This window comes from Ammospiza nelsoni, chromosome 10, assembly GCF_027579445.1.
Source record: "Ammospiza nelsoni isolate bAmmNel1 chromosome 10, bAmmNel1.pri, whole genome shotgun sequence".
Taxonomy (NCBI): Eukaryota; Metazoa; Chordata; class Aves; order Passeriformes; family Passerellidae; genus Ammospiza; species Ammospiza nelsoni.
Genome location: NC_080642.1, coordinates 20,982,110 through 21,227,524, shown reverse-complemented (window position 1 = coordinate 21,227,524; position 245,415 = coordinate 20,982,110). Strand labels below are relative to the sequence as shown.

The 245,415-nt window shown below is 49.2% G+C and overlaps 15 protein-coding genes across 18 annotated transcripts; 8 read left to right on the top strand and 7 right to left on the bottom strand.

The window, feature by feature from the left end:
- The first annotated feature begins 1,593 nt into the window (after positions 1-1,593).
- Positions 1,594-4,042, top strand: GAL3ST2 (galactose-3-O-sulfotransferase 2). Its single transcript, XM_059479412.1, has 3 exons — positions 1,594-1,739; positions 2,156-2,435; positions 2,911-4,042. The coding sequence occupies exons 1-3, from the start codon at positions 1,594-1,596 to the stop codon at positions 3,769-3,771; spliced, it is 1,287 nt and encodes a 428-aa protein (XP_059335395.1). The 3' UTR covers positions 3,772-4,042.
- Positions 4,043-7,178: 3,136 nt separating this feature from the next.
- On the top strand, positions 7,179-10,445 carry NEU4 (neuraminidase 4). Its single transcript, XM_059479535.1, has 4 exons — positions 7,179-7,379; positions 8,406-8,661; positions 9,430-9,916; positions 10,028-10,445. Exons 1-4 carry the CDS (start codon positions 7,179-7,181, stop codon positions 10,443-10,445), a joined length of 1,362 nt encoding a protein of 453 aa, XP_059335518.1.
- A 2,710-nt stretch (positions 10,446-13,155) lies between these two features.
- On the bottom strand, positions 13,156-15,924 carry TM4SF19 (transmembrane 4 L six family member 19). The gene is made up of 4 exons (XM_059479730.1): positions 15,748-15,924; positions 15,502-15,570; positions 13,999-14,183; positions 13,156-13,342 (listed from the first exon to the last, which is right to left on the bottom strand). The coding sequence occupies exons 1-4, from the start codon at positions 15,922-15,924 to the stop codon at positions 13,156-13,158; spliced, it is 618 nt and encodes a 205-aa protein (XP_059335713.1).
- Positions 15,925-20,542: 4,618 nt separating this feature from the next.
- On the bottom strand, positions 20,543-48,856 carry UBXN7 (UBX domain protein 7). Its single transcript, XM_059479505.1, has 11 exons — positions 48,771-48,856; positions 43,921-44,068; positions 41,760-41,827; positions 38,932-38,997; positions 36,741-36,853; positions 30,761-30,907; positions 30,292-30,382; positions 28,478-28,605; positions 27,146-27,539; positions 26,650-26,729; positions 20,543-25,064 (listed from the first exon to the last, which is right to left on the bottom strand). The coding sequence occupies exons 1-11, from the start codon at positions 48,841-48,843 to the stop codon at positions 24,903-24,905; spliced, it is 1,470 nt and encodes a 489-aa protein (XP_059335488.1). The 5' UTR covers positions 48,844-48,856; the 3' UTR covers positions 20,543-24,902.
- A 2,215-nt stretch (positions 48,857-51,071) lies between these two features.
- RNF168 (ring finger protein 168) lies at positions 51,072-65,190 on the bottom strand. 2 transcript variants are annotated; one of them, XM_059479561.1, is made up of 10 exons: positions 65,062-65,190; positions 60,823-60,966; positions 59,118-59,317; positions 58,735-58,805; positions 57,722-58,065; positions 56,587-56,663; positions 55,262-55,438; positions 54,494-54,618; positions 54,134-54,221; positions 51,072-53,640 (listed from the first exon to the last, which is right to left on the bottom strand). In XM_059479561.1, the coding sequence occupies exons 5-10, from the start codon at positions 58,020-58,022 to the stop codon at positions 52,582-52,584; spliced, it is 1,827 nt and encodes a 608-aa protein (XP_059335544.1). In that variant the 5' UTR covers positions 58,023-58,065; positions 58,735-58,805; positions 59,118-59,317; positions 60,823-60,966; positions 65,062-65,190; the 3' UTR covers positions 51,072-52,581. The 2 variants fall into 2 exon arrangements, with proteins under 2 accessions (XP_059335544.1, XP_059335545.1); XM_059479562.1 differs by having other exon boundaries at positions 60,823-60,961; positions 65,062-65,178.
- Positions 65,191-65,413: 223 nt separating this feature from the next.
- WDR53 (WD repeat domain 53) lies at positions 65,414-71,319 on the bottom strand. 3 transcript variants are annotated; one of them, XM_059479139.1, is made up of 4 exons: positions 71,020-71,093; positions 69,853-70,343; positions 66,927-67,415; positions 65,414-66,013 (listed from the first exon to the last, which is right to left on the bottom strand). In XM_059479139.1, exons 1-4 carry the CDS (start codon positions 71,045-71,047, stop codon positions 66,008-66,010), a joined length of 1,014 nt encoding a protein of 337 aa, XP_059335122.1. In that variant the 5' UTR covers positions 71,048-71,093; the 3' UTR covers positions 65,414-66,007. The 3 variants fall into 3 exon arrangements, with proteins under 3 accessions (XP_059335122.1, XP_059335121.1, XP_059335120.1); XM_059479138.1 differs by lacking the exons at positions 65,414-66,013; positions 71,020-71,093 and adding an exon at positions 71,250-71,319 and having other exon boundaries at positions 66,161-67,415; XM_059479137.1 differs by lacking the exon at positions 65,414-66,013 and having other exon boundaries at positions 66,161-67,415.
- A 151-nt stretch (positions 71,320-71,470) lies between these two features.
- Positions 71,471-76,391, top strand: FBXO45 (F-box protein 45). The gene is made up of 3 exons (XM_059479140.1): positions 71,471-71,746; positions 71,986-72,342; positions 73,886-76,391. The coding sequence occupies exons 1-3, from the start codon at positions 71,471-71,473 to the stop codon at positions 74,069-74,071; spliced, it is 819 nt and encodes a 272-aa protein (XP_059335123.1). The 3' UTR covers positions 74,072-76,391.
- A 12,838-nt stretch (positions 76,392-89,229) lies between these two features.
- NRROS (negative regulator of reactive oxygen species) lies at positions 89,230-93,125 on the top strand. Its single transcript, XM_059479497.1, has 2 exons — positions 89,230-89,343; positions 89,570-93,125. Exons 1-2 carry the CDS (start codon positions 89,236-89,238, stop codon positions 91,526-91,528), a joined length of 2,067 nt encoding a protein of 688 aa, XP_059335480.1. The 5' UTR covers positions 89,230-89,235; the 3' UTR covers positions 91,529-93,125.
- A 2,360-nt stretch (positions 93,126-95,485) lies between these two features.
- CEP19 (centrosomal protein 19) lies at positions 95,486-98,803 on the bottom strand. The gene is made up of 3 exons (XM_059479220.1): positions 98,667-98,803; positions 96,696-96,857; positions 95,486-96,015 (listed from the first exon to the last, which is right to left on the bottom strand). Exons 1-3 carry the CDS (start codon positions 98,791-98,793, stop codon positions 95,654-95,656), a joined length of 651 nt encoding a protein of 216 aa, XP_059335203.1. The 5' UTR covers positions 98,794-98,803; the 3' UTR covers positions 95,486-95,653.
- Positions 98,804-98,960: 157 nt separating this feature from the next.
- Positions 98,961-105,038, top strand: PIGX (phosphatidylinositol glycan anchor biosynthesis class X). Its single transcript, XM_059479499.1, has 6 exons — positions 98,961-99,036; positions 99,638-99,701; positions 100,093-100,225; positions 101,303-101,516; positions 103,012-103,112; positions 104,467-105,038. The coding sequence occupies exons 1-6, from the start codon at positions 98,970-98,972 to the stop codon at positions 104,608-104,610; spliced, it is 723 nt and encodes a 240-aa protein (XP_059335482.1). The 5' UTR covers positions 98,961-98,969; the 3' UTR covers positions 104,611-105,038.
- Positions 105,039-107,866: 2,828 nt separating this feature from the next.
- Positions 107,867-147,675, top strand: PAK2 (p21 (RAC1) activated kinase 2). Its single transcript, XM_059479143.1, has 15 exons — positions 107,867-108,017; positions 129,464-129,671; positions 134,735-134,835; positions 135,292-135,442; positions 136,008-136,039; positions 136,400-136,507; positions 137,777-137,909; positions 138,328-138,391; positions 138,844-138,892; positions 140,768-140,880; positions 141,036-141,153; positions 143,017-143,116; positions 145,600-145,796; positions 146,463-146,600; positions 147,515-147,675. Exons 2-15 carry the CDS (start codon positions 129,488-129,490, stop codon positions 147,599-147,601), a joined length of 1,575 nt encoding a protein of 524 aa, XP_059335126.1. The 5' UTR covers positions 107,867-108,017; positions 129,464-129,487; the 3' UTR covers positions 147,602-147,675.
- Positions 147,676-155,422: 7,747 nt separating this feature from the next.
- On the top strand, positions 155,423-158,330 carry LOC132077781 (aquaporin-12-like). The gene is given in 7 exon segments (XM_059479665.1): positions 155,423-155,476; positions 155,478-155,513; positions 155,515-155,589; positions 155,591-155,744; positions 155,747-156,361; positions 157,196-157,312; positions 158,149-158,330. Coding segments are annotated over 7 exon segments (1,233 nt in total).
- A 2,311-nt stretch (positions 158,331-160,641) lies between these two features.
- LOC132077325 (galactose-3-O-sulfotransferase 2-like) lies at positions 160,642-168,373 on the bottom strand. Its single transcript, XM_059478890.1, has 6 exons — positions 168,345-168,373; positions 164,099-164,209; positions 163,270-163,434; positions 162,984-163,095; positions 162,516-162,884; positions 160,642-161,544 (listed from the first exon to the last, which is right to left on the bottom strand). Exons 1-6 carry the CDS (start codon positions 168,371-168,373, stop codon positions 160,642-160,644), a joined length of 1,689 nt encoding a protein of 562 aa, XP_059334873.1.
- Positions 168,374-190,065: 21,692 nt separating this feature from the next.
- Positions 190,066-211,734, top strand: LOC132077324 (ovotransferrin-like). Its single transcript, XM_059478889.1, has 24 exons — positions 190,066-190,269; positions 192,299-192,462; positions 192,640-192,748; positions 193,370-193,561; positions 194,430-194,565; positions 194,838-194,893; positions 195,922-196,091; positions 196,212-196,398; positions 197,749-197,903; positions 198,003-198,096; positions 198,737-198,766; positions 199,428-199,586; positions 200,738-200,882; positions 201,336-201,400; positions 201,509-201,693; positions 202,359-202,545; positions 202,930-202,966; positions 205,392-205,579; positions 205,713-205,807; positions 206,592-206,669; positions 207,708-207,790; positions 208,329-208,465; positions 209,250-209,304; positions 209,942-211,734. Exons 1-24 carry the CDS (start codon positions 190,227-190,229, stop codon positions 210,156-210,158), a joined length of 2,967 nt encoding a protein of 988 aa, XP_059334872.1. The 5' UTR covers positions 190,066-190,226; the 3' UTR covers positions 210,159-211,734.
- A 2,213-nt stretch (positions 211,735-213,947) lies between these two features.
- Positions 213,948-236,944, bottom strand: SLCO2A1 (solute carrier organic anion transporter family member 2A1). The gene is made up of 14 exons (XM_059479222.1): positions 236,788-236,944; positions 226,911-227,048; positions 224,276-224,438; positions 222,599-222,814; positions 221,487-221,585; positions 219,806-219,933; positions 218,740-218,821; positions 217,753-217,917; positions 217,281-217,470; positions 216,125-216,284; positions 215,635-215,798; positions 214,800-214,864; positions 214,575-214,698; positions 213,948-214,489 (listed from the first exon to the last, which is right to left on the bottom strand). Exons 1-14 carry the CDS (start codon positions 236,875-236,877, stop codon positions 214,369-214,371), a joined length of 1,905 nt encoding a protein of 634 aa, XP_059335205.1. The 5' UTR covers positions 236,878-236,944; the 3' UTR covers positions 213,948-214,368.
- Between the last annotated feature and the right edge of the window lie 8,471 nt (positions 236,945-245,415).

Below are 245,415 nucleotides of genomic sequence, written 5' to 3'. Positions count from 1 at the left end.
ATTAGTATTTTGTGCCTGTGTTCCAGGTCTTTGAATTTAAAAAAACCTTGTTAGTTTGATGCAGATGTCTGTTATTTTCAGCTTGAGCCAAAGGAACAGGAAGGGGGACCTATGCTCTGGGTCTTCTAGAGCATATTGTGATCTGGATCTGTCCTCAGGGTGATTTCGGGTGTATGTGATTTGTTTGCCCCATAAATCATCGTTCAGAGTTGCCATTTGGGGGACATTACCTAAATTAATAAATGGGCTCTTACTGCACCATTAAACTGGACAGAAAAGGTGCAGCAGGAGGATGTCAGCTTAGGAAAGACCTCCAGGCATGCAGGCAGGGTGATGTGCTTTGGAAAACCACCAGATATGAAGCAGCCTCAGTTTAAATGAAAGACCAAGAAGGAAGATTGGTGTGGGGTTTGCATGAAGCCTGCTCACTGCCCATGGGCTCCTCTGCCTTTCTTCTCCCACCTCATCTCCAGGGTCAGGGGATTGTCCCACTGTCATCCCCCTCACAGGCCTGGGGCCAAAAGATAAGGAAATCCTGATGAAATCTTGCCTGCAGGTCTGTCTTGAAAGTCTTCGTGCAGAAGCTGTGCTGCAAATTCCTGTCAGGGGTTGGTAGAACTATGGCTGAGGGTCTTCCCTGGCTTTGGGAAGGGTTTTTGCAGGAAGGTTTGAAGGCTTGTTTGCTCCCTTTGGAGAGTGGGAAACCACAAGTGTGACCACACCATGCTGGAAATTTGGATTATATCCTCTCAAAGCAGTGTAAAGCCTGAGCCAGACCTGCTGCATTTTGGCCATGTCTGCAAATAAGGCATTCACACAGAGCTAAAAAACCTTCCAGGGTGAGAGAAGTCAGATCAAACTTGGTGGTGAAAAATTCCTTTTAGGTGGGCATCAAACCTTCAACAGATCCCCTCTGTGTCCCAGCTGGAGTACTATGGTGATGATCATCGAACCATAGGATTGTTTGAATTGGAAAAGGCATTAAAGACCTGCCCATTCCACCCCCCTGCAATGTGCAAGGAACCCTTGATCAATCCTTGTCTCTCAGGTTGCTTAATTATTGCTGGAAAAGACTCCTCCCTCATCATTATCCCCCACTTCAAACTGGGGTGTAATAAATCCATTACAGGTGCTGTTGGGTTATTTGACTTCCTGTCTTGAAAAATTGTATTTATATTGCAAGACAACCTCAGTTTGGTGGATTTTTTTTCCCCTCAGTTTAGTGGTTTTTTCCCAATCCCCATCTTCTGGAGTGATGTGATGACAGGAGCTGCTCAGGTTTCTCACCAGGGAAGTCTTTATACCCCTACAAAGGGCTCGTTTTCTGGTGAATAATCTAGGAGTTTGAATAGTGAATGAGCTCTAAAGCCCCAGAAAACCAAAAGAAAAGCAAAACAAAAGGCAGCCAAGCAGAGCAGGAGGCTGTGGGAAGAGCTCAGGCTCTGCCTGTGTCTTGCCAAAAAGCCAAATGAGCAGGGTAATAGTCAGAGTGCAGTTTCTCACTGCCTTGCCTCTAACACCTGCTCAGGGTCCAAAGGTGGCTGCCCTTTGAAATATCATACTGTGATCACATTCGTGAGGGCAAGACGCAAAATGTGGCTGTGTGGGAAAGAACTATTGGATAAAAATCCACTGAAACTCTGTATTTCCAGGCATGCCAGATGTCTCATCATTTTCAGCTTCTGCCTGGGGCTTTCCTGCCTCTCTGGATTCTTGCATATGAGGAGTAAGAGTTACAGGTAAGGGAGGCAGAAGCAAGGTTGCAGTTTCCTGTACCTGGAGCAGCCAGGACGTGGCCTCTGACACCTGATTTATTTCTCATGAGGCCTTGGGCTGATGTTGAAAGGGGGGGTGGCTCAAAACCAGGTCCTGGTTTGGGGAAGGAATGGAATTAGCCAAAGCTCAGCCTCTCTGGGACAAAATCAGCTGGGTCGGGGAGGGGATTGAGCTGAAGTCTTTGGTAAGTGACAATCTGGAGAGGGGGAAAACTGGAGGGGGAAAACATCTGCACTGGAGGGTTGTGGCTGATTTGGGTGCGGCCTCGGACCAGCGGCAGCTGTGGGGTCAGAGGAGCAGCTGGTTTGGCTTTGCCAGCTCTCAGACATGGGGTGCAGCTCCAGAGAGCCTCTTTGCCCCTCCTATCACCTTCCTGCAGGATCTCAAAGAGCCACGAGGAGCTGCTGGTCCCTCCCGCGCCGTGCCGTGCTAAGACAAACGTCATGTTCCTCAAAACCCACAAGACTGCCAGCAGCACCGTGCTCAACATCATGTTCAGGTTTGCAGAGAGGCACAACCTCACTGTGGCCCTCCCTGCTGACCAGCTCGTCCACCTGGGCTACCCAAGCACTTTCATGGCCCACTTTGTGGAGGGCTTTGAAACCATAGGCCAAAATTACAACATCATGTGCAATCACCTGAGGTTTAACCCCTTGGAGGTAAGAAAGAGCCACGACACCTGAGGAGAAACTTGGTTGGGACAGGACTAACTGTGATGGTGTTCACAGGGGTCCCAGGATGAGGGAAGAGATGAGAATCTTGACTCCATGATTCAGAAGGCTGATTTATTATTTTATGATATATATTATAAGAAAATTATATATTAAAACTGTATTGAAAGAATAGAAGAAGGGATTTCATCAGAAGGCTTGCAAAGAATAGAAAAGAATGGAATGAAAATAAAATCTTGTGACTGACCAGAGAGTCTGAGACAGCTGGACTGTGATTGGCCATTAATTAAAAACAACCACATGTGACCTATCAAAGATGCACCTGTTGCATTCCACACAGCAGCAGATTGTTTTTCTTTTCTTCTGAGGCCTCTCAGCTTCTCAGGAGAAAAAATCCTGGGTGAAAGGATTTTTCATAAAATGTGTCTGTGACAGACTAACCTCTTCTTCCTCCCACAAACAGGTGAGAAAGGTGATGGCAGACAACACCTTCTACTTCTCCATCCTGAGGAACCCCATCCCTCTGCTGGAGTCTTCCTACATCTACTACAAGGACTATGTGCCTGCCTTCAGGAGCTCCAAGGACGTGAACGCATTCCTGGAGTCACCCACGAGGTATTACCAGCCAGCAGATCACAGTAAGAACATCTATGCCAGGAACATCATGTGGTTTGACTTCGGCTACAACAACAACGCCGACGATGACACCAACTACACCCAGGCTGTCCTGGAGCAGATCGAGCACAACTTCCACCTCATCCTGATAGCAGACTACTTTGATGAGTCCATGATCCTCCTGAAGCACACTTTGTGCTGGGACCTGGATGATGTGATTTACTTCAAGCTCAATGCCAGGAGCCAGGACACCATCCAGACGCTGACTCCGGAAAGTGAGGAGCAGATAAAAGCCTGGTGCTCGCTGGACTGGAAGCTCTACCTGCACTTCAACCAGAGCTTCTGGAGGAGGATTAAGGAGACCATAGGGCTGGAGGTGCTGGAAAAGGAGGTGGATCACCTGCGGAGCAGACAGAGGGAGCTCATGGAGACTTGTCTGTCAGAGCAGGAGGCAGTGAGGAAGGACCACATCAAGAATAAAGCTCTCCTGCCTTTCCAGTCAGGGGCTGCAAACATCCTGGGCTACAACCTCAAACAAGACTTGGACAACACAACTCTGAGAACCTGCCAGAAAATGGTCATTCCAGAGCTCCAGTACACCTCCTACCTTTATGCTGTCCAACACCCTCACAAGAAGAGGAAAGATGTGGGGTTGCCATTGCTGTGGACCAGTGTCCAGGAGAAGAAGCAGCTTACAGGGTCCAACTAGGACGTGTGCCAACCCACTGTGGCTTCCCAGGGCTTTGCATCCCCCCTTGTCTGACATGGAACTGCCCCACAGGACCCTTGTGCATGAGGGGGAGGCACTGGGGGCTTTGTTGAGGGACACCAAGTTGGTGGTTGGTCTCATTTTGGGGACCTTGAGCCAAAGGCTTTGCATTGTCCAGTTGCTGGGTGATCCCACCTGGCTGCTCCTGCCTGGAGGGAGCCCGGCTGGCTGCAGCTGGCCTAGACATTCCAGCCTCTTAATCATTAATCAGGAGCATGATCATTTGCCTTCATTTGGTTTTATTTGATATCCACCGCTGCACCAGTCTGGTCACAGCTCGCTGGAGCAGGTCCTGACTTTGGAGGGTTTAGGGGAGGGAAGTGAGGGGGCTGTGACAAAGGGACACAGGGGAGGTGGTGGCTGTGACAAGGGGACACAGGGGAGGTGGGGGCTGTGACAAGGGGACACAGGGGAGATGGGGGCTGTCCCATCCAGCAGCATCCACGCTCACTAAGGACAAACCGCCACACTCTGCTGGAGCTGCCTTTGCTGTGGCAGTGCCAGGCATCTCCCCAAAGCCAGGCAGGCTGTCCCTTGCCCAGGCAGGTAAGCTGTGCCTCTCACAGGTGTCACCACATGTGCCTCTGTCCCCTGTGGGAGAGCTCAGTGCTTCCCTGAGAGGAGCTTTTGTGGTTTTGCCCCTCATTCTCAGGCAAGGGTGCCTGGGCATGGATGCTCCTTTGGGTGCAGCATCCCCAAAGCCCTTTTTGGGCAAAACAGACACTTTTTGGGGCTCCGAAAAATTGCTGTGTTGGCCAAACTCTGCAGCACAGATTAGGAGGGGGTGGAGTGAGGCACAGCTTTGGGCACACTGGTGCATCCAGCTCCCTGCTGCTGCCCTGAGCAGGAGGAGATGCTGGCCCAGCTTTAAGACACTGGGGTTTTATCAGTGTAATCTGGCACTGACAAATGTGTTGGGAGCAGGTGACAGTGACACCAAATCCATTGGGCTTGGTGCTGCCATCCTCAAAGACCTTCCTGGCAGCAGGGCAGGGTGGGGAGGGTGGGTCTGGGGTCCAGGTTTGCCTTGGGGGTGAAGCTGTGGGGCAGCAGCCCCAGCTGGGAAGGTGATGCTGTCAGGGGGACAGGGGTGAGAAGCAGAGCCAGGATTTTCCTCAGCTGTGTTCAGCAGCTGCTGAGGCAGGGGTGAACCAGCCCAGCAGGAACAACCCAGATTAACAGCACTTTGCCTCACTAAAATTAACCCGAGGCTTCTGTAGCAGCCAGGTGGAGCTGCAGGAGCCACACTTGGTCACCCTGGGCCATTCATGAGCAGTTCTGCAGCCTCCACCTCAGCTTTCCCCTTGGAGCTCCTGATCCGTGGTTTTGATATGAATTTTGTCAAACCCTTTTGGCTAAACTGATCACAGAGATGGAATATTGGAATATAGGTATAAAAATGGTTTCTGAGTAGCCGATCTGTGTTCAGGTCTGGGAAGTCTGGGGATCCTGGGAGGTTCGTGGATTCTGTGGTGCTGGGGGTCCTGAGAGGGCTGAGGATCCTGGAAAGGCTGGGAGGGCTGGGGGTCCACAGAAGGCTGGGGGTCCTGGGAGGGCTGGGGATCCTGGAAAGGCTGGGAGGGCTGGGGATCCTGGGAAGATTGGGGGTCCTGGGAGGGCTGAGGATCCATGGAAGGTTGGGGGTCCTGGGAGGGCTGGGGTTCCTGGAAAATTTGTGGATTCTGTGGTGCTGGGCATCCTGGAAAGGCTGGGAGGGTTGGGGATTCATGGAAGGCTGGGGGTCCTGGGAGGGCTGGGGATCCTGGAAAGGCTGGGAGAGCTGGGGATCCTGGGAGGATTGGGGGTCCTGGGAGGGCTGTGGCTCCACAGAAGGATGGGGATCCTGGGAGGGCTGAGGTTCCTGGGAAGTTTGTGGGTTCTGTGGTGCTGGGGATGATGGAAAAGTTGGGAGGGCTGGGGATCCACGGAAGATTGGGGGTCCTGGGAGGGCTGGGACCCTCTGTCCCACAGCTCCCGGGCTGGGGAGCTCACAGTGGGGTGCACTGTGGTGATCATGGGCTGGAGCCCCTGTCTGGCCTCTCCCAGCCTGCAGGAGAGGGAAACTGAGGCAGGAGATGCCATGGCTGCCCTCGCTTCCCCTCGGGGCTCCGGGCAGGGTGTCTGGGCAGCCTCGGGCCCCGCTCCGGCCATAAGGGCTCCTTTGTGCGCCGCTGCTGAGTCAGGGATTCGAGCGGGGACCCCGTGACCAGCGGAGGGGGGACCCTGCGGGACAGGGGGGCCGAGCAGGGAGGGCACAGCTCTGCCCAGAGCCAGCGTCACTCCATGGTGGGACACAGAGGGGACACGCAGCTGAGCGGGACACGGTGAGTGACATCGCTTTCTCGGGGGGATTGAATCAGCAAAAGCTCCTGATGAAGCCACAGGTGACAGCTCCAGCTGAGCCTGGGCTGGAGGCCATCTCCTTCTGCGGTGATAATCTCCAGGGAAATGTGGGGATATGTTAGCAGGGCACAGCTGACCTGTCACTGAAGGAAAGGCTTTGGGGACAGCTCTCACTCGGTGCCACAGGGACAGCCCAGCTGGGGACCCCCTGTCCGTGCTGTGCAGCTCAGGATCCCCCCACAGAGGAGCGGGAACAGGGGCTCAGCTGGGTCCGTGTCACTGGAGGCAGCAGGGACACAGGAACACCCCCTGACCCTGTCACCATGAGCCTGGGCTGCTCCGGGGTCTCCTCTGTGGGCTCTGCCCTCCCAGTGCATGGAGCTGCAGGGCTCACGCTGCTCTCTGCTCACTGGCCTTGATTTCCCAGACAGGCATCTTAAAGATCAAATTCATTTATTTCATTTATTTTGGGGTTCCCAGCTCAGCCTCCTCGCTGGTACCCCATGCCCTGGCACCTCTGAGCTGTGGTGACTCGCCAGCGCACACTCAGCCCCTCTCCACCCCATCCCTGCTCCGGGGGGCTGCCCCCACCCCAGCCCACCAAATAAACCCCAAACCCTTCCTAGGACAGCCCCACACCCCTGGCCATGCCCAGCAGTCGCTATGGGACACGAAAGAACACAAGCACACACTGCTGCTCTCAGGGTGAAGGAAAAGGGAAGTTTATATATTCTGACTCCAACATTTACAGCTTTCCAAGAGTGACAGTGGATAGGAGGGTGACAGTGCCGCCTCTCCAATGACACTGGACAAACCACCAGTCTATCAACTTTCTCCTCCTCCATAAAAGAATGCAAAACAACGAGTTACTTACAGAAAGTGTGTGAGAAAGTCCGCTACAAGAATGTTAATATTAGAAAGCTTAGAAAATTTTTAAAAATCATCAGCCTCTCCCCCCGCCTTCATCCATCATCCCCCCACATCCCTGTGCTGCAGCCGCTGCCATGGGCTCCCGGCACTTCCCGGCGCGCACCGTGCTGTTCGAGAGGGAGTCCAGCGGTGTCACGTACCGAGTGCCCGCCCTGCTCTACCTGCCCTGCGGTGCCAAGCTGCTGGCCTTCGCCGAGGAGCGCCTCAGCGCCGACGATGCCCACGCCAACCTGCTGGTGCTGCGCCGCGGCTCCATCTACGGCACCTTCGTGGAGGTGGGACACGGTGTGCCAGCCTGGGGACACAACGGGGATGTCCCCATGGCATGGTGTGCCACAGCGGGCTCTGGAGAGAGCCACACAGGGAGGGAGGATGGCTCTGGGGATGTCCCCATGGCATGGTGTGCCACAGCCGCACGGGGAGGAGAGCGTGGCTGGGTGGAATCACAGGGCCACGGGTTGGTTTTGGTTGGAAGGGATCTCAAAGGCCATCTCACTCCAGGCCCTGCCATGGGCAGGAACACCTTCATTATCCCAGGTTGCTGCAAGGCCCATCCAGTCTCAGAATCTCTGCTGGTCACAGTGACTCTGAGATATGTACAGGTCTCTTTTTCCCAGCCTGGCAATTGTAAGGAGTCAGGATTCTTCTGTTCTCGTTCTCAAGGTTGTTTGTTATTTCTTATCTATAGCGTTCTTCCTCTGACCCACTGAGGTATGTCTGGCAGGTCGGGTTGAGGCACAGTGCCCATCTCAGAGGCGGTGTTATCTTTTTATACTAAAAACTACATGTACATTATTTACCATAACTTCCCAATACCTATCACCTATGTTAGACAGTGAGTTTCTACCTTAAACCAATCTAAAAGTGCCAGCACCACCTGGAACATGGAGGCTAGGAAGAAGAAGGAAGAAGGACAGGGTATGCCCAAATTCCTCCATCTTGGCACTCCAAGCCCTCATTCTAAAAATCTCAAAAATCTATTTTTCATCCTGTGACAAACTAACTATTATGACAAACTAACTATTATTCGACTTAAGCTCTCTTGACTTGTAATTCTTCATATAAAGGTGGTCATTTGCTCCATGGGTCAAAATCAAAGTCACGGGTGTCTTGGGCTCTGTGCCAAGGTCTCTGAGCCCCCTGTCAGGGTCTCGAGTCCTCCAGGGCAGTCCAAGGAATTTCCTGGGTTCCGACAATCCAACCCAGCTGGGAACACTTCAGGGATGGGGCAGCCACAGGGATGGTCTGTGATGGTCCTTACCCCTGTGTGTGCTCTCCTCCTCCTCCTGCTCCGTGGGCAGTGGGAAGACATGCGTGTGCTGGAGACGGCCACGCTGCAGCACCACCGCTCCATGAACCCCTGCCCGCTCTACGACGAGTTCACGGGCACCCTCTTCCTCTTCTTCATCACGGTGCTGGGCAGGACGCCCGAAGCCTACCAGATTGTCACCGGCCAGAACGTCACCCGCCTGTGCTGTGTCACCAGCGCTGACCAGGGCCTGAGCTGGAGCACGGCCACAGACCTGACACAGCAGGTCATCGGGGCCACCATCAAAGGTACCCAGCTGGGGGAGAGGGGATGTGACGGTGTTCACAGGGGTCTGAGGATGAGGGAAGAGATGAGGGTCTGAACTCCATGTTTCAGAAGGCTTGATTTATTATTTTATGATATATATTATATTAAAACTATACTAAAAGAATAGAAGAAAGGATTTCATCACAAGGCTAGCTAAGAATAGAAAAAGAAGGAATGGTAACAAAGGCTTGTGGCTTGGACAGAGAGTCTGAGCCAGCTGACTGTGATTGGCCATTAATTAGCAACAACCACATGAGCCCAATCACAGATGCACCTGTTGCATTCCACAGCAGCAGATAACCATTGTTTACATTTTGTTCCTGAGGCCTCCCAGCTTCTCAGGAGGAAAAATCCTAAGGAGAGGATTTTTCATAAAAGATGTCTGTGACAAGGGGACAGCAGCCAGCACGGGGCTGGCCCTGGCTTTTGCTCTCCTGGAGCCACCAGTGACATTGCTGGGGGTGACTTTGACATGGGAATCCCACAAGCTTCCAAATAGGTGGAGGAGGAACTCAAGCAGAGGGGGTTGGAGAAGGGATGGAGGGAGTGTCCATATCTGTTACTGGGAGTGGGGAGAAGATGGAGAGGCAGGTGTGGGGACAGCTAGGCAGCACTGGGCTCTGTTGCCCTCCCACTCCACCACTTGAGAGGAAGCCCCGGGGACCCTCCCTCGCTGGGCATGGCGGGGCACCGCGGCGGTCGCTCTTTACCCCACCCCACCTTCGCCCCATGCCCCCTCCTCTCCCCAGACTGGGCGACGTTCGCGCTGGGCCCCGGGCACGGCATCCAGCTGCGCTCGGGCCGGCTGCTGGTGCCCGCCTACAGCTACCACATCGACTGCAAGCAGTGCTTCGGGCAGCTCTGCAAGACCACCCCGCACTCCTTCGCCTTCTACAGCGACGACCACGGCCGCGCCTGGCGCTTCGGCGAGTTCATCCCCAACCTGCAGTCGGGCGAGTGCCAGCTGGTGTCGGTGGATGAGGAGGACGGGTCCAACGTGCTCTACTGCAACGCCCGCAGCCCGCTGGGCTTCAGGGTGCAGGCGCTGAGCACGGATGACGGGGCCGTGTTCCACGGGGGGCAGCTGGTGCAGCGGCTCGTGGAGCCGCCCCACGGCTGTCACGGCAGCGTCATCGGCTTCCCCGCACCGCTCGTGTATGTCCCCGCTGCCTCCCGGGACACCGGGGTGCCCTCCCGGGGCTCGGGGTGCCGGCTGCGCCCCGGGGCGCTCCGTGGGTGCGGGCGCCCACCCACGCAACAGGCAGGAGATGCTGAGCTGCCCGCCGGCAGCCACCGTGAGCCCCATGAGCACTGTGCCACCCCAGGGCAGCACGGTGATGCCCACAGTGTCACCTCGGTGCGGGGGAACTCCGCAGCCAGCCCCAGCCCCACTCCCTTCTTCCAAGCGCCGACGTGGATCCTGTACTCGCACCCCACCAGCCCCATGTCGCGGGTGAACATGGGCGTCCACCTGAGCACCTTCCCCAGGGACGCCGAGAGCTGGACGGAGCCCTGGGTCATCTACGAGGGCCCGAGCGCCTACTCGGACCTGGCGTGCCTGCAGCTGCCGCAGCGGGACGCGCCCCCGGCCGGCGGCACCGCCACCGCCTTCGCCTGCCTCTACGAGAACGGCGTGAGGAGTCCCTACGAGCAGATCTCCTTCAGCATGTTCACGCTGCACGACGTGCTCCAGAACATCCCCCTGACAGCCGCTGCTCGCCCGCGGGGGAAGAGGAAGAGGAGGAGGAGCTGCTTCATCTCCTAGAGCCCGCCCAGGGCAGCTCCCACCATCACCACCCTGGAGCATCAACCCTTGGCTGGGTCCTGCCGCCGTCCAGCGCGGCCACAGCACACGGAGGTGTGTCACTGTCCCCTCAATGGGGTTTGTCTCACTTTTATTGCTGTTTTTTAAATTCTATTTTGGGTGGGGAGGCTTTTGCCCCCAGCTCTGGTGGCGTTCACAGGGGTCTCAGGACGAGGGAAGAGATGAGAATGTTGAGCGATGTTTCAGAAGGCTGATTTATTATTTCATTATATATATATATATATATATATATTGTATTAAAAGAAAATGACATATTAAAGCTATACTAAAAGAATAGAAGAAAGGATTTCATCAGAAGGCTTGCAAGGGATAGAAAGGAATGGAATGATAATAAAATCTTGTGACTGACCAGAGAGTCCGAGCCAGCTGACTGTGGTTGGCCATTAATTAAAAACAACCAACATGGACCAATCAAAGCTGCACTTGTTGCGTTTCACAGCAGCAGATAACCATTGTTTACATTTCAATTCTGAGGCCTCTCAGCTTCTCAGGAGAAAGAATCCTAAGGAAAGGATTTTTCATAAAATGTGTCTGTGACACCCAGCCCAGCCTCAGGCTCCTCTCCAAGCAAGAGGCACCTCTGGAAACAAAGACTGGGGGGCAGCAGCAGCAGTGCAGGGGGAGGCAGCCAGGGGTTTGGGTTGGGGTAAAGTTCTGTTCCTTCATTGTAGCTGGGATGGGGTTGGGTTTTATATTTGGGCTGATGATAAAGAAATATTTGTATTGCATTTCTGTCTGTCTGGGGTTTTAGTGATTTTTCTTTGTTATTTTCCTTTTCATTACAATTTATTATTATTATTTCAATTATTAAAGTGTTTTTATGGCAACCCGGGAGATGTCTCACATTTACCCCTCTCATTCTCTCCCCTCCCACGGCATGGAGGTGGGTGGCTGGGTGGTTCTCAGGTGCCAGCTGGGGTTCAGCCACCCCAGTGGCCCAGTTGCTGTTTTGTCTGCCCTGGGATTTGGGTTTTTAATGTGCCAGGGCCATCAGGGCTCTCCTCTGACCCTTGTCAGCCCATCAGGCCCACGCTGGGTGCTGTAAGGTTTGGGGAGGTGTTGAGCACAGGAGTGGGGTCCTGCCCTGGGGAACGAGCAGCAGCTGCTCCTGACGCTTGTGTGTGGTGAAATTTGGGGGTTACACCTCAATTCCTGCTCTGCCTCCCCCAGCACAGCTCCATCCGAGTGCCCAGCTCAGCTCCTCAGGCTCCTTCACCTGCCCTGTGCAGGGGACAAACACCAGCTCAGCTGCCCTAAACACGCACTGATTAACAAAACTGCCCTAAATATGCACTGATTAACAAAACTGATTAACAGGAGTGTCCAGTTCTTCAGTCTGTGACACCACCATGCCTCATTTTCCACCAGGGTGGGTGGAGGCTGGCAAGTGACAGACAACGTGTAGAATAGAAATTTTCAGTTCCCTGGAAGTTGCAAAATAGAACTTAAAGACTAACTGGAAGTGAGACAAAAGGGTGTAAAAGTCACACACACAGGATGCTAAACACATCTGGAACCACTGGAGAAACAGGTAATGAGACAGATGAGCTGTCAAGGTGATTGATTTACACCTGATGGTTGCTGACAATCCCTAAAACATTTCATGTAAACTTGTTTCTTCTCTATCAGGACAAATCCCTTGACCACTGTTGTTGCTGTGTTGTTTTGGGAGCTTAGTGCACATGGTGTGTGTTGAATGGAGATTTATTTTCAGGGTGTTGGTTTTCTTGGAAAACTCAAAGCTACAACAAATGGCCAAGTCTTCTGATGGAACTTTCAGATCTGACTGTCTTTTTGGGTGCTAATATGTAATGCTGGGTGTTCACTGATGTGACACTACAGATTTATTTGTCTTTTAGTGAGGATGTCAACCTCAAATAATTAAGCTATATTTATAGTTTTATAGCAGCATAAATAACTCCTCTGGATTCAAAAATTAACATTTTGGAACATGGTGACTTTTGTGGCAAAGTTATGTAACAAGAAACAGCAGTGCCCTGAGAGAGGTTCAAGGCAAGGTCACGGCATTGGGGCACTAAGAACCAGCAGACACCCCTGCAGACAAATCTCTAGGATCAAAAATCCCTTCCAGGAAGGGATGGAGGCATGGAAACTGGTTCTGGGCAAAGTGTTCTCTAGGAAGCCCCTTGTAATGAACCTGTCTGACCATGGTGGAACAAACCCTGCTGTGAGGCTCCACAGCACATATTTGGTCAGAGGAGATATCCTGCGTGTGTCCAGCCCTGGGATAAGGAGTGCCTGCTCTCTAATGCTCCAAATTATGTCAGGAAATGTCCTCTGCCTCCTTTCAGTATCTCGAGGTTCTCTGCCTTCAGTTCTTCTCCTTTCAGAATCACAAGGAGTGGCCGAGGCAGCTGCTGGCAGCCAGGTCCTCCCCTCCATCCCTTACCAGGCCAGTCCCAACCCCAAAGGCCACCAGCCCCAAGGGAGGGGACACAGCCTAGGCCAGGGGATGTGCACAGGAGCAGCCCTTGGCTCCTCATCCCCACCAGCTGCTCCAGCGCCGGGGTGTCCATCCATCCCCTGGGGGCTCTGTCTCTCTCACACCGGGCTGGTGTCACCGCTCCTGCTGCGCCCTCTGTGCCAGCAGCCAGGGACACCCGGGGTGGCACCTCCTCCTGGCAGGGCCCTACTTGCCGTCACAGGAGCCACAGAGGCAGCCCAGGAGCCCGTTGAGGATCTGGAGCAGCGCCAGCAGCATCTCGGCAGCGCTGAGGAGCAGCAGGAGCGAGAAGAGCGCCACGTGCCAGGCCACGATGCCCTCAGGCTCCAGGCAGGTGCTCCAGGAGCTCCGGTTGTACAGGTAATTCTCAGCCCTGGGTGGCAGCAAGGGGACAAGGTTCTCTAGGATCCACAAAACATCCCCCAGACATCCCACCCTTCATCCGGAGGATAAGCAGAATAAAAGCTTAGAAGCAAAAAAAGCAAGGAGCAGGTAAAAAAAAGAATAGTTAGAAGAATCACATGTACTCATGTGTGTGAATCTAAAAAGAGAACAGAATTATTTTGACAGGAGGGAAAGAAACCTATACAATGACTAATTCTGCCATCTCTCTGAGAATTGATCTGACCACTGGAAGAAAACTCATGGAAGCTAGTGTCAAGATATTCCAGTGCAAAATCATTGGAATAAAACATTACCCATGGGTTCAGATGTGATGAAATGTTGGTAAGAGTCTGAAGTAAAGAAACGGGAGCAGTGGGGTTCAAACAGTGAATGCAAAGGGATGATTCCACTTCATAATAAGCTAGCAAACAGTGCTGCAACTTCTTATTTAAGTTCTATTCTGTCACTTGATAGTACAATTACTTCAGCTGGGAGTTGGGAGGATGATGAAGATGGAAAGCAGCACGCAGAAACCCATGGAAGGTGAGGATTCCTCGAGCTACCAGGGTCCTGCATATCCCACGCCCTCCATCAACCCACTTAATTAGCAATGAATTAACGAGGCAGCGGCGGCTCAGCCCTCACCTGGCGCCAGCCCCCAGGTCGATGGGGTCCAGGAATGGGTATCCCCAGAGGGCGGCGTGCCCGGGCCCCAGCGCGGTGCTGTTGTGCAGGCAGAGCGGGCCCGTGCTCAGCCCCACCCCGCAGAGCACGAAGCAGGCGGCGGAGCCCAGCAGCGCCAGCTTGGAGAGCAGCACGGACAGCAGAGCCTGCGGGGACACACACGGTCAGGGGACACACACGGTCAGGGGACACACACGGTCAGGGGGGACACACACGGTCAGGGGACACACACGGTCAGGGGGGACACACACGGTCAGGAGGGACACACACGGTCAGGGGGGACACACACGGTCAGCGGGGACACACACGGTCAGCGGGGACACACGGTCAGGGGGGACACACACGGTCAGGGGGGACACACTGTCAGGGGGGACACACACGGTCAGGGGACACACACGGTCAGGGGGGACACACACGGTCAGGAGGGACACACACGGTCAGGGGGGACACACACGGTCAGGGGGGACACACACGGTCAGGGGACACACACGGTCAGGGGGGACACACACGGTCAGGGGGGACACACACGGTCAGGGGACACACACGGTCAGGGGACACACACGGTCAGGGGGGACACACACGGTCAGGGGACACACACGGTCAGGGGACACACACGGTCAGGGGGGACACACACGGTCAGGGGACACACACGGTCAGGGGGGACACACACGGTCAGGGGACACACACGGTCAGGGGGGACACACACGGTCAGGGGGGACACACACGGTCAGGGGACACACACGGTCAGGGGGGACACACACGGTCAGGGGACACACACGGTCAGGGGGGACACACGGTCAGGGGGCACAAACCAGCTCAGCTTGTCTGGGAGGGGGGAACGGCCCTGCCCAGCTGTGCCTGGGGATGGAGGCACCGCTTGGGTGGCAGCGACCTGCAGAGCCCATCCCGGTACTCCCTGGGGCCCTGTGCCCTGGGGAGGGGACACCCTGCCATGGCACCCTGCCATGGGGCCACTGGAGAGCAGCTCCCTGTCTCAGGGCCATGCGGGACAGGGGCGCTCCGCATCCCACCTGGCACCTGAGAAAGGGTCTGTGCCCAGCACAGGAGAGGGGGATCCGACACAACCCGCCGGGAGCCGGGGGAGAGGGGGATCCCTGCCCTGTCCCAGGTGGGGCCAGAGGAGGATCCCTGCTTGTCCCACGGCAGGATCACGGCGCAGGAGGATCCCTACCCTGTCCCACTGCGGTTCCATGGCACAGGAGGATCCCCGCCTTGTCCCGCCCTGGGGCCATGGCAGAGGAGGATCTCTGGCCCAGGTGGGGCCATGGAAGGGGAGGATCCCCGCCCTGTCTTGGTGGGGTCGGGGGAGAGGAGGATCCCTGCTCTGTCCCATGGCACAGGAGGGTCGCTGCCCTGTCCCACAGTGGAGGAGCTGCCTCCCGCCCCATCCCCGCTCGTTCCCGGCCCCATCCGCGCTGGTCCATCCCGGCTCCCTTGGCTTACGCTGTGGCGGCCGGAGCAGCCGGGGCGCTGCCAGCCCAGCGCCGTGACCTGGATCGCTGCCAGCAGCACCTGCGGGGACAGAACCGGAGCTGGGGGGCCAAGGGGACAGAACCGGAGCTGGGGGACCAAGGGGAGCCGCCTGCCCCGCTCCATGCCCCGGCCCCGCTCCATGCCCGTGCCCCGCTCCATTCCCCTGCCCCTCTCCATGCCGTCCCGTGGGAAGGGCGCCGTGCCCGCGGTACTCACGGCGATGCCGCCGCCCCAGAGCCCCGGCAGAGCGCGGGCGTGGCGGCCCAGGTGTCCCTGCAGCAGGTACCGGGATGCTCCGCCCGGGAACAGCAGCAGGATGCTGGCCAGCACGGACAGCGTGCCCAGCACCAGCAGGCACGGCCCCACGATCCGGCTGCACTTCCCCACGCACATGGCCGTCCTGTGAGGGCACGGGGAGGAAGAGGAGGAGGAGAGGAAGGGGCTGCGTTCGGCCCTGCAGCGCCCCGAGGGTTCCCCACCCCGAGCCCATCCCGCGGCTGTGGGTGCGTGGGAGCTGCTGGGTTGTGCTTTGGGTGTCAGCCCTCCCTGCTGGCACTGCCCCTACCTGAGGGAGGGCAATTCCAAATGGAAATTCTATTATTTCTTTGCCAAATGGCCACTAGTGTTCCTACACCAAACCCCAAGACCTGTGTGGCTCTTCCCAAATGTGTCCCAGCTCCTGGCAGGGAGAGATGTTTTGGTTTTTTTTCTTTAAGGTCCCTCCAACCAAACCCAGTCTGAGATTGTATGGAAATGTTACTGCACGGAGCCAAGCACCCAGCACAGCTCAGCTTGGCTTTCAGGGTTTACAATGAGCATGAGGGAGCCAGGAAAGAGACAAAATCCTTGTACAGGACTTGTGAAAGCCCATCAGTCTCCAATTTAATCCAACAGCAATTCCATCCCTGTCCCTGCCAGAGGTCTGAGTATGAAACTGATTAAATTTAATTAAGAAAACATTATTAATTATCCTCCAGTTCCACCGGCATGGAAGTTATGAGTTATTAAGTTATGAGTTTGTCTAGAAAGCACCTGCCCATCTCCAGGTGCTACCTTGTCCAAAATTGCCTCTCCTCTGCACTTACAAGCCCCTTTCTGTACAGGATGTCCTTTGGTCACTCTGGCACTGCTGAATACAGCATGGTTTGCTGCTGTCCTGGCTCCCAGCTCTTCTCTACCCTGAGTTCTCTTGGCTTGAAGTTGGGCTCATGCATTTTCCCCTTTCCTGCTCGATTACAGCCCATTTTGCACAGGTTCCCAGGTCAGGCTGTTTCTTGCTCTGGCTTTGCAAAGCAGCAGCATCTGTGGCACCGTGGTTGGCTCTGTGGAAGAGCTCCCAGCCCCTCCTGCAGGCCCCAGGGCCAGGGAGGAGCCCAGGGCAGCACATCCAGCTCTGGCACTGCCCCAGGGGCTGGGGGACACCAGTCCAGGGGATCTGCTCAGGACCAGCCCCAGCAGGGCACTGGGGAGGGCTGAGCATGAGGGACAGGGCTCTGAGACACCTGAGGGGAACCATCAGCTCCACGTGTCCTAAAATCCCACCTTTCTTGATTTCCATCCTCCTGCCTTGGTTGCAGGGAATTCAGGGCCTCTTTGCCCCCCTTCAATCCCTGCCTGCAGTCCAGGGGTTGTGTGTGGTTGTTTCCTGCCCTGTGCTGAGTCCCACCTCCCCTCCACCTTCTGGAGCAGCTCCAGCCCCTCTGAGCTCACAGCCTGGGCTCTCACCTTTCTGCTCATCTCTCTGCCACCTCTCCAAGCACTCTCCTTCCCCTCCAGCACTGCCCTCTCCCTGGGGATGGCAGGAATCTCTTTCCCCTGGGAATCTCCCAGGGAATGCTGTCCCTTCCAAACACCCCCTGAGCACGCAGCTCTCAGCCAGCACAGACAAACCCCAAGTGCAGGTGCTCCTGTGTCCATCTGGACAGCAGGTTGGTCCTGTGTCCTTCTGCCAGCCCAGCCCCATCACCAAAAGCACAGAGAGATTCCAGCAGAGCCTAGGGAGCTTCTCCCCCCTTCCCAGCTTACCTGGAGTGATGTCTCTCAGAGCAGCAGTGCCCAGCCCTGCTGAGCCCTGTCCCATCACCCTATTTATGTGGCTATTTATGACACCTCAGCCCCCAAGGGCCGCCCACCAGGGCATGACCCTCTGGCCATGTCCCCATCCCAGGGAAGGATGAGTGGCTGCATGAGCCAGCCTCTGCCTCGCTCTTCCCCATTTCAGAATTTACCCTGCAGGGCTCACCCAAACAGGCACACCCTCAGATTTTAAGGCTTCTACCACTGCCTCAACCACTGCCTGGTTGAATATTGAACATTGTTATTCCTGCAACACCCTGTTGGGATAATGCTTTCCTCTCTAATATTCAATAAAAACTACAGAATAAACATTCCCTTGTGTCTACTGGCTCCTACCTCCCACCCTTTGCTCCTCACAGGTGTCTCAGCTTTTCCTCAGGTGCTGAGTGCATCCCCACCACCATGTGTCTCATGCCTTGGTGATAAAATTGAGAGAGGAAGGTTATTTCTGGGTATCTTCATTATTATAAATCACCAGATATCAGCATTTCCTATCTGCCATGGCTGGCAGTTAACGTGCAACAGGGAAACTCCAATTCCCACAGAGTGGTGAGGAACAGGATCAGGAGAACATCAATGATCTCTGTGTCTGACAAAAGGAGTCAGGGAAACAACAGCACCAAAAAATGGCAAAAATTGGGCAGTTTTGTTGGCAGGAGGAGGAGCTGCAGGTTTTTTTTTTGGCAGCGGAGTTGCAGGTGGCACAAGCAAAGAGAAGAATTGCTCATGGACTGTGCAGGGAGAAGGAAGAACCTTCTCAAAGAAGAGTTTTGGGAGCCCTTGGGAAAAGATGAATGGATGAGGCTGAGTTACAGCAGGCAATTCCATTCCTCTTGCAAAAATAAACTGAGAAGCAGGTTATCAGACAGTCCCTGTGAAAGGAAAATCAGAGTTGGCACCAGGAGAGGAATTCCCATTTTAGTCACAGAATCTCAGAATAGTCTGAGGGGGAAGGGACCCAGCAGGACCATGGAGCCCAACACTGAATTGAGTGGCCCATGCAGGGATGGGGGAGAGGAGAATCCCTTGGCATTCCTTGGCACTGGGCTCAAGCACCTGAGTTAATCTTCGGCTATTTGATCCTTAAATAAGACAAATCAGTCTCTAAACTGAAGACAGACATTTATTCAGGCATGCAGAATAAGCAGAATCCAAGTTTTCCTTCCTCTCTTTTTCTCACTTTGAAAGAGGGGAACCCGTTTTTCACTCTGCTGGAAGAAAACGTTTTGCAACCTCATCCTGTGCCTTTCCTACGTCACAGCAGAGTGAGGCTCTCAGCACACACATGATCTGCTCCATCACCCACAGAAAACCCCACGCCAGGAAGTGTGAAGCATCCAGCTGACACTCTTCCCTGCACTGCTGATCTTTTCCTTATAAGAATAATCCTCATGGAAGGGTAATTTTAGCCCTGCACGTGAGGAGCTGGGTGCTTGCCTTCCTCACACCAGAGTGCAACTGGGGAAAGTGTCAGCACAGCAAGGAATTTGCTGCCAAGTCACCCAGTCCTGGTGCAGCCTGGTCCCACCTAACAATTCCAGCTTGGCCAGGGGCTCCTGATGGTTCCTTACAGCTGAAGAGGAGCTTCCACCTCCCTGCTTCCTTTGCCTTTTGCCTCCCCAGGCTCCTCTGGGGCTGGGGAATCTGCACAGCAGGCTGGGTCTCAAGAGTGGTTTGACTTCAAGGAGAACCAAAGAGACTGAAGTGAGCCTGACCTGGTGAGAGGGAAAAGTTCTGTGCCAAAGCTGCCTCCACCTTGCTCCTGGATGGAAGATGTTCAGCAGCCCTCTGGCTCTCCCATTCCCCTCCTTAGCACCTGCAAACCTGTTTGTGCCACTACACAGCCTTAGACAAAGCCCTGCAGGGTGTTTGTGGCTAAACTGACTGAGGAAACATCAACACAATGCTGTACAATATTCCTTTTAGGGCTTAGAAATGTCACCCAAATTTACAGTTCAGATTAACTGAAAAGTTGGAAGTTTACAGAAAGGAAAAATAAGTAAATGAAACCCAAGAGGTATTTTGAGTTTGATGTATCCCTGCAGTTCCTTGACCTGCAGACTGATGTAAAAAGATTCCCGACTCAATTGGAACTGGAAATATTTTCCTAGGCTGTGTGAAGAGTTCAGGGTTTTCCAGCTACAAGACCCTGGAAGGGCTGAGCTCCACAGTGGAGACCCACCTACAGTCAGGAACATGAGGATGACCCAAAACTGATTTCTTAATTTCTGTTTCTCCACTGTACCTGCCAAGTCCTGGTCCAGAAGGGCCCCTGCTCCTCAGCATTTCATGCCAGGCCACAACAGCAATGTCCCAGGGAGCCCAAACTCCATGAGAGGCTCTGCTTTGCCACCACCAGGAGGACACAGTTCAGAATAGAAACCCCCATTTCCTCTGCTCCTTCATTGGGAAGGATGGGAAATCCTAGCCCTGCCTCTTTATATTAGTTTTCATACAGTTATTTTTCCTGTCAAGGTCCTGTAAATTTGTCTCACTTCAAGATTTTCTATCCTCTACAACAGCCTGAAACTTTCCTGGGCAGTGCTGTCATCAAGTTTCTAATCCTTCTAGCCCAGTATCTTTAAGGAAAAACTCAGGAACTCCACAAATAACACAGGCACAGACTTCCATTAGAACTAAACCAACAAATAAACCCCAAACCCAAAAAATCAAGTGCTGAAGAAAGCTATTGAAAACAGTTTGTTTTATTTCCAGGATCAAATATTACAATAGGACATTTACATATATTTATAAAAAATGCAGCAGTTGTGTATATAGATCAGAGGTTTCCTTGAGTTTGGTCCCTCCCAGCACAGTGAGCTGAAAACTTCCAAATTAATCCTCTCCCTCCTCCCATGTGAAGTTGCCATCATTGAATAAACTGACCATTGTGAAAAGCTGTCCTTTAGAAACTGGATGTTCCCCAGTTCCAGGAAACAGCCTCATTTTTAAAAAACCATCTGTCCTAGAGTCTGGTGTCTCTGAGCTGAGTTTTACCCAGATGTAAAATAGCACCTCATCCCCTGCTCCCCAGTTTCAGTTCCACACCTTCACAAGAGTTACAAAGTGACTTTTCTCTGCACTGCAGACACTCCCAGTGATCTGTCAGTGACCAAATCCCCAATTTCTGCCCTCCCTCCCAGGGTGCCCATGGAACACAGGGGATAACCCCAGGCAGGTGGAGGCACTGCTGGCAGGTGCAGCAGTCTCTGGGTGTAAATAGATAAATATGGCTCTGTTTGTTGGGACTGCACAGACACCAAGCATCCCAAGGACAAGAGGAGACAGGAAAAAAAAGTCAGCACAGAAAGGGAATCCATTAACCTGACCAGCTCCAAACCCACACAGGCCTGTGGGTGCTTCCAACAACGCAGCCAGCACAGGGCTCAGCATCAGTTTGTGCTGCCTTCGAAACAGGAGCTGTTCCACTTATAGAAAATCACTTGTGAAAATAAATAAATAGAAAGGGTGAGGGAGAGCAGAGGCTGGATTTGAGCCTGTGGGAACAGCCAGACAGGGCACAGCCAGTCCTTAAGGACAGAGACTTTGTCCTTCACCCACCTGAAGCACATCTCTGCCACCCCTTCTCCTCTTGGAACACTTGTTTTATCAACTTCACTGAACAGGGATTAAACCAGAAGAAAATAGTGACATCTAGTACAAACTAAAAAGGAATAACAATGAAGTGATGAGGCCCTGAAATGATACAGATCTTCCCACTCACATGGACATTCCTACACAGGTCCCTATGTTCATATTTCATTTTTATGTGGTTTACCAAAAAGCCACCACATTTCAAGCACCTCTGCAGTGTTTGCTACCTGACAAACAGCCCAAAATGCTGCCCTGTCCCCAAAAGAAAACTGGTTTTAATTTAGCCCTTGCTGCTCGAGTCCCAGTTGCTCTGACAGGAACAGGAATTTGAGACTCTTCAGCAGAGAGGTTGAGTTACTAAAACCTGCACCAAACTCAGTTTTACTGCAGAGGTTCAACCACAGCAGCAGTGCCAGGGCAGGCTGAGCGTACAAATCAGCTCTGAAGGACGTGGACCCTGTGAAACACAAGCTGGACAAAGGAGAGGTGTCACTTCCCCTAGCAGTGAGGAGAAGGTCAGGGAGCTCTGGGAAGAGCTGATGGAAAATTCCTGTTTAGATCTACTTAGGAATAATGGTACATCTGGATGGTTTTTACAGACAACTGTATTTTACAAAGCCACCTGCAGATCCTGGACATTCCTCTAAGATCTGAAGAGATTTACCAGGAAAAGCAATGCACTGCAATCCATGAATGTCAGAAATCATAAAAGTCACAGAATTTTGTTCAAATCCTAAAGAAAATAACAAAAGTATGGCCATAAGTGTTTGGCCCAGCCTCTACCTGCCCTTTTCAGGTCAGTGGGGAATGCTGTGATGTTGAGGCTGGTCAATCAGCTTGACTTAAGAGCACACAGCATCAGAAAAATCCAAAACCTTCCTGTGGGCCTCTGAAGTGGGAAGTAAATGTGTCAGCTGCACCTGGCAGGGAAAGCCAGAGCTTGTTTCCCTTTCTGTTCCAGGATCCTGGTTGTGACCAAATGGGATTTGTTTTACATCCCAAAAGAAAGCTGTGTTAGATGAAGAGCACAGGCAAAGGAACATCAGCAGCAGCAGCAGGGAGCTCCAGCTTCAAACAAAACAGCCCTGACAGTTCTCACTCAGAAAAACCTGCACTGCCCACATGCACTGCTGCTGCTCTTGCAGCAAATCCTGACCCAGTGACACCCACAGGAAGCCACAAACCACAGCTTTTGAAGGATTGGCTTCCTCTGTCCTTCACAGCTCAACATTGTATTTCCCAACCAAATTTAACACATTTTTTCCAGCAAAGGCAATCTGAGCTTTAGATTTCACATCTAGAAATGACTCTTTAAATATTGCCCAACCCATCACCTTCACTGCCATGAGCTGTCCTGTCCCAGGCAGGACTTGATTCGTGTTTTCAACCACATTCCTCCCAAGGGATGAAGAGGTTGTGTCCTGGTTGGGGCAGTTTCTCTTCAGCTTTCAGCCCCCACAGCACAGCTGATGTGTGGTACTGGGTTTGTTTGGGGTGGGAAGGAGAGAGAGAGAGGAATGAACAAAGAGAAGAGCCACATGCAGGGATATGTATTCCTTAATTTTTTTTTCTCTGTTTCTTGCTCTCAAAGCAAAGCAAAAGAAAGGTGATAGAAAAAAACCACACTGAAACAGATAGAAAAACTCCAACCCAGTTTCCTGGAACAGAACAAACTCCTAGAAACCACGAGAAAATGCCATTTTCAGTGTAAATGTTCAACTTCCCAATCTTCTTTTCCCTCTTTGAGCAATTCCTGGTCTCATCACAGAGTTCAGCCCAGCCCCACACACAGGAGCAGGCCCAGGAGGGGCAGGGGAGGGAAAGTGCCAATAAATCACACCTGGTTCTTGTTATTCCAACCAGGCAGCTGGAGCTGCTTTGGAAGCTTTAGGATTACAGGGAAATGTGAGTTTGGGGTCTGGATATGCAGGAACTAAAGGATCCTTCAGTCCAGAGGTGCCACTGCTGCTTCACAGGCCAAACACAAAACTCCCCCTCACCTCCCCATGCTGGGAGCAGCCTCCACACCTGGGGGTCTTTACAAACCAAAGATGACATCTGGTGTCACACCAAACACTGATCAGGAAACTGAGATGAAAATCTGCTTTCCTGACACTACATCCTGCAGCAGAAAGGGAAATCAACTTCTACAATTGCATGATTACATGTCAAAGCTCAATTAGGAGCAGGAGACAGCTGTGAGTTGAAGTTTTCATGGGGAATGCCAGACATTTTCTGTGATTTCTTGCATTTAAAGGTTCCAAAGTACAGATGCTAGTATGAAATCAAAGGCAAAATATCTTGAAAAACTGGAAAATGTAAATTTATGGCTACTAAGGTCTTTAACAAAGACAATCATCTGAGAGAGGCAGAAAAAGTCAGCAGTTATGCCAGGTCCCATGTGCCTTCTCCTCAGCGATTGAGGATGATGTTAAACTGAGTTTTTAGCTGTAAATACACAAATCCACCACACTGTGCTGAGGGCTGTGCCAGTTAACTCCTGTCCCATCTGCTGAAACACCAACTGGCCAAGAGCTCCACCAGAAAAATCCAAAATCCTTCTGAAGGATGACATTCTGGTGGAGACACTGGAGGAGAACCAGGGCACTGACTTGTGTGCCAGCCTCCAGAGCTGAAAGGAAAGCCTGCACCAAGGAGCAGCTTTCCATGCAGCCCTCCAAATTTAGAGGTAAGTGACAGTAGATGAATATGGAAATAGAACAAAATTCATCCCAGGGAATTCAAGCCACCAGGCTGGGAAGTGTTTTATGAAGCATTAATTGATGCTCAGTGCTGTCAGTGCTGTAAAACCCCTGTAAAGCCACTCACTCCTAGAAAAAAAGGAAAAAAGCCAACTGACTGTCAGGTCTCTGTGGCAGGTGTTTTCAGGAATCCAAAACCTTTACAGTACCCTTGTTATTTGCAAAATCCTGAGAGCAATAAGGAGACACTTTGAGGATGCAGGGAAGGGAACATGGATAACCCACCCACCCCACAAAGGAGCTGGTTCTGCTCCAGCACTGCACTCACAGCTTTCCCTCTGGGCCAAGCAGTCAAGCCCATATGGAGCACAGTTGGATTTCTGGGGGGTTGGTTGTTTTTTTTACTACATCCACTGGCAATTTAAAGCAGGAGGAAAACATGCAGGCAATCTAGAAGTCTTTAGGTGGAGCAGAGCATTTTGTCATGGCTCAACCCAACTCCTTTCCAAAACCAGAGAAGGCTGGAAGGTTAATGGAGACCTTTTGTGTAGGGAATCCAAACAAAGGAAAGACTGTCCTGAAGGTTATGCCCTCTCCTTACAGAGAGATGCCTCCATGCCTCATCACACACTCTTTTCAAAAATAAATTAAACAAAACAGATTTAAGAATAGCAGCGAGAAGGGTTTGTGTATTATGGCCACTCCAAGCTCCAGCATGCTGGATACACAGATCACTGTTTTACTTTATTCCAGGAAAGCAGAGGAAAGATGTTCTTCCCAATGCTCTCTGCAGCTGAGGAAGAAAATAAAACTCTGAGCACTCTCATTTGGTCACTAGAGAGGGAGAAGGGAGGGAGAGAGAGGAGGAGGGAGAAGGAAGGGCCAGTCAGCTGCCTGATTCCAGCACTGCAATCCCACGACCCTTAACTGCATATTTAACCACTCTTGTCCCAGGCAAAGAGGAGAGGGAGGAAGGCTGGGAGAACTCAGGCCACAGTGCTAATTCCTTTCCTGCACAAAGACAGTCTCTTGAGGACACAGGCCTGCCTCCTGTAACGTGATCTCATAGTCCAGGTGGGAGAGTTTCCTCCTGGGGAAGTTGGTGAGCAGTTCAAAGCGCTCGTTGGGGTATCCTTTGGACTGGACGTGCTTCACAAGAGCCTGGGGAGAAAGGAAAGCAAACCATTGTCACAGAAGTCAGAATGGGAAAAAAATCCTGTTTATTTTTAAAAGTGTCACCATTTCTTTTTTTTTTTTTTGGCTTGAGGGGAAGAAAGGGCATCATGGTAATACTGGAAGCATAAGCACCTCATGGGAATAATGTATGTAAAGCAGCCAGTGCTTCATCAATATCAACACAATAATTAAAAATTAAACATTTTTTTATGTTTTATATCAACAGTTAAAACTGATCAGTATCATCAGTTAAAACTCCTGAAGTGCAACTGTCTCCTTAAGCAATTTCTTTTGCTAGTTCTGGCCAGCTTTAAAATGGAAGCAACTAAAGGCTGAAAAAAAAAATCAGCATGGAAATGATGTTCACAAAGAAACACCCGAGACTCAATCTGGATCTGACTGAAAGGCTCCAGAAGATCACATGAGATGAGCACAAATGCTGCTTGCTCAGCTCTGCAACCAAAAGATGTCTTTACCCACAAACCTTGACTCAGCTAAATTCCTCTGCTGACTCTAGAGCAGAAGGGAAATCATATGCTGAGATAAATTTCCTTTAACTTCCACAGTCAAAACCAAAAGTCAGGGTTTATTTCAATTTAACACTTCTCTACTGCCTAAATGAATTGCTCAAGTATTCACAAGTGCTACATGTCTAATAATATGTGCAAATTTACTTAACAAGCTGCATTCAAAAGGCAGTCAAGCTTTTTTTCCTTTTATTTTCAGGCAGGAGAGTCAAGGATGAGAACATGGGCTGAGGACACTGTATATTCCTAGAGCTATGCAATAGCCCCATTTTTTTAAGGGACAGGACACTTTTCTGCCAAAACTACAGAAAATCCTTCTGATGAGGTGTGCTTTTGCCTTCCCTATGACTCCAGCTGTTAGACTGACTACATTTAAATTTAAATGAGCTGAACTGGCCACTGTGTCCTGAAAACTCATGGCAAACAGGAGCACAGTAACCTCTTTACACTCTGCTCCCTGCAATATTTTGATGGAAATTCAAAATTTGAATTTGATGGCCATTCACATGGACTTCTCCAAGGTAAGGAGGCCAAAGCACAGCTGAGACACATCTGAGGCACAATAATTGACCAAAATTCTACCTCCCATGCAAAACCACCAACATTGTGTAATACATTTGTTTTGGGAGAACTTCCTCCAAAGTCTGCTCCAACATCCACGTCCAGAAGGGTGGGTGGAAGTATGATGGGAGAGATGGAGAATGAGGAGTTCCACTTTTAGAAACAAAGCCCCAGAAATGAGAAAGCTGAGAGCATTTTATGGTAATTAACAATTAATGCAAAAGCCATTTAGAGTCATTTTATAATGGAAATGAGCAGTGTGGGGATTCAGGAAGACACTGGAGTGCACACAAAACCCAAGCTGCAGTGGAGACACACAGAGCCAGTGGTTACCAGAGAGGAATGACATGGATCACAGGGCAGGCACTCCCTGGATACACCTCTCCTACTAAATCAGATTTCAACAGTGTCTCCCCAGGCACAGAAATTCTCCAGTTTCATCTTTCCTCTACTCATAAAGGATTCCCATTAAGGCCACTCACCAGTAGTTTAGCTTGTTCAGGCAGTGAAACTTGTTCCCTCTTTCCATCTGGATACCTCAGCATCAGCTGTGCCTTTGGTCCTGCACAAAGGAATTTATCACAAGTTAACACCAGGGCAGCTGAGCTGAGCTCCTGGGTAGATTTTAGGTGGGGCAGCACAGCAGGGTGAGGGACTGGAGACAAACACAAGGTTACAGGCTGTGGAGATAAATTTTTATCACAAGACTCTTCCAAAGCAGCAGTGACTGACCCCAGGCAGTGCCCAGAGCAGCTGTGTTACACCAGAGTGGACTTTACTCCTGGGCAGGACCTGAGTCAGGGAATCCAGAGGGGCTGTGCCCAAGTGGTGCTGCTCTTGGATCGCTCACATGTCTGCTGGCAAGGAGGGAGGAAATCAGAAGGGATTCTTAAAAGAAGGGATGAAACCAGGCTTGGCAGCCTATGAAGAGTTTCAGGCAAAAAAGGCCCAACAAAAGCAATAAAAAGGGGCACTTACCATTCACGTCCAGGCCCCGGAAGGTGCTTTCAGGCTTGTCAGGTGACTCCTCCAGAGCCCCTGCATCGATGCAGGGCAGGACTCTGTGGTTTGATGTTGTCCCAGGCTCAGTCCTTGCAGAGGGCTCAGGCTGAGGCCTCCGGCTCTCCTCTTTTTTACACCCCAAGTCCTTGTGTGGAGACTTCCTCAGCTTGGCTGGAATCTCTGTCTCCTCCTCCTCCTCAGAGCCACAAACAGAAATAAACTCTTCACTTCCAGAAAAAAGCTCTGACTCCGACTCCTCATCTGACCTGCTCTCCTGCTTGGCCTGGGAGGAATCAAAATGGGTCTCCTGCAGGGAGGCTCTGATGGCAGCTTCCAGCTGGCTGTCCTCACTGGCATCGATGAGACTCTCCTGTGGGATGCACACAACATGTCACCAGCATATTTTCTGAAAATATGACAGTGACATTTCTCTTTGCCCAGGATTCTTCTCCTGGGAAGCTGAGGAGCCTCAGAGAGAAATTAAAACGATAATTATCTGATTCCTTCTCCTGTGTTTGCTGCTTTGGAATGTGGTCTGGAGATTGTTTACCAGCTGGTCATTGTTTGATTTGTTCCATGTGAATTGTTTTAATTTAATGGCCAATCATGTCCAGCTGTGTCAGACTCTGGAGAAGAATCAAAAGTTTTCATTATCATTCTTGTTAAGCCTTGTGTCTGCATCCTTTCTCTATTCTTTAGTATAGTTTTAGTATAGCGTAATGTAATGTAATGTAATATAATATAATGTAATAGAATGTAATATAATGTAATGTAATATAAATCTATGAATAATGTAATGTAATATAATGTAATGTAATGTAATACAATACAATACAATATAATACAATACAATACAATACAATACAATACAATACAATATAATATAATATAATATAATAGCCTTCTAAGAACATGGAGTCAGATTCTCAATTCCTCCTTCATCCCGGGGACCCTGCAAATTCAACAACAACACACACTGCCTGCAAACATGCACTGAAAACCAAAAGGACATCAGTCTTCCAGAAGGGAAGGCACTTAGCCTGTCAGGATTACATGCTGTAATTACTTAGTGGCTTCTCCTTGGAGTTCTGCATGGAGTAATCAATATTCCTTTCACACTCTGACTGCTAAATTCGAACCAAGTGCCAAAAGCACAAGCAGTCACCCCGGGAGAAGGCATTCCCTGGCACGCTGAGTTTCTGCATGCCCCTGCACAAACTCCTTGAGTGTGTCTGGGAAATGAGGAGAGCTGGACAAGCCCAGGTCAGAGTGCTGCTCCAGGCTGTCTCCAGGGAGCCCCACACTTACAGAGCGGGAGCATTTCTGGGGAGGGCTGCTGGAGTGGCCGTCCAGCTGGCCGTGCTCGCTCAGGAACCCGGTCACTTGGTCCAGGAAAGAAGTCACATCCAACTGGTGCCACTCCACGAGCTTCTGGCCTGGGGAACAAAAGGTGCCATCAAACAAAATTTCAGCAAAACGCTGCAGTTTAGTGGTCAAATGTGAAGACTGTGTATTTTATGATTGGCTTTTTGCAAATATTAAAATGAATATTATATGTGTTATGATAGAAAGTTATGCTGTGTTAATTTTCTTAAGTAGTGTGTTAAATATAGTTTTAGGTTATAACAATGTTAAAATAGAAACTATGCTATGTAAGATATATTTTTTTAAAAGAGAGGAATGAGATACTCCCACTGAGATAGCAGTAACTGGACACCTAAATCTTTCAGAGAAAGAGAAATCATTGCTCCATTATCAGAAGAAACAAACTTCTTCCTGCCTTGCTCAGCCCTGAAGACACCGTCAGGATTCAGAGGAAGAAGCTGACCACACAGAATCCTGTGTTTGAATGGAATTTATGCATCATGTATGAGGTGTATGAATATGCAACAGGTTATTGTTTTTAAGGGTTAATCCTTTGTTAATGTGTGTCCTTTTCTGGGCTTATTTTGCCCAGAAAGAGGTACCTGGACTGTCTGTAACTCTTTGTTTCTGTTGTCTCATACTGTCCTAATCCAAATTGTCCAAAATATTATTACTGTAATTATATTACTATTTTTATAACCATTTTATTACTATTAAACTTTTAAAAATTTAAAAACAAGTGATTGGCATTTTTCACATCAAACACACCAACTCACTGCTGCAAGAGTCCTTATTTGAGGAACTGCAGCTTCCCACAAGCTACCACCTGCTAATTATGGAGCTTCCTCCTTCCACCCACTGAAAAAGGACAGACATGGATACAGACACAGCTTATTTCCATTCTTTTCTTTTAACCTCTGGGAATGTGAGCACAGAATGGTGAATTTGGCCTCAAAACCAAACCATTAAGTTTATGAAGAAGCATTTCTCCATTTTTGCCAAATTAATTCTAACTCTTGGCAAAGAGTATTTGTTCCCAGAAGGAAAGTGCTAAGAAGAGAATTCTAATTTCAGCTGCAGTATTAAAAAATGTATTTATTTTCAGGTGGTTTAAGTCAGCTACACAGAGATCTCATCTCTATCATTTCAGTCCTTAGAAACAGGAGACCAGACCAACATTACATAACCAGGCAGCTGCATTATATGATGATAAAAGAAGCTGCTGGATACAACAGAAAAAGCAACAACTTTGAAAGAGCTGGAGGGAGAGGGAGGAGTTTGATTGTTCAGGTAAAAAACATGCAAAATGAAACAAAAACTCAAAGCCAATATGGTATTTCAAAATTAAGAAGCAATTTAAAGTTATTGCTGAGCCTCACAAAGCTCTGTGGGAGGAGCAGAAAGCAGATTCATGCAGCAATTACAAATATTGTAGTTATTTATCACGTGACTTCAAGAAGCTTTTGAAAGGCTTCAAAAAAAAAGAATTCAGAGTTTTTCCACCAGATGGAACTATTTTCACTTTCTAAGCAAAATACTCGCCAAGCTTCAAATAGACAAAATTTCTGCAAGTTTTGGGTGTTTAATTCCCTTAGTTCCTCTGGGAACATGCTGAGTCAGTCCTTGAGATTCTTCAGCCAAGTGTAACACAAACTGCAGTGGAAGATATTCCAGCCTACAACTGTCAGTGGATAACTCCATATCCAGTGGATAACTCATGGAATAACTCCAGGCAAAGCAGCTGCCACTTGTCTTACCTGTCCTGGGATCCAGGATGGACACATAAGGGAAGTCTGCTAATTTATAAAACTGTATGTACCGCTGTCCTTCCTCACTGTCGTGGTACACCTACAAAATGGGGCACATTAGTGGCTGAAAAGGGAACAAAACAAACTCTACCTTGAAAATGCACAGAGTTTTTCTTTCTTCTGCAGCATAAACTGCAAATGGTACACACAGCTGTAACTCTGAAAAGCTGGAATTAAGCCTCTAGAAACTACATGGTAATATCTTGTTTGCAGAAGTGAAAGGCAGTTTATGTCTTCAAATGCATATCCATGAATTCTATCTCCAACCATAAAATACATACACTCCATGGAGCACACCTTTTCTGCAGGATCACCTGGAGAATTCCATCTTTTCCAGATAATTCAATTTTTTTCCCCAATGTCCCATCTACCAAGGCACCAAGTTAAGCCACACATCCATCCCCAGGCAATTTCTCACCTGCCAAAAAATGAAGTGGTCCCTGATGATGTTCTTCACAGCCTCGTTGCTCCACACATCACGGTTGAGGCACTGGCAGGCAAAATCTTGCACGTTCTGAATGTTTATCATGAGCCACTTGTTCTGCATCTGACCATACTCCTTGGCCTGAAAGCAGAAGGAAAAGTTTGGTTAGATCAGGCTGAAGGACCAGACAGCATCGATGCCAGCAATGATCAGAGATGGCTTCTACCACTGCCAGACCTTCCACCAAACCCCTTCACAGTGAGGAGGATGGACAGAGCTAGTGAAAAGGCACCCACAAAACAGAAGGCAGGGCTGAAGGATCTGCTTTAAATGAGCCTGGTTGAATTACAGAATCACATCGATGAACAGAGCTGCTGCATTTCAACAAGCCAAGCACAGGGAGGGAAAAGCAACTCAGAGGGGGGACACACATGGCACTGCTGAATAAAGTATTTATTCAGGGAAAAGTGTAGTCAGTCCCACTGATCTGACAACAAAGACCTGCTCAGTCTAAAGATAAACCCATGGACCATCTAGTTAAGTAGGCTGCATAATTGACAGAGGACTTGCATTGATTCAACAGCACCCCTTCTCTGCGTGTTTTCTTTTTCTCTCCAAGTTTTGAGTTACTCTGTGACTGTCCAACTGCCCAATTAGGCATCCTTTTTTGATGCTGCTTATCCAGACTGCAAGTGGGGAGGGAGACAGGAAGGCGCAGGAAGAAATCTTACTGGTTTGAGTCACAAAGCTGGCACTGTCTGATTGCTTGGTTGCAAGTTAATGGTAGGAGTTTGATCAAGAATGTAATTCTGATCGCTGAACTGTCATACCTGTTGAAAAAAAGAGGGCTAGATCAACAGCAGGAATGCTCTTACCACCTGGAAAGACTGGAGCTGGCATAGGAACTCTCTTGGCTTTAAAAAAAAATAAATTTAGAAGTTATGCTCACCATCCTGCTGGTAATCAAAGGAATTCAAAGGATAAAAGAATTTAAGGGAATCAGGATGTTATGGAAGATTTTGCTGTTTGGGCATTACTTTGTTCCCCAAACCAAAGTTTTACTTTTGAAATGAATTTTAGCCTGTGCAGTTAGGAACAGTCTGTCTGTCCATTGTGTCACAGACAGACACGTGAACCCCACACACTCAGCTTCACCAAGGCAAGAATCTCAGCCTACAATGTGGCCAAGTGCCCTGCAGAGGCAGCTTTTGTATTACTCATAGGAAAAAAATGAAGGTAGAAGCATGGAAAAATCCTATTCCCACAGGGGGCCTCACACTAATTACTTACCACTAAATTTACACTGCCAGCATCCAGGTCACCAGTGAGAAAAGTGGGGAAGGTGACACCTAAGTAACTGGCAAGGGTCTTAAATATAATTGTCATGCTTTTATTTAAGGGACTTGTTTTGAGCTAGCTGCTTTTTGAGAATTAGTTCTAAGAAACCAGTATGAGATGAGGCCTAGAGGCACTGCCCAAGTTTAAAGGGAACACAAATCCTTGTGTTAAATATTTAAGTCAATTGGACTGCCTTAGTCCTGAGTTCTCAGGTAATCTGTTAAAAGAACACTCCCAAAAATATGTAATTAGAAAGCTGGAAAGTGCATCTTATTCTTCTATCCTCACTCTCTATCTTTTAATATTAATGAAAACCTCTGGCTCTACCATTCCTCTGTCCAGCTGAGGGCATTGGAAGGATGCAAGCAAGAAATTCCAAAAAGAAAATCTACAAAACTGAGTTTTCACCTGCAGAACAGCCAGAGCTTTTTAAACTACTTTTAACTTCTTTCTAAAAGCAAGCTTTGGATTGAACATTTAAAAAGACACAGTTAAACTGCTGCTATCTCATACACAGAGTTCTTACAAGGCTCAAGGGGTTTTTCTGAGAGGGTGGAAGGACAGCAGTGTGAGGAGAAGAAACACTCTGGATTTGGAGATTATATTATATTATATTAGGGTCATTTTGGTAAGTGACAAGGCAGCAAGGGAAGGTTCAAGAGCTGGCTTGTGTATCCCAAAAGCTGGGATCTGATGGATTTAGATCCTCTGTTTCCAATATCAACTTTCCCTCCTCCTTTGAGGTATAAAGGCCAGTGGCAGAGCCCACAGACAGGGCAGTACAGGACAGCCACTCTTTGAGAGCAGAGCCACTGGAGCCCAGATGCAAAAACCAACCCAAACCAAACCAATCTGCCCTAAGTGTGCCTTTACCCTTTCTGCCCAGTCACATAATTCATCACTACACCAGCAACCTGGTGAGGCAAGTCTTGCTTTATGCTCAGTGCTGGATCTCTGTGCAACTTTGGCTCCAGCACTACTAAAAATAACTTTTCCTCCCATTTGACTTCTCTGAACGTGTATGGTTTAGAAATGTTGGGGTGGTTTCTGCTGGCTCAGTTTTGTTGAAATGCAATCCTTTCAAGGCAGCAGAGAGAAGGAGGAAGTGGAGCCAGCACCTTGTGATTCTCTGGACATTTGTGTGACTCAGTGGGGAAAATAACAGCTGACAGAGAGTCAGAGCAGGACATAATCAAACAAGAAATCTCCTATTTGGTCACACTTCTCCTTCCTACCTGGGGCAGGGCACAGATCCTTTCAGCACCCAGGCACTCCTGAGCCACAGCTGTACCTGCAGCTGTGCTGCCCCAAACCAGGCCAGAACCACCTTATGTACAGGTAATTGCTCAATTTGAATACAAGGTCAGCTTTCAAATGATTGCTGCTTTTTAAGTAGAAACAAAAAACCCCTCAGAGTCTCAGCTGTAAAGCAGGGAGCAGCTAAAAAAGGTTATTGTTAAATGGGAAAAAGAAATCATATAGACAGACTTGAAACTCTGCAATGTGACATTGTCACTACACTGACATCTCTCACATCTCTCAATCATCTCTCACATCACTGGTATATAGAGAGAACACCTGCAATTCTTGAAAGTATCTGAGAACAAAACCACAATGTTTTGTATCGGACATCTTTGGTGTGTAATTTATTTATTTCACTTGAGGGATTTATTTCTAACAGATTCCACATTCATGGGAGAACTCTAGTCAGTCACACACTGAACTTTACAAGCACAGTGATCATAAGCTGTTCTCCATGTGGAGCACAATGCTTTTTCATATACAGCAGGTAAAAAGCCCCCAAAAAAGTCACTAAACACTTAAATTTTTTTCTGCCATGGAGTTAACCCCACCTATTCCTAAAGCTAGTATTACTAAGTCAAAATGAAACAGCAACTTTTTGGGCCTTACTGGTAACAAGGTTTCATTGTAACTTGAGAAAAGTGAGGTTTCTTGGGGAAAATTAAAGATAATTACATGTACTTAGTATCAAAAACCAACCTTAAAGTACCCAAAGAGCAGCAACAGCTGATGAGTGACAAAGATACATAAGACCAGATGTCACCACTCCTGCCAACAAAGCTCTAAATCCTAAATGGTTCTCTGGTAAATGTGCATGGCACAACCCTGGCAGAGTGTTCCTGCACACCCCTCCAGAGACTGGAACTCACCACACACCAACCTTGGAAAGAAAACCCCACTTAGATCAAAGCTTAACTCCAAGAGCATCACAATGACAGGATTTAGTCTTTGATAGTCTGGAATGTGATGTAATCTCTGGTTTATCATTTAAATCCATTTATCTCAGCATACAGAGAAGGGAGAAGCCAAGAGCAGCTTGCTAGAGATGAATTTTGGGAGACTGTAGTCACTGAGGCCTTGCACTGTCCCAGGCTGAAGCAGTAGAGCAGTTTGCAGGCAGAAAAGGTAAAATGCAAAGGGAAATGGTCTACACACTGAGAAGGTGGGAAGAGTTATATTGCAAGGAAGTTGAGGAGCATCAGTGTGACATGAAGGGTATCCCATGGGATAAGGAACTGTACAGGAACACAGCAGGGTGAGTGCCAACATCAGAAAGTGTGCAGGTCTTTAGAGTGCAGGTACTGCACAGAACAGGGCAATGTGAGTGTACACAAACCCCTTCCCCAAGCCCAGCCCACCCCCTTTCTTAAATTACCTTTCAAGACTGAATAAGAATGCAGAGACTTTAGGACAAACAAATCCATCAATCATTTATTTCTCTCTCTGACACCACTTCTGACTGTGACAGATGCCACAATCAACACTGCTGAAGTCCTCATACATTTCCAGCAAGACCCAAGGAGAGACAAGCAGCCATCTCAAACTGCACAGCAGAGCTGAAAGGGTACCTGCTGACTGCTCCTGCAGCAGCACTGCCTGCTGCCATGTGAATTCCCCTCACTGGTGCCTTTAACCACACATTTGCTGGTGTCACCTGTCACTGTCATATTTTCTGAAAAATCTCTTTGCCCAGGGAAGGTGAGAAGTCTCAGAGAAAAATGAAAACAATATTGTCTCATTTGCTTCTGCTGTGTTTTGCTGCTCTGGAATATGGTTTGGACATTGTTTACCAACAGGTTCTTGTTTCAAGTGAATTGTTTTTACTTATTGGCCAATCAGGGGCCAAGCTGTGTCAGACTCTGAAGAGAGAGTCATGAGTTTTTGAGTAGTATCTTTTAGCCTTCTGTCTCTATCCTTTCTCTATTCTGCAGTATAGTTCAGAATAGCATTCTTTAATATAACATAATATCATAAAATAATAAATTAGCCTTCTAAGAACATGGAGTCATTCGCATAATTTCCTCCCTTCAATGGGGGTTTCTGAAAATGCCACAGTCACCAACAGCTCTGGACCCCAGGCCCAGCAAGCACCATCAGCTGGAAGACCTGAAACACATCTTTTAAGGCTGCTTCTCTGCTCCCACTGCACCAAATTCCTCCCCAAGCTGGACACTGCTGCTCTCTGCCAGCATCCTCTCACAGCTGGAATTCTGTTAAGGAGATTCTGGAGGGCACCCTCAGAACACAGGAATTAGTGACAAGGCAACTGATCCCCAGTGATATGGGAAGCATAAAAAGAGAGATGGGTAATGGGATAAGAGCTGGAAACTCCATAAAGGCACACAGTGTTTCACCAAAAGCTCTCCAGCAGTGATCTAGTACTTGTGCACAGCAGTCAAGGCACATGTGAAAACAAGGTAAATCATATTTTTGTTCAGTCAGTCAGTTGTGCAGACTTGTGCAGTTGGTTCTCCAACATCTGTATTGCACCATTTAATCATTACTTTGCATTCCCATGCAGTAAAAATAAAGATAATTTCCATCATCAAGCTCATCTATTCAAAGGTGACCAGGAGAAAGTTTAGTAGTAACTGGAATTTCTGAAAAATATCTGGAAATTATGCACTCAGAAATTAAAAATATATACCAATCTGCATGTTCTCTAATCATTACTTAAGTCATTGATCCACATCTTAACAATTTAGGGATAGATACACACATGCCTACACAGTCAGGGAAGGTGACACCTGAGATTGTTTAAAGCTGACAGTGTCCTGTATCTCTGGGATACTTCCCCTAGCACCACCAGAAGCAAAAGACAACCACTGTGATTTTATAGAACAGCTCCACAGAGGATGAAGTTGTGGCTTGATGACAAAGACACATTGAAATACTTCTACTCACTCAGGTATCAGAAGCCACTCAGCCATGTTAACTCCACCTGAGCTTCTCAGCAGGGCTGTGCTGCAAACCACACTGCCCTTTGCTGAGTCCTCCCTCACCTGTGCAAAGCAGTCTTAATCCAGCTTTTTCTATGTCCTCTATGGACACAGTTCAAGGAATGCAATCTTCCCATTCTGACCAGCCTCCCTTGCTCAATGAAGCCTTTCACCACATTGATATTGAAACATAAACCAACATGGTCTGCAAGGTGAGGACTTGGACTTGATGATCCTGATGGTCCATTCCAGGTGACACCATCACCAGTGAACTCCTTCAACACATCACCAACATTCCCAAGGGCAGTCCATCAAACATTTAGCACTGCCCAGTCTTTTGCAACCTCTGACTGTGCAGCCATGCATCATGGTGACCCCCAAGGGTGAGCCCTCACCGTTTCAAAGCTGCCTTTGTGCATCAGGTCAATGGGAGGCCTGAAGAGATCTGCCAGCGTTGTCAGCTTCTTGTCCACGGCCCCTCCGTTGCGGAGCTCCTGCTCCTGCCGGACTGCACGGCCCCAGGAGGAAAGGGACAGAGTTAGACACACACACACACTCACCAGGGGCATCCACCACTGCCTAAATGCCCAAACACACAGCTGCTGGGGTGAAACTCTCTCCAGCTCCTAGGAGGTTTGGGGAGAACAGGGCTAGGGCAGCTAAGCAGTGCAAATCCCAGGATATCTCTTCCCAGGGTCAGTCCTGCTGAACAAGATTGGCTGGTGTGTATGGGAGAACCTCCCTGTCTCAACTTTGTATCTTAATAAACCTGAGGGGTCACATACCAATATTTGAAAACAAAGGAGCCAAAAAAGCCATGACTTGTCCCAGTGATGCTTTTAAATGGGAAACTGAGCTAGATTGTAGCAATGTAACTTTTAAAAGGAATATTTCTATTGTAGTGTTTCCATTAGTTGGCTGTGGGGCAATCCCACAGCAAAGAAACAAAGAAACAGATTTAGTTTAGGTAGACAACTCTCTTTGGATGTTTCTTTTAAAGTAGTATCAATTTTCTTTTAAAGAGTATCAATTCCATCTGAAATAATACCAAACACATTTCCAACACAGACAGGACCATGGACAATAAAGGTAAATCACAGCAGACACACGATGTATTTTATAGAACGAGGCCAGCTGAAATGGGCAATAACAATCCCATGGCCACAACTTTTCCAGTGTGGAAGGAGCTGTCAATGGGCCAAAGCATAAAACCCATGCTTGAGGAGACACACAGGGAATGAAGCATCCCTGTGGAGCAGCCCTAGGAGCCAGGAGATAACGTGGAATTTCATGGCCAGGGCTGCTTTTCCAGAGACAGCCAGACAGTGATGTCCACCTGTCAAGTTCTGCCAAAAAACATGATAAGGTTTCACCATAAATCCTCACAGTGTATCTCTCACATGTTGGGCATCTCTAAATGTCTGAAGAGTGGAATCACAGGGTGGTTTGGTTTGGAAGACCCTAAAGATCAGCCATGGGCTGGAACACCCTCTGCTAGTCCAGGCTGGAAGATGGTGACAAAAAATTTAAGGGTATTGATTATGTACATGGTGCATTTTCACTTCTAAAGCTGCCAGTGATTTCAATACTTGTTGTGTTCATCATTACTGGAAAAGGGGAAAGAAAGTAACTATCAACACCTCTTTTCAGTTTGGCAGCCAACCCCTAACTGTGTGGGAACATGGTCCATGGACCCCAGTGACAGGATGAGGAAACAGCTTCAGGTCACACCAGGGGAGGCTGAGATTGGATATTAGTGACAATTTCTTCATGGAAAGGGTTGGCCAGCCCTGGCAGGGGTTTAACAGACATGTGGATGTGGCACCTGGGGACATGGGGCAGCAGTGGCCTTGGCAGTGCTGGGAGAACAGCTGAACTCAGTCTAAGACTTTTCCAACTTTCCTGATTCTGTGGTTATACCTCAGGAATGTTCCAGCAACATCAGCACGACAGCCATAACCCAGATGTGAAACACCTGGTGCTGTGCTGTCACAGAATCTCATTCTGTGACACTTCCTGGATGAAACAACAGCCCTGCTTTGGCATCTGGAGATTCTGTGCATGAACAGCCAAGGGCAAACAGCAACTAAAGCCACAAGAACTTCCTGCTCAAGGAGGAAGACTCAGGGCTACTCCAATGTAATTCAAGTGCCAGAATGTCCACTGCCTAGGCAAGGAAAATATCCAGTGGATTTATTTAATTTCTGCCTGAGTGCTAAGATTCTTCTCCCTTTTCAGTTCCCTCTAGAGAAGAAAAAGGGGTTTTTTTGAGAGTTAGCAACACCAAAGCAGACAGAATATACTGTGATAATCATAATTCTACGATTCTATACTTCTAATAATGTACCCTGCTACACAATTGGCAATTTAAAAATGTTTCAACAACTGAAAGCTGTCCTAGCCTACAACAGGAATGATTTCGTCATCTTATTTGCATTAAAAGAAATAAAATAAAATAAAATAAAATAAAATAAAATAAAATAAAATAAAATAAAATAAAATAAAATAAAATAAAATAAAATAAAATAAAATAAAATAAAATAAAATAAAATAAAATATCAGGCTTGCTGATCTGTAGACACTTACTGGTTTCTGTCTGAAAATCCCGAAAGCCATCAAATATTGAGCGAGCAGGTCTGCGTCTTTTAGGAGCTTTAAAAAAAGTAAAGAATTAATTGAAAAGTATATTATCAAAATAAATACATATTAGTACATTCCATCACATGTGTAGGAGAACAGAATAGGAACCCCAAGCAGGGACTCTGTGGGAGTAGAGGTCATTGGGAAGGGTTGGAGATGGATGGAAGTAGGCAGAATGTAATTTGTAAATTCCATTCCCTAGCACATCCTCCCTCCAGCAAACCTTAGCCCAGAAACAAAACATGAATCAAAATACAGAGAGGATTAAAGCCCCTTCTGATGGGCTTGCCAAGACCCTTCAGCATGGAGTGGCAGTGCTGTCACAGCATCATCTTGTCACAATTCCAGCCAAGATTTTACCCAAGGCCTTCAAGGGGATGAAAAATTTCCGAAGATTAAACTCCATGAGAATTTTTTTTTTTTAATGAAGAAGCCCATTGTTTTTTTTTCTACAATGCATTTCTACTTTTTTCTAAACACTTATCCTGATCCTGTCCCAACTTCTTGGCTGGACTGACCAGCCACACTCTTCCAGTAGATCCAGCATTGCTGTTTGCAAGGAAACCTTCAGAACTGATTATCTGCACAGAGAGCCCAGGATGGGATCAGAAACAGTGTCCTCAAGTCCCACTAAAATCCTAAGGTACAGCACAAGCACTGCACTTAGAAGGAAAACAGAACTGCCTGTCAAGATTATTGCAGCCACTTATCTCATTTCCCATCAACTGAAAGACAGAATTTCAAAGCCCAATTGCTACAAGACATAATAAATAAAAAACAAATTAAAGTAAGATAAATAGAACCTATACCCAGCGGAAATGTGATGAAACAGACAATTGTGGAAAAAGAAAGCAAGCCTGAACAAGGGATGTGCAGGAAATAACACCTCTCAACTCCAGGGAGTAAGGTCTCCCTCACTCTGAGTGCTCAGGCACAAGCCAACCTCAGAACAATTTAAACTCAGTTGGAACAGGAGCTGAAGGAGCACTGGAGCAAAAGCAGCATGTCCCTGCCAGCAGCACAGGTGAAGAGGCTCTCAGCAACCCAGGAGGATCCTTTGTACTCAATGATGGGATCCATGTACCCAGCAGGGCACAAACACACAGGGTCACCTCTTCAGCTGGAAAAAACCTGAGCTTATACAACCATTCAGTATGACCCTTAAAAACAGAAACTGCCACCTCCCCTGCTGTAAGGCTACAGCTGAGACCAATTATCTCTTCAGGTTCAGCTCCTCTGTCAGGCTGCTCTGTGCCAGGAACACAAGTGGCACTGCTGGATCACAGAGTGCTAGGAGGGAACCACTGACCCAGGTCAGTGACAGTGTCACTGAGATCAGTGTGGAACAGGTAGGTATGAGAACACCAAGTGTTAGGATCAGCAGATCTGAATCCTAATTACCCACAGGAGTGAACAGATCTTTGTCAAAAACACTGTTGGGACACAGGAAAAAGTGCAGAGAGCTCCTCTATCTTCAGAGGCATCAGCAGGGCATCCTCCTCTGGATGCACATTTCCTGCTGCAGGACTGACCACCTCTGCTACTAAACTCCCCACTTCCAAAATCCAGGTAGGATGGGAAGTGCAAGGATTAGATAAACACAGTGTGTCCTTGTTTTCATGTCACTGCATCTTATGGTTGAGACTTTCAAAGTCCAGCCTCACTGCTGCTGACAAGGTGGCATTTCAGCAGCAAGGGGAATGTCATGAAATTACAACAATGAAGCTCACAGAAGTGCAAAAACACTTCAAGGAAAGCAGATACTTTGTACATCATTCCCTTTTTGCCCAAGTGCAAATTAAGTTTTTCAAATTGTTGTCACTTTATGCATCTCACATCAGGAAGTAGAAGTTAAGTTAATCCATTTTAGTGATTCATACTCTGTCTAAGGAATAAACACTTACTGATGGGACTGGGGACTGAAGCATATTAAACGAGTCAAAATTGTCCAGCTCCCAAAACAGACAGGAAAAAAATTGCTAGAAGCACTAAAACTAGAAAAGCTAATACTGTTATTTGTATTTTGCAAATACAGCAAAAAGGGAAGTGGTGTGCACCTGTACTGCCTGGCATTGTGTGCTCCCTCTGAACCACCCTCAGCTTGTGCATCCTGGCTAAACACCTCTCTGAGGCTGAAAAACAGTCAAGAAAAATCAGTTCCAGGGTACACCTGAAACTTGGCCTCCTTCCCCTTTCTACTAAATGATACGAAGGAGCATTTCCCATGGTGTGAGACCACTGCAGTGACAAGCACTTGCACAGCCTTCCTTGGTGAAAAGGGCAAAGCCCTCAATCCATCTGACATGGCAAAGGCCAGCCCAGAAATGACCTGCTCCACATGAGAAGGACAAAGACAAGAAAAGCTGTGCACAGCACAGCTTAAAGAGCAAATTAAATTCCTGCTTGAGAAATGGAGAAGGGTATGGGCAATCACAGAGTTCAGCACTTCTTTCTGATCTGTCATCTCAACAATCTGTCCTCTTCATTTTCACTTGTCAGCCAAGGCTCCATCTTCCATCCCATTTCCACAGCAGTACCCCACAGTTCTGGGCCCCCAGATGTATACTTAATTAAGTTAATTGGCTGCCGCCTCACAAAGTCTCATGACGCAAGATTTAGCAAATTAGTACCTCTGGGAATAAAGCATCTCTTGTGTGTGAGATTTTTAATACCACTGGTGTTATTTCTTCTTATTAAACAAGTTTTGATTTTTTTAGGCACTTAGCTCACCTCAAGTTAAAGAAAACAGAAACAAAATAAGAACACAAGCCTACCTCCAAACAAGGGCTCAGGCTCTACTAAGATTTCCTGCTTTTGAGGAATTGGAGCTCGTACTTCATCCCTATCAAGGAAGAAGAAACAAAAGAAAAATCAGAGAGATGATAATATTCCAAGTACTGTACAAACCACATCTCATTATGCTCCAAGGCTCCTGCAACTCAAACCAGTTAAAGATGCTGCTGTACCACTGCAGAGAATGAAGAGGGTTGGGATTAAGTGGGTTTTCAAGGGAGAATCTGTTCCCACTCATGACCTGGTACCCTGTGCACTGAGAGCTGCCATGGATAACTTTTGATAAAACATCACACAAACCCCTGAGTGACTTGATCCCAGGCTTTGCCAATCTGTATTTAAACATTTTTTGTTCTTGAAAAACTTTGTTAGAACTTGGAAGTGTTTAAAACCTTACCAAAAGATGTTAAATAATCCACTTACCATCCTACTTTCCTTGCTAGCTACAGAGAAAAAATATTATCTTCTTGATTACCAGCTTTTGTCTGTCAGAAGACTTTTTGCTTCCACCTGAAAGTGACACCTCTCTCTTTCCCAGAAGGAGGAACACCAGGTCAAGATGGCCATTCCCCCCATTTCTGAAGCAGTTCTTGGCTTACATAACTGGGCTCCCTCACATGTCAACAGCTCAGTCAGTTATACTTGCAGACACTCACAGGTAATCCAAAACAACAATTAGGAGAGGAGAGGAAATCACCAAGAAATCACTGTGACAACAGTGTGGTCACCTGGCCCATGGATTTTTGTGCAGAAGGATTTATCCATTGCTACAACCTGTCAGTGAACTCCCTCTTCCCCCAGACTTCCAAGGTATGAAGAGTGCACTCTGCAGCTTTTGAACATGCAGCTTTCAAAAGGTAACTCAGGATGTCAGGACATCCTTGCTCTTACCCTCCACATCTTTGATGCTCTGTGCAGCTAGTTACTCTCCACTTGCACATTTACTGTTCTCTCCTCCTAGGAGGAACACTGAGCTGATCAGCACCTGGAGGGTGTTGAGTATAAAAAAGAAAGTATTCCAAGAAAAATTTGGAGTCACTGATGTGCCAGAAGTTGTCTAGAAATAAGAACACTAACCTATATACCTATTTTAACTTTGTTAAAGGCTCAAGTAGGAAGGCACCTCACATCAGCTATAAAGCACTAAAAGAATTATTTAAATTTAAATTTACACATGTGCTTCAGAAGTATGAGAGGCAAGGATTTTCCTTTATAAGACAGCTGTCTTTTTCCTGGAGTGGAAGATTTTCATAAGTACAAAAGCCTGGCTTGCATTTAATTTACCATATTTAATGAATGTGATTTATACCACTCAAGATATTCCCTTTATCTAAGGCAGTCACAATAATAGGCAGCACTGAGATTCTCTGATGTGCTTAAGTGGAAATTCTCTTCCTTTTGCAGGCACCTGATGTGTCAGAGACTGGTGAAGGTGCTGAAGGTGCTGATTCCTCTGCATACTGGTGTACAGGCACAGCTTTCCAGTGCCATGGTTAAACCACTACAATAAAACCCTCACAAGTCAGACTCTTCTCCCAGGTAAGGAGAGACAAGAGGAGACAAAACGGCCTCAAGTTGTGCCAGGGGAGGTTTATGTCAGATATTATGGCAAATTTCTTCACAGAAAAGGGTTGTAAAGCACTGCACAGGCTGCCCAGGGCAGTGATGGAGTCACAATAAACATATGGATGTGGCACCTGGGGACATGATTTAGTGGTGGTGGTGCTGGTTTGATGGCTGGACTTAATAATCTTTTCCAACCTTAAATTCTATGAATTTATGAAATGGGAGTAAGGTGGCTGCATTTATAAGAACCAAACCAAGAGAACTCTCTCACTGCCAAATTAGTGTAAAGCGAGATTGCTGAAGCATTTAAAAATGAGACTCTCTTATTACTGGATCCTTACTTTAACAACTTGGGCTCTGTTTGTAAATAACAGCAGGTGAGAGCTCCAGAAAACTTCTGAAGTGCAAGAGACTCACAAAGCAGAACACTGGAGCAATTAACTGACCAAGAGCAAAGCAGCGTGCAATGCTGTGCTGAGGAGTGGCAGCTGCCTGGTTGGCTGTGCTTTGCACAGTGCCATCTCAGTGCCATGGGAGGGCCAGGCTGGCTGGCACAGCCGTGCCCAGGGTACGTACTCAGGGTGCGGGCGGGCAGCAGACACGGCTGCAGAGCTGGTGCTGGGCTCCTCTGCTATGCCCCCTCCATCCAGGAACATGGTGACAGCCATCTCCAGGTTGTTGTTGCAGGCTTCCAGCATGTGCTTCCCCACGCTTTCACTGGCACCTGCAATGCCAAAGGGAAAGAAATCACAACGTGTGGTTATTAATTGGTGTGGTGTGGTGAGGGTTTCTAGGATGAGGTGAGAGGTGAGAACTGACTTCAAGCTCTTAGAAGGCTGATTTATTCTATTATATTCCATTCCATTGTATTACATTATATTATATTGTGTTATATTATACTGTATTGTGTTCCATTCCATTGTATTCCATTGTATTATATTATATTATATTATATTATATTATATTATATTATATTATATTATATTATATTATATTATATTATATTATATTATATTATATTATATTATATTATATTATATTATATTATATTATATTATATTATATTATATTATATTATATTCCATTGTATTCCATTATATTATATTGTTATATTCTACTATATTGTACTCCATTCTATTGTATTCCATTATATTATATTATATTACATTACATTATATTACATTACATTATATTATATAATATCCATTATTTTACACTGTATTACATTATATTACATTGTATTACACTGCATTACACTGTATTGTATTGCATTATATTGTATTACATTATATTAAAAGAAAATAATCTATTAAAACTATACCAAAGAAAGAGAAAGGAGACATCAGAAGGTTAGAAAAGAATGAATAATAAAAACACAGTGACTGACCAGAGTCCTGACACAGCTGGACTGGGATTGGTTATTAAGTAAAAACAATTTACATGGAACTAATTAAAGATGCACCTGTTGGTAAGCAACTTCTAAACCACATTGCAAGCAATCAGATAATTATTGTTTCTATTTCTTTTCTGAGGCTTTTCAGGAGAAAACTCCTAGCTGAGGGATTTTTCATAAAATATAACAGTAACAACAGCATTTTGACTGGAAGTGCCCAGAACAGCTTTCTCTCTCAAAGCATTAATAATTAGGAGGAACAGTTCATCAGCTGCCATTTATCCCTGAAGCACAACTGTGAAACGTGCACAGCTCAGGGGGAAGGGGATGCTTGCAGTCAGGACTGCCAGGCTTCTTCCTGTCAGCAACTGAAAACCTACAGGAAACCATCTGAGGGCTTTGAGCACGATGGGGATTTTCTTCTAGAGGTCAGACATTTTCAGACATGAGTCCAGAGGAGAGCAGGAAGGTGCTGTGAGGGCTGGAGCCAGGCTGGGAGAGCGGGGGGTGCTCACCTGGAGAAGAGAAGGCTCCAGGGAGACTTTACAACCTCTTGCAAGTGCCTAAAGGGGCTCCAGGAGAGCTGGAGAGGGACTGGGGACAAAGCATGGAGGGACAGGCCAGGACAATGGCTGCACACTGACAGAGGGCAGGGTTAGACGGCATACTGGGGAGAAATCCTTCCCTGTGAGAAAATAGAGGAACCCTCTAATTTTGTGGATCCCCACACTGGCACAGGGTGCCCAGAGAAGCTGTGGCTGCCCCTGAATCCCTGGAAGTGTCTTGGAGCACCCTGGGACAGTGGAGGTGTCCCTGACCATCACAGCAGGTAGAACAAGATGAGTTTTAAGGTCCCTTCCATGCCAAGCCATTCCAAGATTCTATGGATTTTCCAAGCAGGCAGACAGAAAGAAAAATGAAAACCCGACTTAACATTTTAACAGGAAGAATATTAAATCAGCTGCTAAAATTTTTTTATCCACTTGTAACAGACATTTAGAGAGGGAAGAAAAGACACTCTGATTTACTGATTCTGCTGAAAGGCAAAATCAAACCAGCAGAAGTTCAGTTTATATAAGAAGGGGGAAAAAAAGCAGCCAAGAGGGAGAAAGTAACACTTTTCTACAGAGTTCTTTGTATAATAACTAACATTTATTCAAATCACAGAATCATGGAATGGTTTGGGGTGGAAGAGAACTTAAAGCTCATCCTGTTCTACACCCTGCCATGGGCAGGAACACCTTCCACTACCCCAGGCTGCTTCAGGCCCTGTCCAGACTGGCTTTGAACACCTAAAGTGCAACTAATCCCAGTTTTAAAAAATGCTCAGGATGAAGCAACAGTTCCTAACATCACCTGTAAATCTTTCCTCAGAGGATGAGCCTCTGTGTCCCAACTTCTCCCCAAAAACCATCCCATCAGCAGAAGCTCCCTCAGGAGAAGCTCTCCCACATCCCAATTCTTTACAGCACCTTCTCCCTAGGTGGTGGACTGCCAAAGAGCTTCTTTTCCTTTGGAAAGGCTGGTGGAGAGGAAGAGTGCTAAAATGCAGCTGAACCAGTCTGGGAGCAGCTTTGGGATCTGCAGGAATTGTTCCTAAGTTCACAGCAAGTCACCAAAATGACAACACTTTGCCCAAAAACAGACTCACAGACAATGTCAGTCTGGGCAAAACACATTCAGATATTTCTCAGATTTTCAGGGAAAGACTCAAGAAGCTCTGGTTTGAGCACAGAATACACTCTGAAACTGTGGAGATCAATCAGTTCTAAATAACCTGCACATCAAACCACGGAGAAAGCCAAACTGACTGAGGGAACAGGTTTCCCAAAACACCCAACCTGCCACAACAAGCACACTGGGATGACAGGCAGCTGTGTTTTTAAGACCTTAACTGAGCTGAAGAAAGTGCAAAATAAAAACTAGTGATACCCCAAAAAACCAATGAGAAGTTCAGGTTCTTCACTCAAACGATTTTTTGGCATTTTCAGCACTTTTCAATGTTAACTGTAGCAATGAAACCACACCTGTGAGCCTGGAACACACAGACCCCACTCTGCACCTCCCTGCAGAGTCATGCAAAGATTCATTTGCAAGAACTGGGAGAAAAATGATAATTCAGCCCTCTGTTGTTATTAAAAGAGACACTGACACAGCAAGTGCCTTCACTGATTTCCCCTTATCATTCCTGAGGAAAGTGCCAGTATTTCAAGCTTTCAGTCATTTCAGAAACAGAAATTTCTAAATATTTGTTAAGTTTCAAAGCAAATTTCACAAATATCCCATAATTTCCTTGAGGAAGACTGATGCCTTGAGAGGCTACCTAGAACAGAGGCTGGGCAGAGTTAAAGGAATAAAGTAGGGATTTATTTAAAGGCCTTCAGAGGCTACACTGTGAGCAGTACAAGAGCCTGGCTGTGGGTACACCCAAGATGGATCCAGGGTCACAAGTTTTCACTTCCATAAGTTTTGGTCCATTTCCATATTGGGGTTAATTGTCATATTACAGCCTCAGGTTATGCAGTCCCATTCTCTCAGCCTGCTCTCCTCAATTCACTGCTGTTTGTACTTTTGGGCTTGAAGCTGCAATGGTGTCCTTGGTTCTAGGGCTGGAAAAGGATTGTTTTGTCTGACTAAACTGTGAGGAGAACTTTCTAACACTACACATGAAGTTCAGAGTTATACACTAATGCAGAACAGAATCTGGAAAATGTGAAAACTGAAACTTGAGGCAGCAAGACACAGAGGAGTTACATTCTGTTAGCAGTACTCTCCTGGATGAGAGCACCAAAGAAACACAATTCTGCCACCAGGATCAAAGAAAAGCATCAGGGACTATTTCTCCTCATCCCTGATGCTGGAGATGATTCCCTCAGCCTTTCCCACAGACAGGAGTGACTGGAAACACAACTCTGAGCTGAAAAATCTACTAACACAAAGCACTGAGGTGTGAGCACCTGTCACACCACAGGCAAGCTCCACACACTCCTAGATGCAACCTTAAATTCTGTTAAAGGTAAAAACAAAACTTCAAAACTCCACTTGACAGAGGATGGTTGAGGCCCAGCAGGGTATTTCTTTTTTGGTTTTGAAAGCATAGAGGGGTTCTCTTATGTTGAGCATGAAATATGTGTCTAAACATGAAAGGTGTCAGGAGGAGGAAAGCAGCACAGCTCTGCCTGTTCTGGGTCAGGTTTTAGCAAATATCTCACACACAGGCACATACTACCGAAAATATAATTGCTAGAGATTCTTTTTCTTCAAAGGGTTTACTCCATAAAGATTCTGTAGGAATAGCTGAGAGATCAATAATTTCCCTGCTAGCATCCTGTCGAGGATCTGAGTGTGTCCAAGTACACGGACACAATCTGAAACGGAGCTGGTATGGACAACGGAATTAGAGCAGTTTCATTTCCCTTTGGCTGTTTAGTTGACACATCTTATTAACCCCTCCCGCAGCATCTGACACGCACAGCCACCAGCCAGGGGTAACTACGGCGAAGCAGATTAAACACAAAGTGGGTCAAGAGCTCCGAGCACACAGCGTGAAGCAGAAGCTGTCACCTGACGCGAACTTCACGGAAAAGCCACCAGCTCTCCCCGTTCCCGACTCGAACCGCCCGCGTTGTGGGATATTTCTGCTTTTTCACAGGCGGGCTCGGGGCTCCGCTCCCGGGTCAGAGTCACCGGCGGGAGCGGGAAGCGGCGGCCGGGAGGGAGGGAGGGAGGGAGGGAAGGAAGGGGCAGGAGGGAGCAGGACACGCACCCGCGCCACCGGGACAACCGAGGAGCCTCCGAGCCGCCGCTCAAAAGGAGGCGAGATCTCCGCCGCGCAGAGAGCGGGGCCGGGCCCGGGGCGCGCCCCGGCACCGCCGGCGCCCCGCGGGAGGCGCTCTGAGGGCAGGGGCAGCGCGCCCGGAACCGCTCCGCCTCGGCCCGCGCCTCCCGCCCCCGGCCCGCCGGCGGAGAGGGCCGGGCGGGACCCTCCCGCGTGAGCCCCGCGGCCTCGGCGCGCCCCGCGCCCCGAACTCACCGGTGATGGCGGTGAACTGCTGGACCAGCGCCCTCAGCGCCGCGGCGCCCGCCGAGCCCCCGGGCGCCGCCATCTTGCCGCCGCCGCACCACAACACACGCGCCGCCGGCCGGCGCGCGCTGCGCATGCGCGGGGCCCGCCGCGCGCGCGCCCCTTCCCCCGCCCGCCGCCAACCGAGGGGCGGGAGGGAGGCTCGGTTGCCGTGGTAACAAGCCACGCCCCTCAGATCGCGCGGGAGGCGGGAGTTGCCGTGGCAACGCCCTCCTTTTCCCCCCCCCACACCCCCCCGCTGCCTCAGCGGCTTTCCTTGGGAATGCCCCCGGAATTCCCGACCCGCCGCTTCCGACGGGGCACACGGGCCTGAGAGGCGGAGCGGCACGCCCAGGACACGCACCCGGGTTCCCACGCGGATTTACCCCACCACAGAGGCCCATGGCGCAGCGAGGGGCTGGGCAGGCGGCGGGCCGGGTGCTGTGAGCAGGGAGACACCCAGGAACAGCCCGGATCACCGGCACAGGCCGGGGGTGACCCGCTGTACAGCAGCGCTGCGGGGAAGGACACGGGGTTCCAATAAGCAACCAGCTGTCCCTGTGGCGGCAGAGTGTCCTGGTGGCCTGGGGACACTGGGACGAGCACTGCCAGCCGGTCAGGGACTGATCCTGTCCCTCTGTGCAGCCCTGGCAGTGCCGTGTCCAGCTCTGGGCACCTCAGGAGATGAGACACATGGAGCTGCTGGAGCAGGTCTAGGGGAGGCTGTGGAGATGCTGAAGAGCCTGGAGCGTGTGGGTGCCCAGGCAAGGCTGAGGGAGCCGGGGCTGCCCAGCCTGGAGAGGAGCCCCAGCTGAGAGGGGCCCTCAGCCCTGGCTGGCCCTGGCTGCAGGGAGGGGCAGAGCAGGGCCGGGCTCTGCTCCAGGCCCAGCAATGGCACCGGAGCCACGGGCAGGGACTGAGCCCAGGCAGCTCCACCTGCACATGAGCAAGAACTTTCCTGGGCAGTGACCGAGCCCTGAACAGATCCCAGAGAGGGTGTGGAGTCTCCTCACTGGGGATATCCCAGACAATATGTGCCATGGGCTCTGGGATCGCCCTGCTGAAGCAGATGGACACACTGTCCCTTCCAGCCTGGCCCATCCTGGGATTCTGTGGGGCAGCACCTGAGGTGCTCAAGGAACAGCTCATCTGCACCCACAGGGCACCCCTGCCATCACTGTCACAAAGCCAGAAGAGGAAACCCTTGAATTTGTCCCCCACCCTACTGTACCAGGTGTTTCTGATCCCCAGGCCACCTGAAGGAATGTCAGGAAAGGAATGTTTTACTCCCTTCCAATTTCCAGACACAGCAGGAATGTGGCTGCCTTGCTGCTGAACACCTTGCCAGTAACACTTGTCAACTCTGAGTACCACAAAAAGCCGAGATTTCTGTAAAATTCTAAGAATTTATTACCTCACTGCCATGGAAACAGGTCCATCTGCTCCCTCTCTTATTGCCTCCCATCCCCACAGCAGCTCTGGTGCTCAGAGAAGCAACCAAGCCTGTGAGGTATTTGGGGTTTTGGCACTTGGTTTGTTTTTCCTGGCAGTTGGATGAGCTGAACTTGTTCACAAACAAGACAAATTAATCACCAGGGCTGAAGGCAGGTGAGCAGCAGTGAACTGTAACACCAGCCAGACACCTCAAATACAGACTCCTGCTTCACCAACACCAGTAAAACAAAGCTGATCTCACCTCCTTCAAAGCTTCCAGACCACAGGGTCAGAAACAAGCTGTCGGTACAACCAAAATCCACTCAGTCAAATTCCACCCTCTAACAATGAAGAGCTAAAAGAATAAGCCAAATTATGCCTGGTGAGCATTATTGTGCCATGGATATAGTGAGGAATGGGATCATTTGGGGGCTTGCAGCATCCCACCTCAGATAAGGCTGCTGCTATAGGTGACAGGTTTTGTACATTTTGCAGTTAAGATTTGTTTTATCTAACAATCAATCCTTAAATTTTGAGTCCTGTTTTGTTTTGCATTCAGCTTTGAAAATGGGGATTGTTTTTTTTACAGGCTTACCCTGACTGGACAGGCTGAGTCACCAGCATGGAAACAGTCAGTAGCTCTGCCTTAAAAAAAAATCCTTTAATTAATTTTTTTTGACATCATGGGTAAATCAGAAAATAATCCCAACTGTGTTAAGGATTAAGGAGAAACAGACCCATATTGAAGGAAAGCTTCCAGAACAATGGCTGAGGCAGCAGGAGAAAAAGCAAATTATTTGCCACTGGTCACCTGTTGTAATTTTCTCCAAAAACATCTCTGAACAGAACAAATATTTATTTATTTATTTATGAGGAGCCCACCAATGATAAGAGATGTGCAGGCTTTGAGGAAAAAAAAAATCCCAACAATCATATTTTTGGCTCAGTGTGCTGGTCATGCTTTTCATAAAATTTGGTGTTTTAAACTTAAACCATCAGAAGATGCTGTTGAAGAAACAAGTCTGTCATGAATGTCCTAGAACAGAATTAAAGTCATCAATGGGGTTCAAAAAAAGGACAGAACTCAAACATCTGCTGACTTTGATGATTAACACAAACCCTTCAGCACTGCAGCTGGCACTTGGCTCCATTTCAAACACAGACAGTGCAGAAGTAGCTCCAAAGAAGCAAAGAAAAGCCAAATTATGGTTTCATAAAACAGATGAAACAAGAAAACTTCCTCTGCATAGTAGGATCTGGTTGCCTCTTCCCCAGCCTCAACTTCCTACAGGCCTCAGCACCTCCATGTCTAAATTACAATTCTTTTTGAGTTGTTTTAGTTTTAAACCCAACAGGAACAGTATTTAGTAGTGCCTCTAAAAATGGAGGGGAACAATTACAGCCAGGCAGGGCAGTTATGTGAATTTCTAATTACATTATGTCATTGCTGACAACTCCAATCTTCTGTTGCTTCTTTCCCTTTTAACTTTCTCCATCATAACTGGCTTTGGAATATTGTTTTAATCACACTCAAACCAGTTTGAGTATGAAAATTAAACTGCATGAAGTATAGTAACACCATTGTACATTCATATGTATCATTAACAGGACATTAACAACAAGAAAACAAAAGTATCTTGTTCTTAACAGGGAAAATGGGATCTGCAGGAGGGATCTCTGTGAGCAGAGGTGAATGGGAGCCCACAGCCTTGGCATCCATGGAAGATCCTTGGCTTTGGCAGGGACAATGACCTGTTTGTTTCCTTTTTGTTGAAGGGAGGGTTAACACTGAGAGGGAAAGTGGCTGTCTGCTTACACTCCTGTTAATGGGTGTGCCAACAATGCAATTGCAGCAACAGCCTGAATTCCAGCAAGGTGCTTCAATGTACAGAACAGTGCTTGTGCTGAGGGAAGCTTCAATCTTGCAGCTGACAGCCAGCTGGGAATACAAACTCGTTTTTCATTTGTTTCCTCCATGGAATGTGCATCTTTTCCATTAAAGCCTTTGGACTCTCATTTCCAGATCAGACCATCACTTATTGCTTTCCAACACTACCAGTATTCACACTCCAAACCATGTAAATGCAAGTTAGAAAATAAGAAATACTCCCATTCCTGCAAGAAGTGCTGCAAGTGCTAGAAAACAATAATTCAAGAAAGGAACAATTAAAAAATGTTACATTCTGGCGGTGTATGTTGCTAAAACTTCTCAGAACTCACAGAACTGCTGCCCAAAGTGGTTCCCCTCCAAGGCAACCACTCAAAACTGCATAGGGAAGCTTTGCCAGCACAGGAGAACATCACCACAGTTCCCATTCCCATTCCACCAGGTGTCCATGGCTCTGATCTACTCTGCAACAGGGCTTTTAAACATCTGCAGGATTGTCTTTTGCTTATTCTTAGGCAGTGAACAAATATCATTTGTGTCACTGGTATTAACCACACAATTCAAAACCTTTCCTTCCTTGATGCTGGGGGATTTCACCCGGACCCTGCCAGGGGACTGCCAGTTTTCATTGCAGGAACCTTTCCTAGACTTGTGGTGATTGGTTTCAGCCTGACTTTTTGATCCTTTTGAGTCTTTTGCCCCTTTGGAGCTTCCCTTCCTGGCAGCAGAGTCTTTCCCAGAGCGAGGTGGTTTGGTACGAAGCAGATACTCGTCAGGAGAGCCCTTCTGCCTGTTCAGTGTCCTCTCCTCCTTGTCCAGCTCCTTCTGCAGCTGCAGGGCCAAGAGCCTGTCCTGCTCCTCCTGCCTGCGCCTCTCATAGAACTCCTGCTCAAAGGCTCTTTGTGTCTGCAAGTTAAAATCATTCATCTGCTCTCCTTGGTCTTCTGCACTTTCTGAAAAGGTTCTTCTCCTCTTATCAAGCATGTCCAAGTCAATCATGGCATCAGCTGGGGCTTCCACTAGCTTCCTTTTGGGGGTCTCCTTAGAGTTCTTTGGCCTTTCTGGTGTCTCTTCATTTGAGTGTCCAGCCTCCTTCCCCAGACCAGGCAACACAGTCTGGCTGTCAGACATCACACAATTCATTCCTAACTGACCAGAGGTACAAGTTTCATCAGCCTCTTCAAGGTTTACCCTTTGGACATCTGTCAAATTGCCACTGTCTGACTCAATTCCATCATCACCTCCATTGGATATAAGAACTGTCCTAGACCCTTCCTCTTCTGTTCCATGAAGTGCATCTGGAACTCCATCTTCTAAACCATTTGGTCCTGGTGTTTTTTCCTGCTTTGTGGCAGTTTCACCTAAAGCTGAGGCACTGAAATAGTTCATGCACGATTCCAGAAATGAATCCTTAGCTGCAGAATCTTTATTTACACTGGTCAGCTGTGGAGACAGGGTTGGCATTTCCTCTTGCTCATCCTGCACTGCAGAACTGCTGCCTTCATTGCTGTTGGTCTCCTGAAGAAAAGGGAGACACCACTAATGAAGTAAATTTATCAAAAGCCCAAACACTTCTCATGGCTGCATTGCCCCTGAGTGCTCTGGGACAGCAACTCAGATATTTCTCTTTTTAAAAAATACATAACTGTTCAATAATAATAAAAATATTTGAAATAGCTAATAATAATGCAGAATCCCAGCTAAAAGACTGAAACCTCTACAGCATTTTTCTCTTGTAAGTGATTCAGACTAAATGTGCAAGCCTGCTCATCATCTTTGGAGGCCTTACAGGAATGATCAGACAGCCATGGCATGATGCAAATCAGGGTGCACCCTCCTCCAGCAGGCTCCAGAATTGCCAATCATGAATACCAAAAGTAGCTTAAAAAGGGCAGTATAACCTGCCCAGTGCCAATGTGCAAGGGGAATAGAGGACTGGAACCCTACAGGCAAGGGGAAAATATCCCATAATTGCCAACTGTGAGATTTGTAATAAAATTATTCCTGTTACCCCAGACACAGAGTTGCTCCCTCCTCTTCCTGTGGTACTGGAGAACAATGCTGATCCCAACATACCAGAATTCTTTGGAGACAGATACCTTAAAAAGAAAAACAAGATAAACATTTTATCCTTGAATTGTCAGTCCTTTGCATTATTCATGGTCTTCAGGCTCATTCTGACAAACAAAAAACAACAAGAAGGCAAGTGTTTCCCTTCTCCTCCTATGAGGAAATGTTTTAAACTTCAAAACTTCACATTTGTCCCCAGTTATCTCAGGAAGCTGGTCTACAGCATTCTAAAGAAGCAAATGGGGCAGAGAGACACTGAAAAAGGCCAATAATTAAAGAAACACTTGGCTGAGTCTCTTACTTCTGAATGTCTCCAGAGTTGCTTGGTTTGTTCTTTGCCTTGCTCAGGATCAGTGGGGATGTCTGAAGGGAGAGGCTGTGTGCTGGTGATGGGCTGCCAGGCACGTGTCCCTCAGGATCTTCATTCTTCCAGACAAGTAAAAATAGCATTAAGTAAAGCAAAACACAACACAAACTGCAGAAACCTCAGGGAACTACTTGGGTTTTGCTGCAGAATCTGTTACTGTTGTCCAAAGAATTCTAGAACTGTGAGTTACAGATGGTTACAGAGAAAGAAATGTTCCCTGCTCCTTACACCTTCCTGGATCTAACACTGAGGGACAGGAAGCTTTGCTCAAATACGTACACAGATTTCATCACTGGGTAGCAAAAATTCAACTAAGCAAAACAAATTAATAAAACAAAAAAAAACCCCAAAATGTAAGGTACATTTTCACTGTATGTATGGATTACACATATTCATTTCTTCCAAAGAAGGGTTTTTAAAAAGATGAGGAAAAGGAAGCATACAGCAGAAAATCAATGTTTTAAAATGTTTCACAATGAAAACATGCAGCACACATGGTGGGTGCTGGATTTCAAGTGCATATTAGACAGGGTTCAAAAATTAATGGTCAATCAAGGCTTTAAAGTACTGGGGAGTGACACCAGCTTTCAACTAAAACTAAAATAAATTTAAACTATTCCAAATTTTAACATTTGCTCTGAGCAGTCCAAGTTGCCTGCACTATATTGATATTTGCTGCTGTCCCACTCAATCCTAACTCACCAGGCTGTTACTGAGCTGCCAGGCCAGCTCTTCATCCTGCTTCAGCTGCTTCTCCATCTCCTTCCTTCTCTCTTCTGCCAGCCTGTGCTCCTCCTCCTCCTCAGCCAGCAGCCTCTGGATGTACTCCTCACTGGCTTTGTTCTCCTCCTGTTCATGTGCTCGCCTTTCTGCCTCCACCTACAGCAGGGGTTTGAAAAAATCCACCTGGTCACCACTGCAGGGCCACACTTCACACCAGGACCTCTCAGCTGAAACTGCTTAAATGTGAACCACTCACTGTTCACCACATTCAGCAGCATTTCATTGCAGGAGTCTCAAAGATGTGAGGATCACATGGGTGCTGTGTGTAGAGCCTTGGATTTGACCACAGTGACAAATTTTTTGGTTTCTCTAAGATTATACTGTTAACCTGCAAGGGTAAACTCCATTCTTCACCTTCTCAAAGTGTTAGTAACAAAGCTAAGATCTCCAAGTTGTACAGAGAAAGTGGGATCAGAATTCTGTCTAAGGCTGGATGCCAGCTGTCCAACAGCATTTGCTCAACCTGCTTTTATCATATATCCCAAAGACAGCACATCTCTCTTTTAGAAGAGTGCTCCTCTCTTGAAACACACAAAACCCAAAGCAGCAGGCCAGGAATTTTACATCTGCCTTTCTTACAGCAGACACGCTGAGAGATCAGTTACCAGCAACTCCACAAAGACAGCAAAGCACTTCAAGAGTAAATCTTTCTTTGGAAATTCCCCCCAGTCCTCTGCTTCATGTGATCCTGTAATCACCAGCAAGGGCTCTCAGGGAAAGGTGCATTCCCACACATTCCAGCTCGAAATCTTAATTCTACTGTGTCTGAATTAAGGAGGAAGAATCCTAAAATAGGCCAAAATTGAGAATTCTTTAAAATCTTTTCATGATTTTCAAATATGCAAAGGTAACAGAGTGAACAAAGAACAGAGAAAATCTCTATGGTCATTACTGAAAGTTATCTAGTTGCAGTCTCTTACTTGGATGGAAGTCAAGAAGACAAATATAAAACCAAAGTCCAAACAGTTTCAAATTTCTATATTTGCTACTTTTATGTACATTGACTGAGAGATGAGGTAAGAGGTATAGATCAAGAATGTCAGATATATAGATCACCTCATGTCAAATACAAAGAAATCTCTCCCACCAATTTAATTCATGATTCAGGAGTGACCAGTATGTTCTTGCAGCTGCAGATTCTTGCAGTATCTTTATTATTAAATAAAATTACAGCTGCTTGTAGGAACAATTCAAATAACTGGATACAAAGCATTTATGCTTTTTAAACATATTTTTAGACTTACCTTACTAATCTCTGCTTCATATTCCTGCCTCAGCTCCCCAGGCTTGCTCAGTTGGTGCTGTGGCTTGGGGACACAGACTGGGAAGGAGAGGAAAAAACCAAAGTCGTGACAGTCAGCAACAAAGAGTTTTAACAACAACAAAGGATTTTAACCACAACAACAAAGGATTCATTATTCCCCTGTCATGGGAATGATTTGACTTAAATCAAGTGCTGTGATTGAAAAAAGGAAGGAATAAAGCAAAAAATTCCAAGGAATAAAGTTTACACAGTAGAGAAGTGTGGTGTTACAGAGTGGCAGGAACAGGCAGTGTTTCCCAAGCACTGTATAAAGAGCAAATACAATGGAACAAGTTTCTCAGAGAAGCTGTGGCTGCCCCATCCCTGGAAGTGTCCAAGGCCAGGGTGGAAAGGTCTCACCCAACCCAAATCATTCTCTCATTCATTCTCTGTTGGTACCCTGACCATAATTTGTGTATCTCACTCTCTTTGTGGAACACATTTCCCTAAGGCCAACCTATCAAAACGTCCCCCAAGAGCGCTTGCAACATCATAAACCCCAAAATCCTCCTTCAAAAAGTTAATCAGATTTCACTTCCTTCTCTCTGACACCACAATTTTCAGCTCACAGATTCTTGCATTGACTGAACCCCTGGAATTTCGATCCAAACCAACTAACACATGAAAATCTTTTCACCACTTCACTCACTTGACAGTGATAAAGAAACACCCACAGATTCAAAGACTCTGTATGCAGATGCTACAATGAAAACATGCACACATGGTGGGTGCTGGATTTCAAGTGCATATTACACAGGCTTCAAAAATTAATGGTCAATCAAGGCTTTAAAGTACTGGGGGATGACAACAGCTGCAAATGAGCAATGAACAAGGCCAGGCACTAATAGCCCACACCAAAGGCATGAACAAATACCCACTGAAATCACCAGACAATTTTTTTTTATCATTTGTACTACAAATGAAGAAGGCATTGCCCACCTCTCCCCTGTCACTTTTGCGGGAGACCTCTGTCTCTAGCAGCAGTAACACATATCCCTACCCACAGCTCTGAAGCCACCCACAGCAATTCCTGTGGCAAAGCAGAGACATGCCAGGACAAGTGACACTTCACTTACTTTCCTCATCCAAATCCTGTCCGTTCATCCTGCGCTCGCACTCCTCCGGGTAATCCTTCTGAATCTTCTCCCAGAGCTCCCAGTTGATCAGAGTGTTCCTGCGGGTGTTGTAGCGTGCCCAGGAGGAAACCCGACGCCGACAGAAGGGGCAAGAAAGGCTGGCCTTTTCCACTGTCATCTGGAAGCAGGAATTGCACAGGGTATGGCTGCAGGGCAGCGTGACAGGCTCCACAAAGATCTCCATGCAAATCTGGCACAGGCAGTCGGACAAGGACAGCGGGGCCTTGGATTTCTTCGACATGCTAGCTCGAGGCAGAGGAACAGCACTAGGACAGCATCAGGGCCTGAAAGCAAAAAGAAACATTTAGGTTCCTTATGGGAAGTAAAATATAAAGGAAAATAGAAAATGTTTTACAGCTACTTCAAGAAAATTTTCGTGGATTTAGAAGCCTGCTTAAGTGGTTGCTTTTCTCTGGGCCTGAGAGATTCCTGAGGAAGAAGCAGAGCTTTACAGAAGTCATGGAAAAACTGTAGCAGGTTTTCCAACTGCACCTTCCTTTGAGCTGAAACAGATACTTTGGGGATAGCAAAGAGGTGGTAAGGAGAGGGGGAAAAAGAAGGTGAGAGTTCTTCCAGCCACCTCTGCTACTCCCCTCTTCTCCTTATCTATGATAAGAGACGCTGGATGTGTTATTCCAGTTACCTTAACCTTCCATTCACTCATGTTTTCAGTATATGCACATATGCTGTTACTCTCCTCTTTTCCCTATCTATGATAAGAGGCGCTGGATATGTTGCTCCAGTTACCTTCACCTTCCATTCACTCATTTTTTCAGTATATGCACATCCTTTGAGAGCTGCTTTTGGCACAAGCTTGCTTCCAGCTTATTCTGAAGGTGAAACACAACAGAGCAGAGCAGGTTCTTCCTCATTCATTTGCTTGCTTAAGCTAGAACTACAAAGCTAAAATTCCTTTTTTTCTTAAGATAAATGAAGAATTATAACTTCAGCACCTTCTTGTATGACTTGTAACTGTGGGGGTCATCTGTCTCCTCACGCGATTTTTCCACTTGGCCCAGCAATACTGTAGGAGAGAAAACAAAGACACATACAGCAAAATAAAAAACCCACTGATATTAAAGCTACAAGCTTCTTAAGCAGGCAGCTTCAAAGACAGGAGGCCCTTGGAAAAAAAAAAAAAAAAGGCTGCCATTCCTCACAGAGAACTCTCCATGGAGACAAATACACGTTAAGGCCAGTTTCATTATTTCCGCTATTTTTATTGACAAAAAAACAACCCCCAGGAGGTCGGTGCCCACGGAAAAGGGGTCCCTGGTCCCCCTGCGGCCCCGTCACCCCCAGCCCCTGAGGGTCCCAGCGCGGACTCGGCACCCACCGCTCCGGAGGCCGCCAAAAGCCGCGGCTCCCGCAATGGCGGCTGCGCTGCGCCCCGCCCCTCACTCAGGAGCTGTTCCCGCCGCCCGCCTCACGGCTCCGCCTCCTCCTCCTGCTTCTCCTCCTTCTCCTTTCCTCCTTCCTTCTTCCCCTCCTCTTCTTCTGTCTCCTCCTTCTGCTCTTCCACCTGCTCCGCCGAGCCTGCTGGGACACAGAGGCTCTCAGAGGGAAGGCGGGCTCGGCTGTTGTGATAGGTCGGGCGGGAATGGCTTCCCACGGCCAGGGAGCAGCGTTAGGTGGGATGGCAGGGATGAATCCTTCCCTGTGGGGCTGCTGAGGCCTGGCACAGCCTGGCCCGGGGAGCCGTGCCCAGCCCGGGACACCGTGGCCGCCCCGGGCCTGGCAGTGCCCAAGGCCGGGCGGGCTTGGAGCCGGGCTCTGCTCCCTGGCTTTGTGAAAAATGCGTATTTTATGATTGGCTTTCTGCAAATATAAAATGAATATTAGATGTGTTGTGTTTAAAAGTGATGCTGTGTTAATTTTCTTAAGTAGTGTGTTAACTATCGTTTTAGGTTATAACATAAAGTTAAAATAGAAACTATGCTATGGAAGATACTTTTTTTTTTTAAAAAAAAAAGGACTCGCAGCGAGATAGCAGCCACAGGACACCTGAATCTTTCAGAGAAAACGAATTTATTGCTCTCTTATCAGAAAAAATGTACTTCTTCCTGCCTCGCTCAGCCCTGAAGAGCTGTCAGGATTCGGAAGAAGAAGCTGACACTGACCTGACAGAATCCTGTGTTTGAATGGAATTTATGCATCATGTATGAGATGTGTGAAAAACGCCAATCACTTGTTTTTAGAATTTTAAAAGTTTAATAGTAATAAAATGGTTGTAAAAATATTAATACAATTAGAGTAATAATAATTTGGGCAGTTTGAATTAGGACAATATGAGACAACAGAAACAAAGAGTTACGGATGTCCGGGTACCTTTTTCTGGGCAGCACGAGCCTGAAAAAGGACACCCGTTAACAAAGGATTAACCCTTAAAAACATTAACCTGTTGCATATTCCTACACCTCATACATGATACATAAATTCCATTCAAGTACAGGATTCTTTCTGTCTGGTCATGGTCAGCTTCTTCCTCTGAATCCTAACAGCACCTTCAAGGCAGGAAGAAGTTTGTTTCTTCTCATAAGAGGGCAATAATTTCTTTTTCTCTGAAAGATTCAGGTGTCCTGTGGCTGCTATCTCCCTGCAAGTCCTTTCTTTAAAAAAAGTATCTTACACAGCATCATTTCTATTTTAACATTTTGTTGTAACCTAAAACTATATTTAACACACTACTTAAGAGAATTAATACAGCATTGCTTTCTAACACAACATATACAATATTCATTTTAATATTTGCAAAAAGGCAAAAATAAAATACATGCATTTTTCACAGATGGATGAATATGCAACAGGTTATTATTTTTAAGGTTAATCCTCTGTTAATGTGTGTCCTTTTTCGGGCTTACGTTGCCCAGAAAAAGGTATCCAAACATCCATAACTCTTTGTTTTTATTGTCTCATATTGTCCTTATCCAAATTATTACCGCTCTAATTATATTACTATTTTTATAATCATTTTATTACTATTAAGATGTTAAAACCAAGTGACTGGCGTTTTTCCCGGTTTGTTCCCTGGCCGGGCTCACCTGGCCGCAGGTGCCCGGGGCACATCCCGCCTCAGGTCCTCCTCCAGCATCTCCTCCTGCCGGTCAAACTCGAGCTCCAGGCTCTGCAGGCTGGAGTCCAGCTGAGCGAACCGAGCCTCCAGGGACAGCAGCCTGCTTTCTACTCTGGGCGGTGGAAAACGAGAGTAAGGGAATTTTGGAAGGAATTGGAACTTTCTGCTGCGGCATTGCATTGTGAACAGCTTCACACCCCGTTCTGGGGGTCCTCCCATGGTTTGTGAGAGCAAACAACACTAAAAGTCAAAGTTTTGTCACTTCTTTTTGGCTATTTCTTGGTGCAAAGATCCTGACATCTCCAAATACAGCTGCAAAATTAGTATGTAGATATATCTGTGGCTCTCAACCATATGCATTATCAGTGTCATAGGTTTTTCTCTAGCACATTTTGAGGTGATTTATGCTTTTATTTGTAATGTCTTTTGAGCCATTTTCATTTAACATTGAGAAGAACTTACCATTACTTGTCTGGTTAAAAATTATACAAATAATAAACAAGCCACCCGCAGTGGTTTTTTTAATAGGACTGTCCTTCTGTGGAATGACTGTGATAAAAATTACTGCATAGCTTGTATTTATTAACTGCTTTTTCATTACTTGGTATCTGTTATGGTTTTCCTATTTAAAACTGTAAATTATAAAGATGGGGTTTTGAGTTGTAAGCCATTCCACTTTTGCTGAAGAAAACTGCCTTGTTTAAAAGAACTTGCTGTGCTGAGACAAGGTACAAGGGAATGCCAGGATTTATTTTTGTACCATTTCTCTCTTTCCTGGGGAGACAGGGTGTGCTGGGCTTCTGTCACTGTGGGTGGTTTTTATAAATATAGTTTTCTCCACATTTTCCTGTTACCTGATTGACATGGAGGTGTGTTGTTGAGAATCCTGAGGATCTGAAAGCTAATGTAAATAATTCAAAGTTCATTCCTAAGTACTGAACAACTATCTCAGTACTATGTAGTCAATAGTGATTTACTAGCAGAGCATCACCCACTCCTTACAAAATTTTTTGTGATTTTTCTTTTTATTTTACTGGCAAAACTTCAGGCTGTGTCAGCTAACAATAGCTACACTATCAGCAAATATTATTACCTACATATTTTCCCCTTTTTCATTCCTAGTTTGCTCCACTGCTTCTGTAAGGACAAAGTACTCAGCAGCTGGTGATAACATTAAAAGATAAAAAGCCAAAACAAAACCCTTCAAATGTTTTCCCATTCTTTCACATGTATCCCACGGTATTTTAATGCCTGTTGTCATAAGAGATGGACCAAAAATGCCATTTTTTCCTATCAGCAGCTCCTCCCTCTCCCTGCCGGCCTCTATTCCTGCCTCCCCCTTCTCCAAACCACACCCTTCTTTGGATTCTGTCTGCAGCTGACCTGAATGAGGAGAAAATAAACACTTCAACAGTGGCATATTTTACTAAGTATCCCCGCCCTTAATTCATTGTCTGGCCGATTGTGCAGATCCTTGTCTAACGATTTGCTGTTGTTTCCTGAGGCTAGAGGCTTCCTCTGCAGCCTGGTGAAGTTCCTCTCTCTGGTGTAGGACTCCTCTTGCTTCAGCAAGAATTTTGGGACAAAAATAGAACTTTAATTGGAAAACTAAGCTGGTGACATGTAGAAATGTAGGGAGTTGAGAAGAACTGGAAGGATTGATGTGTCATAATTGGATTGAATCTGTCAGCACAGAGAGAGCAAGAGCAGAAACTGAGGTGAGTTGGGGTTTGCTATGAGTGACTTTCAGAGCGGCTGTCAGATAATGAGTGTTCTGCCAGTGAAGTGTTGGTTTGCAGCTTTTTATCATGGTAAATAAGCTTCCTCACAGCCCATTCTCCAACTTCCCCCTCTGCAAGTCAGAGTGAAGTTATCTAAGATCTCATCACTAATGTTACTCTCAGTGCAGCAGTTCCTCAGCAGCCTCCAGTCCAAGGCTTTACTATTTGACCAGTCTTGTCTCTCAAACATTGTTTTTATTGCCTATCTGTAAATTAATCTTCTGTATTTTTAAGCACCTGCAACAAACATTTCAGCATTTGCCGATTTTGGATCTAAGAATGTCTGTTCAGTTATACCACAGTAGATCCACACTAAATTCCCACAGCTGTAAGTGAATTCTGGTAGACTGAGTGCTGCTGCCTCTTGATCTAAGTTTGGAATGAAAAGAGGAAGAAATGGATTAAACCTCCTGTTTTCATTTCCATCATGACCTCTGAACACTTCTTCCTTTAGTGCAAGTGAAGTTACCACTAAGTCAGTGACCTCTACCTCTGACTAGTGTACACACAAACCACATCCCCATTCTTTACCAGAAAGCTTTTCAAATTCCTGTCATTAGCACACAGAACATGCTTGGAAGCCATGCAGTAGAAGCTCCAGCATTCCCAATTCTCTGCAAGTGTGGTTCTATGTGAAACCTTACTTCTGCTATTCAGGCATTTGCAGAAAAGGACATTTTGGAGCTGTCACTCTGTGGGTTTGATTTTCCAGGCCAGTGCAGCATCCCACACTTCTCCAAGCTCTCCCCATTCCCTCACTCCATGGTATGTTAGACACACACTTCTCCAAGCAGTTTCCCACAGAATTAATTTTCACTTTTTTCTTTCAGGAGTTGTTTCTCCCTCTGGTCAGGTCTCCAATTGCTACTTTTGTGTTCACCATTGTGTGAATCAGAGTCACAAAGACTGTGGGTGAACCAACAGTATGAGCAATATCTCAACAAGAGGAGCAGTTTCTTTCCAAGTCTGTCACCTGTCTGTCTGTCAACACATAATCATTCATTTTCTGAGCAGAAATACTGCATCCCATCAGCTGGGATACTCTTGACAGGGATCCTTTTCACTGCAGGTAAACCACAGTTGTATGTCTGACACCTGATTTGACTTTTAAATGTCTCAACACTGCATAGTTTGCCTTTAAATGTAATATGTCACAGAATCCCAGAATGGTTGGGGTTGGAAGGACCTTAAAGCCCACCTCATTCCACCCCCTGCCATGGGCAGGGACACATTCCCCTATCCCAGGTTGCTCCAAACCCCATCCAATCTGGCCTTGGACACTTCCAGGGATGCAGGGGAAGCTACAGCTGCTGTGCCAGGGCCTTACCGCCCTCCCAGTAATGTGAAAATCCAGAGTAGGGACAGTATCCTGCCTGCCTTTAACTGCTGCGAATTTCAGACCCTCTTTTGACTCTTTTTCCTGAAGATCCATGCTCACATCTTTATGTCTGCTCTGAGCCACCCCCACTGGTGCCTGCTGCTGCACAGCCCAGCACGGAGCAGTGCCAGCAGGGGCAGCTGAGGCTGGATTGTTTTTCAGGAAGTCCATGAACCTGTTGGTCACGTTCCTCTGCCAAGTGCAGGCTTTGGAAATGGAGGGTGAATCAGCACCACCTGATTCCCCAGTGATGGTGATTTGCTTTCCTTAAACTTTTAAGAAAGATCCATTCTTGGGTTTTTTTTTTTTTTTGCTCATGATAACCACTTACTCCCTATCTTTGAACTCTCCAGACTCTGAGGCATGGTCTGAAAATCAGAAGTTCACCTCAAATCTCCAATTAGAACAGCAAGCCTGAATTTCACAGAAACACAGAATATACTGAGTTGGAAGGGATCCACAAGGATCCAACTGCTGGCCCCCACAGCAATCCCACCCTGTGCCTGAGAGCGTTGTCCAAATGCTTCTTGAGCTTTGGCAGCTTTGGTGACATTCCCTGGGAAGCCTCTTCAGTGCCTGACCATGGTCTGGGAGAACATTTTTCTAATATCCAACCTAAACCTCCCCTGACACAGCTTAAGGCCATTCCCCCAGGTCCTGTCACTGGTCCCCACACAGATCAGTGTCTGTCCTCCTCCCCCCTCATGAAGAAGCTGCAAACCTCAGTGAGGTCTCCCCTCAGCCTCCTCCAGGCTGAAGAGCCCAAGTGCCCTCATGCAGCTGCAGCCCATGTGTGATGGAGCAACTGCCCAAATCCTGCAGCAAACAGCCAGGATGGCAGCCAGGGAATGAACACCACCATGGAGCTGGTGCCTCTGTCCCTCTTTCCTCCCCAATGGGTGAAGGAGAGATTGAGCCTGTTCATGAGCTCCTCCCTCCCTGTTTACACCCCACCCTGCTGCCCACAGGAGTTCCCAGAGAAGCCCAGGTTACCCTGGTGGGGTGTCCCATGTCCCAGCCCTCCCTGTCCCTCCCCAGCCCCCAGGACCTGTTCAGGGTCTCGTTCAGGGAGCGCAGGGAGATGCTGCCCTTCGCCATCGTCCTGGAGAACCAAGAGGAGGAATAAAAGCTGGAGTGGGCTCGCTCCTCTCTCCTGCAGCCGGCAGCAGGGACAGGGGATCCGAGTCCTGCAGGAGGTTGTTTGTTCCAGGCTTTTTATAGCCTGTATATCCAAATATAGGTCATGGATGCACCAACACACGTCCATGGACATGTCACACACTGAACCACACAGCCCCTTCCTCTGCCCCACTGATCCCATGGCTTCACAGATGAGCTAATTTACAGCTAACACAAAAGGGAGTAACCACAATTTTCTGCTTTTTTTATTTTATTGCTGTGTTTTGGCTTCAATTTGCTGTCGTGCCCACCAAATCATGTCTTGGGCCAAAATCTCCTGCTGGGAAAGGCTGTACAAGCAGATTGCCTTTGTTTTTTTTAAAAAGGTATGAAGGTAAAATCTGATTTGGATGAGAATGAGTTGTGTTTGGATGCAAGGAGCTGCTTTGAGCAAAACCAAGACAGTTGCAATCTCTTCCATAAAGGGTGGAGAGAGGCAGCACAACCAGATAATGATATTCCAGAGTTAGTATGTAAAAAAAAAAAAAAAAAAAAAAAAAAAAAAAAAAAAAAGCTGAAATTTTTTTCAATATAATAGGAGTCTGGTAACAGCCCAGCTGGTGAAACACAGCAGCACAAACCCAAACCTCCCACCAGTGCAGCAGGTCCTCAGCCAGCACTAGAAATTCAGTTCTGTGACAGGATAAGGATAACCTAGGAAAAATCCCCTTTTTAAAAAATTATTTGCCCACTTCATGGGAAATCCAGCATGAACTGAACATGCCCAGAGCTGTAACATTTCCACTTAGGTCTTCCTACCTTCAATTTGCAAATGAAGGGAAGCTTCTAGCAAGCCAAGTTCTGCTCATTGTGTTTCAAACCTTTGGGAAGACAGGAAGTATTTGGTTAAGGAGAAGCTGTGCCTTTGGCCCTTGGTATTCACCCTGTGATGGGGGTACAACAAACTTTTGGACACAATTTTGTGTGAGTCTGGCACTATTAGAGTGATTCTAAGGACAAGGGAAGAGTGAGAGAGAAAGCATTTATTAAGACAAGTGTAATAGTTCTTTTTCCCTGATATACACAACTAACTGACAGCTGACCCAGCAAACAGGTGTAACAGTTCCCCTGCTCCTTCTTTTGCTGCAGTGAAAAAATTCAGTTGGCAACCACAGGGAAACAAATTTGATTACTTGTTAATTGATGCATCTCTAGTCTATGCAGCTGCTGACAGAGTGTGGTGAAAACCAGATTCCACCATGCCCAGTTTAAGCCAGCTGGGACACAGCTTTATGCAAGAAATCACACAGAGCACTGCAACAGCCCAAACCACCTAGGGCTGAGCCAGTGACAGCCCTGCTGCTGCTCAGCAGCCTCACTTGGCATTGTGGGTGTCTCCTGAGCACTAATTTTCTCCTCCAGCCTTAATTACGTCAGCTTAGCCATGAACTAATGTTACCCCTAAATATAGAGACCCGTTTCACTGAAATTCAAGCAGCAAGCTGCCAACCCTGCAAGAGAGAGTGGCTGTGTGAGCCACAGAGAACCAGCATGAGGCCAGGGACACCAGGAGTGCACAGCAAACCCCTTCCCTTCCCAGGCACCAGAGGGGTTCCCTGCCCAGGTCACTGTCAGTGCATGTAACTGGCTCTCAGAAGTGATTTAATCCCCCAGATTCTGTAACACCTGGGTGCCTTAAGGTTCTGGCAATGGATAGACTGATACAGAGCTGCTCTGGTCAGCAACCAACACTCTCCTGGAGCCTTTGATCTCTGCACACGACAGCCAGTTCACCTTCTCTCCATGCTCAATGCTGAGCTTTGGCACAGCTGCAGGGTGTTCATTGGAGGCTGCTTTGTTGAGCTTCCCATCTTTTCTGCTGCAAGCAGCTGCTTGGGCCTTTTTCCTGTGCAGAGATTTTGCTGGACTTTTCTGCTGCTTCCCAATGTTGCTGCTGAGATCCCAGAGCAAGACTTTCCCATCATTTCCTCCAGACAACAAGCAGTAGCCCTCAGGCATAAAGAGCACCTGTGAGACTCCCAGGCTGTGAGCCTGGAACTCCAGCTCATGCTCAAACCTGGCCCCAGTGACTCGGAACAGTCGGACTTTTCCATCCTGAGCTCCACAGCTGAAGATGTTGCCACAGGAGGCCACGGACAGGGAATGTGCAAGAGGTGGGTTGAAGAACTGCCCAGCTGACTGGGGGCTCTCTTCCTCCATCTCACACTCCTGCAGGTTTGTGGTCCACAAGGGACGAACTTTCTGCAGGTTCCACAGCATCACCTGGAAAAAAAAATAGTTTGTGTATTTTACTCAAATTGGATGTTTAATAGTAAAATAAGCAACCACACATCTTGTCCTAGCAGAGCAAAGGCTGTGTGTGGCTCCAAGGGGTGTAAAGCATGTGGTTAAACTTGCTCTAATAAATATAGCAAATTTTTCTGGCCTGCTTTGCAAAGCCCCACCACCACCACACTCTGCAGTCAATGACTCAGACCTTTAGACCACGGAAGAGATGCAAACACTGCTCTAAAAGCTTTTGCATTCATCTCAGCAGTAGTAATCATGACATCCTGCACATCAATTATTGAGAAGGAGGGACAGGGAAACCCTAGCAGTGAATAGAGATCATTATCATTCTGCATTTCTGTCTCTGCTACTTGGCCTATAATAGTCACTTCCACAAACGTGTCTGAAAAATGGGACAGCAAAAGGCAAACAGCAGTTGAGGCTGTGGTTTTTAAACAGGCATATTTGTATTTATTTTTATATCCAGTGGGTAGATCTGGTTTGTGCTATGGAGTAGGGCATGCTTTACCTACTGAGATGGGGCAGGTTGTACTTTTAGACTTCTTTTTCCAATGCCACCCCAAATCCAAGCCCCCAGTGAAGAATCCTGTGTCTCTTGTACAGCAGTTCAAGCACTACAGATTTATACTGAGCAATTAAAAATAATGCTCTCAAGACTTTTGTAGGATCGGAATTGACGATGAGCACCCTCAAGGGCAACAGATCAAAAAAGCACAAGTCAGTCTAATGCAGCACTGGTGTACTGTTTGTTTCATAAAGCTAAGCTTCAATTTGTTATTAATAAAAATACTCCTTCAGTAGTAATCACCAGTAAGTACAGGAGTCTTTAAATTTAGTTCACAAAAGAGCCTGGCTCTGCATTTCTGGGATCCAAATCACACTAAAACATCTGAAACATATTTCCTGTCACTTTCCTGTTTCAGTTACTGCTGTGGCTGCTGTACTAAAACTACTTCCACAACAACTGTGATTTACTGTAAATCAGAGGGGCTGGGTGATGCTTACAGAAAATACTCCTGCTTTTATCAGAGACAGGACTGCAACAATCTGATGAATCCATCAACTGCTGAAGAGCTTTCTGCAAACTAAGTATTTTCTGTCCTCATGGTATTTCCCCTGCTTCATCAAAACTCCTGAAAGAACTCCAGCAACCTGAATTTCAGTTCTCATCAACCATGGCTTCCCTGAGGGTTTGACAAGCCCAGAACATGTTTTGTAGAGCTCATAACTTGTCCAAAGGCATGGTGCAGCACAGGGCTTCAGAGTTCTGCAGCTAAGCTCCCCTTTGGGAAATGATAGATCTTAAAATGCAGCCTCAATGCAGAACAATGCTATTTTCACTGTACAAAAGCACACTAATGAAATCCTGTTCTGGGATACTGACTTTCACCCAAAAACCAACTTGCTGAGCTACAATAAATGAAACTAACACTAAAAAGTCACAAAAAAAGAATCAGCTCACTTGTACTGAGTTGTACATAAATGTTTACAATTCTGATTAAAAGTTTCCAGCCACAAGCTGGTGTATCTGCATTTTAGGGACCAAAATTAAGCCAGCTGAGGGACTGAGTGTTTACTCCTCCCAAACAGGATCTATCATCATGGCTTTAACACAGAAAAATACAGTTTATACTAAATATCAGCTCTAATGGGTTTGAGATGTACTTTGGTTTCAAGAACAGAAGGTGAAACTGCTCAAAGCTGTCACACAAACTTCACCCTGACACCACTGGAACCACAGAAACCTTTGAGAAGTGACAGTTTTCATATAGGGCTAAACCAGGAATGTGGTCAGGCCTCAACCACTGGAAAGAAATTACTGAAAAATATCTGTTCTGGGCTTAACTCCCAGCATGGCTCTTCTCAGAATGCAAAGGACAAAGTTTCCTCTTGATGAGAATAGGAAGGTTTAAAAGGCAAAGAACATTTCATACTTCCAAGATGCTAACAGAACAAAGGATAAATGATAAAAATGACTTGTCTTCACAGTGATATGTTCTACTTGGAAAGATGCTGCTCTACCTGCCTGCCTCAAGCACTGTGCCTTCTCCTCACCATCCTTTGCATCTCATCTGCAGCCACAACTGATCCCTAGGGACAGCTGCTGGTTTTGCTCAGTCCAACAAAGAGCTAATACAGCACAAGTGAGCTTTGCAGTGTATTCTGAATTCCCCTCACCCCATTCACTTTTGAATTGTAAATATCAGTGAAGACAAAAGCAGGGCAGAAGCTGCTGAGAGGAAAAATTATTTCAGAATAGCCCCAAAACTACTTCAGAATAGTGAGGAGCTTCACAGTGACTGCAGGCTGAACACCTTCGTGCTCGGTGAAAGTCTGTGGGTGCCTCACTACACAGGTGGCTAATTACTGTTTCACTTCATTAATACCCGTGCACATGTATGCAAATCACCTGCATGTCCAGCCCACAGGAAACCAGGCTTTGAGGCCGCTGAGGTCGGAAGGCAACAGACGAGCAGATGTTGGAGTGCCTCAAGGACCGGCTGACTTTCTGGCTTTCCAAGTCCACAACCTTTATGGCCCCCGAGTCATCGGCGGCAGCCAGCAAGCTGTCGGCGTCGTTCACCGACAGGCAGTTGATCTCCTCCTCGTTCACGTGGAAGCGCTGCAGGGGCTCCTGCAGGGAGCGCACATCCAGCACGCTGATGGTCTCTCCGTGGGCCGTGTACAGCGTGCTGGGCCGGCGGGCCGAGAACACCACCGAGGTCACGTCCTCCGCCTGCGGGAGCCGCAGCTGAGCCACGGCCGAGCCCGCGCCGTCCCAGAGCGCCAGCTCGCCCCGCTCCGCGCCGGAGGCCACCAGCCCTTCCGTGCTCACGGCCAGGCACAGCACGGAGCAGGAATGGCCACCGCTCCACTGCACTGCCATGCTGCAGGGACACCCTGAAACAAACAAAAACAAGCCCTGAATGAGGTGGTTGCTGGTGTCATTGCAGCAGAAACGCATCAAGCAAGAAGATCATCCTGAAATTCCGGTGTCCAGTTAAATCGGGCACCACCACAGCTCAGGACAGCTCAGTACCCAAGCGGAGCTTTCGCGACACCACGGTGCTGACCGGTCTGCTCCAACCTAAATAACACAATGAGACTTTTTAAAAGAAGGATTACTAAGTTAAAACAGGTTGCAACATATTTAATTGGCTCTCAGAGCACACCCACGGTGCTCACCAACCTTAACCCTCCGTGGTGTGACTGCCCGCATCAGCCTGTGTCACAGCACTGCTTAGGGCAGCACATCAGCAGAAAATTAAGATAAGGACGAAAAATGGTAGCACAAAAGTGTTGGAGGGACTGGGACGCTGGGAATAAAAGCACATGGGGTTTGCGTGACAGCCCAGCAGCCGCTTCGCTGCCCTAAGGTCCGTGCATTTATTTAACCACTGGACAACAAACGCTTGTTTCTAGTGGTTTTACCTTCTTTTGTTTTTTTACAACCACGTTATGTTTTCCATGTGATTTTTGTTGACCCAGATCTAAAGAGCAGCCAGAGCCCATTCATTCCACCAGAGGAGGAACTTCGCTCTTGGCGATCAAATAACCCTACAGAGAAGGCCGATACCTCCACCGCAGCTCTCATCGGGGCACATTCGCGGCCGCCGCTCCCCAGGGGTCCCAGGTGAGTCGTACCCCGCCAACCCCCGGGCCCTGCGGCAGCTCGGTCCGACCGCCCCCCGTCCCGGTAGGCCCAGCCCTGCGGCCGCCCCCCGGCCCGGCTCAGCTCGGCCCGGCCCGCGGCGCTGCCAGGGCCGTCCCAGGGGGCTCAGGAGGCGCGGGGCCCTCAGCTCTCACCTCAGCGCCCCTCAGCTCCGCCGCGCTCGCCGCGCTCCCCTCGCCTCCCCCGGGCTCCGTTCGGCTCCGCCGCCGCCCCCGCCCCTCGCCGGCCCCCCGCGCCCGCCGCGCACGCGCGGGGCGGTGCCCGCGGCCGAGATGGCGGCGCCGCGCGCCCCCGCGCCGTGAGGGCCTCGGGCGGCCCCGGCCACACCGGGCGGGCGAGGGCAGCGCGGGGGGCGATGGCGGCGGGGCCCGGCCCCGGGCCCGGCCCCGGGGCGGCCGCGGCGTCGTGGGGAGGGCCGGGCTGGCGGCTGCCGGGGCGGGTGTTGGAGCTGGTGTTCTCGTACCTGGAGCTGCGGGAGCTGCGGAGCTGCGCGCTGGTCTGTAAGCTGTGGCACCGCGTCCTGCACGGCGACGAGAACAGCGAGGTGTGGCGCAGCCTGGCCGCCCGCTGCCTGGCCGAGGAGGCTCTGCGCACCGACATCCTCTGCAACGTGCCCACCTACAAGGGCAAGGTGAGGCCGGGACCCCCGCCCCGCCGGGACACCCCCTCACCGCCTCCCCCGGCGCTCGGGGACGCCCCCGCAGCCCTCCGGCCCACCCGCCATTGGAAACCGAGGGGGCGGGAGGCTGGGGAGCGCCACAGGGTTTTATCTCCCAGAGCCACAATGGTTCGGGTTGGAAGGGACGCCTCCCACTAGAGCAGGCTGCTCGCAGCGCCGTCCATCTCCCCCTCCCGCCTTGTCTCGCCCAGGTCCGTGCCTTCCACCACGCCTTCAGCACCAACGACTGCTCGAGGAACGTGTACATCAAGAAGAACGGCTTCACGCTGCACCGCAACCCCATCGCGCAGAGCACGGACGGGGCGCGCACCAAGATCGGCTTCAGCGAGGGCCGGCACGCCTGGGAGGTGTGGTGGGAGGGCCCGCTGGGCACCGTGGCCGTCATCGGCATCGCCACCAAGCGCGCCCCCATGCAGTGCCAGGGCTACGTGGCCCTGCTGGGCAGCGACGACCAGAGTTGGGGCTGGAACCTGGTGGACAATAACTTGCTGCATAACGGGGAGGTGAACGGCAGCTTCCCCCAGTGCAATAACGCGCCTAAATATCAGGTGAGGGGGTTTGGAGTGGGCTGGGGGGTGCTGGCTGTCACTCGCTGTCCCAGCTGGCTGCTGAATTGCTCCTAAGTGACTCCCCTGCAGAAGGCAAATGATTGCACTTTGTGAGCTCTTTCCCCCATTCATTTACTGCTTGTGCAGGCTACACCTGTCTGGTGCTCAGTGCACCTGACACCCTGGGTTGTTCCCACACTTTAATCTCAAACTCTGAGTGTGAAACCTGTACTGTGGGTGTGTGCTTTGACATCGTGGTGCTTTTTGGAATAAAACCTGAAAAGACTGTTGTAGCTTTCTGAAGTAGCAACTTGCCCCACAGCAAGGTGAGTGTCTGAGGGCTTGTACCCCTTTGTTGTCTGGCAGGGTGAGCTGAAGTTAGTGCTTAGGTGAGAGTTTTCCTGCAGAAACCTGCAGCAGTGCTGATTGCTGCTGCTTTGCTCACTGGCCACCTTCCTTCTGTGGGTGACATTTCTTATCTGGAATCTGATGTTCAGATAACTTCAGGGTGTTGAAGAGCAGCGGCCACCCTACCTTTTTGTCCTTACAGAAGTGCTTGTCTTGTCATTCTGCCTGCTCACACAACTGCTGGATTTGCTCTTGTTACAACTTAAACTGGATCATTGTTATTTCCAATTCATATTCAGAGAATGGGTTAGAAAGGCCTTTAAAATAATCCAGTGTGACCCCCAGTGCTGTGACTTTAACTTGTGGGTGAAGATCTGTCCAGTACCTTGCATGTGATATTCCTAAATTTTGTGTGAAAGTTCAAATCAGTGACCCTTTGATGTATTTTGTGTTTATTAAGACCTGTGCAGTGATCTGCTCATAGAAAATGTGCTTGCAGGAAACACATGTGTGTGTTAGTGTTGGCTAGAAGAAATTCCCAGTGCTGGGGTTGGCTGGAGAAGAGTCAGGAGTTTGTGTGGTGCCTGCTCTGCTTGTGCCTGTTGTCTGGGACTTCCATTGATACCTGAAATAATGTGTGCTGGATAAATGCAGGGAGCAAGCATATATATTTATTTAGGTGTTTCATTTTACATTTTGTACCGAAATTTCCTTTTACCTTGGTGGAGGAACACCTCTGTCAGTGACAGCTCCTGCATATTAATCTATTCTGGGATTTTTTGTAGGTGGCACTTGTCTTTCTCTAACCCATTGTCTTTAAAGATGCTCCTCACAGAGCAGTTGCTGCTCAGTGATAGCAGCAGCTGAACACAGGGCTCAGGTAACTTGGAGCCCACTGCAAAGATTCCAGAACTCTGCAGTATTTCCAAAGCACACAGCACAAAGTGCCTGCTCTCACAGGTTCATATGGGAAGGGTCATGTTTATTATCATAAACAGGTGGTGGATGCTGTCCTGCTTCAGATCATGGTGAAACTGAGAAATTCCCTTCATAAGAGCAATCAATAATGAGACACAGGACAGCCCTGCTTTAAAATTCTCTGCTGTGTTCCACTTTGCATTATTTTGGTTTCCATCTGAACATGCTGACCCTCTCTGTGTGTTATTTTTACTCTCCCTCCTGTCTCTGTTTCCAGATAGGTGAAAGGATTCGAGTGATCCTGGACATGGAAGACAAAACATTAGCGTTTGAGAGGGGCTATGAGTTCTTGGGAGTTGCCTTCAGAGGACTGCCAAAAGTTTGCCTGTATCCAGCAGTGTCTGCTGTGTATGGTAACACAGAAGTGACTTTGGTCTACCTGGGAAAGCCTCTGGATGGATGACATGGATTGTCTCGTTGGGACGTCGAGATGTGGATGTTTGGGAGGAGAAATCTGCATGTTGGTTAGAGGGAAACGTGTATTAGAGGAAAAAAAAAGAACAAAAAAGTGTGGGTGTGTGTCCAAGAGCCATCGAGGGAACCACATGGAGTTTGGAAACGGAGGACCAGCCGTTCTTCAGAAATTGTTACATTTCCTCTTTCTGCCAGGCCAGAAAAATCCTCAGGGCTGCAGTTGGTTGAGTGGGAAGCTGACACATGCATGTCGCAGCAGGTTTTATTGCTAAAATGGCAGTGTGACCTCAAACATTTCTGAAAGGACTTGATACAAAAATGCTTGAGGAAATTACCCTGGGATTTGTAAGTGGCGTGTTTTGTGAGAGACTCCCATTTCCAAACTGCTTGTTCCTTCCTTCCTTCCCTTCTTCCTTCCCTCCTTGGGGCCAGCATGGGGGCTGGAGCAGAGCTGGGGGTATTTACAGTTTTTAGTGTCCTCAGAGGCACGGTCTGTGCAACTGCCCTTCTCTGGTATTACCATACAACACGTGTGCAGCTATTTTTAAGTGTATTTTAAGGATTGTATATAAAGAAAACGTTGATAAGAACAGTTAAAAGAAAGGGTTTGCTTTATTCTAACTGGGACAGAATTTCTTAAAGGGGGAAAAACAAAATCACCCCCCTCCCTGGCACCAGAACACACAGCTGGTTCAGGTGTGGAGCCTTCATGTCAGTGCAGTTCTGTTGTGATGTGTTTTGGGATGCTCTTGTGGAGTGAGGTGCTGCTTTGGGTTGTTTCCTGTGAAAGTTTCCATGGCTTCAGTGACAGGTTTGTTCTCTGTAGGAAACAAAAACGTTTTCCCCATGAGTTTCCCTCAGGAAGGAAGGCTGAGCACAGCTCTGAGCCTGCCTTCCTCTCCATGTCAAAAATGGCACCTTTGCAAAGCATTCTCTCACTTGCTGATCACTGTTGTGAGATGTCTCAACTTGATGTGGAAGGAGCGTTGGGCTTCTGCAACCAGACCTTACTTTCAGCTTCAGTGGCTTTATAAAGCTTTAAGGCTTGCCTGAACCTTTCTTAACTGAATGAAATCCCCCAGCACCCCAACATTCACCTGCCCAGGACTAGTAAAACTCTCACCAGCCCTTTGATGGGGATTCTGGGTCACATTAATGTTTGTGCTCTTCACTGATTTTCTCAAAGCCATGTCCAGACCCCCCCAGGCGTGTCTGTGTGCTGGCCTGTGCAGGCTGGGGAGCTGCCAGGTGTGGTGAGGAGGGAATTCCTGGTGAAACCACTTTGCTGTGAGGCTGGAAGGTCTCTAGGGAGCCCTAGGAGGGTCTTTAGCAGGGCAGGAAGGCTGTGACACCCTTGGCTGGCTCCTGACTCTGGTTTTGTGCTGGTTGGCATCTCCCAGAGCTGCTTGGGCTGTTTCAGAGCTGCTTTTTTGAGAGGGAAAGGAAATGTTTATACAACTTCTTTTTGCTTGGTTTTTTTTTTGTTTGTTTTTGTTTTTGTTTTGTTTTTTTTTTTTTTTTTTTTTTCTTTTGTGCTAGAGAATGTGAGTTGCTTGGTACCAGACACTGGCAATTCTCTGAGCATGGAAGAAAGAGGAATTCCTCTTGGGCTGTTGCTCATCCCCTTCCCTGTTCCTCAAGGAAGTGAGTGAGGCTTTGCCTTGGAGTGCTTTTGGCCAGGTAGATCACCAGGCTCTGCCCTGGAACTGTGTAAGTTGTTACAATTTAAAGGATTTAAAAGTATTTATTTGTTCTGTGTGTTCATTGCTGAAAGGCAAATCAAGGTCTGTTCCTCTTGCTGCACCAGACAGAATGTGCTGTGAGCAGTGGAGTTGTTTGAGGTGCTGAGAACAGCCAAATAAAGGATGTGGGACAGGCATCCAAGTATCTGGACAAATGTGTTACAGGCATTGATTGTACTGGACTGTGAAGTGTCTGCAGAGCAGAACCATGGGGCATAGAGTTGGGGATAAAGGAAACAAAACCCTGCCCAGTTTAGGAAAATAAATAGTCCCCAGGATGAATGTATCCTCAGTGCAGTCCTGAAAGATGCAACCTCTGCTGTTGTCCATGATCCAGTTAGAGGCAAGGAAACCCCGAGAATTCTGAGGAGTTTTAATCACAAATTCAGATTGATTCCCATTCTTCAGACTGCATCTTACCCTCTAAATAATTTCCCTCTAAATCAGAAGTTGAACATTCCTTAAGGGTGGGTTTGGGCTGACTCACTTGTGTAAGATTATAACTTATTCCTGGAGACCAATGCTGGCTGTACAAAATATTAAAATAAACTCTGCTATCATTCAGAAGGATCTGTTGGTGTGGATTGTTGGAATGGCACCTGCAGAACCCCACAGATGGGGGGAAGAAGGGAGCTGCAGTTTGGTGCCCCAAGAGGACAGAGGTGTTGGGGCTGTATGACTGCTGGGAGAGGGTCTGAGTGCTTAAGGAGGGCTTGGAAACTCAGGGATCTGACAGCTCTGGTGGGAAATTGCCTCCTCTGAAACAGGGATGCTCTCTCCTGACTGTGGGAAAGGCATTCCTGCCTGCTGGGGGCCTCTGGGCTGGAGATGGGGTGGTGTGGACACCACTGCTGCACCGAGGGGTCTCCTTCCCCCTCAGCCTCCTGCTCTGTCCTTTGCTTTCCCTGTGCAAGTTCAATATTTCACAGTGCTTTTAGGAAGAACTATTGTGGGTTTGAGCTCTGAGGCACTTTCCAAACTCTCTGCACCAAGAGTTTGCTTTTAAGCAGTAAATCCTGGCTGGCACCTCTGTGATGGTGTTCACAGGGGTCTGAGGATGAGGGAAGAGATGAGGATCTACCTTCATGTTTCAGAAGGCTTGATTTGTTATTTTATTATATATATTACATTAAAACTATACTAAAAGAATAGAAGAAAGGATTTCATCAGAAGGCTGGCTAACGATAGAATAGCAAAGAATGATAACAAAAGCTTGTGACTTGGACAGAGTCTGAGCCAGCTGACTGTGACTGGCCATGAATTAGAAATAACCACATGAGACCAATCCCAGATGCACCTGTTGCATTCCACAGCAGCAGATAACCATTGTTTACATTTTGTTCCTGAGGCCTCCCAGCTTCTCAGGAGGAGAAATCCCAAGGAAAGGATTTTTCATCAAAGATGTCTGTGACACACCTCCTGTAGGAGCAGAGAAGTTTGTGCTGGTTTGCCAAGAAGGCAGAGTTGGTTTTTTTAGCCTGAGGTACCTCAGAGTCAGCTGAGCAGTTGTTTGGGGTATTTTTCCTGCCCTGACAAGGGGTTTAAGGGCTTTGGTCAGGGGGAGCATCAAGTGTTCACAGCCCCCATAGCAGAAATCAATCAGATTAGCAGGTCTTGGCTTTAGACTCTTACAGGATTTCGGGATAAGTGAGCCTTTTATCTGTCATTTTAATAAAATCCAAAATTCCTTGTGGTTTGAGTGTGCTGTGAAATCTGTTGGGAGCTGAACAGTCAATCCTCTGTCACTGCCATACCTCTGGGGAGGTGAGGAGCTCCATGTGGTCACTGCTCTGGGGACAGAGGCTGTTCCTGGCCTTGGTGGCACTTTGTGCTGGGCCTGAGCCTCTTGTGTGACACCTCAGGTGCTGCTGACAAACTGATCAATCAAGGTGGGCTGGGAAACTCCCTCCTGGAAAATGCTTTTGTCCCAGCTGGAAGGCTGCAGTGGGTGCACATTTTTGGGAGCCCTGTGTGCACCTTCCCCTAGCAAAGGCCCTTGGTCCTGTCCCTCCTGGCCACGTTTCAGGTGACAAAGCCAGGCAGGAGCAGATGGCCCCGGTGCTGTGGCTGTGCTCTTCCCTGCCTGCCTCCCCATGTGACAGTGAGAAATCCAACTTTTCTCCCTGCCTATCTCTGATCTACATTTCTAAACTCCCTGAGCACACTGGGTGTGTTTCCAGATGGCTGCCTCTATTTTTTTTTCCCTCTTCCATTTTGGCTGGGTTGATGACAGCAGCGATGAGTTAAAATAACCCTGGGCCTGATCATAGTCTGATCATGCAAAACTGATTTTTTCAAAGTATTTAAGAGGTGAGCAGTCCTCAGTCATTCCTTAAGCTATGTATTTCCATGTGAATATTTCAGTTTTCCATGTGAATATTTCAGTTTTTACATGTTATAAATAGCTCTTAGATATGTGATTTTTTTTTTTCACTTACTTGCAGTGAAATCTGCAGACAGCAAACAGCATTATTGAAATTGCACTAAGATCCTTTGTACATTTAAAAAGCAAGTTTTTAGGGGGCTGGCAGTGGCCATGCTTGACTCTGTAAGTGACATTAAACCACCTTGTGCTGAAGTGGGATTGAAAGAAAAAATGAATGAAGCAGTGAATGAACACAGAAAGCTTTTCCTGCTGGACCTGCTAATTCATCCCTTAAGCAGTTTTTTCCTTCTGCTGGATGGAGCTGTGTGATTACCAAAGGAACTCTCCCATTTCCCCACGAGAGGGCAAAGTTGTGGGGGACTTATGCTCAAACAAGTGCTGAGTACAATAAATGTTTTTAATGTGGAACCTTCCCCCTTAACAATTACTTCCTGTTCTTTTCAAACACCAAACCAAACTAAAAAACCTCAACAGAAGTGGATGATGGACATAGAATTTTTTTAAATTCACTCCTTCATTTGAGCCCTGCGTTCTGAAATAGGCTGAGCAAATATTTGCATTTCAGAAAATTATTTTTAGTGACACCAAACTGAGCTAAAGCTCCAAGATCACCTTAAAAGACTGAAAGGGATTTGAGAGGCTCAAGCAAAATATCAGAGTTGCTGTTCAAGGTCCACTTTTTCCCCTCAGGTGTTTATGATGAAGAAATAGTGATATCAGCAAAAAATTATTTTTAAAAAATCAATTGCAGTTGAAAAAATAAATCGGAGTAATTGAAAGGGGATTTTGAAATAAAACTCATTGTATATTATAAGTGTTGTTCATTCTTCTGCAATTTTACCAAGTCAGGAATTGAAGGGATTTTCCCTCCATGCCTGCACTGGCAGGTGTGGTGTGAGCTGCCTGCAGTGGTTTCATGTCTGTTTGATTTATTTTGCCTTTTTTAATGTGGAGCTTCCTTTGCTTAGGAGAACTCAGCCATATCCCATCACTATTAAAAAGCAATCTAAGAGAGTAAACTCTACCAGCCCCAATATGTGGCTTTATAAAGTGCTGGACAAACCTTCTAGTAAGGAAATGGATGCTAGCCAAAATGCTTTTTTATTGTATTCAAATACTGCAGGGGTTAGCATTTTTCATGGAATCCAGATTGGTTTGGTCTGAAAAGGACTCACCCATTTCCAGCCCCTGTCATGGGCAGGGACACCTTCCACTGGACCAGGCTGTACAGCTTTTACCAGTTCCCAAATCACCTTTTGGGTTTCTTTGATAGCTTTCTGTTCGTTTTTCTGCGCTCAGGTGACAGAGGCCACTTTGCTCACACCAGGTCCCATCTGTATTGAGCACCTGGCCCCTTCCACGGGCTCTTGTGGAGGGGTTTGGATTCCAAAGCAGAGATCTTGCTTTGGAAGCAGCCAAAAGACCTTATCTGAGCTTCAGCCCAAGGTTTGATCTATTCCTGGGTAAATAATCAGCATGAGCAGCGTGGATCAGAGCTGGAACATCAGTGGGGCTCAGGAGAGGGTGCAGGATGGAAACCAGGTGGTTTTTGTGGCCATCTCACCCCAGAGTGCTGTGCAGGAAGGTGGAGAGCAGGAGGGAGCTGTGATATTGATCCTGTGTCTGCCTGAACCTCCCCCTCCTGTGCTCCTGTGCTGATTCAGGTCCCAAAGTGAGCTGGAGCTGCTTTCAGCCTCTCCCAGGGATGGCATTTCAGATACAGCAGTGATGTCACCTCTGTTACACTGCTGTCCTGTGTCAGAGTTTGTTTTAAAGCCCCACAGAAATATCCTGGCAATTTTCCTTTTCTTACCCAAGACCAAGGGATATGTCCTAAGTGCAAGAGTGAGCTCCAAACCCAAAACCCACAGACAGGCTTTGTCCTGGTCCCTCAGGGAACCTGCTAGAAATGCAGGGATGCTGTGCCCCATGAAAACCTGGGAAAAGAGGGTTTTGTAGGGTGATTTTCTTCCAGATCTGCCTGCCAGAGCAGGCTGTGGCACAGGAATGTTGGCCCTTGTGGCCAGAGAGGAAGATGGGTGGGACATGCTGAGCTCTGCAAGGAGCTGAGAGAGTTTCACTTCCCTTTGGGTTTGTGACTGAATTACTCACTTCTCTTCAGCAGAAAGGCAGCAGGGAGGGAGTTTGTGGGGCTGCAGATGGGGGGTTTTTTTTTTTTTTTTGGTCAAAATTTGCATTCCTGAATGATGTCACAGCAATGACTTGTCCAAACCTTCTTCTCAAGCCTCCAGCCTTGAGAGTTTTAGGGTAAAAACCAACAGAGAGGAGGTTTAGATTTGGTATTAGGAAGAAGTTCTTCCCTCTCTAGTTGCCCAGAGTAGCTGTGGCTGCCCCTGGATCCCTGGAAATATTCCAGGCCAGGTGGGACAGGACTTGGAGCAACCTGGGACGGTGGAAGGTGTCCCTGCCCATGGCAGGGGTGGAACAAGATGGCCTTTAATGTCCCTTCCCACCCAAACCATTCCATGATTCTGTGATAAAAGACTTTGGTAAATGTGCTGGGGTAGCTGGGCCAGGGGGGTTTGTTGCTTTCAATGGTTTATTTTATTGTACAGTACAACAAAGGTCAATTTATCCACACATTTGGCAATCCTGTGGGAAAAGCTTGGGCAGCTCCTTCAGCTCTAACTGCAGTCAAAGTCCAAACTAAATGAAGGCAACCTGGTTGTGGGGCTTTCCAGCCCCTGAGGAGATCTAGGAGGAATCACAGGATGGTTTGGGTTGGAAGAGACATTAAAGCCCATCCAGTGCCACCCCTGCCATGGGCAGGGACACCTTCCACTGTCTCAGGTTGCTCCAAGCCCTGTCCAGCCTGGCCTGGGACACTTCCAGGGATCCAGGGGCAGCCACAGCCACTCTTGGCAAAGGATCAGAGGTATTTCCTGACTTTGGGCACTGGTTTCTCCTGCAGATGTTCTCCAGAGAATCTGGACTGTCTTGCATCACAAGGGAGGGGATGCACTTGGCTTCCAGTTGCTCAGGAATACGAGGTTCTGCTACTTCAGCATCCAACACATCCTGCTGCACACTGTGCTCTGTCACTGCCATATTTTCTGGAAAAATCCCTTTGCCCAGGGTTTCTCTCCTGGGAAGCTGAGAAGCCTCAGAGAAAAAGGAAAACAATATTATCTCATTTGCTTCTCCTGTGCTCTGCTGCTTTGGAATGTGGTTGGAGATTGTTTATCCAACATGTGAATTGTTTTTATTTAATGACCAATCATGGCCAAGCTGTGTTGGGGCTCTGGAAAGAGTAATGAGTTTTCATTATTATCTTTTAGCCTTCTATCTGTATCCTTTCAATATAATATAATATAATATAATATAATATAATATAATATAATATAATATAATATAATATAATAATATAATATAATATAATATAATATAATATAATATAATATAATATAATATAATATAATATTATATTATATTATATTATATTATATTATAATATAATATAAATTCTTTAATAAAATAATAAATTAGCCTTCTGAGAACATGGAGTCAGATTCATCATTCCTTCCTTCCAATGATGGGGGACTCCAGAAAATACCACAGCACTCTGGACCAAGAGATCCAGATGTTCTCCCAGGAGAAATTCACCTCAGCCTCGTGGTGTGGATCCAGAGGAGCCCCCAGACCCCAGCCTGGGAACAGCAGGAGTGTGAGGGCTGCGAGCAGGGCTGCAGGGAGGGCAGGGGAAATGAGATCCCTGCTGCAGCTTTCCCTCTCCAGCCGCTTCCTCCTCATTTACAGCCCCAGCAGGAAGAGCCCTGACCACAGGTGGAGCTGCCTGGGCTGGACCTGCCTGTGGGAAGGGAACTGGGCAGAGCCCACCCCTGCCTGGGGTCTGGGAAGGGGCTGTGGCCCAGCCACTGACCCAGTGTTCCAGATTGCATTCTATCACCATCTGTATGGCAGCTGTCTTCTGTCAGGTGGGCAGTTTTCCTTATCTCTTCCACAATCACTCCTCCCTGGGGAGGGAACATCTGCTGATAACAGCTGTTGAATGTCCCTGCATGGCTGATAAGAACTACAGCATCCCATTGGGAGATGTGAGCCCAGAGGGAGGAGCCAAGCATTGCTACCTGGATATAATCTGGAGATCCTGGAACACCAACACAGCTTCTCCACTGGATTCCCCAGAGGAACAGCAGCTGCCTCTTCCACTGGATCTTCAGAGGAAGAACACATCCTTCTCTACAGGATCCCTGCTCCAGCAGAACCACCCCTGACACTGCAGGAGGGCTGCAGCCACAATTCCAATGGGACTGCCACCAACACCCTGACCCACAGGGTGTCAGGTTGGGTTCTGACTCTGGCAGTGTTGTTCTAGTGTACTGCATTGTTTATTCTATCCTTTTATTTTTTTTTCCTTCCCTATTAAAGAACTGTTATTTCCTGCTCCCATATTTTTGCCTGAGAGCCCCTTAATTTAAAATTTATAGCAATTCGGAGAGGTGGGGAGGGTTTACATTCTCCATTTCAGGGGAGTCTCCTGCCTTCCTTAGCAGACTCCTGTCTTTCCAAACCAAGACACTGAGCCACCTCAGGACAGAGCCCTCCTGTGCTGCTAATGTCACTGTTAGGTTGGATGTGACACACACAAGTGATCAGGGTCCAAGAAGAAAAAAGTTTTTTATTCTGCGTGTTCTCCAGTTTATATACTCTTAACAAAGCGTGATCTTAAGTCATTAACTACATCACAATAACTTCTAATATTCATTGGTGCAAAGCAATTAACGTCAATGTAATTGGCAAAAGTTTGACAGAAATTTAAAAGGCACCTATACACATCTACTTATGCATGTAGTTTAGCTTACAGAAATTTTCATGTATCTTTTCTCATCTGTTCCATGCTGATGGTCTTGTCTTCTTCCTTGCTATGGATACACTCAAAAATCATCAATTGTTATTTCTTCTATTAACTCAGCTTTGCTTGCAGGCCAGCTGCCAAGCCCCTCCATGGCTGCCTGTTGGAATCAGGGTGAAGCAGAGGACAGAGCACTTTGCTCACTGAATAGGGATGTGTTAAGCACTGTAATGCCAGGCCAGAGCTGTCAACAGTGGATTTGAAAAACTGTTCTTGTGTGTGAATATCTGAATGTCCTTGCCGTGGCTTTACATGTGCAACAAATGCTCCTGGCCAGGAAAGCAGTTGTTGAGGAAATGAAAAACATCACCCTTACCTGAGAAACCAAACTAATAATAAACAGGTAATAAAGAAAACAGCATGAAGGCGTTGGTGCTAACTGTGAAGGCTGGGTGAGTTCTGGTGCCTTCCACACCCTCTGAGGCCTCAGCAGATGGAGGTCCACTCCCTTTGCAGGCAGCTCTCACAAGCATCCATACCAGTGTTCAGTCAAAAATCCCTTTTCCCTTCCTACCCTGCACTCTCAGGAATGTGGGTTTGCCTCCCACTAAATCCTGTTCCTTCCTTTCTTCTGATTCCCACAGAGGAAATGGGCACCTTTTGGGCACTGAGGGGTCAAAGGTGGGATCCTCTATGCTGTGGAGCTTCTGATTGGTGTTTAGATCCTTGATCAAATGTCCTCCAAACCCAAAGACATAATTTTTCCCAATTGTTTTTGCTGCAGCTCACCTGGATCCCTGTAGGCTTGTTGCATGTTGTCAGTCTGGGGGGATTTTTGCCTCCCTCACCTCCCTGATCTCCCACAGCCCCAACTCCTTTGGTGTTGGCAGCAGGGTGGCTGAGCAAGCCCAGGGCTCTGCTCACCACAACCCAGAACTAATCCTGGCTTCAAAGAAGTCTTCTTTGAGCCCTGCTTTCCATCAGAAAACCTGGCAAGAGCCAGGAGATTGCTGACAGCTGGAATATGCTCAAGAAATTCCTGGCTGCAAGGGAGGTGAGGCCCTGGCCCAGAGAAGCTGTGGGTGCCCCTGGATCCCTGGAATGTCCAAGGCCAGGCTGGACAGGGCTTGGAGCACCCTGGGCTGTAGGAAGGTGTCCCTGACCTTCAGGCATTGAGCTGTCCATTTTAGCTTTTCCCTTTTGCCCATGGAGCAAATTCTGTTTTCTTTCTTGTGTTCATGTTTCCTCTTAAATTGAAGGCAACTACAACTGCTGGCAGCTCCTGAGATACAGGAGACCTCAGGCTTCCCTTGTTTTATCCTGAGCAGGTGATTAAATAAAATAAATTAAATTAAGGATGCTTTGCACCATCATCCCTGACAAAACCATTTTTTAAATTCTTGCCAGTTCTCCATCCCACTAGGAGTCAAAGAAGCCATGGAGAAATATTCCTGTTTCTCTTTTCCCCCATTCAACAGGTCCTGCTGCTGAGTGAACCATGAGTGACCCTTTGGTGATTCCGCTTGGGAATAAATCACATTTCCTGCAGGAAAACACATGTTCAGTGATGGGGCTGCTGTTTCCTGTTGCAGTTTCCCCTTTCCCAAGGGTCCTGTGCTGGGTGCATTCCAGGAGAAACTGAGAGCCTGCCCTCCTATCACAGCTTTGCTCTTGGGCTCTGTTTGACAACTTGAAGGCTGTTAAGGGAAAAAGTTTGTTTGGAGGAGGAGGAGGGAGGAACAGAAGAAGCTTACTGGGTGCAAAACCATAAGGGGATTCCCTGTCCTCTCCTACAGCTGCAGAAATTGCAGCTGCACGTCTGGACACAGCTCCAGGTAGCTCAATCTCCTTCAGTTTAACCCACCTGAGCCTTTGAGCTGCACTGGAGCTCCTTGAAGGGCTGATCAGAGGAGCAGCTCAATCCCTGCCCCTTCCCTCTGCTGGTATTAAAAAATAAATTACCCCCTGTGAAAAATGTGTATTTTATGATTGGCTTTTCACAAATATTAAAATGAATGTTATATGTGTTGTGTTAGAAAGTGATGCTATATTAATTCTCTTATGTAGTGTGTTAAATATAATTTTAGGTTATAACAAAATGTTAAAATAGAAACTATGCTAGGTAAAATACTTTCTTTAATAGAGAGGAACAAGGTACTACCACTGAGATAGCAGCCACAGGACACCTCAATCTTTCAGAGAAAGGGAATTTATTGCCCTCTTATCAGAAGAAATGAACTTCTTCCCACTTTGCTCTGCCATGAAGACACTGTCAGGATTCAGAGGAAGAAGCTGACACTGACCAAACAGAATCCTGTGTTTGAATGGAATTTATGCATCATGTCTGAGGTGTATGAATATGCAACAGGCCATTGTTTTTAAGGGTTAATCCTCTGTTAACGTGGGTCCTTTTTTGGGCTTATTTTGCCCAGACTGTCTGTAACTATTTTTATTGTCTTGTATTGTCCTAAATCCCAATTGTCCAAATTATTATTACCCTAATTATATTACTATTTTAATAACCATTTTATTACTTTTAAAATGTTAAAAACAAGTGCTTGGCGTTTCTCACACCCCTCTCACACATCAAATCCTTGCTGAGAGGGTGGGTGGGGGTGTGAGGGGAGGAAAAGGAGGGGACCCAGCAGCAGCTTCAGGACCTTTCAGAGCCATCCGGCTGCAGGATGTGGGGAAAGTGTGAAGAGCAGCAGCAGCACAGAGCCCTGGGGTCAGCCCTGAAGTGGGGCTGCTCTCCAGGAACTGCAGGGTGGGGAAAACCTGGATGGGCCCTGCAGGGGCTCTGCCAGCCCCTGGAGCTGCTGGGCATGGGGGCTACACTGCCCTGGCCTTGGGGATGGGCTGGGGGCAAAGCAGGGTGTGAAGGAGGTTGTTTTGTCACCCAGTTCCTGCTGGGCTGCAGGAGGAAGCTGGGAGGGTGGCACCACAGAAAGGAATCCATCAGGAGCCTCCCAAATCCATCAGAATCCATCAGGAGCCTCCCAAATCCATCAGAATCCATCAGAAGGCTCCCAAATCCATCAGAATCCATCAGAAGGCCTTCCAAACCAGAGGGCAGAGGATGCCCAAGCGCTACAGCTCTGCCAGCTCCAGTGTCTCCAAGCACCAGGTGAGGGCTCCTGGCAGGGTTTGGGGTGAGGAGTTTGTGGTCATCGGCTTTTTTTGTGTGCCCTTCAGCAGTGCTATGGGAATTTTGCCCTTCTGTGAGCTTCTGCCAACTCCTGTTCGCTTCTCTCTTCTCCTTCTTGATTTTTATACATCAAACTTCCTTGAAAATGGAGGAAATGAAACCACAGGGCTTTTTTGTGAGTGACAAGGGAGAGGTCAGCCTCCTCCCAGAGAAGAAATGAAATTTAGGGGGAAGGCAAAGAAAATGATCTCCTTGGTCATTTTTTGCTGGTTTCAGGAGTTTGGGGGCCACGTGGTCTGGCAGCTCATCTCCTGACTCTGCAAATATCCCACGGGCACCATGGAACACGTGGAACCATGGAACACCATATAGAGCATGGTCCTGCTGCAGGCTGGATGGATCCTTTCTCCATGGTTCTGAACCCTTTCCCAACTGGGTAGATCTGGGCAAAGTTTTCCTCCTCAGAGGCTGGGTTAGCTGGGGACTTGGGGGTGTGTGATGAGCCTGGGAAGGGGGAGACATAGGGTGGGGAGATGGAGAGCAGGGCTGGAAGGGGCTGAGGAGGAAGGGGACCTCCCTGTGCATATTGCCTTGGAAATGGGGATCTTTGTTTCCTGAAAAGCCATTTCTACTGAGTTTCACACAGGGATTAGCACTCAGGAGGTCCCTGCATCTGGGTGGTTCTGATTTGGGTTTGCTGAAATCCCCAGAAGCCCCAGGACACCCAAAAGACTGTGAGCAGGGGGATAGAAACATCCTGAATCTCACTTAGACACTGTGAGGGACAGGCACTGGCATCCTGTGATGGTGTTCACAGGGGTCTGAGGATGAGGGAAGAGATGAGGATCTGACTCCATGTTTCAGAAGCCTGATTTATTATTTTATGATATATATTACATTAAAACTATTCTAAAAGAATAGAAGAAAGGATTTCATCAGAAGGCTAGCTAGGAATAGAAAAAGAAAGAATGATAACAAAGGCTTGTGGCTGGGACAGAGAGTCCAAGCCAGCTGACTGTGATTGGCCATTAATTAGCAACAACCACATGAGACCAATCACAGATGCACCTGTTGCATTCCACAGCAGCAGATAATCAATGTTAACATTGTGTTCCTGAGGCCTCCCAGCTTCTCAGGAGGAAAAAATCCCAAGGAAAGGATTTTCCATAAAAGATGTCTGTGACAGCATCCCAAATTTACTGGACACTCAACACCTGGGACATGTCCAGCCTTGGCTTGGGATGCAACAGGAAACAACAGCACCTTCTTCTCCTACAGGACACACATCCCTTGGCTCCTGTCACACCCCTGGGCTGGGTGCTGGAGGCAAGAGGGGTCTTGAGGGACACAAGGGGAATGGGTTCCATGCAGGGGTGGCATTTCTCCATCCTGCATGGCTGTGCAGAGCAGAATCACTCTGGTCACCATCTCTGTGTGCTGAGCGTGAGTTCTGCTGCTGGACTGCACAGAGGAGCCACCATGCAAGGCTTGGCTTGTCCCCAGGAGCTGTGTGACACCCTGGCTGCCTGCTGGGCCCCGTGGTTCCTCCCTGCAGGGTGTGAGTGAGTGCATGACCCGTGCAGGGAGTGCTGTGCTCAGTGAGCAGAGCAGCAGGGCCCGCTCGCTCGCTGCCTCCATGTGACTGCAGCTTCCGTCGCTCCTTCCGCAAAGCCTAAATTGGTGCTCAGCCACAGGGCGGGTGGCACACGGCCCCAGGGGTGGCACACCGACCCCCAGGGTGGCACACCGACCCCAGGGTGGCACACGGACCCCCAGCCCTGTCCCAGGACCCTCTGAGGGGCTGCAGGATGGAGCGTGCCAAAGCCCACGCGGTGAGTAACTGCCCCCCATAGCTGTGCTGGGGGAAACACCCAGCACAGGGGTTCCTGTGCCAGTCTGGGGACCTGTGTGTCACCAACAGCCGTGCTCGAAGGGCTGTGGCTGCGTGGGCTCGTGCTGGGGTTGGTGTGAAGCGTGGGGAGCAGCCGGCAGCTCCCAGGGCTCTTGGATGTGGGCTCTGGTGAAGGGCTGCGGGCAAGGGTTTCCTGCTGGGGCTGCTGCCTCCTCTCCTGGCTGGCCAGGTGCCATCCCACCAGCTCCAGGGAGCACTGGCAGGATGGAGGAGCTTCTGGTGTTGGGAGAAGCCGAGGAAGGTTGAGGTGGGTGAAGGAAAGTGGGAGTTTCTGCAGAGAGCCAAAACTGTGTTCTTTGGGTGCAGCAAGGACCGAGGTCCAGGACAGCAGGGTCCCTCTCCTACCACTGTGCCTGGGTATGAGCTGCTGCTGGACCCCAAGGACTTGAGAGGGTGAAAGGTGCTGTGTGTCACTTGCAGCCTGGGGAAAGGGGGCTACCTCTCTAGGGTAATAGATTCTGCTTTGATAATTCACCAGTTCAACACTTTGGCTGTCCCAAGGAAGGAGACAGCCCAGGACATGCCCTGCTCCCTCTGCGCTGCGAGGCTCTGGCTCCCTGGGCTGCCCAAAATAACCCTGTTTCTCCTTCATGCAGTGGCAGCTGTGAAAGTGCCGTGTGTCAAACACTGGCTGAGCCCTCACTGCTCATTTGCCTGAGTTTCAGCTTTTCCCCAGATGCAAATGCCGTCAGCTCCGCTCCCACCAGGTCAGTGATGGGGCAGCTCCTGCTGGAGAGCCTCTGCTTCCCCTGGAAGGGTCCCCAGCACTGGGATGGGCACTGGGGGGACTTGGGGGGTGGGCTGGTGTCCCCTGGGGAGTGTTTGGTGCCAAGAGGGGCACAGGAGCCCTGTTGGGGGATGCCCTGCTGGAAGGATGCAGCTCAGTGGCCTCCACGAGCAGCTGTGCAGCAGTGACAGCGCCTTCCCCCTGTGCACTGCCACCCCCATGCCTGCCCTTCCCCAAACTGGGGGAGCCCCACCAGGGCTTCTGCTGGGCTGGGTGGGCTCAGTGCCAAGGCTCTGTGCCCCTTATTCCACAGGCAGCATCACCTGGGGCTTTTGGGGTGAGCAGTTTGCAGCTCCTGACCTCCTCCCCTGTGCCTCCCTCTCCACAGGAGTGCCGCCACTGAGATGGAGGCCCCGCTCCCTGGTCTCTCCCTGCTGCTTCTCCTCCTGGCAGTGGGATGGGGAGGCAGGATGGACGCAGCCTGGGCACCATCTCCTGGGGGCTGTGAGCTTGTAAGTCCTCTCTTGTGAACCCTCTCCCCTCTGAGTGCTTGGTCCTGCCGGGAAAAGCCCAGGCAGCTCAGCATCTCCAGACCTTCTCCATCCCAGCTACTGGCTTGGAGTGGACTGGTGTGCCAAGGCTATAAGCAAAGAGCCACCTCCTACCCCCTTCCCCAGACTTGTCCCTCTTCATCTCCTGCCTTCCACAGTGGTGTTAGATATCCTCCTCTTCCTTCAGGTGCAGAGCATCATGGACTGCACTGGCAGATGGCTGAGTTCCATCCCAGGAAACCTTCGAGGCGACACCGAGGAGCTGTTCCTTGATGACAACACTATCCAGGTCCTGAGCAATGCCTCCCTGCTCCTGTATCCCCACCTCTGGCATCTCAGCGTGACCAGGAACCGCCTGGAGCTCATTGAGCCCGGTGCTTTCCTCAGCAGCCAGGGCCTGGAGGTGCTCTCCTTGACAGACAACCTGCTCTTCACCAACTACTCGCTGACAGCCACTGCTCTTTCTGCTCTGCCAGCCTTGAGGATGCTGGATCTGGCTGGAAACCAGCTCAGGGAGGACATGGTGTCAGTTTTAGTCTCAAACCTCTCTTCCTTGGAGTCCCTGTCTGTGGCCAGGAACATCATCATGAGATTGGACTCATCCACCTTCACAAACCTGACAGAGCTGCTGGAGCTGAACCTGGAGAAGAACTACATCTTTGAGATTGACAATGCCTTTGAAGGGCTGCAGAGGCTGCAGAGGCTCAACTTAGCTTACAACTACCTCCCGTGTCTGGTGGGGTTTGACCTGACCGAGCTCAGGGTGCTCAATCTCAGCAACAATGTCATTGAGTGGTTTCTGAGCATGGAAATTGATGACCTCTTTGAGCTGGAGGTGCTGGACCTGTCCCACAACCGCCTGCTGTTCTTCCCTGTGCTGCCCAGGCAGAGCAAGCTGCACTCCTTGCTGCTGCAGGACAACAGGATGAGCTTCTACCAGCGGCTCCCCAACGGCACCTCCCTGGCCAACGTCACCATGCAGTTCCTGATCATCGATGGCAACTCCACCAACATCACCACGGTCAGGCTCTGGGACGAGCTCTGCCACAGCAACCTCTCCTCCTTGCGCCTCCTGGACATGAGCCAGAATGAGGTCTGGGGCCTGCCAGATGATTTCCTGGCCCAGATGCCCTCCCTCACCCACCTGAAGCTCAACCAGAACTGCCTGGAGGCATTTCACCTGCCGGAGGAGGACCCCTTGGCCAGGCTGACAGAGCTGGACCTCAGCCAGAACCAGCTGGTGGAGCTGGGGGTGAAGGTGGGCACTGGGGACATCCTGCCCAGCCTGCAGCTCTTCAACCTCAGCACCAACAGGCTGCAGGCTCTTCCTCCTGGGATTTTCACCCACACCAGGAAGATCACTACCCTGGACCTCAGCTACAACCAGGTTGCCCTCTGTCCCCGGCCAGGTGAGTCCCAGAGTCTCTCCTGCGTGGACATCAGGGGTGTGGAGACCTTGAGCCACCTCTCCCTGGCTGGGTGTGGTCTGCAGGGCATGGGTGGCCGCCCCTTCCAGGGGACATCGCTGATGCACCTGGACCTCTCTGACAACCGCCAGATGCTCTCCGGGGACCTGGCCTGGCTGCAGGACCTTGTCCTGACGCTGCAGGTGCTGTCTCTGAGGAACACCAGCCTCTCCTCCACCACGGACCTCTCTGCCCTGAGCAGCCTGGTGCGCTTGGACCTTTCTGGGAACCGCCTGGCCGCGTTCCCCGCCTGGCTGGGCGCGCTGAGGCTGCGCAGCCTGGACCTGCGGGACAACTGCCTGCCAGCGCTGCCGCGGGACCTGCCACAGCAGGCGCCGCTGGGCAGGAGCCTGCGGGAGCTCTACCTCAGCCACAACCCCTACAACTGCTGCACGCTGGGCTGGTGGGACGCCCTGCAGCAGGCCCGGGGGCTGCGCGTCCCCGACGGGCAGGAGGTGACCTGCAGGCACGGCCCCAGCGCGCTCAGCCCTGGCGCGCTGCCCCAGCCCGTCCTGCAGAGCTGCCAGTGGCACACGGCCAACATGGAGCTGCTCTACCTGGTGCTGGCTCTGCCCACCTGCCTGACACTCCTGGTGGCCTTCGTGGTTGTCTTCCTCATGCTCAAGGAGAAGCTGCTGAAAATGGTGAAAAATCGGTGTGGGGTGTCCAGCCCTTACTGATGGCTGAGGAAGAGGAAGGGCTTGGGAAGAGTCAGTAATAGGAGGTGGTCAGGAGTGCAGGTGATAACCCCTCTGAGGTGGTCAGGATGGAAAGCTGATGGATGCAGGACAGGAGGTGCTGGGAGAGCTGCCATTCCTGCCTTGATGGTACCCAAAGGGTGAGAGCTGTGTCTGGTGATGGAGCGCTGGGAATCCTCAAGGAACGTGTCTGCAGCAGAAACCTTCAGCTGGTGCTGGTGAGAGCTGAGTGGACACAACATCAAACATTCCTTGGCTGAAAGGACAGGTTGCCCAGAAAAACCTGTGGATGCCCCATCTGTGAAAGTGTTCAAGGCCAAGTTGGAGTGGGCTTGGAACAATCTGATCTAGAGGAAGGCGTTGTAACCAGATGGGTTTTTAAAGTCCCTTCCAACCCAGACCACCCTGGGATTCTGTGACAATTTTCTCCAGCACTGCTTTCCCCCCCACCTTCCAGCAGTTCTTTTTATTTATTCCCACCTGTAGCCAACTCAAAAAATCTTCCAGATCTGCAACCAGCCTCCACAAAGTGCCCCAGGCTGGAGCAAACATCACCTGGGCACTGTGGAGAAGGGTCTCTCTAGTCACAGCTTTCCAGCACTGCCAAACTCGCAGGCAACCCTACTCATGCACCATATGGATGTGCTGATAAAGACAGGCACTGTCAGCAGGGCTCAAAGACACATTTTGGGGTGTTGTTTCTCCACTAAGTCACAGTTTGGGCTAGAAAACTCCATTAGAAACAGCCCAAGTTGCAACAAGAGGAAAAGCAGGGGAGTAAATTATATCCCTCAGCGATATTTTATCATGGATTTATGTTTCTCCAGTGACTGCTGGATTAAACATACAAAGGAAACAAGAGAAATCCTTCCTCCTTGTTGTGCAAGCCCTGCTCTGGCGGGCAGTGCCCAGGGGTTTCCTCCACCCAGCCCTGCTCACAGCAGCTCTGCCTCTGCCAGAGCAGCCAGCACTACCTGGGGAAGTGCTGCTCTGCTCCTTGGGGGTCACTGAGGGGAAAGCAGAAGTGGTGGTGATTTGTGCTAACTCAAAAGCCCTTCTGAGAACTGGAGTGGCTTTATTCCGTGGCACTGTTGGGATTTTTCTAGTGAAACATGTTTAATAGGAACGGGGCACAGGCAAGTATGCAGCAGTGCTGGAGTGGAATTCTGGGGGCTTGTCCTGCCTTGGTGTGGTGGGCTCAGTCAGTGATGTGGGGTGTGCTGGGGATCAAACCTGGTGGAGTTGTCCTGTGAGGTGATGGAGGGAGATGCCCAGGCCTGGCCTGAAGCTGGGAGGATGCTCGGGATGGTGCAGGCAGGGGACCCAAGGCTGGCAGCAGGACAAACCCTTCCCAGGCACGGGGCCTGGGCTCATGGAGGAGCCTGGTGTGGCTGCCGGCTCTGCAAGGCTGGAAAATGGATGGGTCAGACCCTGCTAGAGCAGCCAGCATCTCCACTGGGGCTGAGAGCAGTACAGGCTCTGGAAACCCATCTGTCAGATCTGGCTCAGAAATGACCGCTTTCTGCCCCAATTTTAGACTGAAATAGCCAAAACCAAAGCAGGCCCCAACTGGGGAATCCCTCAGCCTATTTCAACTCTTCTTTTGTTTGTAAGCTGCACCCTGGGGGACAGCAGTGACCTATAAATACACCCCTGCACTGTCCCCAGCTGCATTCTGGTGTCTCCCTGCTGGCAGGGTGAGCAGATGTCCCTGAGAGATCCCCTCTTCCTGGAGCTGGGCTTGGAGAGGGGTGTGTGTCCTTCCCCATCTCCACAGCTGGAGAGGGGTGTGTGTCCTTCCTCACCTCCACAGCTGGAGAGGGGTGTGTGTCCTTCCTCACCTCCACAGCTGGAGAGGGGTGTGTGTCCTTCCCCAGCTCCACAGCCAATGCTGCTGCTCCATCCAGCATGGGGAGCAGGGTGCAGATGTAGCAGGAACCCAGGCACCTGGCACTGCCCAGGGTATGGATTAAAAGGAGATATTCTTAATTGTATGGAGCTGATGGGGACATTCAGCATTCCCTTATGGTGCCTGGAAAGCTGTGGCTCACCTGGAGCTGTGATGTGAATGGGATGTTGGGGCAGCAAGAGGAGATTCCACTTTCTGAGGTGTCCTTACAAAGCTGCTCTCAGCATCCTTGCAAGGCCATGGTGATCAGGGAAGGTCCTTGGTGACTGGAGAACCCAGGGGTCACACCCAGCTTCAGTAATGGCCAAAAGGCCATCCCAGAGAGCAACAGGGCAGTCACCCTCATGTTGGGAAAGCCATGGAATGAATGTTCTTTGTTTGGAGCACAGCTCTGCAAAAAGAGGGTGGCTGGAAGAAGTCAGGATGGACTGCTGAGGCTAAGTGATGCCTGCCCAACCTGCTCTCAGGATGACCCAACCTTTCCTCTCAGGATGAAATGGATGGGTCTGTAGGCAAGGGGAGAGTGGTGGATTCCATGTGCCTCAGCAAGGCTTTGGACACAATATCCCACAACGTTCTCCATGCAAGTGGAGATGTCAGGGTCTGGATGGGTGGGCAGCCAGGCAGGTCAGGATCACGGGGAGTGAAGTGCAGAGGGCTGTGGCTATGGGATTTGCTCTACCAGGAGGCTGCTGAGGGGACTGTTATGGGATCTGTCCCATTTTATGTCTTTATGCATGATCTAAAGCTGGTTGGGAAGTGCCTTCCTGTCATGTTCCCAAACTGGGAAGAGCAGTCTGGCTCCCTGTTGAAGGTCTGGGGTGGGCTGGAGGGATGGGGAACAGGAACCTCACAATCCAGGCACTCCTTTGGCCTCATGTAGCCCTCACTGGGGCTGGGCACAGGCCATGTCCTGGTCAGGATGAAGCTGGGGGCAGGCTGGAAGTGGAGGAGAGGTTCCCAGGGGCCCTCTCCCTCCCAAGTGGGAGATCTTTGTGTGTTGTTATGTTGCAATTGTTGAGGCAAGGCCTGTGCCAGAACCCTGCACGCCCTTTCCTGTCCTGGGAGAGCTGAGTCAGCCTTTACATTTTTTTTTTAATTTTGGCAAGTGAGAGCTCATCTTTCATTTCTCTCCTGACTGAAGACCCCCTTGGCCAAGTGTGAGCTCCCTTGTCCTCTCTAGTAAAGCACTGTGGTTTAACTGACACTTGCTCCATGTTTTTCACAACAGCAACTCATTTTGGGGTGTAGGAGGAGAGCTCTTCCAGCTGTTCCTCCAGCCACTCCTCTTAGTTATGTCAGGCAGCAGTTTGTTGGGGACCCTCAGTTTGGGATGAAGGCCCTTCTCACCCTCAGCCCTCCCAGCTGCCTGGGTTCAGAAAGCCAAAACCCAGGAAGCTTTTGGAGTTGTAAAATTTCCCAAAGAATCCTAATCTTAGTCCTCCAGTTATTACATGAGAGCAAGACTGATCTAGTAGGGCCCAGCCAAGGCAGACAGCTGGATTAAAACCTTCAGTGGGACGAGTTTGTCTTACTCCAGAACCACCCCCAGCCTCTGACCTTCTACCACTCTGGTTTTTCTGATATTTTAAGCAATTTCTCCCAGAACTAAGCACTGATGAGGAAGCATCACCCAGGAGTGTAAGGATTCAATCATCCCATTTCAGCAGTCTGAAATCACTGTCTTTTTAAAAGTACTTTCAAGACTAATTCATTTTCAAGATATTCATTCTCTTACATGTAAGGACTTATTTTTGTGTAAGCTAAAACTGAAGATTTAAGCATGCTAGGGAAAGGTGAGAGTAATATTCTCAATGCAGAGTTGATTTATCCAGAATGACTGATACATATTTAACCTCCCAGCAGGCAATAATAATCACCCTATTTGTACAGTACAGCTTTAACAGTGTCCTCAGGACATGAATATTTAACACCTCATTTTCAGCCAAAGCTGACTGAAATGTAAGAAATTGAAAGATTAAATAATTTAAAATTCTTTTATGTAGAAAAAGACTAAAACCAGCCAACAATTTCAGCTATGCAGTTTCCATTTAATCAAGTCTGGCTCCTTAAAAAAAGCTGACTCAAGCCTGGGACTGCTGTGGCACCTTGGGTTCTCCTGAGCCAGTGTATGGTGACATTGTTCTCTCTGCTGGGACACTGAGATTTGTCTCTGAACTGCCTATCTTTGTCTGGAATCACATTTCTTCATCTGACTCCGTGTCCCAAGCACAGGACTCCAGGTGCTCATGCTGTGGGAAATCCACCTCAACGTTGTAAACAAAGTCAGGGTCATCCCTCCTCTTCCTGTTCTTTTCGAAGAGCTCGTCCATGATGCTCTTCCTTTGGGCCAGTTCCTTGTCATCCAGTTTGTTCATGTCCTCCTCTGGGTCAATGGTGTATTCATGGTGATACCTTCCCAAGCTGTCAGACAGGCTCTGTCCTTCCAGATGATCTCTCAGCAGCCTGTGCAGCTTCTCCAGCTGGTGCAGTGAGACCCCTTCCAGGTAGGGCTTGTGCCGGGGGTTGTTCTTCAGCTGCTCAGCAGCGCTGACGCAGTCTGGGGAGAGCCAACACAGCCACCTGCAGCTCCAACAAACCTCTTCCCACTGACACACCTCCTCCCAAACCCTCCCCAGGGTGTCTCCAAACCCTGCAGGCTCAGAGAGCCATTGAGATGTGGGCTCCTCAGAGAGGCAACATTACCCCCGTTGCCATATTTCTCTTCACAGAGAAAAGCAAGGCACAATTCCTCTCAAAGATTTCTGAGATTCACATTCTCTGAACTTAACACAATTCTTATCACTTGCTGTGCCTGTGTTGTGCCAGAGTAGAATGCAATATGGAAATTGTTTACTCAAAGTGAAGATGCTTTGTTCCCTTGGCCTCTCAGGACCAAGAGTGTGTGTCCAGACTGTCATGGGACAGTCATGAGAGAATCAGAGATGAGTGCAGCTCTGTGCAGTGCAAGCAGTTGTGAGTGAGTGCATGGCAGATTCAGTGTAGATACAAGGTACATAGTATAATATAATGAAGTCATTAATTAGCCTTCTGATGATAGAGTCAGATGCATCATTCTCTCTCCCTCACCAGCATCAGAGTCACCTTTGATTTACAACAACCCCAGCACAGCCCCTCCCTGCAGGCTGCTGGGAGGGCACTCAGTGTGCTGCTACCAATGGGCTCCTCTGGAGGAAAAGAGTGAATTCATTCCTGCATTCAAGAAGGAATTTCCCTCACCTGAGAACCTGGAGAAATTCCTGATGGGCATGATGCGCTGGCGAGTCTTCTCCTGGACGTTGTCTCTGTAGATGAGGATGATGGAGGGGGGCTGGAAGCAGATCCCACATTTCTGAGCAGTGAAAGTCATCCTGGCTCCATCAAAGTCCCCAGCAGCTCTCCCTGGGAAACAGGGAAAAAGGAAAACAGGGGGCAGAGTCTCTCAGTCGTGGTATTTTCTGGGGTCCCCCGTGGCAGGAATGACATGCTGAATCTGACTCCATGTTCTTAGAAGGCTAATTTATTATTTTATGGTATTATATTATATTAAAGAATACTATACTAAAACTATGCTAAAGAATAGAGAAAGGATACTTAGAGAACAAGATACTAATGAAAAACCTGTGACTGATTCCAGAGTCCCGACACAGCCTGACTGTGACTGGATATTAAGTAAAAACAATTCACATGTTGGATGAACAATCTCCAACCACATTCCAAAGCAGCAAATACAGGAGAAGCAAAGGAGATAATATTGTTTTCCTTTTTCTCTGGGGGCTTCTCAGCTTCCCAGGAGAGAAACCCTGGGCAAAGGGATTTTTCTAGAAAATATGGCAGTGACACTCAGTGCTGCTCTTTTTGTCAGGAGTTCAGCAAAATCACAGAACCCCAGAGTGGCTTGGGTCAGAATGGGCTTAAACCCCATCCTAATTTAATTATGAAATTAAATTAGAGGGGACTTAAAAATCCAAATGTGTTGCAGATCTGTTTCCCAGCTCAGTGAACAGCACTGAGCGCAGGTGTTACTTTTATTTTGAATAAAATAAATTGGTTAAAACCCAATGTTTTTATTGGTTTAAATGTTTGTATTGGTTTAATATTTTTATTGGTTTAAAACCTATGAAAAAATTTGTTTTAAATGAGTGAAAATATGTCAAACATGAAGGCGATTTCCAGGCTGCAGTAAGGCAAAGTAACATATTTTACCCCCCAAAAATCAATGTATTTCTCCACATTAAGAAAAATCGCATTAATGTTGAAAAGCTGCTTTGAGGCAGAATTGGAAACACTTCTTCCTTTGCAAAAAATCACACAGGAAAGAGTTTGAACATGCAGTAATGTCCTTAAAAATGGAAAATTTCCAGTGCCAGGCTGGTGGGGATTTGGAGGAACGTGGAGCAGTGGAAGGTGTCCCTGCCCATGGCAGAGGATGGAACGAGAGGAGCTTTAAGATCCCTCCAGCCCAAACCGTTCCGGGATTGCACGAAGATGAGAAGCACAAACGGGAGCAGCTCTTCGGGTCTGCGGCAAAGAGCGTTTGGCTCTCCCGGTAACCGGGCTGGGCCCTTCCCTGCCGGTGTCACCGGTGGCTTCGGGGTGTGTGCCAGTGCCCGGGGCCGTTCAGAGCCGCAGTTGAGCCGCACGAGCGGCCGAGCCCCGAGCTCCGAGCTCGAGGGGCAGCGGGGCAGGGCCGGGCTGGTCCCTCCCAGCCGGGCCCATCCTGGAGAGGCAGGAGGGACCACGGAGTCCATCTGGTGCCACCTACCCATGGCACACACTGTGCCCAGACAGCTCTGGGATATCCCCAGTGAGGAGACTCCGCACCCTCTCTGGGCTCTGTTCAGGGCTCGGTCACTGCCCAGGAAAGTTCTTGCTCATGTGCAGGTGGAGCTGCCTGGGCTCAGTCCCTGCCCGTGGCTCCGGTGCCATTGCTGGGCCTGGAGCAGAGCCCGGCCCTGCTCTGCCCCTCCCTGCAGCCAGGGCCAGCCAGGGCTGAGGGCCCCTCTCAGCTGGGGCTCCTCTCCAGGCTGGGCAGCCCCGGCTCCCTCAGCCTTGCCTGGGCACCCACACGCTCCAGGTCCTTCCTCCACAGCTTCTGCAGGCCCGGCTCCCTCAGCCTTGCCTGGGCATGGAGATGCTCCAGGCTCTCCCTCCGCTGGCCCCGCTCCAGGCACTCCCAGTCTCCCTTACATTCTCGCCCTGTCCCCTCACCTCGGGGGGCGTAGAAACACATTTCTTCCTCTTCTCCTTCCTCCTCCTCTTCCTCCGGCTCCATCTCCATCTCCTCCCGCTCCCGCTCCTCCCCCGGGGCGGTCCAGCCGCTCCGGGCGGTTGCCATGACTCCGCCGCCGCCGCCGAGCCCCAGCGGCAAAGGCCCCGTCTGCCCAAGGCCCCGTTCGGGCTGCCCACAGCAACGCCTGCGGAACACGGCGTCGCGCAGCAAGGCGTGGGCGGGCCCCGCGCGGTCAGGCGGCGCGAGGGGCAGCCCGCGCGGGCCGTGAGGAGCGGGCCGCCATGGCGGGCGGGCGGCGCGGGCCGGTGCGGGTCGGGGCCGGGCTGGGCGCGTTGCTCTGCGCCCTCCGTGAGTGCCCGCGGGGAACCGCGCCGGGAAAGGAGCGCGGGGCGGGCAGGGTTAGGGAGCCAGACTGGGAGAGGTGGGGGTGTTCCGCCTGGGGAAGGGAAGGCTCCAGGGAGAGCTCAGAGTCTCTGTCAGTGCCTAAAGGGGCTCCAGGAGAGCTGGAGAGGGACTGGGGACAGGGGATGGAGGGACAGGACACAGGGAATGGCTCCCACTGCCAGAGGGCAGGGTTAGATGGGATTTTGGGACGGAATTCTTCCCTGTGAGGGTGGCGAGGTTCTGGCACAGCTTGCCCAGAGCAGCTGTGGCTGGAAGTGTTGAAGGACAGACCTGGAGCACCCTGGTCTTGGGAATGCATCCCTGCCCAAAGCTGAGGGTTAGAACCCACCTTCAAGATGGGCTTGAAGGTTTCTTCTAACCCAAACCATCCTGCAACTATGGCTTGGCCAGTGAACCAAGAAAGCTCTTCTGCTCTTTGGTCACAGTCAAGTACTGCTTCCCTTCTTCTGGGAGAGGTTTGCAGATGAGGCGTTCGTGGGTTATAAAACTTTTCCAGCTCCTGTGGTAGCTGTGCTGTTACACTGTTGGCTCTGTGTCACCTTAGATGTGCAGGCAGCCTGTCGGGTCACCAGTGTCACACAGGAGCTGCTGAAGGAGGGGTTTCACAGGTGAGTCCTCTCCCTGCCCTCCAGCACCAGGATCTTCTGTTGGAAGAAACGTCTTTTCATGTGGAATTGTATCAACTCCCTGGGCCATGATCCCTGGGAATGTATTAACAGCACCAAGGGATTAACCAGCTGTAGTGGAGGGAAAATAGGAGGCCCCTTTGTAAAACCTTTGTGGAGGCCATTGGTGGTTTTGAGTCATTAACAAAGAAGTGAAACTTCATTTTGGCCGTGGATGTGGGGTTGAGGTTAAGAAGGCTGGACAGGGAAGTGTGATCAGAATGGGCTGCGCTCGGTGTGAGAGCTCATCTCATCTGAGAAATGTCTCACGGGGATCTTGTGTCCCACTTTTGAAGTGTGGGTGTAAATGTTTTGCTCCTGTTGCTGTTTGAAGGGACCTGCTGGTGAAGGTGGAGCTGGGGGAGGATGCAGGAGGATGTGCAGTGGCAGCTCAGGTGCATCTGCCACCAGGACTCTACGTGGATCCCTACGAGCTGGCAACGCTGCAGCAGCACAACCTGACCAAGGTAATGGCCCCAGCAGATGTGCCAGTGAGCCAGGGAAGGACTCAGGGATTTGGAATGTCTGCTCATTGCCTGGCTCATTGGAACAAGGTGATTATTCCTGGAAGGAGGTGCCAAACAAATTAATCTTCCTGGTGTCTCCTTGTAGCTCAGCTTGCTTGGCATCCCCTGGTGCTGCTGATATTGTCACACACAGGGGATGTACCAGGGAGCTGCTGCTCCTCTCTTAGCCCCAGGCGAGCAGCTGTGCTAAAAGGGGCTGGGGTTCAGAAGGTGGAAGGGAAACCTGTAGCCATGATATTTTTTGAAAAATCCCTTTGCCAGGATTTTTCTCCTGAGAAGCCTCAGAAGAAAAGAAAAACATTGATTATCTGCTGCTGTGGAATGTAACAGGTGCATCTGTGATTGGTCTCATGTGGTTGTTTTTAATTAATGGCAAATCAAAGTCCAGCTGTCTCAGACTCTCTGAGAGTCACAAGATTTTATTATCATTCCTTTTCTTTCTTTGTTAGCCTTCTGATGAAATCCTTTCTTCTATTCTTTTAGTATAGTTTTAATATATCATTTTCTTTTAATGTAATATATATCATAAAATAATTAATCAGCCTTCAGCCTTAATCCTCATCTCTTCCCTCATCCTGGGACCCCTGTGACCACCACCACAGAAACTCCCAGAGAGGTGCTGGTGAGCTCTAAATTACATGCTGTGTGGTTGGACTGAGCAGCTTCATTTTCAACCCAGCTTTCTGTGCTGCTGCCCAGTCTTTGCCTCACTTTAGAGATGTGCAAAGGTTGTGGCTTTTATCTGCTTAGGTGCTTAATTGGCCTAAAACATGGGTGCAAAGGCTGTGGGCACCATGATTGAGCTGACACCTCACAGGTCTGGCTGTAGGCACAGTGACACTGTGAACTTTTCCCACACAGTCTTGGAAAGGTATTTTGGAACAGCTTAAGGCTGGGAATTCAGGAATTCCCAACCTGATCACCCTGACCACAAAATCACTCTCAGTGTCGGAACGAGGAGGGGAAACAATTCCTGATTTCCATCCCAACCAGTGCTGTGTCTCTCCCTGCTTGCAGGCAGTGCTGTTCCCTGCTGCCATTGATGTGGAGGCTCCTGAGTACCTGGCTCAGGCTGCTGTGCTGCTGCTGTTCCTGGAGCCGGAGTCGCGCTGCTCCCGCTGCTTCCGCGGCACCGTGCCCGTGCACGCCCGCTACCACCGCCCAGCCCGGGGCACACACCGGGCCTCGGTGCCTCTGCAGAGCCCTCAGGTGCTGCTCTGCTGCTGCCATGGTGAGATCCTCACTGGTGCTCCTGGGCATCCCAAAGCTGGCTGTGTCTGGGATCTTGTCATCTTGCTACCACCGCCCAGCCCGGGGCACACACCAGGCCTCGGTGCCTCTGCAGAGCCCTCAGGTGCTGCTCTGCTGCTGCCATGGTGAGATCCCCATTGGTGCAGTCCCAAAGCTGGCTGTGTCTGGGATCTTGTCATCTTGCTACCACTGCCCAGGGAACACACCAGGCCTTGGTGGCTCTGCAGAGCCCACAGGTGCTGCTCTGCTGCTGCCATGGTGAGATCCTCACTGGTGCTCCTGGGCAGTCCCAAATCTGGCTGTGTCTGGGATCTTGTCACGACATGTGTTTGTCATGGTCCTGGTTTGCCAAAGGGCCCCTGCTCTGACCACTTTTCCCTTGGCAGCTAGAGATGTGCAGGGTATGTTCAGTAGCCACTGTCACCTATTTATAGTAATCAAAGTGTTCAAATGGCTTCTGACACTATTGCTGCATTCCCTTTATATGAAGGGGGAATGCAGGAAACTGTGCCCAAAGCTTGGAATGGTTGGAGTCTCAAACTCTGGTGAAACAAGAACCTGACATCCAATTAATATCAATAATTACATTTTAATAATACATTTATAATGTATTATATGGCTTCTGACACTATTGCTGAATTCCCTTTATATGAAGGGGGAATGTAGGAAACTGTGCCCGAAGCTTGGAATGGTTGGAGTCTCAAACTCTGGTGAAACAAGAGCCTGATATCCAATTAATATCAATAATTACATTTTAATTATACATTTATAATAATTACAATCAATGCATTTATAATAATTACAGTTAATATTTCAAGTTATGTGAACAATGAAATCCTATATTTTTGTTACAAATTTTGTGTCCCTTCACAAAATCATTCCTGCCAAGTCAGGCACACTCATGATTTTCAACTCCTTTTTCTTTACTTTTTCATTATTTGAGCAATGATTTTCTGGGATAAGCACAGGGGCAGGCAAGACTACCTGGTCACTTAAAAAAGGGTGTTAAATATTCCTGGCACATTTACTAGTTATGAGCAGGAAAACTGTTATTATTAATGATTAATGGGGAAGGATTTAAAGTTTTGGAAAGGAGATGTTTTGTGTGCTGACAGGAGGCCAAGAAGAGAAATGGCCTTACTTACTTTGGGGGAAATTCTAACTACATGGCTGAAGTTGAGGGATCTGCAGGCTGACCAGGAATTCTTTGCCCTGTTAAGGGCAGAAGGGCCAAGATACCACACAGGTGAGATTCTTTCTTGGGTTCCTGCTGTATCAGGAAGGGAAGAGTTGTAAAGTCCACAGCAAAGACTGCCCAGTGTCACTTTGACCATGCAGAGAAGTTTCACCACTTGGCTCCCACAGAATAGATTCTGTTGAGCTGTTGTAGGGGAAAAATCCCTTATTTGGAAAAAGCTTGCAGGCTGATTGCTTATCCTGCCTGGCTCCTGGTGATGCAGGAATGCTTTCCCTAGGTCAGCTGTCTGCAGAGTGCTGGGAACCTGCTGAAGTGGACACTCCCTGCTCATCTGACACCAACAGTTCCTGTCAGTGGCACACCACAAAACACAGACCTGTGAGTTCTCCCTCTGGTTATTTTTAACAACTGTTGCCTTTTTGCTGTGATTCATACCTTTCTGGATTAATTTTTAATCCTTTTTTCCTTTCTGACTAGCTTTTAGTGGGGGTCATTCTGCCCTTCTCCTGTGTTTACAGGGATTGTGCTCTCCTGACCTTTTTTTTCCCCTTACTAGTTTGGAATCCTAGGATGTAATTGGCACTGGTCAAATTAAGAAAAGTCTTTATAATGCTGGTGCTTCAGAGGGGAAGATGATAATCTAGCTAAAGTAATGGTAAAACTGCAAAGATTTAAGGAGTAGCATCCTAAAAAAAGGCCACTTCTGTTTGCTTGGTTGTTACCTGGTTGGGTAAACGTTTAGGAAAAGGTGAAGTTTCTTACTGTGTTCAAAACCAAGGAAAGTTGAATCTTTAGTGTGGCCAACAACTGCCTTTGATGTCCAAAAGTACCACAGCAGTGTAGAGATTCAGAAATTAGACTGATTTATATAAAAAAAATAATCTGTTGTTGTTGTAACACATGTACCTTCCTGTACAGGTCACACAGGGGTCCCAGGACGAGGGAAGAGATGAGAATCTTGACTCCATGTATCAGAAGGCTGATTTATTATTTTATTATATATATTATATTAAAAGAAAATGATATATTAAAACTATACTAAAAGAATAGAAGAAAGGATTTCATCAGAAGGCCAGCAAGGAATAGAAAGGAATGGAATGAAAATAAAATCTTGTGACTGACCAGAGTCCAAGACAGCTGACTGTGATTGGCCATTAATTAAAAACAACCACATGGACCAATCACAGATGCACCTGTTGCATTCCACAGCAGCAGATAACCATTGTTTGCATTTCATTTCTGAGGCCTCTCAGCCTCTCAGGAGAAAAAATCCTAAGGAAAGGATTTTTCATAAAACATATCTGTGACACCTTCCTATGTTTAAGGTACCTGCAGACCACTGGTACCTCTGTAGCTGTTGTCCATAAACATTTTGCAGCTTCCTGTATCAATGAAAAAAACCAAATGTTTGTTGACTTTGGAGAAATCTGTCTGCTTAGTGGTCTGAGCTCAGCTTGGGAGCTGCTCTCCCTGCAGCATTCCAGACATACCCTCAGTGGCTGGAGCAGGAGCAGAGATCCAGGGGTACAGGTGGCAGCAGATCCATTTCCTGAGCTCTGCAGTGCAGCAGTGGAATGGCTGGGAATTAAAAGGAGATATCCCATCCTGGTTCTGATATTGAATCCCAGAAGAAGCTTTAGCCAAGGGCTAATTAAATCAGGGTCTGGTTCCTCATCCTCTCAAAAAGAAACAACTGGTCAAATGAGTGTTATATATTTATTTTTCTTTGTAGGTATGTGAGGAATTGATGCTGAGGGTTCCTGTGGGGCACAGGGAGCACAGTTCCCTGGTGTGTGCCCTGACCCTGCTCACCACAGGGCTCTGCTCTGGCCTGATCCTGGCTGCTGCCTGCAAGTATGGACACTTCTCACAGTGACCTGGGGAATGTGGCGTGGCTGAGCTCCCTCCAGCACAGCTAACTGCACATTGCACTGGGCTCCTGGGTGCATCCTGCTCTGCTGATATTTATATCTTATGGGGTGCAATGTCCCATAATGGGTTATGGTTCCTTTGGCTCATCATGTTTACAAATGCCTTTCACAGCCCACAAGACATTCTGGGTGTGTTGTCAATATCCAAAGCAGATGGAGAGTAGGAAAAAGCCTCAAAAAGCTGAAAGCACTGCTGTGGGCAATGAGGCAACAATCAGGAGTGGGTTTGGGGCTCCTATTCCCTCCTCCTGGCCCAGAGCCTGCTTCTAATATAGTGCTGCCTCTCACAGAGGTGTTTGTATTTATTCACTCAGGGATTGGTTATTAAGGGTATGAAAAACATCATTGAGTAATTAAAAATTTTGAATTTTAAGCCTGTTGTGCAGATGTGTTATGTATGAATTTGTGAAGAGACATTCTGTGCCTACCTGGGATGTGTCAATAATCTCTCCCATCCTAATGACTGAGGAATTGGCTGCTCTTGGCCTAATTAGAATCACAGAGTCATTAAGGCTGGAAAAGCCCTCTAAGATCCTTGAGTCCAACCATTCCCCCAGTGCTGGCAAAGCCACTCCTAAGCTGTGTCCCCAAGGGCCACATCCACAGGTCTGTGAAACCCCTCCAGGGATGGCTCTGGGCAGCTGTGCCAGGGCTGGACAACCCTTCCCAAGAGGAACCTTTCCCAATATCCAGCCTGAACCTCCCCTGGCACACCTTGAGGCTGTTTCCTCTTGTCCTGTCCCTGTTTCCTGGGAGAAGAGCCCAACCCTCACCTGGCTCCATGTCCTGTCAGGAGTTGTGGAGAGAGTGAAGGTTCCCCTGAGCCTCCTTTTCTCCAGACTGAACAACTGGTCAGAATTGAAAGAGTTTAGAAAATCTGAAGAAATTTCACCCTATTTCATGAGTGGAAAGAAACCCTTGGAAGATGAAAGTGAGGGACAGAATAGTGACCAGAAGCAAATATTTAGAAGATGTACCTTCAGTCTCCAGGACAGTTGATAAATAGAAGGAAATGGAGAGGAAATGAGCTAATGGAAAAGCAGAGAGGCTCTGGAGCAGCAAGGCTCGAGCACTGTCTGCAGCTGTCAGTAGGTGGCACTGGGAGCCCACAGTAACCTGTGTGGAGAAAAGAGATTTTATCCCCATTAACCTCGAGTAAATCAGTCAAAGCAGTGAATCTGGGTGAGTGTGTGTGTGAGAGTGAATGAAATTCCTTTCATCCTTGTCCTTTGGGCATCTTTCTTCTGTTGGAATTGAACAGAGTGAATCCCTTGGGAAACCATCAAAGAGAGATTTGGGCTGTCCAGCACTGGGACCAGCAGTGTGTCACTTGTCTCCAAGTGGGGTGTTTCATTCCCAGAGCTCAGTTTGTTCCTGTGCTCTGGAGGTTTGGAACCAGACCCTTGGAATGGCAATAATCCCAGTTTGCCAGAGCTGAGGGACAGGATTCCATTGCCTGTTTTTAAACACCAGTTGAAAATCACAGGTTGAATCCCTCAGCTAAATCAAAAACCTGGGGAAGGGGAATGGGAATGAAACAAAAAATATTGCAGGTGGAAAAAATATGGAGGTAAAGTGTATATCAAGATTTCCATCAATCACCTTTTCAACTGAACCTAAGTAATTGATTCTGATTAATGTAAAATATGAGAGGAATGGCAGAGCTTCACAAGGGGTGGGTTTTGTTGTGGTAAATATTTGCTGTTTTTAAATCCACAGCACTTGTATTATAAATACAGCAGACACATTTTTCCTTACAAGCTGTAATTAATCTGATAACCATAGCAGTGTTAATTACAAAGGAATTTGCCAGTGAATCTCTCTCTCAGAGCAGAAACTGCTGTCACTGAGGCAGCACAGAATTTAGCAGGAGTGCCATGCAGGGGGATTCAAGTGCCAGCTTCAGAGGGATCACAGAGATCAGAGGAGGAGCTGTAAGTCCTCTGCCAAAATTCTGGCAGTTTTGGAGACAGGAATGAAATGTTCAGGAGTTCTTGGCAAGAGACCACCACAAGGAGGGTTGGACACAAAGATCCCCCTTACTCATCCTTAATATGAGTAAGGAGGAAAGAAAAGGGGATGGGGCATTGAAGGTGCGTTGGGGATTAAGGCTTTTTGAATCACAAAGAAATGGGTATAAAAAAACCCCCAAAACAAAACAACAAAAACCAAAATAAAAAACCCTCCTTGGGGAGGGAGACAGAAGGGAGGGAGGGGGGTCAGGATTCTGCAAATGGAGCTGGAGCTGAGAGGGATTGGGTGTAGGAGGCCAAGGCAGCACAGAGAGGTGAGGAGGGATGGGGAGGAAGGCCAGGGAAGGGTGAAGCCACAAACCTGCTGTGGCTTCTCCAGGGGTGAATTAGCAGTGGCTGGGCTGAGTCAGAAAGGAAAAGCAAACGTGGGAAGAGCAGTGAAAGCATGGCTGTGCCTGCAGGGGATTGGGTGGGGGTCACTTGGGAATGGTGTTCCTGGAAAACGCGCACATCTGCAGGGACAGGGGTTCTGTGGCTCTGCAGAGCTTCTCTGAGAGTGAGGGAGCACACAGCACACAGGTGTTGGCTGGAAGCTGGAAATTGGGATGTGCCTGGAGCTGCAGGGAGGATTGGGGTGTGCGTGGATCCTTTCCCTGAGAGCTGGGGAAGGGGAGCTCCTGCTGTCCTGCTCCTTGCACAAGGAACATCAGATGTTGCTGCAAACTTGGGTGCACAGAGGAGTTGAGATCCAGCCCCCAGGGCATGTGGAAGCTTGGAGAGATCATGGAAGATTAAATGGACCACGGGAATTTTGGGGGAGAAGCCTTGAGGGTACATATGTGCTGCGTTCCTGCTGGATGTCTTGGAAGCTGTATTTCCAGCTGGAAGGGGCAGCACAGAGCTCTGTGTGTCCTGCTGCTGCCAGCAGAGGTGGGACCCTGGGCCAGGTGGGCTCTGAGAAGGACCCCAGGCTGGTGGCAGGAAGGATGGTTTGTTCTGAGCTGTATCCACACAGAAGATACAAAATGAGCCCCTTTCAGGGCAGGAGGGAGAGCTGAGCACAGAGGAGGAACAGGAACAGAGAAGCTGTGGCTGCCCCTGGATCCCTGGCAGTGCCCAAGGCCAGCCGGGGCGGACTACAACTCCCGTCATGCCCCGCGGTGACTCAGCTTCCGGCGCGCGGCGGGCGGTGCCCCCGCGGCAATGCTCCGCCCCGCCCCCGCCCCCGCGGGCTGTGGCCACGCGCGGCGGTTCCGCTTCCCCTCCGGCCCCGCCGCCGCCGCCCCGCCGGCTCCCGGTCCCGCCGCCGCCCCGCTCAGCCCCGTTCCTTCCGTCCGTCCTTCCGTCCGTCCGCCGAGGCGGCGGCGCCGCCCCACCCGGTGAGTCCGCTCACACCTGCCGGCCGCGCCCCCCGCCCTTTGTGCGGCCCCGGCCGGGCCGGGCCTGCGGCGGGCGCGCCCGGGTCGCGGATCGCCCCTCGCTGCTTCCCCCGCTGTCCTTCCGCTCCCTCCGCTCCGGCCCCGCTGCCCCCGCCCGCCCCGGCCGCGGCCCCGCCGCTCGGCCCCGCTTCCTGTGGGCCCCGCCGGCCCCGCCTCGCCCCCCGCCCCCGGGAGCGCCGCGCCGGGCGCTGCGGGCAGCGGGGCGAGCCCCGGGAACGGCGGGGACAGCGGCGGGAGTCAGTGCGGAGAGCCCCGGGGACAGCGGCGGGAGTCAGTGCGGAGAGCCCCGGGGACAGCGGCAGGAGTCAGTGCGGAGAGCCCCGGGGACAGCGGCAGGAGTCAGTGCGGAGAGCCGCGGTCGGGGCCCGGCCGGGGTTCCAGCGGGAGAGCCGCGCTCCGGGCCCCGCGCTGTCAGAGCCCGCCGGTCCCCGGTGCTGGCGGCCCCGCGTCTGTCCGTCCCTGCGAAAGCTGCTGCTGCTGCTCCCTGTGTTTCTGCCTGCTTTCCGTGGCTGCTTTCTGTGTTTATCCCAAAGGCCAAGCAGGATGGGTTAGAATCACAGAAATGCAGCATGGTTGGTATTGGAAGGGACGTTAAAGCTCATCCAGTTCCACCCCTGCCATGGGCAGGGACACCTTCCACTAGCCCAGGTTCCTCCAAGCCCCATCCAAACTGGCCTTGGACACTTCCAGGGATCCAGGGGCAGCCGCAGCTTCTCTGGACACCTGTGCCAGCACCCTCACAGAGAACAATTTCTTGTTATTATCTGTTCTAAATATACTCTTAGTAGTTTAACAGCAGTGGGGAGCGAGGAGAGTAAAGTTGGATGTAGCCTGGTCCATGTGGCAAGTGCCCAAAGGCTGCTTTGGGAGCAGAGAGTTCATCAGCTGCTTTCGAGGAGCAAGGTTGTGCTTTGCTGTAGCCAAAATAAACCAGCTCACCAGCTGCCCTACGGCCAGCAGTGTCTGGGTATGGAATATAAACATTGTTGTGGAGGTCCTGCAGTAATAGCAGTGTAAGGTGCAATTCAAACATGGTATATTGTGAAATTTTTATTGTTTCTGTCTTTTCAGGTTTTGCCTTTTTTTTTTTTTCTTGGTGGGTCTTTAATACTTCAAAAAGCAATGCCTGCTCTAGAGAGTCTGGGATTTGCTTTGCAGCTGGAGTGTCCTCATAATGTGAGTTCTGGGGTGGTATCTCCTTAAAAAAACTGAGATGAGCTACTTCAGTTTGTTCATTTCAGAGACAATAGTAATTAAATTTACAGGGATATTGGGCAGGCTGGTTAAAGCACATGTTACCAGGGAACTGGTTGGTTAGTACAGACTGAAATAAAATAGAAGGAAAGTAGAAATACAAAAATGCAAAATTGTTGTTTTACGAGCTTTTGAATAGAATCTTTGAGACAGTAAAAACATTTTAAACAAAATGCTCTGGGTAATGTATTTTAGAGGCAGGAAAAACCTCACTCTAAAGTTCACTGGTTGGATATGGCAGTTCTGGAGGGCAGAACAGAAATGCTTGAGGGAGGGTAACTTGGAATTTCTGTGCTAAGTTGCATATGGAATTTGGCTGGTCTTTGTACAGAGGTGGCTGTTAAAACAAAAATACCAGGCTGTTAACTGTGGAATATTGGCTCTGTCTGTATATTTTGCACTTTTTATCACCAGGCAGCTGATTCAGTGCATCTGAGGCTTGTGCTCTGCTGGGCAGCTGTTTGTCAGAGGCAGATTTACTGGGATGAGGTTTGTGCTGGGATACAGCTTGGACCTTTAACAGTGGGAGTTTATTCCTGCAGGCACCTGGGCTGGATGCTGGGCTAGGTGGGTGGATGATGCTCCAGCCATGTAAGGCAGCTCCAATCTCGGGCACATGTTAAATTAATACCCTTTTAAAATCCCAAGTTTTAAAACTTGGGTTGCTGTTGGTCAACATTCTGGTTGTGTTAAAAGGGGGAAATTATTCAAGCACCTTTGGTTTCAAAATAACTTCATAATTCAGGGTTTTGGTTGATGCTGCAGGTTTTGTTCTTGTGACAGGGACCCCAATGTAGGTCTGTGTGCTATTAGTAAGATTCTTCTGCTTCAGAGCTCTCACATCTGTCTTGGGTTGGTTTTGTTTGGGTTTTCCCTCCTTTTATCTGTTCTGTGCATGAGGAGGTTTGTGTGCTCTGAGGTTTGTGCCAGTGTTTTCTGCTTGCTCACAACACGGGCAGCTCCTGAGTGCCTGTGAAGCAGCTCTTTGTTCTGCAAACAAGCCCCAGTCACAGAGGCTGCTCTGCATGGCCCAGCCCAGGGACAGCACCAGCACAGCTCCCAGTCCTGCCTCCCACACCGGGACAGCCTTTGGGAGGGAGCTGAGCGTTCCAGGAGGCCCTGGGGACACGGAGCAGAGGCTGGTGCTGGGGAAGGAGGGGACATGAGCAGCCAGGCACCTGCTGTGGGTTACACTCATCCTGGCCACTGCTGCCAGCTGGGAGGAGGCAGAAGTAAGGTGGAGGTGGATATTTTGATTTTATTATTCCCCTTCTTCCTCTTTCTTTTCTTTCTTTCTCTTTCCTTCTTTCCTTCCTTCTCTCTCTCTTTCTGTCTTTCTCTCTCTTTCCCGGAAGCATGATCAAAGCAAAGGCACTCCTTGGGGCTGGGATTGATTCAGCAAGGCTGTACCATGCTCCATTTTCAGTTTCCATGCAGGTACCTCCCTCCTAAATCTGAATTCACAGAGTGACCAGGTTGGAAGAGACCTTAAAGACCATGAAGTCCAGCCCAGCCCCAACAGCTCAACTCAACCCTGGCACCCAGGGCCACATCCAGGCTTGGTTAAACACACCCAGGGATGGGGACTCCACCACCTCCCTGGGCAGCCATTCCAGAACTTTATCACCTTTCTGTAAAAAACTCTCTCCTTATATCCAACCTCAATTTCCCTTGGCAGAGCATGAGACCTCTGGTTGTGTCAGTGCTGCTGGAGAAGGAGCCCAGCCCCAGCTGAGCACAGGCACCTTTCAGGAGCTGCAGAGAGTGATGAGGGCACCTGTGAGCCTCCTTTTCTCTGAAAAAATGTATCTGGAGGCTGTGCCCTGGCCTTGGAGGGCACAGTGTCCTCTCAGAGAGGGACTGAACCTGTGCAGGTGCCTTGCCCTGGCTGCCACCTGCCCTCCCAGAGATAACCACCCAGCTGGGTGCCAGGCTGAGCTGCCAGGCTGGCTCCAAGGAAAGATAAAAGTCCAATTAATGCCGAGCTGGATTGGTTCTGCCTCTTGGCAAGGGCAGTTTGACCAGGAAGGCTCCATGGAGGAGGCAGAATCTCCTGGCAGCTCTCAGGAGGAGGTGGGGAAGAGAAGAGTCCAGAGTGCTCACCTGGGGGCAAAGGACAAGGAGCCCTTGGGCAGGGCTCTGGTTCGTTTTAGCAAGGAAACTCTGCAGTGTTCCCTGGAGGATTCTTATCGTGCTCTGCTTTTCTGTGTCTCGAGCTTGATAAGCTTTTGAAAGCTCTTATTTGCATTTAAATGCAGGTGGTAAGAGGTAGTAGAGCTTGCAGGTGAGAAGAAATCTCCTAGTGACCCACAAGGTGTGAAGTGCAAATGGAGCTTAGTTCAAGCCTTATTTCACTATTCAGGGTTTGTGAGAACTCAGAGCATGATTTTACCTAAAGCTGTTAAAGTTGTTTCCTTTAAAGGGCAAACACACATTTCAGTGTTTGTATTTTCACTGATGTAGTGGGCAGTGTCTGCCGCTGAGAGCTGGAAATGCAGGTTTTGGTCCTGGTTCTCTATCTGACTTGCTGGTTTTTTAAGTGGATCATTCTAAATGTTTTCTCAGCTTCTTTCTGTTTTCTCAGCTGGAAATGGGGATTAACCAGGCTTTGAAAATGTCTCACCTGGCAGGCAGGGATTTAAGTGTTAAGAAGATGATTTAAAACTGAGTTTCAGTTTTTCTGTTGAGATAAATTTTGATTCGATACCCTGTGAATTCATAGGAATTCCTTGTGCTCTCTAAAAGTTACAGTACATTGAAATGCTCCAAAAATTGGTGAGGCAGCTCTTTACCTTCAGGCAAAGCAAGTGGATTTTGAAATTCTCAGATGGACATATCTAATTTATATTTATGAATTTGAAAATGCTTTTAAAAATCTTCACTTCAATCTCTAATAATGTATTTGTGCTTAAAATTGTTTGTATGAATACATTTTACTTGGGATATAGAATATTTTTAATACTCATGGAAGTACTGGGGGCTTTGTATAATTGATTGTTTCCCAAAAGATCTGAGCCCAGCACTGGTGTTGGTGTAGCCCAAAGCTGAGTGATATTTGCACCTTAGATTGGGGCTGTTCTCTCAGCTAATTAGCAAAAGTTGTTTTATATCTTGAAAGGAATTATTTTGATAAGAAAGGTTTAATTATTTTTATTTCTGTAGTTTGATTTAACACAGAAAGAGCCAGCATACTGGGGCAGTGGTGAGTGTGATTTAAGTGGTGCTCAGTGTTGTGAGAGGGATTTAACATCATGTGAGGGCAGCTGGCAGGTGTAGTAAGGAGTGGAAATACACTAAAAACTTTTTCCAGTTCAACTTCTACTTTTTTTTTCCCCCCCCTAAAGTTTTCTGCTTCCTGTTTTAGGTGCTGGACTTTTGACTCAGTGTGTACCCACTGTCAGCTTTCCCACAGCTTCTTTAATGAGTAAAATTAGAGTTATCTGATAGTGTGGGGTTTATTTTAGAAATGGGATGTTTTCTACTCTACGTTGCATTAGTTTTTCATTTACAGTCATTTTACAACTGCTTTAGCTAGCAGAGGTATCTCCTGGACAAAAGCAAGAAAAAACTGCTTCTGGAGGAGGATTTTTAAAGTCACCTTTGAATATTTAACCCATTTCCTTTTGAAAAGGTCTCCAGTAAAGTGAGAACCTGGAAGAATTGACAGTATCTTTCCCCTAAGCCTGTCTGCAGCAAAAGGCTGTTTAAAGGGATCTGGGGATTTGGGCTCCAGGCAGGACCTGGCTGGGCAGATTTCTGTGGAAAAAGTTCATTGGCAGGGGCTTCAGCTTGTGAGTTATCTGCTTTACCCTGAAAAATAACCAAAATAATAAAATAAACCCAAATAAAATCACCAAAATAATACAATAAAAATATCTTAATGTTTGAAAGTGAGCAACTTCTAAAATTCAAAACCATTACTTAAAAGGTAAAATTGGTATTTTCTACTTGTATTAAATAAGCTGAATGCTTGGGATTTTACCAGGACATTAAATCCACCTGCTGGCATTAATGGAGACACAAATACGTGACCATGAATTTGTTACTTGGGGCCACCTGGGCAGGTGGCAGCAGCCACAGTTTGGGTTTTGCCCTCCTCTGGCCCCAGTTATTCCAGCCATCCCAAAGTCCCTCTGTGGGGATCCACATCAGGGAATTGACAGCTGGAAAAGGAATTCCTGATGTTAAACTGGGTTTGGGAATGTTGCTGAGTGATCTGACACGAATTCTCTGTAACAGCCTGGGAGTGTGTCTGGATTTCTGCTCCTCCTGCCTTTTTCAGGTGTTTGCTGAGCTTTTGGGAATGCTGCTTCAGATCAAACACACAAAAATGAGCAGGATCTCACAAAACACCACCATGGTTTTCTGTGGCATAGCAAATAGGTCCCTAATGTTGTTAAGTGATTTTTGGCTTTGAAACAGCCTTTTATTTCCAATGTGTGAAGTGCTAGCTGTCGCTACTATAAAAATAAATTATGTGAAATCTTTGATTTGTCAGAGCTGGGGCATTATCACCAAGTGTGAAATATTTTCTGCTTTTACCCCTTCAGTGGAAAAAGCAAAGAGGAGAGTGAAGTTGGGGATTTTCAAAGCTCTTTAGCAGCAAGAACAGTTAAATTTCATCTGATGCCAACGTGCTAAGGCTCTTTGATACCAGTGCCCAAGCTTAGGAATTAATTCTTTGTGGTGAAGAGAGCCTTGACTGCTGCAGCCTGGAAGTTCAGGCAAGCATCTCCTTCTGATTTTTGGGATTTTGCAGTAACCAAAGTATGTGTTAGCTGAGGGCTCATTGCTTTTTCTTTTCAGCCCTTTTGGGCCTATTTACAGGGATTTTATATTTTATAGATATATTTTTAGAGGGAATTGGTGTTGAGATTTTTAGATGTAGATTATTTTCCCAGGTAGCTGCTGGAAATGAAAAATAAAAAAATCAGGATAGTTCAGTAGAGCTGGTTTGGGTGGTTTCTTCACAAGCAGGGCTCTGTGTTTTAATGTGTGGTTGTGATGCCTTTTATTTCCTTGTTCATTAATAATTATTCTATTGTAAAATATTTTACTTCTGAGAGGCATAATTCTCATTCTCCTTGGCTTGTTGTGTGCATGCTGGAAAGTCTTTTTGCAGCACAAGGAAATGTACTCAGTCTTGGTAAACCTGGATGGAGTTTTGCTGTGGAAAGTTAAGAAGTTAAGATTTCTGGTCAACCTATACATCCACATCAATCTGACTGCAACTTGGAACATCTGATATAATAAAGTTTTAGTGTTTTAAAAGAATTAAATGAAGGGTTAGGGAATAAGCTGGAAGAATGAAGGATAAGTGAAAATACTGAGATGAAATGATTTTTAATTTGGTTTAATTTGTGGTAGTGATGACTGTTACTCCTGCAAAACAAAATTTTTACTAACACCATCAGGATTTAAATTACTTTTTTTTTTTCATTCCCTCATTGCTGCTAAGAGATACTTGACAGACGCATGGTTGGCACTGAGTTTTATCTTGTAACACTTTGGGCAGGGCTCCTTGGAGATCTCTCTTGCTCTGGGATTGAAGATCTTTGGCTGTAAATCTTTGGCAGCACCTTTGTGCCTGCTCGTGCTTGGCTGAGGGACTGATGGTGGATGCACTTCACTTCCTCAGCACTTCCAAAGCCCATGGACCAGAGTGAGATGCAGTTTCCTAAATTTAAACACATCTGAACTGGAGAATTCTTTGTTTCCAGGATCTTGGTCAAGATTTGAAGTAGATGTGACTTTCATTCTACACACAAGCGACCATGTATCCTGCACTAGTGGAGCAGCTTTTGCTGCCCAACCCTGAAGGTTTGGGCAAATAAAGTTATTTTGTCAAATAACTTGTCAATAATCCTCAGCACTTGGGATCTTTATTTCCCTTTATCTTGGCCATGTTTTTAATTTCCTAAATGAGATGAGGATGCCGTCAGTGCTTTGTTTTGGTTTCTCACTCACTGCCTCTGCTCTCAAACCTGGCTGTGGAAACCCAGCATGGTTTGGGTTGGAAGGGACCCTCCAGCCCATGCAGTCCCACCCCCTGCCAGGTGCAGGGACACTTCCCAGTGTCCCAGGTGGCTCCCAGCCCTGTCCAACCTGGCCTGGGACGTTTCCAGAGGGATGGGGCAGCCTCAGCTGGTTGGCAGTGGATGATGGGGCATTCCCCGGTGGGACAGGCTGGTGGCAAGGGGCTGCTCAGACTGATGCTCTGTGGGTTTTATCTTTGCTGCCAAGTTTAATAGAGATCTTTATCTCTTGTTTTACTCTATTGAAATGGCTTACTGAAATTTGCTTCCTGTTTTCTTAACAATTGAAAGGACCTGAGAAAATTTTCCTTTAGATGACAAACTTTTGGAAAGCTGACCAGTTCTAAAGGTATGACCTTCTTCCCTAGTTACAATAAAATTTATGAGGAGAATAATTTTTTTAAATTAAAAATATAAGCATGTGGATTTTCATAAACACAAAAAGTGTAAGCCTTCCATGTTCATTTGTTGCAGCAAAATTGTTTTATGCCCTTGTTTCTGTGTTCACCCTTGCTGGTGGCAGCTCCTGGTATTGTGAATTAAAAAGAGGAAGATTTGGAAGGCATCAAATTGTTGTGCTGGGTGATGTGAGTTGCCCCATGTGGTGGCTGCAGTGTCATTGGGATGGTACCAGCTTAGTGGGAGGACTCTGTTAAATGGGTTTTTGGAGCTGGGACGTGGCCCAGGATTTGCTTGGGCTGCTGTTTGTGTTCTTCTGGCTGAAGGAATGGATTATTGGTGCTGCCTCCCTCACCCTCCTGTGATCAGGGCTCAGTGAGGCTGGAGGTGAAGGCAGTGCTGTGGTGTCTGATGTTTTTCCATAATTATCATCATGCATCCCTTGCAGTGGAATTAGACCCCTCAGATTAGTGCTGTCTCTGTTATTTCTATTAAATTAAACTGCTCTAATTTGTAATTGGGGTGGTGTCTGTGTGTGAGGACATCATGGACAGACACCTCAGTGTTGTCACCTCACTGAGTTTGTGTTCTGTGGCCGTCAGACATTGCTCTTGGAGATCTGTTTTATATTAATTCAGTCTCACTCTCACAGATATCTTCATCTGCTTTACAATTGCACAGCTGTTATTGGGGCAAGATAATAAGGTGGAGCAAGGACTCAGAGCTGCATTCTTTTGGTGTGTGAATGCCTGGGCCTCATGAAAATGCATTTTCTGGAGCTTTACTCCTGCTCTGTCATATTTCACTCAAATCTTCTAATTCTGCCTATAGGAATGCCATTCATTGTTTAATGAACAGGCACAGTTACCTATGCTTATGTGTTAAACTCAGGATTTGTACAACAATATCAGTAGATTTTTTTCAAGTCTTTTGCAGCTTTCTAAGTGCAATATTATGTTTTGTCAACTGTTTCAATATTATTTTAACTTGACAGCTTCCTTTGGAAGCTCTTGAGATTCCCAGGGTGCTGGTTGTAGTTTTCACAGGCCTTCTGTCTATTCAGTTAATAACTGTGTTTTTCATTTTGTATTTTTATTTTTTAAAGAGTATTTCATTCCTGAGCTGTAAAATTAGTTTTTGTGGCTGTGGTGCTGCTGCATCCTATATAAACAGCCATGGTTAGTAACTCCCTCAGTGTACTAATATTGGTGGGATGTATTAAATCACTTTGAAAATTCAATTTGTTTAACCACTCACAATTGGTGTTTAAAGCATTGTACATTTATTTAAATATCTATGTTTAGGGCATTTTTATAATACATTTGATTTTCAAATTGTAAGTAGTGTATGGGATAGTCATCACAAATGTTGGGGCTTTTCATATTTTTTCTCTACTAACTGACTCCTGTACTTGTCCTGTAGGCTTGGCAAAAATCAATTTCTACATCAGCATAAGAATTATTTAAATATTTTGAATTATTATATAGTTTCAGGCTTTTTCTGGCTATTTAATCTATTTTGATGTGTAGCGTGTGTACAGTTATAGTTGGTTTGGATTTGTTTTCTTTGGCACTTCAGATAAAAACCTGTTTATGGGCAAGAAGAGTGAGAGATGTAGTTTTACAAGGAATGACTTAAAAAAGAAAAATCAGAAAGTTAGTTTAAAAACTCATTCTGGCAGCCAGCATTTTCAGTGGAAATTGTTATTTCCAGTGTCCAGATGGGTGCGTTGGCTCCCTGAAAAGCACACAACAACATTATCCCAAATTTCAGGGAATTTGCTGCATTAAGCTGTAAGTGAATGCGTTGCTTATATGTGTGCAAGTAATTTTAAAGTAGGAAATCTGTAAGAGCACAAAAGGAAAAGTCTGGTAGTGTCACAACAGGAGTGCTGGGGTGTGAACTGCTGTAAGTGATTTCCAGAACACCTCTGCCTTTCTCATTGCCCCCCTTTTTAAAGCAAAACATGATTACAGTATTTAGTTTTTCTGTTGAGGAATCCAGGTCTAATGTTCAGAATTGTGTCTGAGCATTCAGGATAATTTGAATTTGTGGCTGTTGTGCTTTGCACTTTTTTACTGTTTATTTTGTCTTGAAATAATGGGGAAGGAGTTGCCTGGGCTGCAGAATTGGTTGTATACCTCATCTAGGTATTCCACTTCTCATGATAGACCTAAACATGCCAAGAAAAAACAAAATAAGGGCTTGTGTCCTTATATAAAATCTGTAAAACTTCAAACCTCAGCAGTGTAAGGAAGATGTCCTGAAACACTCAGTGCAAAAATGTGAGTGAGGTTTCACCACCAAGCTCTGAGAATATTTTAGTAAGATCTGATTTCATCCTGAGCTGCTGTTGGCAGGGAGATATATTGGGATGATCCTTCCTGTGTTGCATTCTCATTTAATGAGAAGATCCCACTGGGAATATCCAGCTCCAGAGTCCTCAGCAGAAGAAATGTGGACCTGTTCAAGTAAGTCCAGAGGAGACTGTGGAGATGCTCCAAGGGCTGGAGCTTCTCTGCCCTGGGCTGGGAGAGCAGAGAAGGCTCCAGGAAAGACCTTCCAGTCTCTAAAGGGGGGTTACAAAAAGGAGGGAGGGGCTTTTTACACAGTACAGTGAGGAGTGGTTTTAGGATAAAAGAGGAGAGATTTGAATGGGATAATATTGGGAAGAAGTTCTTCCTTCTTCCAAGGGTGCCCAGAGAAGCTGTGGCTGCCCCTGGATCCCTGGAAGTGCCCAAGGCCAGGCTGGACAGAGCTTGGAGCCACCTGGGACAGTGGAAGGTGTCCCTGGCCATGGTGGGGATGAAATGAGCTGAGCTTTATGGTCCCTTCCACAAACAGCTGTCCCAGCTATCAGCAGTGAAATTCCTGGTGCAGAAGTGGGATGCTGCAGGGAACCCAAGTCCTGTAGAAGTTTCCATGTGTGAAGAAGCCAGTGTGGTCTGTTGTGACACAAATGGAATAAAGCTGTCCCAGGAGGAATGGTATCTAATTTCTGTGTGGTGCTGCTGAATACACTGGAAATGAGCTATGTCCACCAGAGCCATCTCTGGAAGGGGTTTGGTTTTGCCATGCTCAAGTGCTTTTGGTATTTTCAGCTCCTGCATTTGATCTCTTGAAGCCTTTGGCCTCTCTCTGCTGGATTTGTGTCCCGTGTGGGTTTGAGAAAGGAAGCACCTTGAGCTTGTGTCATGCAGGGGTTTCAGCAAACTGGTGAACCTTCCCCAGGGGCTGTGGCTAGCTGGTCGGCATCTGTACTGGTGTCCCTCGGGATTTCCCCCTGTGGCATTTTGTGGCAGGTTGGCACTCCTGTAAGAAGAATCAAGGTTTGGCCTCAGGACTGCTGTGCCAAGCTGAAGTTCCCACTATCCTCTGGTTCCTGTGGTTGGAGCAGCCTTGGGCAGCCACTAGAGAGAAACAAAGAGCTCTATTCTGAGTGCCTGTGAAAAAGAGAGCTCTTCTGGAGGGAGATGTTTCATTTTCCCCTTTGTCTTCTCCCTTGTTACTCCTTTTTCCCTTAGCTGACATTTGACAGCTCTTCCAGTGTGATGGGGGAGTACCAGCTCCCTTAACCTTGGATTCTTTCTGCTTCTGCCACCCTCATACACACTTCATGTTACCTCTGCTTTTTCCACTTACCTCTAATCTGGATGAGAAAGCCATGACCTTGTGTTACCATTGCCCAATAATATTTCTGGAGGTTAAAAGAAAAGCTTAAAAAGCACTTTCATTCTGTGTTGGCATTACTGGTGACCCTTCAGCACTTTGCCAGCAGTCTGAGGTTTTTAGAGCTCTGTTGCGTGGTGAATCTCCAGGTTAAAGAGCTGGGAATGCTCTTATTAACACAGAAATGCACCAAACTCTACAGGTGCCTCATGTGGGGCAGCCTTTAGTCAAATAACTTTTGCTCTGGAATGTGTGGTCCCTCCCTGCCTGTAAATGTCAGCTTTAATTAAGAGAGAATCTCAACAATGAGATGCAAACCTTCTTTTTTAATTTTCATGTAAACTTTCCATACTTGCCCTTTTCCCTATTCTCCTTTGATCTTTAGAAAACCTCAGCTATAAAAATAAAGACTGAGAAGTGTCTGCTAGGTGGTGAAATATGAGTAAGCACAAACACCCCGACTCGAGTCGTGGATTTGCATGTGCCGCCGGCTGCCTCGTCTGCCTTTAGTTGACTCAGGATTTTCAGCAGGCAGAAGAAAGATAATTTCCTTGTTCATTGCTGAACAGGCTGGTTCAAACACCTTGGAGCACGTGTTATCATGATGCATCTTTGCACAATGGTTCCTTGAAGGAAAACTCTGGCTGCGGGCTGGATAAAACAGAGCGTGGCCTGAATTTGGTGGGTAGGAGGCAGCTCCCCAGCCCTGGGGCCCAGGCTGGGAATGGATCCCTTGGATCCCTCTGGTTTCATTTCTCCTCCACCAGGCTCCTCAGATCTCTGTATTCCTGCAAGGGCTGCCTCAGAGAAAGGTGAGATTGGTGTTTGTGTCCATCAGCACATCCCTCTGCCTTGTGTCTGTGTGCTGCTCTCATCAGCTGCCTTCCAAAGTGAGTTTTCCTGCCACATTTAGGGGAAATCAGGGAAATCACTTCTGAGGCCCATCTGGTGCTGTCACCTGTGGTGTTTGAGGTCTTTCAGAAGCAGTAAAGCAGAGAAGAGGTTCCTGGTTTGCTGGTGGTGAAATGCCACCACGGTTCAGCAGAGCCACATTTGTTTCATGAAGCAGAAGTGATGACTCGGGTGGGCGTTGGGTGCTCTGCAGGGTTCAGGGGACAAGGTGAAGATGAATCACTGCTCACAGGTGGCCCCAGTTTTCAGTGACCCAAACATCATTCATTTGCTATTACTAATAGCTAATAACTTACTGGTTTTTACCAGGACTCTTGCACATCTGGGCCAACTCAGATTTTCCCTGTTTATTTTTTTCAGCCATGATCCTCCTCAAAAGACTGAGATCCCTTTTTGATTTCAAAAATGACATTTTTGCAGTCTGGTCACTCATTTTTGGTGCAAGACTTTGCACATCTGCTTTATGGAGTCAATAATTGCTTCAGGTTGTAATGGACTTCGGCAGTGGGTTTGAAGAATATTTTCCTTTAGGAAAGCTTAGGAACCCTTTCAAATACCCCTCAATACACATTTGTCTTGTGTAACTCAGTTCATGATAAGCACATTTATTACAGTTTTGGCTATTCCTTTTTCTGTTCTAAAGATAATTTCCTCTCTGCTTTTTTTATTCCTTCCGCTCAACTATGATTTTTATCTTCTTTTTTCCCCTAAATCTCTTTATCACTTGGCAATTAACAGTTGTTTGTGCTGTGTTTTCCTTCTGTTTGTGTGACTCAGCAAAAATCCTAAGGAAATTAATGGGTTGGAAAAAGACAAATTGGAAAGAATTTAGCTGGGTATGTTCTGTGTGTCATCCAGTTGGATTTTGTCAGGCCAGGCTGAGGTTCTCCTGCACCCTTGTTAGGAGTGGGAATATTATGTGTTTCCTCTGTAGCAGTAAAGGGAAGAGGCAAGGAGGGACCTGATCTGATTATAAACTTCATATAGTTTATAATCAGATTATACCATTGGTAGTTGGTTTGGTTAGTGTGTCTCTTTGTAAATCTTAATGACAGATTGGTTTGGCTCAGATATTTTATATTTCTGGGGTTTTTTCAGCTGTTCTCTCAATTGCATCGTTTGAAGAGTGAGTGTCTTGCTGAGGCAAGGAGGGACCCGACCTGTTTATAAGCTTCATGGTAGTTAGTTTGGTTACTGTGTTCCTTTGTAAATCTTAAAGATAAATTGGTTTGGCTCAGATATTTTTTATTTCTGGGCCTTTTTTCTGCCCAGAATGCAGTTCTCAATGATGCAGTTCTCTTAACTGCATCATTTGAAGAGTGAGTGTCTTGCTGAGGCAAGGAGGGACCTGACCTGTTTATAAACTTCATGGTAGTTGATTTGCTTGCTGTGTCCCTTTGTAAATCTTAATGACAAGTTGGTTTGGCTCAGATATTTTTTATTTCTGTTTTTTTTTTCAGCTGTTCTCTTAGCTGCATCATTTGAAGAGTGAGTGTCTTGCCTGTTTGTGGTTGTAAATCTGAGCTTGGTCGGAGGGTTTTAGGTCAGCGTAGGTTCCTCTGCGCTCCCTATAAAGAAAACTAAATAAAAATAACTCGGTTTTCACGGGTGTGTGGTTTGGCATTGACCAAATCCTCTTTTCTGAGACCCCCTAAAGCTGGAAGGAGAGGTTCCAGCACATCCCATGGAAGTGGGTACCTGCTTTTCCAGAGGGCTGGCTCTGAGCATCCGCGGCTGTTTCCAATAACCGTAGGTGGAACAGATGATCCCTCTGCCTCTTCCTGGCCACTCTCACAGTTACTCTTCTCCGTGCTTTTGCACGAATCCTCTCTTGGCAGGCAGAAGATCTAGGATTATGTTTGCCAAGTCTGCAAGAAAGCAATTCTTTGTCTGCCTCTGCTGGGTTTTTTTTTTGCACGGTTTTCTCAGTTGAAATGATGAGATAAGTATTTTCAGGCTCTGAAGGTAGTCTCATTCTGTTCCAAAAAACTCCTTTTTGGAGCTGATTAAATAAATCTCGTGGATCCAAATGCTTCAAGTTGGAAAGCTAGACATCCCAAAAGACTTGTTTTGTTTTTTGTGGAGAAGACAGTCTGAGATGTGCTGCTTTTGTGAATTTTTCTGCAGCAGTGAAATAATTTCAAGCTGCTGAGCTGCTGAACTAAGAGGCTGTTAGTGATGGGGCAGGAAGCTGTGGCTAGGTAGCACCATCTGAATAAAAACTTGTCAGAAAGCTGCTTTCTGCTAATCCCTGGGAGGAAGTGAGCTATAATCAGCACTAAGTGAGCTAATCACAGGAAATCTATTGCTCAACAGGAGCCTTTGAAAAAAAAGGAGGGGGGCAGGGAGAAAAGAAGAATACCCATGGATATTTTTCATTTTGCTTTTGGACACCAAAATCTGTTTGATCTAAGAAAATCGAATACCTGATGAAGTAAGGATCCCTCCAGTCTCCACTTTAAAACTGCACCTCTTTTCCAGAATAATGAAGCGTCAAGTCTCCTCTCTTCCAGTGTGGTGATTTTCAGGTATTAGGAGGCGGTGGTGTGGGGAGGCTGTGTTTAGGCAAACTACCAAAACCACTGGAGGCCTGGGGGGGATGAGAATGAGTCTCTAGGCATTTTCAGCAAGGATTTTTATGATATAAAGCCAGAGTGGGACATGACTACCTTAAATCTGTTTTGCCACGCCAGTCTTCCCTTGGAGCATCACACACCAGCTCTTGTGTTGTTCTGTGCTCCTTTTCATGTGACGCCTTGTGCCCTGGAGATTTCTTTCCCGGACACCTCCTTTGCTCTTTTCCTCTGCTCTGGCTGTGGCTGTCCCTGATGCAGTGACAAGTGTGGCCAGTGGCCCCATGAGGCCCCCGGGGCTGTGGTGAAGGCTCTGCCTGGAGATCTGCAGTGGAACCCTGGTGTCCTCTGCAGGGACTGCACCCACCGGCAGCCCTTCCTTCATTTCTGGCCTGTTCTCTTTTCTTCAGTTCCTTATCTCAGCCACAGGCAGTTTTGCTGTGTTGCCTTCAAGCTGTGTGCATGGCCCAAGTGTTTCAGGTGTTGTCCCAAAAGTGTCCTGCAGCTGTAGTGGCACATTAAAAGCAAAGTGGTTGTTTCTTAATGCCTTACTAGCCTCAAACTTGTTACTCCTCCTTTTTGCCAAATGGACTTAAATGTGATGTTTGTGCTGCTCCTCCTGTGTTGTGCTGCCGATAGTGAATGAGCTGAGTAATATTTACCTGCAGTGAAGAGCTGAGTTCAGTTTGCAGCTCTCTGAGGCTCCTGTGACAGATTTATTTGATGTATTTCACTGATTCTGCTCAGAGATCAGTGGCAGTGTAAAGCACAGTACTGTGTGCCAGCAGCAGGAATTTAGGGACATGTTATCACGCAGCTCTAATGTGGATCTGTTTTGTTTTGGTTTCTTTTTCCAAGCAGTAGCCTGGTGTAGTTCTGCATTGCATCCCAGGCAGTGAAATACAGGTGCAGCCTAGACTGCTCAAATACATTAATTTGAACGTTTTAAGAAGACAAATTCAGGTCATTGTGGTGTGAGAACTTCCTACACCAGCTGTTTGGTTTGGCACATGGTGCCATCTTCCTACCCCTGCTCAGGGCTTTGTAAAGCTCATGTGAGTGCACTGTAATCCAGATTTAAAACTGAATCTGCTCAAATACAACTGCTCCAGGGAAAATGTGAGTGTGCACTAATAGCAGAATGATTGATTTCTATTTTGTTTTATTTCCTTTCATCCTTTTATTCAATTTTCCTTTTATTTCCTTTCCTTGTCTGCAAGCCAAGTTGGAGAAGAAAAATGTTTGTTTTTTTCCAGAGTCAGGGGGGCTGAAGGGCAGCCCAGAGCTTCAGCTGGGATGGGAGTGCGTGTCAGGCTCCATCCCCATCACGAGGGAGCTGGGCTGGCACCAGAGCTGTGCTTAGGAAGTCCTTCAGGAAGCAGCCAGCTTTATGCTCACACAACGGGAACTGGGGGGGACAAACAACAAAAAAGGGCAAGTCAAAGCCAAAGCATTCATGACATGCTGCAGCAGCGTGTGTTTGTCAGCTTTGTGAGAGCACTGCCCAAGCCTCACTTCGGCTTTTACTCACTGGCAGGGTTACGTTTCTCTGGGTGTTTTCCCACCAGGGACAGGAGTGGCTGTCTCTCTCCTGTGACCTGTCCTTGACCTTGGGTTTTGGGGCCCTTTCCATCCCCAAAAGAGGAAAGACAGCGAGCAGCAGGATGTAGATTGTAAAAATGAAACTTGGAGCATGTGAACGTGGTGGACAGGTCCCTGCAGGGGCTGGGAGGGGACCAGAGGTGGGTTCAGCCACACGAGGAGCTCCCTGTGCTTGTCTTGCCTCAGCCTCTCTGGGCAAAGGTGGGGAGGTTGATGGTGCTGAGTTAACTGTTGGACTCAATGATCTGATGGGAGAGAGGAGTTGCAGTTGTGAGGAGCTTCTCCAACTTCTCCAAGTGTTGGTGGTGAGGGATTCAGGACACCCAGACCCTTCTGGACCCTCTCTGCTGCCTCTGCAGAAGAGCACATTTGTTCTTTGGCTGTGTAGGATGGAGAGAGCACTTCATTTTCACTGCCCCAGTGCAGGGCAAGAAACTTTTGTCCAAAGGAGGAAAGAGTGTCCTATACTGGGGATGAGGACTGAGAATCAGAGCCCTGTGGTCACCTGTGACACACAGGGCACTGGCACCTGTGACTGTGTTTGTGGGTTAAGCAGCAGAACTGTGGGGAGAAAAGCTTTTAGCTTTTTTTGTCTGTCATTTTGGGCCGCAGTTGTGTCCTGTGGTGGGACTGAACCTGTCTGAAGGCTGTAGTTAAGTGTTATTTGCAGCTTCTCAGCTTGTCTCTGTGGTTCAATCCATTGCTTTCTAGTTCTTGTACTAAATGTAGTGTGAGTGGTGGTTGTGGGGGAGCTGCTGATGTGCTTGAATACATTATTATTACTGGCATTTCCTGCACTGGCAAAGATGAAAGTGAATCCCTCTTCCTTGTATTACCTTTAGCATATTTTTGTAGGGCTGCTCAAATTCAGGTTAACTATTTGAGTAAATGTCTTTCAGCCAAGCTAAAAAACCCATCATTACTTGTGTTGTCTGATTGTGTCAGAGAAATATGAGCCTGACATCCCCTTTGCTGGGTTACAGATTCCTGGCAGGCACTGGAAAAAAATTCCCCATGTCTTTGCAATTCCCTGCAGATCAGCAGGGCAGGCAGTGGGTGATGGTGCAGGAGTGATTCTGTCTGGCTGCTGCTCTGAACAGGCTCCTTCTCCTCTTTGGAGGCTGAGACAGCAGAAACAGAGCTTTGGGGGTATTTACACTCTTCTTTTATTTTTTTTCCATTTTTCAATCCCTGCTCCAGTCATTGTCTATAATGCCAAACCTCTGTAGCCATTTCCAAGAGCTTCCTGACACTGTGGAAACTTTCCTTGCATGATAAAGGCAGGATAAGGATAAAGGAGATGGGAACTGCTCTCCTCTTCAGCTGAGTGCAGAAGAAAGAGGGCTCTTTGGATTTGAACCTGGACAAAATGATTGATTTTTCACTTCCCATGATGACTGAAGAATCAGAACTGTGCTTCATGATGTTCTTGGCCTGAGTGGATCTGTTGTCATTTATTTAAATGATGAATTGAAAGCTTTGAAATGGACCTTTGTGCAAACTAGGTTTGAATTCAGCACTTTATTTTATTAATGATCTTTGAAATGGCCACTCAGAAATTCTACCATGTCTTGTTAAATAAATCACAGTTTAAATTGTTCCTTGCAGCTGAGGTTTTCCTAGACCACAGATTTAGTGAGCTGGAAGGGTTTTGGTGCTGGAGGCAGTCCTTGAGGTGGGAAGCTGATGCCTGAGCTCTTTGTGTCACTGCAGTTTGCTCTACCAGCCCCACAGGTTGTTTTTCTGCTTCCCCTGAGCTCCTGGGCTGTACTTTGGGCAAGGTCAAGGATCTCTGTGAGCACTTGGACAGTCAGCAGCTGATCAGAGCTGCAGCTCTCAGGGTTCTGCTCACATGCTCTACACCAGTTCCTTGGAGCGCTGATTTCCTCCTGTAATAAATTTGGATTTCCATATCCTTCCTTCCAACTTGTTATTTCTCTTGAGCACACAAGATACTAAGGAATAATTTGTTTTTGCTCAAGACTGAGTATGTGATGAGCTGCTTGTCACTGAAAATGAAGATTTTTACTAGAGTGAGAATTTGATTTTAAAATTACAACAGCAGAAGTGCAGTTGGTTGATTTTTTGGGCGTGTTTCTTTTTTGTTTTTTTAAATTTGTAGTCTGAATATCACATGGCAGTGTTGTTAATTTAGTGACTGGCCTCTCTAAGGGAGTGTGTGGGGAACTGCTGTGGGTTTGGAGTGCCAAGTCTGTTCTTGTCCAGTTTCAGGTGCAGGTGAGTTATCCTTACATCCTGCTCTTGCAGATTACCCTTATCAGACACCTCAGAAACACTGCTCAGATTAGGGAAATAATAGGGTTTGCTTTAGAAAAATACAAAAGGCCACTCTTGATGTTGTTTTCTTTGCCCAGTATACCATTTGGGCATACAAGTTATGTGATGCACTTATTTACCTGCTATGGTTTATTTGGCTGTCTGATTGCATTTGCTGCAAAGAAGACATTTTTTGTTTTACCTGTCCCCATTTGGATACCTAATGATCTTATATCCACCTTTTTTCTGAGTTTTGATTCACAGAAGGGACATAGATTATGGTTCCCTGTATTACCATCACTCCAAACTCAACTTGAATATATATCTATATATACAAATATATATATTCATATATATATATAAATATATAAAATACATATATGAATATATAAAAATACATATATGAATATATAAAAATACACATATGCATATATATGTATAGGAATATATACATATATATGGATATATCAGTTTGATTTGGTGGCTCTATTATATGTTAATAAAGGAAATACCTTAATTGATTTATACATCTCAAATGGGTGGCATGTCCTTGCTGCAGTGTCTTGTAAGGGAAGCATTTGCAATTAAAATCCCTGTGGGTTGGCTGCTCAGGCCTGCTGTTGGATTGCAGGATACTTAATTTTTGTACCCCATATTATGGTGGAAAACAAGAAAATCTTGCCGATAGCTTGCAACACCTGAAATAGCAATCAGTAAGTTGATTTGGAAGAGTGGTGGTGTTACTGTTAGGTTGGATGTGCCACACACACGTGGTCAGGGTTTAAGAAGAAAAAGGTTTTTTATTCTGTGTGTTCTTTAGCTTATATACTCTTAATAAATAAAGTGTGATCTTAAGTCATTAACTACATCACAATAACTTATTATATTTATTGGTATAAAGCAATTTGCATCAATATAGTTGGCAAAAGTTTGACAGAAATTTAATAAGACACCTGTACACATCTACTTAGGCACGTAGTCTAGCTTACAAAATTTTTCATGTATTTTTTCTAATCTGTTTCCATGCTGACAGCCTTGTCTTCTTCTTTGCTGTGGATACACTTGAAAATCATTAATTGTTATTTCTTCTATTAACTCAGCTTTGCTTGCAGGCCAGCTGTGCCTGGTTCACAGGTGCATCCCTGCAGCCACGTTCAGGTGGCAGGTCTGTTTATAATCCATCAGCAGAGAAGGCTCCAAGGCAGGGCTGTGCAGGTGGGTGCTGCACAGCTTGGAGTGCTCTTCCTGCTGCCCTCCAAGCCGTGGAGCAACCAGCACATGTCCAGTTTCTGCTGTTCTGCCAGAACTTGTGCTGCTTGTGCCTCTGATGATACATTACAAAAATTACATTCTTTCATGGTCATTTATGGGAATAATTATCGTTAATCTCCTTGAGCTTCACAACATAAACCAGAGTGCTGCTCCAGTCCAGGCTGCTGGCCTGACTTGTGTGTCTCTGTTGGGGTTTGGCAGCATTCAGCCAGCCTGTGAAATGGCAGGGAATGACAGCCCACGTTGTTTTAGCTGTGCTGCTGGGCAGGATGCAGGTGTTGTGCTGTTTGGAGCACAGTAACTGACAGGGGATGGCACTGCCTTGCTGTGGCTCTCGTGAATGGCACTGATCATGTGAGTCATGCCTTGAGATGTGATGGGGAAGCTGGTGGGCACCAGGAGGCCATTCATTTCCCAATGAAATTCCCATTTCCCTCTCCAACTGTTGTGAGAGAAGGAAGTCAACACAAAGATGTGTTGGCTCCTGTCCCAAAGAGGTAGCTTGTCATTTGAGGGAACAGAGGAACTGAGGGTACATTTGTTACTGTTTGTTACCTATCATTGAGAAGTATTTTCTGTACATCTTTCTTTGTGCTCTTTACTCTGTAGCACACAGGCTGCCTGTTTCCTGGTGATCAGAACAAAAATCCCTGAAATACTCCAAGGAGGGAGGAAATGTTAGCAGAGATCTTTCTGAATGGGGAATGTGTCACGTAGATGTTTTATTGTGCTGTGGTTGCAGCTCCAGCAGCTGTTTGTCCGTGTTCTCACTCATGTTTTTGTTGAGGATTCAGGGGATTGTGGTGATACTATGTGTTATTTTCTGCACGTGGAAGAAGTTTGGCACCGAGTGGGGAAGCAAAGCAAGCCTCATTCAGAAGTGGGTCCTGTGGATCTCAGTGCTGAGCTTTTTAATGTAGGCTGTGTGACTTGGGTAGAGATGTTTTGAGTGCCACTTAATGTGGATAGTGACCTGAATTATGACTTACAAACATAATCTGTTCCTTTGTCTGATAAATGACAAGAAGGGAAGGCTTTTTCAAAGCTGTTTGGTACTAGAGCATGAAGCTTTTTGGACTAGAGCTACCCCCAAAGGATGCTGTACTTTGTGTGAACAGAACCAGATTTGGAGTTGTTCATTTGGTCTGGGTTACTTTTATCACTGGAAATGTTTGTGGCTCCATCCCACAAATGCTGCTGCTGGCACAAATGAATGGGTGGCCCAGAAGTGGGAATGAGGAAGGGATTTGCTTCCTTTGGTGGAGGCGGCAGTGTCTGCGTTCCTCAGAGTTGAATTCACGCCTCCTTCCCCTGTGCCAGCAGAAGGAATGGTACATTCATGTACTCCATGCTCTTTTCCTGTGTTCAAATCCCATTTTTTTTTCTCTTCCAGGGCTTCCCCTAGCTATTGAGAGCCATGTCTGACAACGGAGAGCTGGAAGACAAGCCCCCTGCCCCTCCTGTCCGCATGAGCAGCACTATCTTCAGTGCAGGGGGCAAAGACCAGTTACCAACCAACAACAGCTTTAAACCCCTGCCCTCTGTCCCAGAAGAGAGGAAACCCAGGCATAAAATCATCTCCATATTCTATAATGAAAAAGGTGAGATGCCTCCTTTTCCCACTCCTATTTTTATTCTTTACTCTCCTTGTAAGTTTTGGTGGTGCTTTAGATGTCAGAGTCCAGCCTGTCCAAGGGGATTGGAAAAGCAGCCCCTGTTTGTAATGCATTTCCAAACAGCCCTAATCAATGTTTGGCATTCCTGGGGATCATGGTACTTAGATGCAGATTTCTGATTCAAACTGAGCACCCAGCTGCTTTGGAAGTTAATTCATGTTGCTGGTCATTTATGTGGCACCTTGAGGAGGAAAAAAAGTCAGTAAAGAAGTAGTGCTGAAGGTGCAGTTGCATGAAAGAAAACTCAGGGAAATTACATATTTTTGTCTGTGGAACTGCACTGTTAGGATTGATTACTAGTGGAGATAAACCTGGATTGTTATAAAAAAGATTATTTCTGAGAAAAAAAGTTGCTATAATGAATACTAGACTGTATTTGTGTGTTATTTGTCCTCTTTTCTGTATGGGAAGTGCATGTAGAGGTCTTTATCCTGGCTCTCCAGAATGTGTGTCCGTGTACAATAAAACAGTGCATAGATAGAAACACTTCTAACTGAGATGATAAAACTGCACAGAGACTTAAGCCTGACCTAAATCTGCTAAGCATTTTATTAATCTGCTGGTTAACATGACTTTTAATATGCACCTTGGAGAGAACCCTGCTGCTCTTGATGCCTTCTGTGCTCTTGGCTCCTTGTGCCTCTCTGCTGGTGTGCTGGGCAGGACTGGTTCAGTCATGCTGACACAAGTTTGGTTGTTTGAAGAGATTCTGCTCCTCTGGTTGATTATTCTCTTGGCTGAGTGTTTTCCCCAGGGCTGGTTTTCACTCTCTCTCAGCTGTGTGAGCAGCTCTGCAGCCTGCCTCTCCCTGGAGATCAAACCCAGAGAGACAGGTTTCCCTCTGTTCCCAAGGCCTGGCTTTCTGCTCTCAGCAGTAGAAGGTGTGTTTCCTTTTTTGGAGGATGGAAGGATTTGGCCAGTGTAGCTTCTGGAGGGAGAATATTTATTTCATTTATTGTGAAATAGCCTGTCCGTGGCTGTAGCAGTGGTGGTCTTTCTACTGACATGGGTGAGCCCCAAAGTACAAAGTCTGCAAGGAGAGCATGAGAAGCTACCACAGGTTGGTGGCAGCACCCCAAGAGAGACTGCAGCCCTTGGGATGCTGAATTTGGGTGCTGAAGGTGGCAGGTCTGGGTCTTGTCAGGTCAGTGCAGTGCTCTGTGTCTGGAGCAGGTTCTGCCTTAGCCCTTCAGTCCTGCAGAAATGGGTGTTTGACCATGTTCTTGTTGGTCCCACAAGGAAATACGGCAAGGAAATCTTGTGAAAGGATCAAATCTGTCCATCTTCAGGAAAGATTAGGAGTTTAGGAGCTAGGATGGCACTTGTCTTTCTTTATGCTGTTGCATTGGTGGCTCATCAGAGCATTTGAGCCCTTTTACAGACAGGGATGAAGTAGAACATAATGAAGTAGAACATAAATCCCACGTTAAGGAAGGTTTTCCTTGCTCTGAATTAGTAACAAATGAATTATGAATGCAAGTGAGAGCTTTTAGTCATTCCATGGCACTTTTTTTTCTCTTTTCATTTAGATGGTGGATTTGTTCATTGCTGGAATGGGGAAGTGATTGAAGAATTATCTAAAGTTGTATTGGCTCATCTAAAGTTGCTTTGGAGTCCTTTGATGATTATTCAGACCACTCTAGATATTGACAAGTACCAAGTTTAGGCACATTAATCTGCATATTTATTTAGCATCTACCTTCTGATACTTTGTGTTGCAAACTGAAAGTAGGAGAAAAGATTTCTGCAGAGAAAACTACATTTTAGAGGAAATGAGTGTCAGTTTGTGTTTTCTAGATGTTAAAAAGTAATTCAGCTAATGTCCTCCTGAAAGAAAAGCAGGCTTTCCTGCATGGCAAGATATTAGGAAAAATGAAAATTGAATTACCCAAATTAGAGAAACTATCTGGAAGTTGTATCTTTTTAATTTGGAAGAAACTTGTCTATTGCATGACCTGCAGCAAGGCTAAGATAAATATCCAAAGAAGGATTTTGGCCCTCAAGTCTGCAAAACTGGCTGTTGAGTGTGAGCAGAACAGAAGTGGGCACAGTGTCTTTCTGGCACTCACACAATGGTCAGATGTTAGTTGTTTTGTTCATTAGCATGGCTGGGACACACCCTCCCCAGAAATGCCCATTTAAATACTTCTTTTCTTTAAATTCAGCTGCTGGGAAGCTTTGCAGAAATATTAACTTTATGCTCAGATTTAAAAAATACATTGGGACTGGATGCAAAATAATCTGTCAACCTGGGGTAGAAATTTTGTCATGGGAAAAATGTTTCCAGGCATTGTCAAAGTTTAACAAATCTCTCCAGAAATGTTCAGTTTTCCTTTTCAGAAAATGAAAAAATCCTTGCCATTAACCAGGAATGTTGTTTGGCTTTGTCTGCACATCTCTGTCCATATGATTTTGCAAGGTCCCTCCTGGCCAGCCTCATCTGCTCCTGGATCCTCTCTTGGGAGGTTCTTGTGCTTTGGGGGACTTGCAGATGAAATGATTTAGCAATTACACAGTTTCTGTCCCAAGTCTGAGCTAGTTCTGTGCTGAAATAATCCTAAGGGTTTGAAGGGATTATTTAATCACCAGTCATGGAAGATTTTTTTCCCCCCTGGTTCCATTGTTTAGGATAAATGAAGTGATAGTCATCTTCTTACTAGAGCACTTTATTGCCATGAATTTTCTTGGCCTGACTTCTGAAGTGAAAGGAACCTCTGTGTGGTTTTGGAAAGCTTTAAAATAGACCCCAAAACCAGAAATGTTTGTCTTTGAGCAGAAAGCACTGAAGGAGGTGCTGAGGGCATCACCCAGATCCTGCACATCACGTGTTTGGGGGCACATTTCGGTGTGGTTTCAGCTGGAGCTCAGCAGCTCCAGGTGCACATCTGGAATCAGCTGCCTGCTGCCTCCAGCTGTTGGGAAACAGCTGTGCTTCTTGAATTCTGTATGGAATTTGGTTGGTGGGAAGCAAGGGCAGCCTGAGGATGGTTTTGCCCTGGGAAGTACTGAGGCTGACACCTTGCTGAGTGCCTGTGGCTTCACTTGGGGAAGAGTCTGCTTGTATTTGAGGCAGCTTCTTAATCAGACAGAGCCTTTCTTCAGCTCACCAAATCCTTCCAAAGGACCTGTGTGTGTCTGCAGGGCCAAGGGCCAAATTTGAAGCCTGTGGCTTCACTTGGGGAAGAGTCTGCTTGTATTTGGGGCACCTTCTTAATCAGACAGAGCCTTTTTCCAGCTCACCAAATCCTTCCAAAGGACCTGTGTGTCTGCACAGGGCCAAATTCTGGATGCCATGACCAATAACAAAATGATCAAACACCCATTTCTGCAGGATTGAAGGGCTAAGGCAGAACTTCTGCACTGCACAGCACCCAGACCTGCCACATTCAGCACCCTCAGTGGGCTGGAGTCTCTTTTGGGGTGCAGCCGCCAACCCGTGGTAGCTTCTCATGTTCTGCTTACAGACTTTGCTCTTTGTGGCTCACCCTGTGCAGTTGGGAAGGAGCATTGCCCTGCACTGGAGGGATTCCTGTTTCAATCTCAGGGCTGGGAGGCAGCGTGGCCTCACCATGGCCTTGTTCTCAGAGCTGAGGATGTCCTGCCAGCACATGACTCACCGGGCTTGCCTCTGGCTGGGGCTGTTTGTTTGAAGTGCTGCTCTGCTGTTCCTGTGGGCAGAGCAATGGCTTTCAGTCTCCTTGCCTTGCCTACTCATGGGATCTGTGTATTTTTGGAAGGAGTGGGTTTATTTACCCAGCACATGCTGAAGGGTTTGAGCACCAGCTCCTGTTCACTGCATGTCAAGTGCTCCCAAACAGGAGCCTTCCTGAGAAATACAACTTTATATATATATATTTATATTTATATTATTCTCCTTTGCTTCCACATAAAAACCTGCAAGAAATAGATCAGAAATGGTGCTTCCCTTGCTTCTCACAGCAGTGAGTTTCTCCTGTGTGTTAATGAAACATCTGACAGCCTGTTTGCTTTTTGGCTCTGCCCTGTGCAGCCATATTAAAGATATCCTGTTTATAACAGCCGTGTCTTTCCACGGCATTGTTCAGCTCCAGCAGCCCACATGGCTTTTCATTCTGAGTATTGTCCTCACTCCCCGTGCTTCCCTTCCCAGCAGGAGGGGATTTCACATGGATTCCTGCCTCTGAGCAGCACCAGCTTTGCCTGCTGTCTAGTAACCAAGAGAGTGCTGCTTTACCTGCTTTTTCTATACTCAAACAACAGGACTTTTAAGGTGAATTTAGAAACAAAGCAGAAAAATTAAATTAAAATAAACCCCCCTCCCTCCTGAGCCACACCCTGAAAACTCCCAAAACAAACAAACAAAAATCCAAAGCCTGAGGTGTTAGAAAATATCTTATAAATTCAATTGACTCTACGTTGGATTGTGCATGTGGTCCTTCTAATTATTTGTTCCTGCTTCTGGTACTTATTATGCTTCCCCCACCTTTAATTTAAATTAGGTAATTGCTCTGAGGCTATAAACTCTTATCTTCATCGCAGGAAGTCTTAGTTTGCATTAATTACCTTGAATTGAAGTAGTGAGGCAACTGAGTTTTAAGTGTCTTTAGGGTGAACTTGAGGTTGAACTGAAGTTGTCTTTTCTGCTGTTCTTAATCTATATTAAAATGTCCTTTTTTGCATTGTAAACATTTAATATGTTTAGATTTCATGTGCTCAACTGAGCACTCAGGTGCTCTTAATCTCTTATTTTCTTACTGCCAGAGTATACATTATTTGAATGGAACAAGGAATTACAGAATCCTAGCACAGTTTGGGTTGGAAGGGAATGAAAACTCATCCAGTTCCACCCCTGTCATGGGCAGGGACACCTTCCACCATCTCAGGTGGCATCAAGCCCTGTCCAGTTTGGCCTTGGACACTTCCAGGGATCCACAGCTATGCCAGGGCCTCCTCATCCTCACAGGGAAGAGTTTCTTTCTAACATTGAGATCTTTGAATGTCTTTTTCAGGAAGCAAGAAGAAGGAAAAGGAAAGGCCAGAAATCTCCCCACCATCAGATTTTGAACACACCATCCATGTTGGCTTTGATGCTGTCACTGGAGAGTTCACTGTGAGTATTCCTGCCTTGGAGCAGCTCAGGGAACACCATGGGTCAGTGCTGCAGTGAAGCCAAGGCAGAGCTTTAGAATAAAGTGCAATTTAGTCTTTGTTTTTACCAAGGAGCTGTTTTTCCTTTGTGCTTGCACAGCACACTGTGACCTGTTAGTGCTTCTGCAATGCCAGTGGCACCTGGGAGAGCCCTCCCTGACAAACCCTCTTCAGTTTGCTTTATTTACTGGGTAACACTGGATCTGCTGAGTGTTTCTGTGTTCCCACTCCTCACATCTGGCCCAGCATACCTGGAGGAATTGTGTCCTGTGATCTGTATTTCCACCTTTGGCTCCCCATCCTACTCATGTGCTTAAGGCTGTGCACGTTATGCTTTTATAGAGGGAAGAAATTTGTTTTGCTTTCAAAAAACCTTTAAAATACAAAAAGGATGCCTTAAATCCCCTATATTTTTCAGGGAATGCCAGAACAATGGGCTAGGCTGCTGCAGACCTCAAATATCACCAAGCTAGAACAGAAGAAAAACCCCCAGGCGGTACTAGATGTGCTGAAATTCTATGACTCCAAAGACACAGCAAAACAGAAATATCTGAGTTTTTCTGCTCCAGGTGAGAGCCTAGTGTGCAAGACACTGGAGTTGGGAATTTGGAGCACTGTCTTCCTCTATGTCAGAGTGATAAATCAGGTTCAAGTGCTAAAATCAAGGTGCATTTCAATGAGGCACAGATATACAAAGATGGATTTAAAACTGACTGGAAACTGGCGTTGTCCAGTTAATTTCCTGTTTTAAGTGGAGAGGGGAAGAAAGGGAACTGCATCATTCAGAAGAGCAGCCAAAATGAGCTTGAATGGGCTGTGTTTATCAAGCTGGGGCTCTGGGACTGGGATGAACTGGTTTTGTGCTGGAGGCCTTGCTCCTCACAGCTGGCTCTGAACTTGATGTCACCAGCTGGTGACATCAGCAGTGCAGAATAATTTGTGACTCCTGCATGGGGGGCTGAGAGAAGGACTGTCCCATAAACAGGTGCAGTTTTACAACCTTTCTTCCAAATTCTTTCCAAAAGTAGCTTAGTAATAAAGCTTTGTAATACTCTTACCCTGTACTTGACAAAGTTTGCTTTTTATTACTTCTTTTCTGATGATTTTATGTATTCTGCTATTTGTCCTGTTTAGAAAAAGATGGTTTCCCTTCAGGAGCACCAACGGTGAGTGTGTTTACTGTTATTTGGATATTTTGTGGTGCATACAAGTTCAGGTTTTCTGTACTTGTAATATCCTGAATCTTGAAGTATTAAATTGTGTAAAGATTAAAAGTATAAAAATTAAGAATTTTTTTTGTGGAATAGAAACTTAAATTTGGGTGGTCAGTCACATATTTTACTGCAGCAAGTGTTTGAGTCAGATAATAAAATGTAATAACTGAAGGATAGACTGAGTGGTTTAAGTTATTTTCTTTTGACATAGGTAAGAATTATTTTCTTTTAATGTGAAGAAAAAAAAGTAAAATCTTTAATACTGTGGGAGAGAATTCATTTATCTTTTTTTAAACTTTGGTAAAAATGTAGACCAATGCCAAAGGTTCAGAACCATCAACAGCTGTGGCAGATGATGATGAGGATGATGAAGAGGCTCCTCCTCCTGTGATTGCTCCACGGCCAGATCACACAAAATCGGTGAGCAGCTGTAAAACTGACAGACCTGCATTTCTCAGCATTGCAGAACTTCTGCTTTTTAGGAAAGTGTTTTATTTGGGCAATAAGGTGCTGTTAGTTTTTAGGGGAAAGTTCTGTTTTTTGAATTTGCTAAGAAAATACCTAATTTCTGAGTATCAGTTGGATTAGAAGTCCTGTAGTTAATAGAATCATAGGATCATTTAGGTTGGAAAAAACCTCTCAGATCATTGAAATTTGTCGATTTGTTTGTTAGCTTGTGTTGAAGACATCCAGTTACGCTTATCCTTCAACTCAAGATGTGAGGAGAAGGAGGAGGAGGAGGATTCTTATTCCTAAATAAAACCTGTAGGCCATTTGTGTAACTTTCTGCAGCACAGTGATAAAGGTGTAATGTATTTGCTTTCCTTTATTTGATTGGGTTGCAGCGTGGTAGCCCCTCCAGGTACACCACCTAAACCCCAACCAATGCAAATTTTAGATTTGAAAGCTTATTTCCCTCACAAAGCCATCAGCACTACAGGAACAGTGAAATGCTAGAGAAGATGTTAATTAAGTTTTAGGGCAGCCCCTCATCTGCACACCTTGGTAATGGTGTCCCAGGGGTCCCACTTAGTCAAGCTCCTTCTTTTGGCTGTGGGAGCTGTTCATTTTGCCTCTCCGCTGCCCACTTTTCCCAGGAGTGCAAATGTGAATTATGTTTATTTGTCTAGGGAATATTGCTTTATAATTTCCTACTCTTGGGATTTAGACATATAAAAGGTGAGAGATCCAGAGCTGGATATTTCTGGAGTAGCTGTGTATATCTGTGTACAGCTCAGGAGGAAGTTAAATAAAGCTCCAAGAAATTAAATCCCTTAAAAAAACCTTAAATTGGGGACAATTGGGAAATATTTGAGAATCTTATCCTTCTTTTCATCGCAATCAAGTATCTTTTTCCTTCAGATCTTAGTAGAGGTTGATCTCACTATTAAATAGTGATTTCTGCTCTGTTAACTGGTATGGGTTATAAAGAATAAGCAGATAAAAATCTGAGGAACCCACTGTGGAAGCTCCTGGCATCCTCTCTGTTCAGGAGATGCCTGGATCTCTTTGAGGGGTCAGTAATGTTGCCAGCATCTTGTTTTATGGAGCTTTAATGTGTCTCAGCTCTAATTTCTGCCTCCTACCTGTTATAAAATGTTGCTTGGGGATCTTTGAGGGCTGTGGTGGGTTTCAGCTGCAGGTGAGTGGTGGCAGAGCAGCTGCTCAGGTCTCTGGTGTCCCTTGCAGATTTACACCCGCTCTGTCATTGACCCCATCCCTGCCCCGGCCGGTGACACCTGCGCCGACAGCGCCTCCAAAGCAGGGGACAAACAGAAAAAGAAAACCAAGATGTCAGATGAAGATATCATGGAAAAACTACGTAGGTGCCTTCATTTCAGATAAGCAGGGGAGCAGTGGGAGAGTTTTGGCCTCAGCCTTGCTTTGTGTGCAGTGCTTGGGTGGCTTTGTGTGCAGCAGCGCTGGCTTGGAGGGTTTGTAATGCTTGGAGCCCTGTGGGGTGGAAATTAAGGACAGAACAGGTTTGGGATTGTATCATACATGCACATCACAGTGTCACAACAATCAAACCATAGTAACAAAATAGTTTCTGCTGTTGCTTGTTCCATAATCATCTTGGTGATGATTTTTCACTGTGTTAATGCTCCCCTGAAGCTTTGGCTGTTGATGCAGCAGCTTTGCTACTTGAGCTGAGCCACTCTTGTGTGTATCTTGGTCAGGCCAGCCCTGCTGTTGAGGGGCAGTGAGATTGGACTGAATTTTGATTGTTTTTTTTTCAGGCACTATTGTAAGCATAGGAGATCCCAAGAAGAAATACACCAGATATGAAAAAATTGGGCAGGGGTAAGTATTGACCCCAACTTTTATCCCCAGTGAGCCAGTGTTAGCAGCAGGGTGCTGTTCTCTGCCTCACACCACTGCCTGTGCAGGCAGAGATGTTGGCTGCATTCAGCAGTGATAAATCTCAGAATCCCACTCTAGTTAGGGTGGGAAGAGACCTTAGAGCCCATCCCTTAAAGTTCCACTCCCTGCCATGGGCAGGGACACCTTCCAGTATCCCAGGTTGCTCCAAACCCTGTCCAGCCTGGCCTTGGACACTTCCAGGGATGAGGCAGCTGTGACCTCTCTGGGCAGCAAAAGTAAAGTAAAGAAACAGTGAAGGCATCACTGGAAAAGTGGTGGAAATTTTGAATTGAAAACTGAAACAATTTTGTGTTTTTGACTTGGCTGTTCATGTGTGTGTTTGTTACACAGGGACATGCAACTTGCTGTAACATTTTTCTTTCTCTTCACAGGGCTTCAGGTACAGTTTTCACAGCTATTGATGTGGCAACAGGGCAGGAGGTAAGATTGCTGTGTTCATTTTTTGTTTAAATGTTCTTCTGTAGGTGGCCAGAATGATTTGAGTGATTTCCTTCAGCGGCTCCCATTGTTGCTATCACCTCTCAGATCTGTTTGTCATAGTCAGTTTTAACAATGTGCCTTGTTCTATAGTAATCAGATGGTGAAAGCTAAAAACAGAGATTTGTCTTTCCAATGAAAAGCAGAGAGAGTGAGATGTTCCAGAAGTGAGTTTGTAAAATGGTTTATCCTTCAAGAATTGCATGCATTGTTGTGTTATGTTTTCAGAAATAAAATTTTGTTTAGTCTTTGCACACTTGGCTGTGGCTGTCTCTAGGGAAGCAGCTTGTCTCATGTGATGCCCTCAGAATGTCTTCTCCATATCCTGCTCTTTGCTTTTATCCCTTGGTTTCTCCAGTGGAATTGGTGGCATCAGGAATACTCTGCATGTTTGTCACCCACTGGCCATACCTCGGGAGACAGAGGGCTTTTGGGACTAAGAATTTAGGAATTATTTGGCTTTGTTTAACTTCAGATTTCCTTCATTTTCTTTCAGTGTTTTTATTTAAATTCTTTCCTAAATTTTCCTTTAAATATCCCCAAGCAGGCATTCTTTAGGTCACTGATAAGTAAATGTCCTTTCAGCAGTAACCACATTCAGCAGTCCTGCAGTGGAGGAATACATCTTGATGCAACATGAGCCTTGCCATCACCTCAGTGTCTCTTAATTTGCTCTCTACACACTGCAGTATTTCATGTCCTCTTACTGATTGTAGAGTGAATTTTGGGGTCCAGGGCCTTTCTTTGCCCTGCTCTGCACTTTTCCAGGCAGTTGATGGCTTGCAGCCTTCATGCAGTGCTCAGATTTCCTCTGCTTAATGCCTGAGGACAGAGTTAGGTTTGTTCAGTAAGAGGAACACTCGTCTTAGAGCTACACAGTGACAGGACAGGAGGGAACAGACAAAAATTGCCATAAGGGAAATTCTAGTTAGATATTAGAATTATTTCCCTCTCAGACAGAATGACTTGGCATGGCACAGGAGCTCAAGAGAGGTTGTGGAATATCTGCTATTGAGGTCTCCATTCCAAAATCCCACAAGACCCTGCTCCACCTCCAGTCATGGTTATTTTATCACTCTGTGCTGCAGAATGATGAGAATTTCTTCCTTTAATGTCCTTGGCAATATAACAACAATCATTTTTACAGGGTTATGTTGGTTCTTATGTTTGGTTTTGGAGTCAGCCCAAGTTGTCTTGCAGAACTCCAAACTGCCTCCTCAGAGTGTTGGAGTTAACAGAGCTGGGATGATTCTTCTCCATTGTAAACTCTCTAGTGCTTGTCCTTGTTATTTATTTCCTGGACGAGGTGGGCCTTTATCTTCCCTTTTCTGTCTTGGGTAGTTCATTAATGGCTTTGAGAGGAATTTCCTCTGCCTCCCAGCATTCCTTATACCCAAACACCAGTTTGGTCAGAATAAAGAACAACAAATTGCTTCACCTTGCATTAGTGGGCTCAAATTTTCTCTTTGAGTGCTACAGGATTCTCTTCTGCTTCAGGCCTGTTGATATGGAATTGAGTGAATACCCTTCTGTCTTCTGAATGCCCTTTGCTGTTTGGTCTGGCCTTTCTCACTGTTTGTGGATCCTTTCAGCTGCAAGAGGATGATGTTGGCCATGGGTGCAAGTTGTGTGCTGATCAAGCTGAATTCTTTTAAGTTATATGCTGATAAATTAACAACTTGCCAGCCACAAACTGTTCTAAATTCCTTTAATCCAGTTACAGGATTCCTTCTGCCTTTTCACTGTATTAAGTGTGACTGAAAGGTTTGAGTACAGAGGTTTGAGATTGCTGTTTTATTTTTATTTTGCCCTATTCAGGTAGCTATTAAACAGATCAATTTGCAGAAACAGCCCAAGAAGGAGCTGATAATTAATGAGATCTTGGTAATGAAGGAGCTAAAGAACCCCAACATAGTCAACTTCCTGGACAGGTAATTGCAGCCAGCTGGCTGATTCCTCATCCCAAGGGGGTTATCCCTGCTCAGACCTGCTCTTCCTCTACCTGGGGGTCTTGGAAGCAGGTGAGGCTCTCTGTAGAGTGTCACCCTGATGGCACAGGGACATGCTTTTGGTTTTCTCTTTGTAGTTACCTCGTAGGGGATGAATTGTTTGTGGTGATGGAGTACCTGGCTGGAGGCTCTCTAACAGATGTGGTCACAGAGACATGTATGGATGAAGCACAGATTGCTGCTGTGTGCAGAGAGGTGAGTGTGAGGGGCTGGGTTTGAGGAATGAAGGTGCTCCCTATTCCCCTGATTTTTGTGGCATGCTCAGGTTAGCACTAATTGCCACAATTGCTGCTGAAGTGAAGAATGTTGAGTAAAGAATGTTCATTCGTTACTGTTGAGTAAAGAATGAATGGTGCCATGAGCAGAAATCAAAATTGCAGAAAATAACAAAATTAGGTTAACTCAGAAAACTGGGGCTTTGCAAGTTGTGAGACAAAAGAGCTACAGTGGTTTTTGAGAATGTTTGGTGATGGAGCAAATAAAGTCTGTGGGTTTGGTACCTGGGGTGCCTCGTCCTGCTGACAGTGTTAACAAAAAGATATGAATAATGTGGACTATTATTACCAGAATAATGTGAATAAAGTTCAGGGAGGAGCAATAGAGAAGTTTAGCAGCTGGAAGGAGTGGCTTTTTTAATTTGGACTAACAAAGAACATTCAGAGGCACTAAGGAAAAATCTGCATATTCATGTATGGGTAATGTAGAAAGGAGAAAAGAGAAAGAAAAATAAAAACTCCTGAAAGCTTTGAAGTGTTTTCCAGAAGGAAGAAGGGGAATGGTGTCTGCTCAGTTTGAAAGTGGATCTGCTGAAACAGGAATATGTTGAACATACACTAAAATAAAGATGAACTGAGTGCAGACTATCCCTTTCTCACTTTAGTCATTCCCATAGTGTGTGGCATCCATAGTTCTGTGCCAGCTAAGCTTTATGGATTTCTCAGGAAAATAATGCTCCAGAAGACTGTAGATGGAATAACTTGGTGGTTGCAGTAAGATTTCATATGGAAGTGTTAAAAGCAGCTGATACCACATCTTATCAGTGGTTTCTGCCCTGAGCAAGTGCCAGTATCCAGCTCAGGCTTGATTTTATCATGGCAGGAGGAGAATTGTGTTATCTGTTGTGCAGGAGAAACTGGAGGCTTTTAAAAAGCCCGTCTGACTCCATCAGCATGACGAGAGGTTTTGTGACTCACCCCAAGGGAGGGGAGGGAAAGCAAACTTGCACAGTAACGTGTATGGACAGGGAATGGTTTCCAGAGAAACCAGAGCTGGAAGCAGAGAACCAAAAGAGTAACTATTTACTGTGACACTAATCAGCTTTTCTGAGGAAGAAATCAAATACTGAACTATTGTACTTCATCATAACTCTGCTGCCCAGTGTTTTAGATACATTTAGTTTTGCAAATCAGTGTCACTTTGCTAAAGCAAACCAAGATTTAAAAAAAAAAAATTCAGTGGGGACATCTGTGCCAAGCTGCAAATGGCAAATGTTCTGCTTAGATGGAAAGAGAAAAATCTGGCTTTTGTTCTTTTGCCTTTTATTCTCAAATAACAAAAGTAAATTTCATTATGGTTTTGGGCAGCAACTTAGTGTGAAAGGTTTTCATCTGAAAACAATGCAAACCAATATTAGAGCCTTTCAGAATGAAGATGTTTTACAGCCTGCACTGTAGAAGCTGTGTGGATGTTGGACATGAAGCCTCACCAATTCCTCTTGGTGAGACCTCAGCCTGAAAAGCTCTCACTTAATCCTTTATGAATCTGTGGAATGTGCCAAAATTAACATCAGGGATTTCTGAGAGCATCTTGGGTGATGAGGAGTTTAAAGGATTCATTTGTTAAAATAGAGAAACTCCACTGTGAAATAATTTTTGAGCTCCTGAAATCCAGAGTGTATTTTTTTAGCCCAAGAGCTTCCTCTGCTGGTTATTTTCAATAATACCTTTCTATTCTTGCACTCAGAGCTGGCTGAGGGTGTGAACTTGGCTTTGAATTTGTGCTCATGTACAGCAGTTCTGTTCCTGGATGCTGAGTGGTGTTTTGTTCTCTCCTATCCAGTGCTTGCAAGCGCTTGAGTTCCTCCATGCCAACCAGGTGATCCACAGGGACATAAAGAGTGACAATGTGCTCTTAGGAATGGATGGATCAGTTAAATTAAGTGAGTAGCCAACAATTGTTTCATGTGCTGTTTCTCTTTTCCAGGAATCTCTGCCTCAGAGTGTGTAAATTGGTAGAAGGAGAATTAGCAGGGAAATTTAAGGTGGTTTTATTGACTATGAGTAATAGAAACCAATTCTGTTATAAAATATGTGTCAGACAGCAGGTGCTGATACTATGAGGGCCCTCAGACTGGGGCTGTGAATGTGTTGGCCCAGAAGGATGATGAAGCAAACCTGTGGCCTCATGAATTCGTTGGTAAATAGGAAGTAACTGGCACAGACAGTGAAGCAAAATGGGAATGATTGCAAGAGCAAAGTTGCAGCAAACTGCAGTGACTTTGTTAGGATGTCAGGAGTTGATATTAATGCTTTGCCCCATTCATGAACAAGAAAATTGGGCATTATTGGTCATTTATTGCAATCTAGTCTAACCCTGTACCTTTTCTTGGACTGGAAGTGTAACACTTTTATGAATATAATAATGACAAAACAAACTGCTTGCTTTTCAGGTAATGGTTATGCATGCATGGGCTTGGACAGTAAATCCTTTCTGGTGTGTGTAAATAAAAATTATGTGGAAGCACTGGTAGCTGTCAGGACTGTTGAGAAAGAGGTGCATTATCTGCTTTTCTTGTATGTAGGAATGTACAAAGCATATAACAATCAAAGAGTTAAGGCAAAAAGATGTGAAGCAAAAAGTGTTTTCAGTAGGAATTTGAAGTGCCATGAAAATGTGTCTTAGCAATATTCTTATTCTAGATGCTTTGCAGTCTCATTTTATTTATGAAATGGAGTGTGAAGAAAGATTACCAGCAACCTGATTCGCATGCCAGCATTGTTGGATGCACTGCTTGCTTGCATAGGGAATTTTTATTTTAAGGATGTGATGTGTCTGTGCACAAGCTGTGGATTCAGAGGCTGAAGAGAAGTGAACAGTTACAGCAGAGGATGTGGCTGAGAAGAGTTAGCTGGAGAAGGATCAAAATTGCAAAAGAGGTGTCAAAGCAAAGTGGCCAAAGGACAGAGTTAGTAGCTGAGTCAAAATCATCATGCCAGCACATTGGGGGAGGATGAGGAGGAAGGAGACACAGGAGGAGACAGGAGTCAGCTGTAAAAATTCCCTGTATGAAGGGGAGGTGGTGTAATCAGTGCTGAACAAGCTATTCTGGGCTGTGTGGTTATGGTGCTTTAGCAGAAGTTTAGGGTGGGAGAAGCTGTACCTTCTTTTTGAACTCTTGCTCTTCTCTGAGGGAGTCTGGTGGCAGGACAGGTGTCACCACTGCAGCTACACATGCTGCTGGTGGGTGAAACTGTGCTCCTGCCTGTCTTCTTCCTCTGTGCTGGTGGCTGGTGCTGCAGGCCTGGCTGGAAGGTCAGGAGAACACAATGCTGCTGCTTCCCTGGGCTGGTCACAGAAATGGGCCATGCTGGGAGGTGGCTGTGACACCTTGATAAGGCCAAAAAGTGCAGGAGGACCTTGGTGACTCCTATAGGGTTGGTTTCTGTTTAGTTTTGTTGTTTGGTTTTTTTTAAGGCATCATTTTGACTGTCAGGGTGGGTTAGTTCTGTGTTAAATGGTCTTGGCACAACTTGGCACTTCCATGACTTGGCTCTTTCCTTAGCACTGCTTGGCATAACACTTCCAAAATCGCCCTGGAATTTAAATTTCTCTCTCTCTTCTCTCCCTCTCTCTTTCTCTCTCTTTCTTTTTCTAACTTAGTGTCAATGATAAGGTAATATCTGTCTCCTGCCTTAACTGTGTTCTTATTGATGCTTTACATGCCTGGGAAGTGGGAGTGCTGCAGCTGGATAAAGTAACATGATGGGACATGCATTGCTGCTGCACCTGAAGCTATAGGAATAGGTGACTTTTCTCCTTTTCTTGAGTGTGGTTGTTCTCTTTGGTAGTTACCTTGTGGAAAGGTTTGTTTGTCCAGGTTCCTGCTGCTGAGTGGGGTAGCACTGCACTTCCCTGGAGCCTTGTTTCCGTGTCTGTCAGCTGTAGTACCTGTATAGATGGCCAAAGTGCTGTGAAATGTTGATCTCAGTAGCTGCACAAGTACAATCTGTTTAGCAGGGCAGAGGCCATGGAGTGTGGATGGATTTCTTCTAATTCAGGCTGTGTAACACACCAGATGCAGAACACTCTGCCTGTGTTCTGCCTGATTGCTTATTTTGGCTGTTACCATTCTAGAACTCTTGACTGGGCAAAACACCATTCTTCTGCAGGGTATTTCTTGTTTCCAGAGGACAAAAGCCTTGTCTTCACTCCATGGAATTCTGCCCTGCTTAAGCACCTTCAGGTTTTGTATTTTCATTGCACGTTGGCTTTTTTAAATATGGAGAATGTAGTGGGGGAGGAAAGAAGAAACCGCTCCCAAAACCCCTCTCAATGAAATGTATGTGTAGCAATAGAAAAGTCTTGTAGAAAAACTTCTTGGTGTGCACCAGTTTGACCTGTTAAACTTGTGTTGTTCTGCAGCTGACTTTGGGTTCTGTGCCCAGATCACCCCTGAGCAGAGCAAGCGCAGCACCATGGTGGGGACTCCGTACTGGATGGCTCCCGAGGTGGTGACACGGAAAGCCTACGGCCCCAAAGTGGACATCTGGTCCCTGGGCATCATGGCTATTGAGATGGTGGAAGGAGAGCCCCCATACCTCAACGAGAACCCCCTGAGGGTAAGAAGCTGCTGGTGTTGCTGGAACTGGGTGTTCACCACTTGTTCGTTAATTGCATCTGCATTTAAAAGAAAATTAAATGAAAAAGCCAACAAGCTTCGGCAGTACAAGAAAATTCCTCCAAAGGAAGACAGCTGTCTTGAATTTGCAGTCAGCCTTACCTTGACTCCCCATCCCTGGAAGTGTCCAAGGCCAGGTTGGACAGGGCTTGGAATAACCTGGGATAGTGGAAGGTGTCCCTGCCCCAGGCAGGGAGTGGAGCAAGTTGGGCTTTAAGGTCCATTTCAGCCTAAACCAGTCTGGGATTCTGTGATGATACTTAGAAGATTTGCCTGCCTGTAAATAAAACACAGGACTTTGACCTCAGGCCTCTGTGATAGTCTGGGGAAAGTAAACCCAAGATATTGTTGAAAGTGCTGCTGTGTCACAAACTGATGTTTTCTTTGCTAAGGTCAGTACCTGTTGCCAAAAGATCTTGAACATTATTTTGCTACTAGCAAGAAGAGGTCATGAGTGCCTACATTTGTGGCATTTTTACATTTCTAATCTCTGAAGTTGAGGAGAAGTAGCTGCAGGGCCCTCTCATCTGAGGGCTTGCCACAAGGCAGGTCACTTTGGCATTTTTTAAAGCTTGGTTTTGGCTACATCTTATTCTTCATTTTACAGGCTTTATATTTGATAGCAACTAATGGCACACCAGAACTCCAGAACCCCGAGAAACTGTCCCCAATATTCCGGGATTTCCTGAACCGATGTTTGGAGATGGATGTGGAGAAAAGAGGATCAGCCAAAGAATTGCTACAGGTGAGACTCTGCTGCTTCTCACAGTGAGGTCCAGAAGGCAGAGTCGGGTCAGCCTGTGATGAACCACACCATAGACTGGCATCCTTTCTTCTTTTTTTTGTGTTTTCTCCTGGGAACTGTAGTGAGAGCAGTTGGCAGAAAAGATTTACAATATACTCCAAAGTTATTCCATCATAATCTGTGATTTTACTCTGCCACTGCCAAAATGCCCAGGAGTTTAGGAACTCCTTTCAGAGGGTGGCCACTGATAGCAAATGCATTGCTTTTTATACTTCCACTTGCAAATGTGCCCCTCAGAGCTCCTGATGAAATAATCTGCTGGTTTGACATCAGTGTTCAAGCCTTGAAAAGAAAAGTTTCCTTTCTACCCTCTGGGTTCTGCCTTACGAGCTGAGCACCTGGAGCAGTGACACCATTTCTCCTTTTAGTTTTGATTTTAAATACTTTCTGTGCACTGGGAAGAGGCTGGTTTGTTACATGAGATCTGCTTGTAGGCAGCATTGTGTGAAGGTGTGAGGGAATTGCTGATGCCATTCGTGAGGAGATCAAGGAGTAGCTCTGAGGCAGATGGTGTTGAGGCTTTCCCAGTAAAGCCAGCTGCTACTTCTTACCTTTCTCTGATTATTTCTTGTTTAGATCTTTGTTTTGCTCATTGCAAGTGTAGTTTCAATACTCACCTTTTCCAAAACCAGTGAGATATTCTAGGAGAAACTCCACTGGGCAAGGCAGTGTGGTCTCAGCCGGCTTGGGATCGTGCTGTCCTTGTAACCATCAGGAGAAACACATGACACAATTGAACAGTTAAAATGCAGAGTCATTGCTGCCTAGCTCCATGGAAACATGAATCCTGCTGGAAATCAAACTTTTAAAAGTGTGTCTTTCACTGATTCCTCATGTTTCTGTCTTCCTGGCAGCATCCTTTCTTGAAACTGGCCAAACCTCTGTCCAGCTTGACGCCACTGATCCTGGCAGCCAAAGAAGCAATGAAGAGTAACCGCTAACATCCTGCCACAGCCTTCTTCCTTTTTTGTTGTTTGTATTTTACAAATCTTTATAATATATGAAATTGTTACACCTTGGGGGGGGGAGGGAAGGGGTTTTTGTGGGGGTGGGAAACATCTGCAAAAGGGAAGAAACTCTCATCCAGAAGACACCCAAGTACATTGTGGCGACTCTATAGAGATCCCTGTCTGGGGTCCAGAAGGAATTGAGGGCTGAATTATTGGCCTTTGTGGGGTTTTTTTATTCTGATTTTTTGTTTCCCAGACAGCCCAGAAATACCACTTGCTGTGCCTGGGGCTTTAAGGGGTTTTAACGACTTCGCTGTAACAGCTCCTGTTGTACCCTCTGGGTACTTTCAATACTTGAATGACAGATTCAAGCTTTCAGAGAGCAGTACTAATTTTACCTGCTGATCTCTTTGACTCTCCTCTTCCTCCCCTCTACCTACAATCCCTGTGGGAAGCTCCCAGTGACCAGATTCACGGCAGGTGTGGCGAATGTGAAGGTACATCTTGCCCCTCGTTTCTTTTTTGGATTAGCTGTTGCTGTACTGTAGAATCAGCAACTCGGTTACTTAAGGAATCACAGTGTATGGAGATTCTTTTCACTTTTTATGATGAAAAAGGAGAGAGAGAGAGAGAGAGAGGGGGAAGAGAAGTATTCAGCTGTTTCTCATACCTATGCTCTGTGGACATTTTTTTAAATCAAAAATGTGGCCTCTTTGTAGAACCTTAATGATCGGTCAAGTCTTTGGATGTGGGTTATGGATGTGTAGGTTGGGGTCAGATACTTTATTTATGATCAAATGATCAGTTCTAGTCAGGGCAAGAAAAAATTCCAGCTGTCTTCCTGTCTACTCTTTTTTTCCCTGTTAGACTTGCTGGCCAGAAGCTTGAGGGATAACGTGCTTGGTGCAGTGGGTGGTTCACAAACTTGTATCTGTGCTCTGACTTGGGCTTTGGAAGTTATGCTGGTGCCTTTGACTTTTTTTATTTTACATTTCCCTTCTTTGTATCAAATACATTTTTGTATATGTTGTAATTTCCCCCCTCCTCCCCCCGCCAAGCAAATAATGCATCAACCTATGGAGTTGTCAGAGTTTAAAGTATTAGAGCTATTTTTTTCCAGTTTTGTATGTGCTCCATTTGTACTAATGAAACCAGAAGAACAAATAACCAGATCTGAGGACACTGACGATACAGGATTTTGGAAACATGATGTGAACAGATGATGATGAACACCTGGAGATGCCAAAGTTGTGAGATGAAGCAGAGGGGAAGCAGTGCTGTCAGACCATCGTGGGGCCTGTTGGACTGGCTGGTGTCACTCTGTTCTTGTCATTGAGGATTCTGTGCTAGCCAGGTTGGCTGCAGCCAACCCTTCAAAACAACAAAAAGTGCCTTCTTCTGAAGGACAGCGACAGCCTGAGCAGTTGAGTTCTTGGGGTGTTGCCAGGGTTGAGTTTAGCAGAGCCTGTGCCCCTTCTAATGCTACAGTCTATGCATTTCAACCTCCCCAAGTGTTTAAGGAAGAGCCAAGTAGTACCAATGTGCCAAATGAGTCTGTGAAAGAGTAACCATGACTTTAGTGGGATTGTATTGCATTCCCAGTGGGGCAGGGCCTGGGACAGACAGAGCTACCGTTGGGTATGGACAGAGGACCCTGAATAAAAATTTTTGCACACTGTTCCAAACATTGCTGGCAGGGGACAGAAATAATTTTCAGAGAATTTCAGTATCTCTATAGATAGAATGACATTTTGGGGACTGGTAGCCAAGGTATGACAAAACAAACTTCCAGGTGAGAGTGGCTGGGCAGGATGGCAGAGGCAGTTTGGGGGGGATGGTGGAAAGGAGCAGGGCTGGGGTCTCACAGCACCTGGGGGTCCTGTGGGGCCAGCAGGGTGCCTTGTTGGGCAGGTTCAGCTTGTGTTCTGCTCCTGTGTGGCAGTTAAAATCCATGTTGGGTTAATTATCTTAACTGTTCCTCACAGGGATAAATCTCTCTTGCTCTAAGTGTGAGAACAGTTATGGCTTCAAATTTTAAATTCAAGGAAGTGTCTCATGCCAGGTAAGGTAATCCAAGTGCATTTGCCTGGAAAAAAGTTTATTATGAGCCATGGGCACTGTAATCACCCTGTTTTGAGTGTGTCCTGGCTCCCTAGTCAAATGGAGCAGCAAGGAGGCTTGGCTGAGGAAAAAACCTGTTGTACCAGTGGTTCCCTCTTTGTCCATTGCTGGCAATGGACTTGGTGAAACTCCTTGTGCCAGAGTTAAAATGGGAGCTTTTCTTTCTTTCATCTTTTTTTTTTAATGGCACAATCTAGATAAATTTAGCTTTTTTAAATAGAAAACAAGAAATCATTAAGTAATTTTAACTTATTAGTTCACTTTTACTGGTGAATGAGAACGGTTTAAAACATATGTTGCAAAATTTGTCCAATTTAGCCTGCTTAGGAGACAATTTCTGAAGATTCAGCCATCCTGATGCACAAAACTTGGCCCAGTCCCAAGTTCCCAAATTGTGTGTGTGTGACGTAGGATGATGTTCAGCTCCAAGGCTGGAAGTGCCAGCATCTGCCTGGCCCCACGCAGCAGCTGTTCTGTGGTGAGGTTTCCATGGGGAGCAGAGGTAGGGCTGGCAGGAGAGGAGAAGGAGAAGGATTTTGTGCTGTGCTTTGTGTCTGGAGGGTCAGGCATTGCTTTTCTGAGGGTGCCTGCAGGGTGAGGAGCTCCAGGGTGAGCAGAGTCCTGGGGTGGATGCAGGGCTGAGAGCTCTGCCGTGGCACTGGGGTCCAGCCAGAGCTGGAGGAGATGATGGGAAGGGATGAGTTGCATCCAAATGTGGGGATTCCTGTGCATCCCTCTTGGGTGCCCACCCAAGATCTGAGTGGGGATCAGGTGTGCACACAATCCCTGTGAAGTGTCATTTGGGCAGCTTGTGGCTGAGGTGCAAGTGTGCAGGGAGTGTGAGATTCCTGAGGTGTTGTTATCATAGAACAAACCAGAGTTCTTAATAAAAATAACCATGGGAATGAGCACTTTGCCCTACCTTAGGTGTTAATGAGATTAATTGGAGCCTTCCCCCCCGCCTCTCTGTGCAGGGAGGTGCAAAGTTTTGGCTACAGCAGATGGGTCCCCTTGTCAGAGGGGCTGGGGAGGGAGCAAAAATGTGATTAAGGGTCTCTCCAGCTGGAATTGAGTCAATAAATCTCTCTGGTCTGTTTTTCCCTCTGTTCCTTACGCTGTTGATGGGAATGGAAGTAGGTGCAAGCTTTCTTTTTATTTTTTTAACTGTCTTCAGATGTTAATGTTGCCTTTTGTGTAATTTAATCCCATTATGTTATTTAATTGTTACTGCAATATTAACTACTGTATTTGTTGACTTTGTTTAATAACTGTTCTTTCAGGGCTAGAAATAAACTTTTAAAAAACCTTTGGGGTTTTTTCTCCCCTCTTCCCTGTCATGAGTTTATGCCTGTGATAACAAGAGTATCTGAAAGGGTTCACGTGTCAGTGTTTTACTGAGATTAACAGAATGTATTTGTAATTAAGCTCCTTATGAATGCTTTAATAATGGTGGATATAATTTTATGCTATACCAGCCTATTTCTTTAAAGTTTTATTACTCATCAGTGTCAGTACCAGCCTTGGGATCCCCACAAGCTTTCCTGGATGGCTGATGGGAGGAGAGCAGCTCCATAACACCCTTTTCACCCACTGTGGAAGAGATCCATGTGAAGGGAGCAGAGCAAGCACCAGCCTGGCCCGTCCCAGCCGCACATTCCCCCTCCTTGGCCAGTGCTGGGGCGGGACCGATGGGCTCAGTGACCTCTGGAGATGTGGTGGTGATTGAGGAGCTGCTCCCTAGAGCTCTGCTTTGTTGTACCATGGGCACCACGCACCATCCTGCTTATCATGGCACAGGATCCATGGGAATGGAGCTGTCCTGCTGACTGCTGGGAAGATTTGGGTTTGCTCCGTCGGCGCTGATCGGTGTTGGACCATGGGAGTGAGGGCACCGGGTGCCGACAGCTCTTCGAGGATTTGAGATGAGATCCATGGTGCCTCTTGGCCTCCAAGGCTGCAGAGAGCCACTTTTGTTTTCCACTGGACCTACAGAAAGGCTGTGGGATGTTGGCCTGCCAGTCCAGCCAAGGACAAGGAGGGATTTGCTTTGGGGTTGAGGCCGGGTCAGTTGGCTCCGGATGAAGTTCCTGCCTCAGTTGTGAATGGTGAGGACTTGGCATGTCCTGTGTTCCCTGTGTGCTGCTGGGAAATGGGCTCTTCCCCTTTCTTGCATGTTGTACAAGCTTTGCTGCCACACTGACAAAGGGAAATGAAGAAACCACTCATCTCCAGCAGCTGCTTCACCCACACATGAGAATGTTGGTTTGCTCAGAGCCTGTCTCTTCAGGGTTATAATTTGTTGTAGTATCTTTGTCTTCCTGTATGATTCACTCTTTGTGCATTTAAACTGGTGTTCTTTAACACTGCATTTAAGTGATTTGGCATTTAATTTCTGGGGGTAAAGAGGACAGGAGGAGAAGGTGCTTAGTGAACTCAGGACTGTTGGGATTTTGATACTTGAAGGAGAGCAGAGCTTTGGCTGATTTTGGCTTGCACAGCTGAAAGTTGCAAGTGTTTGGTAAATCCTCCTAAGTCTTGTGTGAATTTGCTCATCCCTTGCATTGAGCCTGAGACTAAACCCAAGAGCAACCCCTTTTTTAGAGATCAGCTTATTCAAAATTGGGTATTTAAAACACAGTTCTTGAAAGCAGTGAATTTGGGGGCAGCAATTTCTCCCTTTCAGGGCTGCTGTCTGGCTGCAGTGCTGAGCACAACTGTTTGGACCGCACCAGGATAGGTGAAAAGTGAGGATCCTCATTAGCAGCGTTTTCATGGTGGTGCCTGAGGAGCATTGTTGGGTTTCAGTGCAGTTCCTGTGGTGGAGCACTGTGCTGCCCATAGATCCCTGCTCCTGGGATTTGTACAGCTGCATTTTCCCCCCCTTTTTAAATATAACTTGCATTTTGCTCTCAAGATTACTTTTAATAAAAACAGCTGTCCTCAGTCATGTGAGAAAACAGCATGCAAATTTGCTGAGCTCAGCCAAACTGGCTGTTGCTCTCCAGATGTGTGGAGGAAGCAGGTTCTCCAAGAGCTCTTTTCCCTGCTGTGAATCCAGCCTAAGGAAGGATTTCTTTTCCTTGAGGGAGGGAAATACTAGCAATGAGAACAATGACTTTGTGACTTTTCAACCTGCAGCCTGTTGGAGGGAGCAGGGCAGCACCAACACAGCTTGTCTTGCTTTTCCCAGCTGGTGTCTGCAGTGGAAATGTCTCCAGCACATCATCACTTCAAATCACAGAATCATCAAGTCAAATCCATCAAGATTTCAAATCCCTGTTGACCTGAGTGTTAAAACAGCCCTTAGGGACCAGTGGTTGGGGTTTTCTAATGGGATTTTCCCAGTGGGAAGTTAGGAGTTGCTCATTCTCTTTCAGGGTCCCCAGACTTCTGCTTTGGAGCTGTGTTGAGTCAGTGCAGAGGAGGGGAGGCAGACAGGCAGTGTCAAGGCATGGATGTGTCTCAATGCACAGGCTCCACGTCCTGGTGTTCCTGGAGGGCTCTGGACAGTGAATCCAGCTTGGTACAAGTGTGGATCAACTCTGGGGACACTGATGGGACTCAGGACAGCTCCTCAGAATGGTCTGGAGGGGAGATGTATCCACACCATGTGCAGGGCTGACCTTCCCCAGGACAGATGTCCTCTGGAATTCCTTGAGGTTTCTAGAGCCAAGGATGGCCCATCTTTGTTATTTTTTCCTCTCAGTGAATGCTTATTCTAAGGATTCAGGTCCTTTCACAAAGCACAGTTAACTCTTGGATCCCCTGGAGCCCTTTTCCTGCCTGACCATGAAGGGAAACCTGCCCCAGGTTCCTGCTGCCTTGTCACAACAGCTGGGAACATGTGGCTGCTCCTGGAAAGGTCTAATCCACCCCCTGCTCAGTGAAACTTGCCTTAAATAACCTCATAACTCTTTTTTTCCTGTAGCTGTTGCCTCTTTGAGAGTGCAAACAGCAAGGGAGCCAGGGTGGGTCTGCTCAGCTCTTGTGACTGTTCAGTGTTTTTGGGGAGTGTTTATTTTGCTGAAATCTGGAAGTGCCAGCTTGTTCCTGTCCAGTGGCTAAACTTAAATATCTGCATTTTAAGCCCTTTAAGCCTAAGCATGTTTGGTTTAGAAGGACATTGATGTTCCAGCTACAGAAAAGGGTTTTTTTTGGTGGAAATATTGGAATTTTTAGATAGTTTTGTTCCTAGAAGAGCAGCCCTGCAAACCTGCATGAAGCCTGCTGTCAGCACTAACATAAATGAGGGAATGAGCCCCTGGCTTTGTTTAATCCCATAGTTATTCTTGGAATCAACAGCTCCCAGCTCCTCTCTCCAGCCTGGGTTAAATGTCCCACAACTGTGCCATGGGCAGAATTGCGAGCAATGGGTGGGAAATAGTTTTTAAACCTTGGAATGTTTATTTCCTAAGGCCCAACTCTTACAATGGTTGAGAAGAAGGGGAAATTTATTTCTGGGGGAAGGAAAAGATGTTGGAATTTCTTTCCCATTTTTACCAGTCTGTGTCCTGTGATCTGGTGGTTCTTTTCCAGGGACTGGATTCAGGCTGTGTTGCTGGGTCCTTGGGAGGTTTTGTTTCTAAACAGGAAACTTTACTGGTTTCTCTACTCCTGAGGAACACAGGAGGAGGGAGGGGAGGTGGAAAGAATTGAGTTGGATTGTGATGTTGGGTATTTTATGGCTGGTTTTGCAGTAGCTTTGACCAGCACTTTGTTGCTGCCAGAGGTCAGTTTTCTTGAGGACAAAATTACTAATTTATGAGACTCTTAAAGAATATTTTATCTTCTGTTATTCAAGCTAAGTCATTTGTTCATTTGGAGTGGAAGATGGGTGCTTTTCTTGCCATCTGGAGGGCGAATTGGGGTAAAAAGGGTTAAACTGGGAGAAGTTCTGAGGCAGGCTGGCCAAAAGGTTTGTGGGGGACGAGAGGAGGGCTTGGATGGTGGGTGGCTGGCAGCTGCTCCCTCTCCTTGCCCAGACCTCCCATGGTTCCCAAAGCCAGGGCCGTGAGCAGTGATACCTTCCCAAAACCCCTCTGCAGGGTGGGCACTGGGGCATGGAAAGGAGTGGGGAGGGATGAGAGGAGGAGGGTGGTGCAGGGGGATGTGCTGAGCTGTGGCCTTCACAAGCACCCCCACAATGTCCTGTTTCTTCTCTGCTGCCAAAGACTGTTGAGGGAGAGGCTCCAATGCACTTGAGGCATCTGCTCCTGCTTTTCATGGCTTGGGCTGCTCTGCTGGAGCCACCTTGAACTGTATGAAGAGCCTCATCCCTGCCGAAGTGTGCTTCAAACCTGGGTTTCCTGAAATTCGTTTTCTAAATGACTTGGAGGGAAATAAAATGGCCCAAATCAAAGCTGTTGGCTCTGTGTGTGTGTGACAGGGCAGTGAGAGGAGCTGGGTTACCTGCCAGCACTGCCTGCCCTGTAGGGATGGCAAATGTGGGCTCAGAGTGGTGACACTACTGCTGCAGCTCAGGGAAATGACCCAGAAGATGCATTATATGTTGTTTACCATGGAATCCCAGAATGGTTTGGGTTGGAAGGGGCCTTAACCCAATTTCTTTCCACCCCTTCCATGGGCAGGGACACCTTCCACTATCCCAGATGCTCCAAGCCCTGTCTAACCTGGCCTTGGACACTTCCAGGGATGGGGCAGCCACAGGCATTGGAGCCAAGCAGAAAGCAAATGAAGTTTTTTGTTCCTTCTGGAAGAGCTGTCAGCTCTGGGGAGCTGCTGTGGCCTCTCAGGTGTGAATGCCGGGGCTGAGGGCTCAGTGCCTGGTGGAGATAACACCAGGATTTGCTGGGACAAACAGCTTTGTGGCTGCTCCAGCTGCTGTGAGTCCAGCAGCTCCCTGTGGCACTGGCATTGTCCCATGGGGGCCACACGTGTGGCCTTCCCAGGCCTTCCCAGGCCTGTCGGGCTGTGCCACGTTTGCTTTTGCTTGGCTTTATAAAGAGGAGGTGCAGGAGCCTCCTTTGCTCCTTGCCAGACTCTGGCCCCAGCACAGCTTCGCTATGGATGGCTTGAATGTCTCCATTGCTTTTTTCTTCCTGGCTTTTGGGCTGTGCCAGGTGCTCAGGTGGCTTTCCAAGAGGCTGCTGTCCCCGGGGACACATGGCTGCCTTGCCAGGGAATTTGCTGGCTCCTTCCAGCTGTGCATGAGCTGCCTGGAGCTGAGGATGCTGATAGACATCGGCCCCTGGGGTGGCGGCTTTGGCCTGGACGTGGTCCTGACCCTCCTCTTCCTCCTCTCCGCTGTCCACGGCGCCTCTTTGGATGGAGCATCTGCCAACCCAACGGTGTCCCTGCAGGAATTCCTGCTCCTGGAGTCCAGCCTGGCAGCCACGGGGGCCAAGCTGCTGGCCCAGGGTGTGGGTGCAGGGATGGGCTGGGCTCTCACCCGGCTCTACTGGTCCTGGGAGCTGACACAGCTGCACTTCATCCAGAACCTCATTGCTCCCGAGTGCAGCTCCTCCATCCACACCTCCCTGCCCCACGCTGCCTTCCTGGAGGGCTCCTGCTCCTTCCTGCTCCACCTCATCCTCCTCAAGCTGCGACAGAGCCACCCCCTGTACCGGGTCCCTGTGCTGGCAGCCACTGTCACTTTCCTGACCTACGCAGGTGAGCAGTGCTGGCGTTTCCTGTCCTCGGTCATTTGGAAAAATGCCTCATTTGGGGGGGGAACAGCCCCCTGTTTTTCATCTTCCAGGATTGGAGAGGTAGGGGTTAACAAGGTAATGACCACTAAGGTGTTTGTTTTCTGTTATTTTGGGGAGTGTTCATTTTGGGATGAAGATGGCGCTTTGGGCAATCTGGGCTGCTCTTGTATTAGTGGGGTTCCCATTCCAAGGAGGAATGATGAATCTGACTCCATGTTCTTAGAAGGCTAATTTATTATTTTATAATACTATATTATATTGAAGAATGCTATACTAAACTATACTAGAGAATACAGAAAAGATACTTACAGAAGGCTAAAAGATAATAATGAAAACTCGTGACTCTTTCCAGAGTCCTGACACAGCTTGGCCCCAATTGGCCAATGAGTGAAAACAACTCACAGCAGAATCCAATGAAACAATCTCCAAACACATTCCAAAGGGGCAAAACACAGGAGAAGCAAATGAGATAAGAATTGTTTTCCTTTTCTCTGAGGCTTCTCAGCTACCCAGGAGAAGAGTCCTGGGCAAGGGGATTTTTCAGAAAATGTGATGGTGACAGGCTGCAGGTGAATTTTGGCTCACAGCCGTAGCTCAAGACTGGGATCCTTTCCCTGGAACCTCCTCTCCTGCAATCCTCCAGTCTTTCACTGAGCTTTCCTGCTTCCCTCAAAGCTCAGGGCCACAAGGGTGGGATTTCCCCAGCCTGAGAAGGCAGGCAGGAAGGGTCTCAGCCCTTTGTCAGTGTTCCAGAGGATGCAGTGGGACTGTTGGCCATGTTTCTCTTCCCACACAGCCGGACCGTACACGGGGGCCTTCTTCAACCCTGCCCTGGCCACAGCCATCACCTTCCACTGCTCGGGGAGCAGCTTCTGGGCCTACATCCAGGTCTACTGGCTGGGGCCCCTCGCAGGTGAGAACTTCCCAGGGGCAGGAGCTGGCATAGGGACAAGGCAGAAATGCTCAGTGTAACGTGGACTGTTCTGGCAAAGGGCTGAAATTAGAGTTGCCAGTGGCAAGTGTCACTTTTCACCCAGCCTCGTTGACTCTGGGGTTATCCCTTTGCTATTCAATTTTTAAAATCCAACTTCTGTGTGGTACAAGGGCAGGAATCTCCTGAAGCCCAAGTCTGGGTGAGGTTTAGCAAAGGTGTTTTAGGGCAGTGCCAGGCTGAGCTGTGCTTTGAGGCTGTCCCCAGCTCCAGCATGGTCATGGGGAGCTGGATGTGTGCTGAGAGTGGAGCCGGGTTTGGGTTGGGCTCTGCTCCCAGATGGACAAGAGGAAATGGCCTCAAGCTGCCCCAGGGGAAGTTTAGGTTGAGTATTGAGAAAATTTCTTCCCTGAAGGGTGGTCAGGCACTGGCACCCTGCTGAAGGCAGTGGTGCAGACACCATCCCTGCAGGGATTTTAAAGCCTGGATGTGGCACTGGGGTCATGACCAGCAGTGAGGGAATGGCTGGGCTTGATGGGCTCAGAGGACTTTTCCAACCTTAATGATTCTCTGCCAGAAAACTGGGGTGGTTTATGGGTCGAAACAAGCATTGTTTGTTATGTTAAGGACAGAGTGGTAAATTCTCCTTAAAGCAGAACAGCGAGGGTCCCTCAGCTCTTGGTGGGGACTTCAGTGGTGCTCAGCTGCCTTTTGGCCATGGTGAAGGTTGTGACCAGGACCCAAAGCCGCTGCTGAGCTGTGGGGAGGGTGGAGATGCTCCCCACAGTGCCTGGAAGGGGTCTGTGCTCTCATTGCAGGGATGCTCGCTGCTCTCCTGCTGTTCCAGGGCAACATCCCACGCCTCTTCCAGAAAAACCTCCTCTACAGCCAGAAAAGCAAATACAAGGTGCCCAAGGCAAAGGTGACAGCGCAGGTGGAGGGTGACAAACCACAGAAGAAGAGGAAAGGAGGGAAGAGCAACGCGGAGACCCATGCCTGAGCCCCTCCTGGCCCTTTTCCTAAGAAAGGGTTTCCCGATGTGGAGGATTTTGCAGCTCGCTCAGTCCTTAAAGCACCACAAAGGAATCCTGCAGGATGCCCCTGAGCTCCTTTGGGAATTGCTTTGAAAGCCTCCTTGGAGAGCCCGAAATGTTTCAAGCTCACTCTGCTGGCTCAGAAGGAAAACACGGAACACTTTTGCATAAATTGCTGGTTGTCTTGTTCTGCCAGGAATCTTACAGAGAGCTGGGACCGTTCCATGGGCAGGCTTGAGCAACCCGGCGTTACTGCACCGTGCAGGGCCTGCAATAACCCCAGTGGGTCTTTTGCAGCCCTAAAAACAAAGTATGAGCCAGTAACTACCTTGGACACTTGGGATGGGGAGGAAACAGGCTCTGATCTTTTGAGTTATTAATGGATACTGGCTAAAAATTGGTGGGGTTTGAGTTAAACTTGGCCTGAAGTCCTTGAGTTGCACAGGCTGAACCTGGCAAGTCTTGGAAAGGAATAAAAAATGCTCCAAGGCAAGAGAGTTCACTGGCCACGGGAGAACCTGCTCCTCTGGGGATGTGCTTGGCTTGGGTTTTGGTGCTGTAAAGCATCAAGAAATGGTGTGCAAAGGAAAAAAAACAAACCAGAAGAGACCCAGGCAGCTGCTGTGCATCCCTGTGCTCTGCTCCATCTCTAGGTGAAATATTCCTAACTATAAAATTACAGTTTGTGGGGAAAAAAATTGCTGTGGTTGGCATTTGGGTGAGTGATGTCATTCCTGGGAGACATCCCTGAAAATGGGAGTCACTGTGATGCCCAAACCACCTCTGCCCTGCCTGCTGCCTGCTCTGGAAAGGGGGAAACACCTGCTGGAAATGGGGATCCCTCCGGGCTGTGCTGGGGCCAGGGCACCCCATGGGAGCTGCACCCTGGGTGACAGCACAGGGACATTGGGATGCTCTGGCTGACCCAGTATCTCTGCCCTGGATCAGAGCTCCTGACAGGAATCACCTGCTCCTATTTCCTGAGGTGCAAACAGGGAATAAGCAAGTGGCACCCACTGAAAACCTGGAGTGGAGGTGTCAGATGCAGGTTTGGTACCCAGTGTCCAGCCCTGCTCCTCCCTCCCCTCTGCTGTGCCCATGGGGAGACATCCCCAGGGTGCTGCTGGGCCTCTGGGCTGCCCATCCCAGGTGATTTCCTCTGGGATTGCCCTCTGGAGGCACCTGCAGGAACCCCAGACCTCTGACACCACATCCCAACAGGAGAAATGAGGGAAGGGACCAACACAGCCATGCACAGATGCGCCCCAGAGGTGAAACTTCATGGAGCAAAATCCCCAAACTCTGCCCTCTCCTTGTGCCATCTCCATCCAGTGCCTGGCTGGATGCTTGGCACTGCCCCAGGAAGGGCTCTGGGAACACAGTCTGGCTTTTTTTCCTGGTTAAACTGAGCAGGAGACCTTTGGGTGGAAGCTGAAACCTTTGAGACTCTTTGTACCTGCCCCAGGGACACCCTGGGATGCTCAGATCCCCCTGGGCAATTTTTTCAGAACCTTTTTTTTTTTTTTTTTGGCTTTGTTTTTTGGTTTTTTCCCCCCACTTTTCAGGACATATTAGGACACACTCAAATGTTTGGGATGTGCTTCTGGGGCTTTGGGGGAGGTCATCTACTGAGCAGACTGATGTAATTAAGAGGAATTTAAGGAGTGACAGTGACTGTTGTTATCTTTAATTAAGAAGCTGCTTTTCCAGCATGGTAATATCAACGGAGCAGGGACGAGGTGCAGCTGCACAGACAGACAGACTCATTCCCATGCTGTAAATCAAACCTTTTGGGATTTTTTGGGAGAGTCAATCCTGCTGGGATTTTTTTGAGAGAATAAATCCTGCTGGGATTTTTTTGGAGAGTCAATCTCACTGGGATCTTTTGGGATCTTTTGCCCACAGCTCTGATTTACCGCTTGGCCCTGTTCTGTCGCACCCCACTGCGGGGCTGATGATTTGGGCTGCCCTCCTGGACCTGCTCCTCGCTGCTGGAGCTGGTGCTGTCCTGAGGCTCCAGCTGCTGTCTGAGGGGATTTCCCTGTGGAAAAGTCCTGTCCATCCCCCGAGACCCCCTCTGCGGCCTGTCCGGAGCTTGTGCCCAGCAGCGGGGCACGGACAGAGGGCCCGGGGCAGGGCAGCCCCGGCCTGAGTGCCGAGCCCGGCGTCCTCAGGAAATTGAGAAGGATGCCCGAGGGCCGAGCCTCGCTGTCTGCAGCAGATGGAGCCCCGCTGTCCGGAGCAGATGGGGAAGGACGCCCCAGGGTCCAGCAGGGCTCAGTTTCGGGCGGGCTCTGGCCGCTGCGGAGGATGGAGCTGGGGAGGCAGCGGGCCGGGGGCTCTCAGTTTCGGGTGGGCTCCGGCCGGTGAGGCAGCGGGCCGGGGGCTCTCGGGGGCCGGCGGCGGGGGGAACTGCTTCTTGTAGAGCAGGCTGCTGTACTGCAGCTCCGGCGTGACCAGCCGCCGGCAGGTCCGCTCCAGCTCCCGAGGCAAGCCCTGCTTGAGGTTATAGCCCAGGATCCGGGCCCCGCCGTGCTGCAGCGGCCGCAGGGAGCTGTCCTTGATGTCCTTGGGGCCCACGCTGCCCGTGCCCTGCAGGCAGGCTCGGGCCAGCTCCGCCTGCCGCTGCCGCAGCGCCCTCACCTCCCGCCGCAGCCGCTCCCGGCCGATGAGGCGGTCGAGCCTTTCCCAGAAGGTCCTGTTAAAGTGCGTGTAGATCTCCCAGTCCAGCCTGTTCCAGGCTTTCAGCTTCTCCACGACGGAGTCCGGGAGCGGGGACTTGGTGCTGCTGTCCCTGCTGTTGAGCGGGAAGGAGACAACGCTGTCCAGGTCCCAGCACAGCATCTCCTTCAGCAGCACCATGGACTCGTCAAAGTACTCGGAGATGAGCAGGAAGTCGAAGGACGCCTCGATGGCCTTCAGCATGAGCTGCACCCGCTCGGGGGACGCGTCCCCGTCGGGGTTGAAGCCGAAGTCAAAGGTCATGAGGTTCCTGGCGTAGTGGCGGTCGCCGCTGGCGGGGTCGTAGTAGCGCCAGGGCTGGCTGAGGAACTCCTCCAGGCTGCGGACGCGCGAGAAGGCCGAGGCGCCCTTGTAGTACACGAAGGAGGACTCCATCAGCTGCACGGGGTTCCTCAGGATGGAGAAATATACAGCGGAGCTGGGCACCACTTTCTGCACCTGCGGAGGAGGAGAAGGAGGGTTTGAAGGTGGGGCAGGGAGAGGGGACCCGCTCGCCCACGGTGCTGGTGAGCAGAGGTACCTGCTGGGGCAGGAGTGGCGTGTGCTGGGGAGGATTTCAGGGTGCAGCTCATCAAAGGAGCTGTGGGGATGTAGGAGATAGAACATAAGGAAATAAAGATAGTGTGGAAAGTAATCTTACCCCTAAGGAGTTGCAGCTGGGCCAATTATCAAAGATTAGGAACAGGCCTGGCTTCATAAGGCCACAGCTGTAAGCAATGAGAAGAAGAGTGCTATAAAAGAGTGGGGTGGCTGGGTGAGAAGAGAGCTGGAGTCAGCTGGCTGCTTTGTGAAGAAGAAAGAGTCAGTGCTCTGAGAAGCAGCCCATGAGAAACACCAAGAAGGTATGAAACTTTTGAGATAAGGTGACAGCAGTATGGAACCCCTGCAATAACATGACAACATGGAGAGCTCCAGAAGAGTCACACGGGGAGAGCAGTGAGCAAAGCTCCCCACAGTGGGCTGTCACAGCTGTGTGGCTGGGCTGGGATGGAGATACTAGCCATCTCCTTCCCTTTGCCCGTGTCCACCTGTCCTCAGGTGGCACCAGAGGGGTGAATGCTGGGTATGGCTGACCTGAGCTGATGCACTCTGGTTGTTCTCTTGCAGCTGGTCCCCTCTGGGCCTGTCCAGGGAGCAGGACATGTCCCAGGGCCCACCAGACAAGAAAGAGATGAGAGTTGCTGGCTGCTACAAATGCTGTCTCCCACTTTGCCATGGCTCACAGCACTGGGCTTCACCAAACCTGCTCACAGAATCTCTCGGGAGGTGCCAACAACATACCAGGTAACCGTGGGCCATCCTAACTCTCTTTAGCTCATCCCTGCAGAGTTTATGTGCATGACAGGTGCCCCCTGAGCCCCTGTCCCCGTTCCCTGCCCGTGCCCCCAGGGTGGCAGCGTTGCCCGTACCTCTGGCTGCAGGAAGCGCATGTGGTGGCAGAGGATGTTGAAGCGCCGGGGGCTCAGAGGGGAGAAGCCCTGCACGAACTTGGCCAGGAAGTGGTGGGGGTAGTAGAGCTGGAAGCCCCCGCCCTTGGGGAAGGCGAAGGTGAGGTTGTGCATCTCCCCAAAGCGGAACAGGATGTTCATGACCGTGCTGCTGGCGCTCTTGTGGACCTTCAGGAAAACAATGTCAGTCTTGGGCTTGCACGTCTTCCCTTGAGAGGTGACTCCTCTGGCCTGCCGGACTTCTCCAGCTGTTACCTCCTGGATCTTAAAGGCTTCTGTCCAGCCTGGGAGAAATCCTGTCTGCAGGGCTGTTTTGTAAGAATCCTCTGCCTGCAGAGGTTGAGCTGAGTTTGGGATGGGCTGTGTAAATGAGGTGCCCCACTCAGGGTGAAGAGAAGTCACAGCTTGAGGCTGAGTCTGGCTCTGTACCTCCACTTGCACCATTCCAGGTAGGGACATTCCCCTCTGCTCCTCTGTGCTCAGCCTGTTTGCAAAGATGATGAACTTGCTGGTGACATCTTCTGACAAATCTGCAGTGACCCTCCCGGGAGGGCCTGGAGAAGGACTTTCCCTAGCTGCATTTTTCAGGCCAGGAAGCTGGGGTTTCAGCTCTGTGGGTGACAGATGGGCTCTCACCTTCTCACTGCTCTCCCCAGGCTGCTGCATCCAGCTCTCCTCCTGGCTGCTGCCCGGAGGGGTCTCCTGTCTGAGGTACAGGTGCATCCTGAAAACATCCTCGGTCGAGGCAGGGGCTGGCTCAGTTTCCCCTTGCCCCTGAGGGGAGTCATCCTCCCACAGCAGGTCAGGGCTGTGCAGGGCAGAGCTGAGCTCATGGCCCGTGGTCTGCTGCAGGTCCCGCTCCAGCTCACACTGGCAGCTCCTGTGGTGGGGAGGACACAATGCTCAGCTGCAGGAGGTGGGAGGACAATGGAGAGGCAGCTTCTCTGCAGCCCAATGAACCTCCCGACTCCCTAAAGTCACCCCAAAACACACTCCCTCCTTTTCGTGGGGTGGGTGGCCTTGCTGATGGGGTTCACTGCTGCCCTCAGGGGTGGGGTGTGGGGGTGCAAGAACTTTGGGCTTGATCATCTTGGAGGTCCTTTACAACCTTAATGATTCCATGAAGAGGAGAAGGACAGGCCAGCAGTGATGTGGCAGTGTCTCTGTCTTGCTGGAGCATGACAGGACAGTGGAAGGGGCGCAGCAGGAGAAGGCAAGGAGGGAGAAGAGCTGGTGGTCTGGAGAAGCTGGAGGAACGATTGCAGATAACCCCAGACTGGGAGGGCTGGGCTTAAGGGCTGTAGGGTTTTGTGGTGAGCCAGGACAACGCCCAGAGCAGCCTTGTCTGACCCAGGGTGGGCTCAGCTCTGGCCAGAGCACAGGGGTGCGATATGGGACCCCCAGAGGGTCCTCTGTCACCTGGATTTTTCTCCCTAAGGAGGACCCTGCTGGTGGTTTTCAGGAGGGCAGTTCTGAGCCCACCTCAGTGGCCAGCAGAAGGCTGGAGGAGGAGGTGCAGGTGCATAATTGTGCTCAGGACCTACCCAAGAGGCTGCAGCTTCTCCACAACCTGAAGTGTGACCAGGAGGAGGACGAGGAGGCTGAAGGAGATCCAGAGCCGACCTGGCTGGCACCTGTAGATTGCACTCAGCTTCCTGCAAGGAAACAGACATTTGAGCTCATTTGTGGGGAGGAAATGCCAAGACCAGGCAGGAAAGGTGCCTTGAGGCTTTTTTATTTTTATCTTTATTTAAGGTAGGTCCCGTTTTCAGGGGCGGAAATGATGCAGAGGCAGCGATAACTGGGGAACCTCCAAGGCTGTGCCCCAGCAGTGCAGCCTCATGGAAATTTCCAGATGGGCCACAGGCATTGTGCTGAAAAGCAAACAGTGATAACCACTGAGTCCCTTGGCTGCTCAGGGAGGCCTTCCTGGAGCAGCCTGAGCCCCCCCCAGGCAGCAGGAACAGGGCACTGCCTGTGTGCTCCCTGCCCTGCCTGCCCAAGAAGGATCAGGATCTTGTCTTTATCAACATGGACAATAAAACTCTTTTTTCCCTGCTCTCCCCACTCTCTGCTGTTGGACTGCCACCTGCCCAGGCTCCAGCTGTTGCTGCAGATGTGGTGCCACCATGAGGGCCCCAGCAGTGCCTGGATCTTGGTCTGATTTTAGCCATGTCTACAACAGCAGTGTCATTTCTTCAGGCCATCAGAATTGTGCTGTTGTGTATGGTGACATTAAAGCCATGGAAATGCTGCCACAGGGCTCCTTCTGTTTGTAGAGCTTGCTGCAAACCCTGGTGGAGCTTGATTGTAGCTTTAATCTTCAGTGGAAGAATTGAGGGGCTGAATTTCCTGGAAAAAAGGATTTATTTGTATTTTTCTCTTCACAGAAAGGTTGTCCAGTCCCAGGAGATGTGACACTTGGAATCATGGGTTAGTGGTGGCCTTGGCAGCATTGGGGGAAAGATTGGACTTGATGATCTTTGAGGGCTTTTGCAACCTGAATGATGCCATTATTCTGCTGGGTTTTCCCCTGGGAGCTCATTGTGGCACAACAGGAGATGATTTGTCCTGAGGATCTGGTTAAACCCTCTGGGATTGGGCTCTGCTGAGGGGGAAGTCCAGCCAGACAGCTTCAGGTGGCTGCTCTCCCCTCTCAGGGAGGGAGAATCACAGGCAGCAGGGATCTAAATGGGAGGAATTAATGACAGCAGAAATGTGGGCAGAGCCTGCTTGGAAGCCACATTTCAGCCAACCTGGGTTTGTTGGCATTTCTGCCTTCCTGCAGTGGTCAGCTTTGGACCAGGACAGTGGGACTGCACAGAGCTGCTTGTCCTCACCTCCATGGTGCATTACCTCCTGCTCTGGGCAGTGCTGTGACATTGGGAGCAGAGCTCTCTTGGTGAGGCAGCAGTGACACAAACGTGGGCTGTCCGAAGGGGTCACGTGCATCCCAGGGTACAGGTCAGAAATTCAGGTTTGCTACTCAGAATGGCTTTGTTCCCGGAAAATCATCAGCTGTCAGGATTAAGTAGTGGTTTGATAATGGCAGCACTGCTTGCAGTGGTTGGATACTCATGGACACAGTTCTGCCCTGCTCCCAAAAATGCCCCTTCACTGAGCTGAAAGTCCCAGCTGCTCCCAGGAGGATTTCAGGGTCTGAAGTACTCAGGGCTGGAAAGGCTGGGAGCTTTTAGGCCATGGCAGTGGTGCTGAGGATTCAGAAGGTGTCATCACTGCATGGGATTGATTACTGCCCATCACAGCATCCCCAATCCCCACGGCAACCTGGAGGTATCCATGCTCTTTGCCACTCCAGGAGCAGGCTGCCAAGCTCAGATGAGACAGGAGGTGGCAGATGCACGTGTGGGTCACTGCCTGGCCATGCCAGTGGCACAAGGAGACCCTTGTGAGGTCAGAGATAAGCAGATGTGACAAATAACAGAGCAGGAAAATGCTTAAACAGAGCTTAAAATACCAAGAGGTGTTAAAGAGGGAGGGTTGAAGCAGAGACCAGGGCTGGTGTGAGGAAAGGTTTGTTGAAATAACTCCATGTGGAAGATCAAAGACCACAGAGGAAGAAGGCAATGAGGGAGGAGATGCTCCAGAATGAAGTGATTCCTCTGGATCTGGTTGGAGACTCAATCCAGCTCTCCCATCATTCCAGGCAAGGCTGATCATCATGTTGTCTGGCTGACCATGGCAGGACAAGCAGCAATGAGGGAATGAAGAGCTGCACCACTGTGATACTTAGTGATACACACAAACTCTCAGCAGAACCTGCAGGAGCACCCAGTAATGAAGGCAGAACAATGGAACACTTTCCCCCAGACAGGGTTGGGAGCAGACCCTCTGCCACTCCCTTATCTGTATCTGGTGCAGGTATAACCCTGGCCTTGCTTCCACAGAGGTCCTAAACTTTCAACCTGTGAGAATCTGTGAAAGATCCAGGTCCTTTGGCTCTTTTGAGGTGGCTGGTGTGTTGGTGGAACACCCAGCTGAGAACACACAACACGTGCTGGGCTGACATGTGTTGGGGTGGCCAGGCTGGCACAAAACCAAAGCCTTTCCTTCCTCCTCTGGGCTGGCTCTGTGAGATACAGGGACATCAAGGAGGGTGTGCTGAGAAAGTGGCAGCTCTCAAATTGCCAAGAAGTTGCATTGAAGGCAGCAAAACACCCATTAAATGGCACATGGTGCATGAGCAGCCCTTGTCTTGGAGGCTGGAGCAGGTTGGCATGAGGTACCTGAACAGCAAACCTTCAAAAGGCTCAGCTGCCCTCTGTGCTGCACAGCCTGCTCTCCATTTACACTCTGGGATGGGATCAGGGATGTGGGGCAGAGTTAAACACCTGAGACCAGAGCACCAGGAAGGGGTCCAGGCTGCACTTGGAGCCCTGCAGGGCAGATTGGGCTGCAAGAGCCCAACTCCTGCAGAGTCTTTGGAGATGCCTCCATCTGTGGGCAGGCTACAGCTGAAGAGCCCCCTCAGACCAGAGCCTGGGTGCTGTCACCTCCAGGAGTGACAAGCAAGGTGCAGAGCTGGATGCAGCACCCCAAAGAGCCCCCTCAGACCAGAGCCTGGGTGCTGTCACCTCCAGAAGTGACAAGCAGAGTGCAGAGCTGGATGCAGAACCTCAAAGATGCCTTTGGCTGCAAGGTCCAAGTGGAAGAGCCAGAGCAGCTGGATCTCCCCATGCTGGCTCAAGGAATTGAATCTAAACCTGAACTGATGGTGAAATCTTTGTAAGGGATGCTGCTCCAGCTGTCTCAGTGCCAGACCCAGCAGGACAGAAGGTGCCACTTGTTCTCAGCAGGGCAGCAGATTTCCCCTCTGTTATTCTCCCCCCTTCTCCAAGCAAATCTTCCCTCCAACCCTGTCCCTTTCCCTGTCCAACCCAGAGACAAAAGCTCCAGCCAGGATGGGGCTGGCTGGAAGCTTCAGGGCCCTCAGGGTCTCAGCAAGCTGCAGGAGGTGCTGAGGCTGAGCTCATCAGGCAGGTGAGTGGCAGAAAAAGATTTTACTGTTTTGCTGTGCCCAGATATTCTCCAGGCAGTGAGCAAAGTTGCACAAGGAATTAATGTACACAGTGTGTACACCAGCCACAGCCTGCTCCCTCTGACCAGTTACTAGAGCCAGTTTTTTGGCAGTAAATGAGAAATTGGGCAGAATGGTCAGCAGGAAGCTCAGGTGGCACAGCAAGGGCACAATGGCACTGTCTGCATCAGTGCCCACCCTGCACTTGACAGCTGGGTTGGGAATAACCCTGAGCCCTCTCACCCTGCAGCTCTCCCCTAGCCAAAGGACTCTGCTGCAGAGTCAAGCCTTGCCCTTCCTCATCCCTCCTGTCCAAACCAGAGCCTGTGGAAGGGAGCACCTCACCCTAGGGGCTGCCATGTGAAAAACTTGCCCAGAGACACCTTTCTGCTCCACATCTACTCCTCTGGTGATCCCTCACCTGGGATGCTGCAGGAGGGACCAGCATCACAGTGCCCTGCCAAGGTCTGTGCCATTCTCCTTCCTTTGTGGCAAAAGCCTCACAAAAGATGCTGTTTTCCAGTTGCCTTTGGAGCATCACCAGAAGGGAAAATCCCCATCACCCCAGACTGCCCTGCAGTGATGAGGAGCAGAAACATCTCCCTGCCCATTCCATCACCACTTAAACTGTTTCCCAACACGAAAGGATCTGCAAGGACATCAGGACATCACCTCCAGGTAGGACAGAAAGAGAATTTTACTTAGGGAAATAGTATTTTACCTAAATAAATACATAAAAATATTCCACTTACGTGATCAAATACCTCTTGAATTTCAGCATGGTGAGCTGGAGCCCTGGCTGGGAGCGGGTGGTTATCACCCGCCCGGGAGACTGGAAAGCAAACACCTGGAGCCTGCCTTGTGTGCTGTGGCCAGAGGCTCCTCCCCAGGGGGGGCACTGGGACACAGATCCTGTCAGACCTTCCCACCCGTGCCCTGTGCCTGCCCCAGGGAGTGCCCAGCCTCTGGGAGGGTGAGTGGCACCTTCACCCCTGCCACGTCACACACAGCGCTGGGCACGCTGTCCGCCCAGGCCAGTGTCCCTGCCTCACTCCTTGGTTTCACCCATGGCTGCTGGTGTTCCACTCTGACCCTCTCTTTTCCTTTCTCATGTCCTGATTTTGCTTCTTGACAAAGCTGAGGGCAGAGCTGGTGGTGACTGCTGAGCTCTTGGCAATCCTGATGTCTCCAGGTCGGTGCTGCTGAGGCTCTGTGGTGGCTGGGTCACCCCTGCATGGCAGGGACCTTGTCCTCTCCAGTGCACCATGGCTCCATCCATGCTGGGATGGGAGTGTGGCTCTCCCCAGCTCCCTCCTTTGCTGGCTTGGGTGGCACAGGGGCCAGTCTGAGCATGGCACATGGAAGACATTGATGTGAAGTGGTGTCTGGAGAGGTGAATGGGATGAGCGAAAGCAAAGTTGTCAACCCCCCGTGCTGGGACTGTGCTGTGCCAGGATGACCAGCTGGCTTCCAGGACCACTGGGAAAGTGGTCACTGGCTCTGCTTCTTGCTGGCTGATGGGCAATGTAAGACAGCTCAAAGGAGGACAGGAGGCTGTCCTCCACCATGGAGGTCCTTTGGCCACATCCTTCCCCTTCAAGGCTCATCCCAGCATCCTGCACAGCATCAGCCTATGACTGGGCCCCAGGCAATTTGGCAGGGACTGTGTGCTTCTCCTGTTTGGGCACAGACTCCCATGGTGGTGTGGACATGGAGAGGGTGGCTGGGATGTGGGACATGAGTGGCTCCAGCTGTGTCACACACTGTCTGCAGGTGCCCCATGTGCCTGCTGGCCCTGGAGGAGATGACCTGGCCATGTGGGCTTTCCCTTGACCCGTTCCTAAGGGTTCAGGAAGTGCATAAAGGGTGGGTAAGTCACTTCCAGCCTGGACCCTGGCTCTCTGGAGGGACAGAAGGGCTCCCTCCTCCCCTTTGCCAGCAGGGAGGCAGCTGTTCCCCTCACCCTGGCACAGGCAGGCACTGCCTCTCCCTGTCCACCTCATCAAAACCACAAGTTTCCTGTGGGGCTCTTGTGTTCTCCACCCATCCTGGGCTCCAGCTCTGTGCCAGGGCTGCCAGCTTCCCTGGGAGCCTGGGGCTGCCTGAAAGCCATACAAGAGCTTGCAGGGATCAGATCCTCTCTGGTGCAGGGGCTGAGGGTCAGGTCCTCCCCTCTGCCTCCCTCTGCACAGCCATGCTCTGTGCACTCCAAGCTGGATAAGCCTGCTTGGGGTGGATGGCTGAGGGCTCTGTGAGCATCCTCCATGCAGGATCTCCAGGGAACATCCTATTGCTGCAGGGCAGGGAGCATCCAGAGGCTCAGCAACATGAGGGTGTCCAGACAGGCTTGGTCTTGCTCCTCTTCGGTTGTTTCCTCTTGCTTGATGGTCACTGGTGGGATTTGCCACTGCTCAGCTCACTTGTTTCCTTAAAGACAAACCTTTTAGTCCAAGGTGACCTCATGAAATTCCAGATTCCACATGTAATCCTGCTCAAGATATGCCCTATTCCTGTCTCCAGCCTCTTCTTGGGCACAACTGGAGGCACCTGTGGAGGAAAAACTCAAGAGGCAAAGCTGTCCCTGCAGGAATGTGGTCATGGAAATCATGATGTGTGGTCTCCAGTGCCTGTGTGCTTCCTGTGCCAGATCTGCATCCCAGGCACCTCTGCAGCTCTCTGGGGATCCTTCTGCTGCCTCATATCTGCATCCTACAGAGCCTGTGCTGGACTGACCTGGGCAGCACCAGTGTCCAAGGGCCTCTGTGGGGGTGTCATTCCTCTGAGGCTGCACCTGGTGGTCTCCTCTCTCCCACAGGTGCTGCAGTGGGGTCAGGACACTGCCAGGTAAATGCACCTCCTGCAGTTGTGTCTCTTGAGAAGCAAAGGTGCCCTGGAAGGAGGGACTGGGCACCTCCTCAGGTGCTGACCTCAGCAAAAGGCAGTTCAGAGACCCCAAAGGCTCCTGTCCCTTCCTGTCCCCTGTGTAAGATGATGAGCCAGGACATGGCCTCAAGACCCTCAGGACCTTGTCACTCTCAGGCAATGGCTTTCCTGCTTGGCCAGCCCATGGCCCAGAGGGGCTGCTGGTGGGATTCTCCCAGGATTGCTGGATAAGCTGCACCTGGAGGGCAGCCGTCCCTGGTGCATTTGTACCTGGGGTGGAGGTGAAGGGGAGCACATGGGAAGGTGCCTCTCTGGTGAAGAGGAAAGGAAAGCTGGGAATGTGATTGCCCCTCCAGTGAGGAAGAGAGCAGACCTGTGACCTGGATTTCCAACCCTGGGCTGGACCAAATGCCAGAGCACTGGGTGGTGCAAAGGAGAGCCCTGGGGTTTGCAAGGGCTTGAGCCTGGCTGTAACCTCAGCCAAACATCTGCCTCCCTTCATCCTCCTCACCTTATTCCTTCTTCTGCTGGATATGGAGTCCTCCAGCATGAGAAGAACCCAGCAGAGAGCTGTGTGTGGGATTCTGTTTGGGCTTGCTGAGGGCAGTTTCCCTTTGCCACCAACGGCACTGAGCTCTGCTGAGCCCCGAGGTGTGAGCAGCCACCTGCAGGTGGGCAGCACGACAGGGCTCCTGGCAAGGGTGACAGCCAGCAAGGACCTTCCAGGCAGGAGCAGGGGAGCTTGGTTCTCCTGAGAGAGCTTCCTTGTTCTCCTGAGAGAGCTTGGATGACAGGAAAGTGCTGCAGAGGTGAGGAGCAGGAGAAAAGCCACTGTTGGAACCAGGGACAATTCCTTGGTTAAGGACGAGTCTGACATCCTCCTGTGTGTTGGCAAAGGGAGGCAGCTGAGCCTGGAGGGTGCAGGCAGCCAGGGAGGAGCCTTTGTTAGCAGCAGAGTCTGGGATCCTGGGCAAGATGGAACTGCTGTAGGGCTTTGCCAACTGGAGCAATATTTGGGAATTTCCTCAGTCTGGAATGGCCTGCAGAGGTTTCCTTACTGGGAAGTGGAGAGTGATGGAGCTCCTGCTGGAGATGGCTCCTTGCTTTGAACATCTGCAAAATAAACAAAAACCTCAGGAAGAAGGAGTCCATATTGCTTAAGTGAACCCATTAGCTGGAGAGGTACAGAAAAGTCATATCCAGGGTTAAAATTATCCTGGGAAAGTCCAAGATTTAGAGTGCTACTCATGAGCTCATGTCAGAGGGGCCTGGAAGATCACTTAGCAGTGCTGTGATGGTGGGGCAGACTCCAAAGACGCCTGGCTGGTACAAGGGGACAAGGAGCCATCCCACAGGGCAGTACCAGGGTGGCACTGGCTGCATCCACAGTGGCAGCCCAGTGCCTGAGCCCAGAGTCCCCTGGCTCCACACCTGTCCCTTTGCCTCCTGCAGGTAGCCACAGTCTGAGGACCTGGAAGGAGGTGTTGCCACTGGGATAAGACAGAGAATTAATGCCTGATGTGGGACTGGGTTCCATTCCTCCCTGCAGATGACCACAAGGACCCTGCTCACATTGCTTGTGTTTTCCCCCTGTATTTAATTCTTTAATTTTTCTTTTTGTATTTATATTGTGTTTATATGTGCACTTTGCTTAAACAAGAATTTATCTCCATCATTTTCTGCCAGCCTGTGCTCACTTTGTCATTTGTACCCTGGCAGCCTGGAGCTTGTTGAAAAGACATGAGGACTATGTGTGCCATCCCAGCAGGAGTCAGCTGGCAGTTCCAGATGCAGGGACAGACGGGGGAAGCTGAGTTCTGGGACACTCCAGTTTCCTGGGTCCCACAAAACTCCCAATGGAGAGAAACTTGAGAAAGGCCCCCTTGCTGCCAGCGAGCCATTTTTCTGTTTGCTTTTCAGACCTTTTCCAGACAGACCTGTTCCTGGACTGCCCCATGATAATTTCTGGATGACTCTCCCAGGGGTATCCAGCACGCTGCTTTATCAGCAAGGTGCAGTTTGCTCTCCCAGTCGTTCTCCAGTCTATCAGCCCCTGGGCCTCCCCTTCCGCCGCCGGGCACCGCGCTCCAGCAGCACCCACCTAAATTGATCTCTAGTTAATTTTACACCCAGCAGAGAGAGCAAGGCAGGCCCATTTCCCATTAATTCCAACAGCTCTCCTGGACCCTGAAGGGAACCTGGCCTGCAGTGGCCATGCCCATGGATACCATCTCTCCGAAAGGATGCTCAGGGAGAAAATGCATCCAGCTGGGAGTTTAGGAGCAAAACGTGGTGGGAGCTGAGTGCAGGAGCAGTGCTGTGGCTGCTGGGCAGTGTGGGACATCACTGTCCTGGGCACCTTGCCCCAGAGACAAGGCAGAGCCTGTGCCAGCCCTGGGCAGAGCTCCTCTTGGCTGGGAAGGCTGGGGAGCAGCTGGATAAGTGTGGCTTTAGGCAAGGAGTGCGTTGTTGCTCTGGCTGTGTGGTTTTGGCTGGAGTTGGGACTTTGGCCCTAATCGTTCTTTTATTTGTTCTTTAATCTCAGTCACCTTATCAGAAGCCTTTGAACAACCAAACACATCTCTGCTCAGCTGGAGAACAGGCTTTGCTGTTTCTTTTCTGTTGGTTTTGTTTGCTTGCCAGAGACCTCCAGGAGATTAAGTGATCCCTCACAAACCTGGGCTTTGCCTTGAAGCCTCTGGAGGCTGCAGCACTTGGGTGCTGAAAGACATCTGTGTTTTAGGGTGGCTGGCATTTGACCAGATCCCTCAGGGCCTTGTAGGATCCAGGTCTGAACCATTCCTGAGACTACCCATGATCAAAGACATCAAGTTACTGGGAGGACTTGCTGGTTTGTCAGCAGAAGAAATGAAAGTGGGCATCCCAACCATGGGGTGCCATGGGCTCTCCTCAGCAGAGGTGGGACAAACATCCCCTTGTCATTATAATTTGTCCAGGTTTGGGCTGTTCAGAACAAGAGAGACCTGGAGCACCTGAAATGGGTCCAGTGGAGGATGAAAAAATGCTGAAAGGCCTGGAGCATGTGGGTGCCCAGGCAAGGCTGAGGGAGCCGGGCCTGCAGAGGCTGTGGAGATGCTGAAGGGCCTGGAGCGTGTGGGTGCCCAGGCAAGGCTGAGGGAGCCGGGGCTGCCCAGCCTGGAGAGGAGCCCCAGCTGAGAGGGGCCCTCAGCCCTGGCTGGCCCTGGCTGCAGGGAGGGGCAGAGCAGGGCCGGGCTCTGCTCCAGGCCCAGCAATGGCACCGGAGCCACGGGCAGGGACTGAGCCCAGGCAGCTCCACCTGCACATGAGCAAGAACTTTCCTGGGCAGTGACCGAGCCCTGAACAGAGCCCAGAGAGGGTGCGGAGTCTCCTCACTGGGGATATCCCAGAGCTGTCTGGGCATAATGTGTGCCGTGGGCTCTGGCATGGCCCTGCTGGAGCAGGGAGGTGGCACAGGGTGACCCCACTGTGGTCCCATTCTGGGATTCTGTGGGACAGCTCCCATGGGTGAATTTCATGCAGTTTAGTTTGCTCCCATTGCTTCCTGTCCTGTCACAGGGCACTGTCGACAACAGCCTGGTTTCCTGCCTTCATTCCCTCCCATCAGATGTTTATACACATCTACAAAGTCCCTCCAAGACTACTTTGCTCTGGGATGAGCAGCTCCAGCTCTCTCAGCTGCTCCTCATATGAATGATGCTTCACACCTTCATGGCCTTGCACTGGACTGGCTCCAGTCACTGCATCTCTCTTGTACTGTGGAGCCCAGAGCTGGCCCCAGCAGTGCAGGTGTGGCCTCACAAGCACTGAACAGAGTGGGAAGGGAGGCTGCTGGGGCCAGGAAAGCTGTGTTTGACCAAGGGATGGCCAAGGATGTCCTTAGGACTTTCCATGGCCAGCAGGAGCTGTGTGCTGTGTCTGACCCTGAGGAGTGGGAAGTGGTAAGGACTTTGTCTCAGCCAGAGCTTGGTGCCCACAGGAGAAGAGTGGACATGGTTTTCAGGGGAAACCTGGAGAAAAAAGCTGTATTGATCAAGGGAAACTGGGTGGAGCAGGTGTTTACAGAGCAAATGCCTTTTGAAACGTATCAGCAGGCAAACAGGGTGGGGACCTCCCGAGCTGATGCCACCTCCTCCAATTTATGGAAAGTGTGGCAGGATGTCCAGATAAATGTGATGCCTCACCTGGCGGAAAAAAACAACAAAACAGTGAAATCTAGGAGAGATTTTATGGTTTCTAGGAAAGTTCAGCATCTCCATGTGTGTACAGAACAGTTGCTCCCGTCACTGCAAGACAGACAGTGAAGGGCTGGGGTGTGTCCAGGGAAGGGAATGGAGCTGCTGAAGGGCACATGCAGGACCCCTATCAGCACTTTCCCTTCTCTTTACTGGGCTCCACAGTTCATCCTCCATGCCCAGGGGGATTCCAGCCAAACGGGGATCTCTTTGGGTCATCACCTCCCTGCTGTGCACACCCGGACACACCAGCCCCTGCCTGGACACAGGGTGGGAGAGCAGAGCAGCCACCAGAGAGCCTGGCAGGGCCAGTCCCTTTGTTCCTCCCACCCAAGCCTCTTCTGGCATAGCCAGGGACAGTCTGGATCAAAAGTCACCTGCAGGCCCTGCCCTTGGGGTGTGCTGGCAGCAGCCAGGGCTCCCGGCCCTTCAGCTCCCCAGCTCAGCTGGAGCGGCTCTGCTGAGCTCCACAAACATGGAGAGGGAGAATTTGATCCCAGCCAGGGCTCCAGGCCCTTCAGCTCCCCAGCTCTGCTGATCTCCACAAGCCCAGCCCTGCAGAGGGAGAGATTGATCCCAGCCAGGGCTCCTTCAGCTCCCCAGCTCTGCTGAGCTCCACAAGCCCAGCCCTGCACAGGGAGAGTTTTACCCCAGCCCATGGCAGTCCCCCCCAGGCAGGAGGCCACGGGCAGCTTTCCCCAGCCCAGACTCTCCCATCCTGCCCAGCCTCACAAGGGGCTGTGGGTGCTGCATGGGCAGCCCTGGGCAGCTCCATCCTCCTCCCTAGTCCAGTTCCCTTGCACTGCTGGGGCTGCAGGCTGAGCCCCCAGGCCCCCCACGTATGCAGGGGCTCTCTCCTAGAGATCCCAGGGACAAAAGGCCAAACTCCTGCCAGAACACCCAGCTCCTTCCTCAGAGAGCAGCCTTGCTTCCATCCCCAGCTCTTCCTAACACCTGAACATCTCTGGGAGCTGATTCCTCCTTTCAAGCCCAGCAAGAGCCCGAGGCAGTGCCCATGACCACACCACGCACTTCCAGGTAAGGAAGGAATTAAAATTCAAGACCATTACTGCTTGTCCCTGCAGGGGTCATCAAAGCAGCGTGGAAATCCAGGTATCTGCCCAGGGAACAGGCACAATGAACCAGTTCTTGCTCAGAGTTACTTTTTGTAGGAAAAAAAGCCCTTGAGATTTGTGTTTTCTATGCTCATTTGCAATGGAGGAATCTTGACATATTTTAAGGGCAAGAAAATTAATCTTTGGGCCTTAGAAACCTGCAAAGGGGATAAAGTTCGCAGACAGCCTCACTTTACACCTTTGCTTTTCCAGGTCTTTTGTGGCCTGGCTCCTTCATCACCATCATCTTCATCCCAAGAAGGAAAGAATTTCAAATCATATCCTCACAGGAAGTCCTTCAGGTCTGAGTTGTGCTGGTCCCACCAGCTTTGTGCTCTGGTCCCTGGAGCTCCCACAGGTGAGTGTGTGACACTCTCAGCCATGAATGAAAAGCTGATGCTCTGTTCCTACAACTGCTCTATCACACACATAAATGACCCCAAAAGGTGAGGGTGGCCAGTCCTCCTTTCTCCAGCAGCACTTGTAGCTCTTCTACAAGGGGAGTTGGTCCTTTGTTGACCTGCTGATGGATCAATTAATTTATTTATCTATTTAATTATTTATTAATTTTGAGGCTTTTTCATGTGATGGTGCTGCTTTAGGGGAGTTCATGGCTCAAGGTGTCTGTGGGTTGTGTTTGCTCATGCAGGAGCTGCAGGTCAGGCTCCTGCTGAGGCTCCCAAGCTCCTTGCTTGGTTCTGCTGGCATTGAGGCTGTTGATAAACATCATTCCCATCCCTTCTTGCCCTCAGGACAATGTTGACATAAGGGTATCCAGGGCTTGGACGTTGGCCAAGTCATTGTCATCTTCTCCAGGACCAACTGAGCCCCACTGGACAATATTGTTATTGTTTATGGTTAATTAAACCATCACCCATATGGTTAATTAATGTGGTGTTGTGAGGTCCCCAGGACAAGGTGAGAAATGAGAATTTGACTCCATGTTCTCAGAAGGCTGATTTATTATATTAAAAGAAATTATATGCTATAACTATACTAAAGAAAGAGAAAAGAGACATCATAAGGCTAGAAAAGAATGAATAATAAAAACCCATGACAGACCCAGAGAATCTGACACAGCTGGACTAGGATTGGTCATTAAATAAAAACAGTTCACATGGAACCAATCAAAGATGCACCTGGCGCATTCCAAAGCAGCAAAACACAGGGAGAGGAAGTCAGATAATTATTGTTTACATTTCTTTTCTGAGGCTTCTCAGCTTCTCAGGAGAAAAGGTGAAAGTATTTTTCAGAAAATATCATGGTGACAAATTAATTAACTCTAAACCATTATTTATGGTTGATTACCATATCCAGCTCCAGTAATTTCCCTGACTGGGGTGTCAGTGCCCTGTGGGGCAGTGTGGGGTAGCTGAGGAGTGATGAGGTGAGCCTCAGGGGGAGCCCCACAGCCACATGGGCTCCTGCAGGTGCCTGAGCTGAGGTGGAGGTGCTCAGTGCTCCACTGTGATCCTGCCATGGCCACAGGGAGGTGGTGGCACTGCTGGGGGGCTGCTGAGCCAGCTCTGGCCATTGTGTTTGAGCAAGGGCTGTGCAAACAGAGCACTACGTGCCGGGCCAAGGCTGCCGCTGCCATTTCTTGCTGGCAGCAGAAGGTCGGAGGTTCAGAGGGACCGGTCTGGGTGCAGAGTCTATGTGTGAGGAGAGCTGTGACTCATCAGAGTCATGACAGGTGCTGGGGACTGAGAGGGGTGGCCTCAGCAGCAGAGTGGGTGCACCATGTGGGGCTCTGGGGCAGGAGGGGATGAGCAGGTTGAGGTGGATGTTGTGAGGAAGAGGAGCACAATGCACTTGTTTCCTTCCTGCATGTCTGCCCACACACGCTCTGCCCCTGCACCAGGTCTGTGGCTGCCTTCATTCCTTCCTCCTGCCCTGTCTCTCTGATGTCCCTTCTCGTCTGGCGCCTTGGCCTGGAGAGATCTCTCTTTCCATGCAGTCTGAGGGCACGTTTGTCCCACAGAAAGCCAAGGAGCTGAAGAAGGTGGGGATGGAGTCCCTGCTATGCTGTGCGTCACTGAGGGGCATGGGGTGCACTGGGGCTGTGTGTGAAGGTACATCCCCCACGCCACAGTTGCAAAAGTGGCCCAAATACCAGTTCTTTGCAGATGTTCAAACATCCCCTTCTCTGAAAATGCTGTCAGGGCTGCAGCAGCAGCAGCAAGGCTGGGGCAGGAATGTTTGCTGAGCAAGCAGCTGCTGATTGCACAGATGGGACTCATTAGGCTCCAGGTGGGTTGAACTTTGTTCCAGGAGTCACCTATTACAACTTGTGCTCCCCTCACCTCTGCTACCTGAGCTTTGGATTCTTTTCTCTGCTGTGGAATGATTTTCTTCTAGGCCATTTGTCATGGAATCACAGAATGGTTTGGGTTGGAACAGACCTTAAAGCTCATCCTGTTCACCCCCCTGCCATGGGCAGGGACACCTTCCACTATCCCAGGTTCCTCCAAACCCTGTCCAACCTGGCCTTGGACACTCCCAGGGATGGGGCAGCCACAGCTTCTCTGGAATAAGTTCTATTTCTATCTTTCCTGCCTCATGGCTCTTCCTCATAGTTATCTTCTATATCCTCTGCAATAGCCTGACCCAGGGCAGCTGGCAAGACTGCTCAGAGGGGCTTCTCTCTCACCAGACATGGCATTGGGTAGAGCTGATGCATTTTTTGAAGCCTGTCCCTGGGATGCTGTAAGGAGGCAAGAGCTGATATTTAGGAAAACATCCAATTCCCTGCAAAACCAGGGAATGTAGATGGCACATACTGTGGGTGAAAGCAAGAGGTGTGTGCAGGCATGGATGACATGTAACCATGACTGGCACTGCTCATGAGACATCTCTCTCCTGTCAGATCCATGCTGAAGAATACTCACCATGCTCAGCAAAGCTTGGCTGGGAAGCAGGGAAGAATGGAATAGAATCTGTTGCAAACAATCAGCAGGGAAACCATATCCCAAAAGGAGCTGTCTCCTCTACCCAATGGTTGAGTCCAGCTTTGAAAAAGCAATTTCTGAGTAAGGAGAATGCAGGTTCCAGGCTGGGGAGAAGTGAGGAGATGAGGAACTGAGCCCCCAGAACGAGAGACTGGAGCACTCTGAGCTGTTTGGCATTGAAGGGGCACAAAGGAGAAGCCACAGACATACAAGTGGTTGAAAGTGTCTCGGGATGAATGACAGATGTGAGGGCAGGTCACAAGGAGTGGAGGAGCTCTCTGAGTGTCTGTGTAGCTGCAGTGGTTTCCACCAGCCTTGGAGGGCCTGCAGAGCTGGTCTGTGTGCTCCCATGTGTGGTAGCTCCAGGGAGGGTTGGGCATGATGCCCCTCCAGAACCACCCCTGCACCCCAGGGAATGGATATCCCTGTCCAGAGACCTTCAGACCACTGTCCTTCTGTTGGTGCAGGAGGTGTCTTTTTCCAGGTGTTCCTCAGCCAATCTGGGAGAATTATTTTATTTTGAACAACCAACACCAGGAGATACTGCATAAAACCATTCTGCACCTTTACACTGCTCCTTAATCTAGTTAATCTTACAGATCACAACCTTCTAGATGTCCCCTGCCTCCCCTTTCACCATCCAAATCTCTGAGTAGGAGGTGTATGAACATGAGAGTTTGCCAACTGTGAACTGAGGAAGGGATGAGTTAAAGAAGAGGGGATAGTTCCTCAAACTGAGAACCCAGAGTGGGACTCTTGCATTGTGTTAGAGCTCAAAGAGCAGCCCCAGCTCCAGCTGTATGTGCTGTTCCTGGGGCAGGGCTGTGTCTTGTGCCTGAGAGCTGGAGTTCCCTACTTGGCTCAGCCAAGAAGATTGTAGATGGAGGAAAATTTCTTGAGCAGAGCCAGCACCCCACTGAAATCCTTCAGGAGATGATTATGTCCAGGGTTTGGGTTGGGACACTGTCCCCTGGTTCGTCCCCTCAAGCCAGGACCCTGAGCACTGCCAGGACTGGGACAGGAGCTGGCCACTGTCCCAAACTCCAGGTGCCCCAGCTGGGGGCAATGTCCCTGCCACAGGACTCTGGCCATGGCACATCCTCTGTGTTCCCTTGGTGCCCTTTCTGCTTAGGTCTCTTTTATTTTTGGTTGGTCACCTGTGACCAGGAGAAACTGCCCCGTGGCTGCTGGACAAGTGAGCAGCCTGTACTTTGGTGTTTGTGAGCACAGCAGATGTAACCCTGAACTCTTCCAGGTGCAGGCTCTCCTTAAAACCAGAACAGCTCGATTTGCAGTTAATCCTTTAATTCAGCTTGGATTGCTGAAGGTGGAATAACCTCTGAGCCACCACCTTTAACAGGGGATACTCTGTGGTATCCCTACTGTTATTACCCTCTGAAAGTGTCAACACTCTAGAATGAGAGAGGCAGCTCAGATTTATCTGTTAGGGGCTAAGCCAGTGTAACCTGCTCCCTTCTCTAGTTTAGTAAGTCCTCTGCCACAGCCTACAAGAGTTCCTAATGGAAATATTATGCTAATGAGAAAAAAGCTGATGGCTCATTTGGTGTAAAGCTCTCCCCTGTGCTCTGAAAATCTGTGCTGGCATCCCTCGTGGTAGACAAGGAAGAACACACAGGTTGGTGGCTTCAACTTCCCCGAGCCTGCTGTCATTACACAAGGCTGATGACCTTGACCAAAGGCTCGGTCCTTTTTCGGGGATTTCCCACCTCAGAGAATGTGCAAAAGGAACAAAAATATTGCTCGTAAGAGGATCTCCACACAGATCTTCCTGCTGTTTGTTCATGTTGTGTCTCCATGGCATGTTTATGAGGGTGGTGTTGATGTCAGCTTGGGGCTGTGGGACTCCTATGAGAGCCAGGACTCAGTAAAAATGTTTGGTTTGATGGAAAATCTTACTGCTGCATACAAGAAACTGCTGCCCAGGGTAAAGTGGGATGGAAATTGATTGAGGTATGGAATCAAAGCCCTGCAAAGAGCTGGGGTCTTGTTTCCCATTCCTTGGTTTAACCAGGGGAGAGCTTTGTGTTCTTGCCTGCGTGCCAGGGTACCACAAGGGCTGATTGCTCCCAAAGGAATGGGGACCCCAGCATGATCCCTGTCCCCCACAGTCTCCATCCAAAGTGATCAGGATGGGCCCTGGATAGCAGCTGGACTCAGCCCAGAGTCCAGATCTCCTGGGATCTGTTGGTGATGAGGAAGGTCTGAGCCTGGGATCACATCTGGGGACAGTGGCAGGGTTGGAGATGCCCTGGGGACCACCAGGTAGGTCCAAGGTCTGGCTGAGGAGTCTGCCTGTGTGTTGGGGTCAGGGGCAAAAGGGCCATGGCCAGGCAGGGGCAGAGCTGAGGTGGAGCTGGGGACCAGCACTTCACCATCATTGCTCAGGCAGGGAATGATCAGCTGAGCATGAACAGACTCCTGGAAGCTTTTAGTGGAGGTCCCCAAGAGGCTGGAAAGGAGGGAGGATGGGGTTGTAGGAGCAGGTGATGCTGAGGTAAGGGATATCTCTTGCACAGCTGACTAGTGTTTCTCCAAGGCTTGTTCCCTCTCTCTGCCCCCAGCACATGGCCCTGGCACTCTCTGGCTGTGGTGTGTGTCCAGGTTCCACCTGGCAGAGGTGTGGCAGTGGCAGGAGGAAGATGTTGGTGGCCAGAGATGTGCAGGTGGAAGGGTAGAACCTCTGGTGAAGGGGGGAGCAACAGATCTCAGATCAGGTCCTATGGACCATGGTCCTGTAGCCATGCTGAGACCCTCAGTCCCTGGCAGGGAGCAGACTCCCCAGAAGGAGTTCATTTCCCTTTGCCACTGCAATTAAAAGGGAATTGCAATGGAATGAAGTAATTTCTCCCCATACCTTGCCTAGAACATAACTGATCTTTACTGATCAATCTCCATTGTACAACAACAACAGTCCTTGTTGTCTAGAGAGGTTCTGGACCTCCCCTCTCTGGAAGTGTCCAAAGCCAGGTTGGACAGGGCTTGGAGCAACCTGGGACACTGGAAGCAGTCCCTGTCAATGGCAGGAGGGCTGGATTAGATGAGCTTTGGGGTCCCTTCCAACCCCAGCCATTCTGGGATTTTATGATTACACCTACAGCGTGCAGCCACGTCCCTCCACCTTATGCAATTTTTAACAAAGCATCTGAAGCAAGAATTTTTCTGGTTCCTTCCTTATTCTTGCAACAGTTTTCAGGAGCTGTTAGAGCCATGTAACACTCCAACTGGCCTTTGCCATCACATTCCCCATTGCCACAGCACCCACATGAGCAGAGGGTGGGGACAAGGACCATTGGATGATGCTGGGGGGCTCTGGGAGGGCTCTGCTGCATCCTGATGTCCACCCCAGCCCAGAGCTCCCTCACTGAGACCAGCCCCAGCTGGTCACAGCCAGACCTGTGTCCTGAAGCCCCCTCATCTCTGTCTATGTTTTCTGCTCCTTTATCCCTGCAGTTGGAAATGCAATGAGGATTAAAATGCCACGGGAGTCTAAAAGCCCTCAGGAGGGGGTTTGAAATCTGCTCAGCTGGGTCTTTTGCTCCCCCCTCTCTTCTCCTTCCAGAACTCTTAACAATCCCAAGACTTTTATTATTTTCCACATTGCAAAACAGTAATTACTGGAAAGGAGGAGGTTGTTTGAGAGCCAGGGTCCAGCAGTGCCTCGAGGCTGTGCCAGCCCCGGGTGGCCCGGAGGTGAGGATGGGAGGAGCCATTCCCCTTGGATTTTATCTCGATGAGAACATCTTGACCAGAGAGAAGGAAACAAACTCCTCTGACACTTAGGAGTGAGAGGAGGCACCAGAAGGTCAAGCCTGCTCGTGAGCTCCTCAGTGATCCCTGGGCAGGACAGGTGTTTCACTGGTGGTGTGGTGGTTACCAGCACTGGGCTGGCAGGAGGAGATGCCCTCCCAGGTCCTGGGGCCAGTATTTGCTCACTGGTGTCATACTCAGCTCTTGACCTCTAAAGGGTGAGATGTTTGCATGGCTCGTGACAGATCTGTCTTTGAAAATCTCAAGAGCAGGAGGGAAATTATTTTAACTAGAGTTCAAAGGGTCTCTAATAAAGACTAAGCCTTGCTGTTATTTTAAAGTGTTATTTCCATTAATTCCCTTTTAATGCTGCTTTAAAATTACAGAGTGGAAGGGAATGTTGGCCAACAGATTTTTTGGTGGTTTCAAAACAACCCCTATTAATCAGCAGGGAATTATATTGACTGTAAGAGTGTTTAAATTGGAAAGTGGCTTCAACCAGGACACATGTAGCAGTGTGTAGCTGTGGTGACAGATTAAAAATTAGCTATTGTGAAGCTTCCCACATGGACAGGGGCTTAGAATTAATGATTACCATAAATTAACTAACTGGAAAGGGGTTGAACAGCAAGTGGTGGAGTTCAGCTTGATCCACTGGTGAGCTGACCCTTTTCCCGTTCATTTAATGCCCAAATCTCATTTCTGGCCAGAGCAGCCCTTGGGTGCAGCTCTGGGTGGCTGTGCCAGCCCAGCTGGGCTGCCTGGCCACTGTGGAGGATGGGAAGGGGTTCAATCCCTGCTCCCTGGGTCAGATCTAGCAGAGAGTGCTGCTCCAGCAGATGGACAATGCTGCAGCCCCAGGGTTGGTACTGCTGCCCCTGCTCTGCAAAGCTGCTTCCCTAGTTCTTCTGGGCGTCTCCCTTGCCTTCTTCTTTGTGTCCTTTTGGCTGTCAGCCTCTCCTGCCTGCTCTGCCTGTAGCTCCATGCCCACAGCAAAGTCAATTGCAAATTTGGTCCAGCAAAATTCCCAGCATCACTCTGCAGCAGGCTCAGAGCTGCTCCCCTGGCTGCACCTGCCAGGACCTGCTTCAGTGATGGCCCCTGCTCCCTTTTGGTGGTGGAGTAGCAGTGCCTCACCCCCAGGTTCATCTTGTGCCCCTCCACTCTTCCTCCCCTCTCACTACAAGGTCATCTCTGTCCCCATCCCAGTGTCCTGGGCTCTGCCACTGCAGGAGAACATCCCTGGATGTGTGTACAGTATCTCACAAGAGCCACAGCTCCCTCCTCCTGGAGGTAAGCCACTTTTTCTCCTGTTCCCAGCCAGCCACATCTCTGGGATGGTCCAGCATCTCGTTGTGGGGACATGTCCCTGTGGAAACTGCCTGGCATGTCCCAGGGAGCTGGACACAGCCACTTTGTGGACAGAGGAGTTGTGCAACTGCCTGGTGCGTGCCCTGGCGTGGGACCTGGGGGCCTGCAGGAGAGGAGCAGAGGGTGCTGTGGCCACACAGGGCAGCTGGCACTCCTGCCATTTATCTCTCAGATAGCAATATTTACTCATTTGTTCCCACAGATCTTTGGAAAATATACAGGAGGCAAGGCTGAGTGTTATCAGGCTCCAGCTGCTGTCTTTGCAAGAGTGTCTTCAGCTGGAATTCACCACCTTCCCTTCCAAAATCCTTTCAGGAACACCACAGCTCCTGGTGTTGCACAGAGTTGCTGGTAATCCTGTTAACCTTTGGGTTAATTAAGCAAACAGAGACCCTTCATTAGGAGGAATGGCACTAATTGCATGTCTGAGAGGGTGAGTTTTGCGTGGACCGCTGGCTGGTGGAGCAGGAGCCACTGCTGACTTCAGCAGGGGGGCTGAGGAGTTAATGGGGGCCAGCTTGGGAAAGGAGGTCAGGAAAACCTGTTTCCTCAGCACTGCTGGGCCAGCTGGTGTTTGCTGGAGAGGGGGATGTGCACAGGAGGATGTGGGGCGGTGGCACCGTCCTGCAGAACTCCCATGAGGAGGGGAGCACGGAGGGTCGAGCTGCTGGCACCTGGCTGTTGAGCTGCCATTAATTTCCAACCTAAAAATGCAAATCTGTATTGGTATGACCTGGTAAGCAGCTCTGGACAAGAAGCCTCAGTCTGCAGCTGAGCTTAGCACTCCAAGCTGGGAAGAGCAGCTTAAAATCAACAGAGGGCTCTTTGTTTGCTGTGTGCGGTTTAGAAATTAGGCAATACTTAGGAGCAAATATTGGTTCAAACAACACCAGCTCCAACTCTCCAGTGGCCAGTTTGGCTCATCCCAGGTAGAAAACAACATTTTGCAACACAGTCAAAACCTGATACTGAATATTTCTCCTAACCAGCAGGGAAACGGGTTTGTGGCATTTCCTTAAAAATAAACTAAGCACAGTGACTCTGCAGTTGGAGCATGGCCCCAAAATTGACACATGGGTCCAAACACGGTCTGCAAGCCTGTTTCTGGAAAGCCAGCCACAGCTCTCCAGGGATCTGTCAGGCCTTGGGAACCATGGGGAATGCCAAGCTGGTCCCAGTCCATTGCCAGCCAAGGCCATGCTCTCAGAGCTGGCACTCCCACAGTGGCTTACAGCCCCATGCTGACCTGGCCTCCAGGGCAGGAGAGATTTCCTCTTCCAGGAGACACTTGGCATCAGGCAAGAGGGCTGGGATTTCCCCCAGGTTCTTACACAAGTGAGGTAAACCAGTTCTGCAGAAGCCCCCTGATTTCTCCCTGCCCCTCCTGGGTACCTGAACATTGAATCCCAAAATGGTTTGGGTTTGAAATAACTGTTAAAGACCATCCTGTTCCACCCCCTGCCATGGGCAGGGACACCTTCCACCACACCAGTTTGCTCCAAGCCCCTTCCAATTTGGCCTTCAACACTTCCAGGGATCCAGGGGCAGCCACAGCTTCTCTGGGCACCCTGTGCCAGTGCCTGCCCACCCTCACAGGAAACAATTCCTTCCCAATATTCCATCAAACCCTGCCCTCTGGCAGTGGGAAGTCATTCCCCCTTGCCTTATCACTTCATGCCCTTGTCCAAAGTCCCTCTCCAGTTTTCTTGGAGTTCTTAAGGCACTAGAAGGGACTTTAAGGTCTCCCCAGAGCCTTCTCTGTTCCTGCTGCTCACACTGCTTTGGATGTGGCCCAGCAGACACTTGGCTGCCATTGCACAGTGCAGCTTATGTCCAATTTATCACCATCCAAATCTTCCTCCACAGGGATGCTCCCCAAGCATTCACAAACCAGAGTCACCATCTCCCATCTCTCAAGATAGGCACCTTTGCCACTTAAATGCCCATCTCAACTTCTGTCCCACCCAGGCTATTGGCAGAAGATGATCTGGGAAAATGTGTTCCTGCTCTTCCTGCCTTCACCTGCCTCCACAGGCAGGTCCAGGACAGGACAAGAACCTGACCCCAGCTTTTGTGGTTGACCATGCTGCCATCCTTGTCTTGGGCATGCTCCAGCCTTCTCCAAGCCACAAACTGGAAATTCCTATTTCCTGAGGGAAACAATTCTGGAGAAGCTGTGGCTCCTGGTGAGTGTATATTTTGCCCTCTTCCTTCAGCACACCCCACCTCGAGGTTCAGTAGATTCCCCTTGGGTTTTTTCTTCCATTTTCAGGGCATTTTCTCCTTAGTCACTCATGGTGAGCTGGGTTTTCATCACAGCTGCCAGCCTGGTGACTCCTGAGAACACCAACCTTAGCTCCAAAGGCTTCCACAGTTATCTGGGAGCACCTCTGTGAAATTAGATGCTCCAACGTGTTGGGTGAGATATCTTTGTGGTGCCTTGATCACAGCTTTCCCTATTTCCCTCTTTTTTTGGTGTTTTTTCAGAGGCCCAAACACAGCCAGAGCTCAGTTACAGCCCTGTTCAGCTGTGGGATGAGCTGTGCTGTGGGCAGCAGCCAGCTCTGTGGCAAAGCCATGCCTTCTCCCACACAGCCCTGCCAGCTCTAACTTTATCCCAAAGTCCTTTGGATAAAGGACAAACCTTTCCTGTCCTTTCCTTAGGACACAATCAAAACTCCAGTGCAGCCTCATCTCAACCACAAACCACAGGGCACACACATGACCTTGCAGTAATGAGGGAGATGTGAAAATAAACAATATTACTTTACCTTCTCTTGGCATTGTTCTTTCCCCAGGGTTCAGCTGTGTTTATACATCACCAGTGATCCGTGGTTGGGCAGAGGGTGTGTTAATTTGTGTTTCTTCATCATTCATGTAATTTTTAGCAGCAGCATCCTCTTTTGGAAAACACGACGGCCGGTGTTGCAACGCAACGGACTCGAGATATGTGACAATAATTCAGGTCATTCCATGAAGATGTGCACTGCAGAGGGGTGAATGATTCTGGGTAATTGGGACAAAGTCTGAGAGGCACTGACTTAGCTCTGTCCTTTCTGGTAAAGCTACTCCTGCTCACATGAGCCAGAGCACGGAGCTCTTGCCTTGAAGGGCAACAAGAATTTTCAGCATTACTAAAAATTGGCCTTTGCTGCTCAGTCTCAGCTGAGTCAGCCAGACATGGCCACTTGGGAATGGGACCAACCATGCACCCAGGCAGCCAGGTATGAGTCAGACAGGACCTGTAGAGAGAGGTGAGTGTACTTAGCAAGAGGCAGGATTCACCATATGACTAAATATGTATTTTCTAATACAAAATTTGGCAAAGCAGATGTCTGATGGATGTTCAGGGGAGGAAATTGATTGCATCATGCAGTTCATCCCTCCTGGACTCCAAAACAAATGGCATTTTGCAGCTGGAGGCTACCCAGGACACTTTCCTTTTCCTTCCAAGGCATCCCATGGTGTGGTGGGCTGTACTCCTCAGAAAGAACCACCTTGGAGAGCTGTTGGGTCCTTTGGAGAGCAAGGCCTGAGCCTTCAGCCCAGGTGGCCCAGAGGGCACAGCCCTGTCCTGCTGTGCTTCTGCCATGGGGTCCCTCCAAGGAAAGCTGTGTATTCAAAGAGTTTCTTCTCCACAGGCTTGGCCACAGGAGTCCAAGCTGTTGAAGGAGCATCCACAGGAAGGATGCACACCAGGAGGAGAGTGGAATCATCATGGAGAAAGGTAGGATTTGCTAGCACCAAAAGGAGAAGCACCTCTGCATGTGGCTGGTGATGTTACAGATGACTTGTGGCTGGAGATCTGGAAACACAGGAGGTTGCTGTAGTACAAGAGGTATTGCAATCCAAGCCTCTTCCTTCACCTCTGGATTTGCCTTGATGCCAACTGGGAGGGCAAGGGAAAGAGATGTGAAGTGAACACCACCCATCCCATCAGCACATCACAGCCATGCCCTTGGCAGGCAGAGAAGGCATTGAGATGCAAGCATAATGTGAGAAGGGAGAGAGGAGTTGTCCATGGAAAATGGTCTGGGAACCATGTCCAGAAGGCAAAGATAGTTTGGGCTCTTCCAGAAACTGCTCTGCTGTTATTTGAGTGGATCCTTTATGTTTTCCAAACTCTCTTCTGCATCTTTCCCCTTCATCTGTCCTGTGGTAAAAGTATCTTTATCTGGGCAGTGCTGTAACTGCTTGTGGAGTCAATATGCCCAAGCATTTCCACCAATGTTTAGGTGCTCAGGGGTCTTTGTTGTTTCAGCTGCAACTACAGTTTCTCAATATCTCTGTTAGAAGAGGCATTTTGGAACAAATCAGCAAAAGGTTCTGGAAGAACCATGTGGGACATTTTCCTGCAAGCCCTTGTGCTTCTTCTTCCCATGGATGGGGATGTTGCTAAGGCTGCATGAGTGAGACAGGGATCAGTGAGACCTGCAAGAAGCTGGGGATGGATTTCAGTCATTTCTACCTGCCTTGGTGGAAAAAGACCTTGTAAGGCCACAGCTTGCTGGAGTAAATATGGATGGGAGATCTTTTAAAAGGAGGGGCTTGAGGTGTGAGAAAGTCAGTCCTCCTACAGCTGCAGTGTGTTTGGAGACACTCTGGACACAGGAAATTCTGCTCTTCTGGGAAAGCAGGGGGTGAAGGGATGAGAAACAGGAGCCAGCCATGCTGAAGGAAGTGCCACAGATGATGCTGAAATAACCAGTGTGTCCAGGAGTGCCTCTCACTCAGCCACAGGCAGGGTGGGCTCCTGGTGCCACAGCTGAGGTGGTCATTGCCTGAGGGCCTCCACCTGCCTGGGTCACTCTGTAGAGTCAAATCCTTGGCCTGGCACTGGGCTCCCACCTGTACTGAAACCACTCTGGGCACCACCACCACCTGCAGGTCGCTTTGCCCTCAGCCTGCTGGGAGAAGGGAAAAGAGTCAACCCAGGTGCTTCCAGTCAGCCTCCAGCTGTGTGCAGAGTGAGGGCTGCAGGGGAAGAAGGACCTGTGCAGGGGATCCAGGAGATCTTCCCTCCAAGGGAGGCTCATGCTCTTGAAGGCAAGCCTGGGAGCTGGACCTCCTGGCTGGGCTTTTTGCCCTCTTCCTTCAGCACACCCCACCTCAAGGTTCAGTAAATTCCCCTTTGGTTTTTTTCTTCCATTTTCAGGGCATTTTCTCCTTAGTCACTCAAGGTGAGCTGGGTTTTCATCACAACTGCCAGCCTGGGGACCCCTGGGAACACCAGCCTTAGCTCCAAAGGCTTCCACAGCTGCCTGGGAGCACCTTTGTGGAAATAAACTGCTCCAAAGAGTTGGATGAGATACAGCTGTAGCTTCTGTGGGGTGGACATGGTGAGTGAATCAGCCCTAGCAGTGGTCCAGGGATGCTGTTCAGGCTCAAGGGCTGGCTGATGTGGTCCAGGGAATTCTCAGTTTGTGAGCATGTCCCAAAGGATGAGGCTGGTCCTGTACCTGGCAGCAAAGATGGGGACATGAAGGCTGGGACAGCACCCCAAGGGCTGCCCTTCATAGACCAAGCCATGCCCTCTGGCCCCAGGGGACAGGCCAGGAGTGACACAATGGGATGGAGAAGATTTGCAGAGGAAGTGGGAGGAGGCTGACTGCTAATCTCAGCATTTCTTCCGAGCTTCATACCAAAAATTTACCAAAAGTGCAGCGTGATGCTTCCTTCTGTCTGCAGGGCACTTATGGAGCTGTCTGGTCACTGCTGTTGGCTTTTTTTTTTTTGCCAGATCATGTGTAAGACTCATTTACTGCCTTTCAACCCCACTGCCATTGCCAGGAGCACACAAGGGAGCGGGCAGGCACTCGGTGCTGAAAGCCAAGGGGCAACGGGCACCTCAGCAGCAGTTACTGGCAAACACACAAAACTCAGCTCTGGATCCAGCAGGGACTTTCTGAGATTAGTTCTGGGCAAGGCAGGGGGTGGGCAGCACAAAGAAAATCGCCTCTCCTGCCGCGTTTCAGCCCGCAGGAGAATTCAAATGTCACAACTTGGGAATTTTCCATCTGAAGCCCCTTGTAAAATGCAAAGCGCTTTGCTCCGACTCCCGCCTGCGGAAGGGTTCAGTGCCAAAGTGAAAGGCTTCCTAAAAATGGGCTGATCCAGGGAGGGGGGCGATTTAGGAGCTATTGAGAAACAAGGAAGGACAAACAGTGTTAGGTCATTGCTTCTGCAAACACAGCCAAGGCTGTTGCTCTATAAAAGGGGCAGAAAGTGGTTCCAGAGCCATCACAGACTCGGAGGGGACGGTCTGTGACCAAGGCTGCTGCACCCCTCCCACGGCACCCGACCCCTGCTCAAGCATGAAACTCGCACTCTTCACTGTGCTATCCCTTGGGATAGTGGGTAAGTGTCTGCTGAAAGCAAACTTTGGGGGAAGGAAGTCAAAACCTCTGTGTCCCCCAGGCAAGGCTGTTTCAGAGCTGCGGCGTACACCAGAGCAGGCAGCTGCAAAGGAACAGCCAGGACACAAGCAGTGCTTGCTTTGGCAGCCGTGGATCTGTCAAAGAGGATGGTGTTTTGATGTTACTGACAGCTTTGTGGGACGCAGGGAGGGTTGCAGCTGCCCACACTGCCGATGCCCACCCTGCAAGGAGGAGGGATGCTTGGGACAGGCTCCGCGCTCCGGCTGTCACGGGGCGAAGGGAAAAATCATCCTCTGTCCAATGCTGTGCTGGAAGAGGAGCACTGGCTCAGCCAGGGGGGAGAAATTATTGCAAGACATGCCTGTCAAGCTTGTGCATGTGTTTGGTTAAACTTGAGGGCAGTGACAGTAAAATAGAGCTTAAATAATGAAAGATGCTGTGCGCTTCCCACTCTGCTCCTGCACTGCTCTGTCCTGCTGCTGTAGCTGCACTTTGCTCAGGCTCCTGCCTATTTTATGCCAAATTTGTGCTGCTGCAGGGCTGGCTCTGCTTGGAGCAATTCTTTCCTCTTTCTCTGCTCACAGCTCTGGCAGGCAACAGGCAGGTAGCCGTGGCAAGGAGACTGCTGGCTGCACCTGGACAGGGAAAGAGGGATCTCCTTCCTGGAGTAGGCACCAGGTCTCTTCTGATCCCCCTTAAAGTGTGGTGGTGATTAATGTCCTCTGTTAGGAAGTGCTCCCTGTGCCTCTGGCATCAGGAAGTCCTTCAGCACCTCTGCTGAATATTAGCATGCAAAGATGTTTTTTTAATGGTTCCTCCTCTTCTTCCCCTGCACAGAAAGAGACAAGAAGTCACCCAAAAGGTCTGTGACAGTGGCCAGGGGACTCAGGCTGCCATTGCCTTCCCAGTGTCACCAGTTCAGCTGGGGTGTCTCCCTCAGGATGTCCCCAGCCTCTGCCCCTGGCAGGATGCTTGCCAGCATTAGGTGACCATGGCTTTGTGCAGCCAAGACTTGAAAATTGTATGATGAACTTGGAAAACATATGAAAAAGGAGGTGGTGGCCACTGAAATTGAGGCTAAGGATTCTCCCTGTGGCCAAATTCAGCACCTCCACTGGGAGGCTCAGGAATCAGGTAAAGAGAGGCTATTTCTGAGATGAAGGAGGAAATGGAAATGACCCAGGTTAATCTGGAGGTGTTTGGAGGAAATGTGCCATCGAGGTTTGGAGGGAGAGCGGCGTGCAAGTGGCCTCTTGGTCTGCACAGCCCTGCCCAGAAGGGGCAGAGTGGAGGTGAAGTGACAGCACAGGCTGGCCACATCCTTGAACTGCAAGTCTCCAGCATTCCTGGCTTCAGGTTTCTGGAGGGGACATGAATCTGCATCTGCTGGAGGCTTTTGCTTTGTTCTCGTCCCCCAGAGCAGCCATTCAGCTGCTTTTGCTGCTTGGGGCACTCATGGAGGGACAGTGGTGGTGCTGTGGCATCTCTCAGGGGGCCAGTGGAGCAGGTGAGACAGAGGGACAGTTCAATAGATCAGATCATTCAGCTGCCAAGGAGGTGAGGGTGGCAGTGCACTGCACACAGCCTGGCCAGCTCAGAGCCGCTCCCCCTCTGGGGTTATTGGCACAGACACTGCTTCTGTGCTCCAACTTTTCTCTCTGTTTTTGCAAAGGCTTGAGCTTGATTTCTATTGAAGTGTGTGGATTTGTTCTCCTAATCTTGTGAATGTTGCTGTGAGTCCAGGCTGCTTGAATCTCAATAGTCCAGGGACAGGAATGATCATCCTAGATGTTCCTGATGGTGCACACATCAGGCAAGAAAGAAAGAAAGGACCTTCCTGTGTGGCTTGGGAGATCCTGCATGTAGCCATCACCCAAGGCCGTGACCACAGGGAACCACTGACCTTGTGCTCACAGGGAACCACTGACCTTGTGCTCACAGAGATGCTGTTCCTCTCCAATCAATGCCTTTCTACCTCTCTGAGACTTTATTTCTGGTTCTTTCTACAGCTCTGTGTTTTGCTGCTCCCCAAAAGCCAAGTGTCAGGTGGTGCACAATTTCCTCAGCAGAGGAGAAAAAATGCAATAGCCTGAAGGACCAGATGCAACAGGAGAACTTTGCTTTCAGCTGCCTGCAGAAAGCATCATACCTCGACTGCATAAAAGCCATTTCGGTGAGTGGGCAGCAAATTCCTCTGCTGGGAGGTTTCAGCAGCCTGTTACACCTGGAGATGGAGTTTCCTTTCTGGTTGTTACCTGTGATCCTCCTGTTATACACAAGGATCCAGGAGAGACTCTGGGAAGCGCTTTTCCTGGTCTTTGTTAATTGATGAAATCTCTTTGTTGTTTAGAACAGCGAAGCAGATGCCATTAGCTTGGATGGAGGTCAAGTTTTTGAGGCAGGCCTTGCTCCTTACAAGCTGAAGCCCATTGCTGCTGAGGTCTATGAACACAGTGAAGGTACATTTCCATGCCATTTTTAAAGCCAAATATTGGTAACAAACTGAGAGTGCAGAGGCCATCCCTTCCATGCAGAGTTCCCACTTATTTTGGTTGGGGGTCTAAGATATTGCCCCTGGTTTCCAGATCCCAGAGGGGAAGGCATGGGGGGGCAGTTCAGCAAAATGTGAATCATCACCCATGGTCACAGGGCCCAGTGCTCCATTTCTTGTCATTTGCTGCAGTGCAGGTCTCTGATCCCATGAGCAGAAATCATGGTCCTCCTGAAACGTGGCATAAAAATGGTCCCAGAGATCTTCTGCTTTCAGTGGCCTTGAACTCTGTGGGTAAAACACAGAGCTGGGAGGCACAGATGAGTTCTGTGATTTCCTGTGCAGTCATCAAGATAAGGAAAAAAAAAGATTGGGGTGGCAACAGCGTTACTTCTGGTTGGGAGGGACACCCAGTTGAGATCACTAAGACAAGAAATGCAGGCAATCCCCAGGAAAAAAGTGTTCAACCAAATTAGCTGATTGTTTAGAAGTGCAGCGCTCTGTTCCCTGAAACTGGGGGTTTACTAGGATTTGAAATGTCCCTAAGTCCTCTTTTCCCATTGCTCCATTCCTTTTTCCTGCCCTGCAGGCTCCACTACCAGCTACTATGCCGTGGCCGTTGTGAAGAAAGGAACAGGCTTCTCCATAGATGAGCTGCAGGGCAAGACCTCCTGCCACACAGGGCTGGGCAGGTCAGCAGGCTGGGTCATCCCCATTGGGACCCTCATCCACCGTGGGGCCATCGAGTGGGACGGCAAAGACTCGGGCTCCATCGAGCAAGGTGAGCCAATAGAGCTGGATAGGATGTGCCTGGGCTTGTCTGGCCCTTGCTGCTTGACCAAAAGGTGCCGGCTATGGTGTTTTCACCCCAGAGGCACCTTTGGCTGGCTGGATGCTGCAGCTGGGCGCATGGAGGCAAGTCCAGGCTTGCAGGAGCTCAGGATTACCTTGGCAGAGAAGCTTTAAGGTGATGGTGAAGGAAAGGAGTTGGTTCTGATGGAGAGTTTGGATCCAGAGCTTTATTCCTGGCCCAGGAATGCAGCAACAGCTCCAACAGAACTCTCAGACCACGTGGTTGCTGTTCCTTTTAACTCCAGGGAGAGAGGGAGGGAAGGAACACGAGGGACCACCAACCAGATAGGGGGGGAAAGTCTCAAGGGACAGAGGACACCTGGATGGCCCAATGTCTCCTCAGGAGTGGGGCATCTTTTGAATTCTGCCAATCACTCAATGCCCTTCTGGAATGCCAGGATTGACAGACAGCGCTCAGCAGGGGTCAGGGTATGGAAAGGAGGGATGATTGACACACCTGGCAGGGAATTATCAGGGAGGAACCTGGGGTATCTGAGGCAAACCATGACATCACACCGCAATGTCTGGTGTCATGGTGAAAGGGGTGACACCAAGTGTCAGGGTGGGAGCTCAGCCAGGGCTGGTGTCACAGTGAAAGGGGTGACACCAGGTGTCAGGGTGAGACTGGGGTGGGAGCTCAGCCAGGGCTGGTGTCACGGTGAAAGAGGTGTTGCCCAATCTTCTGTGGGGGTCCCAAGGTAGCTCACAGGACACTGACATTTCTTGTGGGTCCTCTCCCTTCCCTGTTCTCCTAAAAGTGGATTTTTGACCAACTGTTGTTTGTTTCTCATCCGTAGCTGTGGCCAATTTCTTCTCTGCCAGCTGTGTCCCTGGTGCCACCACTGAAGCCAAACTGTACCGTCAGTGCAAGGGGGATGCCAAGACCAAAATGTCCCGCACGGGACCTTATTCTGGGTATTCTGGAGCTTTTCAGTGAGTGACAGTTATTTTTCCTTTGGGAAAACATTCTAGCCTGACATATGCAAGTTTTTGTTGTATCAAGGAGGGCTGAGTTGGAATCATGGGTCCTGAGGAGACTGAATTGTTTCTCTGCCACTACAATTTCTTCCCTTCCAGCATAGCTTTTTTGGGGAAGATCATTGCTCTATGCCTGCAGTTTATGCCAAAAATAATTTGTTGAAACAGGAGATAGGGAGTCACAATGTCAGTTTTTCTAACTTCTCTTCTGTTCCTCCCACCTGCAGCTGTCTGAAAGATGGCAAAGGAGATGTGGCTTTTGTGAAACACACAACTGTTCAAGGTACACCTGCAAGATCCCTCATTTCTCCTCTTTCTGGCCCCACCTCTCTCTGCCACTCCATCCTGCAATTTGTCTACACTGTGCAGTTTTCATTCCTCTCCAGGCTCAAATGCTTCTTTCATCTTTTGAAAAAAGTTTGCACATTGTGAACTGACTCATCCTTGTTAATGAGAAATGGGATTATGGTGAATATTTTTCTTCTCTCAGTTCTTCTTTGTAGCTGAAATACCTACTTGGTACCATATCTCAGAGCCAGCTGTAATGTGAGCAACTGAGCAGGTCTCCCATCCCTCTGGAAGGGATTTTGGAGGGAATTCAGCCCACAGCAAGAGTTCACTAAGTCTGTGGAGACCAAGGGTGGCCTGGCACACCCAGGACTGCAGTGAGCTCAGTAGAGGGTCACCAAGGTGGTCATGGGGCAGGGATAACTGTCCTGCAAGGAGGTGATCTGTAGGATGGGCTTGATCAGCCTGGGGACCAGATACAAGGGGAATTATTTTCCCCTTGAGGACAGTGAGGTAGTGGGACAGATTGTCCAGGACAGCTGTGCACTCTCCATCATTGAAGGATTTAATGACCTACCTGGAACATCCTGCTCTGTCCCTGCATTCACCAGGGATCTTCAAAAGTCCCTTCACTCTTGAATTCTCATGTAACCTCTTGATCTCAGTCCTGGGCTTTGTCTGCAGCCTTGACATTGATCACCTACTGGCCTTCACTGGCCATGTGCAGCTCCTGACCTGCTCAATCCATTTGTATGGGATTTGTAAACCTATTTGTACCCCTTTGTGCAGAAATCCTTGTACTGTTGGGTTAGTTATGGCAGAGGCTGAGGTGATCTCTCTTCCAAAGGCATTGCCTTCATATGCCCAAGATGACCCCATTGCAAGGGGGGTGCCTGCAACCTGTTTTCTGCTAAGAAATTACCCCAGAGCTTCAGCAGAAATAAATTAATTACAAATCTTCCCAAACTCACCTTTCTGTCTGTTTTTATGGTGGTGCAACTCATGGTTCCTCCCCTCCTTTAGAAAATGCCCCAGCAGAGAAGGATGAGTACGAGCTGCTGTGCCTGGATGGCACCCGCCAGCCCGTGGACAACTACAAGGCCTGTCACTGGGCCAGGGTTCCTGCTCATGCTGTTGTGGCTCGAGATGACAGCAAGGTCAATGACATCTGGAACTTCCTCTCCAAAGCACAGGTACCACCAATCTCTCCTTTCCTTCCTCTAACATCCCCTGGCCTCTGGTTTTGGTTGCTTTCTCCAGCTTTCCAAGAGTTTTGGTGTGGTTGTTTGCTGATTATTTTTCCCTTGTGGCAGGAAAAATTTGGTGTGGGCACAACCAGCACCTTCCACCTCTTTGGGCCACCTGGCAAGAAGGACCCAGCCCTCAAAGACTTGCTTTTCAAAGACTCTGCAGTACAGCTGAAGCAAATCCCATCACTGATGGATTCTCAGCTCTACCTGGGCTTTGAGTATTACAGTGCTGTCCAGAGCCTCCAGCAAGGTAGGCAGGACATCAAACACCAGTGTCATGTCAGCATGGGCTGTGTGGATCACTTGGCATTGGCAAATACAGCCACACAAAAACAACATGATTTTTTCAGACACAGACTCTATTATCTGCAAAATATTTTGTTTCAAATCACAGAACCTTCACAAACTTCACTTACATCAATAATAGAATTTGTTGTATCCAAACCCAAATCACCACACAGACAAATATGGAAAATCTACACAAAATCCACATCAGTTATTCAGCTGGTGGTAGAGAATTGGGCATGGTCAAACTGGTGTTTAGGAAAACCATTTCTGGGCTGTAAAAAGAAGGAACATCCCAGGACACCAGGTTCAGACACTTGAGGTAAACAATGTCCTTGATTTCCATCTAAATTCATCAAGCATTTTGTGATAGCTTTCTGAGAGTCAAACATCCCACAAAGGATCTCTGAAACCCACTTAGAATTCATAGTACAATTTATACTTCACTTCTGTTAAGTGATATTTATGGAAGGGGGTGAATGGACTTCACATAGCATCAAACCAGATTATTCAAGTGCTGTTCTACAGAAACATAACTAGGTTTCCAGTTCGGTGTGGTCTTAGTCTCATGGCTGTCTGGGCTGTAAGGAGTGCAGAAAATGTGGGACATATTTCAGGCAGCAATTTCAATTACTATTATCACACAGGTGTTTAGTGGTTGTGTAGTTCTAGCTAACAGAAATCTGCCTGAATGGCTTGTGTTATGCAGCAATTCACCTTTCTGACCTGTAAGTTGATTTTTGAGCCTTCTACAGCTCAAGAATCACTATTTTCTATTCTTGCCAGCCCAGGGCTTAATTAACAAGAACTCCTTGCCCTGAGCAGCAGCAGATTGGTGTGTACAGGTGGTTTGTGGCCAAGTCCCTCACACCAGGATGTGATGGTGTTCACAGGGGTCCCAGGATGAGGGAAGAGATGAGAATCCTGACTCCATGTTTCAGAAGGCTGATTTATTATTTTATTATATATATTATATGAACAGAAAATGCTATATTAAAACTATACTAAAAGAATAGAAGAAAGGATTTCATCAGAAGGCTTACAAGGAAAAGAAAGGAATCATAATAAAATCTTGTGACTGCTCACAGCCTCGACACAGGTGGCTGTCATTGGTCATCAAGTAAAAACAATTTCACATGCTGGGTAAACAATTCTCCAAATCACATTCCAAAGCAGCAAAACATGGGGAAGCCGAAGCTTCCCAGCTTCTCAGGAGAAAAGATCCTAATGAAAGGGTTTTTCAGGAAATAAGTCAGTGACACTAGGAGGTGGCTGTGCAGGGCTCATCCCTGCTTTCCCTGTTTTCCCTTTGCAGATCGCCTGAGCCCCAGCCGCAGGGACAACAAGATCCAGTGGTGTGCCATTGGCAGGGATGAGAAGAAGAAATGTGATGTCTGGAGCGTGATGAGCAATGGGGATGTGGAGTGTGTTGTGGCAGAGGACACCAAGGAATGCATCACAAAGATCATGGTACAGCTTTTTTCCCCTTTTCTTCTTTTACCTCTGAGCTCTGGAAAGCGCTGGCCTGGGGATGTGCAGCATTTCATTTCTGCACCTTTTCCATTTCAGAAAGGTGAAGCAGATGCCATCAGCTTAGATGGAGGCTTTGTCTACACTGCTGGCATGTGTGGCTTGGTGCCAGTGATGGCAGAGAGCTATGAGGGTAAGCACAGCTCTGTCTCAGGGTCCAGCTGGTGGGGAATGGGCTGGTGCCAAAGTGCTGGTTCTATTCTGGAATCTTACAAAGCAGCTGCAGTGCTGCATCCTGCAGAAATCACAGAATATCCTGGGTTGGAAGGGACCCACTAGGATCATCAATCCAACTCATGGCCCTGCACAGACACCCTGACGATCCCAGCCTGTGCCTGGGAGCATTGTCCAAAGGCTCCTGGAGCTCTGGCAGCTCAGGGGCCATGCCCATTCCCTGGGGAACCTGGGCAGTGTCCCACCACCCCACTCCTCTGGGGTAGGAACCTTTTCCTGATGCCCAACCTAACATAGGGTGCTCTGAGGCAACTCTGCCCACTATTGCATGTATTTTCATGAAAGCAAAACAACCATGGATAGTCAGGAACTCTGTTTTAATTAGGATGCCCTGGTCCTTTAGCACCAGCCTTGGTAAAACTGCTTGCTTTAGCTCAGAGGAGCAGCTGGAGGCTCTGCTTTGTTTCTGCTGATTCATAAGATGTTACTTGAAATGGTCACTTTTACAACAGAGTTTCTCCAGAAATTAGTGAGCTTGATTCTTCTTTTGGATTTGAGGTGTATTTAACTTAACATCTTCTTCTTCTTCCCTCCCACAGACAATCACTGTGAATCACAAGAAGAACCAGGTAATTCCTGCCAACAGAAGGACAGAAAACAGTCTAGAGGGATATAAGTAGAAAAGTAGATATGAGTCATGAGTGGAGAATAAATGGCCAGTCTCTACCCAAAGAGTGTCCAGTGTAGATATTAGAATTTTGGGAGATAGGTTTAGCAGCTGGGGGGAAAATTAGGGGCTGCAATAAGATCAAGGTGAAACATTTGGTAGTGGCAGAGATTGGTGTGGTCACACTATAACAGTGTCAGGGCTGTGAACAGAGGAAGAGGGGCTGGGCTGCAGCATTAGGAGATTGTTCTTTCTAGAAATGGAAAGGAGAGAGGAGGGGAGCATTTTGTTCTTTGCTAAGGAGAGAATAAGAAATCAGGAGTGGATACAAAATCCTCATTTGTGCTTTGCCTTCTCATAGGCTTCTCATATACCCAGATATCAGAGCTTTGGAGGGCAGGGAAATGTCAGGGATAATAATTTCCCAGGAGTGTGGTGGAAGTAGATGCATCACATCTACAAACTCTTCCATTGTTGCTGCCTGCCCAAGTACTTATAAGCACAAAGTAATTCTGTGCTGTTCATAGGTGCCCTTTCCCAAGTGAAGCCAGTGCTCTCTCCTAAGGGATTACAGTGGGATCCTTGGGTCAGGCCTCAATTCTTCTCTATTTTATCTTCTGAAGCAACCTACTTTGCTGTGGCTGTTGTGAAGAAGTCTGACAAGGACATCAGCTGGAACAACCTGCAGGGCAAGAAGTCGTGCCACACCGCAGTGGGGAGAACTGCTGGCTGGAACATCCCCATGGGCCTGATCCACAACAGGACAGGCAACTGCAACTTCGGTGAGTCCAATTTGGAACCCATCTCTTTGAGCTGGGAATCTGTTCACAAAAAAATCTTTTACCATCCTTCATGGGGTTTTCATAGTTTCTTGTGCCTCGAAGATTCCCTCTTGGAGGGAGGAAATGGAGATGCTGTTATTTAAGGTTTCACTGAGCAAAATTTTAGGCATTTGGCATCCACTTCAGAGTATGATATGGCACCTCAGCTGCTTTGGGGGTCTTTGCTTTTTTTTCACATCTCTCCCCTTCCTTTTGCAGCAGCCCAAGAGGTGTTCCCAAAAAGGGAATGTGGGCTGCCCCACATGGGCCTGGTGCTTGTGCAAGGTGTGGAGTGGGGATAAAAGATGAAACTGAAAGGGAGGGGAAGGGCTGAGAACAGGGGACAGAGGCTGATCTTTAAGAAACTTAATCTGACTGCCTAAGACTTCATTGAGAGTTATGGTCCAACAAAAATAATTTGGAAACATTATCAATGTTAACAAGCAAGACAAAGTAAGCATATAATTATTAAAAGGAAGTCACTAACTACATGAAGATATTAGTGTTAGTAAGTTTTATTCTTAGCGTCTCTATCCTCCTGCCTTCCTTTTCCATTGTCCCTTCTACCCCAAGAGCTCTGACACTGCTGCCAAATGCACCTCTGCTGACCCCTAAAGGCTGTGGAGGCTCGGGCTGGCTCTGTGGGAGCTGGGAATGGTTTGCAAGCAAAACATTCCTCTTTTTATTCCAAGATAGTACCTCTTGCACTTGAGCCTTAGGCCCTGCTTCATCACAGATTCATGGAATGGTTTGGGTGGAAGGGACCCTAAAGCCCATCCCATTCCACCCCTGCCATGAGCAGGGACACCTTCCACTAGCCCAGGTTGCTCCAAGACCAATCCAGCCTGGTCTTGGACATTCCCAGGGATGCAGGGGCAGCCACAGCTTCTGTGGGCAACAACAACAATAATTATCAATAATAACAATAATTATCAACAATAACAGGACCCAAGTTCTATGGTCAAACCTGGATGCACGTGATGTGCTGCCCACTAAGTCATGCTCCTTCTCCCACCCCATTTCCAGCTCCCCAGTGAGCGAGAATGTGTTATTACAATAAAACCTAACTTCTCAGGGCAGGAAAAGTGAATTTCTCCTATCCCTGCCTCCAGATGAATACTTCAGCCAGGGCTGTGCTCCCGGGTCTCCTCCCAGCTCCCGCCTCTGCCAGCTGTGCAAGGGCTCAGGGGGGGTCCCTCCGGAGAAGTGCGTTGCCAGCAGCCACGAGCAGTACTACGGATACACCGGAGCTTTGCGGTACGTGCTGGGACAGCCAGGCTGCCTCAGGGCCCTAGGGCTGCTCACAGAGGACAGGCCACAGCTGAAGCACAGCCTCATGTCCACACAAACTCTTTTTCTCCATTACACCACTGAAAGGGCATGTCTCTGTAATTCTATACATGCTTTTTCTTTGCTTTCTGAAAATTTGTGTGAGATATCCCCATTCTGTAAAACGCATGTCCTGGTGCTTCCAGGAAAACCTGGAGAGGCACAAGCCCTGCCACAATGGCAGAAGTACTCCTCTCTTAACATAAATAAGGAGTGTAAAGGCTGTGTTTCAGATATATTTAAAATATTTGTGGCAGGGCTTCTAGACCTGGATGTCCTTGGAGATCAATTGTACAGAGTAGACTCAAGTCTAAATCAAATCTGTGGGAAAGGGACAGGATTCAAGCATTTACATCACTAGCCTCTTTTTGTACTTCCCAGGTGTCTGGTTGAGCAGGGGGATGTGGCCTTTATCAAGCATTCCATCGTTGAGGAGAACACTGATGGTACGTGGTCAGGGCTGCCTTCCCCATCTGCATGATTGCTTATGTGGTGTTGAGGCTGATGTCCTGCTATGCAAGCACTCTGAATCTTCAAACCCATTCTCTTTATAGGCAAAAATACAGAAAGCTGGGCCAAAGATCTGAAAATGGACCAATTTGAGTTGCTGTGCACTGATGGGCAGCGGGCAAATGTCATGGATTACAGAAGATGCAACCTGGCCAAAGTTCCTACCCACGCTGTGATGGCACGTCCTGAGAAAGCACGCCAAGTCCGTGAGATGCTGGAGAACCAAGAGGTTTGTAGTGCTGAGAGTAGAAGAAATGTTGTGGGGCTGCTCTGATTTTCTCCAAGTCAGTGTGAGGTGGAAGCTTTTACCCCTTGGCCTCCCCCTTCCTCCATCCCTTCCCAAGTGCTCCTTCTCCTCTGCCACCTTAGCAAACACACCTTTAGGTAGCAGTGGGATTACAGCAGCTGTTGCTGCTGTCACACTGTACTTGTGTGACATGATTTTATCACCTCCTTTCCTGTCTCTGCTCCTGCTGGGCTGTTTCAGAAACTCCTTTGTGGTGCCTGGTCTGTGCCACAGCTGGGTCAGGCTCAGCCCCAACATCGGGCTCCCTGCACACGCAGAGCTGACCAGAACCAGGCTGGACTATCTCTGTTTCTCCCTGCAAACTTTAATATTGGCTCCACCATCAGGGTCTGGTGAGAGGTCTGGTCTTTTGCTTCTACTCATGGTTAAGTTGCAGGACCTGCTGGCAGCATCTCTGCACACAGGGACATGTTAAAATGAGAAAAGAAATGTCCCTCCCAGTGAGCAATCCCTCCTCTAAGCATACAGACAGAAGGTTCAATCCTAAATTTCCAGAGCCTGGCTTGAGGCTTCCCAGACTGATGGTGAAGAACCAGGATGAAGTAGGCCAGCTTTCTATTTCTCTCCTCTTTGTGCCTTTATTTCAGAGGCTGTTTGGACCAAAAGGAACCAGGAGAGATGATTTCAATATGTTTGCATATGAATCCAAGGATCTCCTGTTTAAAGACCGGACAAAGTGCCTGATCAGTCTCCGTGATGGAATCTCGTACAAGGAATTCCTTGGAGATAAATACTATGCTTCACTTGCCAGCCTCAACACCTGCAATCCATCAGGTAACTGGAACAGCCCCAGAGAAAGTCCTGAAGTGCAGTTCTTACCTTGCAGGCATGAGCAGTTTCTTCTGGAACTGTGTTTTCAATGCCTTTAAAGGAAGAAAATGTCAATATTCTTTTCTCAAAGTTCATTGGGTGAACTGAGAACAGATTTAAAATCTGCTGCTCTGGCAGCCACGTGAATAAAAGATTTTTCCTTACCTTTAGGAAATAGAGACCCCCCCTCCGAGCCAGCAGTGTGGGATTTGTGGTTAAAGCTCTTTTTTTGTGTCACACTGTGGATTTTCCATGGTGTGACACTGTTGGCATGGCTGGGTGTGTGCTGGTGGGACGGGAGTGTTTAAAAGCAGGATCTGAACTTCTCCCTGTCCTTTCCCTTTCCAGATCTTCTCCAGGTGTGCACCTTCCTTGCAGACAAGTAGTGAGATGCGAAGGATCCTCGAGGTGGGGGAGAAAACCTCAAGCCATGACTCCTCTTGTGCCCTCAGCAGCAAACACTGACCCACGGAGGGCCCTCTGCCTTCACTGCTTTCTCTGCCCTCCCTCATCACTCTGAAAGTAGCTCTTTGACACTTTACAATTCTCTGCTGCCAGCACAGCAAAAAATAAAATTTAAAATCTAAAAAAGTGTCCTGAGATTTTTCCAAATGGTCCTTAAGCCCATTCCTTCCTCAATGCCTCTCATTGTAGTACAGTGACAGACACCAGCGTGGCTCTTGTCACTTACTGCTGCCCTTTAGGGAAATTTCTTGCACCATTTGCCAAAGCAAAATGGATTGAATATACCCTGGAGCCTAATTAACAGATGCTTTGTACTCTCTGTGCTTTTGCTTTACACAGATTATCCCATTGTCCCCCTGGCAGGTGAGGGTTCCCCAGTGTGGCTGGGACACAGGAAGAGGGACAATGTTTGTGTCAGGGAAGATGAAGGAGGAATAAAACCCACTCCAAACCAAAATAATACAGTGGGAGTAAGATGGGAGGTGTGAACAGAAGCTGCTGTGTCTCAGATCTCAGCTGGTTGGCTCTGAGTCCCTCCCAGCAGGCAGGACATGTATTGATGGGGAGAGTCCAATCAATCTCTTTTACTTTCTGGAAAAATCTAGGATTTGCTCAGGAACTTATTTGTTTTAGCAGTCTGTCTGGTTTTGTGCTGCTGACCTGAAAACAAACATGTAGCTTGTTTTGCCTGATTCTGAACCACTTTAAAATAAAAAGGCAAGGCAAAAAGGGCTGCTGAAACTCTCTGCTCCAGAGGAACAGCCAGGGTGTCCCAGTCCTGGAGCAGCCTGGGCTCATCCAGGGTGTCCCAGTGCTGCTGTCAAGGCAGGCATGGAGGAGATGCTGAGAGCACAAAGCTCCTGGCTTTGAGGGAATGAATATTTTAATGATTTTTGGATGCATATGCTAAGTGTGGTGAGAAGTCCAGCAGCCTGGCTGAAAATCCCCCTGGATGGCAGAAATGCAGAGCATGACAGGAAAGGATGAAATGTAGTCCCTCAGTTTATGTAGGATGAATTACACTGGACAGGTGGGTTTTTTTAACCCATTCTTCAAAATTAGCAAAGAAAGAGAATGAGTGCCTCTAACAGGCTGTTTCTACAATTCAGTTAGAGAACTTTCCCCAAAAAAAGCTGCACCATCTGCATTTCATGTCAGGTGTAAGCTCTTGTCCCATAGGTAGAAGGCATTAAAGGATGAAAGGAATCTCACTGGAGGGTCATTCAAGCTGGAGGGACCTCTGGGGGTCTCCAGTCCCATCTCCTGCTCAAGGACAGTGTGAAAAATGCCAATCACTTGTTTTTAGAATTTTAAAAGTTTAATAGTAATAAAATGGTTATAAAAATAGTCATATAATTAGAGTAATAAAAATTTGGACAATTGGAATTAGGACAATACGAGACAATAAAAACAACGAGTTACAGACAGTCCAGGTACCTCTTTCTGGGCAAAATAAGCCTGAAAAAGGACCCACATTACCAGAGGATTAACCCTTAAAAACAATAACCTGTTGCATATTCATACATCTCATACATGATGCATAAATTCCATTCAAACACAGGATTCTGTCTGGTCAGTGTAAACTTCTTCCTCTGAATCCTGACAGCATCTTCAGGGCTGAATGAGGCAGGAAGAACTCGGTAAGAGAGCAATAAATTCTTTTTCTCTGAAAGACTTAGGTGTCCTGTGGCTGCTACCTCACTGTGAGTCTTAAAAAAAGTATCCTACATAGCATAGTTTCTATTTTAACATTCTGGTATAACCTAAAACTACATTTAACACACTACTTAAGAAAATTAATACAGCATAACTTTCTAACACAACACATATAATATTCATTTTAATGTTCGTAAAAAGCCAATCATAAAATACACATTTTTCACACTGTCCCTCTGTGCTGGGACCTGTGAGACACCTCCAGTTCTGGGCCCAGCAATTCAGGAAGGACATGGAGGGGCTGGAGCGTGTCCAGGGCAGGGAACAGAGCTGGGGAAGGGAATGGAGCACCAGGAGTGGCTGAGGGAGCTGGGAAGGGGCTCAGCCTGGAGCAAAGGAGCCTCAGGAGGGACCTTGTGGCTCTGCACAGCTCCTGACAGGAGGGGACAGCTGGGGGGTCAGGCTGTGCTCTCAGGGAACAGGGACAGGATGAGAGGGAACAGCGACAAGTTGTGCCAGGGGAGGTTTAGGTTGGACATTGGAAAATTTCTTTGCAGAATGAGCTGTCCAGCCCTGGCCCATCTGCCCGGGATTTAAAATCCCTGTGTATGCGGCACTTCGGGGTCAGAGAGCCTTTTGCACTCTAAACCACTCCATGCCTCTCCAGGCTCCTGAGGTGAGAACTACAGCTCCCATCAGCCCCCGCGCCTGCCCTTCCCGCCGTGCGGCGGGGCCGGAGGCGGAAGCGCGGCGTGGCCACGAGTGCGGACCATGGCGGGCGGGCTGGAGCCGCACCTGGCGGCGCTGCGGCGGGAGCTGGGCGGCCCCGCCGTGCTCTCCGTGCTCGTCGCGCTCATCGCCGTCGCCATCACCTTCCGTGAGTTTCGGGAACCTCCCTTTCCCCCCGCCCCGCGGGCTGCTGAGGGCGCGGCGGTGCCGGCAGCGGCGGGCTCGGGTGTCCCCTCATCCTCCTCATCCTCCTCATCCTCGTCTGCTCCTCTCTCCCGCAGTGCTCTGGCGGTTCGTGCAGGGCAGGAAGAGCAGTCGCAAGGCCGTGCTGCTGCTGGGCCTCTGCGACGCGGGGAAGACGCTGCTCTTCGCGAGGGTGAGCGGGGAGCCCCGGTGAAGGAGTTCCCTTTAGTTCGGTTTTTAATCTTTTAATGAAAAGATTGAAAGTTGGGGTTTACAGGGCTAAGGAGGGATGGAGAGCAAGTTTTGTCCACCACGGAGTGTCCAAAGAAATTGCGTTTTGGTTTGAATTTGTCATGGTAAAAGGTTTAGGGATACTTGACCTCACGGCAGTGTGCAGCTCCAATCTCTGGGAGCAGGGACAGCACCCCAGGGAATGGCTGGAGCTGTGCCAGGGGAGCTGAGGTTGGAGATCAGGGAAACATTCTTCCCCAGAGGGTGCTGGGCACTGAACAGGCTCCCCAGGGAATGGGCACAACCCCAAGGCTGCCAGAGCTCCAGGAGGGTTTGGACAATGCTGTCATACCCAGGGTGGGATTGTTGGGGTGTCTGTGCAGGGCCAGGAGTCGGGCTGATCATCCTGGTGGGTCCCTTCCAACCCTGGATATTCTGTTACTGTTGAGTCTGAAAGGGGCACAGCCATGGAAACTCTGAAGGATTTGTTAGCACACTCTCTTCCTTCTTATTTAGTGGAGATTCACAATTTAAATATGTATTTATTTTCCTAATGACCATTTATTAATTAACTGGAGAAAGCGACCCCAGGTGTAGTTCCCTGCAGGAACCTGAGATCAGATCTCTGCTGCCCGTTACCCTGTGGGACCATTTGAGTTCCTGAGGAGTCTGAGGGTGGTGCTGGTGCTGGTTTGGGCTGGGCTGCCTCTCAGGCCGTGGTTCTGAGGCTGTGCCTGTTCCCCCAGCTGCTGTCGGGGCGCTACCGGGACACCCAGACCTCCATCACTGACAGCTCTGCAGTCTACAGGCTCAGCCAGGACAAGGTGAGTGCCCTGCCCCTGCCCTTTTCCTGCTCCCCCTCCTAAACCTGGGAATTTCTGTGCTGCTCAGGCCCCAGTTTGAGTGCAGGACAGGATTTTTCCAGGCCATGCATACTGAGAAAGAAATACTGGGATGTGCAATGCATAACTGGGTTCCACAGGCTCTTTTTTCTTTGCTTGTAAAGTAGGGAAACATTTCTGACTGAAAACCACACCTCTGGGGGTTTCACTGTTCTGTTGCATTGGTTTATTTCCTCAGCAGTAATTTCTGTTTCTGCCAAGAAAACGTGGAATTCAAAGTTTTATCAGGTTTAAGCAGAGGCTCCAGCTGGACTTTATATGGTCCCAGAAAGGATTTTGTTATTTTTAGGTTCCCAGATCTGGTTGTTTTTAGTTTTTGGCAGTTCTTTCATTTTGGAAATCTCCTGTGCTGGATGCACACGTGGCAGGGAGAGCAGAATGCTGGCAGCACTTTAACTGCTGGTGAATTGTGAAAGCAGAGGCAGGATTTGTGGCTTCACCTTCTCAGTCATTCTTAACAACAGTGATAATAAGGAAAAAACTTTGTACAATAATGTGCAGGGTTTTTGAAAATTTTTTTTCCATTTTTCTGTTTCTTTAATTAAGCAGACAAGTATCTGCAAGGCAGATTGCTTTTTTGATTGTTTTTTTAACCATGGCCAAGTTTTCCAGTAAAATCCAGGAGCAGTGGGCTGCTGCAGCCTTATCTGGAGAGCAGTGACGTGGCCCTGCTGGGCCCTGTGTTCTCTGCCACCTCCTGCCTTTCCTGGGAAGGAAAACCTCTGCAGCCTCCAGTGAAAAAAGGCTCTTGCAAAGTCATTTTTGTGTTATTCCCAGCAAGGTTTGGTGCATTTAGGGAGGCTCGGTGTATGTGAGTAGGTGAGGCTGTTGTGCTCTGTGTCAGGGCAGGTGGGGCTGTGCCTTCAGGACACAAATCCAGGGTCAGACTGCTTTTCCCAGTCTGTGATCACAGTCACCCCCAGATCAGGTGTTGTTAATTCCTCCTTGCCTGTGTTCCAGAGCACCAATGTGACCTTGATCGACCTTCCAGGCCATGAGAGTCTGAGGCTGCAGTTCCTGGAGAGGTTCAAGGCTGCAGCCAGGTAACCTGGAGGGGATCAGCAGGGCAGGAGGAGGGGACAGGTGATCCTTTGGAAAGAAATAAACCAAATGATGGTGCTGGGAATGCTGTGAGCTGGCCTGGTGGTGCCCCTAGAGTCAGAGCTCTGCTGTGGGGGGATGCTGCTGGTTAATTTTTGCTTTGCCTTCATGGGATATCCTGAGTGGGAAGGGGCCCACAGGATCGTGGAGTCCTGACCCTGCACAGGACAATCCCAAAATCGCACCATGAATTTCTTACTTGCCTGTGCTTGTGGTGCACCAGGACGCAAAGCCGCTGCAGCAGGGAGGTCTGGGGGGTGTGGGATATCCTGGGGCAGGGGGATATCCTTGGAGACAGGGGAAGAATTCCTGCTGGAGTTGGAGCTGGCCATGGGATGTATTTCATCCAGCACACGCTGCCAGTCTGCGCTTGGGCTAGCTGAGACCAGATGTAGAGATCTCAGCCCCGGCTGGAATACCTGCAGGGAGAGGTGACTGCAGAGCTCCATCCCCATCCCCTGTCCTTGCCTGTTGCCCCAGAGCCATCGTGTTTGTGGTGGACAGCGTGGCCTTCCAGCGGGAGGTGAAGGACGTGGCGGAGTTCCTGTACCAGGTGCTGGTGGACAGCACCGTGCTCAGGAACGCGCCCGCGCTGCTCATCGCCTGCAACAAGCAAGGTACCCTGGGCTGGGCCTGCAGGGCTCCCTGCTGCACCTGGGGGCTGGCATTGCAGCAAAAGGAGGGCTGGAGTTCAGGTTTAAACCCTGACTACTCAGCTGGAGTGTTAAACTCTCACTTGGGAGAGCAGCAGTTCTTTGGGTGGGTGTAGGTGATGCAGGTGGATTTTGTGTGGCTTTTTGTTTCTGCTGGCTTTGTGCAGAGCTGTTCCTCAGTCTCCATCCAGGCAGCAGGAAATAGGATCAGCTCAAACACAGTGAACTACCCCTATACACTCAGCAGCTTCAAAGTTACTATGTTCAGCTGCCAGAGTTCCATGTTTTCTCTGGAGTAGCCTGAATTCCCAGCTACTAAAAAAGACTGATTTTCAGATCCCTACAAATTCTGCAGTGAAAATCTGGATCCCTGTGTAATAGTGGGATGTTTTGGGGCAGTGTCAGATCTGGGTTTTGTAATTATTTCTTGCCCTAACTCATGGCTCTGTGTGCCACGAATGGAAAGCACAGGACAGGAGGGAGTGCTGGTGCATCAAACCCATCCTCTGAAGTATCTTCCTGCCCAGAAAGAAGAAATTAATTCCCTGTATTGTGTCAGATTGTTAAATTGTTCCCATTCACGCCTGCTATCCCAAATCTCCAGCATCCCTCATCCCACTGCAGGCACAGCTGTCCTTGTCCTGGTAGCTCCAGTGACTGCACAGTGTGAACTGGCCTTACTTTAGGGGGAGGAACAAGGTTCTGAATTCTGACAACCAAAGAGCTGATTTCCTTATTTTCTCTCCAGATGTCACAATGGCAAAATCAGCAAAACTCATCCAGCAACAGCTGGAGAAAGAGCTGTAAGTATGGAATGGGACCTCAATCCCTCTTGTCCTTTTTCTCTTACCTCAGTGAGCTCCCTTGAGTTCCCTGTGGAACTGGGAGCATTCTGTTTGGTCTGGGGCTTGGCAGTGCTGGGTTTGCATTGAACTCCATGGTCTCAGAGGGCTTTTCCAAGCTGAATGATTCCCTGGATCTATAGCCCCTTTGGCCAGCAGACGGCAGCAGGGCTGTTTGTGCTGTGCCTCCTCCAGGCTGAACACTCGACCTCCTGCCTTTTAGCACAGGAGTTAGTTGCCACACATTCACATTCTGCAGGAAAATAAGCAATAAATTGCTTGTTCTGATGTTGAGCATTTGCCAACTACCTGTGTGTAGGTGTTGGATTTCTAGGGAGTTGTTGTGCCCTGTTACGCACTGTTATTCCAGTGCAAATTGGGATAAGGATATCATCATTATCATCTGATTTCTGCTGTCCTTTATTACAAAACCAAACCTGAGTGCCCTCCTACTCCCCTGAGCCTCACAGGGCAGTGCTGGGCCTTGTGTCCCTGGTGTAGCTGGCATGCTGCTGCCACCCCAAACATCCCAGAGCCGTGGTGCAGGTGATTCTCCCCTGGTCCCCAGTTCCTGACCCTTTTCCTTCTCTCCCTGCAGCAATACCCTGCGGGTGACACGCTCTGCAGCCCCCACCAGCCTGGATGGCTCAGCCACAGGGGGCCCTGCCCAGCTGGGGAAGAAGGGCAAGGACTTTGACTTCTCCCAGCTGCCCATGAAGGTGGAGTTTGTGGAGTGCAGTGCTCGAGGCAGCAAGGGAGAGGAGGGAGAGGCTGACTTGGAGGCCCTCCAGAAGTGGCTGGTGAAGGTGGCCTGAACACAGATGGACAGGGATGGGGGGCTGAAGGGGAAAAGATGGTCTGGAGCACTCAAATCTCACCTTGATGTAAAAAGATGGAGCTTCAGCTGGAAGTCAGCACTGTGGTGTCTTCTTCTGCTGCTCATGGGCTTGGGAGAGACCTGATAATTGCTGGTGTGATTCCCTCTGGCTGTCCCTTCATGCTGCAATGTTTTTATCCTCTCCCCTCTTCCCTTGCCCTCCTCTGGGCTGCTGAACCTCTGGGTTTGTTTTTTTTTCCTTGATCTTTAAGCTTTTTTTTGGTAGTTGCCGAGCAAATCAGGAAGGAGTGCAGTGGCAGGTGAGTTTTAGAGGCTGGAGTGAGCCTTTTGTTTCCTGCCATGGTTTAGACCCCTGTTGCCCCTCAGAGCCCTGACCACCTTATGGCTGGGGCTGCTGGGGAGCACTGCACAAGCTCCCTAAGTTGGGCAGGCATTGAGAGAGTACAAAAAGCTGTTCTCCTCTTTGTGTCTGCCTTCCCATTGTTCCAGACTGGTGCAGCCCCATTTCTGTTGGGCAGGAGTAGTGTGAAATGTCCAAACCAACCCTGCTTTACTGCTTGGGCCCAGCTCTGTGCCCATGTCTGCTGATTTCCTCTCTTGATCAGCTCCTGGGAGTTTTTCTTCAGCTGTGGGCTGTTCTGAAAGCTTCACTCTGCTTCTCCTCCCACAGCCAGGAGCAGAGTGGCAGAGCTACAGGGGGTCATGGCAGGAAACTGTGAGATGGGCACACTTTCAGACCTGTACCTGCAGCTGGGACCTGCCAGGCGTTTGCTGTGCAGTCTCCTGCTGCAGGAAGGTCTTGCTTTGTGTGTCATTAATTAGTCAGCACTTATGGCACAGTGAGAGGGAAAGCCAAGGAGCTGCCAGCACATGGATGTGCTTCCTCCTTGTGGCAGAGATGCTCAAGGAAGAGGGGAAAGAAATTGGAGATTTTCCCAGCTTGTGTCTCACTGCACATTGCAGAGTCCTAGTGCAGTGGCATTTTCTCTTTGTGGCTTCCCCTGTTGTTTTAGGGGAAGGGGCTGGCTCCTGGCAGACCCTTTTGTAGTTTGTAGCCCTCTCTCCCCTGTGATTTGAGTCCTCCTTCATCCCTCAACTCATCTGTTATGTTCTTTTCCTTCTCTGGGGCTTTCCCTGCCTCCCTGCAGCATTGCCAGGTGTTGGGAAGAGCAGGAACAGCCTTGAGCAAAGGCCTGTGCCTGTAATGAAGCTGGTCCTTGCATTTCCAGCCTCGGGAGCCATCCATGCAGGGGAGGGTTATATTTACCAAACATGTTACATTCTTCTGTTTCCTGCAGGCAGAGTCCTGTTGGAACGTGTTTGTCATGCTTTGAACTCCTTTAGCTGGAGGTCTTGGGCTGCCTGCTTCAAATCCATAATGCTGAAATGATTTTGGGCAAAAAATTGCTGTTTCCTGATGTGATTGTTCTTGCAGAGATGCAGAAGCCAAGCACCAGCCTCAGCTTAAGGGGGGAGGTACCATGAGGCCATGGTGGGTTTTAAGTTATTATTTTTAAAAAAATATTCCTTAAGTAAATTCTTTTATGCTTAAATGTTTGTTCTCAAGTCTTGCTTCAGTCTCTGTGTTTGCCTTGGCTCTTCCCAGTGCTATCAGATCCACATGGATGGGGCTCAGCTCCTGCTCAGCACAGTGCTGGGCATCAACCTTCCTACTCTGTGGCCAGCTCTGTGTTGTCAAAAAACTTTATTTTCTGCACACAGAGGGCTTTGGGGTTGGGGTATTTTTTTTTGGTTTTGTATTTACTTCTTGGTCTGAATAATTGAGAAATTGATCATCACATAGCAAAAAACGCCCACAAATCATAATTAAAAGGCACTTTGGTGGTGTGCACAGGAAAGCTCCAGCCAGCTGTGGTGGCTGTGGTGGCAGAGCAGCACTGCTGTGCCCTGGAGGTGGCTGTGGCACCCTGTGGCTGTGCTGGATGCAGAGGAGATGCCTCAGCTTTCCTGGGCTGGGGAGTGGCTGCACAGCCATGGCTGAGCTGGGGCTGTGCCCAGAGCACAACTCCAGGAGTTTTTTGGGCCTCACTCCATGATTTTTTTAAATATTTAAATACTCAGGGCTGGTTTTCCCCAGTGGCTGAGGGAAGAGAGCAGAACTGGAAAGTCTGAGTGTTGTTTTCTTGTTTTTCTTGATTCCCCAGTCAGTTCTGTGCTTTGTTCTTTGCTCTCCTGACCTTGTTCCCAGCCCGTGGCTCTGTCAGCTGGGAGTGCTGCTCCTGAGGCTGGAGCTCAGCAGGGCTGTGTTGGGATGGGTTTGGCAGGACAGTGGGATGTGATGAACTCAGCCCCTTCTTGCTGCAGCTGCCTGACCCTGAGTGAGGAACCTGCTGTGTTCACACATCCCCAGGCACCGAGGCCCTCACTGTGCTACAGCTCTTTGGGTCAGTGTTTTTTGCTATGGATTGTACTCTGAATTGTTCCCCTGGACAAGACAGATGTTTTTGGAGGAGAATGAGGAGCACAGTGATAACTGGGATAGCAGAAAACCTGAAAGAGGAGGAGAGATTGCTGAAAAGCAAAAATAACCATGCCTAGACATCAGCAACCCAAGGGGTGGTTTCTAAGGCTGCCCAGCACAGGTGCTCCAGCTGTGACCTTCCCTGTGCACAGAGCCACCACCCTGGCACCTTTAGGGTGCCAGTAGAAGCTCCTGGCCCCATTTGGGCCACCTTGTGCCCTTTGTGACCAGCCCCTCCTGGGGCTTGTCCTGCTGGGTGTGAAAGAAGGGGAGAAAGTTACAGAAGGTCAGGTGGGTGCTCAGGGTAAATCTGCTAGGTAGAGGTGGAAAAGGAGCAGGGTTAACATGGAGAGAGCTCTTTTTTGTGAGGACTTTGGTGATCCAGAGCAAATCCAGGGCAGGTCTGCTCTTGTCCTTCCTTTTCCCCCGACTTCCTTCATAAACATGGATGCAGCAGGGCCACAACCACAGGGACAGCAGGTAAGGACAGCAGGGCCTGAGTACATTAAACCCGTAAAACCCCTGAAAAAACACCCCAAACCCACTGTTCCCTATCCAGAACCCACTGCACTGAAAAAATTTCAGGATTTTGAAGTAGCTCAGTGCTTGACCTAAGTAGCTGGACTTGTTAGGCCGTGGGTTGAACTTGATGTGAAGCCTAAGGCTGTGCTGTGTCAGGCAGAGATGGATCAGAAGGAAGCCAGGAGCTGACAATCTGATCAATAATAATAGTAAAGATCATTAATAATAGTTAGAATAGGCAAAGCTGCAGTTAAAATATTACCTTAAAATGCTGGAGTAGTTGTGGTCTGTGTACTGGAACATGGTATGGGGTTCCATCAGAGTGTGGACTAACAGAACCAACCTAAACCCCCCTGAGGGGTGTGAAACAACCCAAACATCAACGCATTGAAGGGTGAGAAGGACCCCAGGCTCTTGGTGTGAGGGAGATGGAATGAAACTTCAATTGCCAGGCATTTCTTTGTTCAGGGTCCCTCCTCTCAGCCACCAGCTTGGGCAGCTGAATACCAGGACTGATCTGTGCCAACAAACCCATGGGGATGAGAAGCTCAGGTAAAACCTTCTGCTGTGCCTATCAGGGAGATGTGGGCAGGGCTCCTCAGCTGCCCCGAGCTCTGTGTAACCCCAACAAGCCCTCAACCCCCTCTGCCACCATTTTTTCCCATTGCCCAGCTGCAATGTGCTCAGCATGGCCAGGCTGTGACCTGCAGCATCCCCAGGGCTTGCCTTGCTGCTGGTGGGGAGCCCAAGAGCTCACCACGGTTGGAAAAGTGACCTTTATTTAAAAAATAAAAAGAGCAACAAACCCCAGATGTTCTGCAATAAACCCCTTGTGCTGTCTTGTCCCAACACGTGTGCTGTGTCCCTGCTGACCTCTGTGGGGACACCAGGCTGGCAGCCACCTCCCCTGCTCCTGTCGCGGCCGGGAATGTCACACCGGAGCGGGACCATGGCCCGCAGCAGGCACTGATCCGGGTCCGGCTGTTCCAGCCCCCTCTGCCTCCTGCTCCGGCGGGCCGGGGCTGTCCCTGCCCGGGTGACAGGCTGGGGACCCCGGGAGATGCCGTGCTGGCCCGGAGCATCCCTGGGCTGCGGGAGGAGTCGCTCCCGTGGCGAGTAAAACGAACCCAAACAAGATAAAGTAGTGGCAGTGTGTGATGGGGTGCGAGTCAGTCCTCGGCGGCTACACCAGCCCCGCCGCCTTCTCCTGCACGTTGTACTCCTTGCTCCTCTTCACCTTCCAGCTGATGAGCGCCAGCAGCACGGTGCCCACCACCTTGTAGCCCACCTGCAGCCCCAGGTATCTGCCGGGAGAAGAGCGGGGACATGTCACATCCGCAGCTGGCACTTCCAGCCGGGCCCAGGGAGGCCAGGGCACACACAGCGTACCTGTTTCGGAGGAAATCGTTGTTGTAGTAGGCGCAGAAGCGGCCCGGGGCGCACTGCTGCTGCTGCCAGTAGATGCAGGAGGAGTCGATGAGGGCTCCGAACATGGCCGGGGCCGGCAGCCAGGCTGGCGGGGAGAGAGGATGGAGTCAGCGCTGATCCCGAGGAGGCTCAGTGCCTCCTGCAGCTCCAGCAGCCCCACAGCCTCATTCAGGGATGAGCACTCACCCAGCAGTCTCATCAGCAAGAACTGGACTCCGATGGCGAACGACTTCTCATCCTGGTTCACCACCCTGCAGGGGAGAAGCCACAGGAGGTCTGTTGTAGAGTGTTTTTATACTTTGTAATACTTTGTAACAGTTTAGGTTTTGTATCTCCATATTTTTCCCAAATGGCTAACCCCAAATTGTATCCCCTCCCTTTACCTATGTAATCCCTTTCCTTTGCTGAGATCATCCCCAAATCCCCACCCTGGCTCTCTGTCAATCACTCAGCATCCCATCCCTCCATCTAGAAGCTTCGGTCCAGGATGTCAAGTGATCAGCCAGAGGCCAGGGGTCAGCCCCCCAAGCCTTGCCCCATATGCTTTCCTAAACGTCCATCCCTCAGTACCCATCCCTTAGGGTCACTTACTGGTTAGTAAATGTTATCTACTTTGGGTTTCCACCTCCCTTTAAATGTAACCTTGGCATATCTCCCGGGGCTCTCAGTAGGATCCCCCTGAGGTGTGGGGGCTCCTTTGGGACTCCTAGAATAAAACCTTGGATTAACCCTTGCTAAGAGTTGGCCCTTTATCTTCTCCCGATGTCTCTGGTGTCTCTTCTGCTGCAAAGATGACCAGCCTAGGTACCCTCAGTACCCTCAGGGCATGGGAGAGTGTCTCCCTGCTGTCAGCCGTGTCAGGGTTCCTGAGAGGCTCCCAGAGAGACAGAGACAGAGCTGCTGGTCCTGGACTTGGCCAAGACTTGGGCTGGTTGCACATTTATGGCGTCCCATTGATCCCAACATGGGGAACCATCACATCGGCTCCCCCCTGGGACTGAGGGCCCCGCACTCCACTCACCGTAACACCATCATGTACAGGGGGTTGTGGGACAGGCAGGCGACCAGGGCAGCAAAGGAGATGAGGAATATGGCAGGAAGGAGCATGTGGGAGCAGCTGACTGGACAAGAGCCCGTGTAGGTGGAGAACAGCTCATTCCCATTCAGGGAACAGTTGTGATAGATCTGTTGGAAACGTTTGGAACAAAACAGACGTCAGACTCCCAGCGCCAGGAGCAGCCTTCTTGGGATAAATCATCCCACATCCCTGTGCAGGACACCCATAAGAGCACCAGCTCCAGTTTTAAGGCACAGCCATAGCATCCTGTAATGGGATTTGCCACCATCCCTGTTCCTCTAAGCAGGTTCCTGGGCCTTACAGCAATTCTCCAGAGCACCTTCCCAGGGCTCAGCACACCATGTGGGAAAGGTTTCACCCCCTTGTTGGGCTCCTGCAGCATCACTCCACTATTCCCAGCAAGGCTGCTTGGCTAACCACTTGCTTTACTCACCTTTTGCCTGGGGTTGGAGGGGTTGGTGGTGCTGTTGGTGCAGCCAGCGAAGCAGGGGGAGATGTATTCCGTGGTGTTTTTCCAGCACACGGGGTGGAAGATCTGCTTAGAGCACTGACACCCAACCCGTGCCTTAACCTGCTGCTGGGAATTGGGTGTACTGCCAGAAAGGAGGGGGGAGAAATTGGTAAAAAGTTAAGAAGTAGGACAGGGGGAATTAAAAAAAAAAAAAAAAAAATCCCTTCTACTAGTTGAGCAGTTTTCCTGTTCCTGTTTGGGCTGGGACACTGCCAGCAGCAGCCTGGCCTTCTGCCAGCCCCTGATCCCTGCAGGTACCTCTGGAATTGTGCAGTGAATGTCACAGGAATTATGTTATGTCTACAAACAAGTACTGACACACTTCTTTTCTTTTTTTTTCTAAGCTGGAAATTAATCTCAGCCTGTAGAAATGGACCTGGGCTCCATCCAGAGCTGCGCAAACAGATGTGTGAACAGCCACAGCTGGAAACACCACATGGACACAAACTGAAAGTGGGCACGTTCCCAAACAAGCCTGATGGCTGTGGAAGTGAAGAGGACAAACCCAAATCTGCCCTGTCTTCCCTCAGTCCCCCAAGGAGTGCATCTGCTGGGGTCTGAGTACTGCAGGAATGTGGCACTGGGGAGCTGCCCTTGGGCAGGGTGGGATGGGGCTGCTCCACCCCCTGTGGGAAGATGGCATCAGAAATCTCTTCCTTGCTGGCAGTGCGCTGGGAAATGAGCTCAATGCACTTGACATCAAGCCCTGCTCGTACACAAATGTCATTTTTATCTTAGGAAGTCATGGTAAGAGCCAAAAATATCCACTGAGGTGAGGAGAAAGACGATGTCCAGCTGGAACACTGGGAGCGTGCGAAGTGATGTGGACACGATGTTACTAATTTTCCCCTAAAAATCCAGAGTGAAAAATTACACCCTGCTTTTTGGCCTAGAAAATCATGGATAAACACCCTCCCAAGCTCTCTGGGCTCCGGAGCACCCAGATCTCCTCTCCATGCAGTGGGGATCAAGGAGCAAGAAGCATCATGGTGATGTCTTCTTCCTCTCCACCTGCATGTGTCCCTCCCCACGGGTAAGAGCTGGAGAAAGGAGGATGTGGGAGCAGCCCCTGCATTACCTGGGGTGGTAGATGCCCTCGATGTGCCCTGTGGAGCAGCCCATGAAGAAGATGGGCAGGCAGATGAGGATGGAGAAGACGAGCACCACGACGGCGAAGCGCGGGATGGCGCGCAGGGAGAAGGAGAAGCGCTTCATGATGATCCCGCCCAGCAGCATCCCCAGCGCTGCTGCCGGCAGGTTCACAGCTCCTGCAGAGGGATGGAGCCTTCAGGGGGGCCCTGCCTGCCCAGATCCCCTCCATGGGCAGGGCACAGCTCTCTGGGCCCCACAGGAGTTGGGAGAACACACAGATCCAACTCTTGTCCAAGACAGGCAGTGGGGAACTTCAGGAAAGTCACCAACTACCCCAAAGTGAAACCCTCATCCAAAAATGAACTTTCACTCACTTTTTCTCCAGAATTTAAAAAGCGTGGGGAATATGGGCAGTTGGGTCCCTGCTGATGGATATTTTTGCCTCCATCCATGCTCACCTATGAGGAAGTTGGCCTGGGAGGGGGAGGCACCATACTGCTTCTCCAGGAATTTGTTGAGGAAGGTGGCCAGACCCGCAATGACGGAGGAGAAGCTGCACTGAGCCAGCACCAGGAGGATGAAGAGGGGGTTGAGCAGCAGCCTGATGAAGATCTTTGGGAATCCTACAGGGGAAACATAGGAAAAATGTATTTTAGCTATTTGTACTGGGAGTAAACCTCCACCCTTAGCCTGTTCCCAGTAAGGATATCTGTGGGACGATGATGTTGATCTGCTGGGGATGTCTGTGGGCATGGGAAAGCAGGAGGGGAGACACCCTAATGTGTCCCAGCAGCTGGCAGCACCAGTGATGGGACACTGTGTCCTCTGGCCCCATCAACAGAGGCAGATGGACCCTGGGAGCAGCTCTGTTTATTTGGTCTCTTATGAGCTTTCTAATTAGCCGAGAGTGGTGGAGAGCCAGCATCCATTAAAGCCCAAATAAAGAAGAGGGAGCTGACAGCTCCAGGATGTGACTGCAGCGGAGGAAGAGGCAAGGAGGGAGGGGCTTTATCTGGGAAGAAATCCTCCTGCAGCTAAAAGAGTCATTAATCTGGTGCCTCAGCAGTGACATCCCTCTCAAGCCTGTTTTGGCTCCACACAAACAGCGTCAGCTGCAGTGGGTGACCTCGTCAAGGAGCTGGTGGCGCCAGCAGCCCCATGCCCACCCCTGGAGACCTCCCAGAGACCCTTTTCTGGCACACTCCTACCGCTTTAATGTCCTCAGTGCAAAATTTGAAACAATTGAGGCCCCACAAAGGGAGGCTGTGCCCACCTTCCCCTGGTCCTTTCTCCCTTGTGGTGCTGGAGCTGATCCACACAGAGTGCCGGACTCCCAACAAACCCCCTTGGTGTGAACCTGCCGGAGTGGGAGTCCCCACCCACCCACCCACCCCACTTGGCCCAGCACAGCCCAGGATCTCCATCCACCCTCTTCTGGAGTTTACTTTTGATGAATTCCAGCAGGGAGGTGTCCTGGGCAGCTCCTGTCTCCATCTTCCTGAGCATGCCGGCCTCCGTGTTCCGCTCCTGCAGGGAGAGAGGAGCAGCCTGTGCTGACAGGGCTGGCACTGTCCTGGCACAGGGAGGCTCTGCAGGGCCAGGGGCTGTCCCAGGGGCCTGTGACCCCGAGCCAAGCCTGACAATTACAGCAAAGCCACATCCCATGTGCCCTGAGCATTTCTCCAGGCTGGGAGAGCTGGGAGTGTTCTCCTAGAGAAGAGAAGGCTCTGGGGAGAGCCCTCAGCCTAAAGGGGCTCCAAGAGAATTGGAGAGGGACTTGGGACAAGGGCCTGGAGTGATAGGACAAGGGGGAATGGCTTCACACTGCCATTAGGGTGAGATGGGATATTTGGGGACAAATTCTTGCAGTGGTGAGGCCCTGGCACAGGGTATCCAGAGAAGCTGTGCCTGTCCCATCCCTGGAAGTGTCCAAGGCCAGGTTGGATGGGACTTGGAACAACCTGGGCTAGTGGAAGGTGTCCCTGCCCATGGCAGGACGAGCTTCAAGGTCCTTCCAACTCAAACCATTCCAGGATTCTATAATTAAAGGGGTGAATTATCTCAAAGATCACTGGAGCCCCTGAGCAGAGCAACAAGACAACAGCTTGCTGTTGGGAGGTTTTAAGAGCTTGGAAATCTTTCTTCCCCTGAACCCTGACAAAACACCTCCCCTTTAACTCTGCAAAAAGTCTGAAAATGAAAGTTAGAGATAGTTCAGCTCAAATCTGGGGAGCCCTTTAGCCATAACTGTGAAATATTTTGGGTTTGATTTTACCTTTAAAGAATCAATGAGTAAACAATTTCAAAACAGAGCCAAATTATTTTGTAACAAAACTGGCGGGGTTTGGGTTTGAAACCACCAAAATTATACACATGAATTATTTTCCACCTTTTACAATTTGTTTTAATGGGAAAGGGTTGCTGGATTGCCTTCCTCCCTCCCACTGCTCTCCTCTGGGGACAGGTATTCCCTCCCTGAGCACATCCCTGGCTCTGGAGATGAGGTCTCACCTCTCCTTTCAGCATGTACCGAGGGAAGAAGAAGTAGGGGATGGAGGTGAGCACCAGGCAGCCCGAGGAGATGAGCAGCCCCAGCCACCAGGCTCCGATCCAGCGCTGGTCGCTCGGCGTCAGCTCCACTGTCGGTGAAACACACAGGGACGCTCCGTGAGAGATCACGGGGTGACAGGGACACAGCTCCATGGGAATATGGGCTGGTGGAGCATGCAGAGTCACTGTGGGCACAACCCAAGGGTCTCTGCACTGGCATGTAAGAGAAATGGATGGAGGTGGGAGCTCCCTCCAGTGCTGGCAGCAAGACTGGCCCTGGTTGTGTTTGGCCTTTGCTTTCCCTGGCTAGGGAAACAACCACTGCCACTCATGCCAGCTGTACCAAACCTCCAGGTGAGTGCAGGATGGATTTGGTCAGCATGGGAGCACACTGGTGGCACAGGTTCAGCTCTAACCCCTGAGCCAACCAGTGAGGCAGAGATTATGGGGGCCTGACTCCATCCTCTGCCCGGAGAGCACAGTGGGTTGGACCATGCTGCTGACAGGGCTGCTGAGCCAAGACAGGGACTGGGAAAGGCTGTGCTGCTTTGCTGGAAAAAGTTGCTGTCCCATTGTTCCAGGCTGGGTCACTTTCTGCTCACAGGACCGAGGGAAGGCCCTGTGCTGGCAGAAGCTCCCGGTTTCCGAGTGCACCAAACTCCGGGCGCCTTCTCCGGAAAAAGGAGGAGAAGGTGAGAGCCTCTGTGTCTCCAGCACACACATCCTTTGGCTGGGCCAAGGGATGCTCAAGAGAGGTCTGACAGATTGCCTGGCCTGCCTTGGGGACACGGCTGCCCACGGCCAGGATGGAGCCATGGCCAGCTTGGGATGGGAGCTCCGTGCCAGGGTGTGACAGGAGAGGAGCCCACACCCCTGTGGAACAATCAGCCCACTTCCCCAAACAGGAGCACTCCACTCTGGAGCCTGGATGTCATCATGGAGCGACCAGGAGAGGCTGCTAAATCCGTCTGCCGCCGCGGGGAGGGGGCCAAGGCTGTTTGGCATTTCCTGCCCACGTTCATTTATTATTCTTATCAGGCACCGGACAAAAATGTCAGGCAGGCTCTGATCTCTCTGAGGAAACACAGGAAAAGCCACGTTAATGATGGAGCTGGGGTGAATTCTTTAGTGATTAAGTTACCAGAAATAATAAGCACATGCCATGGATAAAGCAAATTGTCCCTGTGGTGGCGTCAGCTCAGCCCCTTGCTCTGCACGTGCTGGGGAGGAGGATGAGTACACCCAAGTTCTCTGTGTATCCATAGGGCAGTGCTTGCTCTCTGGTTCTCTTCTCCATCCCCGGATTCCTCAGGTTTCCCTGCTCCTCTCCACCATCACGCCAGGGTTGTGGGACACCTCCTCAGTGTGGTGGCAGCAGGCAGACCCAGCCATGACCTCCAGTGCAGCACCATGGGTTGGCCATTGGAATGTCCCTGCCCTGAGCTCTGCTTCAGTGGTGGTGTCAGGACGACCCGCATCTTATGAGGTGACAGAATCCAGTATGACTTTTCCAGGTCGAGTCTTTCCAGGGCAGTGGGTTTTATGTGTCACAGGGCTGGTGGCTTCTGTCACCTTTCATCTCAGAGTGGCCTTGTGGCCCACAGAGGGTGTTTGGGACCCGTGCTACCCGAGCAATACTCACCAGTGTGAACCCTCCCGATGTCCACGAAGAGCCGCAGCACCACGGAGCCCAGCAGGTATCCAAAGGCAGGGCCAAACACAGCAATGGCAAAGAGGATGGCTGGGAAAAGTGAGCACAGAGAGCCCCTGTGAGCAGGGAATTGTAGTTCCCACGCGGATGTGGCTTCTGTCTTCCCAGGAAATGCAGGAATGGTGGCACAACACACAGAGGGGAGAAAGCACCCTTCATCACAGTGAGAAGGCCCCCACTGCCCTAACACTGAAGGTGGTGTTTGTCTGACAGAACAGAGGGCGCAGGCAGCTGCCTGTGGACAAATTCCCTCTGCTCTACTGCCATCAAGGCTTTGCTGACACAATACAAGTTGTCAGCTACATCATTAATATCCATGATATTCATGAGCCCCAGGGAGCAGCAGGGCACTAACATCCAGGTGATTGAGACCTTCGTGTCCTCTAAGATGCCAAGGGAAAAACCACATACCAATCCTCAGATTAAAGGAAAAATATTTTGGTCCAAAGGTCAGGAGAGGTGAAAGATTCTGAGGGCAGAAAGGCCACCAGACCACCCTGGGTGTAGCTGAACCCTCACATTCCAAAATAGATAACCCATGAGGTCAGAACATTTTCCTTTCATTTGTTTGCAATGACAGGATCCAAGTTCCCTCCTTGAGAGAAACTCTTTACACAACTTTCTCAAGATGTTTAAAAGGAGGCAGTGAGCTTGAGCTGCATTGGACATAAAATGAAATGGGACTTGGGGAGATGGAATTTCTGCTATATTGAGGCAACCCTGGAGCCATTCACCCTGACAGACATTCCCAAAGCACCTGTATTATAAACAACACAGCAGTCCCTCTTTCCTTCCCCTTCAGGTTCCTTCAGTCCTCTTTGTTTTCCTTGCAGATTTGGGAATTCTAAGGGATCAGTGGGACAATTCATTGGACAGTGATCCCTCACTGCAGAGGGGGGACAAGGACGCTGGACCTTGGAGCAACCTGGGATAGTGGAAGGTCCCTGCCCAGGTGAACCTGGATGAGCTTTCAGGTCCCTTCCCACCCAAACTACCCTGGGATTCTGTGGAACAAAATAATGCACAGAAATGTTCCCACTTACCAACATAGAGTGGGGAATTGTTGGAGTCTGCAAAGTCGTCCACGTAGGATATCCCAAAGGGCTGGATGGGCACGGTGCCGATCCCGGCCAGCAGCTGGGCAATGACCATCATGGCCCACACGCTGCTGGCCTCCTTCTCAGGGTCCTTGGTGCTGTTTGAGCACACAAATCTGCTCTCTGCATAGCACAGCTCATCCTGCCCCTGGCTTTTGTTACCTGGAAGGGGGAAAAAATGAGCATTTCAACACTGGGTACTGTATCCCCTGCCTCCTCCCACACTAAATCCCCAAATAGCAGGAATCTCCCAAAGTCACTGAGTAGGCACAAACTCCTGGATTTTGGATGGATTGCTCATTTTATTCAGCAGTTCTTATCACCCTGTACTTCCTTTGGAGTATTATCTGAGGTCAGCAAACAAGCAGACTATGATTTGAATCACACTTTAAAAGAGTTCCATGCCATGGAGTGAGTGTGCTCTGGGTTTGACGAGGGCAGAGCTAACCCACGGCTGGTTTTTGCTGTCTCTGGTCTCTGCTCCCTTGTGGTACCCAGGCAGGAGCAGCGAGTGATGCCCTCTGGGGTCACCTGGCTGCCCTAAGCAGGACACCCTGCCCTGAATCCCTGCTGCCCCCATGGCTCAAGAATGGCCCAGCTCCTTCCAAAACATGGCCCTTTCTTCTTCATACAGCCCAGACACTGGAGGTCTTCACCCCGCTCCATGGAAATTCCAGCCAGGACTGAAGTATCCTCAAGAGGTGTTCACAGACTGAATGTGTTCTTTTCCATCAGGCAGTCCTCATAATGTCAACATCTCTGCCCTGTCCATCTGTTTTTGCAGTCCATCCTCTAATCCTGTTCAGTTTAGCAAAGGTGCTCTGCAAGAATTGTGTTCTGTGCAAAACTTTTGGGTCATTTCCATTCTGCATGGAAAAGTGAGCTGTCATTGTTCACATGAGCTTGTTCCCAAAGCCTTCCCAGTGAAAGCAGCAGCCTTCCTTGGGCTGGATCAGATCAGGATCCTGGGCAGAGCAGAGCATGGGGACAGGGGAGCTTTGCTATCACAGAATTCCAGAATGGTTTGGGTTGGAAGGAACCTTAAACCCATCCAGTTCCACCCCTGCCATGGGCAGGGCCAACTCCCACTATCCCAGGCTGCTCCAAGCCCTGTCCAGCCTGGCCTTGGACACTTCAGGGATCCAGGGGCAGCCACAGCTGCTCTGGGCACCCTGTGCCAGGGCCTCAGCACCCTCACAGAGAAGAATTTCTCCCTAATATTTAATCTAAACCTACTGTCTCAGAGAAACTGTGGCTGCCCCATCCCTGCAAGTGTTCAAAGACAGTCTTGGAGCCACCTGGGACAGTGGAAGGTGTCCCTGCTCATGGCACGGGGTGGAATGAGATGGTTTTAAGGTGCCTTCAAACTCAAGCCATTCCATGATTCTGTAACAACAGCTGGAATAACATGTGCAGGAGAGGCAGAAGAAACCCCACATGCAATTTTGGCATTCAGAAGGGGTTCCAAAGCTATAATCATGTCATGTTTGACCAGCAACTGCCCACCTTAAGGCTCTGTTTGAATCACGTGTGCCCTGGAAACACCCCCTTGTTTTGGGGGGCGGTCACACGTCACCCCTGTGGAGCAGGTGGGTGTGTGGGGGCCCAGCTGGTGTCACTCACCCGTGCTGAGGGCAGTGTACTCGTAGGGGCCCGAGAGGAAGTGTGGCAGGGTGACCAGGAAGGCGCCCAGCGCCAGCAGCAGCCCGCCCAGGCCGATGACGCGCGGGCGGTGCACGCGGCTGCCGAAGTAGCTGACAAAGATGATGAGCACCACGTTGCCAATCTGGAACAGGCACAGAGAACGGGGAGGAGTGTGAGAATCCACACAGAATCACAGAGTGATGGGGCTGGGAGAGACCTCTAAGATCATCGAGTGTCAGAACTCAGCGCATCCCTCCGGGTGTCCAGAGCTGCCAAGGACCCTGCTGGGGGGGCTCAGAGACCCTGGCACGCAGCCCAGAACACCTGTGGGTTTGATTATGACCCCTAGAGCAAGTTACCAGCTTTGTATGAGGACCTGAAAGTCATAGAAGCTAGGATAGTATAATAATAAAATTATCACAGGGTGAAAATGTAGATTTTGGGATTTTTGGAATGGCGGTTTTGGGGACAAGATGGAGGAACTTGGGCATGTCCAGCCTTTCTTCTTCTTAGTCTCAATATTTTGCTGTGATGTTGGCACTTTGGGATTGGTTTAGAATAGAAGTGCACTGTCTAACATAGGTGATAGGTATTGGGAATTAAGTGTAAATATGTTATAGGTAGTTTGTAGTATAAAAGGACAACACTGCCCTGGGGGCAGTCAGAGTGCCTGTGGCTGCCCTGCTGAGCAGACCTCAGCTGGGCAGAAATAAAACAAACATTTATAAATAAGAATTAATAAACAACTTCAAGACCGAAAACTGAAGAGCTCTGGCTGGTTCTTTGGACGCACGGGCTGAAACAGAGACATCCTGCACATCTCAGGCTGCAATTAACAACTAAACTCTGAGAATCGAGTCCAACCTGTGCCCTAACACCTCAACCAGACCATATCACCAAGTGCCATGTCCACTCTTTAAACACATCCACAGATGGTGGTTCTGCCACCTTCCTGGGAAGAGCATTCCAGTGCTTTATTATTCTTTCAGTGAAAGAGGACATCCAGGCCCTATGGCTGTGTCTGAGGGGTGGACAGGGCTCTCACCAGGAGGGGTTTGGCCCTCACAGGAGCAGGAGCATCCCCAAGTGCCCATGTCTCCAAGTGCCACATCCACAGGTGTGTTAAACCCCTCCAAGGATGGGGACTCCACCACTGCCCTGGGCAGCTGTGCCAGGGCTGGGCAGCCCTTTCTGGGAGGAAATTTTCTCTCATACACAAACTAAACCCCCCCTGGCCCAGCTTGAGGTAATTTCCTCTTGTCCTGTCCCTTGTTCCCTGGCAGAAGAGATTGACTGAAGTGGCATAAACTGACAATTCCTCCAAAACCAGCAAGGAATGAAACACATTGCCTCCACTCCTGTGACTCAAACAGACATGAGTCCTGCTACAAAGTCCAGCTCACTGCAAATATTTATGACCCTGGGCATTTGCAACTGCAGACAGCCTCAACTTGAAAGCCATGAAACCACACAGCTTGCTCAGGCAAGTGGGTGAACACCACAAAATTCCCATTACAAGGGCTTTAACAGGACAACATAAACATCATTTTAGCTCTGGCATGTTGAAGCTGTCCCTGCTCATTGCAGGGGGTTGAGCAAGATGGCCTTTAAAGGTCCCTTCCAACCCAAACCACTCTGTGATTCTATGTATGGCTAAGAAAACTCTGTATTTATGTTTGTGTGGGCTCCCTTGTTTGTCTCTCTGTGGGTTTTGTTCTTGGAATTGCTGTAGGCACCAACGCACTAAGATTGTTGTCCTGGACAGGCAGGGCACCTCACACAGTCACAGACAGCAGGAAGTCTCAGTGGGCCCTGAGACATCTTCTCAATCCCAAATGTTCATGCTGGTCGAGGTAAGACTGGGGCATCCCCTTGCCCAGGGATCCAGGAAGATTCCCAGTGTCCAGCTTCTTGATGGAGCATCCCCTGTGCTCACCAGGGAGCTCATGAGCAAGTGTGCTGCCACTTGGTGCCAGCAAAAAACTCCCTGCCAGCAGATCTTTTCCTGTCATTTCCCAGGCCTCGAAGAGCTGCTAGGAAGAACAGAATTCCTGGAAACATGAAGGAGGAAACTTATTCCAAGGGATTTCTTGATAAGAAAGTGTTTGTGAGAAAATCCTCAGCCAGCTCAGCAGTATGCCTTAAACTGCCCCAGGGCAGGGTTAGATGGGATATTGGGAAGGAATTCTTCCCTGTGAGGGTGGGGAGGCCCTGGCAGAGGTTGCCCAGAGAAGCTGTGGCTGCTTTTGGATCCCTGGAAGTGTTGAAGGCAGGGTTAGATGGCATTTGGAGCCACCTGGGCTAGTGGAAGGTGTCCCTGCCCATGGCAGGGGGTGCAATGAGATGGGATGAACTTGAAGATCCTTTTCAACCCAAACCATTCTGGAATTCCATCCAGTGTAAGTCTCCTCTTGTCCAAGGGCCACCCCCACAGGACCCCCCATTCCCCCTGGACGTGGCAGAGCAGAATGAGGTGTGAGGAGGTGTCCCAGTGCACAGCACAGCTGCTCTCCCAGCACACGGAGCCTGAGGAAGCCCTGGCTGTAAGCAGCCCTGTTTTGGGAAGGTGCCCCCCAAATCCTGGCCACCCTTTGGGTGCTGCTGTCCCAGTTACCTCGTGCAAGCTGGAGATGAAGCCTGAGGAGAGGCTGGAGAGCCCGAAGCGCTTCTCGATGGTGGTGAGGCTGCTCTTGAAGTTGGCGCTGTAGAGGAGCTGGGAGAGCTGCAGGACCCCATGGCACAGCACAAACACCTGTGGGCAAACAGAGAGAGCCACCCCAGTGAGGACCCAGCGGGAATCACAGACTCAGTAAGGCTGGAAAAGACCTCCAAGGCCATCAGGTCCAGCCTTTGACCGGGTACTGCCATGCCAACTAAACCTTATTGAGAAGTGCCACATCTACTTGCTGTGTCCCCACCACTTCCCTGGGCAGCCCGCTCCAATGATTAACCACTCTTTCAGTGAAGAATTTTCCCTGATGTTTGATGTGGGCCTCTCCATGCACCCTTTGAGGCCGTGTGAGACCACAGTGCCCTGCTGCTGGTGACCACATCCTGATGAGTGTATTCCAGTTGGCTTTGGCCACTGGCAAATGCACCTCTGGCATGGAGCATCCTGCGATTACTCAGCCGGAAAATCAATTAACTGAACCTGCTCCAAGGGGTGGTGCTAGAAAAAGTTTAAAAAGGGCGTTAAAAGCCCCAGAGGGAGAGGATGAAATATGCACAGCGTATTTCTCACTACTGGAAGATTCCAAAATAGGATTCCAAACCCAGCATCTTCCCTTGAGCTGGGCAGTGAGCCGAGCCAGGAGCCAAGGTGAGCAGAGGCAAGGAAGGCAATACAGAGAGTTTGGGAGCAATCTGGCTGAAATAGCCTGGGTGGGCTGCGAGAGGAGAGCTCTCTCAGCCAGGGATGCAAGAGGCAGCTCACAAGTGCCTTTTGATCTATATTTAGTCAGAACAGTTTTCCTTTATTTTTCTTGGAATGGAACGCATCCAAGCGGTGCCAAAAGCATTTCAAAATCAATTTTTGAAAATCCCAACAAACAAATAAAAAAAAAAACAAAAACGAAATGGGGGAAGGTCTTTTAATTTAAATTCACAGGAAATCAAATATTTGCTGAATACCGGAAGAGTGTCCCTCAATGATAACGTCGGGAAGTGCAAGATGATGGAATGGGGGATCAAAGGGCTGACCAATTCCTGATGTTCTTGGCCAGAACAGCAGCAATAGTCCTTATGAGTATTTATCTGGAAGGGCGGTAGCACCCAGTAGTCCTGACCCATTAAATGATAAAAAAAAAATAATAAAAAAAGACCAGCTTGGAGGATGCAAATTCCATCAGTGGGTGGAGTTGTGTTTAGGGAGCAGGGGATGATGCATGGCCAGCCCCAGCAATTGTAGCAGAATTTGGGTAGAAGATGGGCACGAAAATGGTTTCTTGGGAGTCTTCTTCTGTGAAGGAAGAGAGATCCAGCCAACAGACTTGGCTGGGAATCTAAAATTGTAAGGGATGGGAGAGACAGAAAAAGAGAAGAGGATGGAGATGAAGGAGAAAATGGAGCCCTGGCAGTGCGAGGGCAGGCTTAAAAAAACCTGGAGACCATGGGGAAGATGAAGGAGAAAGACAAGCACCTCAAAATGAGGAAAGAAGGATCACAGGCTGCCATCACAGAGTCCCCAGCCACATCTGGGAGGGGTGAGAGCAGACAGGCTGGCATCAGGCTGACATCAGGCTGGCATCAGGCTGGCATCAGGCTGGCACTGCCGTTGCAATAACCAGGAGAGGACAAAGTCCCAAGCTGGGACTTTGCCCCGACAAAAAGCTGCAGAACAGGAATTTGGGGTGTAACGTGGGAAATCCTCCCAGACAGGGCCAAAGTGGAAGTGAAATATCTGCCAGTAAACTCTTGAAGATGAATGACCTCTCCGTCCTCCCACCATCAGCTCCCACACTTGAAATCCCATCCCAGGACAAAATCCTGTGGGTGGAAGCCGGATCCACCACTTCCCCAGGCCTGGCTTGGAATCATCGTTGGGTTGATCTGGAGCAGAGGGGTGAGGATGGCAGCTGGGGAGGGGATCTTGTTGCCAGAGAACATCAGTTTGAGTCCTTGTGGCTCTGGGCAGGCCCTAGAGAAGGCACTGGAGCAAGGAAGTGCTGGTTGAACAGCAGCAATCTGGGAGCCCCAGAGCAGCTGGACACAGAGCTCTCCTGCAGCCAGGCGCCAGCCAGGGAAGCAGAGCTGTTTACCAACAGGGAGGGAAGAGGGTGGATCACCAAGGCTGAATTTAGCACAGCAAAGGTCAGCCTGACCCCAGGGCAGATGGGAACACAGAGTGTCACGGACAGAGGGGATGCTGGCACGGGGGGGGAGATGAGAAGGAGAGGCAGCCTTGCTCCCCAGAATGGTAGGGGTGGCAGGAGATGGGCTGGAGGCATGGAAGGACCATGGGAACCATGGCAGGAGAGGAGAGGGACAAGCCATGGGCGGAAAAGGCAGAGCTGCCCGGAGATGCCCTGAGATGCCTTGGTGATAACCTGGGATGGCCAAAACAGAGCCCTGGATCCCTGGGAACAAGCTGGGGCTGCCTGCCAGGAGGGAAGATGAGGTGGGAGAAATGCAGCTGGAGAGCACCAGCAAAGGGAGAGGAAAGCCTTGGGGTGTGACTGCTTCCCCCTGCCCGTGGGTCCTTCTAATGCAGCTCGTGTCCGCAGGATGAACCGGAAAGGCGGCAAAGCCTGGATGCTCCAGGGATGTGAGATGTGATCCCACCCTGAGACCACACAGCAGCCTCAGCCCTCGGATGTGCAGAGCTGGGAATGGGAGGGGAAGGGCAGGGGTGACTTTTCTTCTTGGGAAGAACCTGCCACCCCAAACAGCCAGAGAAAGGCAAAACAACCTTGGCTCCAGGACTTGTGCAGTGGAGTCTGGCTTTTCCAGACACATTTCAAGTGTGTGGAGGTGAGATGAGGATTCTGATGAATTCCCATGAATTCAGCAGACTCAGTTTTAATTATAATAAGGACATCCCAAACCTTGAAGGCTCCAAGCGCAAAAATATGAGAGAGAGCCTTACTTGGAGGGAGGGCTCCCCACAAGGAGTCCATGCACCCCCTGAGGCTGGTGGACATGAGGGGCACCATCCTCCTGCCTCTCCCATCCCTGTCTCTCTTCCCACGCGTTCCCATCCCCACATGCTCGCCCTGACCACCCACAACCTGCCCGTGCACGGAAACCAGCCCCGTCCCGGCCCTTCCAGCTGCTCCAGATGTGCTGTGCTGCCCCAGGAGGGGAGGGAGCTGCCCTAATCCATCTTCCCCGATGACAAGAAGGGGCTCTTCAGGAGGAGCCGGGCTCGCTGGCGGGAGGTTTGGCTGACGCGAAGCCGCGGCGAGGGTGGGAGGCTGAGGAGCTGGGGGCACTCCCGAGTGCTGACCCTCCGGAGCAGAGGCTCCCACGGGAGCCTGGAGCATTTCTGGAGCTGCAGGCAAGGAGGGCAGGCAGGCAGGGAGCAGCACAGGAAGGCCAAAGGCGCGCACCCACGTGGATGGACCTCCCCAAAATCCCCGCGGTTCTTTCGGAGCAATCCCGGCTCCAGGCTGTTTGTACAAGGCGCTTGACTCCCTTCCAAAAGGAGCTGCAGTTAGAAGGGAAGCAAACTCCTGGGGGACACAGGCTGCTGCCCCCACCCAGCTCGTGGGACCAGCACCTCCCCAAAAGAGCAGAGCTTTTTCCAAAGGAAGAGAAACACACCCCATGGCACAGAAGGGCGAGGACTGGTCCTTCCATGAGAGCTGGCAAGGATTCAGTCCATCCCAGCCTAGGCTTCCATCTGAGATGTGTCCAACAAATACTCAGGTTTCATTTCATAGAAGAGAACCATCTTTGTGGACCCTTCAGGATCTCCAGGAGTCAGGATAAGGCTCTTCCAGGTGGGAGCCTAACTCTGCTCTGCAGGGACCACAGGTTTGGGAGGATCCTGCTACACGTGGCATGGCCATTGCTCCAGCTGGAGGAGTGAGTTAAGGGTTAATTCCTTGCTGTGCTTCCACAGTTCCTGTTCAAATTCATCCCTCACCTCATTTTTCAGTCTTCCCCTTGGCAGCCCTGGTTGGAGATAATGAGGGTGGAAAAGACTCCAAGTTGCCTACCTCTGGAGTCTCCCTCCACTTTAATCTCCTGAGCTTGCGAAAGAAAAAAAAAGGAAAAGGAGGGGCAATTGTAGGAATTAATAAGAATATCCCCAAAATTTTAATAGGGAGAAGACAGTGTTTATTTTAGAGTAGGGAGATAACTCTTACTACACTGGGAGATCCTCCAGCAGTAGGACAACTGAGGACACCCAGCCTAAAAGAAATATATCAGCTGGATATGGAAAGTGTAGGGTTAGGGTTAAATAGAGTGAGGAAATACATCCCTCCGTGGCATCACTTTCCTATGGGCAGCTGCCTGGATTTGTAGACCAAGAAGCACCATGAAGGATGAAAAAAAGCACAGCATTTGCACAAAGGGAACCAAACACCCTGCACAGAGCCCATCCTTTGGCCCAGAACCTCTGAGCCTGGCCTGATGGCAAAATTTGGCTTCTAAGTGGGATTTGTATTGCAAATAATAAAATAATGTATAAAGTAACCTGATCAGAGATTGTCTGAAGCACGCTGGAATGACGACTGCCTACTGCCAAGCCACACACGTTTTACACGCCCAGCTGTCACACGCAAAGACAATATTTGCTCTTTTTACAACAAACACACGCACACGGGATTTCCTGGCACTGTATCCCTTCACAAGGCCCAGGTGAGCCCAGCTTTGCCCAGAATGGAGGTTTTTGGCTGTAGAGAATTGCTGAGGCAAACCCTCAGTGTGGGATGCTTCCCAAGAAAATACCCCCCTCAAAATAGGATGCTGGGCATCCCTCAGCCTCTCCTCCCTCTGGCAGGTTGGGTGGTTGGTGCTCCTTCATTCTTTCCTGAAGGTCCCTTTTCATTGTGGGCCATCAGGACCCACTGAGGGTTTCCCTGAGGCAGGTCCAGGCTGGCAGTGCTGTGCCTGACCCACAAGTGTGTGCAAACACTGCTCCTGCCCGCCCGGCCTCGTGCTCCCTATCAGCGTCACTCCTCTCCCGTCCTGCTCCCATAATCTTATCTACACTGACCACTCCTTGCTTGTGTTTGGGCACCCAACCACCTCGCCCCTCATAAAATTACCTTGCCTCAGGTCTCCTAGACCTTGATCCCACTAAACTTTCCAACCCATCTTTTTCCTCATCCCACTGCTGGTGCTGCTGGTGGAGACCCAGGTGGTTCTTCCCTTCTGGAGCCTGATCCCACCAAAAGCAGATGTGAGCATAGTGTTGGACTATCCAAGCCCAACACCATCACCACAAATGCTGGAAGACCCTGGTCCTTCTTCTCCTGTCACTGAGGACCCTCCTGGTGTCTTTGCCGCAAACACTCATCACAGTGCCCAGAACTGCAAAATTGCGTTGATTTTCCTGCTTAAATCAATGCCTCTAATCAGCCATCACTTTCTCCTTTCCGTGTTCCCCTCTCCAAACCTACAGCCACGCTGCCTCCAGATCTGTGCCTTGATAAATCTCCTGTTCTGGCTAAACAAAGCCATTAATAATCTTTTCCAACAGGATATGAGAGCACAACTGGTACATCTCCAGGCTTCTAGAATACACTCCTCAGCAAATTCCTTTGGTCCCTTGGAAGGAAGGGACAAAAAACTTGTCTGCTGCTGCTGGGGGGACCTCAGACCCCAGGGCCAGGCTCCGTTTCCTCTGCAGGAGACATCCAGCCTCCCCAGGGAGGTGAGAGCTCCCTGCTCTGCTCACTGCTCCCAGCACCTTCACCCCAGGATGCTTTCAAGCCTTATCACGCTCTGAGAGCCCACAGTCTCCTCCTGAAGCTGCTGTCTCCTCTCCTACTCTTCTTCCACTCCCTCCCTCTCCTTGCCCCAGTACAAACCCAATTTAAACCTCTCCTAAGGCTTTTAAATCTCTCTCCGGCTGACATAAGTGAGAATAATTCTCTGTTGTCCTCCTGTTTCCTTTTCCATGCCAGGCATGGAAAGAAAAGCCTCCCCCTGACTGCACTCACAACACTTTCACACTGCTCCTCTGTGCTCCCCAGCTTCCAGCTGAAACCAGTCCAGCTCCTCTAAATCAAAAGATATTTATAAAGCTCTCCTGCTTGTCATCTTTCTGGGGATCCCAAAATCAATTAAAATAGTTCAAAACCACAAATGAGTCAGTAAAGGCGAAGAAGCCAGAGTAATTGAGGCTCTGTAAACAGAGAATTCCTGTGAAATAATCCTTCTCCAGTGGTTGCCTGGGAGCAGAAAATGGACATAGAATCACAGCCTCATTAAGGCTGGAAAGGACCTCCAAGATCATCAAGCCCAAGATGAGCTTAAATCACATGGCTGGGGCTCAGGACTGGGGGACACTGGTGGGGTCCCTGGCCATGGGTGGGTATCAAAAGCACCTTCTCCATCTTTCAGGCCTGTTTCAGTCCTTTAGGCTGTGAGGTTCTCGGTGTCCCCAGTGCCACCAGGTGTTGGCATCCAGCTGAAGGTTGGGCTCATGCTGCATTTGCTGAGCAGCACAGCTGTGAGTCCCCAAACCCTGGTGCCAGTCAGCACAACCCTGAGAGCTCTGGTGAATGTCCAAGCAGAGGGATCAGAGAAGTCATGGGATGTTTTGGGTGGGAAGGGAGCTTGAAGCCCATCCTGTTCCACCCTGCCATGGGCAGGGACACCTTCCACCATCCCAGGCTGTTCCAAGCCCGGTCCAACCTGGCCTTGGGCACTTCCAGGGATCCAGGAGCAGCCACAGCTTCTTTGACACCCTGTGCAGAACCTCAGCACCCTCACAGTGAAGAATTTCTCCCCAATATCCCACCTGAATGTCCCACCATCACCCCCATCTCCACCAGTGCTGTGGGGTAAACGGAATGCTCCAGATTCGCGGCTGAGCTCAGAGCTCAGCAAAACCTCCCAGCGCCAGCACCTGCAGGAGTTTTGTGCTGTGCTGTGTCTTTTCCAGGGGGATGAGGGTGGCAGCAGTGGGCAGAGGGCTCGGCAGCCCCGAAGGCAGAGCGGGGCTGGCTCAGCCGGGAGGCACGGCCGGGGCAGGCGGAGCCCGGCGCTATCAGCAGGGACCGAGCCCGCTCTGTGTCACTGCCCCGGGCGCTGCAGACCCACGTGTGACCGGCAGTGACTCCGCAGCCCCACGCGGAACCGTCACACCGGGCTCCAGAGCAGCTGGAACCGCACCTATCCAACCCACGGCCACATCACATCCACCGGGAATTGCTTCCTCAAGTGCAGCTGCACCATTCCTGCATCCCCAGGAACCGCACCTATCCGAGCCCACGGCCACATCCACAAGGAATTGCTTCCTGAAGTGCAGCTGTGCTGCCCCTGCATCCCCAGGACTCCAACCCCATCCCATGGAATCCCCCAAACTGCCCCTTTCCTCCAGGACTTCTCCCTCCCCGGTGCCCATCCCTGGCACCTTTGTGTTCCCACACGTCCAAACATCACTGGCAATGGGTTCAGTTTTCCAGTTCTGGAAAACACCCAGAGAGAGATGGGGTCTGGTGCAAGAGGTGGTGGTCCCTGCCACAGGCATCATGGAGGGGCGAGATGATGGAAAAATTATTTGTTATTTCAGCCGCAGCACTGCAAAAGACACCCTGGATATCATCCCGTCACATGGGCTTTGGGGATTAAATATGAGCTTTAGTGATTAACTCTTCCAAGTCTTAATTGTGTCCTTCCAGGCCTGTTGAAAGTAGGGAATTTTGTGTTGTTGGAAATGCTGTTCCCATCAGAAACTGCAATGCCTGTGTGAGGATGTTGTGTCTGATGGTTCTGGGGAGGGCGATGCCCACAGCTTCCCATAAAATCTGGGGCTGGATGAGGCTTTTTTATAATCCATCATTCATTAGCAAAGTGGCTTCTTGTACAAATAACAGCTACAAACCCTTTCAAAGCCAGATGTTGGCCACACCTTGCCCTCTGATGACCATTCACTCCAAAACTACCCAAAACTGGAAATTCCCCGCAGTGGAAATTCCACTGTGACACTTTGACATCCTACTCATTTTTGGGGGCTGAGGGAACTGACACTGCCCCCAGGCTAATCCTTTCTGACATGAAGCAGTTCTTTTGTTAATGTATATGTGTTTAATGCAAATGTCACGGGACAGGAAGAGTGAATAGGTCAGGAAAGGGTGGGGGATCTTGTTGCCTGTCAATTTATACATTTTTTTCTTAAAAGCAGGAATATTTCTCTGTGGGATGGGTGTCCTGACTGCCCACCATCCCAGATGGAGCACATCATCCCTCTGATGCCAACGAGCTTGTTTGGGTAGAGCTCAAACTGTTCCTTCATGTGCTTGCACAGTGCCACTGCCAGACTGCTGACTCTCTAAACCAGAAACAATCCTAAACTGCAAGTTTTGAAGTGAAAACTTTAAAAAGCAGTTTCAAAGCTTTCCTGCAGGCAATGGTTTAGCTGCCACAAGCAAAGTGACACTCCCAAGTCATCTGCCCTGGGGCATGTGGGGTGCTGAGCACCCAGCCTGGCCCTGGGGCACCCACACCCCGCACCCTGCGGCTGCCTGTGGGGTGTACAGATGGAGCAGCACTTATTTGTTGGGGCTTTTGTTTTTTAATCTGAAAGTTTGACATCCTGCAAGAGGGTTTGGCAATGTTTATTCACTCCAGGCTGTTTTTGCTTGCTGCCAGTTGCCAGAACAGAGCAACTGCAAGAAGGGCTCTGATTTTGGGTGATTTTACTCACCCCAGCTCAGGGTCGTTACTGCAGCAGCCTGGAGGGCGCTGGGGGCAAATTTTGCACCTCCAGCAGAGCAGAGGACAGATCAGCAGTCCCTTCCAGAGGAACATCAGTGTAGCCCAGGGTAATCTCCAGCTCTTTCTCCTGGAGGCCACAGCCAAAAAATGTCATCAAGTCACCTGCTGGAATAGTCCAGGGGTATATAATACCTCCAGGGGTATGGGAGTGGGAGGCACCATCTGGGATCATGCCACCAGCCCCGTGGTACCCTACAGCATCCCACAGAGCCCCAGCACAGCCCGGGGAGCAGCACCGTGCTCCGTGCAGGGTGCTGGCAAACAAACCCCAAACCCATCCCGAGCACCACACCTTCTCCACGGCCACATATCCTGAAAACCCAGGGCTGGGAAGAGCTGACACAGCACACAGCAGGCACAGAGGTGGGAAAGCACAGCCCGGCACGGAGGGTCCTGCCCGGCGGTGCCCCTGGCACATCCCAGGGCAGCAGCCCTTCCCAAAAACTGCACTCGGTGCCCGTGCGAGGAGGTGCTGCCAGGGGAGGATGGAAATGCCCCCTTCCTTCCAGGGACAGGAACCAGCGCGGGCAGCAGCCTCGGGGCGCATCCAAACACGGGGCAAAGAACGGGAGGGGAGGAAAGGCAGGTGGGGGGTGGTGTGAGGGCAGCGGGATGGGACAGGTGACACAGGCTGGGGTGAGCGGTGTGCCCTCACACCAGCAGCCAGCTCGGGAGCCTGGAGATCAGGCAGGGACCGGCGCCCAGGTGAGGAACGGGGCAGCCAGCACCGGGAAACCCACCGAGTTTTGTTTCTGTCACTCAAAAGCTCTGCTCATGTAAGTTTTTAAAGCAAGCCCGTGTTATTCTAAAAGAAAGCAGTGCTTTCTCCTCACACCAGGATGTGGTTAATCATTCCCCGAGCAGCAGCACACCGTGTACCAGGGCCGTGGGGAAGCTCACGGAGAGCCGCTCCATGGGGTGAAACACCCACGTGCCGAGCAGGGCATCACTCACAGAGCCCCCCAGGACTGCCCCGGGAGCTGGAATTCAAATTCTGCATCGCCAAACCCCCCTGGTTTCACGGGGGTGCCTGGGGTGGGCTGGGGACAGGGCAGGACCCCCCTCCCTCCCCGCCAGCATCCCTGCCCCATCCTTACCTTGATATTGCAGAAAAAACTCCTGGAGCAGGTGCCGGAGCTCTTGGGGATGTCAACCGGGGATTTGCCGACCTCGGGGCGGACTCCCATGGCGAGGGCTTCCCGGGAGCCCGGGGTTTGTGGGGCTGCTCTGGGCCCGCACGGGCTGTGCCGGATCCCTGCGAGCCCGCGAGTGCGCCCGGCCGCGGCAGCGCCGAGTCCTTATAAACCGGCTCTGGGAGCGATGATGAAACGCTTTCTCCTCCCTCTTTCGCTCTGTGCGCCGAGGGAACTTTAAAGCCGCAGGAAGCCGCGGCAGCGCAGGTGGGGACACTGCGGAGTGAGGGATGTGACAGCGCTCTGCGCACCCTGGGGACCCCCAGCGCCCCGAGCCACCCCTGTGCCACTGTGCCAGCCTGCGGGACCCGGCTGGACAAGGAAACAGCGCTGGCAGTGCGAGAAAAACCACTGGGATTTTAATTTAAAGGTCTCCTTTCAGCATCTGAGATTTGGCTCCCAGGTGGTGGGAGGGGGAAACTGGGTGGTCAGATGGAGAATCCTTCACGGGGCCGTGGGGTTTTGGAGGGACAGAAAACCGTCAGAGTTTGTTTTTATAGAAAAAGCTGCGTTGGTGAAGCTCCTGAGCGCTGCCTTTTTTCACCAGCACCTCTCAGGGCTTTGTTTATGCAGAGCGCTGATTTATTTTGCAAGCTCCTCTCAGGGGGAAACGCGTCAGAAGGAGAAGGGCAGGTTGATCCAGCCGGGGCAGAAACCAGCTCCAGGTGCTCTGTCCGCGTTATCGCTTCCCTCTGTAAAGCAGGTGGGATGGGCAGGGGGACCCCAGGGGGACACCCCGGGCTGTGCTGGGGTGGGTAAATCAATCCCGGCTCCGGGATGGTTTCCCTGGGGGGCTGGCGGGTTTCTGGGTGCTGTGCCACGGACAGAGCCCCCTCAGTGTCACCCCCGGTCCCGTCCGTGGGCGCTCACCACGAGAGGGTGCCTGGAGCCCGTGGGAAGCGAATTCCCGGGCGCTGCCGTGCTCCTTCCCGACCCTCGGGATGGGACCTGCCCAGGGCAGCGCGACAATCAGCGATGCTGAGATAAAAAGAGTTAATTTGAGCTGCCAGCTTCTCAGTTTCTGAAGCCTGTCCCAGGGCGGGTGGGTATCACTGGCATTGGGGTGGCAAAAGAAGCATCTTTGTTTTCCAGCTTTCTTTTTCCACTCCCCAAATTTGCCAGATCTGTGCTGTGAAGAGACCCTTTATTCCCCATCAGAGTTAGCCAAGCCCCTTTACCGAACATTCTGCAGCAAGATGTGGAAGTTTCAGGCTCACCAGGAGCAAAGCTCAAGCAAACCAACAAACCAACATCTCTGCTCCTCTCCCATCCTCCCAGGAGCCCAGCGTGCCACTGACCTAATTTTTGAGGCAGTCCCTGACCCGCTCCCTACCCCGTTTATTTTGCAGCAGCTGTGAGGCTCACTCTGTCATAACAACCCCTGACAGAGCAGCTGCTCTGGCCACTGACTCCAGCTTCTCCCTACAAATTTGTCTCCATACAGGAAAACAGAGTGGGGAAGATGCCTGACAAGTCTGAGCCCGGCCTGGCAGCAGGGAAACAGCCCTGCCCTGATGGCCTGTGCCATGAGGGGGGATGGTGACCCCAACAAGGGAATTGGGACCCTCTGCAGCTACCTCTGGGGGCTGGATGCTGCTGCCCCACTGGAATTGTTTAGATTGGAAAAGCCCTCTCAGACCACGGAGTCCAACTGCTCCCCCAGCACTGCCAAGCCCAGCACTAACCCACGTCTCCAAGTGCCACATCCACACCTCTGTAAATCCCTTCAGGAATGGGGACTCTACCTCTGCTCTGAGCAGCCCCTTCCCAATGCCTGACCACCCCTTCTGGGAAGGAATTTTGTGATATCCAATCTAAACCTCTCCTGACACAGCTTGAGGCCATTCCCTCTCCTCCTGCCCCTGTTCCATGGGAGCACAGCCCAACCACCCCCAGCTGTCCCCTCCTGTCAGGAGTTGTGCAGAGCCACAAGGTTCCCCCTGAGCCTCCTTTTTCTCCAGGCTGAGCCCCTTCCCAGCTCCTTCATGGATGCAGCTCCTCGGTGGGAACTGACCACAGACCCCCTCAGGGGCCGGAGCAGCCTCAGACCTGCTGGGCAGCCCAGGACCATTGTCCTCCCTGGGCCTGGCCACCCCCAGCAAGCCCCTCAGCCATGGGGAGGTGCCCCAGCAGGGCCAGTGTGCTGCAGGGCAGGGAGAAATGCTGCTGGCAAACCATGCTGCCCGTGGATTTCTCAATGTGCAGCTCTTGCAATAGGTAAGGTGAGAAAACAGCTGGTTCATGCCCAGCCATGAGCCATGGATGGCAGTGGGACACCCCAGGGGCTGCACAGCTTGCTGACCATCCTGCTGTGTGCTCCAGGAACAGCTCCCAGCCCATCCTGCTCTGAGCTCCAGGAACAGATCCCAGTTTTTCCCGAGCAGGGAGCGCTGCCCAAGCCATGGCTGATTAAATACCCTACTAACACAATAAAAGCTGACAATCTGATTTAAAGTCCGGTCATCTCTGACCATCAGAGAGCACTGGTGACATCTCTCACACTTTTATCCTGCTGAAAGAGAAATTCCAGCCCTTGGACACATGTTCATCTCTCCAGCTTTCCTACACCAACACTACGCTTAAATCGTGGGCTTGAGATTGTGCAACAGGATTTAGCAAAATGAGCTGCATGTGAGAAAATGGGGGTCTCTGGCCTCTCTTTGAGGATTCTCTACTGCATTTCACTCTCTTGGCACAGAGTGGCTCATCCTGAAGATGAGTGCACAGGAGGGAGGTGATTTATGGTGGAGAGCTGGGTTTCGCATTCTTCTCATCATTGCTCAGGGCGATAGGGTTGATGTTAAAGTGCCTGTCAGGAGAGATCCCAGTGGCAGGGTTGGGTTTGTTCCACAGGGTTGGGTTTGTTCCACAGGGTTGGGTTTGTTCCACAGGGTCCCCAGGCCGTGCTTCATGCTCCTCCTGGTGAGGAATCAGGGGAAGGAGAGCCCCTCATGCTGCTGGCTGACACTGACAGGGGATCAGCCACTCCAGGCCACAGCTCTCCATGTGCCCAGCAGCTCACCCTCCATCCCAGCCCCTTCCCTCATCCAGAACAAGTGGAATGGTTTGTCTCCATGTGGAACATGCCCACCTTGCACATTTCCAATGGCCAGAGTGAGCCTTCACTGGTGCAGCAGTGCAGGAACCAACACAGGTCCCTCTGTGGGGTGCTCACCTTATTCACAGACCATCAGAGCCCTCTGAAGCCACTTTCCTTCTGCTGGGGAGATGATTGGGTCAAACTGCTTCTACATGAGCAAGGAGAACACCCTTTAGCCACATTCCCCTGCTCAGTTTCACTGAGTGTTGGGCTGATCTTTGTTTGAGGACAAGGCTCACCCTGCTTCACCACCCACCTTCAGGCTGGCAGGGACTGAAGCACCTCATTTTTCCTCCATGGTGTCTCCAACCTGTCCTGCTCAACTACTTGTTGGCAGCTGGGCCTTAAAAACACAGAAATCATGGAAAGGATTGGAAGGACTTTAAAACTTATCCAGTTCCACCCCTGCCATGAGCAGGGACATCTCCCACTGTCCCAGGTTGCTCCAAGCCCTGTCCAGCCTGGCCTTGGACCCTTCCAGGGATGGGACAGCCACAGCTTCCCTGAACTTTAAACTTGGAAATTATTTTCTTTAGCTGTTTTGCTGCCTCTAGAAGACCTCAGAGCGCTCTGACAGCTGCCACTGAATGGAAATCAATTTGCTGGGGAAGCAAACACGGAGCCCCTGGGCTCCCAGGAGGTTTCAGAATTGCAAGTACAAACACTGTGGATTTTAGAGCCCCCTCCCTGTCACCAGAGCCAGCCCCTGGGCTGCAGAGCAGCACACCAACCCCACCCATGGAGCCCCCATTTATTCTGCAGGGCTGCTGGGGTGGCACAGGGGGGAGCAAGGACTGGAGTGGCATCAGTGGTTCCTGCCAGTGCCCGTGGCTGGGAGTGACAGAGCTGGGTTTGTGCATTTGGAGCAGGAACGGTGCTCAGGGCAAGTGCACAGCTGTGCCTGCAGAACAGGCTAGGCTGGCTCACAGCCCCACTGTCCTGGGCAGGGATTCAGCAGCACCCAGGGGAGGGGACACTGCTGTCCCCAAGCTGGAGAGCCCAGAGGGGGTTTGCTTTGGGGACAAGCGACAGCTGAGCTCCAGAGCAGGAGGTGACACTGCCTGTCCTCCCTCTGAGGCCACCCCAGCCCTGCAGGGCGGCCAGGGCTGCACCCAGGGCTGGCAGTGAGGGCAGGGTGGGATGGAGGGCAGGGAGTGACGGCAGAGCTGCGTGTCACGGTCACACCTGCCCTCCGTGGGCTGACTAACAAACACCTCAGGCAGCTCACCCCGCAGCCAAAGCCAGGCAAGCAAACCTCTTGCAGGGCAGCAGCAGAAGCAAGGTGGGTTCTGGAGGAATAAATGGGAAGGCAGGTTTTGCCAGGCTGTGACTGCAGGGAGGCCGTGATTTTGGCAGGCTGAGACTTTAGGAAGAGCAGGGAGGACAGCAGAAGCTCCTCCACCTTTAAGAGCTAACAGGGGAATGGAGGAAATGCTTCTAAATGAGCTGGTGGTGCTTTGTGTCTCTTAAAACAACCAGTTTCTTTTCCTCTGCCTTTTCTGTTTCAAGGAACTCCTGTTTATTCTGAGGGCACTTGAGTTTCACCATCAGTTAAGACTATGCCATGAGGCTCTTCAGTTAAATACTTATAATATTAATATAATTATGAATATTAATATGCATATTAATATTAATATTACCAGAGGCTCTTAATTTACACTGGAGGTGGCCTGAGGGCTGGATTATTTTGGTGGGAGAGCCAACTCTCCATTCCCCACGACACCTTTCCCACCTCTCCTTTCTCCCCACGAGCTTTCAGAGATGCCAGCCCCAAGGTGTCACGTGTGGGGCCCTCAGCTCAGGACATTCCAGAGGAGAAACTCTTCTGGCTGGCTGAAGGAGGGAGATTGGAATTAGGATAATTTATCCCCTGCCCTGCCCTCCTGTGTTGTGCCATACACGAGGGCAGCTGGAAGGATGGATGATGACGCTCATCCCTCGCTGCCCTGTGGGATTGCTGAGAATTCCAGGGGTCACCCAGCACCCACAGGACCCTCCCAGCCCTCACACCCTCCTGGCACTCTCTGAGCACAGGGTTTCAAGCAGCCAGGTGTCTACAGCCAAGCCAGAGCCTTCCCTGCAGGATGTGCTCTGCACAGCAGAACAAAGAGCCAGCCTTTGCCTCGGAGGATTTGCAATCTAAAGCATCAGTATCCTGTAGGAAAAGCAATTAAAGGAGGCAGACAAAGATCTGATACAGCCATTCAAAGCAGGATTGCATTTCCTTGAGATTGCTTCAAGTGATCACGATGAGACAATCTAAATTGCCTCTGCCCACTGCCAATAAACTGCACAGTTGGTAAATATTTCAGGAACAGTGCCCCTGAGCGAGGATTCTGCTGCCTGGAAAGGCAGAGTCAAATATTTATGTAAAATTCCCTAACCTCCTCACCTCCATGGATTCACAGCCTGGAGAGACAGAGTCAAATATTTATGTAAAATTCCCTAACCTCCTCACCTCCATGGATTCACAGCCTGGAGAGACAGAGTCAAATATTTATGTGAAATTCCCTAACCTCCTCACCTCCATGGATTCACAGCCTGGAGAGACAGACTTTTCCAGGCTCTCCTCTGCCTCAAAATGGGTTGCAGGGCAAAGCTGGTGCATCCAGCAGCACCAAATCCTGCTGCTGCTTGTAGGAGTGTCCTAAATCCCTGCAGGTCTGCAGAGCTGTGAGGGGTGAGATGTGGGACTGCATCTGTGATGGTGTTTACAGGGGTTCTTGGATGAGGGAAGAGACGAGGATCTGACTCCGTGTTTCAGAAGGCTTGATTTATTATTTTGTGATATATATTACATTAAAACTATACTAAAAGAATAGATGAAAGGATTTCATCAGAAGGCTAGCTAGGAATAGAAAAAGAAAGAATGATAACAAAAGCTTGTGTCTTGGGCTCTCTGTCCGAGCCAGCTGACTGTGATTGGCCATTAATTAGAAACAACCACATGAGACCAATCACAGATGCACCTGTTGCATTCCACAGCAGCAGATAATAATTTCTTATATTTTGTTCCTGAGGCCTCTTGGCTTCTCAGGAGGAAAAATCCTAAGGAAAGGATTTTCCATAAAAGATGTCTGTGACACTGCATCAGACCCTGAGCAGCTCCAGGAGGGTCCTGTCCAGAGGGACACCCCACAGCAAGGGGCTCATCCCAGCCCAGGGAAGGAGGTGGTGACATCTCAGCATCACCTGCTCCCAGCTGGGTGTGAGGAAAAGGCAGAGGGCTCAGGTGTCAGCCTCCTTCGTCCCTTGGGGTGGCCTGGCAGGTGACACAGCTCTGCGCGAGATGTGTCACATCTCTCTGTGAGATGTGTCATTGTGTGACACCCTCTAATTCACCGCGGGTGAGGAGCCCCTGCTCCCTGACACACGAGGCACTGACGTGAGCACAGAGTCCCCACAGACACCCAGGAAGGGCCAGGAGGTTGGGATGGTCTCCGTGGTTTCAGACATGGGACGCCCACTTTGGTCACATCCCACTGGAAACCTTCACTTCTTCCAAGAGCTGATCCTTCCTGGGTGTGTCATGGAATCACAGCATGGTCTGGGTTGGGAGGGACCTTAAACCCACCCAGTGCCACCCCTGCCATGGGCTGGGACACCTCCCACTGCCCCAGGTTGCTCCAAGTCCATTTAACCTGGCCTTGCAGGGATGGGGCAGCCACAGCTTCTACAGCCCTCCAACTTGGAAATTATTTTCTTTAGTTGTTTTGCCTCCTTTAAAAGACCTCAGAGTGCTCTGGCAGCCACCACTGAATGTAAATTACACTAAAAAAAGAAAAATATCCAAAAGCTTTAATGGCTCTTACCCCATTACATGACAGGAGCTGGCCCAAGCACTGTGCAAAGATCACAGCTCTGATCTGATCCCTCCTGAAGCCGTTCTAAGGACAGTAAAACCACAAAATTTGGATCCTTATAGGCTTCCCCCTGGAAAAAAAGGTTAAATTCAATAAAAAGAGGATAAGTGAGAGTGAATTCAGCACATTTCATTTCTAATATCTCTGGCTCTGACTGCACTCACACTGCTGCAAGTTCTGAAGCCCTGGGCATTGTTAAATATGGAATGAGAGTTATGTGTTTGCAAGGAAAATGCTTCAGTCTCCACTAATAGGCAGCAAAATATTTTTATTATACTATATATTTAACAATGATGGCAACAGGAGTGCCAACAAAGTTGTGTAATCATCTCTTTTTTTTTTTTTCCATTTTGTTTTTCAACTGCTCAGAAGTTTCATAAAGCCTCCTTGTTTGGTTGGAAATCTTGCAGCTCTCCCCGATGCTGTGGGGTGTCACTGCGTGGTTTGGCTGTCACCGGGGAAGGGCCACCCCCCTCCATGAGCCAGCCTGGACTTCAGGCTCCAAACTCCTCAGCACACCCAGGGCAGAGCCATTAAACCTGCTCTGCTTGGCTCTGAGCAAGGCTCTGAGGTTTGGCAGCCACCAAGCCCTGCTGACACGGGTTTAGTCTGGAATCAGGTCGGACAGACCCATTCCTGAATGCCCAAAGCAGCTGGATCTCTTTTTTCCTCCTCTGAGGTTTTCCAAGGAGGAAAAACTGACCACTGCTACGAGGTCTTTGCATCCCACACAAAACACCTTTGGAGGGTGTCCCTTCCCATGGGGTTCCCTCCAGCACTGAGATTTGGCAGCTCAAACCCCCAAATGAAGGTGGAGGCTTGGCCATACTCAGACATAAACTGTAAGGAATTTAGAGATTTTAGAGGAGCTTTTAGTTAGAGGTAAGCTTTATTGGAGTTAATTAAAACAAATGGGTAGGCCTTGATGAAGTTAAGAGTTAGTAGTTAACTAATAATCGATTGCTTGTCAACACAGTGTTTGGTTAGCTGGGTTTATAATGAAGAATACAGAAACTGATAAATAGCTTTTAGAGACATAAGACAATTGTTTTTAGGAACATAAGACAATTGTAGGCCTCCTCTATTCTGAAACCAATTGAAGATGGGGAGTAGGAGTTCCAGCAAGGGTTCATTTGTCATATTTGCATTGAGGGGAAGAATGAGGAAGTTAATTTACTTCATTTTGGGACCCTGACCCATGAAAGGGACCACCAACCCATATCAAGGAATAAATTATGCATGCTTAATGGCTTTTGAACTAATTACCATACGGAGCAGGGAATGGGATGTACCAAAGCTATGAATATGCATTTGTATTTTGGGTATTCAATACTTGTACAGATAAAAGGACTCTGTAATCACCTGTAAATCACAGTGTGTATTTGGGAGCTATCCCACAATAAACACACACTTTCTAACTCTAAACTGTTAGAGAGTTTTTGTCCATCACAGTTGGATATGGGTACTAGATCAACATCCATATTGGGAATGGGATGTACCAAAGTTATGAATATGCATTTGTATTTTGGGTATTCAATACTTGTACAGATAAAAGGACTCTGTAATCAC

Excerpts from the sequence above, each read along its gene's own strand:
- GAL3ST2 (XM_059479412.1), top strand. The coding sequence starts at position 1,594 with ATGTGGCTGTGTGGGAAAGAACTATTGGATAAAAATCCACTGAAACTC. Across the intron at positions 1,740-2,155 it reads ATGAGGAGTAAGAGTTACAG|GATCTCAAAGAGCCACGAGG; the intron begins GTAAGGGAGGCA and ends ACCTTCCTGCAG. Across the intron at positions 2,436-2,910 it reads TGAGGTTTAACCCCTTGGAG|GTGAGAAAGGTGATGGCAGA; the intron begins GTAAGAAAGAGC and ends TCCCACAAACAG.
- NEU4 (XM_059479535.1), top strand. The coding sequence starts at position 7,179 with ATGGGCTCCCGGCACTTCCCGGCGCGCACCGTGCTGTTCGAGAGGGAG. Across the intron at positions 7,380-8,405 it reads TCTACGGCACCTTCGTGGAG|TGGGAAGACATGCGTGTGCT; the intron begins GTGGGACACGGT and ends CTCCGTGGGCAG. Across the intron at positions 9,917-10,027 it reads CGCCCCGGGGCGCTCCGTGG|TGTCACCTCGGTGCGGGGGA; the intron begins GTGCGGGCGCCC and ends TGATGCCCACAG.
- TM4SF19 (XM_059479730.1), bottom strand. The coding sequence starts at position 15,924 with ATGTGCGTGGGGAAGTGCAGCCGGATCGTGGGGCCGTGCCTGCTGGTG. Across the intron at positions 14,184-15,501 it reads GCTGCTCCGGCCGCCACAGC|GCTCTGCTGTCCGTGCTGCT; the intron begins GTAAGCCAAGGG and ends GTGTCCCCGCAG. Across the intron at positions 13,343-13,998 it reads GACCTGGGGGCTGGCGCCAG|GGCTGAGAATTACCTGTACA; the intron begins GTGAGGGCTGAG and ends GCTGCCACCCAG.
- UBXN7 (XM_059479505.1), bottom strand. The coding sequence starts at position 48,843 with ATGGCGGCGCCCGGGGGCTCGGCGGGCGCCGCGGCGCTGAGGGCGCTG. Across the intron at positions 36,854-38,931 it reads GGATTTTCAGACAGAAACCA|TCCGGCAGGAGCAGGAGCTC; the intron begins GTAAGTGTCTAC and ends GGGGCCGTGCAG. Across the intron at positions 30,383-30,760 it reads ACCACTTCATTTTTTGGCAG|GTGTACCACGACAGTGAGGA; the intron begins GTGAGAAATTGC and ends CCCATTTTGTAG.
- RNF168 (XM_059479561.1), bottom strand. The coding sequence starts at position 58,022 with ATGTCGAAGAAATCCAAGGCCCCGCTGTCCTTGTCCGACTGCCTGTGC. Across the intron at positions 54,222-54,493 it reads AACTCTGGAGACATTCAGAA|GTATCTGTCTCCAAAGAATT; the intron begins GTAAGAGACTCA and ends TTTCTTTTTAAG. Across the intron at positions 53,641-54,133 it reads GGAGCAACTCTGTGTCTGGG|GAGACCAACAGCAATGAAGG; the intron begins GTAACAGGAATA and ends CCTTTTCTTCAG.
- WDR53 (XM_059479137.1), bottom strand. The coding sequence starts at position 71,047 with ATGTGCCCCGATGAGAGCTGCGGTGGAG. Across the intron at positions 70,344-71,019 it reads CGATGAGAGCTGCGGTGGAG|GGTGTCCCTGCAGCATGGCA; the intron begins GTATCGGCCTTC and ends TGTTTGTTTCAG. Across the intron at positions 67,416-69,852 it reads CCTGTGGGCTGGACATGCAG|GTGATGCTGTGGAACCTGCA; the intron begins GTGATTTGCATA and ends TTTTTTTTCCAG.
- FBXO45 (XM_059479140.1), top strand. The coding sequence starts at position 71,471 with ATGGCGGCGGGGCCCGGCCCCGGGCCCGGCCCCGGGGCGGCCGCGGCG. Across the intron at positions 71,747-71,985 it reads TGCCCACCTACAAGGGCAAG|GTCCGTGCCTTCCACCACGC; the intron begins GTGAGGCCGGGA and ends TGTCTCGCCCAG. Across the intron at positions 72,343-73,885 it reads ATAACGCGCCTAAATATCAG|ATAGGTGAAAGGATTCGAGT; the intron begins GTGAGGGGGTTT and ends CTCTGTTTCCAG.
- NRROS (XM_059479497.1), top strand. The coding sequence starts at position 89,236 with ATGGAGGCCCCGCTCCCTGGTCTCTCCCTGCTGCTTCTCCTCCTGGCA. Across the intron at positions 89,344-89,569 it reads CTCCTGGGGGCTGTGAGCTT|GTGCAGAGCATCATGGACTG; the intron begins GTAAGTCCTCTC and ends CTCTTCCTTCAG.
- CEP19 (XM_059479220.1), bottom strand. The coding sequence starts at position 98,793 with ATGGCAACCGCCCGGAGCGGCTGGACCGCCCCGGGGGAGGAGCGGGAG. Across the intron at positions 96,858-98,666 it reads GTGTTTCTACGCCCCCCGAG|GGAGAGCTGCTGGGGACTTT; the intron begins GTGAGGGGACAG and ends CCTGTTTCCCAG. Across the intron at positions 96,016-96,695 it reads GAATTTCTCCAGGTTCTCAG|ACTGCGTCAGCGCTGCTGAG; the intron begins GTGAGGGAAATT and ends GGCTCTCCCCAG.
- PIGX (XM_059479499.1), top strand. The coding sequence starts at position 98,970 with ATGGCGGGCGGGCGGCGCGGGCCGGTGCGGGTCGGGGCCGGGCTGGGC. Across the intron at positions 99,037-99,637 it reads CGCGTTGCTCTGCGCCCTCC|ATGTGCAGGCAGCCTGTCGG; the intron begins GTGAGTGCCCGC and ends GTGTCACCTTAG. Across the intron at positions 101,517-103,011 it reads GCTGCTCTGCTGCTGCCATG|GTCAGCTGTCTGCAGAGTGC; the intron begins GTGAGATCCTCA and ends TGCTTTCCCTAG.
- PAK2 (XM_059479143.1), top strand. The coding sequence starts at position 129,488 with ATGTCTGACAACGGAGAGCTGGAAGACAAGCCCCCTGCCCCTCCTGTC. Across the intron at positions 141,154-143,016 it reads TTGCTGCTGTGTGCAGAGAG|TGCTTGCAAGCGCTTGAGTT; the intron begins GTGAGTGTGAGG and ends TCTCCTATCCAG. Across the intron at positions 146,601-147,514 it reads CAGCCAAAGAATTGCTACAG|CATCCTTTCTTGAAACTGGC; the intron begins GTGAGACTCTGC and ends TCTTCCTGGCAG.
- LOC132077325 (XM_059478890.1), bottom strand. The coding sequence starts at position 168,373 with ATGCTGAAATTCAAGAGGTATTTGATCAC. Across the intron at positions 164,210-168,344 it reads TTCAAGAGGTATTTGATCAC|GAAGCTGAGTGCAATCTACA; the intron begins GTAAGTGGAATA and ends GTTTCCTTGCAG. Across the intron at positions 163,096-163,269 it reads GATGTTTTCAGGATGCACCT|GGTCACTGCAGATTTGTCAG; the intron begins GTACCTCAGACA and ends CCCTCCCGGGAG.
- LOC132077324 (XM_059478889.1), top strand. The coding sequence starts at position 190,227 with ATGAAACTCGCACTCTTCACTGTGCTATCCCTTGGGATAGTGG. Across the intron at positions 198,767-199,427 it reads TGAATCACAAGAAGAACCAG|CAACCTACTTTGCTGTGGCT; the intron begins GTAATTCCTGCC and ends TATCTTCTGAAG. Across the intron at positions 207,791-208,328 it reads AGGTTCAAGGCTGCAGCCAG|AGCCATCGTGTTTGTGGTGG; the intron begins GTAACCTGGAGG and ends CTGTTGCCCCAG.
- SLCO2A1 (XM_059479222.1), bottom strand. The coding sequence starts at position 236,877 with ATGGGAGTCCGCCCCGAGGTCGGCAAATCCCCGGTTGACATCCCCAAG. Across the intron at positions 214,699-214,799 it reads CTTGCTGATGAGACTGCTGG|CCTGGCTGCCGGCCCCGGCC; the intron begins GTGAGTGCTCAT and ends TCTCCCCGCCAG. Across the intron at positions 214,490-214,574 it reads AACGATTTCCTCCGAAACAG|ATACCTGGGGCTGCAGGTGG; the intron begins GTACGCTGTGTG and ends TTCTCCCGGCAG.